Source organism: Microtus pennsylvanicus, chromosome 5 (genome assembly GCF_037038515.1).
Source record: "Microtus pennsylvanicus isolate mMicPen1 chromosome 5, mMicPen1.hap1, whole genome shotgun sequence".
NCBI lineage: Eukaryota > Metazoa > Chordata > Mammalia > Rodentia > Cricetidae > Microtus > Microtus pennsylvanicus.
The window spans coordinates 109383255-109671612 of NC_134583.1; the positions used below are offsets into that span (position 1 = coordinate 109383255).

At 42.0% G+C, this 288358-nt stretch overlaps 3 protein-coding genes and 1 pseudogene across 9 annotated transcripts; 3 read left to right on the plus strand and 1 right to left on the minus strand.

Annotated features, from left to right (window-relative positions):
- Positions 1–19176: 19176 nt before the first annotated feature.
- Positions 19177–70752, plus strand: Pdcd1lg2 (programmed cell death 1 ligand 2). Of its 4 annotated transcripts, none has more exons than XM_075973800.1 (6): positions 19177–20190; positions 20556–20623; positions 39307–39612; positions 46259–46528; positions 52454–52595; positions 64321–70752. In XM_075973800.1, exons 2-6 carry the CDS (start codon positions 20569–20571, stop codon positions 64355–64357), a joined length of 810 nt encoding a protein of 269 aa, XP_075829915.1. In that variant the 5' UTR covers positions 19177–20190; positions 20556–20568; the 3' UTR covers positions 64358–70752. The 4 variants fall into 4 exon arrangements, with proteins under 4 accessions (XP_075829915.1, XP_075829918.1, XP_075829916.1 ...); XM_075973803.1 differs by lacking the exon at positions 19177–20190 and adding an exon at positions 22846–22952 and having other exon boundaries at positions 20410–20623; XM_075973801.1 differs by lacking the exons at positions 19177–20190; positions 20556–20623 and adding an exon at positions 22356–22449.
- A 50625-nt stretch (positions 70753–121377) lies between these two features.
- Ric1 (RIC1 partner of RAB6A GEF complex) lies at positions 121378–210132 on the plus strand. Of its 3 annotated transcripts, none has more exons than XM_075973805.1 (26): positions 121378–121740; positions 135494–135601; positions 147259–147338; positions 166916–167023; positions 172054–172196; positions 172308–172444; positions 174161–174252; positions 175254–175342; positions 178060–178204; positions 179827–179875; positions 181552–181704; positions 183698–183901; positions 188753–188791; positions 189083–189193; positions 190353–190442; positions 191144–191304; positions 192228–192366; positions 197240–197356; positions 197812–198540; positions 200521–200679; positions 200764–200900; positions 202376–202662; positions 203388–203579; positions 205136–205313; positions 205461–205649; positions 206803–210132. In XM_075973805.1, the coding sequence occupies exons 1-26, from the start codon at positions 121597–121599 to the stop codon at positions 207086–207088; spliced, it is 4266 nt and encodes a 1421-aa protein (XP_075829920.1). In that variant the 5' UTR covers positions 121378–121596; the 3' UTR covers positions 207089–210132. The 3 variants fall into 3 exon arrangements, with proteins under 3 accessions (XP_075829920.1, XP_075829921.1, XP_075829922.1); XM_075973806.1 differs by having other exon boundaries at positions 172311–172444; XM_075973807.1 differs by lacking the exons at positions 121378–121740; positions 135494–135601 and adding an exon at positions 146027–146114.
- A 708-nt stretch (positions 210133–210840) lies between these two features.
- On the minus strand, positions 210841–242668 carry Ermp1 (endoplasmic reticulum metallopeptidase 1). 2 transcript variants are annotated; one of them, XM_075973809.1, is made up of 15 exons: positions 242274–242668; positions 240249–240550; positions 233757–233884; positions 232805–232910; positions 228969–229115; positions 228276–228368; positions 227775–227987; positions 226662–226882; positions 223354–223528; positions 222659–222849; positions 220818–220970; positions 218419–218621; positions 217540–217655; positions 213634–213797; positions 210841–213544 (listed from the first exon to the last, which is right to left on the minus strand). In XM_075973809.1, exons 1-15 carry the CDS (start codon positions 242594–242596, stop codon positions 213380–213382), a joined length of 2700 nt encoding a protein of 899 aa, XP_075829924.1. In that variant the 5' UTR covers positions 242597–242668; the 3' UTR covers positions 210841–213379. The 2 variants fall into 2 exon arrangements, with proteins under 2 accessions (XP_075829924.1, XP_075829923.1); XM_075973808.1 differs by having other exon boundaries at positions 210841–213547.
- Positions 242669–273309: 30641 nt separating this feature from the next.
- LOC142851166 (ferritin heavy chain pseudogene) lies at positions 273310–274014 on the plus strand (annotated as a pseudogene).
- The last annotated feature ends 14344 nt before the right edge of the window (positions 274015–288358 follow it).

The window sequence follows — 288358 nt, forward strand, 5'->3', positions numbered from 1 at the left end:
CCACTGTTAGTGGCCTTGGAGCCCTATCTCCCTGTGCCGTGAGGGTTCCTTCATTCTACACTGTTGCAGTAGGTATTGAGGCTTTCTAGGTCCTGTGGTCCAGGCCTGGGAACAAAGGTGTTTCCATTCCTTCATCGCCATGAACGGCCCCGTATCCCTTTACAAGCATGGACAGGGTCGGGGAACTCCCTGCTTGGGAAGCTTCAGGCAGCAAGTCTTTTCAGCTCTCTGTCAAACCTCAGGGTAGTGCATCTGGCATTCTCCCCTCTGTCCAGGAATGAGTGGAAATAGGACGGCACAAGTCCTTTCTAGAAACTTCCATCATTTCATGAGTCCCCTCATTTCCAGTCAACCATTTTTTCGTGGTTGAAGGCCAGGAGCCAAGTTCCATCTCTTCTCCCTTACTTTCTGCTTGACCTCTGACCCCTGCTCCTGAGACACCCTCTGGAGGAAGCTGATTTGACCTACATTCGACAGGAGTTTTGTGACTTACCTTTTAGCCAGGAGCCATCACCTTATTCTCTGCTCACCATGCAGGTGCGGTGAAGTTGGGGCAGGAAAACCCTTCACTAGTGCCCGGCACCAACCCGGCACAACCAATACCTTAACTCTCAGAGTCCTTGTCAGTGGATGAGCCAAACCTAGATTCTGGCTCTGAAGCGAACATCTCAACTGCTTTGGACAGAGTTTCAATCTATGCTTATATCTCCCTCCCCTCGAGATCAGGCTTTCCTCAGTAGAGGTCTGGTGGACTCCCAAGCCAGTGTGCAGCCAGAAAGTGACTGGCCTCCAGTTCCTGGGCTGTAATCCAAGAGGCCAGTTTTTAGGTAGATTCCCAGGCATGAACCCCCATCTTCTCCCTGTCCCCAGCTGCTTCTGACCGTCCCACCCACAAGTCCCCATTGTCTACAGGAGGCTAGCCTTGCTCCCTTCTGTTGTGTTCCAGATACGGTTATGGACTTTGGGAACATTGGGAAGACAATTCTAGCATAGGTGCTGGCTCCGCACAGGTCTGGTGGCTCCCCTAGCTCTTGCCCTTTGATTGCTTCCCCAAAGCCATTTTCTCCGCATTCTTGTGCTGTGTGTTTTCTCCTTTAGGCCAATCAGAGTGGGCAGGGTGGAATGGATTAATTCGAACCTGCAGGAACTGTGGCAGTGCAGGCAGTGTAGACTGAGCCCCTGATGTGCGACAGACACCATTCTGGGTGGCTGATGTAAACATTTCACACTGTGTCGTGTTTGTTAGGTGGCTTCAGGTTCTACACACACATTGAACAGCATCTTCACGACAGGGCATTTAGAATAAGATGTCTTAGGGAAGGGCAGAAACAGTTGTGACACAGCCTCTCTGTTCTGTACAGAGTATAAAACTGTGCTACGTTTTGTACACTGCTGCAATCATTAACATTCAGATTATCATGGCGTGTTTTCTGACCTAATTTGTCATTTTTTCCATTACCAAATATCCATACAATGTTGGAGAGGTCTAGTCCCAATCTGTCTCTGTCTGTGTTCCTCTCTGTCTGTCTGTCTGTCTGTCTGTCTGTCTGTCTGTCTTTTCTCTCTCTGCCTGCCTAAGACCTTTGTGAATGGAGCACAGCGCTTACAGGTGTTTCTAATTTAAGGGCTTCCACAGTTGCGTCTTCTTTATTAAATAATTGAAAACACAGGAGCTGTTTGCTAAGTTCTTAAAATGCCTTCCTGTTTTTGTTATCAATCTAACAGTACTTTCCATCATTCTTTTGTGTGAAAAGTTCTTTCTGTCTGTTTAAAAGAGTAATGCGTGTTCATAGCAGGCAGAGAATCCAATAGAACAGGATGAAGGAGCAACTGTAAACAGCAAACTGAAAAGCTGCTTCTATGTGCCCTCCCTCCACCCCCCCCCCGTGCTCTGTGAGGGCTTCAGTGTCTGCCCCCCTGACATTTTTCTAGACATAGAGATTGACGAAGCAGGCCAGTGTGCTAAGATGCCACCTTGAGTGGCTTTGGCTCTGCTGTGAAGAGACCTGAGCTCTCCCTGTTTCAGACTTATCCAGAAAAGTCTGAGAAGTATGTGGGCAGCTAGAGGAAACTCAGAAGGAGGCTTCCCCTGGGGGCGGGGGATGGGCGGGGGATTCCATAGATGCTAAACTCCCAGTCACTCAGAGAGTGCATCTTAGAGTCTGGATTGGGAGGCAGTGCTTAGAGGGAGGACTGAGGACAGCTTCCCAGACAGGCTTCCCCTTGTTATGTTTCCCCATTTCTGTAGTTGAGGGAACAGCTCTGTTTTGTAATCATTCCCTCTTACTCAAGGGAGAGAGTAGAATAAATGTTTTCTTTAGTATTTAAAAAGCAGGTAGACAAGTATGAAAGAAGAGCTCAGAAGGAAACACAGAGGTCAGAGAGGCAGGGAGGCTGGAGCAGAGTACAAGAAAACCCATGACCTGACTGAGCCTGCAGACCTAAATCACTGACAGCCATCCCTCCCCCAGGTGCAAAGAGAAGGTCACTGCCCCCACCTTTGACTTACTCCACCTTTGCTTCTTATCACTTTCTTTGAACCTTGCTCTTCCCAACACTATAGAATAATGGGGCATGAGTTCAAATCCATCCATGCACCTAAGAAACCATTGCTATATCTTGGCCATTCCCTCTTGTGTGAAATGGGTTCAATAGTTTCTAGGGTGGAAGTGACTTTGTGAATGGGATAATATACTGTGGTGAGTTAGTGTCCCCGGTCATACTCACCTAGATGCTGTGTGAGTTAGTGCCCCCCACACCACCTCCGGGTCATATCCTAGGTCTAGAACTTCAGAATTTACTTGGAATTTGGGAATTTATAGATAAAATTATAATGGATAAAGGTGGGCACTAATGCAATAGTCGATGCCTTTGTAAAGACAGGAAACACACGGAGACACAGAAGGGACAAAGGCTATATGAAGACAGGATGACGCTATACATGGCAGGGGATGCTCAGGGTAGCCAAGGGGCTACTTGGTGGGCAGTGCTCTCGTTTTATTTATTTCTCTCTCTCCCCACCCCCGTGTGTGTATGTGTGTATATGAACATGTGTGCATGTATGTGGGCACTCTTCTGTGTGGATGCAATGAATGTGGAAGCCGAGGTTGATGCTGTTGATGGTTCTTTCACCTTATTCACTGAGGCAGGATCTCTCTCTCATTTAGACCTGGAGCTTGTGACAAGGCTAGGCTAGTCTCGAAGCTTGCTGTGGGGAATCAATCCCCTGTTGTCTGAGGACCAGGGTCACAGCTATAGCTGGCAATAGCTCCAGGGGGACTGACAGGGATGTGACTTGAGAGCCCTACAGACAAAGCAATGGTGCAAAAAGCAAAACCTAAACTTGCCTGTAGGCAGTATCCTTTAGTTCCTCAGAAATCACTCTGATTGAATGACAACCCGCCCAGCCCTCCTTTTTTTTTTTTCCTGTTTAACAGGAAAACAGAACTTCAAGGATCACAACGACACATTTTCTTCCCTTGCTGAAAATATCTGAATCTCAAATGTGGGCATGGTTTTACTGCACCTTCCAGTCTTACAGCTAGAGAGAATCCACTTGCTATTCCCATTGCAGACAGGTTTGGTTGCTGGTGTCACTGACTTCAAGGGAATCTGAGGCAAAGAGCTGCTGTGTGATGTTGTTTCTAGCGTCCCTGCTTGGGGAGCTGTGCTGAGGCCTGCTGGGAGGACCCAGGGAAGTGCATTGAGAACATCTCCTTCTATCTTTGTTTGTGTAGGTGAGTCTACCATGGTGGTGGGGATGGTGAGTACAATTTTTTTTTTAAATCATGTTCTGTCTGAGAAATGGTGCTTATGGGAAAATTTCTTCCCCAAACTCAGGGTTCTCCCACTCCTTCAGCGTTTGCTGTTCTTCTTGAACCTCTTTATGTGGTAAAGAATTTTCTGCATTAAAAAAAAGTTTCACTGTAGGGGAAACCTTTCTTATTTTGGGTTTAGATTTTTTTAATTAATGTTGTGCAGGGGTTGAGGGGTGTCATAGCCTGTGTGTTGAGGTCAGAGGATGCCTGTGATGTCAGTTCTGTCTTCCTACCTTTTCATCACAGGAAGGGAGCTCAGAAGGCAAGTGCCTTTACCACCAAGCCCTCCCATAGAAACCGCTCTCAAGATTGTCTCCCTCACAGTATTTGAAGTGTTAGCAGTTTAAACGTTTTCAAAATCTGTTTTTCTACAACTGACGTCTGTGGGTGATTACCCCTTTGGGCAGCGGTCAATATTCCCAGCTGGTCTCTGTTTACAAAACAGGACTCTAAGAGTACACTGTTAGGGAGAGAAACCTTTAAAATAAATAATTATATTCCATGAATCCAAACACTCTTTCTTTAATTTTTAAATGTGAAATTAGAATATAATTGTATCACTCTCCCTTCTTTTTCCTTTCTCAAAATCCTTTATATATCTTTCCTTGTTTTCTTTCAAATTCAAGGCCTCTTTTTTCATTACTTATTGTTACATTCATATATGCATATATGCACGTGTGTGTGTGTGTGTGTGTGTGTGTGTGTTCCTAAATACAGCCTGCTCAGTCTGTGTAATGTGATTCATGTGTATGTTTTCAGAGCTGACTTTGGTATTGGGTAGCCGACTGATGTGCCTTTGCCTGAGGAAGACTATTTCTCTCGGCATTCCTTCATCACTTCTAGTTCACTGTGGAGGGTTGAGGCCTTGTGGGTTTTCTCCTTTCTCTTTGTCATGTCTATCATTGTTCTTATTCAGCTCCTGCTGAGGCAATCGTGTTGCTGAGCCTTTATGGGTATAGATTCTGGCATTTCCAGAGGATACAATCTCACAGCAAACTCCCTGACCCTCTGACTCTTACCATCTTTCTGTCCCCTCTTCTGCAGTGCTCCCTGAGCCTTAGATGCAGATTGTTTTGTAGGTGTATCCTTTGGAATTGGTCTCCACAACTCTGTATTAACTACTGTTTAATTAAAAAAAATATGAGTGCAGCCTGCTAAGTAGCTTATTTTTTCATATAAGATAATCGGAGGAGAGATAGAAAAATTAAAACTGCAGTTAAGTGTTATTTATTGATATACCTAAGAGGAGAGCTGTGGCAGTGGATTCATGCATAGTGAGAGAGTAGTGAAGCTGGAGAGAGATTCTCTGCTACTCAAGACTCCCAACCTTGAAATGATAGGTAAAAATTGCCAAAATGCTGAGTAAAAATATTCAGTGGGAGCAGTAATCAGCTGTATTGAGAGTCAAATAGGAGCTGATAAGTGTGTTCTCCAAGTTGCCTTCCAAGCCAATGTCCAATGAGCAATGGCCCGTGTTAGTATTCAGGCATCTGTACTGGACTGCCCTTGGGGTCCTGACAGGATATATCCTTAGCTATAGTCACTAAGAGTACCGCTATCAAATAGCCCTGTGCACATTTGCTATGTTCCCTTTTTAAAAGGCGGGCCTTCCCACCTTCTCTCTCTCTCTCTCTCTCTCTCTCTCTCTCTCTCTCTCTCTCTCTCTCTCTCCTCTCTTTCTCCGACCTCTCTCTTACCCAGGGACCAATCTCTGCTCCCCTTTCTGCCTCTTCTCTCCCCTCTTCCAAAAAACCTCCTATGTGAGCCTTTTTTCATGGCGTGACTTCTCTTTACACTATTTTTAAACAAATTGCAACAGACACCATGCTCTTGCAATGGAAAACTGGTCTGTTTACCTTCATTGCTTGAGCTCTTGTCATCAACTTGCTCATCCTTATCTGATGCTTCTGGGTGTCTTCATATTCTATCTGTGAACCTTTTCATTGACTTGGAACGTCTTGAGGTTCTCTGAGTACTGAGTTTCTTCCACAGTGCCTGGCTGTGATGGATATTCCTGTTAGTCAACTTGGCTAGAGATGGAATTAACTAAAACCCCAATATAGAGGGATTTCTGCTTAAATTTGAAGTGAAAAGATCTACTTCTAATCTGGATCTTTAAAGGAGGAAGACATACCTTTAATCCCAATCTAACCTGAGCCATATCTTCTGCTGGAAGCTTATATTGCAGTGGGAGGCTGCTAGTTCTCCCCAGCCTCCCAGCTAGCTTAGACCTGAAATAATCACAAAGAAACTGTATTAATTTAATCATTGCTTGACCCATTAGCTCTAGCTTCTTATTAGCTGACTCTTACATCTGAATTCAACCCATTTCTATTAATCTGTGTATCTCCATGAGGCAGTGGCTTACTGGCTAAAGTTCCCAGCATCTATCTCCAGCAGCTCCATGGCCTCTCTCTGACCCTGCCTATCTACATTCTGCCTTGCTATAGGTCCAAAGCAGTTTCTTTATTCATTAATGATAATCACAGCACCACATCACCATCTGTTGGAAAAGGCCCACTTGTTGGTGACCATCATCTATAATACCTTCGAATATGTTCCCCAGAAACAGAACTTTTTGGGGTTGTAGGAATGTTAATTGGGTATTCCATTGCTGCAGTAGGTTACGACCCCACAAATTTACTGCAATATTGGCTATATATGGCCTCAGTCTTCCTATTTGCCCTTCTGGCCCTATGCATTCAACCCATCTTGTGCTTTGTTTTACCCAAGATAGGGTTTCAATTCCCAGGAACTGAACATCTACCTCTTGAAGAGGCCAATTCAATGCCAAGATTCCTGAGTAATGATACTTACATCCGCACATGTGTATAGTAAGCCTTCATTAAAAATGCCATTTCTACACACTCTTAGCTTTGGTCTTTGATCATTTATAGAAGTCTGCCAGAATATATGTTTCCTATGTCCTACCAGAGGTTTTGATTTTTGACTTATCCTCCACATTTAACCCATCATTCAGACCAGTATTGTTTTTAACAGTAGGCATTGGATTTTTAATTTTCCTGGTGAGACACATTCTCCACAGTAATTGGGAATGACTGGATTATGTTCATCATGGGGGCCTACAAGAGGATCCCCATGGAGTTTCCCAATGGTGTCAGGATGCCTTGTCTATCTTTCTTTGACATGGAGCCACTGGAGATAGACTCTGGGAACTTTAGCCAGTAAGCCACAGCCTCGTGGCAATACACAGATTAATAGAAATGGGTTAAATTCAGATGTAAGAGTTATCCAATATGGAGCTAGAGTGAATGGGTCAAGCAGTGGTTTAATTAATACAGTTTCTGTGTGATTATTTCAGGTTTAAGCTAGCCAGGTGGTGGGAAGAACAAGCCTCCCACTACATTATATAAGGACACGGAAGAAGGAAGCTTTTTTTATAAAAAAAATTAGAATTGTTTTATTGAGCTATACATTTTTACCACTTCCTTTTCTTTCTCTCTTCTCTCTCTCTTCACCCCTTCTACTCTCCCCTCTATGCCCCTCATGCTCCCAATTTACTCAGGAGATCTTGTCTTTTTCTCCTTCCTAAGTACATCCATGTATGTCTCTCTTGGGGTCCTCTTTGTTGTCTAGGTTCTCTGGGGTTATTGACTGTAGGCTGGTTATCCTTTGCTTTCTGTCTAATATCCATTTATGAGTGAGTGCATACTATATTTTTCCTTTTGGGTCTGGGTTACCTCACTCAGTATGTTTTTTTCCTCTAGTTCTGTTCATTTGCTTGCAAATTTCAAGATGTCATTTTTTTTTACAGCTAAGTAGTACTCCATTGCATAAATGTACCATATTTTCCTTACCCATTGTTCAGTTGAGGGGCATTTAGGTTGTTTCCAGGTTCTGGTTATTACAAATAATGTTGTTATGAACATAGTTAAGCAAATTTTCTTGTGATATGATCGAACACCCTTTGGGTATATGCCCAAAAGTGGTATTTCTGGGTCTTGAGGTAGATTGATTCCTAATTTTCTGAGAAACTGCCATATTGATTTCCAAAGTAGCTGTACAAGTTTGCACTCCTACCAGCAATGGAGGAGTGTTCCCTTTACCCCACATCTTCTCCAGCATAAGTTCACTAGTGTTTTTGATCTTGGTCATTTTTACAGGTGTAAGATGGAATCTCAGAGTTGTTTTGATTTGCATTTCTCTGATGGCTAAGGAAGTTGAACATTTTCTTAACTATCTTTCAGCCATTTTCGATTTGTCTGTTGAGAGTTCTCTGTTTAGATCTGTACACTATTTTTAATTGGATATTTGGTATTTTGGTGTCCAGTTTCTTTAGTTCTTTGTATATTTTGGAGATCAGTTCTCTGTCAGATGTGAGGTTGATGAAGATCTTTTCCCATCCTGTAGGCTGCCATTTTGTCTTTTTTTTTTAACAATGCTAAAGTTACCCCAATACCCAGACTACACACAGACAGAACTGAGAAAGAAAATTACAGAACAATCTACCTCATGAACATTGATGCAAAAATACTCAATAAAATACCAGCAAACCAAATCCAAGAACACATTAGAAAAAGCATTCACCATGACCAAGTAGGCTTCATCCCAGAGGTACAGGGATGTTTCAACACACAAAAATCTGTCAATATAATTCATTATATGAACAAACTGAAAGAAAAACCCACATGATCATCTCATTAGATGCTAAAAAAGCCTTTGACAAAATTCAACACCCCTTCATGGTAAAGGTCTCAGAGAGATCAGGGATACAAGGAATATACCGAAACATAATAAAGGCAATATACAACAAGTCAACAGCCAATAACAAACTAAATGTGATCCCACTGAGGCCAGGAACAAGAGAAGGCTATCCAATCTCTCCATATCTATTCAGTATAGAACTTGAAGGTCTAGCTAGAGCAATAAGACAACAAAAGGAGATTAGGGGGATACGAATTAGAAAAGAAGAAGCCAAACTTTCACTATTTGCTGGTGTGGGACAATGGTCTGTATTCTGTCAATTATATTTTAAATAAACACTGATTGGCCAGTAGCCAGGCAGGAAGTATAGGCAGGACAACCAGACAGGAAGTAGAGGTGGGTCAAAGAGAACAGGAGAATTCTGGGAAGAAGGAAGCCAGTTTCTCTGCAGTCCTGATCTAGCCACCAAAATCAGAATGGCATGCCAATGTGGGGCTGACCAAATCTACTTAAAAGCCCGAGAGAGCTTGGGAAGTGATTCAAGACAGAAAAGAATAGAGTTAAGCACAGCTTATTGATGGCAGCATTTTCTCAGGTGGGCTCTGCTTGCTAGAGGCAACTGCTCTCATTTTAGACAGGCTTCCTGACTCAGCTTATCTGCAAAATATACAGCTTTTTAAAGAGGTTCAGCCACAAAACACTTAAATGGTGTTGATGAAAAGCTGACCACATGCTTTTTGGTTTTCAGCCATAGGAGGAAAAAAGCAACACTGTTTTAAAATGCTGGCTTTCTGGGCTGTCCTGCCAGCACAAACTCTGACTCTTTCAGGCTGGAGGTCTGGTGACAGAGCATTTGAGTGTGGTTTGTGAGCAGACTGCTGCAGTTTGCTTGCTGGCAGGAACCTTGAAATGCCATAGAGTTGTGGCAATAAACATGGCTATAGCCTCTACCTCCACCACGAGGCTAGAATCTCAGAAAGCTAAGGAATGGGCTGGATCTAGCTGTCAAAGCCATGGCTTTAATCCTACCCATACTGCTTAGCAAATTCAAGACTTATGTGGTCAAAAAAAGAGAGATATACAGTAAAGATAGATTCAAAGATGAAAAAAAAACACCTCTAAATGGTTTACTGTATTTAAAAATATATGTAGTCTTGGTAGAAAAAAAAAGAGAGTAGTTGGGTATGGTGGCACACACCTTTAATCCCAACACTTTGGAGGCAGAGGCAGACAGACCTCTGTGAGCAGGACAGAAACCCCAACAACAATTTGCTGAAGATATAACAGTATACATAAGTGACCCTAAAAATTCTACCAGAGAACTCCTACAACTGATAAACACTTTCAGTAACATAGCGGGATACAAGATTAAAAATAATCAGTATCTCTTCTATATACAGATGATAAACAGGCTGAGAAAGAAATCAGAGAAGCACCATCCTCTACAACAGCCACAAATAGCATAAAATATCTTGGGTAACTCTAACCAAAGAAGAAACCCTCTGATCTTTACCTGCTTGTTTTCCCCTCTCCTGCAAGTCCATTCCTTCACTTTCATTAGAGCTGACTTCTTCAGGATCCCAGTGTATACTGAAGACCAGCTGAGACAGTCAGCCTGATGAACTGAGAAAATACTGGATTCTTGGGCTTTCCATTTGATTAGCTCAACTACAGCCTTTAAGTCATTCTAATAAATGCACATATATGGATTTATTATATATAATATATATATATATATAATACACACACATATATATTCAATTCTATAAGCTTTGCTACTCTAGAGAACCTTGACTCACCCACTGGCTGTGGGGGGGTGCTCCCTGAAGGCTATTGGACAGCTGTTTATTCAGTAGGATGGTAGGCGGACCGCCAGAAACGAAATGGAATTTGCAAGGGGAAGTTCTATGGGATTTGAAAAGAAGATACTGGGAGAATCCCCAGATAGTGCTGAGGTACCATGCACTGAGGTACCATGCTTCAGAGCTGATTAGCCTTAGAAGGCAGATTGTAATGTGCTCTTTCACTAGGACAGGTTTTTTCAGTCCTTAGTATTAGCTGACATTTCCGTGTTGGAAATAACTTGTTTGTCTAGCCTTAAAATGTTCTGGCCTTAAGACCCCAGTTGTCTTTGTTGTTTCTCTTTTTCTCACCTGTATGGTTGATCAGTTACCAATCGTTTTGTCAACTGTTCTGTCAAAGCTCTTACAGTTTCTCCTCCGTTTTGCTTCCCTTTTCTAACTCTAAACAAAGACTTTATGATCAAACATCTAGAAGAAGGCAATAAACCTCGGACTGGCCAACCCTCCCTTAGTTCTGCCTGCATGCATGAGAGAGCGCGCGCTAAAGCATGAGCATGCACATGCGCACAACGCACCCACACCCCGATTTAATCTCTTCACGCTCCTTTGGCATCCTCACTGTTTTTGGATGATGGGCACTACAACCTCACTATCACCTCTGTCTGGCACTAAGCGTATTATGGTTTCAGTTTAAATTTCAGAAACCACTTTTGTCTGTTGTGTCCCCTGGACTTTGCCATGAGTGTGCATCTCTGAGGCTTTGTAGCTGCACTTCCCAGGTGCCTACCCAAAGAACCTCCAGACCAAATTTCCCAGCGCTTTAAAGGCCACTCCAAGGCTCCCATCCCTAGAAAGTCTCCACATCTGCAGCCAGTTTACATGGAGCTTGCCCTGTTACCAGTGTTTTTACACCAACCTCCACTTGGGTGTGACTTTGGACCTTCTACACTATGCAATAATGTCTTTAGCTTGCAAGGGTCTATGAATTCTCCACGGTCTGATATAAAGGCTCACAAAAGCCAGCATATCTATTGGGGGAGCTCAGTGTTTATTGAATGAAAAATTGAGATGCAGTTTGAACCTATACATCCCATTGAGATGATTAACAATGCAAGACTATAAGTTGTCTATGATGTCACAGATGATTTAAATATGACACAGTTACTCATACACACATGAGAACAGAGCACTGGCTAAGATCCCCTATTATCTATGGAAACTGGCCATAAACAAAACACTTGAGTCCAGGTAGATACGACACAGCGATGAGTGACAGAATCTTGGGACCAATTCTTCGTTCTTTAGCTGAAAGGCACCAAATTCAAGTTATTTTCTAACATTGCTAACTCCAATTTCAGTCTTAGATACTCAATCTCAGAATCGGTAGCTAATCCAGACACATTAATCTAGTCTCGATGTCTATTTAATCTAGGTTTTCCTGGGCATGCTAGGCTGTGCCAGACACTTAGAAGACATGAGGAACCAGACAAAACTGGCAATGTTTAATAAAAAAAAAATGAAGTGGTACACAAACATGATCTGCTCTTCTCTTGGCCTTTCGGCTAGGATCAAGACATTCAGGATCTGTTCTGATGGTCATCACTACACCAAATCACAACTTAGGATTCTTGAAATATTTCCAGAGTGCCTGTGCCTGGGTTGTTCATAGATTGAGGAGAAATTCTCAAACTTGGCTGTGCCTTATGTTCTGCAATAATAGCTTGACATCCAGTAAATATTTTGAATAAAAAAAATGAAAGCTTTTTCATATTTTCATAACACCACAAAGTTCTTTCTAATTTGGTCAGGTGGCAGAAATGGCAAGAAACTAACCCTACTCAACCAAGAATTGAAACTACCAGCCCCACTGTGAGTTCTGAGCCTCTTACCATTTTTTCTTAGAAAAGTGTTTCTCGACTTACAGAAGTGTTCTTGATTACTCTGGAAAAGGATCACTTCCTAATGCAATTGAATAAGCTGATTTAAGTACGTCTTCTGTAGAAACAATGAGAAAAGAAGTAAAAATTCTACTAGGGAGCCAGGCGTATTTTTGGCTCATGGTTATATTCCCAGCACTGCCCTAGTAAAGAAAGAAGATCAGAAGTTCAAGTCCAGCCTGGGCTACATAAAACTCCATTTTAAGAAAGCTGAGTAGTGATGATAATATTGTCAATAACTATACAGGGGAGAAAGTTAAATACAAGCTATTGAAATAAGACAGGTAAGGAACACACTAGAGGTGTTCCTCTGCAAATATGTACCTAGAAATTTCACGGGAAGGTCCTCAAAGGAGGTGGCCAAGTAAGTCAGATAAACTAGAGAAAGACTTCTGCTAGGTGAACCCTTAGTGGGTTGGTGAAATAAATGGCTAGAAGGAAAGTTGTGCAGTTTCTAAGCCTAAGATTGCTTATCACCTCGGAAGTGATACTGGCAATCATTTTAAAGGATGGTTTATCATTTACAACGTATCTTCCAAGTCCCCACACGCATTTCTATTAACTTCCTGATGTTTGATCAAGAGATCCAGGTGTTGGTGAGCCTGAGGATTTCTAGTACCCACCACCTCACAGGATACTTACCATAAAAATGGACACACAACAAGAAGGGGTAGATGGTAGGGTACTGACCTACAAAACACAAGTGAGATTCAGAAGGGAGACTAGAAAGATGGACTGGTCACCCAGACATTTTGTTTATCTGTGTCATTATGTGTTCATGCAGCTGAAGAAGATGCCCTGTAAATGATGAGTCCATTAATATTGTCTGTGCATTCAATCCCTACATCCCCCAGACTCTCTATTCAATCCATGCATCCTCCAGACTCTCCGTTCAATCCACACATCCCGCAGACTCTCCAGACCCTGCTTGTCTGTCTATAAAATAGCCCTTGCTTTTTTCACCTCATTGTACTTGACTTTTGCTTGCTTAACTATAAAGACTCTAAGGACCTGTTTGTTCACAAAATGTGTTTCTCACAAAGAACTCCGAAGACAAAGGTCTTGTTTACATTAAGTAGAGTTTTGAGACAAGCTGATAAGGGAGGGGCTTAAGAGACCTGAGCGGACCACCTTGCAAGCACCTTCCACCAGTGGAAACTCTTGCCTCAACATGGACCTTTGTCTTAAGCAAGTCCTAGGGTGATGATTGTCTGCCTGTTACTAGCTCATCCCATTGTGGCCTTAACTGATAGGAAGGTCTTCCTAAAGTTTCTGTTTATGTAATGGAGAAAGAATTCAAATGGGAGCCAGACTCCTGAGGGGATGATTATGCTTATGAGCAGTAATTTGTTGTCTACTCAGCAAAATTCTGAGACCCCCCCCCCCAATAAATACAAAAGCTTTAGTTCTAGCAGGAAAGACTAAAGTATCATCACTTGACATGCCAGTGATGAGCTACCTGCTAGACGATACACTAAAGATACAGGGAACTGCGTGTATCTTGAGTTAGGAAAGGTTTGTGTTGAATGTAGTAGAATGTAAGGCCTTTTAACAAAACATGTTTGATGCCATGCCAATCTTTAAAAACTCATGAACTGAGATAGAGTAAAACAAAATAAAATTACAAAGTAAAATGAGATTGGAATTCTCACAACCATCTTTAGGTTCTATTCATGGAAAAGGCACGGGTTATTCAGTGACTGAGGAGGTAAGAGGGCCAGGGCAGGAGAGGCATTACAGACTGTCCCACAGTAAACTTGTCTCTGTAAATGATACCACTTTGGTTTTAAAAAAATCATTCTGGCCGCTGAATTGAGCATCAAATGTCAGATGTTGGGATTAAGATCTTAAAGTCCTATTGTCAGAAAGTCGCAGAAATCTTCACAAGAGATGGTATCGGCCCCAACTGTTATGGAATCTCTGGGGGTGGTGACAAGGGATTAAGCTCTGAATACATGTGAAGGAAGAGTTTACAGGATGAGCTGGTGGTCAGAAGTGGAAAGGGAGAAGAAGACTGAAGGATAATTCCAGGATTGATGTCCCCTGCCTCAGTAAGGCTGGTAGAGAGGAGATGGGACGCAGAGGAGGAACCGGCAGTGAGGCAGCTATGCTAGTGCAGAAGAGATGGGAGTCTCAAGTAAGGTGATGTTAATGGCCATCAGAAAGGTGAGGGATCGCCTAAGATGTGTGGCAGATACAGAAGGGAGGGTTAGAGGAAAGCATCTATGAGATGATTCCTGAGTTCTGGTATGAGGCGGTTATCATTATTATTATTATTATTAGAAAGTATAAAGCTTTTATAAGTTATCTAAAGTGTTAGAGGCTAATAATTTGTAACCTCTTAATTTGATTGCTTATGTGCCTGGTCTATGTTCTTATGCCTTGCACAGGTCTCATTTTTCCTAGAAGCAAAATTAATAGGACAGGAGTCTGCAAGCTGGAAAACACCTTTAGAACACCCTAAGCTTTCCAAGGGGGCAATGTACCAGGAAAGTCCCATGAATGGCTGAAGAAGAAAGAGAAGCTGAACCAAGAGCTCTTTCTGTCACGCTGCTGCATGTCATCCTTTCACGGTCTAAAAATAAGGCGGCTGGCAAGTGCCAGGCCTGCTATCGTGCGTGAAGACAGCAGCTTTTCAAGTTACGCTGGCATTTTGATTAGAGGAAGGCCATTGTCAGGTTCAGCTAAGGTACATGGCAAGTAGTACGCCCTGAGTATTACCTGTGTTGTGTGGCCTTTCCTGAAACAAAGGCAAGGACCCAAGAGTGCGGACCCACACATCTTTACTTGTAAGTGTTCGTTGCAATGAGTCATTGGTCTGGCTCGAGGCCTCTCGTTTCTGCTTTACCACAATAATGGGTTCTCTTTGGGACTCCTCTTGGCTGTCCTGTGGCTGCCCTGTGCCATGAAGATCCTGTAGCTTTGGATCTACAGGACCAGCCTTTTTACATGCTCATAGATGGGGTGGATGTTGGATGGGCCAACTTATAGCCCTGGTTCTGGACCTGGGTTGTGGCTGCTTTGGTTAGCCTCCTGGTTTTCCCTCATCCTCGCCACCAGGGCAAACTCTCCAGCATTGCCCCAGCTAGCTCACCCAAAGCAGCTGACCTCAAGGGATGAGGCCAGTTTCCGGGCTCTCATACTCTGGGGAGGGGGCAGCTCACCCCCATTCCCAACACTAGGGGCCAGCTCTACTGTGTTGCCCAGGCCAGATGTGGGGTCCGTTCTCCAGAGTGCTGCAGCTAGTGCAGGGCACCAGGTGTCTTGTTATCATGTCCAGGAGACCGGCTATACTGTGATGCCCAGGCAAGGTGCAGGGCCTGCTCTCCCACCCTCGTGACCCTGGGGCAAGTTCTCCCACCTGCTGCAGGTGGTGAGCGGCAAAGGGCAAGGAGGAGGCTTCTCTCTCACCTGTGCTGTTGTAGGGCAGGCCAGTAGTGGGGCCGTCTCTCTCACACTCATAACGCTGGACTGGCACACCGCATCCCTGCTAACAGGGTCAGCTGTAGTGTTATTGCCCAGGGGAAGTACCGGGCCAGATCTCCAGAGTGCTGCAGCTGGTGAGGGGCATGCCCAGCTCTCCTACCTGCCACAGGTGATGGGGGTGGGGGAGCAGCTCTCCCATGCTCACATTCTCGAGCCAGCTTGCCCCCACCTCAACTCCACCCCCATCAAACAGGGTACAATGGGTGTTTTTGAGCTTTTGTTTTCCCAATGTCTCCACCAGATGGTCTGGCTTCTTCCATGACTGTCCACTCTAGAAATACCAGTTTCAAAGCCTCCTCAAGTGGATTCTGAAGACATCTCTTGAAACCAGCCTAAGAACTTTGTTATTGAAAGAATGAATGCCTGGTGTGTCAAGCCTTAGTTTATTCTGCCCTGGAGAAAATCATCTGATATACTAACAAACCTCAAAGGAAAAAAAGCCTTGAGTCACAGGATCCCCCATGGCGAAACATCAGGGCTGTCCAGGAGTCAAAAGGGAGACATGTAGGCAGATGCCTGGATTAATTAACACCATTTCTGCTGGCTTTCAGCAAGGGTCAGTCACTAGTTTCACGGGGTTTGGTTGTGAGGAGTAAAACAGACAGTGACCAAGAATGTCAAATTCCCTATAAAGCAGGCCATGGAACACAAAGATTCTAAATTGCCTGGTTTACGTTACAACAAAGTGCTCGTGGCCCATGGGGGCCACCTCTTAGAACTGGCAAATTTGGGGAGGGCAGTCTGTTCGGCATTACATAGCTTTCAGTGTACAAAAGATCAGAACACCCAGAGCAAAATCGATAGTTAACAAGCGCTATCAGCTGGACCTTCACGCTTGGTCTGCCTCTTCTTTGCTGGTGCCTCTCCTCACAACGGCCCAGACATGTTGGAAAACTCCACGTCTGTTGTTTCATACTTTGTCTTTCCCATCTCTTGTGGTTGATGTCATGCGCACTGTGGCCTATGTTACTATTATACAAGGTCTTAACCATATACTCCAACTTGGAACTGTCTGCCCTTCTTCCTCCTGAACAGCTTCACTTGGAACTCTTGTAGGCACCTCCGATTTGATGGCTATTCCTGGTTCTCTACTACCCAATGACTCGATTCCCCAAGCCCAGGAGTTTTACTGTATATTTTAAACTACTTATCTGTATTGTCAGCAATTCCCTATAGGTTTTCTTTCAAAATATAGATATAAGAAAATGACCTATTCAGTCAGCATGCAGATCAGATTCCTGATGCTCACACGCTTCCCTCCATTCCCTCCTCAATCTTGTCTGAATACTTGATGCGGCTGACATCCTGAAACTCAATAAGTGGAGGCCAAAGAACCCAGAAATGTAAGCGAGAATCTCTTCCTTTGAAAGAAAGAAGCAGACAGACACGAGAGGGCAGATGGGGGGCGGCAAGCACCAGCAACATGCACTGAGCACCCCATGAGTATCGCCTTCTGATTTTACTTCTTTACACTGTTTAGCTTTGTCATGTGACGAGGTTGGACCAAGTTTAAATGACTGGGCTCTCCTTTTCACATCACAGAAGCCATAACAACTGGTAACAAAGTCTTCTGCTTGCCTCTCCCGTCTTCAGGGCTGACTGGCAGGAAAGGGGAAGAAATTGGGTGGGAGGAGGTGCAATCTTGAGTAAAATCCACAGTGGTCCATGGCATCCTGCAGGCTGCAACATGCAGTTTTATCAGAGTGCCTTTTTTTTGTTCAAATTGTTTTAATTATCGGAATGCATAACTTCTAAATATGCAAATAGGAAGCCTTAAAAGCTTGGGATGTTGAGATCACTCAATGGGTATAGGTGCTTGTTAGGCAAGCTTGGAGACCCATGTGCCATTCCCAAAGAATGCAAGAAAGGTGCAAGGAGAGAACCAACTTTATAAAGTTGACTTCCACATGCACATCAAAGCACACCCACCCACACTTGCCCATATCACCAATAATAATAATAATAATAACAAATAGCATATTTAAAGTTTCAAAAGCTGGGAAAAAAAGAAAAGAAATCACGAAGACAGACTTGTTTCAAGGGTTAGAAGACTTGATGATGAGATGATCATATTCCCTTTGGACAGAGCTGCAGAGTCAATGAAATTCTTACCAAAGCAAACCATCAGTTTCTCTTGTGCAGAATAGACAAGTCTACCCTAAAATTCATACAGGAATTCAAGAGAGAGAAGCAAAGAAGCAGGAAGGGTGGAGCGAGGGAGAGAGAAGACTTGAGAAGGAACAAAGTTGAAGGTCTCTCACTTCCTGATTTCAAAGTCGCCCCAAAGCTACAGTAATTAGCACTGTGTGATAGGGACACAGGGCAGACAGAGAGCTGAGGAAAACGGATGAAAAGTCCAGCAACCCATCCCCCACGTCTGTCATCAAGGAGGCTGAGATAATTCCACAGAGAAAGAATAGTTTAGTTTTTAAAATAAATTTTAGTGGAACATGTGCAAAAGAACCTTATCTATCCCCCCAAAAGTAACTCAAAACAGGATAGAGACCCAGATATGAACAGAACATATTTTGTTCTTACAAGAAAATGTTAGGAAGTGATAAGCAAACTTGGCTTATTATACAGCGCAGTAACTTTATGAAAGGAAAAAAGTATTGATCCGTGACACACAACAGGTGAATCTTGACATTATGCTCACCGCAAGAGGCCCGTCACAAAAGATCAAGAGCTGCTTGATGTCGTTTATGTGAAATGTCCACAGCACACATAGCTGACCAAAACAGAAAGCAGATTTGTAACTGCTAGGGATTCCAGGAAAGGGAAGGGGAAATAGGAATTTCTCTAACTGGGTATAGTTCCTTTCTTGTGGTAATTAAAATGTCGAAATATCAGAGTTAAGTAGCGGTGTTGGTCACACAACTGTGCGTACACACTAAACACCCCACTGAATTAATATTGTGCTTGGGAGACTCTGCATTAGGCTTATACAGCTTTCCTTTGTGTGTTAACTATATTTTAATAAGACTATTATTAAATAAATAAATTTAAAGAACACATAGATAACAAAACCTTCAACAGATCACTTTCTTCTGCAAGCCCCAGCATCCTAATGCAAGCTATCACACTGTCCTCTAGGTCTGCATTGCCATGTAACTCGTCCTCCAGATAGTAGGCAATTCTCTAACCAAAACAACATCCTCTTCTAAAAACGCAAGTGAAGTTCGCCGGGCTCCAGAGTATCCCTTCACCAACATACTGTGTTCTCTGAACATCTCTGCTCTCCCAGGATTCAGATGTGCAGCTTTCCTTGGAGAAATGGGTCCACAGCTAATAAACCCTCAAGGTCCCCTCAAGAGAGAAGAGCTGACAACAGTGTGCCTTCCCGACTGTTCTGTGGATGCAGAGAACCTGGAATGAGAAGCGAAACAGAAGGTGGAACCAGACTGAGCTGGAGCAGGACCATCCCACCTCCCACCCCCACCAGACCTGCTCTGTCTAGAGCTCTCAGAAAACACTGGGGTTCCTTCTCCACCCCTCAGTCAGAATGGCTGTCTTCAAGGAAACAGCAAAACACATCGGATGCTGGAGAAAGATGCAGGGAAAATGAATTCTTGCACCCTGCCACTGGGAATGAGAATGAGTACAGTTACATGGAAATTAACATGGATATTCCTCCAAACGTGAAAACTGATACCACCATATGACCCAGCTGGTCCCCCTCCTAAGAACCCAATGGAATCTAAGTCATCCACCAAAATTCTTGTGTATCCATGCTTATTGCTGTACCATTCATAGTAACCAAGTTATGACAGTGGCCCAGGTGCTCGCTGATGGATGAATGGATAAAAAATACACTGCATATGTATACAGCAGAACATTATCAGCCATCAAGAAGAAATCAATGTCATTTTTAGAAAAAAAAGATATGTGAAAATAGGAGAGCTGCTAGTGAGGAAGGGGGCCATGAGGAGATGGGAGGAACATATAAGGTAATGGGAGTAAATATGATCGAAGGACATGTATGAAGAGGCATGATGAAATCTACTGTTGTACACAACTAATAGTCAATAAAGTTTTTACAACATGAATGTAAATATTTTCAGCATATAGATATTAATCAGCTTCTTTGGGGTATGACTTAGAATAACTAATAAATTATCTCCATTTAATGTGTTCAAAAAAATAAAAAGTAGGGCAGGTACAGGGGCGCTTGTGTACTCAGGAAGTAGGAGCAGGAGAATCAGGGGTTTAAGCCAGTCTCTGCCACATAGATAGAATCAGCCTGGATAGTATGAGACCCTGTTTCAAAAAGTAATTAAAAAATAATAATTAGAAAGCTCATTAAGAGGCAAGCCACACAACAGGAGCAATGGGTCACAGCACTCAAGAGCTTGATGTTTTCCTACTCGACCAACTAGGAAGTAATGAGAAACCAGCTCTGGTCTCCCGAGTTGATGTCCTGTTTTTCAGGGTCCTCTCTAAGTTCTGGTCCAGCTAAAGAAGATGGCGTACCTTATTTGTTTGGTGAGTAAGGCTGGTGTTCAAGATTTCGATATTGACTAAACTTTAGAAAGTGACAGGGGAGGCACGAAAAGATACAGATTGATCATCGCTGTGTGTGAGTGATGAGGTCCATCCTCTCCTCCAGAAAAGGCCGTGAAAGAAGGAAGAAGAGTGTCTCATTTGAATTCAGAAAGAGTGCCTTCTTCCTCCTTGTGTCTGCCCTGTTCTGCAGAAAAGACATCTGCCTCTTCTGCTCTTGCCTTGGCTGTCACCTGTGTCTCCCACAAGATTTGTATCTGGGCCCTTACTATTCTCTTGGGAGTAGTTAAGCCAGCAGAGGCTGAGAAAACTCACTGAGCTCTGAGACTCTCAATTGTCTATTTCAGATCGATTCAGACCATGTTCCTCCTGCCGCTGACGCTGAGCCTGGGCTTGCAGTTTCATCCGATAGCAGGTAAGAAGGGATAATGGGCGGCCTGGGAACAATGGGCAGGAGGTGGCCCCTAGCCAAAGCTAGAAACGAGTGTGCTCCTCTGTCTGTGGGACTTGCTTTGAGAGGGAGTGTGGGTACTGGATATGTCAAGTAGCAAAGAAAATGGTTCCCAGGGTGGCTGGTCCCATTTTACAGAAACAGAGACTGGGAATATTAATCCATCTGTCTCCATCATCCAATGCTTGCAAATGAGACGGGTTAGTCAGAACACATGTGTCTAAATGGATGCGAGAGAGTAGTGGTTTAGCTCCATTTAAGGTAAGGTGCAGACAGCTGCTTCCCCTCCATCAGGAACAGTGACCAGGGCAAACAGAAAGCATTTTGTTAGTCCTATGAGTTGTTTGTTTGTTTGTTTGAGACAAGGTTTCTCTGTACTGTCGGGGGCTATCCTGGAACTAGCTCTTGTAGACCAGGCTGACCTCCAACTCACAGAGATCCGCATACCTCTGCCTCCCGAGTGGTGGGATTACAGGCGTGCGCCACCACCGCCCGGCTTCATATGAGTTCTTTTAACAAGCCATGGCGGCAGCCACTGGTCATGTAATGTCTTATTGTAGACTAAACTGAAAACTCAGGGTTCCCATAAAGCCGCAGTGGAAACCGAGTCTGAAGCCGATGCCTTTGAACTTGACGACGGGACATCTAGCGGAGGATGTGGTTGAGCCGGGAGAAAGCAGTTTCAGAATTGATTGTTTCCCTGGGGAAGGTATTTCAGATCACTGGTGTGTGCGATCAGGGTGGCGGTACACTTTCAAGAGAACACTAGCTAAGAAAAGAGACAGGCATGGAGGTTGGGAGTCCACATGCTCCACAGTAGAAGCCCGGGGCTTTCTTTGAGAGGAACCATGGGGCCAGCGATCCTTTGCCACTGGATAACCTTTGGATGAGTGGTCTCCCCATCTCACCCTGTCCAGGGGGTCGGCCCTCCACTTCCAGCCGTGCTCCTTCTTTAGCTGTGGGCTGCTTAGACTGGCCTGGCATTAGGGACATATATTTGGCACATTCTTCTTTAAAAAGACCCTAGTATTTTTCCTCCTTGCTGTTTCTCTCCACCGCAGTGATAGCTAAAGGAGTACATAATGATTCCTGCCCTAATTGCCCAAGAGCTTTTGTTCCCATAAAGCTGTATGGGCAAAAGCGGGGTCTGAAGTTGGAGTTCCCGGCCCTGACAGGATTGAGGATTTCAGGAGAAACTTAGAGAGTGTGCAACTTCTATAGATGAGGAGCTATAAAACCACCAGGGCTGAGACTTTGCTGGTTGTCTTATGTATTTTCTCTTAGGAAAGGAAGGAGCTAAGGAAACTGGGTGGCAGGGTTTTTGTTTTGTTTGTTTGCCTGGTTTTTTATCTTTCTTTTTTTTAATTTCATTTGTCTGTTTTTTTAAATTTCATTTATTTATTTATTTATTTAATATCCCAACTGCAAATTCCCCTCCCTCCTCTCCTCCCATCCCTTCACCCAACTTCCCTCTGCCCCAACCCCATCTACTCCTCTGTTTCTGTTCAGGAAGGGGCAGGGCTCCCATAGACGTAAGCAAAGTATGGCTATCAAGTTGAGATAAGATTAAGCTCCTCCCCTGTGTTCAGGCTGGGCAAGGCAACCCAGAATAGGATCTCAAAAGCCAATAAAAAGCCGTAGGGAACGGCCCCTGCTCCCATTGTCCATTGTTAGAAGTCCCACAAGTAGACCAAGCTACACAACTATCACATATTTGTAGAGGTCCTAGGCCGGTCCCATGCAGGCTCCCCGGCTGTTGGTTCAGACTCTGCAAGTTCCTATGAGCCCAGGTTGGTTGTTTCTGTGACTTCTCTTGTAATGTCCTTGATGTCTCAGACTCTTATAACCCTTCCTCCCTCTCTTCAGCAGAATTAGCTTGGCCTAAGGTTTGGCTGTGGGATTTGTATCCATCAGTTACTGGATGAAGGCTCTGTGATGACTATTGGGGTAGTCACCAATCTGATCACAGGCAAGGGCCAGTTCAGGCTACGTTCTCCACTGTTGTTAGCAGTCTTGGATGGGGTCATCCTCGTAGGTTTGTGGGACTTTCCCTTGCATCATATTTCAACATGATCCCCAAACGTCCCTTCTTTTTCCAGTCATCTCTTTCAGTATTCTCCCCCTCCATCCAGCCCCCTACCTGCCCCCGGTTCACTCATGAGATCTCTTTTATTTCCTCTTCCCAGGGAAGATTCATGCATCCCCTGCTTGGGTCCTCCTTGTCTCCTAGCCTCTCTGGCTCTGTGGATGGCAACATAGGTATCCTTTGCTTTACATCTAATATCACTTATGAGTGAGTACACACCATGTTTGTCTTTCTGGGTCTGGGTTATCTCACTCAGGATTTTTTTTTCTAGTTTCATTCATTTGCTTTCAAATTCAGTTTTTTAATCTTCACTGGATCTTTCCACAGAGGAAGGACTGTTCCCTTTAAGAAAACCAGCACAAGGCAATCACAGTCATTATGAGCTCTGCGCTAGGTATTAAGAGAGCAGGAAGGACATAGGGAGGCAGGTATGTTTACATTCACAAGAGGGCTCATATATGCTGAATGTTGTAGAAGGCAATTTACGTATCTCATCCAATCTTTACAACACTCATTTGGCAGGCAGAGAAACTGAGGAGTGTTATTACTGTGCCCTAGATGAGATAATTACTAGGTGACATACGAAAGATTTGCCTTCACTGATGTCCTTTCTGCCCTACCCAGATGTGTATACCATTGTCTGCCATTACAATAAGATCTCTAAATCATCTAACTGGGGATGGGATGTTTACATAAGCTTGAAAATGGATACATGTTTAAAGCTTGCTCTGAGCATTTCACAAATCAAAAAATTATATGTAATGAATTTTTTTGATGAATTAATAAAAAGAAAACCAAACCATCACATTTTGCTCTATCCATAAACTTGGAATTCTTTTTCTGCTCTTTCTTTGTAGGTAATTTTAATTCAGATGAGTGTTGAATTAGGATGTCTCTTTCTTACTGTATTTTTTTTTTATCATTACGTGTCTTTTTAATTCAAGTATTTTGAGTTCAAACAAAGCTCTTAGTGGAAGCCCCTAGAAAACAAAGCTGAGGAATGGAGATAGTTTGAGCAAAGAAAAAAGGCCTGGGATAGGGAGAAAAAGGAAAACTTCAGTATCGACGTTTATTTATAGGTTTAGATAGTTCTTTCTAAGAATTGTGCATTTCAGTATTTTTTAATAAAACACAATTTTAAGACTATAAAAAAGCTTTAAGAAGAACCTGAAGGCAGTTGGGCTGAAACCTTCATTGTTGAATGAAGAGAGAATACCCTGGTTATCACAGTATGCAGATTGAAGATCCCACTGCCTTAAGTGCTCTGTGTACGGTACTAAACCTGCATTCATCGCAGAAAAAGGAGTTCCTATACACGAGTTACATCAACGTGAGTCCTCGTTACCCTCTATGCACACATTCCTAAATTTTAATTCTAAAACTAATGCTTATTGCGACATTCAGTCATTATGGATGAATAGAGCCATCCCTAATGCTCTGATACAGTTAGAGAAACTGTGGTCTATTGCCAGGATAGGGTATTATAAGTATGAAAGTAAATTAGTCACAAACAGGCTGCTGCATCTGTGAACGGAGCGGTGTCATGATGGGTAAAAAGTTAAGCCCTGAAAGATGATACACAGCACAATGTCTTTTTCATGGTCTCTTACTCATACCCTTAAATGTGTAAGGTGAGATAAGCAAGAGATTGAGACGCACACAATTCAATATCAGTTGCTCCTGGAAGGCAGTACGCGTGTCAATAGTCACGTGTTGTGTTCAAGTTCTTGGATAAGGGGTGGCTTCCCAGATGCTCGCTTTTGTTGTTTTGAGACAGGGTTTCTCTACATAGCCTTGGCTGTCCTGGAACTCACTCTGTAGACCAGGCAGGTCCTCACAGTCACAGAACTCTTGCCTACCTCTGCCTCCCGAGTGCTGGGATTAAAGGCGTGTACCACCACCGCCCGGCAGATGCTCACTTTCCTACATGAATTGCTTTAATAACTTTTCTTTTTTTTTTCAACTTTATTTCATGTGCATTGTTGTGAGTGTATCAGATCCCCTGGAACTGGCATTACAGACAGTTGTGAGCTGCCATGTGGGTACTGGGAATTGAACCTGGGTCCTCTGGAAGAGCAGCCAGTGTTCTTAACCAGTGAGCCATCTCTCCAGCCCTTAATAAGATTTTTAAGTTGTTATGTTGTAAAATACGCTAAAGACACTGAAAATCACATGAAGCTAATTCAAACTTGACACAACTGAACACTTTGGAAATATTCTCAGATTGGTTAGGAGCTCCCCAGAAACTTAACCTGCTGCAGCCCAAGTAAGCTCCTCCTTGCAACACTGCTCATGGCTTTATTCTTTCCGTCCCGAGCTTCGTAAAAATAAATGGCTACAGACTAATAAGAGAAATCTTTTTAAGCATTCAGACAGTATGCATTCTTTGTAGATTCCAATACAGCAAATGTTAGTAGCCCTAATTTTTAAGTGACTATATATTTCACTGGGCATGCTGTATTTTATTTCCTGAGTCCCCCCATTCATGGGCATTGCAGTTATTTCAATTTCTGGGTCAAGTGTATTATTTCAAGGCCGTAGAGAAACCTGACTCATTCTGATTCCACGAGCCATTAATTAGTAGCTCTTTCCTTGTGTATATTCTGTAGATACACCATCTATATAAGTTGAATAGAATGCTTAGAGATACATTTTCATGCTAAAAGTATTTAAGTTTACATAGAGTAAAATTCACCCTGTCACTAAAAGTCTGTGTATTTTGACAAATATACAGCCGTAGAATGGCCTTGACAATCTAAATGGGATCAGATGCTCCTTATGTAATTATGCCTTTGTTATTAATAAATATATTAATTATATTGCTTACGGAATTCACTGTGATGTGCCCGCATGCGTGTTAACATATACTGTGGATACTCTTTGCCATCTGGCTTCCTTCTCTTAGTGTAAAATGCATTAGAGGTTCGTCCATGTTGCTGTCTGTATCGACAGTTTGTTCCCTTTTGCTGTTGGATGGTGTCCTGTTGTAGGTGTGTCTGCATTTGGCAGATCCATTTCCCAGTTGAAGGACATCTGGGCTGTTTCCCATTTGTGACAATTTCAGATAAAGTTACTATAAATGTCTGCAAATAAGTTTCTGTGTGGACATACATTTTAATTTTACTGGTTAGCTATATTGAATTTCTAGACCCTGTGGCCACTGTAAACAAATGTATAGGAAACTTCCAGAGCTTTCTGTGCCAACTTGACATCACCACCAGCAGTGTCTGAGATTCGGTTACTCCTGGTATTGACATTATTCTGTTATTCCATGTCATCCCAACAGATGCATAGAAACACCTCGTTGTGGTTTTGGTTCACAGTTTTCCAGTAACCAATGATGTTAAGCACATCCTAATGTGCTTACTGGCCAGCCATTCTTTTTTCTTTTGTTTTGTTTTTTGAAACAGGGCTTCTCTATGTAACAGCCCTAGCTGTCCTGGAACTAGCTCTGTAGACCAGGCTGGCCTTGAACTCACAGAGATCTGCCTGCCAAGTGCTGGCATTAAAGGTGTGCACCGCACAACCACCTCGGTTTGGCTAACCATTTATCTTCTTTGATAAACTGTATATGTAAATCATCTGAAAGTTTTTAATGGGTTCTTTGTTTACTGGCAAAGTTTTGAGTGTTCTTTATTTTATTCTAGATACAAGCTGTTATCGGGTATCTGGTTTATAAATATTGCTTTTCCATTTTTTATACATTTTTATTGATATTTATTGAGCTCTACATTTTTCTCTGCTCTCCTCCCTGCTTTTCATCTCCCCCTTCAACCCTCCCCCAAGGTCCCCATGCTCCCAATTTACTCAGGAGATCTTGTCTTTTTCTACTTTCTACTTCCCATGTAGATTATATCTATGTAAGTCTCTCTTAGTGTCCTCATTGTTGTCTAAATTCTCTGGGATTGTGATTTGTGGGCTGGCTTTCTTTGCTTTATGTTTAAAAACCATCTATGAGTGAGTACATGTGATAACTATCTTTCTGTGTCTGGGTTGCCTCACTCAAAATAATATTTTCTAGCTCCATCCATTTTCATGCAAAATTCAAGATGTCCTTATTTTTTCTGCTATGTAGTACTCCATTGTGTAAATGCACCACATTTTTCTAATCCATTCTTTGATCGAGGGGCATTTAGGTTATTTCCAGGTTCTGGCTATGACAAGCAAAGCTGCTATGAACATAGTTGAGCACATGTGTTTGTGGCATGATTGAGCATTTTTTGGATATATACCCAAATGTGGTATTACTGGGTCTTAAGGAAGGTTGGTTTCTAATTTTCTGAGAAATCGTCACACTGATTGATATCCAAAGGGGCTGTACCAGATTACATTCCCACCAGCAATGCAGAAGTATTCCCTTTCCCCCACAAACTCTTAAGCATAAGTTGTCATCAGTGTTTTTTGATCTTGGACATTCTTACAGGTGTAAGATGGAATCTCAGAGTTGTTTTGATTTGCATTTCTCTGATGACTAAGGATGTTGAACATTTCCTTAAGTGTCTTTCAGCATTTTAGATTCCTCTGTTGAGAGTTCTCTATTTAGGTCTGTGCTCCATTTTTTTTTATTGGACTATGTGATCTTTTGGTGTCCAATTTCTTGAGTTCTTTGTATATTTTGGAGATCAGACCTCTGTCTTTTACCATTCTGTAGGCTGTCGTTTTGTCTTGTTGACCGTGTCCTTTGCTTTACAGAAGGTTTTCAGTTTCAGGAGGTCCCATTTATTGTTTCTCTCAGTGTCTGTGCTGCTTGGGTTATATTTAGAAAGTGCTTCCCTGTGCCAATGTGTTCAAGTGTACTTCCCACTTTCTCTTCTATTTAAGGTTCTGTGTGGCTGGCTTTATGTTGAGGTCTTTGATCCATTTGGACTTGAGTTTTGTGCATGGTGATAGATATGGGTCTATTTTCATTCTTCTACATGTTGATATCCAGTTATGCCAGCACCACTTGTTAAATATGCTTTCTTTTTTCCATTTGATTTTTTTTGCTTCTTTATCAAATATCAGGTGTTCAATGATGTGTGGATTGATATCTGGGTCTTCTATTTGGTTCCATTGGTCCTCCTGTCTGTTCTTATGCCAATACCAGGCTGTTTTCAGTACTGTAGCTTTGTAGTAGAGATTGAAGTCAGGGATTGTGATGCCTCCAAAAGTTCTTTTATTGTACAGGATTGTTTTGGCTATCATGGGTTTTTTTTGCTTTTCCATATGAAGCTGAGTATTGTTCTTTTGAGGTCTTTGAAGAATTTTGCTGGGATTTTTGTTGACAGATAGAAAAATGACCCTCCTCCATCAGATTTTGATGAGCATTGCATTGAATCTGTAGATTGCTTTTGGTAAGATTGCTATTTTTACTATTTTAATTATGCCTATCTAAGAGCATGAGAGATCTTTCCACTTTCTGGTGTCTTCTTCAATTTCTTTCTTCAAAGATTTAAAGTTCTTGTCATACAAGTCTTCCACTTGTTTACTTAGAGTTACTCTGAGATATTTTATGCCATTTTTGGCTATTGTGAAGGGTGTTGATTCTCTGATTTCTTCCCCAGCTCTTTAATCATCTGTGTACAGGAGGGCTACTGATTTTTTTGAGTTAATCTTGTATCCTTCTACATTACTGAAAGTGTTTATGAGTTGTAGAAGTTCCTTGGTAGAATTTTGGAGATCACTTATGTAAACTATCATATCATCAGCAAACAGTGAGAGTTTGACTTCTTTTCCAATTTGTATCCCCTTGATCTCCCTTTGGTGTCTTATTGCTCTAGCTAAGACCTCAAGAACTATATTGAATAGATATGGAAAGAATGGGCAACCTAGTCTTGTTCCTGTTTTCAGTGGAATTGTTGGGAGTTTCTCTCCATTTAGTTTGATGTTGGCTGTTGGCTTGCTGTATATTGCCTTTATTATATTTAGGTATGTTCCTTGTATCCCTGCTCTCTCCAAGACCTTTATCATGAAGGGATGTTGTATTTTGTCAAATGCTTTTTCGGCATTTAATGAGATGATCATGTGGTTTTTATTTTTCAGCTTGTTTATATGGTGGATTACATTGACAGATTTTTGTACGTTGAACCATCCCTGCATCTGTGGGATGAAGCCAACTTGATCATGGTGGATGATGGTTCTGATGTGTTCTTGGATTCAATTTTCTAGTATTTTATTTAGTATTTTTGTATCAATGTTCATGAATGAGATTGGTCTGTAATTCTCTTTCTTAGTAATGTCTTTCTGTGGTTTGGGAATCAGGGCAATTGTAGCCTCATAAAAAAAGTTTGGCAATGTTCCTTCTGTTTCTATTGTGTGGAATAATTTGAGGAGTATTGGTATTAGTTCTTCTTTGAAAGTGTTGTAGAATTCTGAACTGAAACTGTCTGATCCTGTGCTTTATTTGGTTGGGAGATGTTTGATGACTGTTTCTATTTCTTCAGCAGTTATAGGTCTGTTTAATTTGCTTATCTGGTCTTGATTTAATTTTGGTAAGTGATATTTATCCAGAAAGTTGTCCATTTCCTTTAAGTTTTCCAATTTTGTGGGGTACAGGTTTTCAAAATATGACCTGATGATCCTCTGTATTTCCTCCATGTCTGTTATATTCTTTTCATTTCTGATTTTGTTAATTTGGATATTTTCTCTCTGCCTTTTGGTTAGTTTGGATAAAGTTTTGTCTATTTTGTTGATTTTCTCGAAGAACCAACTCTTTGTCTCATTGATTCTTTGTATTGTTTTCTTTGTTTCTATTTTGTTGATTTCAGCTCTCAATTTGATTATTTCCTGCCATCTAGTTCTCTTACGTGAGTTTGCTTCTTTTTGTTCTTAGAGTTTTTAAATGTTCTGTTTACTCACTGGTGTGGGAGTTTTCCAGCTTCTTTATGTAGGTGTTTAGTGCTATGAACTTGCCTTTTAACACTGCTTTCATTGTGTCCCATAAATCTGGGTATGTTGTGTGCTCATTTTCATTGAGTTTTAGGAAGTCTTTAATTTTCCCCTTTATTTCTTCCTTGACCCATTGATGATTCAGGTGAGCATTGTTTAATTTCCGTGTGTTTGTGGGTTTTCTGGAATTAGTATTGCTGTTGACTTCTAGTTTTAAACCATAGTGATCTGATAAGGTACATTGAGTTAATCCATTTTTTTTGTATTTGTTGAGGTTTGTTTTGTTACCGAGTATGTGGTCAATTTTTGAGAAGGTTCCATTAGGTGCTGAGAAGAAGGTAGAAATTCTTTTCTGTTTGGATGGAATATTCTATAGTTGTCTGTTAAGTCCATTTGAGTCATAACATTTGTTAGTTCTCATTTCTCTGTTCATTTTTTGTCTGATTGACCTGTGTAGTGGTGAGAGGGGAGTGCTGAAGTTTCCCACTATTAGTGTGTGGGGTTTAATATATGATTTAAGCTTTAGAAGTGTTTCTTTGACATATGAGGGTGCCCTTGTATTTGGGGTATAGATGTTCAGTATTGAAATTTCCTCCTGATGGATTTTTCCTGTGACTAATATGAAATGACCTTCTTTGTCTCTTTTGACTGATTCTAGCTTGAAGTCTATTTTGTTAGATATTACAATAGTCCACCCACTTGTTTCTTAGGTCCATTTGATTGGTATTTTTTTTTATTTTTCCCAACCTTTTACTCTGAGACAATGTCTGTCTTTGAGGTTGAGATGCATTTCTTGTATGCAGAAGAGGGATGGATTCTGTTTTTGTATCAAATCTGTTAGCCTGTGCCTTTTTTATAGGTGAGTTGAGTCTATTTACATTAAGGGAAATTAATGACCAGTGGTTGCTATCTCCTGTTAATTTAGTTTTCATCATTGGTGATGTTAATTTGTGCATTTTTTTCTTCTTTGGGATTTGCTGTAATGAGATCACCAATTGTCTGTGTTTTTGTTGGTGTAGCCATCTTCCTTGGGTTGGCGTTTTCCTTCTAGTATTTTGTGTAGGGCTGGGTTTGTGGCTAGGTATTGGTGAAATCTAGATTTGTCGTGTAATATCTTGTTTTGTCCTTCTATGGTGATTGACAATTTTTCTGGGTATAATAGTCTGGAATGGCATCCGTGGTCTCTTAATGTCTGCATAATGCTTGACCATGACCTTCTGGCTTTCATTGTCTCCAATGAGAAGTCAGGTATAATTCTGATAGTTCTACCTTTATATGTTACTTGGCCTTTTTCCTTTGCAGCTCTTAATATTCTTTCTTTGTTCTGTATGTTTAGTGTTTTGATTATTATGTATTGAGAGGATTTTTTGGAGCCGGTCTATTTGGTGTTCTGTAGGCTTCTTGTATCTTCATAGGCATATCTTTCTTAGGTAGGGAAAGTTTTCTTCTATGATTTTGTTAAATAAATTTTCTGTGCCTTTGAGTTGAACTTCTCCTTCTTCTATACCTATTATTCTAAGATTTGGCTTTTCATGGTGTCCCATATTTCACTGATTTTTTTTTGTTAAGCTTTTGTTAGATTTAATGTTTTCTTTAACTGATGAGTCTATTTCCTCTATTGTATCTTCAGTGCTTGAGATTCTCTCTTCCATTTCTTGTATTCTGCTGTTCATGCTTGCATTTGTGGTTCCTGATCTTTTTCTATGATTTCTGTTTCTATAATTCCTTCAGCTTGTGTTTTCTTTATTGTTACTATTTCAGTTTTCAAGTCCTGGAAATTTTGTTTTATATGTTTGATTTCTTTTTCTTGGTTTTCTTTAAGTGATTTGCTGATATCTTCCAATTTTTTGTTTGTTTTTTCCCCTCCATTTCTTTAAGAGAATTTCTCATTTCATCTTTAAGAATTTCAAACATTCTCTTGAGGTTATATTTTAGATCATTTTCTTCTGGTTCATCCATATTTTATTGTTCAGGTCTTGCAGTTGTAGGGTCTTTAAGTTTTACTGGTATTGTGTTGTTCTTTGTGGTGTAGCATATGATTTTACCTTTTCTACTTATCTTTTCCTCTAATAGGTATGGTTGGGGCTGTCTGAGATTCTGTTGAATAATCTTCTAGGTGCCAGTGAATCCAAAGCTCAGATGGTTGTTCCTCATGGTACAGTCAGTGTCACAGTTCTAGTTACTCCATTGGTTACTCCTGTTCCTGAAGATAGCTCAGTGCTCCAGTGCTCTGAGTTTGCTGTCTCAGGCCTACTTTGGCCTAGGCTACTGGCTTTGATCTGTTTCTGTAAATCCTGGTCTGGATCCCCTCCTGCAGAAATTCCTGGCTTGGAGTTGGACCTGTTCTGGTGGAGATCGCTGACTCTGGGTCCGATTGATGGCTCGGTCCTGATCTGCCAGTGTCCCAGGACTGGGTTGGCTCCCAGGACTAGATTTGATCCTGGCTTCTGCTCCCAGTGGAGCTTGTTTCATCGGGCCCTCTCTTTCCTAGGTCGCTTTTCCATTTTTAAAATGGTGTCTGTGCAGTGATGCTTCCTGTAGTCTAATTTAAGGGTGTCATCTTTCATGTCTCACACTTCTGACTCCACATCTAGGCTCTCAGCAACTTAAATAGAAATTATTTTTTGAACATTTTGTAGCTGTACATTTTACATTTATAATTATCATCCATTTTGAGTTGGTGTTTGTAAAGTATGTGGAGTACAAGTTGAGATTCAGTTAGCTTTTGCATGCCAGTGCCCACTCCCTCCAGCCCCATTCTTTTTGGTCTTTCTTTTCTTTGTATGGAAGCACCTTGACTCTTTGCCACAAACCAACAGTTCATAGTTGTGGGGGTCCATTGATCATTGTGTCTAGCTCTTTGTCAGTGTCTTCTTCTCTTGATTATTGTAAATTTGTTTAGGTGATTTAATTGTTTTCATCTTTTATTGTAAAATCTAAAACTATCTTTTAATCAAGAGACACTTTAGAAACAGTGTTTACTTTTATACTTGTGTCTTAGACAGAAATAAAACAATTTTTTTGTTGTTTTTTTGAGACAGGGTTTCTCTGTAGCTTTGGAACCTGACCTGAAACTAGCTCTTGTAGACCAGGCTGGCCTCAAACTCACAGAGATCTGCCTGCCTCTGTTTCCTGAGTGCTGGGGTTAAAGGTGTGTTCCACCACCACCTAGCTCAAAACAACCATTTTGCTATCATTGATGCTTCCCTCTTTCATCATCCTCCATCCTCCAGATGTGGATGAAGACAGTGGGGCAAGGAGGGAGGACGAGACTATGATGATGCCTGGGGTACTCTGGTGAGGAACACACCCCAGTCATTCTGATTTTCAACTTCCAATGACTCTTGATACATGCAGCGTGATGGCTATCAACCTGAGGAGCTTTAGAACACCGTGGACACACACCGCTAAGTGTGTCTGTGAGGGCGTTTACAGAAAGGTTTAACTGGGCAGGAAAGACTCTCCCTGAATGGGCAGCACTGTGCCATGGGCTGGAGACTTGGACTGAATAAAAAGGAGAAAGTGAACTGAGCACCAGCACCCACCAGAGAGGAAAGGGTGACTGAGCACAAGTATCCATCAAAGAGGAGGTTACTGAGCACCAGCACCCATCAAAGGAGAGAAAGTGACTGAGCACAAGTACCCATCAAAGAAAAGAGGGTTACTGAGCACAAGTCTCCATCAAAGAGGAGAAGGTAAACTGAGCACCAGCACCCATCAAAGAGGAGAAGGTGACTGAGCACCAGCACCCATCAAAGAGGAGAAGGTGAACTGAGCACCAGCACCCATCAAAGAGGAGAAGGTGAACTGAGCACCAGCACCCATCAAAGAGGAGAAGGTGAACTGAGCACCAGCACCCATCAAAGAGGAGAAGGTGAACTGAGCACCAGCACCCATCAAAGAGGAGAAGGTGAACTGAGCACCAGCACCCATCAAAGAGGAGAAGGTGACTGAGCACCAGCACCCATCAAAGAGGAGAAGGTGACTGAGCACCAGCATCCTTTTCTCTCTGCTTCCTGACTGCAGATGCAGTGTGACCACTCTTGCTGCCGCGCCTTCGCTGCCATGGAGGACTGTACCCCTCAAACTGTGAGCCAGCGGAGGCCCTTTCTTTCTTACATGACTTCTTGTCAGCTCTTCTGTGTCAGCACTGTGGAAAGTAAAGGAAATAATATAACAAAAGAATGGGATCTGGCCAGGACACTGTTTCTGAAATGAAGGGTGTCCCACACAATGCTCACACACAGGGCAGAACACGAGCCTTTTCCGAAGAACAGCGGCTGTGTGAAAAACCTTCTGACCCCATCTCACATTTCAAGTACACTATATAGGAAGCCAAAAAAAAAAAAAGTAAACTTTTGTTGTTCAATGGAAAAAAGTTCAGAATTAGCCTAAAGAAGAAACTATCTTGGGAGCTCATGCAAATGATTTGTTTTGTATTTCCTGGAGAGGTGACAGGTGCGAGCTGTCATCAAGTCCTGCTTGCAAATAAAATGCCAAGCTGACTGCAGAATCTTCAGAACGACTCCAGAAGTATCCAATTGGGTGTCCTCTGACTGAAAACTGTGAGAGTCCAGTTCTGCATAGGACTAATTTAGTTACTGCATGGCGCATGAAATATAAACAAAACACGTTTACCTTAATGCAAAGCCCAAAGTTCACCTCCCTCGATCACAGACGCTGTCCACTCATGCTGGTAGTAGCTGCTAGAGTCACAGCCGGGAGGCATCGCAAGCAGACAGTGGAAAGTGCGTTGTGCATAGAGATCAACTTGAATTCCGGTTCCGTAGCCACTCCTCGTCGGCCTTACACAAACTTACCCTTTGTAGAGTCCCATTTTCCTGACCTCTTACACATGGATTGTGTCTCCAGTTTGGAGGGTTGACGGAAGAACCAATAAGATGGGAATATAAGGTTCCTTTAGTTGGGATCCTTAAGAAAGGTCAGTTACTACTCTTTTCCCCAGCTACAGTCCAAACGCACCAATGCCGTAAGTCTGCCTCACAGATCCTGATCCTGTGGGTTTGGGGCAATCCTAGGCAAGTTGGAATTAGTGCTCAGGTGAAGCTGAAGGTTTTGGATGGCAAGATGGTAAACGGTGTTTGCAACTGCAGATGTTCGATTTGCGTCACTTGAGTTGTTCAATACGGTCTGCACAGTAGAGACTCCCAGGAGAGTTGCCAAGGGTGTCTGCTCTACCGCTACGAGTACTGCTTCTGAAGAAGCCAAATTGGGATTTGAGTGTTTTAAAAAGCCTTTGCTATGGTTTGGTTATGTGTTCCTCAAAGGTTCCTGTGCTGGCGCTTAGCCTCCAGGGTAGTGGTATCAAGTTGGTGGGGCCCAGAGGAAGGCGATCAAAGCTGGAGATTCCACACTAGGGAGCAGATAACATCTGTCTCTGACGAATGGGTGATTATAATGGGATGCCACCTCAAGTCTATGGCCTTCTTCACCCTGTTGGGACACAGGCAGAACTGGATGGTGGCACCGAGCTTCCTGGACCCTTCAGCACCAGAATGTTGAGCCTCACTGTAAGGTTCCTGTGTCAGGCAGGCTAAGGCCTTCTGCTTGGTTACTCTGACGTGCAGACAGCCTTGAGGAGGAACTCTTCACAGACTTGACGATGGGTGTTTTCATTTCCTCTGTCAAATGAAATGGCACAAAGAGCCCAAGGTGAGAGTATTTCAAAGGTATGCTGTACCTCCTAATCCACCCATGTTTTTTTTTTAAAAAAAATGTGAATTTATTAATACCAAGAACAGGAAGAACAAAGAAGGAAGAAGGAGAGAATATAAAAATTATTACTCACATATGTGCCAAGACGGAGGAAGGCGCTTTAAAATCTGCGATCTTTTCAGTTCGCACAAAAGGCCTTCAGCATTTTCCATCGTGGCAAAAGTGAGGCCCAGACAAGTCAGTTCCCTAAAATAACATGTGATGTGCAGAGCCAATTCATGCATGGCCTAAGTTTAGTTACAGCAATAAAGCCCAACGTGATGTCGCCAAAATAGCAAAATCTTGGCTTTTGGCTCTGAACTGCTGCTTTTCTTGGTGGTCTTGTTGTCGTTGTTTGTTTGTTGACGAAAATAACTGTGTGGAAATTCATATGACTTCTGCTAAACTGTGTCCACTGTCCTGTGCTTGTCAAATGGCGTTCACGGAGGCGTGACACGTTTCAGAAGAAAGCGTCCTCTCCCGGTGCAGTCTGAAACTCGTTCAAACGTCGGAGCGCAGGAGTAGGAAGGAAATAGTACATCTGCACTGTACTAGTGGGAGCTACACGTGGTAGTGGCTTCGGTCTATATAAAAATCATCTTAACAGATTTTTCCCAGTGGCACGCATAGGAGACTGGCCATCCCAGTTCAGAGCTCAGTGCTCATGAGGGCTCGGTGTTCTCAGAGTCCAGGGGAGGCCTGACCATGGTTATAAAATGCTGTCTGGTTGTATGAGTGGGCACGTTCCGTGGAACTGTAACAGCCCGGGCCACCTTGATTCGCAAAGAAGAATGTAAAGAATAGAGACCCAGATCATTCTAAGGCCGTTTTCTAATGAGTACTCAAGCCCAAGACTTTGCACATCTTGGAAGGTATAATTGAGTCAAAATTAGTCAAAATAACAACCCTCAGTATTTCTGAGGCATTCTGACACATGATTTATATTGGTTAATTGCCCTTGCCTCTTATGAATGCTGGTCTCCAAATGCCACCTGTCTGAAGGTAAAACATTTTCCTTCTAAAGCTGGAGGTATCTACAATGGGGGAGGGGAAGGTTGAAAAGAAAAGAGAAGCCACATGTTTGTAAAACACAGGGCAGGCTGTGATGGGGAAGTTCTGATGTGATGGGGGAGTTCCAGAGGAAGTACAGACAGTCTGTCTCTCATGAGAAGAAAGTGCAGCGTGGCCTGGGGTGTTGCAGTTCCGTAGCTGTCAAGTCCCTAAAGCTTGTGGTTTTAGCATGCAGTGAGTGGAGTCTCCAAAATGGAATCACACAGGAATTCCTGAACAACAGCATCCTTTTCACACAATACACTCCTAGGGTCTTCTCGGCCTGATCTGGCAAGGGCAAAGGAGCACACACCTTAGAGCCTTTCTTCTGGCCTCAGTCTGCACAAACAGATGCTGGCCATGTTTGCGCGTCTCTGTGCCACAGATCTCCGTAGAAAGTACATTCATGTGCTTGCTGTAGTGAAGGCAGAGAACAGAGAAAATAAACTCGCCAGCCATTTCTGGTAAGGAGCATTTGGGCGTATCACTATCCAATATGTTGGATGCTAGCCAAGAATTGCTGATTCGTGTGATCTCTTGCAAAATGCACCTTGTGGTGAGAAGTTAAATATAGCCGGGCTCGTAATCTTTTCCTTCACTACTCTCCCCTTTGCCTCCCCTGATTCTCCATAGCTGAGACTAAGGTGCTAGATACTAGAAAAAAATACCAAAGCAAACTTAATCTTATCATTAACTTCTAAGGTTTGAAGGATATCAGGAGGAAAAACTTGCATCAGAAGATACTTGCAAACTGAGAATGGTACCACACCCTGGCCACCCCAGCACCCCAGAGGCTGAGGCAGGAGGGACTTGAGTCAAAGATCATATGGGGCTAGGCAGCAAGGCCCTGTCTCACAAGCAAAGAGAATCTAAGGAGAATGGCAGTGTGAATCACCAGCCAGCAGGAAACACAAATTCCTCATCCTATAGAGTCAGGTCAGGGAATGGACAACCATCCTGGTTAACTAATATCCTAGTTCACCACAGCTGTGCTGTGCTCCTAGCACCTGAGGGCCTAGGAGGCTGAGGCAGGAGTCCAAGGTAAAAGCCGGCCTGGGCTACATAGTGAGACCCTGTCAGTGAAAGGAAGCAAAGAGGGAAAGGAGGGAGGAAGAGAGAGAAGGGAGGAAAGAAGGGAGAGAGGAAAGGAGAGACAGGAAATCCTGGCTAATAAAGAATGTCTGCCCATCCCATAGATGGATTATTACTTTCCCAAGCATTAATCCATCGCCTGGGAGAACGTTTTCTGAGTGCCTATTAGCTGACAGACAGGGGTGGTACATGTGTTTCATCTTGTCCAAGTTCTCCCACAGAACCAAGAGATAGATACTAACCTCATTAAAAGAAAGCAGACAGACTCATGGAAGTTCAGTGCCAGGCCCCTCTCAAAGGCTCCTAACTGATCCAGACACCGTTGGGATTTGAGCCCAAGCTCACCTGTTCCCACAACTATTTGATGATCAGATTATTTGATTGTATGGATGAACGAGAGATCTATTGAGTATAATTCGATCCAGTCTTGTGCAGTGATTCAGAAATGATTTCAAGACCTTTCCATACCTCCATCGTGAGGGTACCCATTCAATACTGGTGGATACAGCAAACCGTTTCCCACATCCTGTATACACAAACACTGCCTTCCCTGTTTGTGTTACAGGGCTATTTAAATTAACTTGGCTTTTAAAATACAAGGTTGCCTGTATAGGCAGAAATCCAGTAAAAGGCTAGTAAAAGAGAGGCTGGCTACAAAACCAAATACTTTTATTTTTAATTTAAGTTCTCTGCAGGTGCTATTCTTCCTGGGAGCTCCCTGCCTTAGGAAAAGAGCCATCCATTCTAAAGAGTAAGCATCTGGTTAGAAAACATAGCTGAAGGACTGAAATCAAATTTCTCCAAATTCAGCTCCCTTTAGCCTTCGGTTCTTCCCCCCATGAAATAGCCTTGCATATCTCTGGTGAGATGTGTCTCACGCTCTGAAAAATGCTGAGAATAGAAGCTACAGCTTTTCCAGTCCAGCACCAATGGGCCCTGAACTGCAACCATATTAACTCTAACTCCTGCATTCCCTGGACAAAATGATAAAATCCTAATGACAATACATCCAGATCAAGATTAGAGTATTAAATAATATGGTTATAAAGTACTGTCCGTGAAACTTGGCCTGTAGTAGTTACACATAGTTCCATTTTTTTCCTTTGACTTTATTGATCCAAAATAGTGACTATCTATAGTGGGTTCGTATGACTTGGTGATTACCAGTCAAAGATGGAGACGTACTGCAGTGGCCTTAGCTGTGCGCTCTTAGGCAGGTAGGTTAACCTCTCTGTGCCTCATTGCATTTTCAAAAGGGCAGCAGCAATGTGCCCATCTCACTGGCTTCCAGGGGGGACTAAATGAGGTGCTGTTGTATTTAAGAGCTCTGTAAGAGGTGGGTGTTGTTACTATTCCTGGTTGGAGGTGGTGATATTTGGCAGAGATAGGTAAAAATTGATTTCATATGAAGTAAAGACAATCAGCCCAGATGATAAGATATAATGACAATCAATAAAATGGAAGTGGCCCTCAATGGTAGGACAGCCTATGGTCTCACAAGAGGAATGCCCTGGACTGATGGCAGGCTCTGAGGTGGGAGATGTTGGGGTGAGCAGGCCTGTCCCTCAGAAGCTCCCCCTGGGGTGTTCAGGAGCAGCAGGAGTGGGGGAGGGTAGCTGAGTGGCTGGGAATGTTCAGAGAAGAAAGCTGCCTCAGCGTGCTGAGACAAGAATGCCATTGTTTCATTACGGGATGCGGGAAGGGAAGTGAGGAGTCATGCAGAAAGCCCAGAGAAAGACAGGGGTCTCCCGGAGGATGATGGAGGGGTGGGGCGGAGCTCCCGTTCTAGAAGAGCTGGGATGTGACAGGATTCCAACAAGCTGTCTTTCCCTTTCAGCTTTATTCACGGTGACGGTCCCCAAGGAAGTGTATACGGTAGAGTTTGGCAGCAACGTGAGCCTGGAGTGTGATTTCGACCACCGGGAATGCACGGAACTGGAAGAAATAAAAGTCAGTTTGCAGAAGGTAGAAAACGACACCTCTTGGCCGAGTGAGAGAGCCACCCTCCTGGAGGAGGTGCTGCCCCTGGGGAAGGCCTTGTTCCACATCCCCAGTGTCCGAGTGAGGGATGCAGGACAGTACCGCTGTCTGGTCATCTGCGGGGCCGCCTGGGACTACAAGTACCTGACAGTGAAAGTCAAAGGTGGGTGTTTGCAGGTCTTCGCTGGCGGAGGGTTGTGACGGCTGCACGCCATAGCATGCTGCTCTCGGTAGCTCAATTGAAAGAGGGTGCAATTGGTTGTTTTTTACCCTTTTGGCTCTTTGTTCTTTTGAGGAGCCCGCCACTCAGCTCTCAAATCACACACATGGAGGCTTATTCTTACTTAAGAATGCCTGGCCTTGGCTTGCCTTATTTTTAGCCAGTTTTTCTTAAACTAACCTGTCTACCTTTTGTCTCTTTCTTCATTTTATATACCTTTCTTTACCTCTTACTCCGTGCTTTGCTGGGTAGGTAGCTGGGTGGCTGCCCCACGATGTTCTCCTCCTCCATCTTCTCTCACTCCTGGATCTCTTCTTCCCAGAATTCTCCTATTCTCTCCACCTGGCAGCCCCACCTGTGATTTCTCCTGCCTTGCTGTTGGCCTTTCAGCTCTTTTGTTGTAATAATTGGAGCGGCGGGGCTGCGTCCCCAGCACCCCCGCCGCCTGCACGGCTAGCTCTAGCTTTACCCAAAATAATTACACAGAAACTGTATTCTTTTAAACACCGCTTGGCCCATTTCTATCTAGCCTCTTCTAGGCTAGCTCTCACACCTGGACTAGCCCATTTCTAATAATCTGCTGTAGCCCACGAGCTGGCTTACCAGGAATGATCTTAACCTGCATCTGCCTGGAGTGGGAGAATCATGGCGACTCCTGACTCAGCTTCTTTCTCCCAGTCTTCTGTTCTGTTTACTCCTCCCACCTATGTTTTAACCTATGAGGACCAAGCAGTTTCTTTATTGCTTAACCAATGAAATCAACAGATTGATATATGACACTCCCACATCACTCTTTATTAGACCACTCAGGTGTTTTAGACAGACAAAGTAACACAGCTTCACAGAGTTAAACAAATGCAACATAAACAAAAACAACATATCTTTGCATCATTAAACAAATGCTCCACAGCATAAACAAATGTAACACATCTTTAGCTAATATTCCACAACAGAGGCAGCTACTTCAAAGCGGGCAGAAAAGGCACCTGAATGGAAATATATTTTGATATCTGCTGTAAGTATAGGTAAAGTAGCAGACGCAGTGGGGCTAGAGGAAGCCAGGCAAATGAGAGGACAGCCTGCCTCATCCTCGGCTGGACTCAGACCCCTCTTGTGTGGGAAGCAATGGTCATCATGGAGGGACCTGTTGATTCCCACAGACTCTAAGAGAAACATATGTAGGTGTGTCAAGGTCTTCACGGTCCCCGATCTCTTTCCCAAACTGATGAACCTGAGAACGTACCAGCCAGACAAAGCTTTTAGGGTTCCCCTGAAACACCCCCTCTTTCGACTGCTTTCTCTGTCTTTGTGAAAGGCCTGCCTCCTTTCATCCATTGCCCCAAGGCTTAAAAGCTCCACAGCGTCAGACAAGAGTAAAAAGAAACCACCAGGGCCCAAAGAGCCATGTGGCTGCTGCCTGCTACATGGCAGCTAACAAACGCTTTGCTTCCAGCAAAACTGAAGGATGATGAGGACCCTCATGTAGAGATAACCACTGATAATCAAAAATTAGCGTTCTTTGCCTGATGAACCATGTCTTTCAAATTGTTTCCAATTCCTACCAGCTGATTCATGTGAACAAGGATTCATTAGTCCTTTTAGCTACAAAAATTAAAAATACAAATAAAATTATTGTTGACTTCTACCTCATGGTAGAATAGTTTTAAACTTAATCTCTATGCATTTTAAGATCGATGAATAACTTGAATGATACATTTCCAATACACTTTTATTTTTCACACTTAATAATTGCCAGTATCCAGAATAGTTTACATTTTGATAATATGGGTTGATAATGGTAATGAAATCACATTATAGAAGAAAACTTTGGACACCTGGAATCCCTTAGTAAAAAGGAAAAATTTAATTTCAAAAGCTATCCATATTTTGTTAAGTGTAAGACAGTTAAGGATGATAAATCAGAGACTATCAGATATATAAGTGTATTTGTAAGAATGAAGCAATTATTTGTTGAAAATACAAATATTTATAGAATCCTAAATACATATTTTCTTTAATATAGAAGCTTATGAAAAAGTCTAAGAATCAAGCTGACACACAAGAAAATTAAGACACACACTGCCATGTGTCATCAGGGAGTGTAAGCAGAGTGCAGTGTTAAAGTCCAACACACGAAAGTAATTACTGTGATGCAGAATCTCAGATCTGGGGCGGGGGAAGGATCCTGCAAATGAAGTATAAGTAGAGGAAGGCTTAGTTTTCCTTTTAAATCTGGGGGATAGGTCTGGACAATAGGTACGTAACACCTTTCTCCACACAGCGATTCATATTAAGTTTAGGGGAAAGTGTTGATTTCAAAAGCATAGAAAAAGGTTGCAGCAGACCAAAGAAAAGATCCAGAAGAGACAGTGGCTTCCGGAAAACCAGGCTGTAGCCGTGACACTAAGAGTCTATGATGGCGGGAGAGTGGCTGAAGCCGAGTAAGGTGCACAGAGAAAGCAATGGGTGAACTAATGGAGCCAAGCCTCTTCCCTCTGCTCCTTTCCCCTCGGGAAACAAAGGAATAAGTCTGTTGTAGTCAAGAACACAATGTCCCGACTTTCCAAGAGGGTCAAGCTTCTGGAATTACAGTCTGACCCTATATTATTCTGCAGGCTGTTTAATGACAGATTGAAAACAATCATCAAAGATTTATTTCAGTGATTTGAAGTTTTCCTGGAACCTCTAAGGCAAAACACAAAAGAACTGCGTTTTCCATTTCTTTTACAGTCACTGTAATGATTAAGATAATAATGCTGTATGCACAGTTTGTTCTTATCTCCCAAGTGGTATGGAGGCTGAGAGACGGGTCAGGGCACTTACTGTGCAAGTGTAAGGATCTGAGTTCAAATTCACAGCTCCCACGTTAAGAACAATACAGGCCTGTGTCCTCAACTCACTGGCCAGTCAGCCCAGCCAAAACCATGAACATCAAGTTCAGGGAGAGACCCTGTCTCTAGGGAATAGAGTGGAGAACAAGAAAGATGATCAGGGTTTTCTTCTGATGGTCACATTGGCATGTCCACCTGCACACACACATGCTTACAGAAACATACACCATATATGCCGCATACACCACATTTCCCCCAACACGGGCATACCCACCTGCACATGCACAGGCTTACGGAAACATACACCACATACCCTTCCCCCAACATGCACATACCAGAGAAATAGAAACCATGAAATCTGTAGAAATCTAAAGTAAAAAGTAATCCTTCTTTTAATGTTAGAGACTGAAATGTCAACAAAAGGGGAATAGTCACATTAGCAATAGCACCAAAGGAGAGGTAAAGGGGAAAGCCGGTCCCGTGGAACCCCCGGAATCATCACTTGACAGACTCTTCGGTGAGAGCTGGTGCCGGGAATGAAATGGTTCTGCTGCTAGAGACACCACCAGAGCAGAGATGGAGGGAAATGTCCTTTAATTAATAGTTAGTTTAAGCTGAGAGTTTGGAAGATCATGTCACCAGCCCTTGGCTAACGCCTTTCAGATTCTCAAGAGCAGGTTCTTAGCCACGGGACTTATCATGTCTCTTACTCAGCCAGACAAGTGTCCGTGGGATGATACTGAAGACATGAGAATGAGCGTCCCAGTGGATGTTCAATTACTTATTGTGCTCGTGACAAAGATATCCTCTGGGGGACGTAGGTGCTCACTTATAGATGTAGTTAACTATGAGTTAGGTAGCTAACCGATTGCTAGCATGAGGAAAATAGACATATCTTTGCTAAAGATAAAAGGTGGCGTTTTCAGTTGGTCTAGTCACAATGGAAATCAGAATAAAGGTTCCCCAGAAAACTAAGAATAGTATTATCGTTAGATCCAGCTATAGCACTCCTGAGTATATATTCAAAGAACTCTAAGTCAGCGCACCATAAAAATACCCACCGTGATTATTGTAGTACTACTCACAATGGCCACGTCGCAGTCTGGTCGCCCCCAACAGATGAATGCACAAAGAAAATGTAGTATACGTGTTTAATGGAGTATCCAGCTATAACGAAGAACAAACCCTGTCGTTTAAAGAAAAATGACTGGAACTGGGAATCATTGTGTAAAGAGACATAACGGAGACTTGGGAAGAAATGTATCACATGTTTGGTCTCATCTGTGGAATCTAAGGGGAAAGGGGACTGCCAGAGGAGAGGAAAGGGTGGAGGCGGGGGGGGGGGAATATCACTGAGGGTAATGGAGGGGTGACTGTCATCCAAGAACAGTTAATGCATGTATGAAGATCTCAATACGATCTATATACAGTTTTTGTATGCCATACAAAGGATGGCAGGATCTTTAAAAGGCCACATTTCACAACGATAAGCATCAGCTCTATAGAGAGAAACGACTTCTAAATGTGTGTGCTTCTGACAGTATACTTCCATCATATTAAACATAGATTGGACAGTTGGCTAGTCCTCCCTTGGAGCCCCCACATAGTTGGCTAGTCCTCCCTTGGAGCCCCCACACAGTTGGCTAGTCCTCTCTTGGAGCTCCCACTCTCAGTTATTTTTTTTTCTTTTTCTTTTAAATTATTTTTATATTTTGAGATTATAATATAATTATATCATTTCAACCTTCCTTTTCATCTCACGCACCCATATACCCATCTTTTTCAAAGTCATGGCCTCTTTTTTCATTGTTGCTACATATGTGTGTGTGAGTGTATATACATATAGATCTCTGCATACACGAATACAACCTGCTTAGTCTGTACAATGTCACATGTGTGTTTCCAGGGATTGCTATTTAGGATTGGATAACCAGTTCGTGTTCTCTTCCTTGGGGACAACTTTCTTCCACTCTCGATATTCCTTAGTTGCCTGTAGCTCTTTGTGTAAGGTTGAGGCCTCCTAGGCTTTGTCTTAATAAATCTCAGTTCTTTATTCAAAAACAATTGGAAGACAAAATGGAGAAGATGACAGCGATAATGACAAATACGTGTATATGTGAACTTTTGATTCGTCTCTGCTGTAACAGATAGGATAAACTATGCAATGGAAGACTTGAACAACACACTAAACTGTCCTGACCTAATTGATATGTCTAGAACACCAATCGCAGATTACCTGTTGCTTCTAGGTTCATGTCTAACACCGACCGAGGTAGTTATCTAGCAAAGTTGCTAGAACAGACACTTCATTGAGCAGGAAGTTGGAACTCTTGGACTTTTAAAACTGCTTCTACCACTGAAACTCTAAAATTTGTTCATCTTTTCTCAAGAAAAGTCTGGCTTCCCTATTATGCATTGTTGGGGATGATGCCTCTATAGCCACTTCCCACATGAAAACGAGGCAGTGGAAGCATTTTTGACAGTTTAAGGAACTGTCTTATCATAGCTGTTAGCTGTCACTGCCCAGCGTTGTGACACAGCATCTGACATGAACAGCTTAGGGAGGGATGGTTTATTTGAGCTCCTGCTATCAGCGGTTCCAGTCCATCATGTGCAGGAGGGTACAGCATAGCAGAATTCCCATCATGGCTTGCTTTCTCTTTAGTTCATTTGGGTCCCCAGCCCATGGAATGGTGCTGCCCGTGTTCAAGGTAGATCTTCCCACCCGCTAGTTAATTCTCTCTGAAGAAGTCCTCATAGACACACCCCTGGGCATGGTTACCAATATCCTAGAAACTTCTCATCCAATCAAGTTGACAAGATTAACCACCTCAAAACTGTTTTTACTTAAAGATTGCTTATGCTTCAATGATTTACTGAACATCTATTTAAGGAACTAGTTCCCAATTAATAAAAGCCAGTGCTTGCTTCCCCCTCATCACCAAAAAAGTGCACAGTTTATTGTCAACACTTCTAGCTATATACATGTGGTGTTACTATTTGTTACTTTCCAGATATGACCTAAGATTGCTGGGTAGTCTTTGTGCCTTCCTCGCCCTCCAAATATCTCCTTTTAGTTTCAGATATCCACGTTCTAGAAAGTAGGAAATCTCATGTGAATAATTCATTCAGCATATACTGCTCAGAACATGTCTGTATTGGGAAGTAATAATAAATATGCCCAACTCTTAAATATTACAACTCATACATAGATCCTGATTTTTCTCTTCCTAATCTCAAAGATAACAGAGGAGAAGGGGAATTTTGAGTAAACTGTCTGCTGGTGATGTCTGAAAAAGTGATCTATTAGAGTTATTTAGTGTGGTAATCATGTCTCCGTCTTCCAGCCTCTCTCCACCCCCAGATTATGGGACGGTTTAGAATACAAGAAGCTGCAGCGTATGGCATCTTAGCATAGTTTGTAAGATATAAATTTGCAGCCCTCCTATTTTCAAGCATTGGGTCTACCAGGCTTTGTTCTTCTGACTTTGAACACCATTCTCAACAAAACATACCTGTCATCAATTAACCCCAACAAATGTTGGAGATATCAGTAAAGCATCTTCATTGTATTATATGAATTAAATTATTAAATCTATGCAAAATAATGTACCTGGGACATAGAAAGTATTTTTAAAGTTATATATATATATATATATATATATATATATGTATATACATACACACACATATATATATATATATAACCTAATCTACAGCAATCAGAATAAAACTTCCTTTCCCCCCCTATTTTCCAGCTTCTTACAAGAAGATAGACACTCGGATCCTAGAGGTCCCAGGGACAGATGAGGTGCAGCTCACCTGCCAGGCTAGAGGTTACCCCCTGGCGGAAGTATCCTGGCAAAACATCAGTGTTCCTGCCAACACCAGCCACATCAGGACCCCTGAAGGCCTCTACCAGGTCACCAGTGTTCTGCACTTAAAGCCACAGCCTGGCAGAAACTTCAGCTGCATGTTCTGGAATGCTCCCATGCAGGAGCTTACTTCAGCCATCCTTGGTCCTCTGGGTAAGTGCAGTACCCATTTCCTAGCCCTGCAATCAGAGTTCAGGTGAGAAACAGGTAAGAAGGTGTTATAGATTCTTCAAGAGGTCAAGGTAGAATCTAGAAGAGTTACAAGGATAGACAGGACAAAGATCTCTATTGAGCCAGAGTCTTCACTGTTGGAGAGGCTACCGGGAGAAGGTAGCTGTGGGGACAGCACTTGTTGCTGCGCCGAATCTGAGCAACTTCAAGGGAAGTCTGTGAATAGCAGACTCCCCAACCCTAACTCAGGTCCTCCATTATGATGCTGGTGTCTCCCATTGGCTGAACCCGGCAGAGGTTGAGGAACAAAGACATCTTTCCATAGATTTCTTCCAGATAGGTCAACATCTGGATCTCAGAGCATTGTGTTACAGGGCATAGTGTTACAGTGTAGAAAACAGTATGGAGACGCAGTAGAAATATCCCACGTGAATCATGTCCAGATCAGCCAATGAATAGCATGGGCGTTGTTCTGGCTGTATTGCTGCCTAATTGGGTATGTGGCATCCCCGAGAAACTGATCTCTTACAAAAAATCATTCGGTCTGACTGGCTAGTTTTAGAAGTGGACTTCATCCTTTTGAATTTCTGCACCAGCAAAATTTGAACCTTTTGGACAAACCAGTAACTTTTTGTGCCAGGTATGAACATTCATTTGATAACTAAAAGCTATCCACTAGGAAAACAACCATTTCATAAGAGACAGAATTTTTTTCCACCATGTATGTAGTTCTTATGGCTCCCATATCAAATTGCCACAAATGTAAAGGTTCAAAACAATAAAACTTTATTATCTTATAACTTCTAGGGGTTTGAAGTCTAACACAGGTTTCACTGAGTTCTAGTTGAGGATTATAGATGTTCTAGGAGATATTGCATTTTCTTGCCCTTCCCGACTCCATCGTCTATATCACTTGGCTTGTGACTGGTTCCTACATCTTCAAAGACAAGAGTCACATCACCCAGCCCTCTGCCCCTTTTATCGGACTCTTCTATGACCCCCCCTCTTTCTCTTGAGCCTTGGGCTTTATTAGATACTTCTATCTATGAGTCCAAATAGGTTGCGATTTTGTTGCTGCAAAAATCTAAAGGATGAGATTCACTTTCAGAACTAGCTAGCATGGCCAATCAAGTTCTGAATCATTGAATAAGAGACTGACTTTCTTGGAAACGTCACCCACTTAAGCCAGTGTACTGGAACCACAGCCAGCAAAACGACAGAGCTCCTACTCACTTACAGCTCTGAGAAATGCTTCCAGTGGAAAATGCCTGCTTGGTCAGTGTTGGACAGAAGGGAAAACCCGTTCTGTCCTGGCAGCATTGTCAAGCAGATTATTGATCAACAGTGATCCTCTCGCCTGGGCCTCAGGTGCTTTTCTACTTTTTTCAGAGAATGCTAGTTTCCAGTTTTTCAGTTATATGAATCATTGGTTGGAAGGAAATGTAATTATGAAAGGAGTAAACTTTCTCTTTCTTCTTCTCTGGGGTTACTTAGAGCAGGCAGGGGAGGGGAAGCAGAGAGAATGCTCACCACAGGGAACTAGCTCCCATTCCTGTGTTTCTTCTGCTTAGATAGAGGGTTCCTCCCCCTCCCAGTGAGCAGCCCAGTCTTTCTCCACCTCAGCACAGGGACCGATTTTGACTGCGTGAGCAGGAATTGAGCTAGTGTTCTTCCTCCTGGAATGGACAAGTGGAGGACTTCTTTGGGTGGGCAGATATCTGGGGGCAGCCTGGCAGATCCAAAAGGATTCAGGTATTCAGCAGGAGGGGACACTGGTCTTAAGCCAGGGAGTTCTGACCCAAGAGAAAGCAACCGGTCAATATGGGAAACAGAACTGACAGAAAACTCGTAGAAAGACAGACAGACACACACACAAAAGACAACCAGTAGTAACGACTGCACATTCATAAACCTGACGGGATGGGGACTTAAGGAACGCCTCATGTGATTGACTGGATCAGCCGCAGCATCCGTTCACCCTCTCTTATGTGTAAGGGCATAAGGTGCCTTTACCAGTCTTACCTCCTGAAGTCACAGACCAGGTGACTTTCTAATTTGTTTCCCTTTGAGGTGGAGATGTCAGATTCCTCCAACGCATTAGGCATCGATTGATCAAAGGGGGCCCTGGGGACCCCAGACTCAGGTTTTGCACCCAGAGGAGTCCCCTGAGGACAGCGCTCTTCCTCATTCCAAGGAGCTCAGAGACCCCAGGTATCTTGAGGTCTGGTCTCTGGGACCTCCAGAAGTGGTGTGGGGTATCCACCAGAGAAGACTGATTAGACATGGGCTTAAGCCAATAGAAATTCTTTATTAGCCAGTTGGCCGCTAAACTGGGTGTTTAAGATCCCAGTGTAGCCTTGAGCCTTCTGCAGGGTGAGTTTTTAAAAACAAAACTGTACTCTGGGTTGACATACTTCAGTTAACAAGAGCAGTTAGCCAGAAGCAGAACTACAGAAGCCAAAAACCAAGGTTAATACATTTAGAGACTTTCCCAAAACTGTGGACTTGGATGGATCAGGTTTTTGTTTTCCTTTTGGCAGGTGGTATTGTCTATGTGCTGAGTTTATGACCTGACTGGTACTTCCATTATGGAGTCAGTTGTGCTAAGGTCTGGGGTCTGTTACAATATCTGTCTCACTTCCATACCTTCTTTGTGCTGTAAGTTCCTTTCCCGTAAAACATTATTTGGCAGGCCCCCGCCTATCCTGCCTCTAAGACAGCTCACCCTGCTCATCAAGATCTTTTTACCCACGTCGCTTTCTTAAGATCTTTTATCCGCATCACCAGCTTGTTTTCTTCTGACTGTGTGTTATCTTTTCCCATTTTTTATGTGTATTGTCCATGTGTTTTCATCGTTCAGACGGGTCTCCTTTACATCCAGACCGGAGTGAAAGCTGCTTGTTTTGCCCATGAGGAGCGCTTGGTGAATGCTGCAGTGTTAGGTGTCAGACACCATCTTGAAGACCCCAGCTCCCTCACCTCAGGCCCTAGTCTGTGTGGACAGTTAGGTCACAGACAATGCCCTGGTGTGTGACACACAACAACAGCAGCGGAATAACCACAGTCACGCATCCCCCCCCCAAGGGATCCTGGCTTCTACTTCTTAAAGGCAGTGTCTGCTGACTTAGAACTCTCCTGTTTCTACTCATTCTCATAAACCAAGCGGTTCCCCGACTGCTGACCGCTGTGGACCACGTCAGACTTCTCCAGAAGTCAGCTAATACAACGATGCAGAAATGAGAGTTCGGGGGTGGGAGGATGGATGCCTACCACTCGGGACAGAAGGCTGAACATACTGAATCTCGGTCAGAAGTTACAGAATTCTCGGGTCATCTTCCTTCAGACACAGGGGCTTTCCTCGGCCAGCTGCTACATTTCCATTGGGAAATGTAACCGGGCTAGATTATGAGGAACTGTTAACTACCAGGTGGGGCTGGCAGAAAAGTCCTCCTGGCACATCTGGAAGAGAATTGAGGCAGCAGAAAAGAACGTGGACTCTGAAAGCAGACAAATTTTAAACACTGTTTCTGCTGCCTCTTGGCTTCAGGACGTGAGCATTCTGCAGGGCTGTCCTCACACACAGTCTCCCAGGGACACAACAAGAGTAAATAATGATATGTTTGTTAAAACGTTCCTATGATACTAAAGGGTGCAATGCAGGAAAACTATGTCACCTCCAAGCAAGATTCCTGGTTTCTTTCTGAGCACCCAGGACTGTGGTAAGAATAGAACAGATGTCTTTCCCATTGCTCGTCTTACCATTGTTGAAGAGAAGGCAGCTCTCTTAAAATAGCATAGGCGACCGTGTAGGCTAAGCTGACATCATGAAGAGGTAAACATGCGGTGACTCAAAGCAGCCGTGTGGTTTTCCACTGCCTAATACTCGGAGATAGAAATTGATCTCAGAGCTAAATGACTACATTCTATGAGACATTCAGTGACCCAGGTTATTTCCATCTTGCTACTTTGCCATTCTCCTGGACAGTGTCCCTGCCGACTCGTCAGAGCAGGGCCATTGCCAAATCCACGTTTCTGCTTTCAGAGAGGAAGGAGCGGCGTTTTACAGTCAAGATCCAGAAGACCCATTCTTGATCTGACCTTAGTTTATGTTCCTGACTCCACCTAAGTGCTGGTCTCTGGGTCTGGAAAAGCATCTTTGGGAACCATATCTAGTAATAGCCTAGCCCTGGGAGGGAGGGAGAGAAGGAGAGGAATGACTAACAGGTTGCCACAAGGTGGCTGTTGATCAGCTTGGTGTACTCGATAGTCTGTTCATCCCAGGAGCTTTGACCGACACTTCTCATGCAGCGATGCTAGACTTCATACAGGACTGAGGGATGACATAGGTACCATCTTTGCCCTCCAAATACAGTCTAAGGAGGATGGAGTCTTTAGGGATGAGCAGAAACTCCATACATGGAAGGGTCTGTGAGGAAACCTGAACAGAACAAAGGCTCCCAAAGGTACTGACACGGGGGCCTGGCTCCATGCTACACACAGCCCGCACTTAGTAGTGAAGAAGCAGTGCGACACTTAGTGTTTTCACGACACGGCTTAAACAAGCAGGCTCTTGTCTCTTTCATTCTTAGTGATCACATGCTCTGGAGCCTGAGCTTTGGGACAGGTAGATCTGGGGCTACAGCTCTGCCGTTTCCTTGGAAACAGTGACCACAGAAAGATTGTTTAGCATCCCTGCTGCTCTACAATGACTCGGGACTGAGTGGTACCTAATAGTTTCTCAGATAGACTATTCCATGGTTCTCAGCGTTACAGAGGGAGGGTCAGGAGCAGAGCAGCCAGCAGTTCAAGCCCTCCTCCCTGAATAGTTCTGTATGGTTTTTCTGATACAGCACTTGTTTAAGTGTGTGTCTGTCACCCCATGAGGCAAAGTTCCAGTCTCAGAAACAGGCACGGCCTAACTTGTGTGCCCATTCATTGCCAAATTGTGAACACCCCCGTAGCCCTCTCGTCTCTCCAACCTGAAGGTACCCGGAGTTCTGCAAGGGTGTCCCCCCCCCACCTCTAAATTACCCTACTCTTCACTAGATGGATGCTGTCCTCAGGACCAGCACCTTCGTTCATCCAGACAAGCTAAGGATCAGTTGTTGTCATTCACACCAAGACCAGAAAGACTTGATTTAATATGCCACCACTGCCTGGGATGTTCTGCTCTTTCCAGAGGATCTTGCTAGTCTTTCAAACCCAATAAGTAGTCGTATCGATTTCTAAGCCCCTGAGTTCTTATCAGTGATGGAGAAAATCAAATTTGTTTTTTTTTTTTGTCTTTTCTTTTCTTTCTTTTATTTATTTATTTATTAAAGATTTCTGTGGGTTTTGATCCTACTACACGCACTGGCTTTGTGGGAGCCTAGGCTGTTTGGATGTTCACCTTACTAGACCTGGAAGGAGGTGGGAGGTCCTTGGACTCCCCACAGGGCAGGGAACCCGGTCTGCTCTTCAGGCTGACGAGAGAGAAAATCAAATTTGGAGCTGAGGGTTTTTCCTGCTTGGAAGAGAAAGGCAGGGTGATGGAGAGGAAGGAAATGGGGATAGAGGCAGAGACGAGGGTGGTGGTGATGGGTGAGTGGGCAGATGGTTGGGGGATGGAATGACAAAGTGGAAAAAGGCACAGGATCTGGCCCAGACAGTCTGGAGTGTGTCTCAGCTAAATCCCTCGCTGTCTAACTTTGGGGAAATTTCTCAGCCTCACTCTTTTTCACCAGTGAAAATGGAGATCCAAGTAAAGACTTCTTCGCTGGGTGGTTGTGGAAGGAAATGAGCTTCTACGTGAGAAATGTAGACCGAAGGCTTAACCCTGCTTCCGTGTGGTGGGGACCCCTCTGACAGCCACCCCAGTCTGTCTGGGAGCCGCCCTGTGATGGGATTTTGATTCTTTCCTTCACCCAGGTTGGACTGAGCCCGAGGTCCGCAGCACGTCAGCACTGCGTGTTTTCATCCTGTCTTGTGTCGTGGCTTTAATCTTCATAGCCGTGCCGGTGGCGATAGCCCTGAGACAGAAGCTCTGTGGGAAGCTGCATTCTAGACATCGGTGAGTGACTTACAAGCTGTGGGTGGAGGCATGAACCCCTGCTTGACTCACAACTGCCCATGGACTGCCAGTCTTCCCTGAAACACTTCAGGCCTAGGAGAGCTTTGGGACCATCCTGGAGACTTTTTACCCCAAGAAGAAAATGGTTCAGTCTTCAGTGAGCTGAGCCCACACACAGCTTTTTTTTTTAAGGGGATGTTTATTCCTGGGTTTCAAGAGTTTGCCTTGCACTCTGAGCCCCCAGAGTGCTGTCTTTGGGGTCACGCAGGCAACATTTGCTGGTGAGAGGTTGCCAGGAGCCTCTCTGAGGATTCAGTTAGTCTCCATCATTCTTTTCCTCATTCTGGGCATGAGTTGGATTAAACTTTCCTGGTCTCCTAGGAATCCATCTCTTCTGTCTGGTTGTGGAGTAGAGAGAGACTTGGGAACCTTCTCAGTTTGGGGAGGTCCTTGTGAGCATCGGCTTAGCCTGGACCTTCTATCTGCTCCTTCCTATACTTTTGAATCAGGCAGGGCTGGGGCTGCCTGCAGCTTCTAGTCTTAAATGGAACTTCTCTTGTGTCTGTCTGTAGTCTGTCTGTTCCTCACTGGAAGCAGCCAGTCGCCAAAAACCCCAGCCTGTCTGTTGCTTTCCTCGGTGGCACCGAGGCAACACCCGGTGAACTTCTTTCCTCGTCTGCTCTAGCTTTGTCTGTCAAAAAGGAAATGGCCTCTCTGACTATTTTATTTGGAGTAGGCAGCACCAGCCAGGGGGAGGAGGGGTTGTCATCCTGCACTGATAGTGATTTGAAGTACCCTGTGTGTTGTCCCCTGTCCTTTGTGGGCATTATCAGAGCTGATCACAAAACCTCTAACTGTAGAGTTCAAGGAACTGCTGTCAAAAGAAAATAAGATATCTCAGCACAGGGGGAGGTGGAGACTGGAGGGTCGCACTGTCAAAGGCAGTGAAACTTAGCCTCAGAAGAAGAAAAAGAGAAGTGTCAGGAGGAGGAGGAGGAGGAGGAGGAGGAGGAGGAGGAGGAGGAGGAGGAGGAGGAGGAGGAGGAGGAGGAGGAGGAGGAGGGAGAAAAGAAAAAAAGGAGAGCAGAGACTGGTAAAGGGGGGGCAGGGCGAAGGGAAGAGAGAGGGAAAACGGAGAAAGAATAAAGGAGACAGAAGAGAGAAAAGAGAAAGAGGCAGAGAGGCAGGCAAGAGATTTAAAAAAAAAAGTAGATAGGAAGGGAGCAGAAGAGTAAAGAAAGCCAATACTGAGTTTGCTCAACAGAACTTTCGGTAAACCCATGACCTCAGACCACTGTGCAGGTGAAGCTCGCTAAAGTCTTATGTCCTGCCTTTCACACAGATCTTACAAACTGAGTTTCCGGCCTGGGGCCTGAGAACCCCATAGTCTCTTCAGAGAGAACAGCTTGACTGTTCACAATAGTCAAGTTATGGAATCAGCCCAGGTATCCATCAACAGATGGATGGGTAAAAAGAACGTGATGTGTGTTCAAAACAGAGCAATATTTAACCTTCAAGGAAGATGAAATGTTGTTTTCAGGGGGAAGAGTGAAACTAGAGGCCATCATTTTAAGCCCAACTCAGACAGTGCAGACAGATAATATATTTACTTTCATACATATATTCTAGAGGCTACAATATCCGACACTGCAGAGATCAACATTACTGTCGCTGCAGGAGATCCTATTGCATTGTACTGTGATAAATCCCTTCTAAACACCTATTCTCTTAATTATGAGTTTTGCCTAAGGCAGGGAGTGGTACTTTTATTTAGCCCATGAAGGAATTGGGGTTCAGAAAAGCCATGTGATCTCCCGAAGTCACACAACATAGACTCAACTGCAGATTTATAGGTCTGTTGGACTCTGAAACTTGTGAGCCTTTCGTGACAAAAGAGTTTAATAAAAACTAGCCATCTAGATAGTATCAGCCATAGGAGGGAAGAACAAGTCTTCATCTAAAGAATTGAGTGGGTTGTCATTCATGTATTAGACCAGACACAAAGTCAGATTACAGTCCCATGGCAGTTACCTGTCACAGAGACTAGATTTATAGAATTTATTGAACTATGAGCTTCTGTGGAATAATCCTCTTGTACACTGTAAAGATTTGTCCTGTAGTCAGGCAGGAAGTACAGGTGGGGCGACCAGACTCGGCATGATGGGAAGGGGAATGGTGGAGTCAGAGGAGTCGCCAGCCAGATGCAGAGAGAGCCAGATGGGCACCTTGTACTGAGAAAAGTTACCGCCACGTGGCATAACATATATAAGGGATATGGGTTAACTTAAAATGTAAGAGCTATTGGCCGAGCATTTGTAAGTAATATTGTGTATTTATTTAGGAGTTGCTGGCTGGACTTCTACCCATAATGGGTAGCTTAAATGAATGGGGATTCCAAAAAGCTTGGCCAATGGTGTCTGAATACGCAATGACCAATAATCAATTCAAAATAAATTTATAGTGAATCTGGAGTGTTTGTGGGTGCTTACCCATGGTTCTGAACATGCAGCACACTTGGCACTGTGCATGCTATTAGACAGTGCAACACCAAGGGATGCTGCGGAAACACCTTCGGTCTGATCTGAGACTACTGTGTGCTATGATTTGCAGGGTTTTTCTTGTACATACAAAACTTTATTATCCTACTGAAATATAATGCTTTAATTGCGAAAAAAATAACTTTTTAAATTTTTTATTCATTTTACATACCAATCACAGTTCCCCTCCTACTCTTCCTCTCACTTCCCCCTTCTTCTCCTCCCCCTGCCCCCCCCCCCGCCACCTGCCCTGTCTTCCCCCAATCCACCCCCCATCCACTCCTCAGAAATGGTAAGGCCTCCCATGGAGAATCAACAAAGTCTGGCACATTAATTTGAGGCAGGGCCAAGCCCCTCCTCCCTGCGTCAAGGCTGAGCAAGGCATCCCACCATAGGGAACGAGCTCCAAAAAGTCAGCTCATGCACCTGGGATAGATCTGATCCCACTGCCAGGGGCTCCCCAAACAGACCAAGCTACACAACTGTCACTGGCATGCAGAGGGCCTGGTTCAGTCCCATGCAGGCTCCACAGCTGTCAATTGAGGGTTTGTGGTTTCCCATGAGCTTGGTTCAGCTGTCTCTGTAGATTTCTGGTCATGATCTTGACCCCTCTTGCTCATATAATCTGTCCTCCCTCTCTTTGACTGGACTCCTGGAGCTCTTACTTTGTTTTGTTTTGTTTTTTTTTTTCAAGTCAGGGTCTCACTATTTAGTGATAGTTGTCCTGGAACTCACTATGCAGTCCTGGCTAGCTAGGCTCTCCCTGAGATATACCTGTCTCTGCTTCCCAAGTGCTGGATTAGAGGTGTGTACCAGTACACCACACAAAGCACTTTTAATATTTTTCTACCATCATTCCTCAGCATGTATCAAACTCATAACTTCATATTTAGTTGCATTAGATACTTTATTTTTTAAAACTTTTCATTCTTGGCTTTCATTTCATTAAAACATTATTAAATGAATTTTGGTTTGCTATTAGGACAGAATTTCCAACAATTTCTGAAATGTCCCTAAATATACTTCTGCTAATTTGTACTGTATATTTATGTGTTGATGTTCTCCACATTGATAATTATAAATACAACCGAGTCCCTAGTGTACAAATTCTCTTTCATCTTTAATGAATGGTAAAATCACACACGCACAAAGAATTGCTTTTAAATAAGTTTGTTATTTATTACAAGTAAATGCTTGATTTCTGTAGTTATCACCCCCCCCACACACACACACAGACATACGCACACACACTCAGAATTGCATAAAAATTTCTTGGTAAATAAGGGGGTTGAAAGTGGAAAAAGTTTGGAACAAGTCTTCAGATCTTGAGAACCATGTTTCCCAAACTCTGGGCAAGAACCAGGTTTTGTGTGTGTCACTTCTGTGTGTTTAATTTTCAAAGTGTTGTTTGTTGATACTTTCATAATATATATATCTGATCTCAAACACCTTTAATCCCAGCACTCGGGAGGCAGAGGCAGGCGGATCTCTGTGAGTTCGAGACCAACCTGGTCTACAGAGCTAGTTCCAGGACAGGCTCCAAAGCCACAGAGAAACCCTGTCTCGGAAAAACCCAAAAAAAAAAAAAAAAAGAAAATAACAAAATAATTTTTATAAAAGTTTCCTAGTTTTAGTTTCAAATATCAATCCTCAGCTGGTTGTGAACTGGTAACTAGCAGCTGTCCACCCACCACCAGCCTAAGGACTAGATTGCAGGTGTCCCAGAGGGCCACGTCAGAACTTTGTAAGAATCTAAACCAAAAGCCAAAATTTTGGTTTCTGGTTGCCTAAGGCCCCTGGAGAACAGCAACATTGACCTCTGGCAGTAGGGAGGCTGCCGCTGAAAATGGCAGAACTCCAGAAAAGTTCCTCTGAGTTAACCACTGGGCTCCTTTTAAACAAAAATCTCTTTGAAGAAGATTTTGGCTATGGCTGTGTTATGGGATTGACCCTTGAAGCCCTCACCAAGGTCAGGATGGTTAGGATGGGGTCAGTAAAAACCCGACTGTCAAAGAAGCAACAGGAGCCGTGCAGGACAGTTCAGCCAGCTGAGTGTCAAGTCTTGGAAGACAATCTGATGGGGAAAGAAGCAAAGCAACTAGAGGTTAAGGAAGAAATGAAACTAGAAAACCTTGATGGTAACAGCAACTCAGCATGCACACGTGTGCCTTGTTCTCTTCGTGACTGACATCAGCTCGTTACCCCGTACTGTAAATTAAACCACCAAGCCTTATGTTCTACTTCAGGACAGGCAGGTGCGAAGTGTCAGTCAAAAAGGATGTTCAAAAAAGCCACCGGGAGCCTACTATTATACAGGCCGTATTTAATTTTCACCTAATCTATGTATTCATATGATCTATATATTCATATTAAGGAATTAACTTAGAGTTACTCTACGTAGGGGTTAATGATAATGGTCCTCCCAGAAGCCATAGGCTGCCAAACAAAAAGTCCAGGGGAAGATGTAAGGCAGCTCCCCTCCAGGTGCTGCTCAGGGATATCCTGGAGACTCCCCAAACAAGACAAGCTTACGGAAGACACAGGACTCGGAAATATTAAGTCAGTACCAACCAGAAGCTCCTTGCCCGCTGGCCAACATTCATAGTACCACAGATAGAATGCAGGCTGCAGGTGGGGTGAGCCACCAGCATCTGACCCAGCTGAGAATTCTGTGAGCTACAATGACTGATATGGCAAGATGCACCCATGGGTGCCGTAGTGGCAATAAGGTCATCACATTCTGATTGAATTTAAGGCCTGCTCCACGGGAGGAACTGCATGGCTGCTACTGTATCTGAGGCCAGAATCTGGGATTGGAGAGTTTGTAGGCTCTGAAGGCGAGCCTACTACAATGATTTTGCTAAGAGGACAATTGTATCAATCTGCTCTCTGAATTTGTATCTTGAAGTTCATAGATTAGTGCAGCTCCCAGACCTCACCATGAAGTTTCTTTATACAGTGGACCATGGTTAGCTCAGACACTCACCAGTGCTCAGAGTTTAGAGAAAAATTGTCCGTGGAGAGCTCAGCTACAGTAGGACATCTAGATCACACCCCCGCTCCTTTAAGTTTATGGACTGTCTTAGGGTTTCTACTGCGGCAATGAAACACCACCACCAACAAGCAAGTTGGGGAGAAAAGGGTTTATTCTGCTTACACTTTCATATTCCTGTTCAGCATCAAAGGAAGTCAGGACAGTGGACTGGGTGGTTTTGTGTGTCACATTGACAAATCTAGAGTCATCAGAGAGAGGAGCCTCTGCTGGGAAATGCTTCCATGACTGTAAGGCATTTTCTCATTTAGTAATCAATGGGGGAAGGTACAGCCCATGGTGGGTGATGCCATCCCTAAGCTGTTGGTCTTGAGCTTTATATGAAGGTAGACTGAGCAGGCCATGGGAAGCAGTAAGCAGTCCCCGCACCCCTCCGCCCATAGCTTCTGCATCAGCTCCTGTCTCGGGATTTTACCCTGTTTGAGTTCCTGTCCTGACTTCCTTCAGTGATGACCAGCAATGCTGAAGTGTAAGCCAAAAAAACCCTTTCCTCCCCAACTGGCTTTTTGGTTATGGTGTTTCATCACAGTAATAGAAAATCTAATTAAGACAGGTAGGAACTCAAACAGCGCAGGAACCTGGAGGCAGGAGTTGATGCAGAGGCCATGGAGGGTGCTGCTCCATGACCTGCTCCCTATGGCTTTCTCAGCCCACTTTCTTATAGAACCCAGGACCACCAGTCCAGGGATGGCACCTCCTTTGTTGATTTCTAATTAAGAAAATGCCTTACAGCTGGATCTTATGGATGCATTTTCCCAATTAAGATTCCTTCCTTCCAGATTACCCTAATTTGATTGTCAGGCTGACATAAAACCAGCCAGTAGAGAGACCATGTAGGAGGAAGAAACAGATTGTAAGATAGAGAGGTTGGGAAGGTCAGACCCAAAACCGTGTCTTCTGGACATTGGTGGGACTGCTGTATTCATGAGTCCACAGCAGCTATGGCTACCTGCACATGACCCACACCAGAGGGAGCATTCACAACATCCCAGCATGGAGCAGGGAGGGGCTCATGAGCCCCCACACCTATCTGAGAAGTTACTGACAGTCAACGTCTTCTGGGGGAGGGAAAATTCCGTTTTCTTTAAGGGTGTGGACCCTGGTGTGGATAGTTCCTTATCCTGAGTAAATGGGTAACACACATGAAGATACAGAGTTAGGAGGGCTTGGGGAATAGGGGTGGATATTGGGCAGTACGGGGAGATGAATATAATCAAAATCCATTCTGTGCATGTATGAAACTCTGAAAGAATCAATAAGGCATATTTTTGAAGGTGGAAAGGGAGGAGTAATCCTGAAGCTAGACATCTCTGGGATCTTTGCAGACAGTAAATTCCACCACCGCAATACAGGAGTGAACAGAACTATGAACAAACATGGTTTTGCTTTCTTTCTCAGCTCCTTTTTTTTTCTTTTGAATTGGTGAATTCAGTTGTCCCCCAGTATTCATGGGAATTGGTTCTTGCCTGACTTAACATTAGTGAATCTTCATAACTTTTTGGCAAAATGGCCCAGTATTTGCAGATCTACACCTGCACGCAGGCTTGAGATCGTTTTGATTACTTAAACTCTCTGTTGCAGTGCAAATGCTTTGCAAATAGTAGTGACATTGTGTTGTTTACAATGACAACAGGCATGTCTTAGTTACTTTTCTCAGTGCAGCAACCAAACACCAGACAAGAAGCAGCTTAAGAGAGAGGTGTATTTGGGACCATGGGCTGCGGGGGCTGAAGTCCATCTTGGAGAGGAAGGCACGGCAGCAGGTACCTCCATGGCAGTGGGAGCGTGTGTGACAACGGCTTGCTCACTTCTCAGTTCCACAGGAAGTACCTGAGTGACAGGAAGTAGGAACAAGCTATTAACCTCAAGGTCAAACCCAAGTAACCTATTTCCTTCGGCTAACTTCCACCTCGTGGAGGGTCTGCACCCTCCCAGATGGCATCGCAGGCTGGGGACCACGTATTCAAACACATGAGCCTGTGAAGGACATTTCTCCTTCAAATGGTAACAAAAGGTCTGTAAATGTCTGCTCTAGGCTATCTCTAGCCTACCAGAAGCCTGTTTTTTGACTCATTGAGAAAGTGATAGGAAAGGAGCCACGAGGAAGGCGACACGGGAGGCGTGCTTGGGTGCTCCAGTTTCATAGCTTCCAGGTTGGCACTGTTTCTGTTTTGTTTTGCTTCTCTGCCCTCTGGAGGCCTCTCTCGTGCAGAAGTAGGGTGCTGTGACTGTCCACCCAGCTCTCAGACGGACCACGGGTTTTAGGCAGAAAGTGGGGCAGGTCCTAGGGACTCCAACAACTTTCAGGGACCCCTCCACCTGGCCTGGATGGATACAATTGTCTCCCCCGGTGTCCTGAAAATGTTAGGGGAGTTTAAAGCATCTGATTTTGAGCCTCCAATCATGGAAGGCTCTGGGAAACTCAGCCTTCCTTTTCTAACAGATATTCTTATTTCCTGTGTTATAAAACACGTAGTTTTGTTCTTTCCTATTTTAAAGCCCTCAGTTTAAGGGTCCTGTCCTACATCGTTTTAGCAATGTCATACCACCAAGACAGGCTAACCCAGTAAAAGTCCCTGCTCCCGTACCCTCCATAGATGCTTTCCGTGAAATGCATTCTGGGAAGCACACTATGTGGCGGTGCCAGGGTGGGTACACACATGCTCTCCCATTCCACCGCTCAGCAGCTCTGTCTCTGGATGTGCTGCAATCTTCGGATAGACTGCAGTGTGAAAATAGCTTCCCAGGCACCCAGTGGTGCCTACTGTCTGTTCTCCCAGGCATCCCCAGGCACCCTGTCAATGTGATCGCAGTGCTGCCAGATTCAAGGATGTGCCATCCTCTGCCACCTCCGTGGGTAGATGTGAGATCATCCTGTCACCTCCGTGGGTAGATGTGAGATGGAAAATGTGGTTGGTGGCTTAAAGTGTGGCTTTAGCAGTGGACTCTTGATTTTACTCCTTGTCTTAGTCAGGATTCCTATGGCCGTGACCAAACATCACGACCAAACAGCAAACTGGGAAGGAAAGGGTTTATTCTGCTTATGCTACTTTATCACAGTTCACTATAGAAGGACATCAGGACAGGAACCTGGAGGCAGACGCTGATGCCAAGACCATGGAGGGGTGCTGCATACTGACCTGCTCCTCATGGCTTGCTCAGCCTGCTCTTTTCTAGAATCCAGGACCGCCAGCTTGGGGTGGGCTGGGCTCGCAATGGTCTAGGCCCACCCTCATCAATAACTAATTAAGAAAATGTCCTACAGCTGGATCTTATGGACATATTTTCTCATTAAGATTCCCTCCTTCCAAGTAACTGTAGTTTGTGAGTCACGTTGGCATAAGACGGGCCAGCACGCCCCTGGATCTTAAGAATACCATTTGCTCAGAGAAGAATCATTATAAAACTGTATGCTTTACTTGTGAAATAGTAAACTGCCATTTTAATACTTAAAAACTAGGAAAAGAAAAATTATCCACAAACATTTAGTGTGGATAGTTTTTTGTTTTGTTATTTTCAACCCATTGTTGGTGGACCCAGTGGGTGTGGAATACGGAGATACAGACGGGGCAGTTGTATCTGGTTGTGCTAATTAGTTCATGGAAGTTGAACAGGATCGGTGTACACAGAAGATTCTTCAGTTGGTAGCATTTCTACCAAGCTTATTCTTGCAGTTGGCTTCACTCCATGTCTTCGATGGAGGGCAAAGGTGGCATCCATTTCAGGCCATAAACAGTCACGCCGTTCTTGGTCTGCATCCCTAAATTCTCCTAGCTGGTACTGCATGGCAAGTCTGTACCGGTGAAGCTAGAAACATAGTCAAGCTTTACTAGTGAGACAGTAACTCAGCTGTGGTACAATTGGCTGATGGTTTTGCAACCAATAGGGATTAAGAACTATGTTGTGGGGCTGAGCTGGGAGCAGCTCAGGGGTAATGAAGCCTCTTGATGAGGGTGACAGGCTCCCAGCTGGTATTGGTGACAGAGAAGGGATGGCCTGGGGATGTCAGAAGGCAGGGTGTTATGCTACTGCAAGTTGGTTGAATGGAAGGCGTAGGGCTTGGGAAGCAGTACTTCTGGGATCAGATAGGCTTGGGTCATGTGGGACAACGGGGAGTCTAGCTTGGTGGAAAACCACTTCTTTTGTGGTCTAGCAGCGATGTGGTGTGGCACTTGAGTTGACCAAAGTGATACAGGAGAATCAGACTTCGAAATACCTTTGTGTCAGAAACTCGGGGATATTCAAGCCTCTCATTTTAGAACTCTGCTGTGGGTAGCACCACAATTTCAAAGCTACCAGTTGTGGAAACAACCCTAGGAAGCCTTTGGCTCAACCATACGAGATGGCAGTCATCAATACAAATGGGATGAAAGAGACTTACCATGGGTCTTCAGCCCTTTGCCCATGTCTACCAACAACTGGTCTGAAAGTCGTGTCTATGGGCCCACAGCCTGGGTACAGAGCCAAGGAGAAGACACACAGCATAGGTCGGGCCTGTAATGAAGTTTGATTACACTGAACTCTGAATCAGCAATTCAATATGCCCGACTCAAGAGTTTCCCATCAGCCCTGGCAAGCCTAATGAAAATATCTGTTTCTTCAGAAATGAAAATCCCAAGGAAAAAGGGTATCCTTGACCCAGAGGCACCTGCTTGTGTAGGTCCTATAGGCTCGGTGTCTTTCTGTAAGTGACTCCTTCAACTCCTCAGGATGGACGAAATGGGATAGGCTGAGGGCAAAGGTGAGAAGCTCTGATTTCCAGCCAGCAGGTGGTAAAACGGAAGGCGGGCAGAGGAGACTAGAGAGGGAGTGGAGATGGCGGTCAAGTGGAGAGCACAGCCTGCTAGCTCCGCTCTGACTTGTCATTGCCAAGCAGAAGGAAACATACATGCTTAGGTAATGTCTGCTGGTTATTAAATACTAGAGGAAAAGATTTTAAATGCCAAATTAGCCAAATCAGATGCACCCACAGGGGATCCATCTGCAGTTAGTGTCTGGGCTAGAGGTGAAATACCAACACCGAGCCTTAAGGCATGGGTCATTGGGCAGAAACAAAGATTTGAGAACCCAAAGGACACATAAAGACTTGTTCTGTCTCCTGAACACCTCACCCTCTCCCGTGCCCACTTGTAGTGCAGTATTAAAACTTCCTAGTTGAGTCAACAGTACCATGAGTATCTTGCAACAAGCATTTATCCCTATAACCAGAAAAGTCTCAGTCCTTCTTATCTGACATGAAAAATGAGGTGACTGGGGCGGAAGGGAGAAGATAACCAGGAAATCTGGTCCCTGTTGTTGGGGGCCAGGGTCTCTCCAGAGAAACAGAGCCTGGGGTGGGGGCAGGGGAGTGACAGAGGGAAAGAAAGGTAGATTCGTTTTAAAGGATTGGCACCTCTGATCGTGGGAACAGTGAGGCTCTGCTTTGTGGAGTAGGCCAGCAGGCTGGAAACTGAGGCAGACTTTCCAAGTTACAATCTCCAGACAGAGTTTTTTCATCACGGGGAATTGGGCTTATTCTCAAGTCCTCCCTTGATTGAAAGGGATCTACACTTTGGGATATCATCTGATTAAAGGTGAATAGGTACTATAAGTTAATTACATCTATAAGCTCATGGCAACATCTAGATTGTCACTCGGTAAGACGATGGGTGCTGTAGGCTATCCAAGTAGATTGAGCAAATTAGCCAAGAGACGAGGGAGCAGCCCTGGCCATGTACTTTGGCCTAGTGAGTGGGGTAAGTCAACTTGTTGTAACTGCCAGAGGCTTTAAAAACAGAAGTAAAGGACCTGGGAATGGGTTGGTGGTTAAGACTCTTGCAGAGGACCTAAGTTCAGTTCCCAGCATCTATGTTGAGCAACTCACAACCGCCTGGATCTCCAGCTCCGGGGCATCTGACACGCTATGAAATGTTGTGTCATAGTGCAGGTGTTTATGGCCATAGAACTGGCAGGGGGAGAGGGGTCTTTTGTAATATTGCTGGGAAGAAAATTAGATTGGAGCAATCCACGGTAGAGAGAAGGGCATGAATTTTTTTTTTTTAGTTCTTTCTTCCTCCAGTCTATTTTGAGAAGTTACACATGCTCTAATCAGAACAGTGATTTCCTTATTTTCCTGTTTGTTGTCTGCTTTTCTCAGACCTGGACCTGTGGCCTTGGATGTTGGGATCATCTGATTGGGACATCTTTTAGAGGCTCTGGACACTGAGTGAAGGTCCCTTGGCCTGAAGAACCTGCCCTTTGCACTTTTCAAATGCCGTGGATGATGATCCAGAAATTCCATCAGGAGTGTGCAAGACTGACGGCCTCCCTGCTCTCAAGACTCCATCCGGACAAGCACAGCCGCACTTTAGAAAGCCAGCCCTGGGATCCTGGCCTGAGGCCCCGCTTGTTTTCCCCTGGCTTTCCACGGGGAGACGTGGAAATTTCCAGTTACTGAAACAGATTGCCATAGAGTTATTTCTCGCCATCATTTTCTCTGGGGGCTGGAAGCTCCAGATGGTTTTGTGTAAACAAAGTCATAACTGATGTGTTTCACAGCTTCCTAGAATCCTGGCAGCCCCTGGAGCACTAATCAAGAGGAAGCAGTTAAGCGCACATTAAATGCACAACCGCGGGAGAAGGCATTTGTTTCAAGGCTTTCCCTTTTAAAGGTCTGAGCCACTAGGCATTTGTTTTAAGCTGTAATGTCACTATGTTTACTGGTGTTTTCTCTTTCAACTACATCTCTCCTTAAAACAAAACATTGTAGGGTTTTGTTGTTGTTGTTCAGTGGTATCACCTTAAGGGAAGATGACATGCTGGTGGTGTGTTGTGCCTTCAGGGACTTCAGATGAGTAACTACAGTGCCCTGCCTCCCACGCTTAGCCAACTTCTCTAGCTTTTAGGTTTTACAGTGAACCTTCTCGTAGCTCCGTGTCTACACCTGGAATACAGTGATGTCAATGGTGAGGGCATTTGATGACGGGCATTCTGGAAGATCTTTCAGGTCTCACTGTGCTCAGATTACCTGAAGGTGCTAAGCCTGGTCTGTATGCTGCACCATGAAGCTCAGTAGATTTACTGACCTGCAAACTGCCCAGATGTGCACATTAGCTCCTGTGACCTGAGAAATACCCAGATGTGCACATCATTCCCTCCCGTGACCTGAGAACTACACAGATGTGCACATCATTAGCTCCTGTGACCCGAGAACTACCCAGATGTGCACATCATTCCCTCCAGTGACCTGAGAACTACCCAGATGTGCACATCATTCCCTCCAGTGACCTGAGAACTACCCAGATGTGCACATCATTAGCTCCTGTGACCCGAGAACTACCCAGATGTGCACATCATTCCCTCCAGTGACCTGAGAACTACACAGATGTGCACATCATTAGCTCCTGTGACCCGAGAACTACCCAGATGTGCACATCATTCCCTCCAGTGACCTGAGAACTACACAGATGTGCACATCATTAGCTCCTGTGACCCGAGAACTACCCAGATGTGCACATCATTCCCTCCAGTGACCTGAGAACTACCCAGATGTGCACATCATTAGCTCCAGTGACCCGAGAACTACCCAGATGTGCACATCATTCCCTCCAGTGACCTGAGAACTACACAGATGTGCACATCATTAGCTCCTGTGACCTGAGAACTACCCAGATGTGCACATCATTCCCTCCAGTGACCTGAGAACTACCCAGATGTGCACATCATTAGCTCCAGTGACCTGAGAAATACCCAGATGTGCACATCATTCCCTCCCGTGACCTGAGAACTACCCAGATGTGCACATCATTAGCTCCTGTGACCTGAGAACTACCCAGATGTGCACATCATTAGCTCCCGTGACCTGAGAACTACCCAGATGTGCACATCATTAGCTCCTGTGACCTGAGAACTACCCAGATGTGCACATCATTCCCTCCCGTGACCTGAGAACTACCCAGATGTGCACATCATTCCCTCCAGTGACCTGAGAACTACCCAGATGTGCACATCATTCCCTCCAGTGACCTGAGAACTACCCAGATGTGCACATCATTAGCTCCTGTGACCTGAGAACTACCCAGATGTGCACATCATTAGCTCCCGTGACCTGAGAACTACCCAGATGTGCACATCATTAGCTCCCGTGACCTGAGAACTACCCAGATGTGCACATCATTCCCTCCAGTGACCTGAGAACTACACAGATGTGTACATCATTCCCTCCCGTGACCTGAGAACTACACAGATGTGCACATCATTCCCTCCCCTGACCTGAGAACTACCCAGATGTGCACATCATTAGCTCCCGTGACCTGAGAACTACCCAGATGTGCACATCATTAGCTCCCCTGACCTGAGAACTACCCAGATGTGCACATCATTAGCTCCCGTGACCAGAGAACTACCCAGATGTGCACATCATTCCCTCCCGTGACCAGAGAACTACCCAGATGTGCACATCATTCCCTCCCGTTACCTGAGAACTACCCAGATGTGCACATCATTAGCTCCCGTGACCTGAGAACTACCCAGATGTGCACATCATTAGCTCCTGTGACCTGAGAACTACCCAGATGTGCACATTAGCTCCTGTGAGAGCTGTATATTGGAGGGCCCGAAGCAAGCTTTTTACCTGGTGTTTACACTGAGCAGAATTTGGAGTTAATGGGATGGAAGAGTGTAAAGGTGATATTTAAATTATGCATGTGTAGCTTGCTTTCTCGGACCACCAACCCCCAAATCATGACATGGAGACTTATTACTAGTTATGCATGCTCAACTTTAGTTTAGTCTTGTTTCTGGCTAACTTTTTAAACTTAAAGTAACCTGTCTCTCTTCATCTATGTTTTGCCTTAGGGCTTTTTTACCTTTCTTTCATCCTGCAAATCCTACTTTCCTGCTTCCTCCATGTCTGGCTGGCTAGCTGGTGACTGCCTGGCCCCTGGTGTCTCCTCTCTCAAGCCTAGATTCCTCCTCCTACTTATTCTCTCTGTTTGCAAGCCCCGCCTATCTCTCTAATGCCTAGCTATTTGCTGTTGAACTTTTTATTAGACCCATCAGATGCCTTAGGCAAGCAAGATAAAATAGCAACACATCTTTGCATAATTAAACAAATGCAACATAAAGAAATGTAACTTGTCTTTACAGTTAAATATTCCACAACGTAAATGTAACACATTTTTACATAGTTAAAGTAACATTCCACAGGTGCATCTTATTTTATTATCATCTGCCTGCACGAAACACAATGTTTTTGCAGCACAAACATGTAACTCTTTATTGGAAACATCTGAGGTGTATTTAGACTCCTTTGCAGCCAGGTAGGTCTCTCACTGCTTCCATGCCATGGCCTAAGATTCCTGTTGGGGAAGCAGACAGAATACCAGAGATCAGGGCAGATGGGAAAGTCTTTCTGATTATACAGAACTGCTTATGCTGGACTCCACCTCTCAGGTGCATGACTGGCAGGCCGAATCCTGACTGCCAATCAGTGTTGAGTGGTTTGTTTGCTTTATTGGGAATCCGTGGTGTAATGGATTCTGACAAAATACTGCCATTTTTGGCCCTTATTGGGGCTGTTTTCTAGGAGATCAAATAGAAAAGAACTGTCTAGATCTGATATTCTAAAATCCTAAGAGAGACTATAAGACAGTGCATACAGTATGCTAACTGCTTTACATTGCGACCTTTCCCATTAACCCCTGGCATTTACCAAATACTTACTTTATGCCTGATACCGTTGAGCATTTTATACGCACCATTGGAGTGACTCCTCTCAAAATCCTCTGAAAAGGGCACTATTAATGACATCATTCCCTATGCAAGGAGCCCAGAGAGATTAAACAGTCTGGATAGGGCTGCCTGCTTTGTTCAGAAGGAAGTCAGCAAGGACAACAAACCCGTATTTATTACAGCTTTTAATGTGCCCTGGTTCCCTGGATGGGACTACAAGGTGGACTTTTGCCACTTGCATATGCCCAGTGGTATCTTGACTGGTCAAGGATTAACTTCACACTTGTTCTTCCTGGGGAGGTGCAAGAGATATGTGTAGGGGAAATCCAGGTTTGGGGACCCAAGGTTCAAACTCTAGTTTAACTATGTAAGTCTTTAGCTCCACCGGCTGACCTCCTTAAGCATTAATTTACCTAGCTAAAATATGAGTAGTAAAGGAAGGGTGCTTGTCACCCTCATCGGGCACTGCTATGTGCAGTGTGCAATGAATACTTGATAAATATGTGTCAGTGTAATCCCCCAACATAGCACCCACTGGCCCTGAAGTGAAGGCAGCACCGCACCCAGGCATTATCAGCTGATGTATCAGCAGCAGCACCGCATCCAGGCATTATCAGCTGATGTATCAGCAGCAGCACCGCATCCAGGCATTATCAGCTGATTTGTCAGAAGCACAGCACCAGGCATTATCAGCTGATGTATCAGCAGCAGCACAGCACCCAGACATCATCAGCTGATGTATCAGCAGCACAGCACCAGGCATTATCAGCTGATGTATCAGCAGCACAGCACCAGGCATCATTAGTCGATGATGCAGCAGCAGTCCTAGTTCTATTCCTAAAGAAACTTCCAGCCTAAACATGCTGCATGGGCTTTCAGTCCCAGAAGCTTCTGTGCAGAGCTCAAATTCAGCACGGTCAAAGTGTTCACTGATCCTCGTGTGTTTTATACGGTTCCCTCCACCCACAATGCCTCATTTCTGGAACCTCAAATCTTCCTGGAACCTCAAATCAAAGTCTCTCTATGATTCAATCCTTACCTGTCCTAGGAGATACTTTCTTTTTAATTTTCCTCCAACTGATTGTGATCCGCCTTTCCTTAGCGCACAAAATGTTTTTCTCTCTGTCTCTCTCTGCCCCACTCAAGAAATGTGTACATGTTTTCATTTTTGAACTGTGTAGACTAGAGCTTATGTTTTAGCTCCCTCCTTGAACTCCTGGAAGGCAGAGAAAGGGTAGAATTTTTCCACTCCCACAGGACCTTGTATGAAACAGGTGTTTTGTATGTGATTGACTCTGAACGTCTTTACACATTGAGAATAAAATTATACTCATTAGTCTAACATTTTACAACTTTAGTGTGATTGGCTAAAATGTAAATAATGATAATTTTAAATTTTTAATTAAAATACAATAATTATATTACTTCTTCCTTTTCTTTCCTCCAACCCCTTCAGGATTTTCTACCTTCAACCCCTCCCATGGCCCCCATTCTCTCTCTCTCTCAAATCAATGGCTTCTTTTTCTTTGAATATTATTGTTACTTATGTATAAGCATAAATATATAAGTATGACTTCCTGAGTCTCTTAAGCATTGCTTGTGTTTATATGATTTCAAAGTTGACCACTTTGTACTGGATAATCAGTTAGGGGACTCACCAATGGGAGAGGCTAACTCTCCTCTCAGAAGTCATTACTTGTCTGCAGATTGAGGACTGGTGACCGCGAGACTTCGCCCTTCCGTGTTAGCAAGTCTACTTGGTGTTGACCTTGTTCAGGTCTTATCACAGACGTAGCTTCCCAGTCATTTCCAGGAGACACAATCTCACAGCAGACTTCCTGGTCCTCTGGTTCTTGCCACCCTTCTACCGCCTCTTCCACAATGTTCCTTGAGCTTAGGTGCAAGAGTTTTATTGTATATGTATCCATTAGATCTGGGCACCCATGATCGGTATATCTCTGCATATAAAAAAAAGGCAATTTGAAAAATGCCTTTAAGGTTTAAATTTTCATATGGGTGTGGGTATGTTTGTGTATATATGACCTCCACATCTGTGGCATGGCATGTACATGTGTGTGTGTGTGTGTACTAAAGGGATGAGGCTGATGCCCGAACATCTACATGACACAGCCCAAAGCAAACTTCACATGAAAGTCACTGTCCTACTTTTATTATTATATTATTATCATTTTATTTTTATTTTGTGTCCCATGTCTTTTCTTACCGTTAATGTTAGCAAAGTTCTTTCCTTGGAAATTCTAGAGCATTCCCTAAGTTCTGTTTCTAGACATTCCGTTTCTGACTGGCTGTTGGTTTAGTTGTTGTTTTGCTCTGGTTTTGTGGGGTAACGGTTTTGCCTATTGCTTTCCTTGGGGTGTCACCTGAACAGGGATTTGTAGAGAAAGTGGCCGTCTCCAGCTTTTCAGATGCACCACCTGCTTTCCGAGGCTGTCCTGGAAATACCCTTCCGTGGTGGGGTGTGCGTAAAGCTACACGTGGTCAGTTAACAGCTGAAGCAATGGTGCGTTCAGGTTTTCCTGTTTTGATCACCCTTGGCTTTGCTCCTAAACCACCGGCCTTCCTGTGGCCTCTATTAGAATCTGAATCTCATGGGCTCTTCCCTTCCCTGTTCAATCCCTTGCTCAGGGCTTTATTTACTCAATAATGTCATTGTTTCAATCTATTATTTTTCTTTTGAGTTACAATGTCTTCACCTATATGTGGACATCCTAAGAAAAACACCCCCTCACTAGACTGTCATATGAAATTATGTACACTTGATTTTTTAAAAGACTCCAAGAAATATGTATTCCTTTCCTTAACAAATATGAATTGAGAATGAATAAATTATGTAAATTTTGAGCAAACACTTGTATCAATTTTCTTTGATATTTATGTTAAAACCTCATAAAGCAGTAGCTTGAGGATCTAGGCAGTTCAGCTGTATCTGATTTGCTTTTGTATTATTTGGCTTTAGATTCCTAACTGTTTTAGACCAAAGTCTTTGAGAAATTATATTTTAGAATAATTTCTATTGGTTGTGATATATCTCAGTAAAATATACCCTGACTCATACCAATGTTGGGATAGAGGAAGAAGCGAGGTTCTCAGTTGTGGTGAGACGCGTCTGGTTTCTAGTCTGTCATTCAAGGTAGACTTTATAAATGACAGTCCTGGATTCTCAGAGGCGCTCCCCACTAGAGATTCCCGTGGGTAAAGAAAATTCTGAGTGCTTGGCCGGTATTCCATCATCTCTACTGAGATCAGGAAATCTAACTGGGTGATGGTGTTTCTCACCACACCGTGCTTGGAATTGTTCAGGTTTGTGGAGACTCACACCACAAATGCAGTTCTCAGGGCTTCAGTGAAATCCTTACCCGCTAGTCCCCATGGCACACAAGGGGTGAGGCAAGATATATAATTATACACGAACAATTCTCCATTAGTCTCGGCTCCCTAAGCCTTTAAATATCCTTCCATAGACCATGTGGTGAGTTAGCGTCACTGAATGGAGCCTACTATTATGCCCATCTTTCAACCAACCAACCAAGAAAGCAAAACCTTTCCCAGATGCACAAGTTCATATATTTGTTTCATGGCGGTTGCTGTATCACAAGCTTTCCCAAACTTAGTGATCTAAACAATTAGTGATATTTTATGATTTTATAGGTTAATAATCTGAACTGATCTATGTGGAGGTAACTCACTTCTGTCCTATCTGAAAAATAGTCTGAAAACAGTGGCAAAAAGAGGGAAAATTGATATATGCAAGGACTTCTCAAGTCTAGGATTGTATCATATTTTCTTTTTTTACACTATTTTTAATTTTATTATATTTGAATATGCCAGGCCAACAAAGCCTGGCATATTAAATTGAGGCAGGACCAAGCCCCTCCCCACTCCGTCAAGGCTGAGCAAGGCATCCCACCATTGGGAATGGGCTCCAAAAAGACAGCTCAGGCAGCAGAATAGATCCTGGTCCCACTTTCAGGGGGTCCTCTAACAGACCAAGCTACACAACTGTTTCCTACATGCAAAGGGCCTAGTTCCATCCCATACAGGCTCCACAACTGTCAATCTAGAGTTCATGAGTTTCCACAAGCTTTGTCCAGTTTTCTCTGTAGATTTCCCCATCATGATGTTGACCCCCCTCTCATATCATCCCTCCTCCCTCCCTTTGACTGGACATCTAGAGCTCAGCCTGGTGCTTGGTTGTGGATCTCTGCATCTGTTTCCGTCAGTTACTAAATGAAGGCAGCCTACCCAATGGGAAAAGATCTTCACCAACCTCACATCTGATAGAGGGCTGATCTCCAAAATGTATGAAGAACTCAAGAAACTAGACATCAAAATATCAAATAATCCAATTAAAAATGGGGTACAGATCTAAACAGAGAATTTTCAACAGAAGAATCTCAATTGGCCAAAAGACATTTAAGGAATTGTTCAACATCCTTAGGCATCAGGGAAATGCAAATTAAAATGTCTCTGAAATACTATTTTACACCTGTCAGAAGGGCTAAGATAAAAAACACTAAGGACAGCTGAAGAGGATGTAGAGTCAGGGGAACACTCCTCTACTGCTGGTCGGAGTGCAAATTGGTCCAGCCACTTTGGAAATAAATATGGAGACTTCTCAGAAAACTGAGAATCAATCTACCTCAAGACCTAGTAATACCACTCTCGGGCATATACCCAAAGGATGTTTAATCATACCACAAGGACACTTGCTCAACTATGTTCATAGCAGCATTATTCATAATAACCAGAACCTGGAAACAACCTTGATGCCCCTCAACCGAAGAATGGATAAAGAAAATGTGGTACATTTGCATAATGGAATATTACTCAGCTGTAAAAAACAATGACATCATGAAATTGGCAGGCAAATGGATAGAACTAGAAGAAAACCATCCTGAGTGAGGTAACCCAGACTCAGAAAGACAAACGCGGTATGTACTCACTCATAGTGGATTCTAGATGTAAAGCAAAGGGTAACCAGACTACAACCCACAACCCCTGAGAAGTTAGGTATCAAGGAGGACTCTAAGAAGGACACATGGATCACCCTGGGAAGGGGAAATAGATGAGATCTCCCAGGTAAACAGTAGGGGTGGTAGAGGGGAGGGGATGAGAACATGAGGGAATGGGATGGTGGAGTTGGGGGAGGGACAGTGGGAGAAAAATGAAAGAGACAGCTTGATAGAGAGAACACTATGATTTTAGGGAGAAACCTGGTGCTAAGGAAACTCCCAGGAATCCACAAGGATGACCCCAGCTGGGACTCCTAGCGGTAATGGAGAAAAATCAGGTTGGTGACTACCCTGTCATTATAGAGCCTTCATCCAGTTATACAAAGTTTTAAGCAAGGGAAAGTTAGTGTCACTCACCAGACAGAAAAGAGGGACTTCTTTTATTATGGAGGGGAGATCAGGGACACATGTTCCGTACAAGCCAGCTCAAATGTCCCCATTCCTAGCCTGAGTCAAACTCCTTCCATTGTTCTCCATAGACTTGTCAATTTCTGAATGCGTGATTTTCTTCTGAGTTTTCAGTCATATTTAGTTATTCCTGCAGGAGATACTTTTAGAGCCAACTTAGAACCCCAACTGGTGCTCTGCCTATAGTTTTAGGGGAAATTTTTGAACTTGTTGCTTTCTTCCTGCCCACACAGTAAAGCAGTCAGAAGCAGTCACCTCCTCTCGTATCCCTTAAAACCATTTTTACTAGCCAGGTGGTGGTGGCACACACCTTTAATCCCAGCACTCAGGAGGCAGAGGCAGGCGGATCTCTGTGAGTTCGAGGCCAACGTGGTCTACAAGAGCTAGTTCCAGGACAGGCTCCAAAGCCACAGAGAAACCCTGTCTTGAAAACAACAAAACAAAAAACCATCTTTACTAGAATAATGCTCAAGGGTTGAAGAGATGGCTCAGTGGTCAAGAACACTAGCTGCTCTTCCAGAGGTCCTGGGTTCCTGCATGAAGTCAGAACACTCTATACATAATAAATAAATCTTTATAACAAACAAATAATGTTCAAATATAACAGCTACTCAGTCTCCAAAATCCTACCCCTCCATCAAATCCCTCCCCTCAGGTCTTGGGGAACTTTGCAGAAAAGGAGACGGAAAGATTGTAAGTGAGTGGGGAGGGAGAACAACAAGGAAACAAGACCGTCTAGACACAACAGGATGACACCCAGACAAATTCACAGAGACTGTGGCAGCACGCATAGGGCCCACACAGGTCCGAGCCAGATGAGGTCCCAGTGCTGAGAGGGGAACTGGACACAAGACCCCATCCTTAAAGTAGAAACTTTCTCCAGTTGACAACTGCTGAGCAAAGAAACAATAGTTTTCTCCAGTGGCTCCTCACTGGGTATGCAAGCCACATTTAACGACGACCTCAGACCAACACAGAATAAAGTCCCTGGTATTTTTGGAGATACTTTGACTAATAATACTTTTGGGGGCTTTTTTTTCTGTTGTTTTTCTATTATGTTTCTAATTTTGTGTTTTTATGGGTTTTGTAGTGTGTGTGTATCCGTGCATGTGTGTGTGCACGTACTTAAATGTGTACTCATGCAAGCATGTGTATGTGTTTCTCATGTTTTCTCTCTTTTTTTCTGTTTCTTTGTTTTATTCTGGATTGTTTGCTTGTTTATTGGTCTGTTTGTTTTTTAAAGAGAGAGAGAAAAGGTGTGGAGTTGGATGGGTAGGGAGAGGGAGAAGATCTGAAAGGGGATGAAGGAGGGGAAACTGTGATCAGAATGCACTGTACAAAAAATTATTTTCAATAATTAAAAAAGGTGAAGCTGGAGCTGGCATGGTGGCGCATGTCTGCATTTAGGAAGCAAAGGCACAAGAATCTCTTGGGTTGGAAGCTATCTGGGCTACAAATTGAGAGTTAGTCTCAAAACAAAAAAGTAAATTCATATGCAAACTGGCTTATACACAAAAGAAGAATTGTTCATTTATGCACATGAATAACCTAGAGGTGCCATTGGTCCTGACAAAAGCCCTCAGGAGTCAAGCTCTTTTTACTACTGTCTACTCTGCTTCCTTCCTACTGACCCTGAATTCAGTGTGTCATTTTTTTATTTGTTAGTTTGTTTGTTTTATTTTTTGAGACAGGGTTTCTCTGTGTAACAGTCCTGGTTGTCCTGGAACTCACACTGTAGACCAGGCTTGCCTTGAATTCACAGAGATCCGCCTGCCTCTGCCTCCCGAGCGCTGGGATTAAAGGCGCGCGCCACCACCATCCCGCTCAGCGTGTCCTCTTCTGGTCATAAAATGGTTGCCTGTAGTTAATAGACCTGCTCCGTTCAAACCCACTGGGCACAGTCCCTCTGGAACCAGAGGCCAAAGTAAACTCCTTCCCTGAGCTGCTGTCTTGTGGGTTTATTCTTATCACAGCAATAGAAAAGGTAACTAACACATCTGTGAGGTCACCAGTCGGTGTGGCGCTGGGGTCCGCTGGATGAAGGCAGAGATGCTCAAGAATCAAAGAAGCCTTGGAGCTGGTATGTTGGGTGCTACAAGCGCACCTGTGGACTTTTACCAAAATGTGTAAGAAAAGATATCAGGAGTTCTGTTAGTTTCCGCGCTGCTGTGGCAAAAGCCACTTAAAGAAGGAATCGTCTGTTCTGGCTCATAGTTCAAAGGGGCAGTCCACCATGACAGGGTGACAGGAGTCTGCAGTAACTGGTTACATTGCATCTGCAGTCAGGGGGCAAAGAGAGATCGAAGTTCGGGCTCTGCTAGCTTTCTCATTTTCTCTTGAAAATTATTGTTTTAAATTATTATTTAAAATTATTGTTTTAAAGAGCATGAGAAATACACACAGGGAGATACACATATACATACATACACACATATACGTACATACATGCACATAAAACACTTAAAAACATAAAATTGGAAACCAGAAAAGCAAAATACTAGTAAGGTTTAAAAAAAAAAAAAGCCCAAACAAAGCATTAAAGAAACAAAGCATCCTTAAAAATACCACCGAGTCTGTCTTTTTTTTTTTTTCGAGTCTGTCTTCTGTTGGCCATCTGTGGCGGTGCATGGGGCCTGCCCTTAAGTGTGGTTGTGTATACCCAGTGAGACTCCATTGGAGAAAACTAAGTTTCCTTTGCTAGTGGCTGTCAGTTGGAGATAGCTTCTCTGTTAGGGTGGGAGATCATATCCACCTCTTCTCAGCGAGGAGACTGCACCTGGCTTGGACCTGCGCAGGGCCTGTGCGTGTTGCCACAGTGTCCACGAGTTCATACGTACATCCATCCTGTTATGTCTGGAAGATAGTTTCCATGGTCGCCTCCATCCCCACTGACTCTTACAGTCTGTCTGCCCTCCTCTTCAGCAAAGCTCCCCGAACCCTGAAGGGAGGGGTTTGCGTTCTCGTTTTTATGTGTGCAGTCTGAAACCCCAGCCCATGGAAGAGTGCTGACCACACTTAGCATGAGTCTTCCCACGTCTGTTAACTTAGTCTAGACACTCCCTCACTCATGTGTCCAGAGGCTTGTCTAAAGGAAAAAGAATGACGATCATCCTAACCCCCTGGGTCAAAGTATTTCTACTTCAGGCAAATCATCGTAGGTTCAGAAGGGGGTGGGCCTTTCCGGATAGTGTGCCTCCTTCCTCTCATAGGATGTGTACGTGTGAATGTGCCGGAAGGGTTTGGACTTTATGGCTGGGCTTGAAACATCAGATTGCTCATGCCAGACACCCAGCGTCTAGCACCAAAGTTGACCACATTTATCATTATAACTGGTGTTCCATTCCAGTGTGTGAATGCGACAACCTGGTTTTATGAAAGTAGCTCTCATGTAGCCCAGGCTGGCCTTGAACTTTTCTGGATCCTCCTTCTACCTCCCATCAGCCAGCCATGATAAGAAGAAGCGAAGACATCCTACATTTGTTACAAAGAGCCCTCATAATATGGCATTTTGTAAATATAACTGTCTGATTGTCTATAACAGCCTGTGGGGACAAGAAGTGCCCTGAAGAACAGCCTTATTTGCAAGCCATGACCACCCCCATTCTGCCTCCTTCCCTCCGTGTTGGAGGTGTGGGCTCACTCTGCCATGCCGCACCCTTTCAGCCAGGATTACTGGTACTCTCAACCAGTGAGCCGGAATAATTCTCCTTCCTTAAGGTGCTTTCTCAGATATCTCGTCAGGAGGAAAGTAATTAATATACTAACAATTAACAAGCTAACTAATATAGCTTCTGTTGACCTTTGGAACAAGACAATAGTATGCTTCCTGCACAGGTCTGTTTGTCTTGTGAAAACTGACTTCCATGTTTTAACAGCTTCAGCAGTAGAGAGGAAGTAACCATGTCCAGAATGTTCATCTGTTGAGACAGAAAGGGAAAACAATAACACGGTTTGTCAAATCAGGAAACTTTCCAGTGTTCAGTTCCATTTGCTCCAAAATCCCAAACTGAAATGATTAAATTAACAAGTAATTTAAAATTTAAACCAAAAGACATAATACAAAATTTTTAATCAAGACCAGATCTGAACAGGGTTTTTCCCTTGTTACACTGGCCAAGACCTTTCTAAATTGTAACACTAGATATATACACTAAATATGTTAATATACTAGACCACTTAAAACTAGAAGTCTCTTAAATTGTTAATAGTGAAATAAATTGTCAGAATGAAGTGTTTATAGTATGTATAGTGTAATCCTACTGCTCAAAATCTCTCCAAGGAAGCAGGACAAAGGATAGAAGAAGAAGCTATAGGCACAGAAAGGTGTTCTCTCTCTCTCTTTCTCTCTCTCTCTCTCTCTCTCTCTCTCTCTCTCTCTCTCTCTCTCTCGTGTGTACTCTGTGTGTGTACATTGAATGAAATATGCAAATAGAAAACTTTTACTTAGATTTCTCAAGGTCCATGACTCTACTTAGAAATACTATTCCAATAATTCTTCTAAAGAAAAGAAGTAGAACAGAGGGGGAGAACACGCTTTAGATACAACACGCTTTCATTCCAGTATTTGTGGCCCCAAACTGGAAATTACCTGCCAAGCACAGTGGAAATAGATTAATCATAGTGAGTTGTGTTTGTGTTACAAGTTACCGTCCAACCATGGAAACGTGAAAATGGCAGGCACTAAAGCTACACGGAAATAAGAAGCAATTGTTGGATATCATTCTAAGTCTCTGTGTTCAGTACTCACTATGAAGTCAGCACACAATTTGTCTCTATCTCTCCATCCTTAGAGAGAGGATGAGAGGGTTCAAGCCTTGCACAGATGAAAAGAGGGATACTCAATTGCCAAGTAACTTTCCCAAGTTTACACACTTAGTAGAGCCAGAACTCAGATGTAAGCTCTCCGATATCAAAAGCCCAGATAAGAGACAACGGTGCTGTGTGTACAGAGGGGTGTGCCTGAGAGGCAGGGCGGGAGGGTGAGCGGAGCAACGGCGGAGCCTTACCTCTCACTATTTTGGGTGCAGTGCCAAGTCCAATAACGAACCTAAGCAAATGGCTGGAAAGGGGTACCCTAGACCATCAAGAGGGCTTTGTTCAAACGGAAGGTTGTATCTGCTCCTCCTAGAGAAGCAGATGCACAGAACCCCTTATAATACAGCTGTCGGCCTTGATGGCAAACTCTCGTTTTCTCTAGAATATGTTCTCTAACGTGGACCGGCCACTAAAATGCTGTGTTACTAAAGGCAACCAAATTACTCCCACAATGTTGTTGTTCGTAAATGTTCCTCTGTCGTGTCTTTACAAAAATGGAAGGAAATTTCTCCATAATTGGTGGGGGGCGTTAAAACCTCACACCCCTTTCACGTTTCCTTTCTCCTTTCTCTTTGCTTCCTTAGCTGTGTCACAAGAACAGTAACAGTGGATGGCTTCACCCGTGCCAGAAGACTATGGGTCTTTCTGTATTTGAAAGGTAAAAACACACGTTGGATAATTCAAATATATATTTTTAAAAATTTAACATTTAAAATTTTTTTTAAAAAAAAATATGCTAAAATTCAGAATTTCGGTGTCTCTTCAAACTCAGAAGGTCACAGATACACTGGAGTTTTAGCAAAATTTTTATACGTGCAGCTTGGGCTTCCCTTATGTCAGGTGCAAATTTTCATCTGTGTTTTTATGAGAATCTAAATAGAAACCAAAAGATAAGTTGATCAAGTGAAAGTTTAAGCAGGCACTGGGCTTGCCAGCCTCCTGCCAGCCTCAGAAGGCGTCACAAGGGTCAGAGCACACACGCATGATTGAGCTGTGGCTGAGCGTGTGAGGCACATGTGACAGGAGGAGTCGCATGCACCCCTTCCAAGTAACGCTTGGGGAAGTTGTCTTCAAGAACCACCCCAGGGTAGAAAGTCTATGGGCGGGGAGTACAAGGGGCCTTTCCAAAAACACAAGAACTTTTTTTTGCTTTTCATGAGTGTTCTCAGAATGAAGAGACGGGAAGGATGACTTCCGCAGGTGATGGCTACATACATAGTGGAAGTGATGTTTGAGGGCGTTGTGGGGGGGAGGGCATGCAGGTCCCGAGGGACAGTTCAAAGTCAGGTCAACAGAGCTTTTTTTTTTTTTTTCTGAGTGAGCATCGGTGTCACAGGGCAAGCTGTTGGGCGATCTCAGCAGCGCTCTTCCTTTTTAAGGGTCTGTGGGGTCACCTAGTCCCCAGGGCCTATTACATTCTATCTTGTGATTTGACTCTTTCGTCAACTATGCGTCGTGAGGAATACAATGGCGTTAGTTACGTCCCACACTGAGGACTTTAAAACAAACTGGAGAAATACATCACACACTGAAAACATTATATAAAAAACCAAAATTGCATACAGTTGCATGTCTGATGAATGGAAATAGCCTCCAAGGAATTCAAAACAGATGGGAGGTCCTCATGGGAACCAGTAACACAAGAAGCAGGGAGGAACAGAGAAATGCCCTGAGCGTGGATGCCTTCCAGCGATGTGTGGAGAACAAGCATTGAGAGCGGGATTGGTACTCCAAAAATTCATCCAGATGCCCAGCCACATCCCTGGCCATTCAGGATGGTCACAGGCGGAAATGCCAGGGAAGCATCTCAACAATACCTTGCCGAGGCAAGAGTTACTTTTGTGGCTGTTGATTGTGAGGGTTTCTGAGGAACCCAGAGGAGAGACAAGTCCCACTCAGGATACGTGGGAAAGTGGGCATCTTTCCATCCAGTTCTGTCTGTTACGATGGTGTAGCCACAGCCATTTCGCAGCAAGTTCCAGTACTTGCTGGAATTCAGCTCTGAACACTGAAGCAAGAACATTTCAAACTTGCTTTTGGCATTGTATGTCATTTGACCTTCCTCTCTTTCCATCTGTTGGTATAACTGTCCCATCTGTTTGTCCATAGCAGGACGAAAACAGATAAAGGTGCAGAAGGGAGAGTTTGGAGTGTGGGTGTTGGGGGGGGGGGCTGACATTTACTTCCTTCTTTCAGTTAGTCCCTGGCCCTCTAGGAAACCAGGTGCCCTGACTTTTATCTGATCGTGTCAGGGTTAATGAACGCCATGGTGAAATTCTGAGCTTGGCAGGAAGTGTACTGTACGTCCCGGCCTTCCCTCTGCACACTTCCCTATTCCTCTGTCTTTCTGCCTCATCGTTCACTGTTGGGGGGGGGCGTTTCTTTTAAGCTTCCAAGACTGTTTCAGTTTTTGAGAAGTTCTTTAGCTCCATTCCTTAACTCCACCAGGACAGTGTTAAATGAGGCCTTGAGGAAGGGGCCATTTATTACTGAGGTAGACACGGGGACTATTCTGGGAAATGGTAAGCATGGGAAAACCAGCCTGTTGTCCTTGGTCATTTATTAAACCATTTGTCGGATGCTAAACGAAGCAATAGGTAGCATGGATCCAGAGAAGGTTCCTCGGAGTCTCCAGAGAGAGCACACGGCGTCTCCAGAGAGAACACGGCATCTCTGTCATGAGGGGCTTAGGTCTGCTGACAAGTGTTCTCACATGCCCCAAATTGAGCTTCAGGCTGGAGAATGCAGAAACAGAGGCAAGAGAGGTTCATTTCAACACAGCAGCTTCTAGTTGTATCATCAATAAAAAGATGAACCCATTCCTTGTGTGATAAATGCTTCAGTCACCAAGAAGGGTGGCCAGAAACAGCGACTGGGGCACCAAATCCCCACTGATGAAAGTGATATTATAGGGGTTTATTGGGAGCTGTGTCGCCTGGTTTCGGATCAACATATGAGTGCTTGTCCAAGCGGTCTCGGTGAGGCAAAGCCAGTAGGAGAGGGCCTCTCACTTGGCAAGGACCGGAAGACCATGGACAGCATAGAATGGTGCAGAGACTGCGTGACCTGCACACTCTCTTCCCTCATGATGATTCTCTCAGCGGTTTTTAATTTCACTTTGTCAGTGACACATGGGACAGATAAAGCCAATGGGCACACCTAAGGAAGCAACATAGGGGACATGAGCTACGCCTCCCACTTCTGGGAAAGAACATTAAGAATGGTGTGGAAAAATGGAAAAAGTCCCGTATCAAAGTTCACCCTTTATAAAGAGGCTTAGGCAAACAGGACTCCTTTGTAGGACAAGGGAACAGTTAGAGAAAACACAAGCTAACTGCGTGCAAGCAGCGTATGGCAAAAACCCCCGGATTTCTGTAAATATGCTTTGTGGAGAAATGAATGATATTGCTGTTTGAGAATGTGTGCCTATGCCTCTCGCTCTTTTTTCAACTTTTATTGATTCTTTATGGATTCCACCTCATACATCCCGATCCCACTTCTCTCCCTGTGCCCTTACATCTACCCTCTGCCAACCTCCCCCCCAAAAAACTAGCCCAGATTTAAAAGAAAAACCGAAAAACAAATAAAACAGAAAAGAATCAAAACAAAATGAGAAAGAGAGAGAGATGGTCTCCCGGAGGCTGTAGTGAGAAAGAGAGAGAGATGGTCTCCCGGAGGCTGTAGTGAGAAAGAGAGAGAGATGGTCTCCCGGAGGCTGTAGTGAGAAAGAGAGAGAGATGGTCTCCTGGAGGCTGTAGTGAGAAAGAGAGAGAGAGATGGTCTCCCGGAGGCTGTAGTGAGAAAGAGAGAGAGATGGTCTCCCGGAGGCTGTAGTGAGAAAGAGAGAGAGAGATGGTCTCCCGGAGGCTGTAGTGAGAAGGAGAGAGAGAGATGGTCTCCTGGAGGCTGTAGTGAGAAAGAGAGAGAGAGATGGTCTCCCGGAGGCTGTAGTGAGAAAGAGAGAGAGATGGTCTCCCAGAGGCTGTAGTGAGAAAGAGAGAGAGAGATGGTCTCCCGGAGGCTGTAGTGAGAAAGAGAGAGAGATGGTCTCCCGGAGGCTGTAGGGTGCCCATCGAGTCACACAGTTTACTTTGTAGTCCACTCATCTTCACTTGCCAGTGTTGATCGTCATGTAACATTGCTCTGGCTTCAGACCTCTGGCTTCTGCTATGCTCCAGATAATGTGCTCTGCCTGTAGATTCTCTTGGACATCCTGTTTACCTTTTAATTTTGTAAGGACAGGATGTGTCTGGATCAACATTCAGCCAAGTTAGCAAAATGAAAAGATTGTTTTTGGTTTAAAAGATGTTTTGTCAAAAAAAAACCTTTGATGTAAAAGTTGGCAAAAAACTTTTTTGCCAGAGGTTAATGTTGAAGGGTAATACAAACATGTTCACTAGTGTGGGAAAACATGCTTGTTTTTGAAGTATAAGTAGAGACGGCTAGAGCTTTTTGGTACCAGTCACTTGTGTGGAACTCATCTTGGGGTGGGACAATTCTTCTTCTGCCCATGCCCCTTCCCGGTCTCAGCACCTGAGCCCAGGTGGCAGCAGGACCTCAGCAGGGGCTGGAAGGACATCAGGTTGAACATTCCTTTTGGAACTCTATATTTTCTGGAGGTCATTTATCAGAATTAAGTAGAAGTCACTGAAGCAATACTGGCAATGAACTATATCTTCCCAGAACTTTCTTTTGTTTTGGAAGCTAGAGGAGGAGATGCGAGAGGAGGCATTTTGTCACAGTCCTCAAACACTTAGTACCTCAGTGTGCTGTGGAAGAGTTCCTCCATCGGTAGCAATAGCTGATTTCCACAAAGACTCACCACCACTCCTGTCCATCCAGCGGGGCATGGAGACGAGGCGTGGAGATCAACTTCATGGATCTTGCTGATTGACTCTATACGACCCTTTATCTGGAGACTGGAGTTAGTGTATAGGAACTCAACGTAGCTTCTAGCAACTAGTATCTTTTTTTTTCTTTAAAAAAAATCAACTATGGGAAAAAGAACTTGTTCAGTTAGCCTTGAAAACCTGAAATTTTCAGAAACGTGTTCTCCATAGTAAATGCCCTGTGCAATGAGGTGCACCAGTTTAGCCTGAGGCCAAGCAGTTTGTGAAATTTATTTTAAAATTCAGAAAGTTGAGTATGAAGGTGGGAGAAAGATTAATATTTCCAAGTTGCTAGATTATTGAAATTATCTAAAATGGAAACATTTTTTTCAAGTCTCAACATTTTTATCTGCAACAGAAGGGGATTTTTTTTAACTTACACTGGAGATTGATTAAGGGGACAATTTTAAATAAGCATTTTAATTACATAAATGTAAAGCTAAGATCCTAATCTAGAATAGGAAGGCTAAGATGCCATGTACTCATTCAACAAGCATTTCTGAGCACCTACTGTATCCATAAAAGGCAGTGTTTGTGTGAAAAGGAGGTCTCCACTGTAAGTACACTTGAGGACCTTGAAACTCTTCTCCGACATCTGAGATCAAGAGGCACAGCCCATAAACTGGATGTTTGTAGGAGGTTAGGTCTCTACCACACAGTCGAGGGATGGGGCTGACGAGCAATCCAAAGGGTAGCTTGGGTGGATGTTTTTTCTCCACTGCTATCTTCTTTTCATTATGCCCACATCTCCTTCAATAAAATTTTGTTAAATATTACAGTCTGTTTTTTGTCTGCAGAAATTACAACATGTTATTCTAGTGGTTAGTGGTGACTGGCAATAGGCAGGTGTTCCTTGGGGATTCCCTGAAATCCTCGGGGAAAAGTCAGAGGGACCTTGCCACAGTTACACATGGAGATGGAGCTCAGGGTTATCTGGACAGTGATTACAGCTGTGGCCACTTGCAAACTGGTGAACTCCGACAGGTGTCACACAGGTCTCTGTGGATGACCTGAGCAAGCCTCACAAAGCAGCAGGGCACACCCCATCACCTCGGGTCACTGGGTGCTACAAACCCAAATGACTTCATTTGCTGGGGGACAACATCCTGAATACGCAGATTTGAAAGTCCAAGGCGACAGTATTTTGTTCCTCGTTGCTTTCTTAAAAAAATAATCAAAAATGACATGTGCGTGCATGTGTATGTCTGCATGTTGACATATGTTGGTAGATGTGGGTGAAGATACTCACAGAATCCAGAAGAGCGTATCAGACGCCCTGGTGCTGGAGGGGCTGCCTGATGTGAGGGATGGGAACCAAACTTGTACCCTCTGCAGTTTAGTTCACGCTCTCGGCCCCTGCGCCATCTCTCCAGCCACTCTGCCTCCCTTCGCCATTCAGATCTCTCCTGCACTCTCTTCATGCCCCATCACCCGTAAGTGAGGAAGTTATCAAGTATGAAAATATGGTCTGCTGAACACTGATTAGATGTTCTTCATGAGTTATTTCATCTTATCTTTCTCACCAACAAGGCAAAACAGGTGGAATTATCCTTATCTTACCAGTGAGAAATGGGTGCCGAGGGGGTTGTGTAACCCAACCAATAGGTAGCTAACAGTCCAGAGAGACACAGGTTTATCAAACTCCAGAGCTCTCCACACAATCACATAAAGGATTTTAGGAGTCACCTAAGCAAAACATAATCAAGAAGAAAAGTGTATTTGGAGAAATGTTTACAGTTTCTAAGCAAACGTGCTGCCTGTCCATGAACACTGCCCTTCATTTGTGTTAAAGACACCCAGGTCTAGATGTTCCCTCTCCACTTCAGAAACCAAAAGGTACAAGAAGTGGGGGTGAGGCCGTTTCAGCCAGATCATGATAAAGCCAAACGAGCTTTCTTGGATGGTGTGCACACAGTTGTTTTATATATCTGATATCCAAGACTTTATGCTCATAAATATCCCTTGCCCACTCAAAATCCTCTTTACAGATAATAAAGCATTGTGGCCCACAGAGAGGAGACAACGGACTTGATATGGAGTCAGGGCCACTGGACACGAGAGAGTGTGCTTTGATAAGTTCAGGAAGCAACTGTTAATGCCACTGACAGGGAACTGTGTTCTATTTTTGAGGCAGGGTCTCACTACCTGGTTTAAGCTCCATGGATCAAGAATCAATCCTCTTGCATTGTGTCCTGGGGGATGAGAGGTTAGGCCTGTACCATGAGGCCCAGCTACACACCACAAGTTTTAAGAACCACAATCAAAATTAGGAAAGAAATAAAATAAGTAAAGAGGTTTCAAACAGTGGCCTGAAGCATTTTTTAGCTAGTAGATTAGACAGACCTAAAATTACTCTATCGCCTTTCTCTCCATCAAGTTCTCCGTCTCTGACCTCAGACCACTGGAGAGCAGTAAGTGATGCCTGATCACACTCACGAACGTCAAGCGTCTTTCACTTTCATCCTCAGCACCGCTTCCCCCTAAGAAACACTTAACCACTGGGTCCTGTGTGGTCTCCATCTACCGACTAATTACATAATATTCCTTCTCCTTCTTTCGTTTTTAGTTTTTACTTCTTAAATATAACACCAGCAGTGTACAGGCTTGTTCCAGTCAGTCTTTACTCACTGAAGGCCTTCTAAAGTAAATAAGAGAGATTTGGGGTGTCTACATTATATTTCTGATCATTGCTATCTAACTAAAGCTGTTAGTTTTATCATCATAAAGAGAAATAAATTTGTCTGGTGTTGTTTTAACTTCAGCACAGTGACTGCACAAAAAAAAATCTACTGTGATTTCAGCCAACAATTGCAACTCTGTAGAGACCAGCTTGCTTCTCTGGCTGTAGCCTGGCAGGGATTCTGTTCCCACAGGCACCAGCTCTGTTGCTGCTGCTGCTTCTTCTGAAGGTACCTTTAACTAAATCTCTGTTGATCTATTTATAAATAGGACTTGAGTTCCAAAGGCTGGGGTGAAAACCTGCTAGCTCAGAGAGGCTGAGTAGCAACCAGCTAACCCTCTCTCCTTGCTATAGTCTCCGAAAGACCCGTGCTTCTGCTTCACGAAACCAGAAAAGGTTGCATCACTCCAAATCCCTCCCTGTTACTTCCTGTGTCTCTCTATCTCTCCTGGATGCCCTCTGATGCACCATGATCATTTCCTCTCTACTAGTTGCTAATGCAGGCTTTTGACCCAAGGTTAATTTTATTTAATTAATGTAAATACAAACTCGGAGTTTGTGGTGTGATTGAATATTCCCCAACAGACTGAGGACAAGTCAGAGCCAAAATAGATCTTTTCATGTTTTTTCTCTTACTTCCCCTCTTCCTGGATGTGCAGCCACACTTCCAGATGAACAAGCTAGATAAGGAGAAATGATAGAATGTATGTGCAGAGCTATAAACTTGTATTGAGCATCCAAATTGTGTTTTGCATAGTTCTCTTGAACCTTTCTATTGCCATCGCTCTTTTGTGCCAACTTGATTCTGTCATCAGTTGATGATGCATTTGCAACCTTGTGGGTTTTCTTTGCTGATTTCCCAGAAACTGTTTGAGATAGAAGTGTTACTTTTTATCTGAGCATCCTTCCCCAGAAGCCCTCCTTTGAGCACCTCAAACATACCCTTCACCATGAATTCCTTTATTTTACGTTGTTAGCATAAAACTTGCTGTGGAGTCAAGGGTGAACTTGAAATTTTGATCCTCCTAGTATTGGAATTACATGCCTGCAATGTAGCTCAAATAATAAAAATTCAGAGACAGAAATTGGGGTTCAACCCAGAAACCAGCAAAGCAGCCAAGCCACTAAAGAAGTCCTACCTCTCTCAAGGCTGGGTGACCACAAACTAAGTAGCCAATGCCTCTCTCTCCTCTCATTTTATATTCCCTCTAGTGTTGGGATTAAAGGCATGACTCCCTAGGACTGGGATTAAAGATGTGAGCCACCATCACCTGGATTTGTTTCTATATCTATCTTGTGTAGCCCAGGGTGGCACTGAATTCACAGAGATCCATCTAACTCTGTCTCCCAAATCTAGGAATTAAAGTTGTGTGTCACCATTGCCTGACCTCTAGTGTCCTTAGCTTTGCCTCTAGTCTTCAGGCAAGATTTATTTATCAAACTACAAACAATATACCACTATATACCATGTGGGATAATATTCCATGGCCCATGGTCATGGGTTCAAGCCCCACATTGGGTGCCAAATGTAGTATGAAAAATAAAAACCCAAGCTGGGCGGTGGTGGCGCACGCATTTACTCCCAGCACTCGGGAGGCAGAGGCAGGTGGATCTCTGTGAGTTTGAGGCCAGCCTGGTCTACATGAGCTAGTTCTAGGACAGGAACCAAAAGCTACGGAGAAACCCTGTCTCGAAAATAAAAAAAAAAAACCAGAAAAAGAAATTGGGGTTCAACCCGAAAACCAGAAAAGCAAAGCAGCCAAGCCACTAGAGAAGTCTTACCAAACTAAGCAGCCTAAGACTCTCTCCTCTCACTGTACCACCATGCCCTGTTTATCAGCTTCTGAGAGAAAATGTTGGTTTTGTAGGGGTGCATTGATTGAGTTTTGACTTCAGTGACCCATCAAATCAGACCTAACCCCTCAGTCAAGTCCAACAGTAGTATTACACAGGTGTCAAAGCCCTCACTGGATCCTAGATATTTTGTCTTTAAGTATCTCCTATGGAGAAAAATAATGAGAGGCATGTACGTGTAGAAGGTAAAGTCTACTAGCTTCAATTGACTTGAGTTTTCTGAGCTACCTGGGACCAGAAAGGAAGGCCAAGCTTCAATAGTGGGGATTGGGGATGGAGGCCCTAAGGACAAGCTAGGGTCTCTGAAAAAGGCAGTCACTCAGAAAAGCAGGTCTGAGTCTAACAAATGAAATGAGCGTGCACACATACACACACACAGACTGAGTGTGAATAGTGGAGTAGGTAGATGCCAGTGAAGCTGAACTAGGGGAGCAGACATTCACCTTTCTTCCTAGCATGTCCTTTGGGGTTGTTTCTACCTCTTCTCTGTTTTTTAAGTCATGCCCATTCCCCCCACCCCAGCTCAGACACCACCTTCAGGCTAGACAGTTATCAATCATCCCTCCTTCCGACTTTAGCAGTTGGTAGACTAAGAGTACAGCACCTCCCAGGAGAGATCCAGGCTATACAAGCCTGAGTACTAAGGACAAAGACAGAGAAGAAACAGTTTCTTTTTTCTCTCTTGTGTTTAATTTGTTGGTTGCTAAAGGTAAGTTAAACTCTTTATGTGTCTGTTTTCCCCAACTGGAAACTTTGATTCATGTCACTGAAGATATATCCACTCACAGGAGGTCTGTGGAAGCAAACCTAAAGAAAATACAGAACTGCCAGTATCTAAAGAACAAGCCGAGAAGCAAACCTTGAGTTCCCATTGGCTCTCCGCTAAGCCAGTGAACTGCTGAGTATCTGAAAATGGATAGGGTAATTCAGGAAGTCTTGGGTGAGCTCAGAATTCTGCAATTCTAAAAACTTTCTTGGTAAAATGAACTACATATGAAAGATCATACTTGACTCAGCAACAACCTACAGTCTGGGTTTTTGATCATGGCTATAACGCCTCCCAACTTCAGTTCTTCCCACGTCTCTCCCACCTCCATCCTTCCACTCTGCTCATGGCATTCTGGCCCTTGTCAATGACTCAGAGAACCCATAATAAACCATGTATAACACCATACTGTTTTACACCTTTGTATATCTTCTCTCTGCCCTTCACTCTCATCTCTCTTTAGTTGGCAGGCCTCTTTATGTCTCAACTCATGTGTAACCTCTGCCATTAAACCTCTTCAGGCTCTCCATCTTCCCAGGTGGGCTCTTTACTTGGTGTTCACCACACTGTGATTCTATGCTGTTTGTGTGTCTGGGGTCATGACATAGTGTTGCTCACTTTGTGCCCTAGATAAAGTCTCCCAGCCAAAGAGGCACGAAGGGGCTGGATTCTTTTCTTCTCTCACTTGCCAAGCTTGAGTCCTACTGAGATCTGTCCATTGGGATGGAGGACACTTTCTACTACACACTGAGTGCCCTTGTTGTCTGTGTTTTCCTAGCGAAGTCTTTGAGGGAAGATCAAGACTCACCTTTCCATCTCATAGGACAGTGACTGCCACAGTGATGTTTCATTGAAATGAAATGTTCGATGGATGGATGGATGGATGGATGGATGGATGGATGGATGGATGGATGGAAAGGTACAGAGAGGATGCACAGGAAACAGTTGCCTTTCATCCTAAAGGTAAACCAGCTGAGTGGTAAGCGAGACTTAGGGATTTATCAGCATACTGCTGAGAAGGCAAGATCACCAAAGCCCTATTTTGCTAAAAGAACTATACTGCAGGCCAATGAAAGGCAGGGAAAAAAGACTACTTAGAATCTTAGATGGACTCAAAACTAATGTAGAAACCAGCTACACAGAACCAACCACAGCTTTTCGCATCTCTTTGGATCTAACGGAAGATGAGGGAGACCTGGGATTTAGTTTGGTTATTAACATCCACTGGAAGGGATTTCTGCAGTAGGACATGTGTAGCGGATGTAAAGTGTGTTCAGAGCAGAACCCTTAACTTCTTCATTAAAATGAGTATGCAGTTTTCCTTCACTTAGAAGGCCGTGTAGCAGAAGCAGCAGCAGACAGTTGGTGTCTGCTGTCAGTTCCTGATTCAGAGGTCCTAACTCCCTGGTTGTGAGTTGCCATGTGGATGCTAGAGATCAAGCCTGGGTCCTCTGGAAGTGCAGACCGTGCTCTTAATTGTGAAGCCATTTCTTCAGTCCCACATATCTTATTCTAATGAGGCACCTCCTGGTTATCACCTGGATACTTCACAAAGCTAGCTGGTCCAGCCATGACTAGAAACTTGGAACTTCCAGGAGAATCCCCTATCTCTGAAAAGGGAAGATGGGTAGGAGGTATGGTTATAAATCAATCACACCCTAGACTCTGGTGTTTGGAGATCTCTGGGTGACAAAACACCCACAAGCCGAAAGGATGGTGCAGCTCATTTCCACAGAACAGAAGGTTCTATACGCAGTATCCTTAGAGAGTTTGTTCTTTCGTTTTGTCTATAGCCTTTATCAAATCTCACAAAATAAGCCAACGGAAGGGCTGAGCTGTTTCCCTCAGTTCTGTGAACAAGTTTCTGAATTTAGGGGTAGGATTGTGGGAGACCCTATTTGTTGCCTGGAGTTGATGCAGAATGCCGGAGGCCTGAATTAGCATTGGCATCAGAAGTGAAATGAGTCCTGTGTGGGTGCCAGTTCCCCGGAAATGCCAGGCATGAACGGCACTTTAAGACACCCAGTTGGTATCTGCAGAGTAGTCAGGTGGGGGCTGATGAAAGAAAGCCACATACTTAGTGTTGGACATGCCAGAGGAGCAAGAGGGCTTTTATTTTAGGTTAAATTTGGAAGCAACACAAAGAATGTATTTAACTATAATTGGTGAGGTTGAACTAACTGCTGAGGTCCTTGAGTTTCAAGAGATGCACAAACCAGATGAATAAGAACTTTAATATAATCCTATTTTTTTTTTTGAAAGAGAAGGAGGATATCTCAGTGTAGCCCAGACTGCCTTGTAGATCATAATCCCACTGCCTCAGCCTTCTAGGATTACGTGTGTACTCCGCCATGCCTGGTTTATTAGTCTTCAGAAGATTTATAAGATCTTCTTTGATGATCTCCTTTACCTTGTCCAGGCAGGTCTCTCTAACAAGACTACAAGCTCTTTCAAGCTTGGACCAAGATTTCTGCCCTGTGTTTGTACCTGGCACTTGCAGAAGGTACTGGATTCGCGGGGAGTTTACAACTGTCAATGACATTGATAAAAAAAAAAAAATAGGGAAGTCCAAAGGGCTAATGCCGCTCAGTCAAAAATATCCAGAATTTCACTCTGGGACCGTGAAAGCGAGTCCTCTGATAAATGAACTGACATCTTGCAAAACCCCAGCCTGGCCTTTGCCTTCTTCCAGCATCTCATTCTCCTCAGGCCTGTTTCTAAAGATAATGATTGTGGTTGGTAGTAAGAGGAACCAAGAATGTTGAAATCTGTATCTTATCATGCGACTTCGGGATAAAATGTCATTCAAATCAGAACCTGAATTAAACAAACACACTCACATACAGAGAGAAGAAATTGGGGGTAAAAGGTAAGAATTACCTTCCTTACCTCTTCAAAGTTTAATCCCAGGTCTCCATAATTTTAAAACCAGTGGGGCAAACCGTGGAGAAGCTGTGGCAGACTTTTGCTCCTAGTGGATCTTAGATCCCTATATATCCTTTGAGATTTGCATCTCAGGAACTTTCTAGCCTGCTTTTCTAGGGCCAGCTGTGTGATCAGAGGGACATTATTGAGAAGAAGAAATATGAGGTCTCCAAGGTGTCACTTACTTCGATATGATGACTCCAGAGCCCATCTGTGGCAAAGTCAAAGCCTGGGGAATTGCAGTTTCCTCTTTTAAAGGCAATAAAACATGATGACTTCGCATGTTTTATTCTCTGGGCTATTTTGAGAAGACAATGAACTGGTCAGTTTCTTTTTGCATTATGAAAATAAGTGAAGGGACTGGAGAGATGCCTTAGCACTTACGAACTCTTGCTACACTTGCAGAGAACTGGAGTCCAGTTCCTAGGACCCACGTCAGGGAGTATACAACTGCCTGTAACTCCAGCCCCAAGAGTACAATACCTTCTTCTGGACCCTGTGGGCACCAACACTTACACGTATATGCACCCCCACAGATGAAAAAGTACATAGATGAAAAATACCATTTTTATTAAAAGAAAATACGTGGCATAGCCAATATTAATTTTTGAAATAGCTTTAACTTTGGATTATTTTTAAAAACTATGTGTGTGGGCCGGGCAGTGGTGGCGCACGCCTTTAATCCCAGCACTTGGGAGGCAGAGGCAGGCGGATCTCTGTGAGTTCGAGACCAGCCTGGTCTACAAGAGCTAGTGCCAGGACAGGCTCCAAAGCCACAGAGAAACCCTGTCTCGAAAAACCAAAAAAAAAAAAAAACTATGTGTGTGATGGGTGTGTGCTTATGAGTACAGGTGTCCACTGAGGCCAGAGGCATCAGATTCCTGGAACTGGAATTACAAGCAGTTGTGAGCTGGCTGACATGGGTGCTGAGAAACACATTCGTGTGTGTTCTTTGCTGAGGGAGCGGAGGGGCTGCGTCCCCGGCACCCGGCTGCCCACATGGCTAGCTTATGCCCCGAAATAATTACACGGAAACTGTATTCTTTTAAACACGGCTTGGCCCATTAGTTCCAGCCTCTTATTGGCTAGCTCTTACATATTGATCTAATCCATTTCTAATATTCTGTGTAGCACCATGAGCTGGCTTACCAGGAAAGATCTTAACCTGCGTCTGTCTGGAGTGGGAGAATCATGGCGACTCTCTGATTCAGCTTCTTTCTCCCAGCATTCTGTTCTGTTTTCTCTGCCCACCTAAGGGTTGGCCTATCAAATGGGTCTAGGCAGTTTCTTTATTAATAAGAAATCACTCCCACATCAGTTCTTAACCTAGAAGTTCCATCTTTCCAGTGCTGGGGTTTCAGTTCTTAAAAATTCCTTTGCTCATTTTAAGAAGCATAAGAGCATTAAAAAAAAATCCCTGAAAATGTCACCAACCAGGCCAAATTTGCCAGTGTCTTACTGTGGCTTTTGGAGTTACCGAGAAAATCAATACTGTGTTCAGGGTTCTCTAAGGGACCACTATTCTCATCACACTGAGGATCAGTGGGTGCTATATGGAAGATGAGGCAGAACCTTTATGTCAAAGTGGAATTTAAGGAAACGTGGCTGAGCCAGGCAGTGGTGGTGCCCACCTTTCATCCCAGCACTTGGGAAGCAGAGACAGGTGGATCTCTGTAAGTTCGAGGTCAGCCTGGTCTACAGAGCTAGTTCCAGAACTGGCTCCAAAGCTACAAAGACAGCCTGTCTTGAAAAAAAAAAAAGAAAGAAAACATGACTGTTCACAATTACCCTCAATGGAAGTTCAAATATTATGATGTATCACTTCAATTGTCACATACACACATGCACACACAAATCTATTCTGGAAAGTTAAAATCTAAAATGATGCCTTTATCAACTTTTAAAATCAGCATATAAAACATTGGGCTTCAGGGCTGGAAAGGTGGCTCAGAGGTTGAGAACACTGGCTGCTCTTCTACAAGTCTAGAGTTCAATTCCTAGCAACCCACATAGTGGCTCATACAATCATCTATAATGAGATCTGGTGCCCTCTTCTGGTATGTCAGCATGCATGCAGGCAGAACACTATATACATGCATAAATAAATAAATAAAAATCTTTTTTTAAAAAACAGAACAGGGCTGGAGAGATGGCTCAGAGGTTAAGAGCACTGACTGCTCTTCCAGAGGTCCTGAGTTCAATTCCTAGCACCTATATGGTGGCTCACAACCATCTGTAATGAGATTTGGTGTCCTCTTCTGGCATGCAGGCATACATGTAGACAGAATACTGTATACATAATAAATAATAAAAAAAAACAGAACAGTGGGCTTCTTCGTGTCATTTTCATCACTCTTCTGATCCTACTCCCTTAGCACCTCCCCTCCCACTGGTCCCTTCCCTTCTCCCAGTTTCCCTCCAGCTCTGCTTTCATATCACATGTGTTCTGTTCCCCTCAACAACTCTCTCTGGAACCTGCTTTCTCTTTCTTATGGGTCCTTTCTAGTTTCATGAGCTTTCTAAAAACACACATACAAATACATAAAAATTAAAATCTAGGGGCTGGAGCGGTGGCTCAGTGGTCAAGAGCAGTGATTGCTCTTTGAGAGGACTTGGGTTCTATCTCCAGCTTCCATAATGGTGGCTTACAATCATCTGTAATTCCAGTCCCAGGAGATCTGATTCTTTCTTCTGGCCTCCTTGGGCACCAGGCAAGCGCATGATACATAAACATGCATGTACACAAAACACTCATACACTTAAAATAAAATTTTAAAAAAATTTAAATTAAAATCTAGCATCCACATTTGAGAGAAAATTTTGCTAGTTGTCTTTCTGAATCTGTGGTACTTTGTTTAACATAAAATTTTACAGTTGTGAGGCTGGAGAGATGGTTCCGTGGTTAAGAGCACTGACTGCTCTTCTAGAGGACCAGGTTCAATTCCCAGCACCCACATGGCAGCTCACAACTGTCTGTCATTCCAAGATCTGGAATACATGCAGACAAAACACCAATGCACATAAAATAACAATAAAAATTATTAAAAAAATATAATTTACAGTTGCATCCATTTTCCCTGTAAATGTTATGGTTTTACTTTTCATGGATATAAAACCCTGTTGTATACATGTGCCCCATTTTCCTTAACCATTCATCTCACTGGTCCTGTTTCTTTGCGACTGTAAGTGGTGCAGTAAGAAGCATAGCCGTGCAAGTCTCTCTGCTGTGCTGGCGTGGAGTCCTTCGAGTGCATACCAAGAAATAGTATCCCTGGGCGATTGTAGCCCTGTTTCTGGCTCCTGAGAACCCTCTGTGCGAACTTCCCATCACAGTGAGTAAGGCTCCTCTTTCCCTACACCCTTAATGGCATTTGTTGTCATTTGCTTCCTTGGTATTAACCATTCCAGGATGTTATTTAACAAGAAATCATAATTCATCTTTTAAAGACTTGGGTGGAAATATATTATTTATCAAACAAAGTAAGACCTTGTTCTGGTAGTCCTCCTGACTGTCAGGACATTCCCTGTGATGCTGCTCCTCTCTATTGACTGACTTACCTAGACCTCAGAAGACATCGGAAGTGATCTCTTTTGGATGGCAGCATAACAGCAAATGGTCAAATTTCTTACCATACATCATGAAATTGCCTCAGAACTGAGTTTTACAGCTTTATTTAAACACCAACCATGTTTCCATGGACACACATGGCTTGTATGTAAAAACAGCAGAATGTAGATGGAAGTTTCTGTCCCACCTGGTCCCACGGCGTTCAGTCCCAAAGAAACACACAGAGGCTTATATTAATTACAAACTGTTTGCCTATTAGCTCAGGCTTATTATTAACTAGCTCTTACAACTTAAATTAACCCATATTTCTTGTCTATGTTTAGCCATGTGGCTTGGTACCTTTTCTCAGTGCAGCATTTTCATCTTGCTTCCTCTACATTTGGGTGGTGACTGCAGACTGAACCTTTCCTCTTCCCAGAATTCTCCTAGTCTGGTCACCCTGTCTGTACTTCCTGCCTGACTACTGGCCAATCAGCCTTTTACTAAACCTATACAAGTGACAAATCTTTGCAGGGTACAAGAGCATTATCCCACAGCAGCAGCAGCAGTCATAAATGATTTAAGTTCTCACCATGTATTAGCATGAGTCTATGTATGAATTTTTCTTCCACAACATCCTCCTCCTATGTGTCATATACTACTGTTGTTCTCTTTTTTGTTTGTTTGTTGTTAGTTTTTTCTTTTTTGAGACAGGGTTTCTCTCTAGCTTTGGAGCCTGTCCTGGAACAAGCTCTTGTAGACCAGGATGGCCTTGAACTCACAGAGATCCGCCTGCTTCTACCTCCCAAGTGCTTGGGATTAAAGGCATGCACCACCACTGCCTGACTGTTGTTCTCTTTTTAAAATCTGTTATTTTTACTTTTAATCTTGTGTATATGGGGGTGTTCACACACATATATATTTCAGGTGTATGACTTTTTCATATATATATACATATATGTATATATGTATGTGTATATATGTATATATACATGTGAGCATAGGTGTCCCAGTGGCCAGAAGAGGTTGTTGGATTCTCTGAATCAGAGTTAGACACTGTTATGAGCTGACCAGCATAGGTGCTGGGAACCAATCTGGACCACTGCAAGACCAGTACGTACTCCTAACTGCCAATCCACTGTTTCCATTTTGTATACGAGGCACAGAGAATTATATGCTCAAAGTCATGGCTGATTAGTAGGCCTGGCACACCATCTCCAGAGTCCACACATATTTGAGTATCTTGTCTAGCCATTGATTTCCCCAGTTGGAAAACCATACTGTTTCTTCCCTCTCAGTATCCTCCTTCTGTGCGTCTGCTTGAGTAACAGAATGTTAAATTCAATAGTGTGTTCTCACAGAGCTCCCTTTCTGGAAGTCCATGATAACCGTGTGTACTCCTGACCCGAAGGGGCCTGGTGGAGACTATCCCTTGTTTGTTTCACTTAGCATGAAGCATCTTTAGGTTGTGGCTTTCCCTTCCCCCAGCCTCCATTGCAGCCAGCCTCAAGCGAGAAGAGCTAACTATCAATTTCTCACGAGCTGCCTCAAAGATAAGTCATGTGCTCCTCAGGCAGGAAGACCTGGCCCCAGCCTTGCTGCTAATTGCATTTTCACTGTTAGGCGTTTAAGGAAGCAACTGGCCATAAATTATAAGAAATTGTGCACTTGCTTACACAGATAAACCTTATCAGTTTTTGTTTCTTCTGCTGGGAGCGTGACCAATATTATTAAAAGAAAAAAAAAGAAAAAAGTCTTCATAATTGTATTGGCAGTCCTGTTCTTGGGTGAAATGGTCTCAAACCTAGGGAAATAGAGCTTGGGCAGAAATTCAAGCCTACCTCCTGTGTCAGACAGGCAAGAAAACCACTTTTTCACGGCATGGGCCTGACGACACAACTAATTTGGGACTTGAAGAAATGTGTGTGTGTGTGTGTGTGTGTGTGTGTGTGTGTGTGTGTGTGTGTGTGTGTGGTTTGCCATATTCTTGGAAGAACCAGGAGGAAGAGAAGTGTTGAGAAATATTATTTTCAGGTGTGTGACTTTTTCTTACACTGCATTTGTTTAACTCTGTGAAGTTGTGTTACTGTGCCTGTCTAAAACACCTGATGGTCCTAATGAAGAAATGAATGGCCAATAGCAAGGCAGGAGCAAGGATAGGTGGGGTTAACAGGCAGAGAGTATAAATAGAAGGAGAAATATAGGGGAGAGAGGAAAGAGGAACAAGAGAACAAGGTGAGGAGGATGGCAGGGGCCAGCCACCCAGCCACCCAGCCACCCAGCCACCCAGCCACCCAGCCACCCAGCCACCCAGCCACCCAGCCACCCAGCCACCCAGCCACCCAGCCACCCAATCACAGAGAAAGAGCCAAAGTAAGATATACAGAAGTAAAAAAAAGGAAAAATCACAGAGGCAAAAGGTAGTCAGGATAATTTAAGAAAAGCTAGAAAGAAACAAGCCAAGCTAAGGCTAGGCATTCATAACTAAGAATAAGTTTCTGTGTGTGATATATTTGGGAGCTGGGTGGTGGGCCCCTTAAAAGGCAAGAAGAGCAAAAAGCCTCACACAATATTTTGGTACCCAACGTGGAACTCGACTATCCATCTAGAGCCTGAGAAAGCTGGGTGGGAAAAGTGTATGGCTCCTTTAAGTGACGCTGATGTTCAGCTGGCAGCACTAAAAAGGAACTAAAAATAGCAAACTAAGTAAAAACTCCTTGTGGCAATGTAAGTACCGGCTTCCAGCTAGAAATGTTTAATGCAGTTCTCAGTCATGAAACTCCATCAGACTGCTAGCTTTGGGATTGACTTTCACAACCCGACCAGAGAATGGGCGGAGCTAGCTTCTAGAGCACATAGAAGATCCAGATGTAGCTTAACCGTCTAAAATTGCTTGTGCAGTCCAAAAAAAAAGGTTAAAAGATATAAATATATGCAGTAAAAGAGGTCCAGATGGAAAAAAAACCTCTAAATAGGTTCCAGTGTGTTTTACAATATGTGTTAGGCTTAAGAAAGAAAGAATACGGGTATAGGCAGTCACAGAAAGAAAGAAATAAGATTAAAAATAATAAAGTAAAGTCTTTAAAGAGACAATAAAATAATATAAAAGAAAAAAGCCATGTAAAGATATGAAATACACAAGAGAGTCTTGATCCTATATACTATTGTACTGATTTTGAATTTTTTGATTGCTGAAAAACAAAGGGAGCTGCTAAGAGACCTGGAATTGAAAGAGGGACTGTGGAAATAAACCAATCAAGATATTTTAAGAATGCCTTAACTTTTAAAAAAAAGTCAACAAATGTATTTGACAAATAGAAATCAAAAATGCTTTGGAGAGGCGGATTTGCTTTTCCACAGGAAACAAGATATTGTGGATTCATTCCAGGCTGATTTGTATCTGGTTTGATCAGGGGAGACCTCCTGAAACTTGACAGGTGATATCTATCAACAAAGGTTATAACTGGTCTTCCCAGAACTTGGCCATTATCTCAAAATTTTCTCTCTGGGACCCTAAGAATACTTCGACCACATTCATCAGGAAGCGGTTGAGAGAAAACAAAACAACATCCAATAGTGAGGCAGGAGCAAAGAAAGGAAGGGCTATCAGGCAGAGAGTATAAACAGAAGGAGAAATCTGTGGGGAGAGCGGAAAGAGGAACAAGGGAACAAGGAGAAGAGGACCTCAGGGGCCAGGCACCCAGCCAGTCACAGAGAAAGAGTAAACCTAAGATATACAGAAGAAAAGAAAAAAGCCCAGAGGCCAAAGGTAGTCAGCATAATTTAAGACAATCTGGAAAGAAACAAGCTAAGCTAAGGCCAGGCATTCATTACTAAGAATAAGCTTCCATGTGTGATTTATTTGGGAGTTGGGTGTGGGCCCCTCAAAAGGCAATAAAAGCAAAAAAAAAAATCATACAATAGAGGAGGAGGGAGATGAGAAACGTGGGGGAAAAAAAAGACTAGAAACTAAACAGCCTGTCTGATAGAAATGGCTCCCGGAATAAGACTTTGGCTGTGAACATTTTCATTACCTTAGACTGAGGAAACTTTAATTAACTTAATTACTCACCCACCCCATAATTCCAGGGCATTAAGCTCACAGGGTGCCTTGAAGATGGAGGTGGGTCTGGTCTTTGGTCTCTTAGCTGCTTATGCTGCTATTATTTGTCCTTTGGTGTCTGATGGGACTTTTCATCCTGGCATTTCTGAGATATTCTCATAAAATTCCTGTATTTGCTCACAGGTCCACCACAAGGAACCTTGCCACTGTGTTTGGCTCCACAGTACTCAGGCTCTGGCCCCATAGAGTCCAACTCTACTGATTTCCTCCCAGGGTTCGGTTAGGTAGCCTCATCGTAGCGAAAGGGACTTAGAGAATTTCTAGTCTGAGAGGTTACAGAATGAACTCACATGCTTGCAGTTCCAGCCATGTCTCTTGATTGTTCTACATTAATTCCAATTTTCTTGTCCTATTTGTCTAAAATTTCCTATCTCTAATTCTCAGTCTCAAATCCAATTCCAATTCTCTGTAACAAATCTCTGTCCCAATTCATTCTTCTAATTACTCTACATTATTTTTCCTCCTCCTCTCCCTTCTCCTCCTCCTCTTCTTCCTCCTCCTCCTCTTCTTCTTCCTCTTCATTTTTGTACATTCTTTATCCTTCTGCATTCTTTACTCTTCCAATCTTTTTTCTTCCACTATTGCAGATTCCCAAGCATATATAAATTCATCCATTTACAATGTGTTAGTAATAACAACAACACAAGGAAAATTCTCAGGAACGCAGGCATTCTTTGAAGATACCTAGCAAAACGTATCAGCTGCAGCTGTGAGGAGGCCCCCCATTTCTTAAAGGGGCAGCTGCAAAGATTCTAAAGGGAAGAAACTAAACCAAGGAGAGATCGAAAGGAAAGGCAAAGAACATATGTACTATTTTGTATTTCTGAAGCATGGCTAATAATATCTGGACATGGTTAATCAGTTAGGTGCTATTGACCTCTTGAAGGACTGAGATATAACAGGGACAGACACCTGCAATACCTCCCCAGTTCATCATAAGAGGTGGCGTGGGTGGTTTTGGTCCTTCACTGGGTTATGGATATTTGTCATGGTGTAGGGGGGCTGGATACCAGTTGTTATTGGTTACAGTCAGGAGGAGAGTTGAAGAAAGAAGATTAGATTCAGAGTTCTTGTTTTGAAAAGAAAAAAGGGAAATAGGTATGATAGGATAAAAGGGTAGATTATTGAATCTGCTCTGAAAAGTAAAAAGGGAGGATATAGATATGATAAAATAAAAGGGTAGAATATTGAATCTACTTTTTAAAAACTAGTTTTAAATGTTTTACATTGGATTGGATTTTGTATATTGCCTGTAAATTTTGTATATTGATTCAAATTTGAGATTAATTTTGTTGGAACATACTGTACATACATTTCTACACTTGTTCAAGGTGTTGTACTTATGTAACTCATTTAACAATGTCATGCAAATTTCTAGTCCTTGCAAATTATTGTTATCAACTGTTTAGGATAATAAGGAAATGCATGTGAGTAGTTAATCACTTATTAAAATAGAACTTGGTAGTCACGGGTATGTTTTCAAGGACAAACAAAGATATATTTTAGATAGACAGGTCATCTACAAACACTTCAGAGATCTACAGAATATGGCATTTAAGACATTTTAATAGCATAGGCTCTTTTTTATGGCAACGAGACATGTTTGCTCCTGGCAGTACCAATCTACTTCAGAGAAGATAGTGAGTATTGAGAAAACTCTGCATGGAATTTACTTTCTTTGTGGCAAAAGTAAGTCACTAGGCAAGAAAATGCCCGGTGCCACTGTAGCCGGCTCCAAATCCCATTCTTATCAAATGTCGATATGTCCGCATTTATTCCCAGCTTAATGGCTGTGAACAGAGCCATGGGTACTTTCTGCTCCGTTGGCCAGGATCGGTGTGATCCTGGGCGAGTCACAGCTTCTTGGTTCCCCTCCACATAGAAGGTGAATCCTATCTCGTAGTTGGCTGAGAATGCCTGGAATAGTGTCTGGTGGCACTGCCACATTCCTGCAGCCGGAGCCAGCGCTGCCCACCTGTGAGAGCCGGAGGTGTTCACTGCTGTCTCATTAGCAGCTTGCCTTTTACAGAAATGATAGTATTAGATCAATTCTTGAAATTTAAAGCATGGCCCGATATTAGGGAACTGGGTACTTAAAATGGGTCCTGGAATGGGGAGAAGAGACTTTCCGGAGATACCTTTTCTATGTTACAATTTGTTTTGTTTTCCTGTTCACGTAGACTTTAAACGATGGGACCCATACACTCAGTCACCTGCTTAGCTAGTGGGGCCTCCTTTCAAGCTGTATCCTTCTTGTCATTTTCAAGCTAGACTTGTGATCCCTAAGGCTCCAGCATCCCATACCACCAGAAAACCAGGAGCATCTTGCTTCAGAAGCCCCCACACACACCCATCTGATTTGCTCACAGGTTCAAGTTCAACCTGGGCAACACAGCCAAATACTATTTTTAAAATAGGAGAGAGGGATAATGAGAGAGAGGGAAGCAGAAATGGACAGTACATGTTGTGGGGAAATAGCCTGCAACATGTAGGTCACAGATGTTGACCTCCTACTCTGATCATTGTGACACGCTCTTGGCCAAGAATTAACCTGAGGCGATTTACTCAATCTCAGACGTACCAATGTCAGAGGACAGTGACCTCTCATCACTGTTATTCCTTATGGTAACAGCTGCCTGGAAATGACCTACAGCTCTACTGATATGGAGCTGTTTATAAAAAAAATAATAATTGTATTCTTGCAAAATCGAATATAATTCAGCCATAAATTGGTACAGGAAAGCTCTCCGCGGGCTGCTGAAGAGAGATCTTCAGGATATCTTATGTGGAAATAAAATCATGATGCGGCCCTCAAGGATGCTATAATCTGAGTAAATAGCTAAAAGAAATGCATGTACATCTATATTGTTGGGTGGTGGTAAGTACAGGAGACCAAGAGAATTTTTTTTTTAAAGAGAACTAGAGGGGTGTGGAACAGGGAAGTGAGGAAGGAGACGGAACCGGAGCATCCTCCAGGAGCCACAGAGGCACAACCACTGGACTCTTTTCAAAGGTGTGGGCAGAGCTAGCAAGAAAAGATAGGAACATGGTGGGCAAGTTTCAGAAGAGCATAGCTGCTGTCCGAGGCCTCAAGAGACAAGAGGAATTAGTGAACCCAGGTCCAAAGAAAGCATTTGCTCAGTGATCTCTTACTAGTGCCTCCTAACGAGAAACCATGGATGTCGCGGGGCAGGCCCGGTTGTCTCAGCCTCCTTCCTGCTGAGCCTCTGGAGCTGACTCTGGCCGCTGCAGTACAGAGCGGGCACACTGGGAACAGTTCACGAATACGAAACGTGAAAAGTAGTCAACTTTTGTTCACACACAAAATAATTAAAATAATGAATAATAATAAGATTAATACTTAACAAGGATAATATTTTAAAACCCGCATGAGAAGAATTGGCATTTCCAAGACCTTTCTCCCAGTCTAATATTTCTTTGACTATTATTAGACTTTCACCTTTCACCAAGTCTCAGTCCATGGCGCCACCTAGTGTCCAGGAGAAGCTTCACATGCTCAGTTCCACTCTGCCTGCTTCCAAGTCTCTTGGCAGGCAAGCCATTCTCACTGCCAATTCGACCCACTTGGGAACGATCTTCTCCCATAAAAGGGGAAAATATTTTGAAACTTAAAATACTTGGAGTCTTATATTTTCTTTAAAACAATAGTGGAAAATTACCTCCTTTCAGTTTTGGACTGCTTCATTATGGTTTCACTGGGAGGACATGTTTCAAACTGCTTCTTCAGCACCTGTGACCCACCACTAGCCATGTCCGTGAGCTGCGGCTGACTTTGCCCCTCCCCATTTGCTTGTTCTTAATACAGCGATTCTCAATCCTGGCTGCAAAATACTCACATGGTCGAGCTCCTGCTGGAGATTTCATTCTCGCTGGTTTGCGGTGGGGCTGTTAAAAGCTAAAATACACAGTAGCTTTAAGGGGCCCGGAGCCTTGCTTGTGCTAAGGTGCGTCCAGTTGGGTATGCACCCTGCAGGTAGGCTAGGCGGTGCCTGCTCCCCCCCCCCGGGAGGTCCCTGTAAAATGGTGTTCTAGACCCCATGTTCTTGTTCCTGCCTCACCCTTGGCTCTGCCTCCCCTTCTGCTGTCACAAATCTACCGTTATTTCCTGGCCTGCCTGGGGGCTCTTCCTAGAAGACTTGTTCCCTCCTCATTCCCAATGTTAGCATCTCTGACGACTTTAAAAACAACTTCTGTGGTCCTTTTTCATAATAGAAAAATAAATGATAGATTTTGTTTTGTTTTGGCATAGCGTCTCACTACGTTCCCCAGGCTAGTCTGAAACTCTCCATCTTCTTGCCTCGAGGTCTGGGATTACAGACCATCACGCCCAGCATAGACTATTCCTTTTAATTTACCAGTTTTTAGCCGTCAAAAAGTATGATAGTTCTGTGATGGATAAATTAAACCCACTTCATAATTGGGAGTGTGGCCAAAGTGAGGCGACAGCCTGCAAAATGGGGGGAAATCTTTACCAGCTATGCATGTGATAGAGGGTTATTATCTAGATTACACAAAGAACAGAAAAAATTACACCCCATAAAACTAACTGCCAATCAATAAATGGGCCAATGAACTGAACAGGCAGTTTATGGGAAAAAAGAGAAAAATGCCAATAAATATTTTAAATATAGTATTTTATAAAATATTTTGTATTTTATTATATCAAGCTATATTACAGGGATATAGAAATAAAAGCAATATGGTACTGGCACAAAACAGACCTGTAGACCAATGGAAAACAACAGAAGATCTAAATACAAGCGCACATAGTTACAGCCCTCTTACATTTGACAGTAATAACAAAAAATCTCACTCGAGAAAAGACGGCATCTTCAACAAACGGTGCAGGGCAACTGGATGTCCACATGCAGAAGAATGAAGTTGGGTCCATGTTTATAAACCTGCACAGAAATCAACTAAATGGATGGGAGATCTTAACGTGAAATCTGAAATGCCTAAATGGCTCAAAGAGCACACAGAGAGACAAATATTGCCTGTTCCTTCTCATATGAGAATCCCAGCTTCAAATCTTTGTCTGTGTTTCACTTGGAGAACAAGTAGCTCTAGAAAACTAGAGATGGGCCACTGAGGACGGACCTCAAGGGAGGGGGGATTACAAAATATGGTTAAAATAAAAGTAGAGAGGGAGAATAGTAGAAGGTGAAAGGTTAAGCAAAAGAGGGTGGGGCTATGGGGAAATGAGTAAGCAAGGGAAGGGTTAATGAAAATTAAGGGTGTATAAAAAGGCTGTACGGAAACCTATGATCTTTAAGTTCCAGTAAAAATATATATACATATATGTATATATGTGTGTATATATATATATATATATATATATATATATAATTAAAGGGGCTAGTAGAACACACGTGACATAATAGAAGAGGAGGGAATACTGGGGGTATTACGTGTAGGTAGAGAGGGTGGGAAAGAAGAGGTGGATAAGATATGAGTTAACCAAAACTGAGGACATATTTGATAAAGATATATGAATCGCTGCAAATGTGTATGCTAATTTAAACTTTTCTTTTTTAAAGAAACAGTCTGGATCAGTGGTGAAGCTGCTCCCCCAAAGGCACAGGTTACTAAATAAAAATGTCAGTGCTGAGCATAGATTATTACCCTATAAGCTATTGGTGAGGGAAGCCCCAAAACGACACAAGCTATTGCCATTGCTCTTGGTTGCCCGCCAGAATCAGATGGGAAGACCATATTGCTGAATTGCTGAAGACACCCACGCTTTGTTTGCAGGACACAGAGAAATGAATCTTGCATTGACTAGGACACTCTCTCCCCACTAGCTAGCTTTCGCGGTGATGGAACAGGCTATGTAGGCTGCTGGAGGAGAAAAGATAGCAGCAGTCTTACCCAACACTGGATCCTGCATGCTGCAATATCAACCTTCCAGATAAGACACGCCCACTGGTGCAATAGTGACCTGATTTTTATAGGAGTGTGGTAGTTTGATTAAGAAACATCCTGTACAGGCTTGGCATTTGAATACTTGGCCCCCGGTTGTGTTGTGCAGTTGGGAGGTTTCGGAGGTATGGCCTTGCTGGGGGAAGTATGTCAATCGGGGCAGACTTGGAGAGTTTATAACTTCAGCCCACTTCCTCCTTCACCCCTCAGCTTCCTGCTTAGGCTGCCACGTCTGCCTGCTGCCACACCTCCCTCTGTGATGGACTCTTATGCCTCTGGAACTGGAAGCCCAAATAACTCTTCTATAAGTTGCTTAGACCTGTGTTCTATCCTAGCAAAGAACAGTAACTTAGACGGGGATAACCAAAGACCTTCTAAATGGATTGGAGGCCTGCTTCGCAAGAAGGATTTCATGCCTGGTCCCATCCGTGAGCCTGATAAAAAGCATGTCTGGGGAGGTCATAGGCTGTAGAAGTGAACCTACGTGTCTTCTAAATGATCATGTTGTCAAACTGCCTTCTAAATATTTACGTTTATATCCATAGATCTGTGTAGCTCTCAACCTTGGCCAGAGAAGCTTCCTTGTGCAGCAGTGGTCAATGAAGAGAATCAAGACTGGTCAAAGAGTTGAGAATAAGTGACTCTGTGTGGCCAGCCACAGAGAGGACATTGGCATCCACCTCCCGCATCCCAAGGCTTAGAGGACACTGAGGAAGGGGAAACAGAAGGATTGTGAGCGCTGAAGGATGAGGAGGAGAACTGGGAAGTGATGACATGCACAAGACCCACGTGAGATCAAGCCAGTCAAAACTCCAGCATGAGGAGACTGCTGAGACCACAACCCATTTGGAAGCATAATTGGCAGTAGATGGATGAGGGAGGGAAAGTTACTCTCCTATGGGAATGTGGTCACTGGTAGGTTTCCCATGCCCCAGTAGATGACCCAACACCCATGAGCATATGGAAGTACTAACTGTACTCAGTGGGTCATTAAATTAAATAGGAAAAAAAGACATGAAGTTGGGAGGTAATTATGGTGGGTGTTTATGGAAAGAACTGAAGGGAAGGAGACTCAAGATACATTGTATATACCCATGATATTTCAAAGAATCGATAAACAATAGTGTTTTAAAAAGAATATTATAATCTGTCGCTTGAGGTGACTTCACTAACTAAAAGTATAAGAATCGAAAGAAATTTCATTTACTCGGTAATAAATGCCTTATACTAAATCATGTCAGTGAAAAAAAATCTAGTTTCATGAAATAGAAAGCTATTGTTTAAATTTGCAATTGTTTGACAGCAAAAATGATTTGCCACAAAAAATCATTAAATGATTAACTCTGCTTTAATAGTTCCGTGGTCAGTCATGGTCGGCTTTTAAAGAACGTGGTTTCTTTTTAAGATCCACTTTATTTTTGTGACCCTGTGGGGGATGTGTGTCACGAGTGCAGCAGCCTGCAGGAGCTACAGGACTGTGAAGCTGGAGCTCCGGGCCCTTGAGAGCTGCTCCACAAGGCTTCGCGGAACCAGGCCCGGTCCTCTGTAAAGCAGTCAAGTGTTCTTAATTGCGAAGGCCTGTGATTGCTTGCATCCCCACCTTCTCTCTCTTTCTATCTCTTTCCCTGTGTTTACAGAAATGATTCATTACTTTTTCGTTTCTAAGAGTTTTGTCACTTTTTTATTGACTCTGACTCCATTTTTAAGATGACTTATGATAAAAATGACTGCACAGCCCCACTTTGATGAATAATGTACTAAGCGGGTTTGCTCCCGTACCATGTAGCACAGACCTCAGCAGAGACACAAACGTCCCCTGCGAAGGGACATCAGTGCTGCCGTCGGCAGTGTCCCACAGGACCGCTTTCACTTCTTGCGGTTAGCCTGTGGAGTCGAGACCTGTGGACTTCCTCGAGATCTGTGTACCTTGGCTCTGAGCATCAGCACCCACAGGCTGGCTCTCAGAAACTGCCGTTTAAGGCTGGGGAGCGCTCAGGGATCTGATCAGTCTATTGCCTGCGCTTAGGAAGCCATGCCCTCCCTTCTATGCTAGGGGAAGACAAATCTAGGGATGTGCAAGATCCAGTTCCTACCTACACAGCAATTTTCTTCCTAGTGCCAACTTTGGAAGAGCTTGTTTTTTATTAAGAAAGGCAACATTTTTTCCAGGGGCGGTCATGTAAATTTGTAATCCCAACACAGAGGCAGAAGGGAGAGGACCACATTCAAGGTTACCTCGGCTACAAGAGACCCACAACAAAACAAAGAAAAACTGTAATTAGAATCCTCAGCATCGTGACTGGGGATATGAAGACACCACACTGCACTGACATATAAGACTCTATGTACTATGTAAATGTTTACTTCAGACACTGTCTTTGAAGGGCTCTAGAAGGCCCAAGCATGGCAAACATGGCGCCAGCAGGTTTTGCCTTTCCCCTTCTCCCCTTGCTAAACTGTCAGATTACATTCCTAAACTCCTAGGTCTGTTCCCTGTTTGGCCACCGACTCATGCTTGAGACTGATCACCAAGGTTCAACTATCAAACCATCAAGATCCGGCATTCAAAATTCCTTATTTTGACTAACCTAATTAAAATACCCAATCAGAGCTTACCAACACGGCCTTGCCCATCCTAACACAGACCTCTCCTTTTTCGCTCTTAAAATCAACACTTGCAAAGCTATTTGCCGCTGTTTCTGCTCAATTCAGATCCAGCCACTTTGTCTCTTTTCTTGCTTACTAAAGGATCTCTGTGTTGGGTTTGTGCTGGGAAACTGGTGTTTGGGTGTGATTCGTGCCTAATTGGGGTCCAGAGTAGAGCACCCAGAAGTACTTGGGTCCATTCAGTCTTAGAAAATTGAAAAGTTAGTCCTTTCTTTGTTTGGAAAATAACTTTCCCTCACCAAGTTTTGCTGTAGTTTTTACGTGGCATCACGAGGGCTTTTCATGCATTTTCTGGTCTCCTTCCAAATCTACTCTAAGGGTCAGATAAGTAGAGATGTTCAACAGCAGACCAAAACCTAACAAACCTACCCAGCCTTCATACTGTGGCTTCGGTTTTCCCAAAAGTCTGATCTTTGCTGATTGAGCATTTAGGAAAAAATGTCTTGAGTATGTGAACTGTGTAATTTCATTTCAACTGAGGAATTCTAAATTCTTACTTACTGAAAGGGTGGTTATGTTTGTGCTAGGCTGTATTACAGAAAATGAAGTACAACTTCTTTCTTCCCTTTTCTTTCTCTCAGAAACATAAAACAAAATTAAAAACTCTGCGTGGAGAGGTAAGCTGGTTCAGCCATTGAAGTCACTCTTGGGCCTCTGTAGGGCCTCATGAAGCGTGGGGCCACTGTCTGCTCGGCTGATGGTAATTCAAGGGCTTCTAGCCCCTTACTCGAGATGATTTCCTTATACCAAGACCCAGGGAGTCCATAAGTTCTGCTCACTGATGCCACTGTAAGTACTGGGCCAGCAGCAGGAGTCCATCTTCTGATCCCCTGGGGGGCAGTGTGGCCAAGCACAAACATGGTAGGTCCTCTTCAGCTTTATGTCCCTGTGAAGTGACATGTTAAAATAAATGAATGCTAGCATTTGGAGGGGTCTGTAGTGGTGCCATGCACAATTCCAAGTACTTTTACACGAATTACACTATTTAATCCCTACAAAAATTCTTTATGGAACTTTGAATCTTAGAGTAAGAATCTAGATTTCTGTTGCTGTTGGTTTTTGTTTATAAGGCTGGGGGTCAAACTCAGGGCCTTCCACAGGCTAGGCAACTGCTCTGCCACTGAGCAATAGGTCCAAGAACCTAAGCTATAGAACACATTGATCTGTCCAGAGAGCCTTTGATAGTCCCGAGTTCATGAGCCCTGGCTTTTGATAATGGGTCTTAGTGTACTTGACGTCCGATACCAGTGAACCAGACATTGCCGTGCCTTCCCCAGGCCTCCTTGGGCCTTCCCAGCTGCCAGTAGCTGCACCACTCTCCTATTGGCTCTAAGTGTTAACTGGAGCTCCAGCTGTAAACAGGCATGCGTGGAGACTCCCCAAGCACCTTCTAACCAACTCCCATCTGTCAGTGCATCGATATTCTGATAAGAATGAGTTCTACACTGGTACCCAGAGCTCCCCAGAGTGACTGAGCCTCAGTTAGCCATAGCAGTATCTTTTTTTTTTTTTGACTACAGCTATTAGCCACAAGAGGGAACTGTGGGAGCAATAATAGGCTACTCTGTAATAGTCCTCCAAGTATCTCATCACCTAACCCCATTCTTGGAGTCTGGAAAGTCCTGGTATGCTTGCTGCATTTTATGCAATCAATGGTTTCACTTGAGAGAAAACTGGATTACCACTTACTGTTTTTAAACAATCATTCAAAGGTGAGCTGTTTTATCTGCTTGATCACTAGGGGATATGGACTTAATGACAAGTTTATATTGGCAACGGTCAGTTTCCTCTTCTAGTTCACACATGGCTGGTCTAAACCCAGCGTTTCCCCCTCCCTGGTCAAGATAAAACCATGGAAGGAGTCTTGCCATCCTCCCTAATTTTTTCTTTGTTACAGAAGAATAATCTAGGGATTTCTTTAAAACCCCAATTGTCTGATTATACTACCAAGACATTCTAATTTGGGAAGACTGGGCTTTAGCCAGGGAACCTGAACATTTAAGGCATCTGCAGGCAAGGCAGATGCAGATGACTGTATGACCACTCCTTGAAAGTGATCTCCTTGACAGGAGACAGAAGGCATCTTTGAAAAATATTTACTATCCTTCTGATTTAAAAACTCACAGGAGATGCTTCAAATATAAAACTAAAAATCAGGGCTGGAGAGATGGCTCAGTGGTTAAGAGCATTGCCTGCTCTTCCAAAGGACCCGAGTTCAATTCCCAGCAACCACATGGTGGCTCACAACCATCTGTAATGGGTTCTGGTGACCACTTCTGGCCTACAGGCATGAATACAGACTGAACATTGTATACATAATAAATAAATAAAATTTTTAAAAAAACTAAAAATCATAGTTAATGTCTTTTAGAAATATGATTGTAAATATTTTGATAGTTGTATCTTTAATCTTCTAAGGTAAGTGCCGATGAGGATAATAACTATATCTTTGGGGGACACTGCCAACTATTTGGCCACATTTCCTTTTAAGTCCTTACAATTAAATATACTGGGCATTCAGTTTTAGAGATATATTCCACTTGTGTCTGTTCTTTGGGTGTCGATAAATGACTAAGAAGTCACATTTGTAATAGTTGTTCAACTTTTTAATTATAAAGAATAACTATATTTGGCATATTCTTTTAATCCGAGTGCTCTAAAGGCAAACAGGTAGATCTCTGTGAGTTGGAGCCAGCCTGGTCTACATAGCAAGTTCTGAGCTAGCCAGGGCTACATAGTGAGATCCTCTCTCAGAAATTAAGGTGGAAAGAGGGTGGTAACTGTAAGATTATCATGATTAAAAGATATCAAATAACTTATAATACCTTCAAACTTGATGAAGAATGTAAAATTATATCCTCTAGAATGTCAACTCAGAGATTATCTCATTGCCTGTGACATTTTGTGCAGGTTTTGTGATGTCACAGGCTATCAGAGACAATAGCCATGGTTCACATTGTTGTGGGAACATTGTGGAGTGTACTTACATAAACCTAGGTGGTACAGGTCATTCTGTTCACGTGGCCTTTGGTAAACAGAAGACATAAGAGACTGCTGCTGGCAGACAGAGCAGAATGTTTTACAGACTCCTTTTAATACGTATACTCTAGTCAAATAAGAGGAAAGTGTAGGAAGTGTGGTGGTTTGAAAGGAAATGGCTCCCAAAGGGAGTAGCACTATGAGGAGGTATGACCTTGTTGAAGTGGGCGTGGCCTTGTTGGAGAGAACGTGATACTCAGTCGACTTCTTATTGCCTTCAGATCAAGATGTAGCCAGTGCCATATCTACCTGCACGCCACCATGCTCTCTGCCATGATGATAATGGACTGAACCTCTGAACTGTAAGTCGCCACCTCAATTATATATTTTCCTTTATAAGGAAAACATGCAGTGGTCATGGTGTCTCTTCACAGCAACAGAAAACCTAACTAAGACAGCAAGTAATAAACAAGGACCATTGTTGCTATAATTACCAAGATCATACTTGTTACATACGTGCGATACTTTTATCAGCAACTGTGAATACAAACATCACAAACACACGAATGAACACCATATGCACAATGATTCCCATGCCACTATGTGATAGGACCTCCTTACCTTTACCACTGTCCTGTAGGGCTATTGTTGTGGCTCATTTTTTAATAAACCATTCTTTATGCTGTAACTCTAATAACATTCTCTAAAGTGGCCAACAAACACATGAATTGATGTCCAACATCAGTAACCATCAGAGGGTCACTAATAAAACCCACAAGGATATTATTTTATACTGGTAGGATGGCCGCTATTAAAAATAAATCTGGGAGCTAGGAAGATGGCTCAGTGGGCAAAGTGCCTGCTGAGCAGAGTGAGGACCTGCCTCTGATCCCTACCACCAACATAAAGGCTGGGTTTGGTGAGCCCCAAGTTCAGTGAGAGAGCCTGTCTCAGAAAATAGGAGCTATAAAGCATGACTCTGACTCTGTCCTTTCTGCAAGTGCACACATATGCATACAGAACACACACAGAGACACAGAGAGAAAGAGAGTGGGGGGAGAGACAGAGAGGGAGAGGGAGAGAGAGAGAGAGAGAGAGAGAGAGAGAGAGAGAGAGAGAGAGAGGAGAGAGAACAAAAGCTAAAAGCAAAACCTGCTGATGAAAATGTGGAAACTCTCAACCCCCCCCCCCCCCCCAGCACTGTTGATGGGATTGTAAAACAATGCGATGTTATGAAAAACAGAATGGTGGTTCCTTGGAAAATAAAGGTAGAGTTAGCTACATGATCTGTTATCTGTCCAAAGGACACAGTATCAGAATCTCAAAGAGATACTTGCATACTTGTCTAAACAGAAGTGGAAGGAATGCAAACATTGAGGGATGGATGGATATGTTAACAAAATGTGGTATGAACACAGAATGGAACATTATGAAGTCTTCAAAAGCACATGATAACTTGTCACGGGCTACATGGCTGGGACATTATGTTTGGTGAAATAAGCTAGTTACAAAAGAGCAAATATTGTAGGATTCAATTTATATAAAGTATCTAAGTAGACAAATTCATGGACAAAAACAGAATAGTGCTTGTCAAGGAGAAAGGAGAAAATGAGATTTTTGTTTAGTGAGCATGGTTTTTGTTTTTGTAAGATGAAAAGGTTCTGGGGCTGTTTCATAGTATAAACATATTTGCACTACTGAGCTGTACACTTAAAATGTAAGGTAGTGAGTTATTTATTACTATCATTAGTATTTTGGAGACAGGATCTTACCACATACCAGAGACTGGCCTGGCATTTCTGATCCTCTTGCCTCAGCCTCTTAAGTGCTGAATTACAGGTATGTCTACCCTCTTAAGTACTTTTTAGTTTATTTACAATAAAACTGTAAGTAACTAAAAGTGGTAATGATAAGAAGAACATTGTGGCCACTTATACCATATTGGATGTTATAAAACATGGCATACAATTAATATTATGATTTTTCATGAGAACTGTATATTTCTAGAATTTCTTCTTGAGATTTATAATTCCTGACTAATCATATTAAACCTAGTGATGAGAATAAGAGAAAGAAATTTGCTAGGTAGTTAAGGGAAAGAGATCTTGCAAACAAGCTGTTCTGCTGCCGTCAGAAGCATCCTTTATTCTGTTGACAGTTCTGTCCTAGCCAAAAGTCAGACCTGTGCTGGACATATACCCTGATTTGTGTCCTTGGGTTTCTGTTTGTCTTTCTTTAGAACAACAGACAAATGAGCTGCCTGGAAGCTCTGCACAGTCAGATACTTCATTGCTCCTTGGAGATGCTCACAAGAATCCCAGTCCAGTTACTGGGACAGAGAGGCACATAGACACCTCGTGGGGATCTATAATTAGGTAATCTGGGCTATGGAACTCACCTCCCCCTATCTCAGCCCAGTCATTTCAAAAGCCAATTTGCTTCCTCCATGAGAAGGTATATTAACCTCTTTGCAAAGCCTCTCAGAAGCCAACCTTCTCTTGGGACCCCTTCTACCACCCAGAAGCTCTGCTCACTTCCTCTCTGCAATAATCCTCCTCTTTAGGCTTTCTCTCTACAGTAACTCCCCCCCTTTCAAAATTTACCCTGTGAAATTCAATCCTTGAGTTCTCAAGACGAAATGGCAAGCCACTGACTCATGGAGGCTTGGTGACCATGAAAGCCTAGTACCCTAGTCCCCGAATTAAGCACACTGGAGACAAGGATGTCTCTGTAATTCTCAAAGGCCCATTTCCTCCCCTTTCACTCCTAGAGAACATAAAAATTACTGACAAGGGCAAGACCCATAACATTACAGAATGGCTTATTACAAGGAGATACTATATTTATCCTAAGTGATACAGGGTAACACAATGGATACAAAATTTTGGCTGAATAAAGAGGAAACATGAGGACTAAGAGAGCTGTCTGACAGAATTATGGTGACCTTTATTGTTACAGGGATGTAGTGGTATGAATAAGAATGGACTCCACAGGTGCATATGTTTGAATGCTTGGTCCCCAGTTGGTCAGGTGATTTGGGAAGGATTAGGAGGTGTGGCTTTGTTGGAGGAGGTGTGCCACTGTGGGTAGGCTTTGAGACTCCCACGATTTCAGCTTGCTCTCTCTCTGCCTTATGATTGTGGTTGTGATTTCAACATGTAAGTACTCAGCAACCAGTGCCTTGTTTGCCTACTGCCATGCTCCCCACCAGGGTGGTCATGGACTCATCCTCTGAAACTGTAAGCAAGCCCCCAATTAAATGCCTTAGTCATGGTGTCTCTGCACAGCTACAGTACAGTGACTAAGAGAAGGTTTAACAATGTACCCTTCTTCTTTTTATAAAGAATACATATAATATTCCAGTCCAGCATTTGCCAGAAAGGACAACTGGTTGAGACATGGGCAGACAGAATAATTGTTGTTGAGTAACTTAAAAATGTTACCGGCTAGTTTACTTTCCTAAAAAGACCAAGCAGGATGTGGTGACTGAATCCTGTAGTCCTTAGGAGCTGGAGACAGGAGTAGAGTGAGTTTGAGGATAGTCCAGGCTACATAGCAAGACCTGTCCCAAATAAACAAATGGCCAAAAGTGTGTGTGTGTGTGTGTGTGTGTGTGTGTGTGTGTGTGTGTGTGTGTGGAGTAGTAACTCTCCCCTACATTTGGCTAGCATAAACAATAGCTTCTTCACTTTATTTTCTACTTTGTTCTGATGTCCCATCCCAGAAATCTCATTTGCACCCATTAAAGGCTTATTAATAATAAGCTGTCCTGCCTTTATGGTACACGAGTGTTTCCAAGTAATATTTAGCTGTGATTTGTGAGAAATGTGGACAAGATAGATTAGTAGCATCCAGTTACATGGATGTTGTTTCATACCGACATTTTCACTTTTACCACAAATCTGCCAATACTACCTAAACTTGCATCCTGGAGGAGGAGCCCAAGTGATCACTGGGCACTAGGACATGCCCCTGAACATGACTTCCTCCTGAACAGCGTGCATGTGAGGAAATCACCATTGTGCCCAGCAAGAAGCTTTATGAGATGGCAAGGTTGGACTATGTATCTAATGGAGCAGATTGAGATAGACCAGGTGAGGGCTGTCACTAGTCCTGATGAACTAGAGAAGGAGGACAGTTATGATCCTGGTGCCTTCCACGTCCCACTTCCTCTAGAGAGGTAACAAGTGGCTCCATGAATTGAGGACCTGAAGTCAGCTGAGGTAAGAGTAGGGATCCTCACTGAAGGAGGTGAGGACAATAGGGCAGAACCCAGGGAAGGCTTTACCTTATGTTGACCCTGTGCATCATTTTTAGAGAAAGGAGGAGCACAAGCAGAAGCCCTTGTTTCCAGAGGGAACTTTAGATGAACAGGCATGGACAGGATCCGAAAGGATATTCCAGAGGCAGCTGTAACAGGGGAATGATGGCTGTTTAATTTCTATCACCTGGGCATTGATTCAAATTGTTATAAGACCCTTAAGGAGAAGAGTAATCATGAGGAAAGATGGCTAATTCTTTGAATGCATATAAATTGGATGATCAAACCTTAAAACTGGTAAAAGAGGCAAAGAAGGAGGTTTTTCCCTATGCAGGTAAAAATCAAAGGTAATAATGGTGAGACCCATGCTAGTGATGATTCTTTAGCTCCCTTACTGGAGCCTCCTTTAAATACATATCCTCTATTGCCTGAAAATGACATTGAAGCATGGGATGAGGAATTTGATATTCAATCTAATACTGAATTCCATCCACTTTTGATGAGGACTTAGGAGAGCCTGTGGAACAGCTAACCTTACAACCTAGGCAAGTTAGAGCACGACAAGGAAATGAAATTTGTTTCAGCAAATCCTCCCTGGCCTCATGAAGTACAATTGGTATTTCCAGTGCAATTTCAGCAAAATTGAAATATTTCTATGCACTAGCCTTAAAACTCTAGAAGGAAAGATGATATTAGTCCTTGTATATTATCTTGAGAGGAAAGAACTACAGCTATTTGAATTCAGACTAAAAGAAGCATTTGTGTATCGAGTGTCTCCTTCGCTGCCTTTAAATCTTCTTATTTTCCCCACTAAATTGTCTCCCATAGGTATTATAGTACAAGAGAATAAACCTTTAGAATGATCTATTTACACTGAAAGGGCCACAATATACTAAGACTTACCTTACTCTTCTTGCTCAATTAGTAGTAGTAAATCAGGGGTTTGAGCCTTCTTGTGTTTTATTATCCTTAATAATAGCTTTTTAAGAGCATTACTCCATGGACTTTCAAATTTCACTTGCAAATTACTTGAAGGGTACAAAATCATTATCCAGCTGGCAAACTATGGGATTTCCTCTAGCATATTTGTGAACACAAATTGTCCGCCCTTCCCCCATTCCACAGGCAGATACTTATTTTATCTGTTGCTCATCTAATAGTATAGGAAGGATTCAAGATCCAGATATTCATGAATCTATTAATACTTCTTTTTCTTTAGTCCAATAGGTGGAATGGTTGTTTGGTTCATCTATTATGGTTCATTCATGTACCCTTAAATATTATTTCAGGTTCTGCTTATGTTGTAAAACTATTTCCAGAAATAGAAATATACTCAGACTTGTGCACACCCTAACCTTCCTGGTTTTACTGCAGGAGAAAATAAACAAGCTGATGCGTTAACCTGCCCCATTTTTACTTTTCCAGAAGAAAATTGGGAAGAAGTATGTGTCTGTCGTTGCAGACGTATCCTACTGAAATAATGTGGATCCCTCTTAGATTCTTCTGGGCCCAGGCCATCAGGGACAATAGTAGATGGCGAAGAAACAATGGAAGTCCCCAGAAAGAGAGCAAACCACCATCTAGAGAACAAAAGGAGATATCGATCATATCATCAGAAGTCAAGTTGCATACCTGGGGCCAAGTTAAGGCTCTGTGCACCAAGGGAGAAGTAAATTAACTCTGTGTTTATGAATGGACCTTGAAACCATAATAGACTCATTCATCCTTCTGATGAAGGGACTGCATTCAATTTTTCTTGGGATTTAAATAACTTTTCATTTGCATAGAACATCATAACATGTGTGTTCCTATTAAAGGCAAGTGTAGGCGTATGTTCTACAAGATACTAGAACTACTAATCATAGGGGTCTCATTTTCAAGTTATTCTCTAGATTTTTCTGATCAACATAATAATAGTAATTAATAGTACTGGACAAAGTTTGTATCTCAGTTCTTGGTGGCAGAGTATTACATACAATGCTTTCACTGTTCTAATATTATAATTTGCTTGCTTACAGGATACTCATGCATCAAGTGATAGATTGATCTACATCTCAAATCAAAATCACTCTCAAGATGCTATTAAAAAATAAAAAAGGTGGAGATGTTGGAACAGTTCAAGAATTGAGTCCTTGTTATCTTGAATTTTGTAGGCAAATGGACGGAGCTAGAAAACATCATTTTAAGGGAGGTAACCCAGACCTGGAAAGACAATTGTCACATGTACTCACTTATAAATGGTTTTTAAACATAAAACAAAGAAAACCAGCCTAAAAATCACAGTCCCAGAGAACCTAGACAACAATGAGGACCCTAAGAGAAACATGCATAGATCTAATCTACATGGGAAGTAGAAAAAGACAAGATCTCCTGAGTAAATTGGGAGCATGAGGACCTTGGAAGAGGGTTGAAGGGGAGGGGAGAGGCAGGGAGGGTAGCAGAGAAAAATGTAGAGCTCAATAAAAATAAATAAAATTTATTTATGAGTCGTGTGAGAATCCTGAATGCTTGTAAGAAAACTCCAAGAAAACAAGAGTCTTGTGACCTCAGTTTGTTCAACACAGAACTGATCTTAAAAAGTTTTGGTGTTCCCCCAGGTGCAGCAGATAAGAGTGAGCTTACTTCAGCTGTTCCATGTGTGGTTTGTAAGACCGAATCCTTTACTCACATGAGTCTTCCTAACCCTGATACTCTGCATAGAGTTGGCCATGGCACAACACTGCAGTTTGCCTCATTTCTAGGCCTTGCTCTCCCAAGTCCACACTGCCAACTAGAGCAGTAAACAGGGAAGCGTTGGGCCTTTGGCATCTCTCCAGACCGCAAGTCACTCAGCCTGCAACTGGAACTGATTTCAAAGCTCCAGGCTATGTCTGAATCTTTCTGCTATGCTGTAATATTTTCAATTAAATCTCTGGCAAATTTTGAAAGCTAAAGTGGAGGGAATAACATAATGAATTCCCAAGAATTCATCATCCAGCTTGAAAGTTTATCAACCTAGGGCCAATCCTGTTTCATGTGTATATGTTATATATCTTTTCATGTATCCTGATTGATTCTGTGTTATTTTAAAGTAAAACACAGCTCAATTATTTTATCAGTTTGCAAAAAGTACAAATAGTCGGGAGTCCATCCCAGAAGCAAATGCATACGAGACAAGTGTAATAAAGCAGATGCTGGGAGCATAATGAAGAGCCACAACTGAAGCCCTCATCCGTGGTTAACATCACAGGCTCTTATCGGGGTCCCCAGATGTTAGAGGAGGTGTGCCCAGAACCGAAATCCAGCTGTGGCTTTGTCGCAGAAGCCCGTGACTGTATGCAAATACACAGAGCCTCCTTTTAGCCTGGTGACTATTTTTTCCTAATCTTTCTCTCACTATTCTTGGGACCATGACTGAAACTCTACATTACCAAGTGGTACAAATCAAAGCCCTGCTTGAAGCAGACAACTGGAACATTTTAACCATTAACAAGGTTACTGCTTTATAAATAAATTGTCTTGTTACAAAAGATGAATTCCTTAAACATAATTTAGAAAGTACAAAAAAATGTCCAAAGAAAATACATTAATTACCCACAATTCAAGGACTTTTTAAATATCAACTTTGGGACTTTTTTTCTTTTCTTTTTGTTAAACATATGTTTCTTCATAAACATGGAATTGTTTTTTAAAATGTGTGAAAACCATTTTTATTATTTCATAATATATGGTTAATATACTTCTATAACAGATATTTTCCAACATATTTATTTTTACAAAATATTCCTTCATAAGTATAGACAATTCTATTCAAATGTGTATAAGTATGCATGTGGATGTATGTGTGTGTGTGACTTATTTAAGCAGGGCTTTATGTAGGTCAGGCTGGCTTGGAACTCACAATTCTTGTCTCTATGACTCAAGTGCTGGGATTACATTTGTATTAGTCAGGGTTCTATAGAGGAACAGAATTTATAGAATGAAGCTCTACCTACCTATCTATCTTTAGGGGATTTATTAGAATGGCTTACAGGCTGTGATTCGGCTAGTCCAACAATGGCTGTCTACCAATGGAAGGTCTAGAAATCCAGTAGTTGTTCAGTACACAAGGCTAGATGTCTCAGCTGGTCTTCAGTATATACCAGAGTCCCGAAGGAGGAGGCTCTAATGCCAGTGAAGAAATAGACTTGCCAGATAGAGCAATAACAAACAGCCAGACAGAGCAATAACAAGCAGGCAAGCACAAGAGCTTCCTTCTTCCACGTCCTTTACCTAGGCTGCCAGCAGAAGGTGTGGCCTACATTAATGACAGCTCTCCTTATCTCAGAAGATGCAGATTAGAAGTAGATCTTCCCACTTCAAACGATTTAATAATAAAAAAAACCCCTCACATGTCACTAAGGCTTTAGTTAATTCCAGATGTAGTCAAGCTGCATCACTATAGGCATCCATCATGCCTGCTTTACAGGGTGTATTTTAAGGCTAAAACTCTGTTTCCCTAGAAAATAATTATAGGGAAGAAACAACAGGGTCTGTCTCTTTCTCCATACACACACCATACTATGCCACTGGTCTTTATAGACATTGTTCCAAATTATCTTCCAATGATTTATAAAGAAACTTGTTTCCATGTACCCTTATCATAAGTATTCCTTGTAATACAAAATTTGTTAAATCTGATAGAATCAGATATGTATCTATTAACTTTTATTCATGGTTTAAGGTAGACCAAATAGTTGACTAAAGTGGAGATGGTAGGAGAAAGAAACGGGAACAGAAGACTTGAGCACTGTAATTGCTAGTATATTTTACATTGTTGAAATAGGAAACTTGAAAGTTAGTTCAGCCGATAAAGTTTCTATCACAATGAGTAACACTTAAGGAGTTTCAGGGTGAAATATTTCACTCTATCACTCCCAAGGGAGAGAGGCCCAGAGAGTCTCCTTTTGCCCACGGTCAGGCCACTATCACAATTCACCTCAATCCGTTCTAAAGGCCAGTGGGTCCTAGGAAGGAAGAGCAGTTCCCAATCCATGTGACTTTCGGCATATCCACCACGTTGGCGCTGTGTCCCCTTACAAAAAGAACAGCAGCGATGCAGCAACATGATCTGCTTTGAAGCTGTTCTGTGGAATTTAATCAAACCATCCCCTTAAAATGATCTGTAAACCTTAGTCGCTGCAAAAGATCACAGCATAGGACTCCAATCCTGAAGCTGGCAAGGTCAAAACTAAGCAATTAAATATTACCTAGAAATGTCTAAATTTACCCGTGATAGCAGGAAGACAGTCACACTGGTGAGACACATGAACACACTGAAGTTGAGGTGGAGCAAATATTCTCAGTGGAATTGCCACACATTTTGATTTCCTATCTGCCACGTGTTCAACTGTCGAAAAAGTACTAGACAACAAAGTTTTACATTGGTGAGGACCTATTTGTCCAGCGGCGTAACTTCAGAAGGTCAAGATTTCACCTACACTTTCATCTGAAAAATATCTTCCCAGTTTGCTGTGCTTAAGACATTCCAGGCATGCTGTGTTGGGGGTGGGACTCAGCAGGAAGGAACTTTGGGGCCCAAATGCTGGTAAGCCGCGAGGCATTCCTTTGGTGAATTTCTTTGAAAAGCAGCAAGTGTTAGAACAATTAGGGAAAGTTACATTGTTATAAAATCCGGATTGTTACTTTGTTTTCCTCTTTGCTGCTACTTTTAAACCGTTTAACACCTTTGAGAAAAGTAACTCGGGAAGATGAAAGGCGAGCACGAAAAGAGAAGCACTTTATTCAGATCCCTTCCCAACTCCACTTCCTATCATTCCTTCAGGCGTTCAAGGGGCTACCAGGTCAGTCTGCTAAAAGTTGTAGCTATTTTTAAGGCTCCAGATCCCCAATTTAAACATCCCCCAAAGTTAACTACCCCGATACAGTTATCTCCAGTCTGGTCCAACTCAGAAAAAGAAGCCCGTTTCTTTTCCAGAACATCTTTTACTGGGGGTGCAAAAGACACCATCTGGGCTTCGTCTAGCACTATAGCTGGTAGAGGGGCAGGAGGATGCAAACTGAATTAGAAATATATACTGTACTAGATTTAGAACGCTTGATGAACCGAAGACAGGACTGAAGCGCTCTTTGGCTACGCAGTTTAGTGACTGAATGCGAACTCCGTAAGGGCAGGGACATCAGCAGCTCTCACTTGAAACCGCAGCACACAAAAGATCTCTCGGTACACACCGCCCCAGCCTTGGCGTCGCAGAGACCTAGGGCCAATCTCAGTCTGAGGGTCACGTGACTCCCGCTCCGCCCTCGCGGCGCCCCCTCGCCCCCCCAGCCCCCGAGCGCGCGCCAATCGAGGGAAGTCGTAATGGGCCGCGCCGCCAGGACTGTCACTGACTGGACTCGGTCGCCTCTCCCCGGTCCCCAGGCCCACGCTCCCGGTCGTCAGCAAGACGCCTCGAACAGGCGGCGTCCAGCGAAGCGACCTGCGTGCTGACGCTCGGCCGCCTGAGAGGACCGGGCGGAGCCTGAGGAGCCTCCCCGCGCCGTGCGGCGTGCTGACGCGAGCGGCGAGCGGGGCGGGCCGGCCTCGGCTCCTCCCGCCGCGGGCCCACTGGCCTCCCGCCTCCCCCACCCTCGGCCCGTCAGCGCCCGAGACTGCGTCGCGCAGCACCGCGTCGGCCCGGCTCGGCCCGGCCCCCGGGCAGATGCCCCGAGTTGCCGCTGTCGCCGCCGCCGACTCGGCCGGTGGCGGTGTGGGAGGTGGGCACCTGGCCCGGGGTCGCCGAGCGTGACAGACGCGGCCGGGGCCGCCGGGGGCTGTCGGGGCCGCGCGCGGACCATGTATTTCCTGAGCGGCTGGCCCAAGAGGCTGCTCTGCGCGCCGCGGAGCCCGGCCGAGGCGCCGCTCCATGTCCAGTCCGATCCTCGGAGAGCGTTCTTTGCCGTGCTGGCCCCGGCCCGCCTCAGCATCTGGTACAGCCGAGTAAGTAGGCGCCGCCGTCCCGACTTCCCCCGAGCGGCCCCTGTCCCGTCCCCACTTCCCCCGAGAGGCCTGGATCTAATCCCGACTCTCCCCGAACGACCCTGGTCCCGGTCGGACCTCCTCCGAACGACCCCGGCCCCGTCCCGATCTCCCCCCTCCAACGACACTGGCTCCGACCGGACCTCCTCTGAACCATCCTGGCCGGGTCCTGACTCCCGAACGACGACCCCCGTCCCGTCCCGACTCCCCCCGAGCGACTTCTCGTCCCCGTCCCGACTCCTTCCGAGCGACCCTGGCCCCGTCCCGACCCCTTTCCGAGCGACCCCGGCCCCGTCCCGATCCCTTCCGAGCGACCCCGGCCCCGTCCCGACTCCTCCGAGGGACCCCGGTTCAGTCCCGACTTTCCCCGAACGACCCCGGCCCTGTCCCTACTATCCCCGAGCGACCCCGGCGCAGTCCCGACTTCCTCCGAGCGACCCAGGCCCTTTCTCGACTGCGGAGCGACTCGGGTCCTGTAGCGACTCCCCGCGCGCCCTCAGACTCTCTCGCCCTCGGGTTGGCGCCACGCGTGGGCTGTCTTCACAGCCCCCAGGCCCCGCGTGGCGCCCACAGCCGCGCGCCGGGCCGGGAGCTCCCTGGCTGAGTCCGGACTTGCCTGCCTCTCTGCCCTCATTGCCGAGGAGCCAATCTGTTGGAACGTCCCCTAGCGCTCTGGCAGCTGTGGCATCCCAGCTCCCCCTTCTTTAAAGGTCGTTGTTTTGGAGTTCCGGAAAAAGCCTGTTGGTCTCTACCCAGTGTCGGACTGTTGTCAGTGATTTCTAGAAACTTAAAGAGTTGTTCCTTTATGGAGGCCTCTGTGTGTGTCTGTCTCTGTCTCTCTCTCTGTCTCTCTCTCTCTGTCTCTCTCTCTCTCTGTCTCTCTCTCTCTCTCTCTCTCTCTCTCTCTCTCCTCTCTCTGTCTCTCTGTGTGTGTGTGTCTCTGTCTGTCTGTCTGTCTGTCTGTCTGTCTGTCTGTCTGTCCGTCTGCTGCTCTTGGATTGGTGGGGGTAAAACGTCCAGGAATTCATACCTCTCTGCGCCGCACCTGGAAATAATAAGGCTTAGAGCATGGAGCAGAATTCTTTGAGCCCTAGCTTTTTCCTTCTTGTGTCTTGAGTTCCGAGTTGGTAAGAGAAAGTTAAGTGGTGAGTGGGCTAGCCCATGTTCGGACCTTGCCGCTTGCTGGAGGTCTGTCTGTAAAAATTACAGAATTCTAAGTTTAAAATTGCCCGTCCCCATTCAAAGAGACAGTACTAATCGATTACAGAGTGGTATTCTCGTTGAAAGAAATTGAAAGCTGATTGACCTTGCTCTTGCTTAATATGTGAAACACTGGTTTTGGTTTGGTTTAATCCTTGGCTTTCTGCTTGTTACCATTGGAATGCCCATAGTGCCCTTGATTGTCTTTACTCGCAGCCGTAGTAAAACCGGTGCTAGAATTTAGGTAATTGTGGTTCCTCTTTTATATTACTATTGCATAGTTAGACTGTAAATTAGACTTTTTGTCACTGTTTTGGCTGACCTACTTTTCAGAAAGGTATCAAAACACAGAAGACTACTAAACAATTTCAGTATCAGCAATATGATACTCCGTCCTGTGTTTAATTGAATTTTTAAACATATGCGGTGTACTTGGTATCTAAATGAGATTCGTTTTCAGTACATATGGTACTTGAACAACTTTTATTTAGGTGTAGCTATTTAAAGTTAATAGTTTATGTAGAAAAGCATAATTAGAACTTGAATTTTACATTGTTTTCTAAATTTAGTAGTTTTATTTGAATGTAACACATTGTAAAACCTAACATTTACTTTTTTTAACCTCTAAAGATAAAAATCGGATTTATTTAAATTTATCATGATAGACCCGAAGCCTGTAAATTACCTTATTCCTCCACACAAAAAGAACATTACACTGTATCCTAGTTGTCTTAGGGACATTATGAATATTAGTAAATCTGTTGTTTGGATTTGGGTTTAGATGCAGTATTATGAAATTGAAACATCTCCTACTCCTTTCCTTCAAACACCTGTTCTACAGACAGCTGTGTTTCACAGTGACACATTGGTTATTAATGATATCTTGTTTGTAAAACTTAGAATTTTACCTACATAGAAAACAGTACATCACACACAAGGAAATAAAAAATTCAAAAGTTAGATTTGGGACAATATTTGGGCTCAGAGGCATGGAGTGAAGTAAATTTCTGGAATACCTTAGGGTGGCTACATGGCACCTTAGGTGTACATGGTATTGTGAGTGTAAGCTTTGTTACTTAGAAAAATCAGGTTTAAATTCTGAGATTTGAGATTTTATGGCCAGGTGAGTGGAAACAAGAGCCAGGCTCCACCTGCCAAGTCTTCTCCTTTTGGAATGTATGTGTGTAGCTCTTCTTATCCTGGGAAATGTTTGAATCTTCTCATTCCTAAACTTTACAAAGCAGTGTGTTGCCGGGTGGTGGTGGCGCACGCCTTTAATCCCAGCACTCGGGAGGCAGAGGCAGGCGGATCTCTGTGAGTTCGAGACCAGCCTGGTCTACAAGAGCTAGTTCCAGGATAGGCTCCAAAGCCACAGAGAAACCCTGTCTCAAAAGACCAAGAAAGAAAAAAAACAAAAAGAAAGAACAAATCAGTGTGTGTTAAAATAAGCTTAGGTTACAAAATGTTAAAAGCAAAAATATCTCTAAGTTAATAAGAGGCTATCAGTTACATTCATAATTTGGAATGAATTGGTTTAAAATATCTTCGCTGAGCCCATGAATGAGGGTATTAATTTAATTTTATTTTTTTGGAAGGTTGTAGTACATTTTGAAGGTCCAAAGGGTTCTACAGATTTGAAATACGTTTGAAGGTAGTGAGAAGAACACAAAAGAGAAGAGTGACTATATAGATTTTGCTTTTTTGTCAGGACTCAATAGAGTAAGCGCACATAAGAAAAATGTAGTTTCAAAAGAGAAAACTAGCTTTGTAGAAGAAATGTGTGTTTAGTCTCAACTGGTTGTTTGAATGTCTACAAAAGTTAATGTATGTGAACTGTTGGTTACCCGTGAAATTATAGGAACATTAAACTAAAATCTTTAAAACTAAGTATATTTTGTGGGTCTTCTAGTAAACTTTTATAGACCTCGTCTATTTCCCATTATTATGTACTAAGTTGCTATTTGGGATTCCAGTGTTTTAGAGTCATATCTGTCCAGACTAATTTTCTAGCCAGTTTTGAAAGATGCATGTTGGTGTTGTTTATGCGCAAACGTTTCTGTAAGACACTCATTTTACTTTTTGATAAAGATTTTAAAATAGCACATTTCATCAATAAATTGGGCTTATTGCTTGGTTTTCATTGTGATATGTTAGTAGAGGTTTGCTTTTTTTTGATATTGTGATTCCAGTTCGGAATTCTAAAAACTAGACCGGAGGCAAACAAGGTTTAAATAAATACCTGGCTCGGGGGAAGTGCTGCCAGCCCTGATGACCCATATAGCAAAAGCAGAGAACTGGCTCCTGCAGGTCGTTCTTGCATTTCTGCTTGCATGGCACATGCATTTCCACATCTATACATACAGCCACTAAAAAATAAATACCTACTGAAGTCTGTATTAGTATTATCTACATTTTTTGAAGCATTAAATTTTTCTTTCTTTGTTTGTTTTTACTGTTTGTTTGTTTGTCTGTTTTTGAGACAGGGTTTCTCTGTCCTGTAGACCAGGCTGGCCTTGAACTCACAGAGATCTGCCTGCCTCTGCCTCCTGAGTGCTGGGAATAAATGGAAGTTTTAAAAAGATTTAGAACATGGCTTTGTGGCTCACCCCAGTAACCCCAGCACTTCAGATTTTGGAGGACAAGGCAGGAATATTGCTGTGAATTTGAGACCAACCTGTGCTACCTAATGAGTTCTAGATCAACCTGGGCTAGAGTAATACCTTGTCAAGGAAAGGGAGGCGTGAAAGGCTGGAAGGAAGGAGAAAGGGAACAGAAAAAGAAAAGATTTAGTATGTGTGTTAGGATGAGGTGGTAGAGGTCGTATCAATGAGATGATATATTCAGGAGTATTGTAAAAGAATTCCGCTTGGAGGATGGAGCTGCTTTGTCGAAGGAGATGATTCATGGTTGAGGAGTTTTGTGTGAGATGAACTGCATTTTGTACTATAACAGGGGCATGAATATTCCTTTAATAAACTCTTTAGCTATAACTGTGACAGGCTACAGATGTTAACCTTGAAGTTGTTAGGACACTTCCATTCTGAATTAGAGACATACTCATCTCAATTTTCAGGTTACTAATTTCAAATATTTAAATTGCTTTCAGAAATGTTTTTGAACACTAATTGTAAAGAATAGCATAGGCAGAACATGGAAGTGACGAAGAGGCTTATTATATAGAAAACATTCTGCCGAATGATGTGTGTTGTATGATGCATGAAAGCCATTTGTTTTGTTGTTTTGTTTGTTTGTTTGTTTGTTTGTTTGACACAGGGTCTCGCGGTATCTCCTGCTGACCTGGAACTCACTATCACACCCAGAGAATGAAGTCTTTTGAGTTATCACTCTGGGTTGCAAATAAAAAGCTGAAGTTTGCAAATCACCACTGTCATATAAATAATGTAGTTGAGGAGCTCCGAGCAGAAACTTGTTCCTGTTGATGTCTGCTAATAGTGAAAAGCTCCTGTTGATGTGCACATGGAAAACACAGTGAGGTAGATGTCTCAGGAACCAGGATGTAAGGATATGATTAGCTACTCATCCTCAGGAAAGCTGTTTAATTTCTATCTCCTTTCCTAACATTCCCATTTTACTGTTTCAGCTCTGTTACTGCCTCCAGACACCTTCCTTTTAAATTCACATGTCTGAAAGTCTTCTAGGGTTCACTTTTTGTTAAAAAGTAGTTTGGTATCCTTAGTTTGGCATCAGAGACTCTCCTGTCCCGGAATGCTCTCTTGCCTCATCTCTGCTTATTATATTACCTATCCTTTAGCTTCTGTTGTAATCCTTGTTTCCTCATGAGTCATTATTTACCTACCATAACTGGAAGTGTTCATTTGTTGATGAACTACCGTTTTGGATTTTTTGACTTCTAGTTTTATTGAACTATATATGACAAAATTGTAATACTTATGATATATGGTAAAATGTATATATACGTGTATAATGATATTTATAATACAACTAATAAGTATGTCTACCACCTCTCACATAGTTCCCTTATGTGTGATGAAAACGCTAAAGATCTACTTTTAGGCTATAGAGATAGCTCAGTGGTTAAGAGCACTTACTGCTCTTGGAGAGGACCCCAGGTTCAGTTCACATGCTGGCTGACAACTTGGTATATAACTTTGATTTTGGAGAATTTGATGCACTCTTCTGGCCTCCATGGACATAGGGTACCCATTTGGTATATTACATTCATGCAGACAAACCCTCATACATATAAAAAAAAATCTCTTGGTCAGTTGTCCTCTGACCTCTACTATTGTGTGATTTTTGATCGCATACTTGGAGTAAAGTTTGCTTAGAGTCAGAGGACACAGCTAGCCACTAACTGACCAAAATTAACCAGATAGGAGACAGGAAGTAGTAAGGCCAGATGCTCTCTCTCAGCCCCTTTGGATTGAGAAAGAGAGAGGATGTCACTGGTGGCTTTTCTCTTGCTTCTCTGATCATTCAGGTTCTTATCCCAATATCTAACTATTGATAAAGAATAATTAGATATGTGCGTCACTCTACACACATGTTGTGGCACATACATGCCCCCCACCACAACACACACACATTACGATTGTATAATAATAGTAAGTTTAAAAATCTGTTCTGAGCAAATTTCAAGTACACAATATTATCTGAAGTTATCAAACTCTGTTAAATCACAAAAATTGACTAGTCTTATAACTGTGTATTTGTATTTGATCCAAATCACTGCATCTCCTCCACTCCCAGCTTCTGGCAATCTCTGTTCTACGTAGCACTAATTGCTCTTAATAATAGAAACTCAGAGCCAACTTTCGGGGTGAAAGCTGAAGGATCAGAGAAGCAGTGCGGCCAGCCACTAGAGTTGTGCAAATGCTCAGACCAAAGGGATGATCCTGTCCCTACAGATCCTCAGGCTGAATTTCAGACTGAATCCTCAGACTGCATTCATCTGTACAAATCCTCAGACTGAATAACCAGGCTGCATCCATCTCTATGCTCCTCAGACTGAATCCTCAGACTGCATTCATCTGTACAAATCCTCAGACTGAATAACCAGGCTGCATCCATCTCTATGCTCCTCAGACTGCACCCATCTCTATGAATCATCAGACTGTCGCGAGATCCTGTTTCCTCCTACCTTATATCCCTCTTTGCACCCAGCCATATCACTCCTTTTTCCACCTCCATAATGCTGGAATTAAAGGCTTGTGATCCTAAGGGCTGGGATCACCTTTGTGTGAGTTCTATTTCTCTTTTAGACAGATTCAATCTCATGTAACCCAGGGTGGCTTTGAACTCAGAGATCATCTGCTTCTGTCTCCAGGAGTGCTGGGATTAAAGGTGTATGCCACCACTACCTGGCCTCTATGGCTAACTATTGGCTTATCTCTACAGTCTGATCTTGAGGCAAGCTTTACTTGTTAGATAACAAACTATCACTACAGTTCTACTCTTGGTTTCCATGAGTTTTTTCTTCGAGATTCTTCATATGTACATTGTAGCTTCATGCAGTATATGCCATTCTGTATCTGGCTTATTTAATATGATTTCATTAAAAGTTCATCCATGTTGTACTGAATGTCAGGATTAAAAAAAAAAAGACTGACTAATACCCTATTGTATATATACCACATCCCTTTATCAGTTTATCTGTTGACAATCATTTAGGTTGTTTCTACATTATGGTGCTTTTTGAGTAATGCTATAGTGAATATGGGTATGCAGATAACTTTTAAAATATTGATTTCAAATCCTTTTTTGTACATATTTGGAGTAATACCATTTTGGGGGAGGAGGAAGCCCAAGTGTACACACAGATAGATAGATAGATAGATAGATAGATAGATAGATAGATAGATAGATAGATAGATAGATAGATAGGATTAGTAAACTAGGTGGTTCTTTAAAAACAATTGTAAAGAATGCCCTATACTGTTTCCTATGATTGCTATACCATTCAGAGTCCATCCAACAGCTTCAAGAAGTTCCCTTTTCTATATCCTCACCTATGTTCTGTCACTTGATTTCTTGATGAAAACCATCCTAACAGGTACAGGCTTTGATATGCATTTCCCTGTTAATTAGCAATCTTGAGTAGAGTCTTTGTCAGAAGATTAGGTGACCATTTGTGGAGGTGGAGTGGGGTGGAGTGCATGGTTTTTCTTCTGTTCCATTGGTCTCTACGCTTTGTTTTTATCCAAGGTAGTATGAATGAAGTTTTGTTTTCTTTTGATTGCTATGACTATTTGGTCTTTTGAGTTGTATATGAATTTTAATATAGTTTTATAAATTTCTATGAAAAATTATTGGAATTTTGATAGGGATTGTATTGTTAGTATATATATTTAAGCTCTTGAACATGGGATATCTTTCCATTTGTGTCATGTTCAGTCTTATAGTTTTCAGGGTCATATGGTTAAATTTATGTACTGTTTTATTTATAAATACTGTTTATGCATAGGATTGCTTTCTTAAGTTCTTTTTCAATTTATTTTTAGTGTATAGAAACATAATGGGCTTTATGCATAGATTTTGTATAACATTACTGAATTTGTTTACTTTTTTAAACCTTTCTTTGTACTTTTGGGATCTCTAGAGTTTTCTGTATTGTGGAGAAAGTTGTACTTTTTCCTTGAACTTCTGCTTTGTATTGTAAGTTTTGTACTTATGCTTTATCTTTAAAACTAAATTTGAAGCATTTTTTATTAGCCTCGGTGCATTGCACACAGTACAGGCCTGTTTGGAGACTCCTCATTCGTTCCTGGCCGCCCAGACCTGAAATAATCACACAGAAATATATTATTTAAAACACTGCTTGGTCTGTTAGCTTAGGCTTCTTATTAACTAATTAACTAACTCTTACATCTTAAATTAACCCATTTCTATTATTTTGTATTTTACCATAAGGCTTGTGGTTTACCAGTAAGGTTCTGGAGGGTGGTTGTCTTTTTCCTTAGGCAGCTACATGGTGTCTCCCTGATTCCTTGTAGTTTTCTCTTCTGTCTCTTCTTGGAATTTCCGCCTTATTCTATTCTGCCTTGCCATAGTCCCAAAGTAGCTTCTTTATTACCCAGTGGTAACAAAACACACTCGCAGCATACAGAGGGAAATTCCACATCACCTCCCCTTTTCTGTCTAAATGAAAAGGAAGGTTTTAACTTTAACATAGTAAAATTATATACAAAAAAACAGTTATCAAGCAAAAATTATAATTACAATATTTAGTCTATTTACATTTGGCAAATTAAGGAGAATACTTTATCATCTATCCTATCTTTGTGAGTCTAAGGTATTATTATACAATCATAATGTGTGTCTTTGTGAATCAAGATCCATACCAATGCAAAGTATTTACCTCTATAGCATACCCCCTTTAAATGTAAATAAACATTTATAAACAGTATTTGGAAATTTGGGTGTAGTTCTCCCCAAACTGCTTCCTGCTTTTTGTTGGGCAAAGTAATTTTGGGGTTCGTGGAGACCTTTCAGGGGGTTTTGGTCCATCAAACCACATTAGTCTGAAAGGACTCTATGGGTTCTCATCCTCTGTGGAAACAAAAGTAGAACCTTTTTTCCAAAGCAACATATCCTTAGACCCAAATTTTGAAGTCAAGATACTTTTAAAGTATATATGTCAGTTTAGCTTAGTAGACCCCGGAATCAAATATCTCTCAGTACTTAATTCATTTACAGTAAAAAATTTTAAAGAACACAATAATATACATAATTTGGATTCCCTGTGTATATTTTGTTTTCATGTGGATTTTTTCTTAATCTATTACACCATTGTGCAACTTGTAACACGCTTCTCACAGACCCCATTTAGGTGCTCAGCCTCTTGAAAGAGCCAGAGCCATTTGTGTAACTAGCATGAACCAAGAAGCCCTCTCCTAAAGATGCCACACAGTCTTCACTGCCAATGCTGAGTCAGGAAGACCTCTCTTAAAGAAGCAACAGGGCCCCTGCTCACCACCAGCAAACAGAGCCCATTGGGGGTGGGGGAATGTGGCTACCAAGAAGCTTTTTTTAAAAGGTCTTATGTGGACCCATTTCCCAGACCATGGGCACCATTCTGTAGGCAGTGGCTGCTTGTTCATTTCCTTGCCACCCAAACCCAAAAAAATCACACAGAAACTGTATTAATTACAACACTGTTCATCCAATAGTTTAGGCTTCTTATTAACTAACTCTTACATCTTAAATTAACAGATTTCTATTAGTCTATGTATGTAAGGGTTAAGGAATTAGGTCGGTAAGATAAATAACCAGACCAGCTCAAGAATCACTGTTACATTTTAACAGTTGAAAAGGGGAAACTCACACTACAAGAGTGGGAGGTCCAACGTGTGCTATATGTCCTGTGGGCAGAGAGAGCACGCGCCTGTGTCCTACCAGTTTTGCTACCTGGGCTACAGGTAGCCACACCCTAACTAGATGTGATTGGTTGATAGTTTCCCCATCATCTCCCCCTTTCGTCTAAACAAGATCGATCCAAACCCAGTACAACTATATACAATAGGAACAGATACCAAATATAAAATTACAAACAATAAGCAATATTAAACAAGGAATGCATAACAAAAGTTTTACTAAACATTTTATTTCAAGGAGTCTAACTATTACATTGAAATTAAGCTTGGCTAAATCATGAGGAAGGTAACTACAATTATCTAATCTTCAACTCCATCAAAGATCTGAGAAGGGAAACAATATTACTTGAGTAAATAGGAAGTGCAGTCGAGAAACTTCCAAAATGTGCACCAAATGACAGAGACAACTGACTACCTGGGCAATCACCCAAAGTCTCATTTGCAATGTTGAAGCAACCAACTTTGGTTAAGGCCTAGCATAACTGACATACCATTTTCAAAGGCGAGAAATTTTTTAAAACTATCTTACCCTGTCTTGGCAGGATATGGCAGTCCTGTTTTATCCATTTACAGATACTCTGTATCTCTGTCAGTGGTTGAGGTATGGGCATTTCTTTGCCCAAATGCCAGTTCTGCTGAGAAGAAAGGCTCCACGTGGAGTGTCTTTGGTGTTCAACATTCTCTCGGGAGTAGATCTGTGTTGCCAGGAGCGATTGTGTCTCACTACCATGGAACTCTAGGTTAGATTAAAGGCCATTTTCTCCAACTCTTTGAAGAGGTTGAAGATTATACTATCTATACTGAATATAATCTCTATGTATTTAAAGAACTCGATTAGTCTAATTATAAATATGACAAACATAGATGACTATTGATCTATAATTCTCAATACCTATCTAACTTAAAGACTAAGACAGTAAACAACTGTGCAATAAATGAGGCCTTTGTTATATAGCTCTTTTGCTTAAAAGTTACCTTTTAAAAAGTTCCCTACTGTCAATGCATCTGTCAGGCCATTTCTCTAGTCTTGGGCGCCCCTTGAGCATTTGTTGTTGTTGCTTCTTTGGCTTGAACTGTACTACTTACCCAAATTGATTAAAATGTTCTGTTGATGTGAGTCTTGGCTGTGTTTTTCATTATTTTATTACTTAAAGCCTTCATGCTACCAAACAGTGTTATGAATATGAAAATGTTAGAGAAACTGAAGAGCTGCCCAGATACATTATTGCATTGCTTAGAATTTGGTTATGTGCTGCTCTGTCTCTCTGGGTTCCTACTTACATACTTTATAAAATTAGAATTTTGATCTCATATTGTATCTTATTTAACCTTTAATAGGCATTGACTGAAATCTTTGTGATTATTTTTTAAATAAACTTACTTTTTAAAAGGAGATTTGGGTTCTCAACAGAACTGAGCAGCAAGAACAGAGAATCCCCACATATTGCCTGCCCCTCCCTCAGTAACTATCCTCATATCAGCATCTCTTACTTGGGCCGTACATTTGTTACAGTCAGTGGCCCCACACTGACCAGTGACTATTATGAAATGTTCATGTTTACCTTAGCATTCTCTCTTGGCAGTCCTACATTTTATGGGTTTTGAGAAATGTATAATATTACAGTATGTGTTGACCAACTTTTGTTACCATTCCAAAATATCTGAGATAATGAGCTTAAAAGAGGGAAAGGCTTGTTTTGAGTCATGGTTTTGGAGGTTTCAGGCCATGGTCAAAAGGCTTGTTGCTTTTGGGTCTATAGAGAAATGCTGTATGATCTTGAGAGTATATGGCAGAGGAAGCCACTCAGCTGATGGCTGCCCGCAAGTGAAGGAGGGGGCAGAGAGAAGAAACCAGTGTCCCAGTATCTTTTTCAGGGGTGTGCCCCCAGTGCCTAACTTCATTTTGTGGGTCCCTACTTTCTAAAGGTTCCCCAGCTACTAACAGCACCACACTCTGGGAACTATGCCTAAAATACTCAGGACCTTGTGGGGATGTTTATGACTCAGACTATAGCATATAGAATATTTGCTGCAGTAATTCTCAGTAGTCTACCTACTCATTTCCTCCTTTCCAGCCCTGGCAACCCCTATTTAATAAAAAAAAAAAAAGAAGAAGAAAGACCACAAACAGAAACAAAAAACCTGCTTGTCCTTTTCCAGGTATCTTGTAATTGGACCTATATAGTCTGTATCTTTTTCTGTGTCTTTTCATGTCTTGGTGTCTGGATCTGCTATAGTTCATCAGTTACCCAAGGGATATCAGCTATCCAAGGGCTATCATGGTTACTTCCAAGTTTGGCAGTATTTATGAAACTACTATAATGTTTGTGTTCTACGTTTGTTGTCATTTTAAACAGGGTCTGTCTTACTGTGTAGTGTCAAACTCACTAACCCAGACTGGCCTTAAATTCATGATCCTCCTGCCTCAGCCTCCTAAGTGCTGGGGACCACCACACTCAGCTTTTTAAACTTTTTGTGTAGGCATGTTTTCAGCTCACTTGAATAAGTAATGAGTAAATACTACCTTACAAGTAGTGTGTATGGTTTTGTGAGAAAGAGCCAGTTGTGTAAAGTCGATGTATCATTTTGCATTTTCAACAGCAAAGAATCTGAATTCCTGTTGTTTTTTTATCTTTGCTAGCGTTTGGTATCAGTCTTCTAAATTTTGACTGTTCTGTTAGGTATTTAATGGAAGAGCAGGCAGTGCTCTTAACTGCTGAGCCGTCTCTCTGGCCCCTGGCCTTGTTTATTTATGTAAGAATATCCTGTTGATTCTTTCAGTTTTGAATATGTCACTGTTGTCTGTGAATACAGTTTTGTTTGTTTGTTTGTTTTTGTTTTTTTTTTTTGGTTTTTCGAGACAGGGTTTCTCTGTAGCTTTGGAGCCCATCCTGGAACTCCCTTGGTAGACCAGGCTGGCCTCGAACTCACAGAGATCCGCCTGTCTCTGCCTCCCAAGTGCTGGGATTACAGGCGTGCGCCACCACCGCCCGGCTTGTGAATACAGTTTTAATATCTTCTTTCCAAATATGTATGCCTTTTATTTTCTTTCTTTATCTTGTGACATTCTGTAGTCAACCTTTCTTTGTACTGCCAGTTCCCAAATAACGTCATGATGATTAAGTTTGAAGGCTTTGTCTTAGCTTAGGCTTGTTACCAACTAGCTCTTAAAACTAAATTGGCCCGTTTATATTAATCAATGTTCTGTCATGTGGTTGCTACCTCTCCTCCATATTGTATTTTTGAATCACTGGTAAATCCCACCTCCATTCTTCCCAAAGTTCCTATCCCTCTACCCAGAAGTCCTGCTTAACCTCTCCTATCTAGCTATTGGATATTCAGCTCTTTATTAAACCAATCAGAAGGTGTCTTGGCAGAGACTCATCTTCACAGTGTACAGAAAGATTAGACCAAAACAACATTTGTTAGGAATTGTGCTACTATGTTGGATAGTAACAAGTGCCTCATTGCTGTGTTCCTCAGGTGAGAAAGCTTGGAGTTTCTCATTACTAAGTGTAATAATAGGTGTAGAATTTTTGTTGCTGTTCATTAGCAAGTTGGAGTTCTATGAATAGATGTTATTTGTGTTAAAATGCTTTTTTTTTGGCCTTTATTGATATACTTTTTTCTTTCTTTAGTCTATTTAGTTGACTTTTGAATGTTGAACCAGCCTTGCATGCCTGGATATAGTCCATTTGGTCCTGGTGCATAATTCTTTGTTGGATTTAATTTGCTGATATTTTGTTGAGAATTTTTGCATCCAAGTTCATGAGAGATTTTTGGTTTGTTGGTTTTGGTTTTCGTATGGTAGTTTTGTTTGCTTTTAGTAGGATAATGTTGGATTCACAAAATAATTAAAAAGACCTCTTATCTACTGTGTCACTTCTGTGTTAGGGAAGGATGTAGAGAACTGATACAATTTATTTAAATATTTGGCTTAATTCATCTGTGATATATGTGAGCATGGTTCTATTTTGGAAAGTTACTAATTATCGATTCTGTTTAGCTTATTCAATAGATGTATGTGTGACTAACTTTTTATAATTTGTGTAAAACACTGTAAAAATATTTCCAGTGTATTCTATAAGTAATGTTTAAATTTTGCTTGTATCTCTTTCTATGATATGCAAGTAAAATAAAATATATCTGTTTTCTTCCAGCCTAGTGTGTTAATCGTAACATACAAGGAACCAGCTAAGTCATCTACTCAGTTTGGATCTTACAAACAAGCTGAATGGAGGCCAGATAGTACCATGATAGCAGTGTCAGTAAGTAGATCTTTCAAACTTAATATTATTTTCTTAAGAAGTCATTTAAATGAATGCAAAGTTGCATTTAAATGAGATTTTCTAATATTTCATTTAGTTTTTAACACAGTGTGTGTGTGTGTGGAGAGAGAGAGAGAGAGAGAGAGAGAGAGAGAGAGAGAGAGAGAGAGAGACGGAAGAAAGCTGTACTGATTTCTATTTGGGCCTGTGCTATCCTACTTTCTCTTCTCACATTGGCTGTGTCTTCATTATTAACTTCACTACATTCTGCCTTCCCTGAACAGTACTTGTGTCCCTTTCTTTGTAATCTTCTGAACCACCCCTCCCCCAAGCCTATAGATAATGTACATATGTTAGAAAAGTAAGAAAATAAGTTTAAAGAACTTAGGTTGAGATCAAACTGGAGCCTTGTGTGTGCTAGGCAAGTGTTCACCCACTGAATTATACCACTATCCTCTTACTGTTCTCTAACTATTACATTAGCTCACTTGCCTGCCTGTTTCCACTCTCTTTCTAGTCTGGTATTTTGTTGACTGGGCTGCTCATCTGAAAATGTTCCAGGTGACCAAAATTGTAGTACCAAGTAGTTCTGTGTTTCTTGTAGCAGAGCTGGTAGACTTCACAACCACATAACAAATTCTGCCTGTTAGATATAGTTCATAAACTACATATAGGTATAACTGATTTAAATGATCAGTGCAAATAAAAAATGCTCATATATTTATGTATTGTCTGGGCTTTTTGAAGTGACAACAGCAGATTTGAGTTGAGTAGTTCTGACAGCAACCATATATGATGTTTCGGTGCTTTCCTCTTTGGTTCAGCACACTACCAATTATTGTAACACAGTTATAACTGCATTGCATAGCAAGTGCTACACATACTGTGACATATTATGTTTATTACTAGTACATACTTTCATCAAAAAAACAGAAGTGAAAAACAAAACAAAACAAAAAAAAAACCAGAAGTTTCGGGTGGTGGTGACCCATGCCTTTTATCCCACTACTTGTGAGGCAGAGGCAGGCAGATCTCTGTGAGTTCAAAGCCAGCATGGTCTACAGAGTGAGTTCCAGGACAGCCAGAGCTGTTACACAGAGAAACTCTGTCTCGAAAAACAAACAAACAAACAGAAGAGACAATTGTCATGCTTTTAAAGCATTCAAGTCTAGATTTTTTTTATTGTTGAATTAGGTGGCAAATGTGTATTATATAGTAAACTCCAAAAGAGTATAAGTGTCACTACAAAGCTAAATACTCATCATTTTAGTTCTAATTCATTGGTAGTAGTAGAAAAAATAGAAAGTTTAAAATACTATTTATTATATTAGAGTTTGAAAGTGTATTTGAAGAAAATTGATTAATTCTTTAAACATTTTTTTAGTTTTATCTATTTGTTTATTTATATGGTATTTTGTCTGTATGCCATGTGTGTGCCTGATGCCCATTGGAGGTCAGAAGTAGACACTGGATCCTCTGGAATTGGAGTTATATATGGTTGTAAGCCATGATATAGTACTGGGAATGGAACTTGGGTCCCTGCAAGAGCAACAAGTGCCCTTAATCGCTGAGCCATCTCTCCAGCCCTAATTGCTCGATTCATTGATGAATTATCACGTGGTTTTGTACTGCACTGTTGTAGTTTATTTGCAGGGCCAGTGCTGTATGCATAGCCTGTATAGAATAACTCTAGATTCATAAAATACTCAAAGAAATTGAGAAAACTAATTCTGTACAAACTGAAGGAGATTCCACTAACATACAAAACAGAAAAAGATGTAGTTGGACAAATTCCAAAGCTTTCGAAAATATCAGACTTTTAAAGTCTGTGATTAAGTTTTCACCAGAGATAAAAGCAGAATGTCTTTACTTGGTTGCCGGAAAAGTGTTTGTGGCTTAGTGTGGTGGATTTGGTGGTAACTTTTTTAACTTTAGGTTGAAATTAACATTTTCTGAATTTAAAGAGTTACTTTCTGCTACTTACTAGGCAATGAATGGCTGTGTTTGTGTGTGCTGGGATCAAACCCAGGGAAACACACATGCTTCATACATTTTGTCCCATGTGACATAGGGTTTCTGTTGCTGTGATAAAATACTAGGACCAAAGGTAAGTTGGAGAGGACAGAGTTTGTTTTAGCTAAATACTCTGAGGTCACACTTCATCACTGAGGGAAGTGAGGGCAGGAACCTGAGGCAGAAACTGAAACAGAGGTCATGGCACAGTGCTGCTTACTGGCTTTCTCCTTATGGCTTGCTCAGTCTGCTTTTTTTATAGCACCCAGGATCACCAGCCCAGGGTGGCCTGGCCTGTAGTTGGCCTTCCCAGTCAATCACTACTTAGGACAATGTGCTGCGGACTTTGCTTGTAGTCTAGTCTCAGGGAGACAGTTTTTAGTTGACAGTCCTCCTTCCCAGATGACTAAGCTTGTGTCAAGTTGATGTAAAAGCCAAGATACCATGTAAACCTGTTTTCCCTTGCTTCTGAGCCTTCTGACAGACTCTGGGATTTCCTTTGGTGTGGCATGTTTATACCTTCCTCTCCAGACTGTAAATGGCAAATTCTCTGTCCTATGACAGTTGTCTCCTGACCTGTTTACCTTACCACATCAGAATAACAACAGCAGCAGGCTCGTGGTTTCTTTTTGATTACTGTGCATATTTAAGCCTGTTAATTTAATGGTTTTGGTTAAGAATGTCAATATTTGGACTTGCTCAGTGATAATTTTGACATATCCTTTATTTCTTGTAGTTGTTATCAGAGTTTTAAATTTTAGTGGCTATAGTATTGTGGTAACTCTGGTTTTTTCATTTTGTTTTTTGTTTGTTTGTTTCTTTGTTTTGAGACAGGGTTTCTCTGTTTAGCCCTGGCTGTCCTGGAACTTGCTCTGTGTACCAGGGTGGCCTTGAACTCACAGAGAGATCTGCCTACCTCTGCCTTCTAACTGCTGGGATTAAAGGCTTGTGCCACCACTGCCTGGTATATTGTGGTAACTCTAAAAAACAATTTCTTTTGGTTTTCAGAGGTTGGGTTTTGCTTCTTATTTGCTAAATTTTTCCCCATATATTTATGTGAAGTATTTCTTCTCATGTCTGCATTTACTGTAGTTTCTCTTCTCTTGGCAGCCCATTACCTAAACTTTCTTTTTTTTAATATTTATTATGCATACAATATTATGTCTGTGTGTGTGTCTGCAGGCCAGGAGAGGGCACCAGACCTCATTACAGATGGTTGTGAGCCACCATGTGGTTGCCGGGAATTGAACTCGGGACCTTTGGAAGAGCAGGCCATGCTCTTAACCACTGAGCCATCTCTCCAGCCCCTACCTAAACTTTCTTTAAGTCTTACAAGGAGAGGTATGAGGGAATAGGTTCAGTCTCTAAAAATAACCCTCTTGGCCAAGAAACCCCCTCAGTACCTGAGAATACCCCTCTTCTCCGTGGTGAGCAGAAGCAATAGTCAACACCTACAATCCTGTGGTGGGGTACAAATATTGACACCTTACTCCAGTCAGACACACTTGATAGAGGTGGCCAAATATGGATAGGTAAATTGATAAAATTGCCCAGATCCATCAAGCTCTTTCCTAAGTGTTGCAAGTGTTCCACTTAGATTGAGAGTTTGATATCATTGTTTGAGCTCAGTCTTGTAAAAAGAACCAAACAAGCCATTTTAAATAAAACTTCCATCTTGAATAAGGGTCAAAGTTTAAGTGCCCAAGACCTCCTCAGACCTCCCTGGGTAACTGACATTACTGACATCCCTGTCAACAAGATGAGACATGAATGACAGGTAAGCTGCCCGTCACATTTTAGTCAATTAGCCAATAAAAACATGGTAAGAGTAATACATGGGAAAATATTCCTAGGAAAGTCCTTAATCCCCGAATCCTGATTGCTGAAAAGTGTAACTAACTTGGCACAGATGTTTGTAATTTTTAGCCTAAAAACAATGTAACATTCTGCTTGGGTCACAGTTCAGCTCCTGAGTCTATTCTGTGGCCCTGATTGATCAGTAGCAGCTTGATTACAATAGATTTTTGTCATCTGCATTGTGATGTGGGATTCCCCTCTGTATGCTGTGAATACCACTGGTTAATAAAGAAGCTGTTTTGTGCCTATAGCAGTGCAGAATAGGGCAAGGTGGGAATTCCAAGCAGATAGAGGAGGAAAGAGCAGGTGGAGTCAAAGAATAAACTGTGTAGCCTCCACAGGAGACAGATGCTGGATGTGGTTACTGGTAGGCCGCAACCACATGGCTGTACACAGATTAATAAAAATGGGTTATTTAAGATATAAGAGCTAGTCAATAAGAACTGTGAGATAATAGACCAAGCTGTGTTGTAATAATACAGTTTCTGTGTGATTATTTCAGGTCTGGGTAGCTGGGAAGTGAACGAGCAGTCTCCGCCAACAGCATTAATTTACTGTGTGAGTTGTGTTGGCTCCCAGCAGATCCCATAGCATTGCCAAGTTCCATTAAGGCGAATGGATTTTCAGAATTTCCTGTGCAATCTCATGATGTAACCCTCGAGTGCAGTGGTTCTCAACCTTCCTAATACTGTGACTCTTTAATACAGTTCCTCATACTGTGGTAACTTTCAACCATAAAATTATTTCATTGCTACTTCATAACTGTAATTTTACTACTATTATAAATCACAATGTAAATATCTGATATGTGACCCCCAGAGGGGTTGCGACACTGGTGGAGAGCCCCTGTTCCAGTCTAATGAAGTTTTGATATGTCTGTTACTAATCATAGTTGAAATTTATAAATAGAATAAGGAAGTTCCAGGAGTAGAATGCTCTTTAGAGTATATAAAAGATAAATTATGTGCAGTTTCTGCCAATGAAATGGTGGAGTCAATTTTATAAACACATGAAAATGTTTTCCCTATAGTTTTTAAAATTAATTAAAAAAATTACCAATCCAAATTCCCACTCCCTCCTTCCTCTCCTCTCATTCCCTCCACACACCTTCCTATCCCACCCCCTCCAGTCCTAAGAGGGGGCAAGGCACCTTGCCCTGTGGAAGGTTGAAGGCCCCCCCCACTACATCTAGGCTGGGCAAAGTATACATCCAAAGAGTATAGGATCCCCCCAAAAAAAACAGTACATGTAGTAGAGACAAATCCCAGTGCCACTTCCAGTGGCCTCTCAGTCTGCCCCAGCCATACAACTGTCAGCCACATTCAGAGGGACTAGCTTGGTCCTTTGCTTGTTCCTTCCCAGTCCTGTTGGAATTGGTGAGCTCCCATTAGCTCAAGTAAACTGCTTCAGTGGATGAACCCCTCATGGTCTTGACCTCTTTGCTCATATTCTCATTCCTTCTACTCTTCAACTGGACCTTGGGAGCTCAGTCCAGTGCTCCAGTGTGGGACTCTGCCTCTGTTTCCATCTGTTGTTGGACAAAGGTTCTATAGTGATATTTAAGATAATCATCAATCTGACTACAGGGCAGTGCCAGTTTGGGCACCCTCTCTACTATTGCTTAGGGTCTTAGCTGGGGCCATCCTTGTGGATTCCTGGGAATTTCTCTAGAGCCAGGCTTCTTGCCAACCCCATAATGGCTCCCCCAATCAAGATATCTCTCTCTTTACTCTCATATCTGTCCCCACTCCATTTCAACCATCCCATTCCCTCAAGTTCTCCTCAACCTTCCCTTTCTCCTCCTCTCTTCTCCCTCTTCACTCTCCCCACTCCCATGCTCCCAATCCTGTCAGGCAACCCTGTCTTTCTCCAACCCCCAGGTGGGTCCATTATGTTTTCTTTGGGTTTACTTTATTACTTAGCTTCTCTAGGAGCCTGAACTATAGGCTCAGTATCCTTTGTTTATAGCTAGTATCCACTTGTGAGTGAGTACATACCATATTCATCTTTTTTGGACTTGGGTTACCTCACTCAGAATAGTGTTTTCTAATTCTATCCATTTGCATGCAAAATTCAAGATGTCATTGTTTTTTACTGCTGAGTAGTACTCTAATGTGTAGATTGCCACACTTTCTTTATTCATTCTTCAGTTGAGGGACATCTAGGTTGTTTCCAAGTTCTGGCTATTACAAATAATGCTGCTATGTACATAGTTGAGTAAATGCTTTTGTAGTATGACTGAGCATCTTTTGGGTATATTCCCAAGAGTGGTATTACTGAATCCTGAGGTAGGTTGATTCCCAATTTTCTCAGAAAATGCCATACGGGTTTCCAAAGTGGTTGTACAAGTTTGCATTCCCACCAGCAATGGATGAGTGTTCCCCTTTCTCCACATCCTCTCCAGCATAAGCTATCATTGGTGTTTTTGATCTTAGCCATTCTGACAGGTATAAGATGGTATCTCAGAGTTGTTTTGATTTGAATTTCCCTGATAACTAAGGAAGTTGAACATTTCCTTAAGTACCTTTTGGCCATTTGAAAATCTTCTGTTGAGAATTCTGTTTGGTTCAGTACCCCATTTTTTAATTGGATTAATTAGAATTTTACTCTCTAATTTTTTGAGTTCTTTATATATTTTGGAGATCAGTCCTTTGTCTGATGTGGGGTTGTGAAGATCTTTTCCCATTCAGCAGGCTGCCTTTTTGTCTTATTGACTGTCCTTTGCTTTACAGAAGCTTCTCAGTTTCAGGAGGTCCCATTTATTTATTGTTGCTCTTAGTGTCTGTGCTACTGGGGTTTTATATATATAGTTATATACAGACACTATATCTTAGTTTCTGTGCTACTGTGCCTATTCATTGAAGGCTACTTCTCACTTTCTCTTCTATCAGGTTCAGTGTGGTCAGATTTATATTGAGGTCTTTAATCCATTTGGACTTGAGTTTCATGCATGGCGAAAGATGTGGATCTATTTTCATTCTTCTACATGTTGACATTCAGTTATGCCAGCACCATTTGTTGAAGATGCTTTCTTTTTTCCATTGTATAATTTTAGCTTCTTTGTCAAAAATCAGGTGTTCATACGTGTGTGGATTAATATACGGGTCTTCAATTTGATTCCATTGGTCGACATCTATTTTTATGCCAGTACCAAGCTGTTTTCATTACTGTAACTCTGTAATAGAGCTTGATGTCAGGGATGGTAATGCCTCTGGAAGTTCCTTTATTGTACAGGATTGTTTTGGCTATCCTGGGTTGTTAGTTTTTTTTTTTCATTTGAAGTTGATTATTGTTCTTTCAAGGTCTGTGAAGAATTGTCTTGGGATTTTGATGGGGATTGCATTGAATCTATAGACTGCTTTTGGTAGGACTGCCATTTTTAACTATGTTGATCCTTCCTATCCAAGAGCATGGGAAATCTTTCCATTTTCTGGTATCTTCTCAGTTTCTTTCTTTAAAGACTTAACGTTCTTGTCAAATAGGTCTTTTACTTCCTTTGTTAGTGTTACCCCAAGATATTTTATGTTATTTGTGGCTATTGTGAAAGGTGATGTTTCTCTGATTTCCCTCACAGCTTCTTTATCATTTCTGTATAGGAGGGCTACTGATTTTGTTTTTTTGGGTTTTTTTTGTTTTTTGTTTTTTTGTATTCTGCCACATCACTGAAGATATTTATCAGTTGTAGGAGTTCTCTGGTAGAGTTTTTGGGGTCACTTATATATACTATCATATCATCTGCAAATAACGAAAGTTTGGCTTCTTTCCAATTTGAATCCCTTGATCTCCTTTTGTTGTCTTATTGCTATTGCTAAAATTTCAAGAGATATGGAGATAGTGGACAGCCTTGTCTTGTTCCTGATTTTAGTGGAGTCGCTTTGAGTTTCTCTCCATTTAATTTGATGTTAACTGTCGGCTTACTGCGTGTTGCTTTTATTATATTTAGATATAATCCTTGTATCCCTGATCTCTCTAAACCTTTGTCATGAAGGGATGTTGGATTTTGTCAAATGCTTTTTCAGCATTTAATGAAATGATCATATAGTTTTTAAATTTCAGTTTATTTATATGATGGATTACATTGATAGATTTTCGTATGTTGAACCAGCCCTGCCACTGAATGTAGGAATTTGAATTTTTTTTTTTTTTGGTTTTTCGAGACAGGGTTTCTCTGTGGTTTTGGAGCCTGTCCTGGAACTAGCTCTTGTAGACCAGGCTGGTCTTGAACTCACAGAGATCCGCCTGCCTCTGCCTCCCGAGTGCTGGGATTAAAGGCGTGCGCCACCACCGCCCAGCAGGAATTTGAATTTTTATATCAAAATAAGGCTACTAGTTATTCAAAAAAGTAAAAAAGGAAAAATAAATGAAATCCAACTAAACACTGGGTAAATTTTCTATAAAATCCCTATAGGTTTCCAGCTGCTCAGCCTCAAAATAATCACACAGAAATCATATTATTTGCAATACTGTTTGGCCAATAGCTTAAGCGTATTTGTGGCTAACGTTTACATCTTAATTTAACCCATCTCTATTAATCTGTGTATTGCTATGCTTTGCCAGATAAAGTTTCATCCAGCGTCTGTCTCTGGTGGAGCTACATGGCTTCTCCCGACTCTGCCTTCTTTTTCCCAGCACTCAGTTAAGTTTTCCCTGCCTACCTTTACTCTGCCCTATCAGGCCAAGCCAGTTTCTTTATTCATTAACCAATACAAGCAACACATAGGCAGAAGGACCTCCCACATCAGTCCACCATAAGTTCACCCTGTGAACTATGGATTTTAATCCTCTTATGAGACAGATGTTGTTAGCAAGACTCTTGACACCATGCACTGTTCTCATTACCAGTTCCTTCTGCTCCTTCTCCTGCCCTTACTGGTACTCAAGAATTACTGCCGTATATAGTTTTTTTCCTGTCTAGGACTTCATCCCATAAATTCTGTGTATAAGACTTTCTGTCTTCCTGAACTCCTAGCTTCATTTCCCCAGTTTGGAGACGTTACCAGGCTGTGCTTCAGTTTCCTTTTTCAGTGTTGTGACTTAGAAATCTTTATAGGGCAGTAAACTATGTAAGAGAATTAGGGCTCACCTTTGTTCCCACCTTCCAAGGATGACAATCCTTAATGCATGTTTTAAAAGTCATTGTTTTATATATAAAATGTGTAAGTATTTTTAAAAGTTGTTTCATATTGGAGCATAAATCATCTTCAATTTTAATCCAGTTTTGTTGGAAACTGAAATCTGGTTCCCCTTCTTTTTTTTATACAACAGAAATTAGAGCCATAGTATAAACAATGTGATAATGTTAGGAACATATTTTTTAAAATTTAATTGTGAATGGGGATATGCATGTCCACAGCATGAGTAGAGGTCAGAGGACAACTCACAGAGCCTCTGCTCTCCTTCCACCATGATGGTCCGAGGATCAAATTCAGGCTGTTAGATTTAGCAGCAAGTACCTTTATCCACTGAGCCATCTTGCTGGTGTAGGACTCATTCATTCATTGAGGGAGGATTTCAGAACCTTCTGTGTAGAACAAGCTGGTCTCAAAAGACATAGAGATATGCCTGATTTCTGTCTCCCCAGTGCTAGTATTAAAGCTGTGTGTCACCATACCTAGCAAGGAAACCAATTTGATGAATGTTGTTCTTAGCAAAAGATACTCATCACTTTTATTTAGCAAGTTTGTTACCTTAACATTTTCCATTTATGTATATTCATGTCTGTATGCACAATAGTTATATTATCTTGGGAGAATAGCATAATTTGAGGTGATTTAGGTTTTTCTTATTTTAAACCTGTATAATAAAGAATATGAAAATTAAAATACAATATAGATCAGTTGAAGAATTTGGATGTTGCAGTCTGCTATTTCATTGTTATTTGAAGAGAAATTAGGTTAGTGAATTTTGGTTGGTTGTATTATGTGTGCATGTATGTATGTTTTGAGAGGGAATTAAAATTGTTGCCTTAAAAGATTAAGCAATAGTTACGTGATTTCTTTATATTATTTAGGGCTCATGGAGAGGAAGGTCTTTAAACAGTGCATAGTAATAGATTTGGTGACTACTAAAGTGATATCATTTATTATCAAGACTTTAAACATGGTTCAAAGGCAGAACTGTTTATGAAATGTCAGTAGTAGATAGATATTATTGAGATTTAGAAGTATGTAAGATGAGGGCCAGTATATGTTTGGTATACATAGAAGTCTGAAATATTTATTTTAAATGATTAATACCAAATATCAAATAGTAAATCACAGCATTGTGTTTTCACTATTGTATTAGATGAAATGCTAGTACAAAGAAATGCTTTATTCTCACTGATGTTATAGTCTATGTTTGCTCTATTACTTTGCTATGTATCAGAAGTGTTGAACTTTTTGACCTTTGAGTGACTGATCTTCCAGATAGCATTTGTATGGTAATGTTACAGTCTTCAGAACTGACCAATCTGTGTTGTCTTTCCTGCCTTTATGAGGGGGCAGTAAAGTTTATCACACTCATCATTCATGGGGTAGAATGTGTTTGCTACTTTTGCTGTGGTTTGATTTGAAGCTAGTTTCCTTTTGCAAGAATGTAAAATTACCATGAAGAATTTGAAAGAAAATCCTTTCTGAATATTCTTTATCTTCTTTAATATCCAGTAAATTAATCTGTAGTTTTTGAAGATATATTACCAAAGGGTCAGCTTATAGTTAAAAGCTAACCCTGGCTGCTCTGGGAAATGTTTGCTCTGTCATTCCTTTAACTGAAAAACAGGAAGCTAGTACTGGCAAGAAATAGGAAATCCTGTGTGATTTCTTTGGTTTTGATTGTTTCTACTTTGGATTCAGCCTCACTTACCTCTTAGATGATAGAAATTCAGTATTAGGGTAAAGAAGTTGTGGGTAAAAAACTGCCACTTCACTGTATTGCTTGATTTTACAATGAAAACATCTTTAGGAGCAATTATATATATATACATAGTATTTAGCATGTTTATATAAATGTAAAGTAATTGTTTAAACTTTGTAAGTCACAGATGTACACCATGATTATAATGTAACAGTGTTTTTATGTTGTTTGTAATTTTAGTGTTGAGTTTTCTGAGATAGAATCTTTTAGGGTAGCCCAGGCTGGCCAGGAGCCTGCGTCAGTCACCCATAGGCTACGGTGTTTTTTAATACAATTTGTTTTTATAATATTTAGTTACTTTGGATATTTAGATGTTCAGATTTGAACTTCATATGTTTAGATTTCGAAAATTAGAGATTGACTTTACTTAGCTGATGTTTAGATTTTGAAATTTTAAGATTTGTTCTTTTTCCTGGTGTCTCACAATATATTGTATAGGAAGAAATTTAAAATTTTTATTTATAACTATATAAATTATACTGTTTTGAAGTAAATGATAAAGTTTATATGGATACAATCAGGAATTTTATACTTTTACTATTTGGTAGTCTTGCTTTTTAAGTTTAGAATTATTATTTGCCCCACCTTTGTAGAGTTCAGAAAGTGCTGTGCATTTTTCACAGCACTCATCTACTGAGTAATAAATTGTTTTAGAATGTCCATGTCCTTAATATTCTACAAACTATTGATTTCAGTTACATAGTTCACAAATTTTTAAAATTTACTAATCACATTTTAGATTATATTTTAGATTAAGAGTCATTTTGCATATATAAAGAGACTATAATTCTTCAGAGGTGAAGTTTTTTTTTTATAGTCCTGGTATGTACAATAATAGCCTAGAGTGACAGTTACAGCATTCTAATGCACGGTTAATACCATTTCTCTTTCAGACAGCAAACGGCTACATCTTGTTTTTTCATATTACATCTTCAAGAGGGGACAAATACCTTTATGAACCAGTGTATCCCAAGTAAGTTTCTTGGCTTTCATTCTTCTAAGGCATGTCTTGTGAACTTAATATTTTTTTTAAAGGATGTCATTTGGAGTTGTCTAAAGTCAGTAAGAAGTTGCTTTTCTAAAGTGATGCTTCAAATTGCCAGTCTTTAAACTGTCATTTTTTTTAATTTAATAACTATGTAACTAAATAAGTCAAGGAATACTGAGGATTGTGTTCTATCCTTTCTCAGACATTCAGAATTACTACTACTATCCTCAATGTCAGATATTCTCTAGATTTTGTTAAAACTAGAGAGCTGAGTGATAATAAGAGGGGAACTCTTAGTCACTGAGAGGTTCTTTTGCCTGTGTTTGTATATATGCATGTGAGAAAAATCCACACAGACAGCAATTACCTCCTGGTTAAACTTTGGGTGATGTGGACTTTTGCTCTTTAAATCATTAAGTTGTGCCATTATGTTTTGCACATTTCCTCTATGACATGCTTTATTTTTTAATAAATAAACATACTTTTAAAGTGCATCTTTTCTTCTGGGGGCAAACCACTCCTGTGTCAAAAGTTTGCTTGATGTTACATGAGAGACTGTTGCCAGTTAAGAGGAAACTCCTGAGGAGATTTTTTAAAGCCATAAAAATACATTATTTGTACATTATTATTAAATGAAAATAATACATTAATTATATATCATAATTAGTAAATGATATAATAAATAGTATATTAGATATATCCTTAAACTATAGACATAGCATTTGTAATTAATAATTATAAGCATTATTTTAATATTTTATAATGATATTTTATAATATAATAAAAATAATAGAATTAATAAAAATGGTAATGATAAATATATCATTTGTATAATATAGTCTATATCTTAGATATATTAATCATAAATAGAATGTATATTAAAATTATATACATACATACACACATACCCACAGATACACATACTGGAAAGACCTTACTGAAGAAGATTAAGCTCAATTATGCAAAGAAAACTAGTGTAATACTATCAGGATGGTCCCAAATACTAGTTGCACTGATCTGTTTATAATTGTTTATATTAGACAAATGCCACAGTAAACTAGTTGTATTAGCATAATGTTGTCCCGATTTCACATTTAGTTTGCACATTATTTCACCCGTATAGATAAGTTTCTTCTGGTGTAAGCAGATACTGCATTTTTAGGCTGGAAAGGTGACTCAGTTGGTGAAGACCCAAAGTCAGCCCCTAGAATCCACATAAGAGTGCCAGGCATGGTGGCATGTGCTTGTCATCCCAGGACTGGGGAGGTTGAAACAAGCAGAGCTTGCTGGAGCTTGCTGGCTAGTCAGCCTAAGCTATTGGCTCCTCTGACCTACATTGACACACAGAAGGCGGTGACATTTTGGGCTTTTCTTCATTTCTATAAAGTAATTTCTGCCTAGCTTATTTCCCATGTAACTTCACTGAACTCTTCAAAGTTCTCATTCTAAGTAAAATAGCTTAAGAAAAGTTTTATATAATAGAATTAGGGAAATATGATCTTTAGAGTTTCTATTGTTATGATAAAACACCATAATCAAAAGCAACTTGGGGAAGAAAAGGTTTATTTCCATTTCATGTTCCAGTTACAGCCAATCATGAAGGTGAGTCAAGACAAGAGCTGAGGCAGAGTTTCAGAATACTGCTTGCTCTACTGGCTTGCTCCTCATGGCCTGCCAACCTGTTTGTCTGGTTGGTTGGTTGGTTGGTTGGTTTTTTATATCATTCAGGGCCACCTTCCTACAGGTTGCACCCTCCATCATGGACAGCCAGGATGTCTGCTGCTAGTGTCCCTAGACATGACAGGGAAATGCATCCATGAATTCTCAACAGTAATGACAATACCAGTTGATATGCCAAAGTAGATAGGGAAATTTCCATAAGATCTACCCCTACATGAGTAACTACAGGTGGTCAGTGACTGCTGGGAGGGGGAAAATGTCCAACCCTAAGTGGTCAGTCTTGGACATTGTATATATACTGTGTGTGTGTGTGTGTTTATATATGTGAAGGCGTAAGTCACAAACAATCCCACACCAGTTTGGAATTATGATTAATAGAATAAAACAAAGTAAAATACACAGAAAACCTTTTTTACTTTTCTAGACTGTTACCTGTAGTAACTAGCTAGTTTATGAATTGTTGAACTTCAGTTCTGTTGATTATGGTCAGCCTGCTATGTATTTGTGTACTTCAGTCTTTCTGAAGAAACCATTTGTAAAACAAAAACAAACAAAAATAAATAGTAGCTAAAGTACCCTTTTTTTGGTTAGGAGTTTATGATTTTAAGACCAGAGAAGGTGTGATCGTATAATGGTTCAAGGAGAGTGAGGAAAGTGGTTTTGGCGGTGTTGCCACATGTATCATTGGAAACGCTTATATTTGAGATACTTGTGCAAACTGCTGCACAGAAAAGCCACCCATTATCACACACCCATGCAGTCACAGACAAGAGCCAGGGTTCAGACATGGTGTTACACTTCCACAGTTCAGCACTGTGTGTGCCTCATCCAACATTCTCCTACTTCTTAAGACTTGGGGAATAAGGAATAGAAAACAAGGAAGAATGAAAAAGGTTTCTAATAGTCCCGAAGATAGAGGCAGCATGATAAAGGCCAACGGTTAATCGTCTCTTCTGCAGTTACAGAAGCAGCACTGTCTCTTGTTTCTTCTCTCCACATCTTCGGAGTTCATCAAATAAGCCTTATTTCTAGAGCATCTCAGCTTTCCTGTATTACATGACAGCATCTTAACCCCAGACTACACATCATTTTCCATTACACTCCACCTGAGCCCACAGCTCAGATGCCTCCATGACCTTTTGTAGTTTCCCCCTAAAATTTCTAGCATTCTGTAGATGCAGGAAGTCAGTCTTATTAAATAACTCCTTTCATTTCAAATGTCATTTATTCTGTAAAATTCTGTTTATCTTTTGTATCTTTGTAAATTCCACCCTATATTAAAATATCTCTTTATCTTTGCCAATATGTCAATATATAGATTGCCTGAAAGCTTTAATTTTCTTTTTCATTTTAAGATTCATAGTGAAATCGGTGATGGAAACGTTGCTGAGGATAAATTAGAAATAATGTTTAACTTTGAATTTTGTTTACTTAACTGTATTTAATATGAGTTTAGGAAATTTTGAAATAGGTTTGCTTATTTCTTCATAATGAAAGTAATTTCAACAAATTAGCTCTCATGTACTCTTTTTGGGGCTCTATTGTAGTTGTAAATTTGTTTGGTTGGTTTTTAGCTTTGTTTGTTTGATGCAGGGTCTCTATGTAGCCCTGGCTGTCTAGAACCCACTGTATGAAACTAGCTATTGATCTTTTTTATTTTTTTATTTTTTGGTTTTTCAAGACAAGGTTTCTCTGTGTAACAGAGCCCAGGGTGTCCTGGAACTCGCTCTGTAGACCAGGCTGGCCTCGAACTCAGAGATCCACCTGTCTCTGTGTAGCACAAATAATAAAACCTAGAGACAGATATTGGGGTTCAACATGACAATCAGAAAAGCAAAACAGATAAGCCACTAGAGAGATCTTACCTTTACCAAGGCACAGACAAGGCGGTGATCCACCAACCTCTATCTCCACACCTCACTGAGTTCCTGTCTTTTCCCCTTTATATTCCTCTCTCTACCCAGCCATATCATATCGCTCCTGACTCCACATCCCTAGTGCTTAGGATTAAAGGCATGTGATCCCAAGTGCTGGGATCACCTTTGTGTGAGCTCTGATTCTCTTTTAGACAGATTCAATCTTGTGTAGCCAAGGTGGCCTTGAACTCACAGAGATCTGGGTGCTTCAATTTCCAAAGTTCTAGGATTAATGGTCTGTGGCACCACTCCCTGTATGCCCACCTGGCCTGTATGCCTTCCTAGCACGACTGCTTTGCCCTCTGATCTTCAGGCAAGCTTTATTTATTAAAATAGAAATATTATGCCACTGTATCTCTGCCTCCCGAGTGAGTGCTGGAATTAAAGGGGTGCCACCACTCTCGTGTACTCTTAAGTGTACTCTTGAGAGCAGCATTCTCCTCCTGTGGTCATCTTTCTCCCACTGTTAACTTCTGGTTGTTTGTTGTTTGTTTTTGAGGTAGGGCTTCGTTGTGTTGCCCAGGCTTGCCCTTGAGCTTGTGGACTCAGATGATCCTCCCACCATGCCTGATTTAGCCTCTTTTTCTTTTTTTTAAATAAATGTTTTATTGAGTCCAGCGTTCACTGGGGCTAGAGATACGGTTTAGTGCTTTAATCTGCTTGCCTACCATGTGCAAGGCCTTGGAATTGATAGCCAGCTCTGCAAAAAATTTAATAATTACTAAAATTTGGAATGTTTAACTGATATTACAGAAATAGGTATAGTTCTGTAAAAAAATGTTTTTAAAACAATCACTTATACTCCTTTACCTCTTTCTTCCTAACACATTTTATCAGATATGTGAAACTTCTTACCCATTTGCTGTCAGTGAGCAGTACTATTTGGAAAGAAAAGAAATTGAGGTTAGCTGCAGTTGTTAATTTCAACAATTTATCTCCAAAAACCCAGCTGTTTTTGGCAGAAGAAGCCTACATTGTGGGCTATAAATGTCCACTAACTCATTCCACATGTAGAAAACAAGAGAGGTCAGAATTAGTTATGTTCACACTAAAGTTTGCTCAAGATACATTTACAGTCCTGTATCACCGTGAGAATGCACCCTAAGGGCACTTCATTTGTCTCAGTGTTACAGAGTACACTCCAGGAATGTATGTGTTACAGCGTGCGGGTCTATGGCCGCCACAATCTCGGTTACCAACTTGTACCGCACATTACTGTGCAAAACTGTAAGCAGTGATATTTGTGGGTGAGAAAATAATGGAAGTTTTAGTTTCTAACAAAAAAAAATCATTAGTAAGAAGGGATGTTTTTGTGTAGCTAACTATAAAAATGAGATACTACATTGTGACTTTTTAAAAGTAATTTAAATTAGAAAAGTATAGAGCCAGTTCCCTTCTGTACAGAGAACCACCATGTACTTGAATCATCGGCTCACTCTCTTATCAAGTTTGGTACTTGTAACTTTTTTCCTAGATTGTTTTATCTCTTATAATTTACCTCTAAATGATTTAGACATATAATTTGCTTGCCCTCTCTCTATATATTTTCTCATGGTTTTCCTTAGGTTTTAGGATTAGTTATGTTGCTGTGAGTTTTGTGTGAGTGTATGTGCATTTTTCAGTGATTTAAGTCAGCACTGTCAGTTATAATAATTGCACAGTGCTTTAGTGTTTTCAAGAGGTGTTTTTTCCGTGTTTTCTTTGCCTTTAACTGTGCTGTAAGTATGTGAGGTCTATATCTGATCATTTCTTGAGTGCCAAGTTTACATCTATGATGACATCAATTTGAGTGTTTCAGTAGCAGCCTCAGATTCATGATGTTTAAGCCATACCTATTGCCTCCTGACAAACCGAACGTGGTATGCTATACCAAACTTGACTGCAGTTACTATAATCCTATGCATAGACCTATGAAGTAGAAAACCACAGATTCTTTCTCTTCACTTCCTGAGTGCAGTGATTTATTCTGTTTTTGTATGTGTGTGGTTTTGTTTGTTTTTTTTTTCTTTTTTGGAGACCTATAGAACGATTTTGAACAATTTCCCTCTGTTTTCAGATGTGTACACAGCACTCAGGGCAGAATATTATCTTTTGCGTGCATATCTACACTTAATTCTTTTGTATTGGTTTACTTTCAATGCAAAGTGTAGCTTGGCAATAGCTTCCATTTGAAAGGTTAGTTTTTACTTGGTATCAGTCATACTCTTCTAGAGTTTCACTAAATCTTGGCTCTGTAGAATTTGCACTGATGTTGTTTATGGATGTGGTAGCTATCACATATACAATGTACTTTAAGTGGCAAAGCCAAGGTTCCTTAACCAAAGATGTTTCATTTCTAAAGTATATGACTAATAAAATACAAAACTCATATTAACATTAATAAACTAAAGCTGTCAACACACATATACATATCTATCTTACTTGTAGAAAGATCACATGTTTATCCAGTGTCCTGTCTTAATCACCTGGAATAGGCAAGATTTGAGAAATAAGACTGCAAAGGGGATGCTGAGTAGCTAAAGGAATTTTACAGTACTGTTGACTAGGTGCTTTTTATCTATGCTAATTTAAGACATTTATTGAGTGATAAGTATATGTAGATATAGTAAGAAATAAATTTAAATGTTATCAATATGAAGTTTAAGGGGGGCAAACTTAATTGAAATAATATCAAGTGCACTGTTCACCAGGTGAGTCCTGCAGAAGAGCTGCTGATAAAGAGCTTTGGGTGGAGGCTAAGAAAGGAGTGTATTTTCAGAGTGTTACTGAGGAAATAGCTTGTAAAAAGCAACTTCTGAAATGTGTCCCAGGAGAGAGAAGCAAGACTGGTGTGAAGGGAAGCTCTCAAGAAAGATTAAACCCCCCCCCCCCCCGCCCTGGCCAGACAGGATTTGGCTGTCCTGGAACTAGCTCTTGTAGACCAGGCTGGCTTCGAACTCTCAGAGATCCGCCTGATTAAAGGTGTGCACTACCACCACCTGGCCTCAAGACGGATTTTTAACAGACCTTAGAAAGCTAGCTATTTTGTTTGTTTGTGTGTTCTTTTTTTTTTATGGCCATTCCAGTTAGATCATACGACTTTGATTTGTATTTTCCTAATGACATCACTGATCACATTTCATTTAACTGGGCATTTATATATCTTCTCTAGATAAATTTCTGCTCAAGTTTTCTTCTTAACTTTAATTGAAATTTTTTAAATTTTTTTCTTCTGGGTTGTGTGAGTTTTCCAGCCTCTACTTTCACTTGCTACGATTACCGGTGTGTGCCACCATAGCTTGCTCATGGGTGGTTCTTGCACTCCTCAATTTTATCACTTGGCATAGGTTTTCTTTTCTCAAGTCAGTTTGAAATTTTGTATGTATCTAGAAGTTTGTCTGTTTTATAAAGTTTACCTATTTAACTTGTTGATGCACAATTTTTTTAGTATTTATTTATTATGTATACAATGTTCTGGCTTTGTGTATGCCTGCAGGCCAGAAGAGGGCACCAGACCTCATTACAGATGGTTGTGAGCCACCATGTGGTTGCTGGGAATTGAACTCAGGACCTTTGGAAGAGCAGGCAATGCTCTTAACCACTGAGCCATCTCTCCAGCCCCTGTACAATTTTTTATAGCATTCTCTAATAATTAATTTTATTTTGCTAGAATTAATAGTAATGCCCATGCTTTGATTTCTGAGTTTAGAAATTATAATCTTGGGCCGGCAGTGGCTTCTCAAGTGAAGGCATTACTAGCACCTGATGATCTGGTTTCAGTCCCTGGCATCCCTGTGGCAAAAGAAGAGAACTGACTCTTGCAGGGTGCCCTCTGATTTCTGCAGATGTGCAGTTATGTGCACCGACATACACAGACAGAAATGCGTAAATAATTTTTAAAGGAAATTAGAACATTTCCCCCGTTTTTCAGTTTTGAATTTCTAAAAAAGCAAGCTGATGATTTTAGTTGGTTTTTCATTATAGTTTTATTTATATCTTCTCAGATAGTTCTTTTGTTTTATTAAAAATGGGTTTTAAAGATGGTCAGTAGTGGCACACGCCTTTAATGTCAGCACTCAGGAGGCAGAGGCAGGTGGATCTCTGGGTTTGGGGTCATCTTGGTCTACAGAGTGAGTTTCAGGACATTTAATTGCCTAGTCTGAATTAATAACAATTGAATTTCTGTGATATTCCCAGACTGGGCTCCTTTATTGGCTCTGTGCCTCTCCTTTTTATGGTGCTCTTGTCACAGGTTTTATTTTTACATAGTGTATTATTATTGACATAGATTTGTAAGTATTATTTTATGCACCTGTTTTTCAAATCATAGAGTTTTTCTGAAGGAAAAGCATATTACCAGCTTTAATATTTACCTTTATAGTGATCTTTTCCAAAAAATTTTACATGACTTTGCATCTGTCTTTCTTTTCCTTGTTCATCACAGAAGGCTTTATTTAGTATTTAGTATTTCTTGTCCTCGTTCATCACAGAAGGCTTTATTTAGTATTTAGTATTTCTTGTCCTCGTTCATCACAGAAGGCTTTATTTAGTATTTAGTATTTCTTGCACATGACAGAGTCCCTTAATTTTTTTTAGATCCCTAAACCTCTTTGTTTCCCTTCAGTTTTCAAGAATGCTTTGTCTAGATGTTTTTTCTTAACATTTTTTCCTTGAGGTATAAAATACATTTTTCCAGTACTTTCTGGCCTTCTTAGGATCGGATAAGGAAATGCCAGTCACATTGAGTATTATTAGTATGTGAAAGAGCTGCGTGTATCAGTGCTCTCAGAATTCTGACAGTGTGAGTATTATATGCCTCTGTTTCAGTCTTTCCAAATTTATTCTACTTGAAGTTTGTTGAGTAACTTTCATATTTTGATTTATATATTAATCAAATTTAGATTTTATCATTTTTTAAAATATTTTTTCTGCCCAAATTTTCTTTTCCTTGCCTTTGGACTTCTCTTACACATATTTTGGTATGCATAATGTTGTTCCCCCAAGTTTTTAAATTAATTTGTTTTTGACAGCCTCATACACATGTATAATGTTTCTTTGCCCTCTCTTGTTCTGCTCCCGTGCTGTGGAACCCGCCTTCCCAATTAGATTCCTTTTTATTTTATTTTCCACTCTGCCTTTTTTAAAAATGACCCATTGTGTTTGATTAGAGTTGCTTGCATGAGCACAGATTTGGGAAGATATTCCCCCTCCCCCAGGAAACATTAACTAGCAATAGCTTCCCATCTGTGGATGGAGTATCATGAACCCTGCCCCTCCCCATGACAGAGCATAGAGGGGCCCCATTTTATGTAGTTAACCACAGCTGCTATTGAGTTCATGAGTACAATAGCCATATCATGTCCGGAAGACAGCTTTCCACAGCATTCCTCCCCATCTTCCAGCGTTTAGATTCTTTCTATCCCTTCTTCTGTGATGTTCCCCGAATCTTAGAGAGGGTGCTATAGTTGTCCTGCTTAGGGCCGAACACTCAAAAGTCACTTCCAGCATTCTGACTAGTTTGCAGGTTTCTGCAGTAACAGTCTTCCACTGCAGAACAAGGTTTCTACAGCCACGGCTAGAACAGCACTGTGTCATGGGAATAAATATAAATATTTAGAAGGGAGTTTGATGAACACAGCATGTCTGTTTAGCCAAACAACAGTAGTAGCTTTCTCCAAGGGCCTGTAACCTCCCAAGTTTAGTTGTTTGATTGGATTTACAGTATCAGACATGAGTTCTTCCCTATGGAGTAGATCTCAAATCCATTCTGAACTGATTGCTTTTTCCCTAACAGTTGTACCACTATTGCACCAATGGGCACATCCTGACTCACGGTTTAGGTACATACTTTGAGCATTCAGAGTCCACAGCTAGGTGTGACTGTTGATGCCCTGCACAGCATCAGTTTGCACTCTGAATGCTAAAGAAGTAAGCTTCCAGCTGAATTCTAACTTGATTTCTCTGTCTTGAAACTGAAGTTTGAAGTGCCTTTAGTAATAGTTCGTAAAATGTTATGTGTTATTTTATTTGTGTTCTGACCAGTAAAGCTTGCCTGGAGATCAGAGGGCATAGCTAAGCCACTAGTTAACCATAGAAGCTGGGTGGTGGTGGCTGACACCTTTAATCCTAGCACTCGGGGAGTGGAGTCAGGAAGTGATAAGGTGGGGTGTAGACAGGCTTTTCCCCTTTCAGACTGAGGAACGACAGAAGAAGGGAACAACCAGCAACTGCTCCCGGTTCGATGATCTTCCAGGTTTTTACCTGATAATCTGACTCCTGGTTTTTATTGATAGGACTAGGGTTCACGCTTCAGTACAATATAGTTCTGGTTAACAAACAAGAACACATCTATAGGTCTCTTAAGCATATTCATTTTTCTTTTATTTTTCCTGCTTCTCTCAGATTGCATAGTTAATAAAGCCACTCAGAATAGTTACAAACTTTGCTGGGTTTTGTTGTATAAAAATTTAACAATTGTTAGTTATTTATTAAAGTATACTGTTCAACTTAAGTCCTCATGATACAGTTTAAATAAAAACTACATGGTATGTTTACTGCTGACTGTTAAATTCTTTACCCAAAAGTAGCACAAATCTTTTGCCTTTGTATTTTGTAAATCTTATTAGCCCACTTTTTCAGAATACTCAGATGTGAAAAATGATCTCATAATTAGCCTCTAGTCTCTACTACCTCTGTCTTCATCAATTCTTCAGTATTCATCTTAATGTTTGTTTAGTTGCTTGGAGCCTAGAATTGAAACCACAAGTTCACATGTCAGCTCTTAGTGGTTCTGTGATCATTAATAATGTTATCAGTATTTCTTGAGTTAATCGTTTCTTGGGAAAAGTGGAGATAAAAAAGTTTGCCCTCAAAAGATTACAAGTGGTTGAGATACTATATATAGAACATTTCTGAACAGTTTTTCATACATGTAAATGATTAGTGTTATTATTTTCATACTTTCGAGTTGCCCTTCATAATCTGGCTTCAGTTTATTCTTCCAGCCTCAACCTCCATGACTCTCTTTCAACTATCTGTTATCATAATTTATCAAATTATTGTAGCTATAAATAATAAAGTTTTCATTAGAAAGTTAATTTTTGTCACTGTTATCTAAAAAAATATTTACTGTGTTTTCATGTGCTTGGAAGGTAGAGTAGAAATGTTTCTATGAAGTTTTTCTAATTTGGAAGTCATTGAGAAACTAAGGTTAATGTAAATTTGCTTTTTAAAATGTTATAATACTTTAATAAGGAAAAAGAATTTATATAAAGAAAAACAGAGTTTCCACTTTAAGGTAGGTCCTCTTGAAAGTCCCTTAACAATCAAACCTACAACAATTTGAAATATTTCTACCTTTAATGAAAGCAAGAGATGTCTCTATCCAACCTTTGAACTAAAAATTTGAAAGGAAAAGTAAGTGACCTGGGAAGACTAACCTGATGACTGCCTGAATACACTGACATTTTACAGCAAACCCAAAAGGCCAAGAAATTAGACACAGTACTAACTATAGAATACTATCTACACACAGTGAAATAAGAGCATTGATTCCTTTAAAACATTTAAATAAAGCGTTAAGGATCCCTTTCTTTTTATTTCACCAGATACAGGAACTACATTGTGTGACTGAACCTGAGGGATTGTATGTTGTTGTAGAGAAGAGCTCCACAATAGCCTGGAATGGAACATAGCAAAGGTTTATTTTTCTGGGGATCTGCAGTCCTCTGTGAGCTCTGGGAACTGGAACCAAATCCATCAGCCAAGAGGCCCCACATGCTTTTTGTCTGCATTTATAGTACATCAGACCATGCCCAAAGTGTACTGGTATCTTAAAGGCTGTTGGCTGAAGAGTTTCCACAGCAATTGTAGTAAAAGAGGAACATAGAGGTGAAATGCTAAAACAGAGACCGTGATAGACAGTTCAGCAAGGCTCACTCTGTTCTTCAACTTCATCATGCTAGATATTATTTAAGAGATAGTTGTATTTGGGAACCACAGCAAAAAATAAAATAAGATTGCAGCTGGCCAAGATGCTGAAGCACCATTTGGCAAGCCCAACAACACACAGGGATTTCTTGTTGACTTTTTAGTGCTAACTTGTTAAATACAGCTAATAACTTGTTATTAGTTATTTTAGGAAAGTTTCCAGTGTAGGAGACTTGATTATAGAAAAGGGTGTGTGTGACTTAAAAGAAGAAGACATGCAGGAAACAAAAGCATTTTAAATAAATGATAGTTGACCACTTCAGATAGATAATTGCCTAGAGAAAGTTTGGGGGAGAAAGGTTCGGAAGAAAAAGAAATTCCAGTTGGGCAATGGTGGCCCTTTAATCCCAGGACTCAGGAGTCAGAGGCAGGTCAGTCTCTGAGTTTGAGGCCATCCTGGTCTACAGAGAGAGTTCTAGGACAGCCAAGACAACTTAGAGATTCTGTCTTGAAGAAGAGGAAGGAGAAGGGTAAGGGAGAAGGAGGAAGAAAAAGAAGGGGGAGGAGAAAGGAGAAGAAAGAAAGAAAGAAAGAAAGAAAGAAAGAAAGAAAGAAAGAAAGAAAGAAAGAAAGAAAGAGAAAGAAAGAAGAAAAATAACATTAAAGTTTTTAAATTGAAATAGTTGAGGGACTGTGTGTACGGTTATAAAACAAAGGCACGAATAAGAGGGAAAAACAGAAAATAGATTAGTATGAGATTCATTATCTAACTTTACAGGAGTTCAAGAAAAAGTATACAGGATATTATAAACCACATTAACCTATTATGGAAACAAAGTGTGACCATCCCAGACCTACACAAAGATTGAACAGATCAACTGATCAGTACAGTGATGTAGGTTTACATGCTTAATGGGAAGTCTATTATTTTGAAAGTTTAGGACCTAAAAAAAAAGAAGAAAAAGAAAAGTAAGGACTTTGATATTGATGAGGGAGGGACATATAAAAGTATGCAAATAAAAGTGCTACTGAGAGTGAGAGGTATTTTGCTCAGTGTTAGAACACTTACCTAGCATGCACAAGGCCCCACATTCTATTTCAAACACGCATGCACATAGACAAGCAAGTATGCATGTTTAAAAATCATTGCATCCTGGGAGAGGAGTTGTCATTTTCTTCAGTGGTATAGCCACTGCTAAATATGTGTTCCAGTACATAACCCCAACTAATGCTCATTCAAGCAACCATGACTAAACTTAGAGTGGGGCGTGGATCAGAGTAGGAAAAGACTTGTTAGGTGAAGGTTTGCAGTGGAAGGGAAGGTGTGCTGACTAGAATGCACTAGTGATTAAATTTGAGTTACCAGTGTATCAGTGTTGCATTAAGGAAAGAAATAAAAAGCACTCCCCTTTGGAGTTTTAACTAAAAGCAAGTCCAGACTTGAATCCTCTACTTCATACTCCCTCTATCTGTTATTCGACTCTGAATCTGTGCCTGCCTGAGGGTTGTCTGCCTTGTGAATTTTGAACCTCTTGATCACTGTGAGTATCTGTCACACTGTGTGTCTGTCTGTTGTATGAGCTGTATGAATGTGTGGTGGCTGTCTGTGAGTGGTGTGACTGTCCATAAGGGATTTTGCTCTCTATTTATCGAACAGCATAGAAAACATTACATGGAGAAGGAATGGGATACTTTACTGAAATTTTTAGCAGAGTTTTACAAGGCATTAAGTCACTGGCTACATCTGATCCCTACAAACCAGATAACAAACATCATTGTTTATCAACCAGTAACCATAAATGGTTGCTTTCAACCTTTATGGTAAGTTATAGGAAGTTGCTTTCTATGTCTGTATTTGTTGTGTGATGTTTTGCTCTTTTGGCTCTTTAGTCTTTTGCCTTTTGGGGGGTCCTGCCACTCACCTTCCAAATAAATAACTCACGGAGACTTATTCTTACTTATTAATGTCCAGCCTTAGCTTGGCTTCACCACCCACCCCCCAGCTTTTCTAACTTAAGTTATCCCAGCCACCTTTTGCCTCCAGGCCGTTTCCTTTTCTTATTTCTGTAAACCTTACTTTCTTTCACTCTTACTCGATGGCTGGCTGGTGGCTGGGTGGCTGACCCCTGATGCTCTCCTCTCGTTTTCTCATTGCTCCCCTTCTTCCACACTTCCTTCTATTTATATTCTCTGCGTGCCAGCCCCACCTATCCTTGCTCCTGCCTCACTTTTGGCCATTCAGCTCTTTATTAGACTAACTAATGTTTTAGATCAGCAAAAAATCACAGCTTCACAGAGTTAAACAAATCCAGCATGAACAAAAGTCTTGTCTTTAAATAATATTCCCCAACATTTCCCTTTTTATTTATAAACAAAAATGAAAAGTTTTAACTTTAACATAATAATACTGTAATCAGTAAGAACAATTATCAAGTAAAAATTACATTCAGAATGTACTGAATTCCAATTCATTTGTGTCTGGTAAATTTAAAGAAAATACTCTATAATCTATCCTATCTTAGTAAATCCAAATTTTTATACCTAACTTATTTTCCATAATATTTAAGGAAAACTGCAGCTATGACAATCTAGTCTTCAACTCCATCAAAGGCACCAGAACAATAACATTATTAATAATTAATAATATTAAATAATATTATTTAAATAAACAAAAAGTACACTGCAAATGACTTTCAAAAACTATAGGAATGTCAGAGACATCTGACTGCCTGGACAATCACCCAAAGTTCCATCTGCAACCTTGGGGCATCGATCTTCTGCCTACAGGCCTAGAGTATCAGGCAAACTTCTCAAAGCATGAAATTTGAAGGACTATTCTACCTTGTATTGGCATAGTCTTCAGTTGTTTTTTTTTTGTATGTCCCTGCAGACTATCTGACAGACTCTTCTGTGAAGCAGGAATTTGAAAGACTGTCCTACCTTGTTTTGACAAAGTTTATCAATTGCTTTTCTTTGTGTCCTGCAGAATATCTTACAGACTCTTCTGCAAAGCAGGAAAGTTGAAGGACTGTTCTGCCTTGTTTTGGCAAAGTTCATTAGTTGCTTTTCTCTGTGTCTTGAAGAATCTCTGATAGACACTTCTGTGAAGCAGGAATTTTGAAAAACTTTCCTGCCTTCTTCTGGCAAAGTTCAACAGGTTTTTTTTCCTATGTATCCTGCATGTGCAGTCTGCACAGCACATTGTCAGCAGTCAAAAGGCAAGAACAGTTTCTTTCCCAGTGGCCAACCTTGTCACAATGAAAGCAAACTCCATAAGGAGTTTCTTCAGTACCTGTCATCTCTGAAATAAATTGGTGCTGTCAGGAGCAGATGTGTCTCATTGTCATGAAAAAATTTATATTAAGAAAACATTTTAAATGCCATATTCTATAGGTCTTTGAAGTATTTGAAGATCATATATCTAAAAATATCCATTTAATCTAGAAAACATACTTAACCTATCTACAAGTTTGATAATTATAAATAACTACTGACCTGTTTCTTGATTATCCTAAATAGTTTATAATAATAGTTCCAAAAACTAAAATTTTACCTTACATTTTCAAATGAACCACCTAGGTACAATACCTTAAACAAGAACAGATAAAAATAAATAAATAAACAAAAGCAGAAGCATATTTACAATATGTTGTAACAAAATTAACCTTAAATGTGTATCAGTATACAAAAATACTTTAAGCAAGAGTGAAAACATACACAGTGTGTTGTAACAAAAATTACCTTAAATTTGTATCATTATACAAAATCCTTTAAACAAGAACAAAAACATATATATGTATATATATATATATATACACACATATATATATACACACACACACACACACACAATATACCAAAATTGACTTTGAATTTGTATTTATATACTAAAATCCATGCCAGTGCAAAATGTCTGAGATTAATAGTTGTCTTTTTATCTTGTATTCCTTTTTTCCTATATTCCCCTAAATTATAACAAGCAACCATGACCCACAAAACAACCAATGACCATGCACACCCCCTTTTTCTTAGGAATGTGGGCAGTCCTCTCCATCCCACTTCCTGCTAGCTGTGGACAAAGCCATCCCCAGGGATCCCCAAAGAAAAAAAATTTTTTTTTTAATTTATTTATTATGTATACAATATTCTGTCTGTGTGTATCTCTGCAGGCCAGAAGAGGGCACCAGACCTCACTACAGATGGTTGTGAGCCACCATGTGGTTGCTGGGAATTGAACTCAGGACCTTTGGAAGGGCAGGCAATGCTCTTAACCACTGAGCCATCTCTCCAGCCCCCACCAAAGAAAAATTTTTAAGATAATGACTAAGTCCTGGGAAGGCCAACAGTCACCTTTGTTGATAGCTATCACCTGTTAAGATTCAGGTCTCCCTTAATCAAACCAGAGCCATATCAACTTAGAACAAATTCACAGCCTCTGTGTCCTGTGGAAACGAAAGCAAACCGCTTCTCCAAAGTACTTTTGATTTCCATTTGACAAATACATATTTTGACTTTTTTAAAGTTACGGCATTCTTCAAATATCTAGGCTGGTTTTATTTGAACAGTCCCTCTTTCAATTCCAGGCCTCTTAGCAGCTGTCCTTTGCTTTTTGGCAATCAAAAAATGCAAAACCAACACAATAGCAGACAGGACCCAGACTCCCTGTGTATTTCCCATCTTTATGTAGCTTTTTTCTTTTACTCTTACTGTCTCTTTAAAGTCTTTTTTAAAAACTCTTCATTCTTTTTATAACTGCCTATACCCACTTTCTTAAAGCCTACACACATTGTAAAACACTGAAACTTGTTAAGAGGCTTTTCCATCTGGACCTCTTTTACTGAATATCTTTTAGCCTTTTTTGACCACACGAGCAAACTTTAGACTGTAAGCTACACCTGGATCCTCTGCATGCTCTATAGACTGGCTCTGCCCACTCTTGGGTCAGGTCCTAAAGCTAAGCTCAAAGCTTGTGGCCAGGTCAGAGGTGCGTGACCAGGGACTGCATTCAACTTTCCTAGAGCTCTAGAATGCTGATGCTGGTCCTGTGGCAGGCATTTTAACTTCGTGTTTTGTTCCTATTTTAAGTACTGGTTGCTCAAGGGATCAGCAGCAGGCAGAAGCTCTTAAAGGAGACTTTGTTTTGGCTCTTTAGTCTGTTGGCAGATGCCACTCATTCATTTCACAGCTTCCCAGACCTGAAATAATCACACAAAAGCTATATTAGTTACAATACTATTTGACCTATAGCTTAAGCATATATCTAACTAGCTCTTACATATTAAATTAACCATTTATATTCATCTGTTTATAGCCACAATGTTGTGACTTACTGGAAAGGTTCCCTCCAGCATCTGTCTCCTGTGGTGGCTACATGGCTTCTCTCTAACTCTGCCTACTCTCTCCTCCTCTATCTGCTTGGAATTCCTGCCTTGCTCTATTTTGTGCTGCAATAGGCCCAAAGCAGCTTCTTTATTAACCAATGATATTCACAGCATACAGAGGGGAATTCCACATCATTAGTCTTTTGACTTTTTTTGTGGGGCCTGCCACCACAGAAGCTTATTCTTACTTATTTAATGCCCGGCCTTAGCTTGTTTCTTTCCAGCTTTTCTAACTTAAATTATCCCGGCCACCTTTTTCCTCTGCACTTTTTCCTTTTCTTATTTCTGTATATCTTATTTTTGCTCTTACTCTGTGGCTGGCTGGGTGGCTGGCCCCTGATGTCCTCCTTTCTTTGTTTTCTCATTGATCCCCTTCTTCCTTGTTTCTCCTTCTATTTATACTGCCTGCCAGCCCTGCTTATCCTTGCTCCTTCCTCACTATTGGCCGTTCAGCTCTTTATTAGAACCATCAGGTGTTTTAGAGAGGCAAAAAAATCATAGCTTCGCAGAGTTAAATAAATGCAGCATAAACAAAAGTCACACACACCTTAAAATAATATTCCCCAGCATGTATCTGCAGCTTTCAGTATCTGCAGCTTTTAGCAAAGATGTACCTGCATTATCTGGGTCAAGGGCATGGGAAAATACATAAGACTGTAGTTGCGCAATAGCTTAGGTTAGAAGAGTTGACTACATGGGAAATCTAAGACAAATAAGATTGATTGGTTGTTCTCTTAAATGTAGGTTAAACAAACAGGCTGATTACACAATATTCTTACATGACTTCAAGATACATTATTAACTTTGGCTGTGAGGTTCAGCAAAAGTTCCATTCTAGTCTCTAAGAATGTTGAGATATTTTCAGATATTGCAGCTACAATAAGAAGGAGCATAAAAAGGGTAATGAATGAAAATGGTCAGATTTTAGTATTTCCACACATTGTCAAAAACAAATATTACCCAACACAGTACCATATGATTGTAATACTATTTTGAGAGGTGGAGGCAGAAGAATCACAGATTTGAAGCTGGCCTGGGTTACATAGTGAGACACCCAACACACACGGTAGGGAGAGGCACAAAGCCTTTAAGATACAGAGGGAAATCTTTTGCTTTGAGCGTGTGTAACACAATTTTTCTTGCATACAAGATAAAAATATACTGAAAAAAATATACTGTCCACTCATCCTGTGCACTCAGATTATTAGCATCGCCCTTTTCACAAACGCCAATCATCCTTTCAGATGTCTTCATTTTAACTTGGGGCTTTCTTCAAGGTTGGCTTGTTCTTAGCAGAGTCTTCAGAGACTGCTTTCGTTTTTCTTTTTTCCTTTTTCATAAGTCTCCAACACTACTGAATTTTAAGCATTGCTTTAAAAAAAAATAAAATTAGCTTTAAAACCACTTAGACGTGGAGAATGTCCTAGGAAAGTGACCACAGAATGCATGATTACCACCTTAAATGTGAGTCTGGTAAATTAATTACTCATTTTCTTTTTAGAGACTGTCATTAACCAAGCATATTACCTGATATTTAACTTGTTAAATATCAACTAGCTTAGCATGTCAGGCATAGAATCAAATATTGCAATAGCAAGATGACAGTAAGCTTTCCCCAAGCTTATATGTGGAAAAAAAGAAAATATCCACAATCAAAAAGGAAGCAAAATGGGTTTCTGAGCAGCAAAGCAATTTTCACAAAAACCAGAAACCTCAAAGGCTATTGGTCTTGTTAAACTCTTTGCATATAACTATACTAGTATTAACAAATAGAGTTGCAAGATTATAGATGATTGAAAAGAGAAGTGATGTTATCAGGCCAATTGCTGAAAAAAAATATATCTGCCACACATAACTATTAAATCCAACACAGGCGGTGAGGAAGAATAGACTGGTGATAACATACAACCATGCCATGTGGAGATAAATTCTAGACAGTTCTGTAGTCCTTAAGAGTTACGTGCTCAGTTTCTTGTTATTGATCTAGCAATATTCTTAGGCAGCCCTTAATCATCATGATTTAAATATATATGTATATATACATATGAGTGTATACACACACACACACACACATATATATATATACCATTTTGTTATTTATTGCCAAGTTATAAAATATCTAATTACATCCCTAATTTTGACATTAATTCTGATAAATACCCAGAGAATAGGAATCAAAGATAGGGTGTTGAATAAGGTGAAATGAATGCACAGTTTAGACCATACACTACAACATGTGGAATTATATACTATATCTATTAGTTTCCTAGCTAGGGAAGCTCTCGTAGTCATTTTAAACAAAATGTTTTTGGTTCTCTTGAGAGTTCATCTTAATTTTCCCTTCCTCTTTCCTCCATTCTTCTGTCCCTCCTCCCTCCATCTCTCCGTCTCTCTTTCCCTCTATCCTTCCATTCCTTCACTCCACCACCCATCCATCTCTCTCTTCCTCTGCTTTTCTCCCTCAGTCCCTCAACACAAGTTGCATTAGTTAAGCTTACTTAATCTAGTAGATATATAAATGTATCTACTGTGATAGAACTCAAGTTTGAGTTTCATTTGTTCATCTATAGGATGAACACCTGCTTTCTAAGTTTGGTTATGTTTAATTCAGTGTATATTAGGTGCAGAGTGGGGGCAAATTTAATATTTTATCTTAACCCTGTGCTTTTTCTCTTAGAGGAAGTCCACAAATGAAGGGGATACCTCATTTTAAGGAAGAACATTGTGCCCCAGCACTAAATTTAGAAATGAAGAAAATATTGGATTTGCAAGCACCCATCATGAGGTATAGTATGCCATCTAAATTTGACTTTTTTGGCCACAAGAGACCATGTAGTTGGTTAAACACATGACCAACAAGAAAATTGTTTTGTGTCAATTTATGTCTTGTTTGGTTGTATGGTATGTAACATACTAAAAAAGACTGTGTTAGAATCATATATTTTGAGGAAAAGAGTGGCTGTTTCTTTTACAGCCTCCACACATTTCTTGGAAGTGCATGTACCCTTGAAAAAACGTTAAGCCTTCTGGGTTCAGAGTGAATAAAGGTTGTTGGCAAGTGGGGAGAAATACTATAAATCTATTAGTACACAGTGGGGTTTTTTTTTAAGTGATTTTTACAATTTGACTTTGTTTTCTTAATTGTTCATGATTGATCTTTTAGTTGTTACTTAAGACAATTTCATATCATTTCTTCTGCATATATATGATTTATATAAACAGTATACAGCTATAAAAACAATGAGGCTCCTTCCTCCGGATATACTGAGTGATAAACAAGGAGTCTAGTACTAAGAATACCTGGTTTTAAAAGGTATTACAAATTTGTTGTTCTGGAAGAATACATAAGAAGCTAATGAACAGATTTGAGAAAGAGATTTTTTTAGTAAGTATCTTTCAAAGATACTGAACCATGGGGCCAGCAAGATGGTTCTGTAGGTAAAGGTGTTTGCTTTCCAACTTAATGACCTGAGTTACCTCCCCAGTACTCACATGATGGAAGTAGAGAATTGATTCCCAAGGCTGTCCTCTGGCCTCCAAACATGCTCCATGGCATGCCCAAGCATTCCCCCCCCCCCAGATAAATAAATAATAAATGTGAAACAATTTGAAAAACAAAAAGACTGAATATATAACTATAAAATGAATCTGTTAGACTATATATGTAATTCCTTTTTTTAAAAAGACCTCTCTGATTTGTAGTTCTAACAAAGGGCTTCATGCGTTGTTTCTTTTGTCAAAATAGCACTGGAACAAACTGTGCAAGATTGGCATGTAAGCAGCGGGCTGTTGTCATTGCTCTGTTTAGTCTGTCTTCTTATTTTTAATCCCCTCATGGAAAAGAATGTCTTTGTTATTTGCGTAAATGTGATTAAACTTAAAAAATTAGCATATTCACTATGTTAATCAAAGATTACTGGTCACTTCAGATTTTATTTGCCCAAGATGAAAGCCCTTTCAAGAATATGACTTGAGATGGCTCAGTGGGTAAGAATGCTTGCCGCATAAACATGAGACCTAAGTTCAAATATTCAACACCCACATAAAAATAGGTGTAGTCACACACAGGCCTGTAACTCTAGTGCTGTGATGGGCAGACAGAATTGCGCCAGTTCAGTGAAAGATGCTTTCTCAAGGAAGTAAGGTGGAGGGTGATAGAGCAGTGCACAGCTTAGTCCTCACATGTGTATACGTGGATGTGCAAGCACACACACGCACACACACACACACACACACACACACACACACACACACACACACTATTATGGTAAATTTTAATAGACTGTTACTTGATGCAGAAGGAATTTTGAACGTATACCAAAAAGGTATAACAGTCCAACTTGGTTTTATGCCTCCACCTGGTGGTAAAGCCATGTAACATCTGGAAATAAAATAGAAAAAGAGCCTTTGCAAAAGAATTTCTGGGACTGGATGTGTAGCTCAGTAGTAGTGCCTGTTTTCACCATGCTCAAGGCCCAGTATTCAAGTTTTAGTGCCACCAAAGGAAAGAGGAAGGAATTGTGTGTGGCTGTACTGTGTGACAACTGTACTGGATAGTTTTATGTCAACTAGACACAAATTAAAGTCATCTGAGAGAAGAGAGCCTTAATTAAGAAAATGCTTCCATAAGATTGAATTGTAGGCAAGCCTATAAGGTATTTTCTTAATTAGTGATTGATGTGGGAACATAGCCCATTGTGGATGGTGCCATTTCTGGGCCGGTGGTCCTGGGTTCTATAAGAAAGCAGAGTGGGCAAGCCATGGGGAGCAAGCCAGTAGTAAGCAGCACCCCTCCATGAGCTCTGCCCTGGGCCCTGCCTTCAGGTTCCTACCCTGTTTGAGTTTCTGTCATGACTTCCTTCAATGATGAACTGTGATAAGGAAGTATAAGCCAAATAAACCATGTCCTCCCCAGCTTGCCTTTTGGTTATAATGTTTCTTCACAGCAATAGAAACCCTAACCAAGACAATGACTTTCACGTGTGTAAGAGTAGATTCTGCAAATTTAGGTGGTTGGGAGTTTGTCTCAGATTTCTCTCAAACTTTCAAAGAAAGAATTACATTTCAAGCAAAACTATTAGCTGGTCTAATATATACTTCTTGGAAATTATCTATACATTTGTAAGATGAAAGAGAAGACACTGAAAGACTATATAATCAGTTATTTTCTACTATCACAACCAGTATAATCAATTAAAACTGGAGATAGTGGTTATAATGATGCTTATATGAGTAAAAATACTGTTACCTTTTATTTTTGATTAAATAAAGATTAATACTAAACATCCATCTTTTGTTATTACTTGAATACAGAGAATGTATAAAAGAAAAAAGTTGTAATTATGAGTTGTAATAATTGGTTAATCAGAAACACTATTTTACTTTGTTACATGTGACAGTATATGATTAAATGAATCATATTCCTTACTAATCATGTTAATAAAATCATTTAGAACTCAGTATCCTAAATTGAAAAATATCTATGCTTGAATCCTGAATAATCTGTGGAGCCAATGGTGCAATAGTCTAACTCAGAACATAGTATGTTTGTGTGTCTTTAGTATGCACTTACAACTAAGAATAATACTCAGAATATCTTAAGAACCAGTGTGGCATGAAAAGACCAAGTTTGTTGGGCTTGACATTTGTTCTAAAAATTAAATGATAGTGGCAATTGGGTGGTTTGGGACAAGAGCCGTTTTTCAACTTTTTGGAGAAGTATTCATTACTTTATCAACTGACATTAGCCATTGTTTAACAAGTTTGTTTACTTTTAATTGAATGAGGTAAATGGTATTTCTTATCTTTTCATATAGTGATATTTTATTTATGTTTTTAATAAATAAAGTTTGCCTAAAGATCAGGTCAAAGCTAAACCACTAGAGGTCAAGCAGTGGTGGCACACACCTTTAATCCCAGGGTTAAGAGGCAGATGTCCACCCTGGGCTAACCAAGATCAATGAAAAAATAAATCCAGGTGGTGGTGCTTCACACCTTTAATCCTAGTACTAGGGAGTCATACACTTTTAATCCCAGCACTAAAGGGAATATAAAATGGGAGAAGAGAGAGGCTCTCTATAGTCTGTTTAGTCTGTGGTCACCCAGCCTTGGTACAGGTAAGACTTCTATAGTGGCCTGGCTGCTTTGCTTTTCTGGTATGAGTCACCAGTCAGATGCAGAGAAAGCAAGATGAAATGCCTCACTGAGAAAAGTTACCAAGCCACATGGCTAACTATAGATAATAATTATGGATTAATTTAAGTTAGAAGAGCTAGTTAATAAGCCTGAGCTACTAGGCCAAACAGTTTATGATTAATATAAGCCTTGTGTGTTTCTTTGGGACTGAACGACTGTGGGACTGGGAGGGAGAGAAACTTCTGTCTACATTTTCATGTAGATTTGTGATGTATGGCGGGTGGAGAAAGAGAAGGAGAGATTGACGTCTGGTGCTTTCCCAGTTGTCCTCCATCATATTATTTTGAGATAGGGTCACTCACTAAGCCTGGAGTTCAACCATTTGCTTAAACTTCTGGTCAGCAGACTTCAGAAATCCACCTATGTCTACATCTCAACACTCCCAGCACTAGGATAACAGATATATGCTGCCACACCTGTACATTTTAAGTGGGTACTAAGAATCTCAGCTCGGCTCCTTACACTTGTGTCACAGAACAAAATCTGACCTTCCCGGGGGAGAGCGTGGCAGAGGGTGAGGGGCAGGCAGACAATTGCATGACCCTGACTTTACCCAGACTGCTCTCCCGTATCAAGGAGGCAAGCATTACCAACTATGCTATCTTCTCAGCCCTCATATAGATCATTTGTCATTTATATCACAATTGTTTTAAGTCACTGTGTGTTAATTCAACATTGGGATTGTATAATAGTCTATTTATACTATGAACTTTTCTTCTTCCTCTGGTTCACATTTTCCTATCTGTATATCTGGTCAGTTATTGCAGCTTTGTTTATTACAATGTAGAGATTATGTGCTCTATTAATTTTCAGGTATATTGTCACTACATGTGGCTACTGTTATCAGATTGTACACATAAAGAATTCCTATTTTTGAAAATTTTTATTAGGCAGTGCTAGAGAATTGTTTGTTACATGTACAGTCTGTGGTTTCAGTTTGTTATCCTTTGGTTAGTTACATCTATTTTTCTTCTTCAATGTCCTCAGTCACACGACACCAACTCATTATCTTCTTTAATTTGTTGCCTCTATATTTCAAGTTTTTAATCTATATTAAAATTATAATTAAATTATAGACAGGTGGTGTTCTGTAAGGATTTAATGATCTCCTTTTTTAAAGTTAAAAATGTTGTCATTTTTGTTTCTGTTATTTTGTTTTAGGTGGCAGTCTCACTGTGTAGTTCCTGACTATCCTGGAATTTACACAGTGTAGATTAGGCGGGCTTCAAACTTAAGAGTTTGAAGTTTTATTACCTTACAGATGTTCAGCCTTGCTTGCAGAAGCTCACTCTGTCTGTCTGTCTCTCTGGTCTGTCTGTGTTTCTCCTTCCTGCCTGCTTGTGTGCCTGCTTTCTCTCCCTCCTTCCCACCCATTCCCTTTTTTATCTTTCTTCCTTTCTTTCTGAAATAGGGTCTTATTGTGTAACTCTGGCCAGACTGGCCTTGAACCCATAGAGATCCACCTGCCCTCTGCCTCTTAAATGCTGGAATTAGAGGTGTGTGCCACCATACCTGGCTTGCAGAAAGCATTTTTTGAAAGCAGTCAATCATTTATACTCATTACTTTCCCAGTATGCTGTCTTAAAAGTTAATTGACTTAAGTTGCTTGCTTCTCCCCAGTTTGCAATCTGTGCTGGAAGATCTCCTTGTGGCAACTTCTGATGGACTTCTTCATCTAATTCATTGGGAAGGAATGACAAATGGAAGAAAAGCCATCAATCTTTCTACAGTACCATTTTCAGTAGATCTTCAGTCATCTAGAGGTAGTTATACTTTCTATATGAGGTAGAACCAACTTAATATACAACATACTACCCAAATATATAAAATAATAGTTTATTATAACCCTACTCTATTTCCGTATTTTTCCTCAGTAGGCTCATTCCTCGGCTTTGCAGATGTGCACATTAAAGATATGGAATACTGTGCCACACTTGATGGGTTTGCTGTTGTGTTTAATGATGGTAAAGTTGGATTTATTACACCAGTGTCCAGTAGATTTACTGCAGAGGTATGGATTGTGTGTTTTGTATTATTTTATTTTGCTTATTAATTTTACTTTGTTAGCAAATCCTATGTTCTCTTAGTTTGTATAATGTTTATTTAAACTATAAGTCAGTTATGGGGCTTTATCCTGCAGAAAATCACTATTTGCTTCAGTCTTCTCCAATCCCAACACAGTCATAATTTTTTCATCTTTCCAAGAAAGTAATTGTTTTAATGAAGTTACTAGCCATTGTTTACATGTTAGACAGTATGTGACTTGTGTTGATACCAAACTATAAAATATGTTAATGATTAGGTTTTCCTTTTCTGCAGATTTTTAGTTCCACTGGGAGTTAATAATTCTTTTGTTCTTTATGTTTACTCTGTGTGTATGTGTGTGCCTTTGCTTAATTATGTACACATGTATGTTTGTATATAGGCAGGGTGTGTGTGTTTGTAGAGACCAGAGGACAACCTAGGCTGACATTCTCAGTCATTGCTAATCTTACTTTTTGAAACAGAGTCTCTCATTGGTCTAGACCTGGCCAACGAGTCTTAGAGACCCACCAGTCTTCACCTCCAGCACTGGGGTTACCAGTACATAACAACCAAACCTGGCTTTTACACAGGTTCTAGGGATCAAACTGAGGTCCTCACGCTTGCACAAGCACTTCACTGAGTTGTCACCTCACCCTCCATTAACTTATTCTTTGTACATTTACCACTTAACCCCAACCTGACTGTCAATATGAAAGTATCGTCTCCATTTTTTAGATCATTAGTGTTTGTTTAATCTTCGTTAAGATATTCCTGTTAGAGCTTTCTGGACTACTCCAGACTAGAGTTCTTCTCCAGACTGGTTCCTTACTATACACCTTTAACAAAGATGTATTTTCTGGTTTTCCATCATCATCATCCCAAGTAGTCTCTTTCTTAATTATATAGTCTTTAATAGTTGTTGGTTTTTTTGACTTTTAGATAGTAAATGTGCAGATTTTGTTGCTGTTCAAGACCCACAATAAAAATGAATCATTCTCTGTTTTGTTAGATTTTGTTAGATGATCTCCACTGTGGGGTTTGTTAACTAGGTTATATCTTTATGGGGGTCCTCCCCGCTTCTCTTTTATTCTATGCCTTTCTTTCTCCACTTTGTGTCTCCAGGGTTCCTTATAAAAGAGTTCTAGAGTCCCTTCCAGAGGATATGTATACCTGACTTCCCTGATACTCTGATATTTAGTTTTGGAAGTGTTCAAAACTATCAGGTTCAAGGTGTAAACTTGGACTTTTCTTTGATGTTCAGTTTTTCTCAAAGAAAAAATGTTCAGTTTTCTATTGGGTAGAAGTTGGGTCTTTGTTGGCTATTCACAATGGGAATGTGCTCAGAAAGGACCCTAGTCTTCTTACCTAGACTTTGAACCACGTCTACCATTCTTTTAGTGACACCCAAATTCCCAGGAATTTTGTGTACCCAATAGTGTAAAGTAAGCAATTTTTAAGCATTCTTTACTATTTGTGTGCTTCTCAACTTCTAAAATTTGCTAATGCCTTCCATTTTTTTCTTTGTATTCACTACCTTATGCTTCTTGGGAGAAAATACTTAGATGATAGTCTTTGTGAGAGATTTCTTATGCAGGTGAAACCAAATGATACCTTGTTAAACTGAACCTTTATTGAATAAGAATTATCTGGACTATAAAGGTTAGGGGAACACTTTTTAAACTTTAAGTTTTTCTTGTTGTAGCAACTTCATGGAGTTTGGCCACAAGATGTTATTGATGGGACATGTGTAGCAGTAAATAACAAGTACCGACTTATGGCATTTGGTTGTGCAAGGTAAGATAGATAGGGACTTTGACTCTAAGTTAAACTTAAGATATCTTAACATACTTAGGGACTTGGTTGTGCCTGCCATAATTATCAGTCATCTTAGTATAAAATATAAAGATGTTTTATTATTTTGAAACAAAGGTAAAGAACAGATTTCAAAGGTTGAACATTTTAGTTTGTAAAAGTGTTTCAAACTGTAGAAAATTGAAATACAAATAAAAAAGAATAAATAAGTTTAAATTTAGATTCTTAATTATTAATCCTTTAGGATATCTGTGTTTATATTCTCTTATGAATATGTAGTTTTATTTATTGAATATTTTTAAAGCTCACATATAAAATCAGTTTTTTGTTGTAATTCATATAATGGAGAGTTTTCAAACAAAATTGAAACTTGAACACTGTGACACATGTTTATGATCCTAGCATTCAGGAGGTTGAGAGGATCAAGGATTTGAGGATGTTGATTATAGCCTGGCCTACAAACACATATAGATCAGTCTTAGTAAATTCCTTTAAAATGGGTGTGTGGAGGGCAAAAAAGAAGGGAAAAATTTATGTTCATGGTATGCAAAATTATGTTTGTCTCCTAAAGCAAGTTGAAGAGGAGGGTGTCTGTGTGGAACACACACATGTATTTGCTGCCCATATATTAACATATTGTTAAAGTTCATTCTTTCAATGTTATAGATATGGTACTGTATGAATATACCAGTTTAATTTTCCTTCCTCATGTTGCTGTGTGTTAAGGTTGTTTTTACTATTTGCAGTTATAGACAGTAGTATAGTGAACAGTGTATGTGTTTCCTGGAAAATGTCAGGGATTTCAAGAGGATGTGAAAGGGATGACTAGACTGTAATCTCTGCGTTTGTTCACATGAGGTGACTACTAATTATTTACAAAATGTTTTTCTACTTTGTACACCTTTCACTAGAGCATAGATTCCCATGATAATGCTGTTTCTATTCATTTTTGTCATTTTTCACTAAAAGTGTTGTTTTTACAGTGGTTCTGTGCAAGTTTATACAATAGATAACACCACTGGAGCCATGCTGCTATCTCATAAATTAGAGCTTACAGCGAAACAGTATCCTGGTGAGTATCTGTAATGTCTCTCTTGATCTGTGAGCTTCCACTGCCACACCTGCAAGCAGTGGATGGCTGACACCATGGCGAATACTGAATTCTGTGTACTGTTTCTCCCTTACACATGCAGTAAAGTTTTACTTACAAATTAGGCATAAGAAGAGATACCCCGTATGTTAGTTACTTGTCTCATTGCTGTGACAAAATGCCTTACAAAAGCAACTCAAGAAAGGACGATTTGAGGGCTGGAAAGATGTCTCAGCAGTTAAGAGCACCAACTGCTCTTGGCCAGGACTTGGTTTGATTCTCAGCACCCTAATGGCAGCTCACAACAATCTGTAATTTCAGCAGCTGGTTTCTACAGGCATTAGAAATGAAAGTGGTCCATTGCGTGTAGGCAAAACACCCATACACATAAAATATTTTTGATTAAAAAAAGTGTTTATTTTGGCTTACAGTTTAAGGGGTATAGCATGTCATGACGACAAGAGCATGGTGGCAGGAACATGAGAGGCAGCACTGGCTACAGTGTGCCTGTTGTCAAGAAGTAGAAAGAGATGAGTTCTGATGTTTAACTTGCTATTTTTATTCGGTCCAGATCTCCAGCTGATAGGATGGTACTTACGACCCATTCTCCTCAAGGAGTCCTTTCTGGAAACAACCTCACATATACCCAGGGGTGTGTTCCCACAGTGATGTAGTCAAGCTGACAGTGAAGATGAATCCACTTTCGTTTGATCATCACAGGGTGTATGAATGTATTGAACTGTCACAGCGTGTTCTATAAACAACACAATTAAAATAACCAAAACCTTAAAAATAAGTGATAATAAAATAGAAGTCATTTAGTTACAACTAAAACTAAATTTTTTTTTCAAACTCTTTTTTCTTAGTTTTTGGGAGTATGTGGGTTCTTGGCTATGTCTTCTACACCTGATTTTAGCAGTAAGTCCTCAAGTATCATAGTATGAGTTAATCTATGATTTTATTTCGTATCTTATTCTGGTAGACTCAAATGGAAGACTTACTAGCTGGTGTTTCTTTCTCTTAGCTTAGGTTCTTCAACTCTAAAAATCTTGGCAGCCTCTTCTCCATTGGCAAATGTTGCAACTCACTCTATCATTTATACACACGCATGCATATACACATTAGTTTTTTTAGTATAAACCTATTTTCAGTTCAATTCACCATGCAGTATCTAAGAAATGACTCGTTTGTTTTAGGGCAGGCCCTTGCTTAGGGTCTGCACGTGGGCCTTGTGTTTCCTGCTGTGCCATGTCAGTCTGTCTTCTCTGCTCATGTCTTAAACCACAGGCTAATGCCTCTCCTGTGTTAGGAGTGCGTTTGTTACATACTAGAGTAAAATTCTTACCATCTGAGGTGTGACAGCAAAACCAGGGCAAGTTTCTTTTTCATCAGTTTCAAGAAAGAGAATTACAAGCCAATCTGCCTTATGAACGTTGATGCAAAAAATCAATAAAATGCTGGCAAACCAAATCCAAGAATACATCAGAAATCATCCACTACGATCAAGTCAGCTTCATCCTAGAGATGCAGAGGCGGTTCATCATACAAAAATTTATCAATGTAATCTACCATATAAATAAACTGAAAGAAAAAAGCCATATGATCATCTCATTAAATGCTAAAAAAGCATTCAATAAACTCCAACACCCTTTTGTAATAAAGGTCTTGGAAAGATCAGAGTTACGAGGAACATTTCTAAACAAACATAATAAAAAACAATATACAGCAAGCCAACAGCCACCATCAAATTAAATGGAGAGAAACTCAAAGTGATTCCACTATAATCAGGAATAAGACAAGACTGTCCACTCTCTCCATATCTATTCAACATAGTTTTTGAAGTCTAGCTAGAGCAATAAGACAACAAAAGGAGATCAAGGAGATACAAATTGAAAAGGAAGAAGTCAAACTTTCACTATTTACAGATGATAAGATAGTGTAACATAAGGGGTTTGTTTCTTTCAACCACATTAATTACACAAATTGTAGGAGTGAGGACTGAGTTGATATGTGACTAAGGACTGTCATGAGACTTTGGTTTACTGTTGTATGTAATGATGAACTATGGAAAATTTCCCTGGCTCATCTACACGACATCTTATCTCTTTTTCTCCTTTGTACCATGGATACAGCCTGTATAATCTTGGCATTACTGTGTATCTTTACTAGTTTTCCTTGTGTGGGCATGCTCTGAACTTTATCTCCTGACCCTTACATGCTATGTGAGTCACCAGTAATGATAGATTCTCAGAGAAACAACTTTTTTGGGATGTTCAACATCATACTTGTTTCCGGTGTGAAGAATCATAATGGATGTTATTTGATGTACTACAAAAACAGATATTCACTCCCAGCATTCATTTTTATCACACACACTATGCATAAGACTTATGTGTATTTTTCTCTGAGGAGAATGTTTCTGCAACCTTATCCCTATTTTGCAGAAGCTGGTCTGACAGATTTGAAGATTATTACACAGTGGTAGTTATTCAAGATAATCATGGCAAAACTAGCCTTCACTCCCTACAGTCCACCTGCACTCTGAGGTTGTTCACATCAGTACCCTCCACGAACAGGACTCACCTTAGAACCCATGTAGCTCATGCCGTTCAGCTTGTTCAGATTTGAACATGCAGCTTGTAAAAAGTACTAAGTATTTCTGAGCAGTCTTTTTAACCCTTCTTCCTATCTTTTCACAGACATTTGGAACAAGACAGGAGCTGTCAAATTGATTAGATGGTCTCCTGACAATAGTGCTGTAATAGTAACCTGGGAATATGGAGGTCTTTCTCTATGGAGTGTGTTTGGAGCCCAGCTGATTTGTACACTTGGAGGAGACTTTGCGTGAGTGAACAAAGAGAAACTTTAGATAAATAACCCATTGTTTTCCGAGCAGCTCATATATTCAGAAATACAGTGCATAGAGCTACCTTGAAGAAAAAATTCACCCTTAAGACATTTTTTAGTAGCATACGAAACAGTAGAGCTTAGTGTGCACGTGTTCACATGTAGGCATCAGTGCACTTCGCCCGTATTTTCCCTTCTTTTCACCAAATAGCTCCCTCTTCCTTCACACCATGTATCTGTATTTAAATCTAGACTGAACACATAGAAACATGCAGTATTTGATGCCATGTGACGGAACTCACATGGAGGGGTTTTTATTAACGGAAAGAGAACATAAAAAAAAGAGGAGAGAGAGAGAAGCAGAGACCAGCTTGCCTCTTCAGAAGAACAGTGGGAAGGGACTGAGAATGGGTGGAGCTTGTCTCTTAAAGAGACCTTTTGCACTTGCATACAGACTTGGAAAGGACCCTTGCCTGGCCAACATTCTGCCTGAATGCATCCTGCCAGGTGACAGGGGCCCGCATAATGCCTGAATCCTAGCATTCCCATATTTTCCTTATTATAAAAAGGTGAAGAAATTAAAGGGGATAGCAAGTGGGACAGGGATGGGGCCACCAGGTTCTCAAAACTGCTTCTTGATGATATGGGCATTGACCATCTTGGGAGTGGGGGGAGACACTGAGAAAGCTGGGGTTTTAGTCACATCCTAGGGTAGCTGATTGTCTCACTGCTGGCCAGGTTATGTGGAACCATCTGGTGCCTCTTGAACCTGGCAAGATATTGGCAGAGCAGAGGACAAGGTTAAGTTTAGGAAAAAAAAAAATTTTTTTTTAAGGTCCTGGTAATTAAGGAAATTGGGTGTCAAGATCAGGGAAAGGGGGGGGGACGCCAGCTTAGGCTGCTTAGGAAGGTAGGGATGCATCTGACCTGCTTGAGGTGAATCTTAGCTTCATGGAACTTACAAGAATTCTTTGAGTTTACAGAAAGATACAAGTTTTAGATGTACTAACACCCATTGCCTTCTCTCATTTCCCCTTCTCTTCTTTCTTCCAGGACCACTATTACACCATCATAGTCTCCTCTTACTATCATGTCCTATATATAGATTCTGCATATGAGAGAAAATGGGATAATCTCTCTGAGTGTGTTTATATTTCACTTAACATGATCTCTAGTCCATCTATTCTTATTTTATCTTTATACCAAAACATTTTGTGAAATTCAGATTTAATTTGTTGAGTATATGTTAATTCTCCAAACATTTGCCCTTCTAAACTGACAGTTGATTCAATAAAATTACTTACTGAGACCAAACACTAGGGAAAATACACTTCCTTTTTTGAGCTCAGTTGTGTATATGACCTCATGTTAAAATTTAAGATGGACTGCTGATCTTGGTAGTGTAGCACACACCTATAATCCCAGCATTCAGGATGCAGAATCGGGGCTCCTTAAAATAGAAATATGTAATATGCATGAGCGTTTCATTTTCATCCACTATTATGTATTTCTGTTTTAAAGGAGCAAATTCAGTTTGTTTGTTTTTAAGCTGAAGCTAAGTGGTATCTGTGTTGTGTGTAATTGGAAGATGATCAAGAGAAGTTTCTGTTCTGTTTCAGTTACAGGTCTGATGGTACCAAAAAAGAGCCCCTTAAGATCCATTCTATGGTAAGTACTTTCTACTTACAAACAGGTATAGCCTATAAAACTCACTGCTTTTTCCCTTTTCCTCACAGTGAATTCATAAAATCAGAAAGCATTTTTATCTCTGCAGATTTTTTCCTATAGTTCATTTTTGGTGAAGTTTATTAATTTGTATGTTTAAGATGGGGTTTACTAGGTGATGGCATTATACACCTTTAATCCTAGCACTTGGGAAGTAGAAGCAGGCAGATCTTCGTGAGTTCAAGGCCAGCCTGGTCTACAAGAGCTAGTTCTAGCATAGGCTCCAAAGCTACAGAGAAATCCTGTCTCAGACAAAAAAAGAAAAAAGAAAGAAAGAAAAAAAAAGAAAGGAAAGAAAGAAAAAAGATAGGGCTTCTTGCTATATAACCAACATTTAGCCTCAAACTATATAGGCTAGGACTAGCCTTGACCTTATAATCCCCTTGCCACTGGAGTGATTTTGTCTCAAAAAATAAGGTAGATGGCTTCTGATGAATGACATCTTCTGACTTACACATATGCACGTGCACATGTGCACACATGCATGCATGTACACACCTTCGCATACCTAATATATAGGCACACAATTGTAAGTTTTCAGTGTAATGTTTTTGAAACTACTAGCCAGCGCCTTTGAATATCATGCATCAAGTGTTATTATCAGAGATTCACTAAGTTGGTATTTTATCCACAAACTGAAGAAGCATTTAGTTAGCTCCAGGTTCAAAGAAACCCTGACTCAAAGGAATAAAGAGAAAGCAATAGAATAGGAAATCAAAGATCACCTCTTGCCTCCATGTGTACCTGTACATATACTCTACTTATACAGGTACACATATACACATATGAAATAAACAATTATTAAGTTTTTAACAATTTGCAGCAGTCTGACCCTCACCATTTTTTGGACTAAAGATAAATTACTATCTTGAAAAATACTATGATGGAATCTAGTTATAGAATATTAATTCTGAGTGGGCTTGGAAAAATACATTTAAATCTTTTCACTGTACACTCCACAACCGAAGAAATCTTTATCTAGAGGAACCAGATAGGTTGTGACCAAAGGTCAGGCTGGAATGAAAACACCAGTGTCACAGCTTCCAATCCAGTGCTCTCTGCTGTTTCCAAAGCTGCATCTGTGGTAGATGCTTCCTCACTGAGCTTCTGGTCATACAGAGCTGTCTTCTGGAAGAATTTCTTTGTACTTGAGAAGCAGGTAAATTAAATTGAGATGTTATGGAAGGATTTTTAGAATTGGAACCCTGAAATTGAAGCTGAGAACGTGAGTTAGTGTCTTAATCATTCTAAGTAGAGGGCAATGGTGGTGGTTTCCTCTAGACATAGATAAGGTGTACTTGACAGCTAAGAATCATTGTTTTTGATTTTTTTTATAATTTATTTTGTATGTCTGTGTGCAGGATGTCTGTATATGTGGGCATGCTACCATGTGAATACCAGAGGACAACATTACAGTTAGTTCTTTCCACCATTGTGCAGGTTCTGGGGTCAAATGCAGCTTCTCATAATTCCACACCTAGCGCTTTGACCTTTGTAGCCCTGGGTGTGATTCTTGTCTCTGGTTATTTTTCATGGTTTCAATATTTAACTGAAGTTATTATAAATAAGATAAAAATAACTTTTGTTGCTTTGACTTTTTTTTCTCTTATTTCTTCAAGAGCTGGGGTGCAGAAGGCTATCACTTATGGGTAATCAGTGGATTTGGTTCTCAGCACACTGAAATTGAGTCAGACCTCAGGAGTATAGTTAAACAGTCCAGCATTTTGCTATTTCAGTTCATCAAGAGTGTACTCACTGTAAACCCTTGTATGGTAAGTAATTAAAACTGTGGGGGGTTGTTTGTTTGGTTTGGTTTTTTTTTTTAGTGCCTTTTAACAGAATTTTAGACCCCTTTTAATGATTTGAATATATTTCTAAATTAACTATACCTTCCTTGTATACTTTCTGTGGTTCGTGTATTTCTATAAAATTTATGCCATAATCTGAACTTTTTCTGAACATGTTTTGAATTTTTTCATTTTATTTTTTTTTTAAAAGTGCCACAAGCAGTCCTAAAGAAGCAGTATTTATATTTAAGATAACTTGAATAATTTAATCTTTATCTGAGTAAGATTATCCAAAGTGTGTCCATTTAGATACTACTTGGAAATGTTACTAGAGACTCCACAGGATTTAAAAAACAAACAAGCAAACAAAAAACCCATAAAACATTGTAGTTGGCTGGGGGATGGCTTAGTTGGTAAAATGTTCGCTTCACTCAGTGCATGAGGCCCTAAGCTGAGCATGGCAGTGTGCGCCTGTAATTTCAGCTCTCAGCTGCAGGTTCGGTGATGGACCTGTGTCAAAACATAAGGTGGACAGTGACTGAGGAAGACTTTTACTTGACTTCCACATGTGAGCACATAATCACACACATACCACAAAAAAAAATCTGTTTTCATACATGAAATAAAGGCTTTAAAACAAAGAGTAAATTAGGACGCCAGGACTTAGGTTGTCATCACATCTGGCACAAAAATGTAGTTGTAATTTAAAAAGCAATATTCCTTATTCAGCTGTAAATTTTAAGAAAGTCTTTGAAGAAAATGTCTAAAAGCCTGCTTTGGAAAACATTGCCCCAAATAACAATATAAATATTTTGCAATACTTGTAATAAATATTTCAAAATGTAATATAAACTTTTTATGTTTATTTCTCTGAATTAATATATATTATGTGATTACATATTTTAGTATGCTACAGTTATATGCTATGAGTGCATATCTCAATAACTATTATTAATAGCTTTTTAAAAATGTTTGATATAACCAGTTACTTAAAATTTATAACACATTAAAAATTAATGTGAAAATAACCCAGATCTCAGAACTCTATACTGTAGTTGAAAATTAAGGATACCCCCCCCCCCAAAAAATAAGGATAAAGTATATTTCCTGCTCCTCCACAGGCTGGGGAGATGGCTCAGTGAGTGGGTAAATGAGGAGTGGATTTTGAATCCCCAGAACCTACATAAAAACCAGGTGGGCATGTCAGCCTGTCTGTAATCCAGCAGGGAGGAGATAGGGATGGAGATTCAAGAGCAAGCAGGCTAGTCTGCCTAGTCCAAGTAAAATTGGGTTCACCAAGAGATCTTGCTTCAGCATATAAGGTGGAGAAGAGCTCTTGAGGAAGAGACCTGAAGTCAACCTTGGATCACCACAGGAATGTACATACATGGAAACACATATACGTACACATACACACTCTTACACAAAACAAAGTACCCTTGATTACATTTTGGACTAAATGGGAAGGGTTAGGATACCACTGTCTGATTTGAATATAAGAAATCTTTCCACCTTGAGAACTCTGGCCCTCTAATTGAAAATCAGGGCATAATTAATTAAAATCAGAAGTTGTTGCATTTGTCTGAGTATCCATAGAAACTAACACAGTCAATTGTAAACAATGTGTACTTACATGTCGTTTTTCAGGTGTAGTGCTCAGAGTATCAGCATTTAGGATTGCTAATGAAAGGTACTGTTCAAACATTTGTAAGCCTGGGCATTAGCAAAACACGCTGTATGAAAATCTCATTAACACTAAAAATCACTAAAATATTGACTCTTTTCTAAATGACTCTTTTCTAAATTGACTCTTTTCTAAATATATGAGATATTATGTAGATTCTGTCATCTGAGGAAAACCAATATTGTATTATGGTACATGTTCAACAATAAAATTAAAACAACATTTTACTTAATTGTCCCTACCTAATGCTGGTATTTTTATTTGTTTTCCCTTTTGCCTTCTTTCTCTGTCTAGAGTAACCAAGAACAGGTGTTGCTTCAGGGAGAAGATCGCTTATACTTGAACTGTGGAGAAGCCTCACAAACCCAGAATTCGAAGAGTTCTTCAGCACGCACTGATCATATGCCCAGTCGGGGAAAGAACCCATTTGCAGATGGAGGTCTGGAGTCTCAGGGGTTGAGCACTTTACTTGGACATCGACATTGGCATGTTGTCCAGGTCAGTGTTCATTTACTGACTCTTTCATTGGTAATATTATCACTTGAGACCAGTTTTTAATTATTTTTATTACTGTATCTCTCTCATTGCTTTTTTTTATGTTTTTCCTTGCCTTTTTTCCTTTCCATTTGATAGGGAGTATATCCTCATCATTAATAGGATCAAGAACTAGAAGTTTATTTCTTTTCCCCTCAGTGAAGATAATTTTATTTTACTTTGAGCCTCTGTGTTGCTTAATCTAGCTCTATGAATTTGCATAGCCTAAAGAATATCCATTGCATGGAAAGTAGTGATTTGACCAGTACCCAGTAGAGCTGACTTTATATTTATAGTGTTTAATCACTTAACAGTAGACCCAAATTGCAAGCTTTTGAACATTTGAGAAACTTAATGTTCATAATTTTATTATTATTTGATGTTTTTCCAAATTATGGCTTCATCCTGACACCACATTTAAGCTAGCAGGTTCTTTTAGTTTCTGACAGGTTGATATTTGATATGGATTAATTCTGATTTTTATGCCAGTTAAGATTAATTTGGTACATTGAGTAAACTGAAATTTCTTGAAAGAAATTTGTATGCATACTTTCAAAGTCCTAAACATTTTCTTTCTTCTTTTCATACTAAAATGTATCAGAGCCTATTCTTGGATTCGTTTCTTTTAGTCAGTTTATTTTTTGGTTTTTATTTTTCCTTTTCTTTCCTTTTGCAATAGGATCTTGCTGTGTAGTTGGTCTGGAATTCACGATTCTCTTGTCTCGGCCTCCCGAATGCTGGGACCATCCACATACACCACCACACTAGCTTCTTTTAATCAATCTCTATTTCCATAATTCTTTACCTCTTCTCTGCTTATATCTTACTAGCTTTCTTCAGCTCTCATGTTATTTTCAGTTGATTTTGAATGAAGATAATTAAAAGACAGAAAAATGATCACTCTATGAAGGGTTAAAGGAGGAATAGTTCCAACAGTTGACTTATAGTGTGCACTAAAAGAAAATGTATTTAACATACATAAATAAACTCATGGAATCAAACAATGTACATACCATTTTATAATTAGTAACAATTTTTAAATATAAAACTGCATCAACTACTTCCTTGACTAAATTTTTCCACTGCTCCCTTCTCTCCTATAGCCATTTCTCTGCTATTTTCATTTCCCCATACTTTGAACTATTCATTCTACACTGACCTAGCATCAATGCCAGTTCTGCCTAGCCAGGTCTGTGTTACCAGAGAGCCAAGTAGAGCAGAGGATCAAAGAAGGTAGGTCTGGAACTAAAAAATCCATCAGGCAATAACAAAATTGAATTTCCTTCCAGCTCAAAAATTCAGTGATTCTTAGCATCCATGAAGCATTCCACTGAGTAAGCACATAGTGCTGACTCCAGAACTGCGGGCAGCAGCAGGATCCTTGGCCTCTGGTTGCCAGCTCTGCTCATGTCTGCAGACAAGCTTTCCAAGTGTGGATTTACCTAGGCCTCTTCATTTCCTCATTCATTCTGTTCTTTTAGTTTTGAATAAAGATAATATAGTTTTGGTAAAATATTTGTTAAATGATTAATTTATTTACCATAAGGGTAAACAAGTAGTTCACAAAACAAGAATGGTAAAAATGCTAAAACTTAATTCCTTATAAACTCTGATGAGAAAATGAGGGAAAAACAACAACAACAAAAAAACCTTTTAAAAACTAATATAAATAAAAATGTCACCGTTGTGCTCCCAAGACATTTTAGAATTTCAATTTTAAATTTCATAGAATTTTTAGAGCTGGAGGAATTTTAGAGGTCATATAGCCCGATTGGATCTGTACATGAGGAAACCAAAGCTCAGGAAGTTATTAACATGACTCACCGAGCATCACACAAAGGAGTACTGGTCAACCTGGCCTTTTGAAACAGCCTACATTAAAGTATAAAAAAATCTAATGTGCTTTAAAAAGCTAGGTACTGAATGTTGAATCATATAATTACCATGGTCCTTGTACTGAAACTTATAATTTGCCTTTGTGGCCTTTTTTTTTTTATTAGAGTTGCCTTGCTCTTTGCCTGCTAACACTGGAGCCTGGCAGTTGAATGCAGAGTGACAGTGATCTTTCTGGGTAGTGTTTATATAGTGCTAATGCTTTGCCTTCTAAGCTTCTTAGCCACCCATGTGGACTCCTTGGAGAAACTAGGGGCATGGTTTCATTCCCCTTCCCACTTATCCTCTCTTGTAGGATAAGAATACATTCTCCGTTAAAGTTGATTTGTTTGTATGATTTCTACTTTGTGTGTTTACTATATAATTTAGAGTTCATCAAATAAGCTCCAGCTGATTCTGTGCTTTCTGTTCATTGTCTGGAATACTAAACTATTTTTATTTTTGTTTTGTACAACTTAACTTCCAGATTAGAAGGTTCTCTAACCAAACCCAATGCATACACACGTTAGAAGCGAAGGTAGTAGCTGACAGAATAGACCGTGACTTTTTCGGTTTTTTTTTTTAATTTAGTTTTCTAAGTTACAAATTTATAAAGTACTGGAACACAATGTGAAATTAAAAAGCAAAAGCCTTTTAGTTGTGGCTGTGTTCCTTCTAATGTTGAGTGTTTTGTATAATGTAAACTTTGGTCTCTAAGGTCTTTATTAGTGTTCTAAGGATATTGATTTTATATTTAACATGGCTGTAACTATTTTGAAAGATTATCTGTCACAAAATGTGGGAAGTAAATATCAGGCACTTCATTGAGAGGTCGGTAGGTAGTGAATTATAAAGGCTATTTTGTGTATAAGTGATTTGCTCACATTCACCTAGTTTTATCAGGTGTGGAAGATGTGGGTTTGGGCGAAGATCTAATTGAATCTTTTAGTTTCACTAATTAGACAAAACTAGTCTAGGCTGGAGACAGAGTTTAGCAGGAAAAAAGGAAAGCAGTTAGTTTCCATTTAGGAGAGACTGGAAAACCCTGTGATAAGAATAATGAGATACTCCGATCTGTACCTTAGCACCATCTCCCAGTGATGTGGCATGACTCCTGTGCCCTAGCTTTATGACTCAAGTGTGTTTAATGTTATTAGCTGCCTATTCTGTCCACTGTTTCTATACGCAGCATTAAGTGTACAAGACAAAGTTCACATGGCACATAGATCAAACAAGGTGACACCAGGAAAAAAATGTATACTTTGTTCTAGTCATAAAATATTCAGACAAAATTAAAAAGCCTATTAATTTCAACTTATATTTGAGTTATGAAAATACATCATTTGTAATTTGTAGTATGTCATAGACTTTTGAAATTTAAAAGAATAGATTTTTTTGTAGAGATATGCATTAGAATGTGATAATCTGATAAGTTTTTACTGAGCCTTTATGCTGGAATCACTTTTGCAGTGATGTGCTAGCTGACATATCACATTTCATAGGAATTAGTGAAAAAAAAAATCGAAGTTTGGGGAGTGTAGGTTTCTTTGAATTTTAGTTATTTTACCCAGTGTCATTGAGCTGCTTTCTCTGGTACGCCTGTTACGTTCTTGTGTGAGTTTGAAATCTATGAATTTAGTTGTATTTTTAGGTTGATGTCCTGGGTCGCTGCATTCTAGTGCTTTATGAGTTAACAACCTGGAGTGAAGCAGTGCTCTGGGGAGATGGCTGTTGCTTGATTCTCTTATCTTTACTCAGTCTTAAGGATTTGGTTATTTGTGGCTTTCTGATTTGGATTTGTTTTTCAATATGTATCCAGTTTCTTGAGTCAAATTAAAATAAATTTCAATAAATTGAAGCTTTTCTTATTCCAGGAACAGAAGACTCTTGCGTTGTTCAGTTTTTCTGTTAATTTACACTCCACTTCTCCAGCTGCTCAGGAAAGCTAATTCGTAGGTTAGGAGAGACAGAAGAGTCTGTAAAGTTAAACTTACTCCACCTTAATAACCCACAAAATTTTCTCTAAGTTTGAAAGTTTCACGGCACTGATAAAATGACACCATAAATGAAGGTAAAGCTAGATATTGTGGAAAACTGTATTTACACTGATGCTTGAGAAGACTTAATATCTGAATTATATAAAGATTCTTGTGGATCGATAAGGTTGAACAGCCTAAGAGAAAAATAAATAGTAACTTAAGCATGTCCATACAGGCTTGTATATGCATCTTAAGAAGCAGGATAAAAAAAATAGGTAGGGGGGCTGGAGAGATGGCTCAGCGGTTAAGAGCATTGCCTGCTCTTCTAAAGGTCCTGAGTTCAATTCCCAGCAATCACATGGTGGCTCACAACCATCTGTAATGGGGTCTGGTGCCCTCTTCTGGCCTGCAGACATACACACAGACAGAATATTGTATACATAATAAATAAATATAAAAAGAAAATAGGTAAGATAAAAATAAGCCAGTTGCCATTCTCAAGCAGCAGATTTTTGTTTGTTCTTACATTGACTGGTTTTATATGCATTGCTTTTTTAATCACCACAGTATAAAAGTAATAAAGATTTCCAGTAAAAAACAAAACCCTTGGCTCAAGCTGTCGTTGGTCTGGGGGTGGTCTGCATGGGCAGACAGAAACTATTGCCTGCAGTTTGGCTGCCATCACACACGCTTGTTGTCAGTTCGTATTGAGTTTAATAGCAGAAACAAGCAGCGCTGTGGTGGAGGGAGGAAGTGTGGTCTAAAAGCTTGAAATTATTAAGATAGAACATGTGAAATATAGGTTCATAAACAAATGCTCAATTCAAAGAGCTCTGCTACTAAAGCCACTACTTGGCACCTTAAACATTATGCAAGAAGCCGAATTTCATGCTGTGCTAAGTTAATGCTGTCAGTTGAAGTATATTTCCTAAGTCTCACCAGACTGATATGTTATTTTCTCTAGATTTCCAGCACCTATCTAGAAAGCAATTGGCCTATACGGGTGAGTTGTTATTTTGTTGGTGTTGTAGTAGCCATTCTGGGAGTTGAGCCCTTGTGGATTTCTAAGAGGGAAATTTTAGTGCTTGATCTGCTGTGTACTGCTAGTGGATTGCCGCTACACTTTGTCAAATATAGGTATCGATACTTGAGTTTTTAACTTAGCATTTTATATTTAAATCACTGAGAAAACATTTATTAGTACTTTCTTTGCCTTACATTTTATTAAGTACTTTTTGTACCTAGTAAAGTATATATATTTGTAGGAAAGAGGTTTTAATTTTTTTTTAAACAGTTTTCAGCTATTGATAAACTCGGACAGAACATCGCGGTGGCTGGCAAGTTTGGGTTTGCACATTACTCTTTACTCACCAAAAAATGGAAACTTTTTGGAAACATTACTCAGGTTAGTCTTGTTTTTTTGTTAAAAAAAAAATCTAAAAATACATTTCAAGATACAGAGCCTAAAAAAGAATAACAGATAGTGAGGCTGAAGATGTAGCTCAACTGTAAAGCACGGAGAAGTGGGGAGAGACATGACATTTGATTATTGCCAATAAGTCAGTTTTGATAAAATAGGTGATAATTTGAGATTGAGTTCAGTTGAGATTGTTGGCTTTTCTTTTTTTGACAAATGCTGGGAGATGACTTAGCCATTGTGATTTCTATATGAGCAAGGGAGTCTCAGTTCAAATCCCCACAGGTCATTTAGGTCCTGGGCGGAAATGGCAAGTTACCTGCAATGCCATCCTTGGGAGAGAGATATAAGGGATCCCTGAAACAAACAGCCTGGAAAAACCAGTCCTACAAGCCAGCTCTGGCTTTGGTTGAGAGATGCTGCCTTAAAGAATAAAGGTAGAAGAGCCATCAAAGAGGATTTCAGACATCAAACCCTGGTCCATATGCACACACACCCCAACACCCACACCCATACACATGTGCCTACATAACACTTGGGAGGCACATAGACATGAAAAGAAGAAAAAAAGATTAGTAACAATAATTGTTTAGATTAGGGTTTAATATTATCTTTAAGATTGAGTTATCAGATGTGGTGAAATGTCTACAAAGTTAGAGATCATTCTCTGTGATATGTGCATTGGTATGACAGAGGTGGCATGGAGGCTCAGAGGGATAATGAGTTAGATATTATGAGAGTCAAATGGGAAGAAATGAGGAAAAATAAAGTAGGTGGCTTTTGTGTCCCAAGCACTTTAAAGTGCTTTTATTATCAATCCAGTTTTGACACCAGTACTACCATTTGCTAAAAGATTAGGATTCAGGCACTCATCTGATGAAGAATAAAGTCGGAAGTTAAATCAAGTTGTTTTAGATGCAGGATTAATGATGTTATCTGGTATTGAGATACTGTGAATGACACAGGTATTTCTTTGTAGGAATGTTTGTTTTTTAAAGATAGAACATGGTGCATTATTAATAATGGAGAAATAAATTTAGGCAAGAGAGAATGAGTCAGAAATAATCTGAGCTTTCTAAGAGTATTTTGTTACTTTATTGAAATTTTGGGTAACATAATTAAATACATCTTAAAATTTTCTTTTAAGGAGCAAAATATGATTGTGACTGGTGGCTTAGCCTGGTGGAATGACTTTATGGTCCTTGCATGTTATAACTTAAGTGACCGTCAAGAAGAGGTAACTTATTTTTTTCTCCTCAGAAATAATAGATTTTTAATTTTGGAGCTAAGCAGTATTTAATTTCAGGTAGACAATAATCCATTAAAACCTGGACAGCATTTTATTCCAATAATTTATCATATTTTAATAGTGGAATTACTGTTTTAAGTTACTTATGTTCTTTTTTAAGGTAACAATTTGAATTTATAAGATAACCTTTTATATCATAGCATCCAAAGGCTGAGACAGAAGGATTATGAGCTCAAGTCTATTCTGAGATAAATATCCTATCTCAAAAAATAAATAAACCTAAAAAGGATAACCTTTTAGCAAGTAGGTAATCTATAAAGATTGGTAATAAAACATTATAAAAGCAAAAAATATATAAGAATGACTGTTCTTAAGAAGAACTTAATTAATTTATATAGTTTTGAGGAAATGATATTCTCTAGTCAGGCTTGAGTACACAGATCTGAAACATGCTTTCATAATATTACATTTACTCTTGATCACATTATCTTTGGTTATTTATAAAGAATTAGCTAGCCAAAATAAAACATTATTCATTTTTTGCCAAGTCATTAGTAATTCTTTTCACTCCTATCACTTTAAAGTGAGTTGGTGCTGGGAGGTGATCTGTAGATGAAAGTATGACTAATACCACACATTCTTGGTAACTATTGTTACATATATGTCTGTCTATAACTCCCCTCCTCCAGCTCAGAATCTACCTGCGAACATCAAATCTGGACAATGCCTTTGCTCATGTCACCAAAGCACCAGTGGAAACATTACTGCTTAGTGTCTTCCGAGACATGGTGGTAGTGTTTAGAGCAGACTGTTCAATATGCCTTTACAGTATTGAAAAAAAATTCGATGGGTAAGTTTTATCATGGCATGAGTCACTTTTGTTCCTGTTTATGTTTCCTCTATTATGTTTTCTAAAAACCTTTCTCCATCCTCCTATGTTGTTTCATTGTAAAGAGTTTTGGTTGTATTTATGTAGAGAGTGAAGAAAAAAGTACCTGTACTAAATGCTTGAGCTTGTCTTCCTGTGTTATTGGCCAGGGTTGGGGTGGGCATATACTTTGAGCTGAGATAAATCTTAGATACGTTTTTCCCAATTTATTAGTAATTAGTATAGTAATAACTATTCTTCTTTTCAGACACTTGGAGAAAGTTAAGGAAACATCCTTAGAAAGCCGTAGATGTTGTTGTCTGCAGCACCAAAGCTGAAATCCTGCTTTATTTCCTGTAGTCTGATATTAAGATACAGCATGGAGGCCAGACCTCTTGGGTTTTGGGTTTGTTTTTTTTTTTTTTTTGGTGTTTTGTTTTGTTCTTAGAAGTATACTTGTTTAATAAGGACATGAATCATGTATTTGCTGAAGTACTGTGATAGATTAGTAATGCAAAGATAAAAAACGAAGACATTACTATTTCAGTAGTTAAACTTCTATCATTTCACAACCAAGTAGTTGTCCCTGTTCCCCTCAACCGCAACTCCCAAGGTATTTCTATTCATATAATTTCCCTGCTGTTGGTTTTCAGGGCTCTATTTGTGTTGTAGTTTTGTTTTTCCTGCTTTCCAGTGCTTTACTGCCTTTTTTGTCTTATTCCTGTATATGTTCCTTGGCTTTCTCAACTTTAATAATCCTGACGGAAGAATATTTAGGGAAGAGAGGACAATGGGGAGAAGACATTTGGGTCTGCTGTAGACATAAAGTATGTGTGTGTGTAGCAGCTGAAAGGAGGAAAAAAGTATATGAACTTTGTTGAACTATGAACTTTCTTTTTTTCCAGCTCGAATACCTCGGCTAGTGTGGAGGTTCTTCAGGAGGTTTCAATGTCACGGTACATTCCTCACCCTTTCCTGGTAGTGTCTGTCACACTGACGTCAGTGAGTACAGAGAACGGAATCACCTTGAAAATGCCACAGCAGGTACCAGTGCGTTTCGGTCTTCAGTGTTAGGTCTGTTTATTTGTTCAGCAGACTCATGGTCAGTGTCTACACTTCGGTCTTCAGTGTTAGGTCTGTTTATTTGTTCAGCAGATTCATGGTCAGTGTCTACAATGTACCTTGCGTGAAGATGCTGAGTCTTAGTGGCAAGCCAAACAGACCAGTTTCTGGTCAACATTAAACAAGTAATTACACATATATGAACTACTCTGAAGTTGTAGAAATATACTAGAAATCTGATATAATAAATCTGTATAATCAGTCGGAGGGGTTTTACAGTGTCAGTGGCTTGAGCACAGGAAGGGAAGGGGAGATGGAAAGAAGTAAAATGAATTTTGGATGTGGAGAACTCATTGCTTTTAGGAGGGAGACAAAATAGATCCCATAGTTGGTGGGTGTAGGAACCAGGTATACAGTGGTGCTGCCAACACCTGGGGTGCAATCATTAACTATTCCAGGACTACTTCTGCTACCGCAGCAGTCTCACCTGTTATCAAAGGGAAATTCTTTTTATTTTTTTCAATGATTTATTTAACTTTATATGCATTGATGTGAAGGTGTCAGTTCCCCAGTTGTGAACTGCCTATGGGTGCTGGGAATTGAATCCAGGTCCTCTGGAAGACCAGCCAGTACTCCTAACCCCTGAACCATCTCTGCAGCCCTGGGAAATTCTTAATATGTAGATTTGTCATCTCTTATCTACTCAATCCATCTTTTTCTTCTAACTTAGGTACTTACATTAAGCTTTAGCATTCTCATAAAATTATGGAGAGTTTAGCTGCTGTATTAGAGAGCCTCTTTCCACTGTAGTTAAAATTGTTATCAGCCATTATAAGAATTCTCATTGGGAATAGCCTACTTATTTCTCTATTATGTGGAATAACAAATAATAAAAACAACTGTCTACATGAGAACCTCTAAAATAGTTGCAAATCATTGTCATTCTCTTCTCTCCTTATACATCTCTTTGAAACATTACATCTGCATGCCAATTAGTCCCACATCCATATCACCAACTATGTCATACTTATTCTTTATTAACTGTTCTGGTCTCCCTCTTGAACTTAATAAGTTGCTTTCTTCCTTACAACACAGCTGCCATTCCTTCTGTAAGCTCTATCATAGTAACCAGCTAGTCCTGTTTCACACAATTCCCACTAAGATTTTTGGAAAATGTAAGAATTAAAGAGACCATTTTATGTCTCAAGAAACTAACTGATTCAGCAGTGATCATTATTAGATGAAACTTTACCTCAAACCCAAGCCTTAGACACCAATGTATCATTAAAAGTTGGGAAGAAACATGTTGTGTGCTTCCTAAAGCAGTACGATAGGAAGTTCATATGAAAACTTTTCACCAAAAACATTGAACCTAATTAAATTGTCTAGAATCATCTTCCAGTCTTAGAAATGATAAAGAATTAGCAAAGTTATACCGCGCAGAAGAAGGCTATCAGTTCATATTAGCTGTAAATGAGTCACCCAGTGCAGTGCATTTATGAAGAAAGTATGACTTTTGCCGTCTCGGGTGTTTTTGTTTTTTTTTTTTTTCCTTTTCCTGTTGGGCTTATGGTTCTAGCAGATTTGAGTCTCTGGTGAAGTTAAAAAGCCACCGAACAGCAGCTGAGAGCTTACATCTTGGTGTACAAGCAAAGAAGAGAGAGAGAGAGAGAGAGAGAGAGAGAGAGAGAGAGAGAGAGAGAGAGAGAGAGAGAGAGAACAAGAGCTAGTTCCAGGACAAGAACCAAAAGCTACAGAGAAACCCTGTCTCGAAAAATCAAAAAAAAAAAAAAGAAAAAAAAAGAGAGAGAGAGAGAATGAATGAATGAATGAATGAATACTGGGAATAAATACCTTTTAATATCAGAATAGTTTTTGCTTTAAAATACCTTAACAAATTTAGAAAGAAAAGACTTTGTTTTTTGTTTTGTTTTTTTTTTTTAATGGTTTATTCAACCACTTTATTTTATGTGCATTGGTGTGTATGTGTCAGATTCCCCTGCAACTGGATCTTCAGACAGTTGTGAGCTGCCATGTGGGTGCTGGGAACTCAGGACCTCTGGAAGAGCAGTCAGTGCCCTTAACCACTGAGCCATATCTCCAGCCCCAGGAAAAGACTTTGTATAAGCCAGATATAGTGGTGATCAAGTGTCATTAGTAAGGGGTACAACAATTTAAGAGGACTTCACAAAGAAATGTTTATCTTAGTAAAGAGCAAATTAAAATGTTGAAATGTAATAAGAGTTAGCCTGAGGTCACAGCACAAAAACAAGTCTTGCTTTATTAATCCCCATCTTTAAAAACAAATGATGAGACTGATTAGTAGTCAGGTGCCTCTCAGGAGAGTGTAAGGTCCCTGTTAAAACCACAAACTCCTGGATGGAGAGATGGCTCAGCTAGGCTCACAACCAAAAAACTCCATAGACTCCCATGCAGGATTGTCTGCTAGGAAGCTTCTAGGGCAAGAGGGTGTTTTGACCTTCCCACACTTAGAATTTTGAGCAGTTAGCTTGTGTTTTTCTGAGAACTCGTGAAGTTGCCTGTATTAATATAATCACTTGTAATAATGTCAATAAAAATATTAAAACTGTTTAGTAATAATAGCCACTTTTTGAAGAAAAGACACATATATTCTTCTAAAGAAGTATGTAAAAGATAGTGGTGAAATCTACTATCTTAAAATCAAATGAGGAAGTGCCAAGCAGTGGTGGCGCACGCCTTTAATCCCAGCACTTCGGAGGCAGAGACAGATGGATCTCTGAGTTCGAAAACAGCCTGGTCAGCCTGGTCTATGGAGCGAGTTTCAGGACAGGCTCCAAAGCTACAGAGAAACCCTGTCTTGGGGAGAAAAAAAAATGAGGAGCTAGATATATGGCTCAGTGGTCTAGCATTTACCTAGTGTGCACAAGGCCCGTTATGAAAATTAGTCATATTATAGTAAATTCTAGTAAGTCCTTTCAAGGTCTTCAGAAATGTTTGTGGAGCTTATCCACATGTGAACGCCCAGTCAGCCACAGTGTCTTCATTTACGTGTGCATATTTGTTGTTCTTTTCCCTGTCACTTAATTATATTTATCTATTTTCTGAGGGTGTGGCCTTTATGGTTCCCAGAGAGCTTTTAAATTCTGTTTTCAGTCTCCTTCCTGCATGTTAGTAGAAGAGTCTCATTTTTTATGATGGGCATCCAAGGTTTAACATTGCCCCCTCCCCTTCTTGCACATTCTAGGCAAGTGTGGGGCTACATCTGCAGCTTGCCCATTCATATACAACCATGAACTTTAAGTATTACAAAACTAGATTTACATAGTGCAACTGACTCTTTTCCTTTGAGTCCTAAATGGTCCTGACGGAGCCAGCAGGGATCAGCATCTGAGACAGCACACAGCAGCAGATTAGCCCTCTCTTCCCGGGTCCTCTTCAGCTTTCCAGCCTTAGTATCTTCAGCTCTGCTCAGCTGTCATACACTTTTCTATTTGGAAATCCCCCCCCCCTTTTTTTTTTATTTTCGAGACAGGGTTTCTCCATAGCTTTTTTGGTTCCTATCCTGGAACTAGCTCTTATAGACCAGGCTGGCCTCGAACTCACAGAGATCCACCTGCCTCTGCCTCCCAAGTGCTGGGATTAAAGGCGTGCGCCACCACCGTCCGGCTCTATTTGGAAATCTTGTGTTCTTTCCAGCTTAGTGGGAGTGAGTGGGGGGAAAGAAATTCATTTGCCCTTCCCTGATTTTCCTCGTCGATGTCCTCAACTTTCCAAAAGAGATTTATTATTTGTTATTATATGTTTCATGTGTGTGTGTGCATATGAGTGCAGGTGCTGGAGGAATTCAGAAGAGGGAACTGACTCCCCCGGAGCTGGACTTACAAGCCATTGAGAGCAGCCAGCGTGGTGCTGGGAATGGAACTCAGGTCCCCTGTAAGCAGGAAATATTCCTAGGCACTGGGGCTGTCACTCCAGCACCAACCTCAGTTTTTCCAATAACTCACTTAAATCTTGTGCCTTGAAGCCATCTTTGGTTCAGACATGTTTTTTCTATTTTTTTCTTTCATACCTAAGTCAACAGTAAACTCTGATCACTATTTTAGGTAAAATAGTCTTCTCCTTTACAGGTAAAAATCCTTGATTTATCTGATAGTTGGTTTACAGCAGTGTTTCGCACTCTGCTGTGTCCTTGTCTAAGCAAGGTGGTGCAGTTTACAGTAATAACTGTAGGCTCTTTACTCTGGCATTTGATAGAACATTTTTTTATTTTTTTTATGGCAATAAAAAATGGCAGACTAGTTCCTTATTCCTGAAGTCAGTATACCAATTCATCCTGACTAAACAGATATTTTTTTTTTGATGATACTTTAATTTGAGAGGCATGTGTGGTGGTTTATATTCTGCTGCCCTTTTGCTTGACTTTCCAAGTTTTCCTTGAAGATCTGTTGCCATTCAGCCAGGAGACCCTTCTCAGTTTTCCCAGTGGATCTGCCCTAACTCCATATTCATTTATATTTAATGCTTAAGTTAGAATACCAGCCCTTTTCCTGTTGTGTGTCTTCCTGACCTTCCATGTCTCTCCATATCCTTTTAAACCTTCCCTAGTGATGCCAGCTAGATTACTGAAATAACCTCTAATTTTTTGTGAGATTCTGAAGTTCTCTTAGTTTTTCCAGAATAATTCAGTTCTGCGCTCATTGGTCATTAGCCAGGGAATTTGTATTCCTACAGAGTCTAGCAGAGTGGCTGTACAGAGTGTAACCCCAGTAACTGCTGTTTGCTTGTTTAACCTTTACGTTTTACTAGGTGGCGAGGAAATGCCAAGAACATGTCTAAACATTAGTATTGATGAGTTTCTCTTCTGAAATTTCAGGCTCGTGATGCAGAGAGCATAATGCTGAATCTTGCAGGACAGCTCATCATGATGCAGAGGGATAGGTCAGGCCCTCAAATCCGGGAAAAGGACAGTAACCCTAACCAAAGGAAACTCGTGAGTAAAAGTTAAGGCATTTCCAGCCCTGTGAAGTTAGGAACTTAAGCTTTATGAGTAGAGGAATGTAAGGGCAGAGCAGTGTGTTGTAATTAGAAACTAAGAAAATATGTAAAATGTAAAATTCATCTTAAAACTGCGCTAAGAAAAGAGATAAATGAAGGGCAAGTCCTAAAATAAGAAAGTGTCTCACTTTCCAGAGGCCACTGCTTAGGTGCGTATTTGTAAATTTCATTAGAGATTGGTATTCAAGGGTTTTGTTTTTAGAGTTCAATGCATATCCTTTGAAAGATTACTGCTGTTATTATCTCTAATTCTAAATAAATATCCCTACTTAAACAACAACAACAAAAAAAACTAATTCTTAAAGTCTACAAAGCTAGTACCTATGAACTTAGAACCTACAAGTTTAATAGGAAATCCAAACCCAGCAATTCTTGTGTCTCTTCCTTCAGCTGCCATTTTGTCCTCCGGTTGTACTAGCCCAGTCGGTGGAAAATGTCTGGACTACCTGTCGAGCAAATAAGCAAAAACGTCACCTTCTGGAGGCCCTCTGGCTGAGCTGCGGTGGTGCAGGGATGAAAGTTTGGCTCCCCCTCTTTCCAAGGGATCACCGCAAGCCCCACTCTTTCTTGTCCCAGCGGATCATGCTGCCTTTCCACATCAACATTTACCCCCTGGCCGTGCTGTTTGAAGACGCATTGGTGCTTGGTGCTGTCAATGACACTTTACTCTACGATTCTTTGTATACACGGAACAGCGCTAGGGAGCAGCTGGAGGTGCTCTTCCCTTTCTGTGTTGTGGAGAGAACCTCTCAGATCTACCTCCATCATATCCTCCGTCAGCTTCTGGTCAGGAACCTTGGAGAGCAAGCACTGCTCCTGGCTCAGTCCTGTGCTGCATTACCTTACTTCCCGCACGTGCTGGAGCTCATGCTCCATGAAGTGCTGGAAGAAGAAGCTACCTCACGGGAGCCCATTCCCGACCCCCTGCTTCCCACAGTGGCGAAGTTTATCACCGAGTTCCCCCTTTTCCTTCAGACAGTCGTGCACTGTGCCAGGAAGACTGAATATGCTCTGTGGAATTACCTTTTTGCAGCAGTTGGAAACCCCAAGGACTTATTCGAGGAATGTTTGATGGCGCAGGATTTGGATACAGCTGCTTCTTACCTTATTATCTTACAGGTAATAGTTCTCCTTATAAAGGGAGAAGAAATAGTGATCTTAATTTTAGAGAGGAAGGCATGTCTTATGGTAGTGTTTATGAATTGATGGTCATATTTTCTCTACTGTGTATATATTTCATTTTGAAGAGCTGAAGCTTGCCAAATGACCACATTTCCTTATATGTTATAAAAGTAGCATTACAAAAGAATTATAGCTATTTTTCCCTAAATAAGCCTAAAACATATTGATTTCAAAATATAATTTTAAATAAGACTAAAGTATAAAGGGGTGTGTGTGCGTACACTTACACCCAGGTATATACGTGCCTTGGTGTGCATGTGAAAGTCAAAGGAATCTCTAGTATTGACCCTTGCCTTCAGCCTTGTTTGAGACAGTGTGTTCATCCTTTCATTACTACATAAGCCAGGAGAGCCGGGTTCTGTGCTTCTGCAGAGTCTCCTCTCTCCTCCCCCCATATATTTGTAGGGGCTCCATGAGACTGCAGAGGTATGTACTGCTGTGTCGGGCTTTTTGGTTTTTTTTTTGTTTTGGGTTTTTTGTTTTGTTTTTAAAGATTTATTTATTTATTGTGTATACAGTATTCTGCCTACATTCATGCTTGCAGGCCAGAAGAGGGCACCAGATCTCATTACAGACGGTTGTCAACCACCATATGGTTGCTGGGAATTGAACTCAGGACCTTTAGACAAGCAGGCAGTGCTTTTAACCACTGAGCCATCTCTCCAGCCCCTTTTTTGTTTTGTTTTGTTTTTTAACATGGATTCTGAATTCATGTTGTCAGGTTTGCATAGTAAGAAATTTACCCACTAAACTGTCTTCTCAGCTGAAATTTTCTTATATTTAATATATATGATGTGCACGTTCCATTAGAAATACTACTTTAATGTAAGAAACATTAACAGTAGGAAAAAATGGTACTTTGGACATTAGTGCATTCATTACCCACAGTAATTGATTTTTTTTTCCTTACAATGTGAAATTGCTGGAAGGATTCTGAATAACTAACACAGCATCCAGTCTTACCCTGCCTGTGGACAGCTGAGAAGGCTCAGAATTGCCACACAGATAACCTTTGTAACACATTTTTCTCAAAGTAATGAGACCCCCAAAAATGTTTTATTATATATTTGGTAAAAAGCCTAGAAACTTTGTTACTACTGTAAATCTGATGGATTTCAAAGGCTACATGAAAGTTCTTTCATTTGTACAGAAAGCTAACCATAAAGCCAGTTTGAATCTCAAACTGAAGCAAATTTCTTACCATATCATCGCTTCATGACAACTAACTGAAACCGGAGGAGATACTCAAGGAGAGGCTAGTGGCCCCACCTTATTTGGCTAGTTAGTCATAATGGAAGAAAACAGTAGCATCATAAAGAAAGTCAGTGTAGCTGTGTTTTCCTTTTGCTGACCCTTGTTCTTCCCAGCCCTCCCACAGACTGCCTGGGTTGCTGGGAAAGAGGCCAGGCAGCTTTCAGTGAGCACAGGCAGGGTGCTAGGTTGTGCCGGAAGTGCTGGGAATGTTCAGTTTGTGGTAGTGCTGCCTGGTCCTGCTTGAGGCAAGCATGTTTGGTGACAAAACACTATAGGAGAAAGGCCAAGTGTTTTGGAGTCAGGCAATACTAGATTTATCTTGCTTTTCTATTGACCTTAAACAATTTGGATAACTTTGTCTACTTACCCTGTAAAATGAGAATGATGTAACTTTTTACAAAGAGAAAGGCATGATGGGTGTGAGGTATGCATTGTTCCTCTAAAATGTAACAGTGCAGTGAGTCCTAGTAGGAGCTATCCTGGCAGAGCCCCTTCTTCGCTTTCCCCATTTGGTACTTTTAAATGCTCCTTTTAATCTTACAATTACATTGTCTCCAGCCAGCTAATTGCTTGGGCTGAGGGAAGTGTCAAGAAAAGAATTGTTCTATCTTCCAAATTGTATCATATAAATCGATTGTTGTCTTCCTTGGTGGTTTTTTGTAGAACATGGAAGTCCCTGCAGTAAGCAGGCAGCATGCCACCCTTCTGTTCAACACAGCACTGGAGCAAGGCAAATGGGACTTGTGTCGACACATGATTCGGTTTCTGAAAGCCATTGGTTCTGGAGAATCTGAGACACCTCCATCCACACCTACGGCTCAGGTTAGTTGTAGAATTGTACAGCTTCTCTAGGACATCCAACTACATGGCATTTTTGGCTAAAACTACTGTCTGCTATAACTACAGGAGCCCAGTTCAAGTGGTGGATTTGAGTTCTTCAGGAATCGGAGCATCAGTTTATCCCAGTCAGCTGAAAATGTCCCTCCTGGTAAATTCAGCTTACAGAAAACACTAAGTATGCCATCTGGTCCTTCAGGAAAAAGGTAAAGGAATAAAGAGCAATTGCTGTTTCCAGAGCATCTGTCACATTGCATTTCAAGGCATTTGTATAATTAAGTCTTAAGAAAATACTTAATTCAGTTGCAAATCTTTTTCATTTGCAAAAGACTTAGAGACCGCTTCTTTTTTTCTTTCTCTTTCCTGTTAAGTTCATTCCTGTGCTCTGTGTAAGTAAGTATTATGCCATTGTACTAAGGTAGATCTAGATGTACTTGTTCTAAATGTAATTAACATAGATTATACTTCTGATGACAGAGAACCAGAACAAAACATTAGGTATTGGGAGAACTGAAGGCCTGGTGCCTTCTGAAAACTAAAGACTACATCTTTCAGTTGCATGGAAAATGGTCTCTAGTGGTGTGGCTGTGGTCTGGGATTTCCTCTGGCTCGTGAAGTCCTTGCATTGCTTCTGTGTTCCTTGTTCTTGGCCCCTACGACTTTCCTTTCCTAGTTGTTTCTTTCATGTTATTTGTATTTTTATTGCAATTCTGGGCACATATCAAGAGTTTACATATTTGATGGTATTTTACTTTTTATTCTGTCACTAGTCTTTAAAATTTCTCCCCCAATACAAACATACTATAAAACACAGCCATGGAGAGGAGTATCAACAGTTGCCAGACACACATTCAACTTAAAAATTTGGGTTAATACCTTACCAAGAGTTCAAATGCCAGGCACTATTCTAGGCCTGTTTGCATATTTAGGTCTTAATCCTTAAAACTAAGGAGGATTGTTACTCAATGTGCAGGTGAAAAAATAGAGGCTCAAAAAAAATAATTGATAAAAGCCAAGTGAAAACTACACATGAGAAGTTCTGCTCCCAATGCCAGGCTCTTTACTCCTCCATGCCCTGCTTCTCACTTCCAGCCCACTACTCAGTTACCATATCATTATTAACTTATAAGTTTTGTTTTCTTATCTATACAACTCAGAGAGGTTTTCTTTTATGTTTTCCCCTCTTTTTCATTAATATTTTTAACAAGTACAATATTTGTTTGCTCTTCTTCTTCCCCCTCCAATTATACACCACCTCTTCCTGGTCTGGCTTTTGTTTGTCTCCTATTTATTCTTATTTCATATATTCAATTCCACAGATTGGTCTTAAGAAGTAACTTTGTGCCTGGCATGGTGGTGTACACCTTTAGTCCCAATACTTGAGAGGCAGAGACAGGATGATATCCATGAGTTCAAGGCCAGCCTGGTATAGTGAATTCTGAGACTATATAGAAAGAGCCTGACTCAAAATTAAAAACAAACAAAAAAGGTGACTCTGTGCCTTGTGTTTTTAACAGGTTGTGGTGGTATGATATAGGGAATCCCTGAAGCTTTTCCTTCCTGTTCAGTCACAATTAGAAATTGAATCTCTTGCTTCCTTTTCAACTTTATCTAATGCTACATGAAAGTGTGTGGAGTTCTTCAGTTAAGCTGTTCTTTAGCTTCCTTCTGTTTCTTCCAGATGGAGCAGAGACAGTGACTGTGCTGAGAACATGTATATTGACATGATGCTGTGGAGACATGCTCGGCGACTCTTAGAAGATGTGCGCTTAAAGGACCTCGGTTGCTTTGCAGCCCAGCTAGGCTTTGAACTAATCAGTTGGCTTTGCAAAGAACGTACTCGAGCTGCCCGTGTAGACAACTTTGTAGTAGCATTGAAGAGACTTCACAAGGATTTCCTGTGGCCACTTCCCATTATCCCAGCCTCTTCTCTCAGTTCCCCTTTCAAAAATGGAAAGTGCCGAACAGGTAATGTGGACTGCTGACAGTGTTCAAAAGTTGTGTTTTATTTTAGATACTTAGACATGTAGTCGTTCAAGGAACTCTTTTCTTTCCAAATTTAAAAGCAAATAAAAGCCAATTTTTTTTTGTACATTAGCTGGAACATCCACCATCTGGCCAAAGATATATATCAGGTAGAAACTATCTCTTAAGTCTTTTGGGCTTGAAGTTTAACTCAAATCTAACCATTACTAAACTATGAGCAGGTTGAGAATTGAATGTAGAAGTTCCTGTATTTACCTTATTGTAGCAAAGAATCTAGAATGAGTCAGTCATGACTCTCAAATAAGCTCAGCTATGACTACGTAACAGAGCACATCCCAGGTGATGATAAATTGTCTTTGACACATGCCATTTTCTGAACTCGGAGAGGAAAATGTTTGAGTAAAAAACTTTTTTTTTTAAAGTTTATAAATTCAGATATTTTTCCAATTATTTAAAAAATACCCTTTTATCATGGTGTTTGGAAACTTTGGGTTATCTAAAGAAACAAAGCAAGTCACTTAGATCAAGACAGTAAGTGGTCTAGGTACAATAAGAAACATACAGTGCCTCAGAGATAGTCTCTTCCATAATTTCACATCCCTAGTTTTGAATAAATGATATATATGACGGTGATTGGCTTTGAACTGATCGTTTTGGCAATGACAATACACTTTTTTTTTTTTTTTGCTTCTGGACTTAACATGCAGTGGGAGAGCAGCTGTTAAAGTCTCAGTCAGCTGACCCTTTCGTAACCCCTGAAATGGATGCTGGCATCTCTAACATTCAACGAAGTCAGAGCTGGCTCAGCAACATCGGCCCCACCCATCGGGACACAGACATAGCCTCATCCCCTGGACCACAAATGCAAGATGCTTTCCTGTCACCATTATCTAATAAAGGTATTTATCTAATAAAGGAACAAGCTGTAGCTCTTCTTGAGTTTTGTTTGGGAAAAGATCGTGTGCCATAGCATTTCAAAGATACAGCATCATACTTCTGTCGGTGTCCCGAAGAACTAGCCATTAACATCTGCCTGTATAGGTGGATGATGGCAAATTGACTTCAACAGTACTTTACCATATTTATCGTAGATGTATGGAATATAGGGTGGCACTAAGTAAATCTTTGCAGTCAAGTTTTTTAATTTATATTTATTATGTATGTGTATCTGTCACGTGTGGGAGAATACACATGTAGAAGTCAGGACAACTTTGTGTAATTAGTTCTTCCATCTTTTTGTGAGTTTCTGAGACCAAACTATGGGTATCTGTCAGGCTAGTATCATCTGGTGGCAAGTGACTTTACTCTCTGAGCCATCTTGCTGACCCTTTGCTATTAATTTTGATAAGGAAATATTGTTTTTGGTTCCAGGTAATAAAGTATCATCATCATATAAGGAATTTTCCATTAAAAATGTACTTCCCATCACTGGTTTTTATTTCATTAATAACCTTTATGAAAAATTCTTTCATTTTTATAATTTTCATTTTACCTCTTGGCTTTCAAAGTCTGAAATATTATGTGACCATTTTATAAAAATATTAAACATTATACCAATTTCTGCTATACAGTAATGGTTAAATACAAGCAGAAAAGATTTTGAAACAATTTGTGTTGATATGGGGTTATAAAATATAAAAGCTTCAGTAGCATTTGGGTTTATTTTTCTTTCTTTTGTAGAGGAGGAGATAGCCAATAGTTGGCATCTAATTGGGCCCTCCTGAATGCTAAGCAAGCATGCACCACTGAACTACACCTCAAGCCTGCCCATGTTTTTTTTATTATTATTATTATTATTATATTTTTAAACTTGAGACAGGGTCTCACTAAGTTTTCCTGCTTCCCTTGCACTTAAGATCCTCCTGTCTGGGCTGGAGAAATGGCTCAGAGGTTAAGAGCATTGCCTGCTCTTCCAAAGGTCCTGAGTTCAATTCCCGGCAACCACATGGTGGCTCACAACCATCTGTAATGAGGCCTGGTGCCCTCTTCTGGCCTGCAGACATACACGCGGACAGGATATTGCATACATAATAAATAAATTTAAAAAAAAAAAGATCCTCCTGTCTCACTCACCCGAGTAGTTGAAACTACACATACTGTCCAAGCCCAGATCAATTTTTTCCTGATTTCTTCATGGCAGGTATTTACCTAGTATTGGCTACCATTTTGTCATCACTATTAGTGAAGCCTATGTCTTCTAACCGCTATTACTTTATTAATTATAAAATTAGAATGTTTTCCCATTTTAAGGCATATAATTTCTTTTTATAGCCCTGCTAGTTCTTAAAATATATATGTTGTTCATATAATGGCTGTTTTAGTAATAGACTGAACATTTTCAATTTGATATCTTGAGGAGAGATCAGTATTTTTGGAAATAACTAATATAATGAAAGGAAAATACTCATTTATGAAATGAAAAGCTCATTTATAACTTCTGAAATTTCCTCATCAGGTGATGAATGCAGCATTGGTTCAGCCACAGACTTGACTGAAAGCAGCTCCATGGTGGATGGAGACTGGACAGTAGTGGATGAAAACTTCTCCACACTCAGTCTGACTCAGTCCGAGTTGGAACACATCTCCATGGAGTTGGCAAGTAAAGGCCCTCATAAATCTCAAGTTCAGCTTCGGTGAGTTTCTCAGATTGTTGGAAACACAAAAAGCCTAGCCAGGTTTCTGTGTGCAGTAGACACTGGAGCTACTTTCTAAGTACTTACCACCCTCTGTGTGTCAGCAGGCCTCTCATACAAATCACTCTGTTGTTCTTTTATATATAGTTACTTGCTCCACATTTTCATGGAGGCAGGATGTCTGGATTGGTGTGTTGTCATCGGCCTGATTCTCAGAGAATCCTCAGTCGTCAGTCAGATTCTGAGTATTGCCCAGTCTTCAGAGATGGATGGAGAGATGCTCCAGAACATAAAAACAGGGCTGCATGCTGTGGAACGATGGGCCGCTACTGATTGGTAAGTGCTGGCTTCCGTACACTTGGCAATGCCTGATGAACAGGGACTTCACACTACGAGTGCTACAGTGGTAAGGTGTTGGTAACACATGCTGTAAATCCCAGCACTTGGGAGGCAGAGGCAGGCAGATCTGAGTTTGAGGTAAACCTGGTCTAAATAGCAACTTTCAGGTACATGATACCCTATTCTGCTCCCCCCCCCCCATAAACTTATAACTCATTCATTTTGGAGGTTTTCATTTTTATATTTTAAAGTAATTTTCTCTAACCATTGTGTACTCAGCCACTCAAATGTGTACTGTTTACTGAATAGTTTATAGTTTTGGTTAGTTATAATGTGGAAGCATATGCTGACTTAAGATTGATGTCGTACAAGTGATCTAAGAATGAGACAAACTTAGATTGGTAGTTCTGTGGTTAGAATAGCATAACATATAGACAAAGACAGGTTATGTAGTCTATATAAATTTCACCACTTCATGGTAGCTACTAGCATTTCCAAATCAGAAGTAGTGGATGGTTAATTGAGAGGACTGTCCTTGTCAGTAGTCATGTATAGATTTGAAGCTGTTACTTCCCTTACTTACTTTTTCCCTACTTACCAAATGTATTTAAGTTAGATACTTTTCAGATGATCCCTTTGAATCTAAAATCTATTATTCCTTATTTCTTATTGCAATACTATTTTGAAATAAATTTCTTAGCAGTGAGGGCAAGGACTGTTAAGACTCACCTTGAGCCAGGTACCTCTGTTCTGAGAAGGATGCTCAAGAGTCTTATCTCCATCACCTGTTTTACTATACTAATGTCTACTAGGAGTATCTAAACATCTAACCAAGTTGTGCAAGTGTGTATGCCATTGTACTTGTGTACACAGTCGGCTGCAGGTGCCATTCACAGGAGCTATTCACCTTGTTTTTTGAGGTAGGGTCTCTTCACTGGGATCTGGGGCTCACTGATTTGGCTAGGCTGGCTGTCCAGCACGCCTCCAGAAACCCTCTCTGTGCCTTCATAGCACCAGCACACCAGCTTTTATGTGGGTCCCTAGGGATTGAACTCAAGACCTCACACCTGCACAAGCACTTTAGTGACTGAGCTATTTCCCCAGCCCCTCTTTACAGCAGATGACAACTAATTCTCCCCCCTTTACTCAGCCCTGGATATAAGCCATTTTTAAACATCATTAAGCCACAACTGCAGAAGCTCAGTGAAATGAAAGAGCAAGTCCAGCCTGACACCTTCCAGCCAGTAACAATGGGTAAGACTCCTGAACAGACCAGCCCCAGAGCAGAGGAGAGCAGGGGCTCTTCCAGCCGTGCAAGCATCTCTCAGAGTGAGACTGGGAGTAACAGTGTGGTTAGCCGGAAAGAAGAGGACACAACACAAGCAGATGAGGAGGAGCCATTTCAGGACGGAGCTTATGACTGTTCTGTGTCCTGACAAGAGCAAGTAACATCACAAGAGGCAGTATTAATCAAGCAGCGTGCAACTGAGCACAGAGTGACCTGGCTGAATGATTTCACAGGTAAAAGAACAAGGGTCAAAAACTCTTTCATAAAGTATTATTATATCTTAATGAACTCTTCCTCTCAATCTCTTGGACTCCATAAAATGTGCTATCAAAGCATCTTTCATAAGAAAAATGTAAGCTGTACTAGAAAGTATTGAGCATAATATAGATGTACATGTAGAATATTTTGGTTTTATTCACAACAGATTGGTAGTTGTTAATGAATAGGGATTATTTTGCCCCAGGTGAGCTTTTCACTACTTATAGCTTATATATTTTCTGGTTCAGTGTATGTCTAGGCTGGTTTTTTTTGTTTTTTTTTTTTTTTTTTTGGTGGGATGGGTTGTTTTTAACTTTCTTTTAAATAAATGCTAAGGTGCTTGCTGTAGCTCATCAGGTACCTGAGCTACTTGTTTGCTTCCTTGAATAGAGTCATGGACTCCAGCTGGTCCTCTGAGGAGACGCTACCCTTGCACAGTATGATTCAGTGGACAGGGATCCTTTGGATTTAGTACTCTGTTCTGTAGCAGTCCCGAACTGATGGAAGCTATACCTGTGAGTTAATGTGCCTGGTTGAGCAAGCTTAATTCCTACTAGATCAGTGTGGACAGAGGGTGAGGGTTTCTTGTCAATTATGCTGACACCACTAAATTTTTGTATTAAAGAACTGTATCTTTTTGTGAATATTCTTATGTAAATAGATGCAAAGGCATTGTCCATATTTTTAAGGCATGTATTATACTCTGTAAGGTTTTATGCTGGATTCTGCATAACTATTCTCTCTCTTGTAAGGTTTTATGCTGGATTCTGCATAACTATTCTCTCTCTTGGAATAAAGACAAGATTTGTTCTTCTTTCCAAAATGAGAGGTCTTCATAGAGACAGGATTCTTGGCTCAGCTGTAAAGTAGCGGTAATCCCACTGATCATGAAGTGGAAGAGGTTTTGTGCAAATTAATGTAGTTTCTTATTTATTGCTTTTGTAAACTGAATAAAAATGGGCTTTTATGTAAATAGACTGTGGGGATCCTATATTATCAGCTACTAAAATTGGTTTGTAAATTCTTCATTGTAAAAGTTGAAAAATATTTTATGTATTTCTAGACATGACTTAAATTTTAGTTTTCATACATTATGGAAGCAGAACTACATATTCAATTGCTTCAAATTAAATACATACCCACCATATGTAATTCTAATTATTAATAACAGTATTAATTTAGATAGCTTATTTGTACTGTGCAATTTGAACATGGAATGCCACGTTATTTTTTATGAAATATTGTTTATTTTTATAACACAATGTATTTGATGTGGACCAAATTCGTACCACTATGTAAAACAGCCTCTTATAGTGCAGATATAGCTTAGGAATAAAATTCAGCCCTCTGTTCTACTTTTGAAAGAGATTTATTTAGTCCTCTTAGGCAACATTCTTTAGAGGGAATCTCAAAATTATTTTGAAATTACTTCGAATTTCACCAACTATTTAAAATTATTGGATTTGGTAATTTACTGTTATTTCCTCTCTACATTAGAAGTGCAATAATTTCACATAATAAAACTCCTGGATGGGTGAAATATGTGACTCTTGTTACCTGGTCCTTCTGGTGCTACTTTATTTAAATCGTCTCAAACCACCACCTTGTTCTGAATTTTAAAATACAGAATAAAGTTTCCTATGTAAGTACATGCAGCGCAGCAAAAATAAATAAGTAAATAAATAATAAAATTAAAAAAAAAAACAACAACCCTCAGCTGAAATGTCTTCTGTCCCACTCCACCAGGGAGAAGAGCTAGCATTTCTTTTATATTTCTAGTGTGACCAGAAATTTTATTTAGTTAATAGAAACAATTTACTGTCATAAGTATCCGTGGTCTCTTCAGCTGTCTTAAATGGCTGATGCTGAGTTAAACTCATCTTTTCTGGTGGTGGTGGAGCAGTGTTAAAGATGAGCCTAGGCCCCTAACCAAATGCTACAGTAGTAAGTCACATCCCAGCCCCCTACCTTTTGAGGCAGAGCCCTGCCCAAGCTGCACACCAGTTTGAAACTTCTCGGCTGCTCCAGCTGCTAGGATTTTAGGGTTGTGTGCTGCTGTGCCCACTCATCTCACCACCTCAAAGTCTGGGTTAGTTCCTGGTCCTCCTGTGGCCCAGACTGGGGGTGACTCTACAAGAAAATAGAACTAGGAAACACCCTGGCAAGAAATTTGGCAAGCTTGAGAAAATTATTCTTTGGTTATATACATTAAAAATATTTAAAAATTTTTGTTTTGCTGTATTGTTTGGGTCAAAATATATTCAAAATATATCAACTGTATAAGCCATATATTTAATGAACTTAAATATTCAGCATAAATATTTGAAAGTTAATATATATGGTTAAATTTCTTGCTGACACCAAAACAAATCATTTGGGGATAAAAACAACCTTTGCTTGTAATTAAAGTTGCTGCTGCTTCTGTAATGTGTATTCCCCCACTCCCTGTGGTAAAGGGTAATAAAACTATTATACGAGCTTTTGTTTACTTATCTCAGGTTAACAGCAAAAAGGGTATTAAATGCCACAAAAAATAAATTTTACTTTACAGTGTCACCACTTATCTCTCCTGAATGAAATACAAATGTATTTAAAATATTTATATGTAGATACACAGTGGGACTATCCAAATGACTGATGATAGAATATTGAACTATTCATAACATTGGTGTACAAGTTCAAATATAGTGAACACCTTGTGATCACCAAACCAACAGAAGTGTACAGGAAACTAGGTATCATCTCTGATAGGTAAATTGAAAATGATATCATGGTTTCCCATGTCCCTTAAATATGCTTTGTGAATTTCCTTATTTCAGACATTTCATAAACAGAATTATTTAGTATGTGGGTATTTATCACTTTGGCGTTATGTTTTCAAAATTCTTTGTATCTGTTTACTTTTTTTAAAGCTGAATAAAGCTGTTGTGTGGATATGTTTACTATCCATTTTAAAGGTTATAGTTTGGGTTTTCAACTTTAGATTGTAACACTATAAACATTCATAGTAATTCTCCCTTACCCTGCTTTGCCTTCAACTGAGGTCCAAAAAGAACAAAATCTAAAATACAGACCTAAACAGTTTCTAACATCACACTGTTATACCTATTTCTGACCTGTTGACACTGTATGGTTGCCCTTCATTGGCTAGGCACGATCAGGACCTCTGAAAGTCCCAAGCAGACTCCAGGTTGGCTCCTCTTGGTCTGTAGGCCTTAACTTCCTACAATCATAGATGTGTATATAGGGGAAAAGAACGATGTCTCATGTATCTATGGTTTCAGGAACCCTCTAAGGTTCTTGGACCATATCCCCATAGATAGGGAAGAGGATTGCGGGAACCAGGCTCTTCTGTATGGATGTGTTTTCAGTTCTCTGTAGAAGTGAAATTTCTGGATAATGTAGTCACTATGTCCTTGAGCAAATAAAGGCTCCAGCTTCTGTTAACTAAATTTATCATCTTAGTCAAAAGTTTTTCAAGATCTGCGTGAAAATGGTTATTAGATATTTGGCTACTTTTGAAACCAAATGGAAAGGTCATTTTTATCTTTGGCTTGCCAGTGATTTTATATATTTTCAGACACAAGACTAGAAAAATAAGATAGCCTTAAATGTGGAGATAGAATAAAAGCAGTTTGGGGGTTTGTTTTTTTGTTTTTTTGTTTTTTTTTTTTTTTTTTTTTTTTTGGTTTTTCGAGACAGGGTTTCTCTGTGGTTTTGGAGCCTGTCCTGGAACTAGCTCTTGTAGACCAGGCTGGTCTCGAACTCACAGAGATCCGCCTGCCTCTGCCTCCCGAGTGCTGGGATTAAAGGCGTGTGCCACCACCGCCCGGCTTTACCTAAAAGCAGTTTTAAAAGAGCCATTTTTTCCAACCAGTATGTTAAAAAGTTTATTTCAGTAACATTGTAAGGCAACAATTAACCCTCAACAATTCAGCAAAGAAGTGAAAAGAGATGGACCAGACACATTCTTCCAGTAGCTTCCTGAGTTACATAGACTCTTGTGGTCCAACCTTCTTCATGGTAAAACCTTGGGGGAATCCTAGACATTTAATGCAGCTGCTAAACTGGAAACACTTCTTAGAACAATCATTCTTAAATACTGAGAACTGTGAAGTCACAATTCTTTATACTCCTCCCTCTGTGCTGCTTATATTTACACTCATTAGGAAAATGCATTACTTAGACTTTAAAAAATACCTTTTTAGAAGTGAATTACTCAGATAATTTTTAAAAGGGGGAGTTACTGATAACTACAGAGTGTGCTTATTAAAAGCCATGGATACTGTATGTAAATACTTGACCATCTCTGGCCTTTAAGCATGCCCTGAAACTGAGCATCTTGTTACTGGGTATAATACCAAGTTTCATAATGTTAAAGAAAATCAAAACTGTTTGCATAGAGATATAACCCAAAGGCAAAAGGAAAACCATGATTATGCCAAAAAGGACAATGGCACCCTGCCAACAGGAAAGAAATACAAGAACACCTTGTTTTTATATGCTTCCTCGGCGTGTCTTCCGCCCCTCCCTGTAATTTCTAGTAATCAGTTTCAGTTAAACCAGGAACAGAACAGAAGCCTGTATTTTGAAATCCATTAAGCTATTAGTACTATTACTTATTTCAATCAGCTGTGGTTCTGCAAATCTTAAGTACTACCTGACAGATAATACATCCATAGCAGGAGCAAGACACTTGAAGCAGCACTGATATGATTTCTGTAAGTTCAGCAAAAACAGTGGCTCCCACAGTCCAGTGTGAATACATGTAACAGTCAGCACATTACCATTCAGCTGGAGCTGCAGCCCTCATATCTGCATGGCCCTAGATAGTTTTTAAGGACTTAGAGATTAAGCAGGCATACAAGGAACATGATTAGAAACTGACATATCACACAAGCAACTGTAAGAAACTTATCTCCTGCAGTACACACTTAACTATTCTTGCTGGAACTGAGATGGTTCTGAGGGACACCCTTCTGTTCCTAAACAAGTATATTTTGTTTTGTTTTTGCTTTACTAAAGCTTTTCTTTCAATTATATTTTGGGCCATGTTTGTTGACTAACTCAAATTTGTCTTTTTACACTTGTTAATGTAAAAAAGAAACTAGCAAATTGTAGTGTTCATCTCATCAACTCTCACCACTGAAACCTAGAGAAGCCACAAGAGGCACTGCTATGACATACCTTACAAGCTACATCCCTGTCTTCAAAATAAAAAGTACCTTTAAACCTTACTGCTGCTTTTCTGTGGGATCTCAACACCAACAGATAGATACAGGTATAGTAGTGTAAACCACAACCTCGGCGTCAGGCAGTCTCACTAACAACAAGTTATAAAAACTTAGTCACTTGCTAGAAAACAGAAAACCCAATGTAGCAATAAAATTATGTTCTAAAAGATTAACCTTGTATAACAGAGGATGCCTATAAAACAAAGAGAATAAATATTACATAGAATACCCTACCCTCTTCCTCTTTGACCTCAGAATAGCCATGATGGCAACTCAGTGCTCTGGGAGAAGTTTGGGTCTTATTTGCAAATATAACCCAGGAGCTGTGAGAAGGAAATGTAGCTGAAAGATGTTCTCTTCCTAAATGAAAGGAATATGTCTGAGAAGAAAGTAGACAATGAATGCTATCTCAGGAAAATGATCCACAAGGTGGCTTCCCGGGCTCAAACTTCAGACACTAAATCACCCTAATGGCTGCCTGAAGAAATGGAGCTTGTAGGGCTTCCTTCTTCATGACAGTCAATTTCCTGTGGCCTGCAGTTTAGGCAAGGAGAGCCACTATCCCAGTGAGTGATAGTTTCCCACCATCCGGCTGATAACAATGGACTTACCTACCTCAACAGTAGTCTAACGGTGTACATCTTTCTTGTTCCTCAGAGGAAAGCTACTCAGGTGGTATGTTGTGAGTCCTTACAGTCATAGAAATGACATGTAGGAATGGCAGTATCCACGTGTGCTTAAGTGCCAGAAAACTGGAATTTCAAGTGACAAAAGGCCAGGCATCACTATCCCAAAGTTTAACCCATATGGTACATGGCCAGGAAGAGTGTTAACCCAAAAGCTCTTTGAACATACGCTCATTAAAATTCAGTGACAAATATCCATGTGACATGGGAGAGTGTCCCATGGAATGTCCAAGGGACACGTATTCAAAGTCCATCGCACGATTAGAACACAAAGAGACTGTAGGTACAAACCCACGCAGAGGGAAACACCCAATCGGGGAATTTCTCCTTCAGAGCATCGAGCTGAGAAGATCTCTTGTCTTCCCCTGATAGATAGTGGGCTGCAATGGCCACCGTGACCATTCCTTCAGGCTGTTCTTCTGACGCCTGCTGGAGAAAACCAGTTAGTTCACTAAAGCCAACACACTGAACTTCAAGGTGGCTGACTGCTATATGGCAGCCTGAGAAATTCTCACCTGTACTTCTATCCAGAACTGCCAGGCAGAGGCCTGGAGTCCATGGGAGTAAAACACAAAGTAGTCCCCTCCTCTGCTTGTGACTGGAGTGCCGTTGCCAAGAGACCACTGAGAGAGTGTTGATCCTTTATGGGTTCGAACATAGAAAGACATATGGCTTGGTCCTGTAAGAGGAACATTCCCATCAGTCAGCAGTGACAAGCAATATAGTTAACACCCAAACCATACTGTCATGGTTACTCTGTGCTGTGACTTTAGGTGGACTCTCCACAAGGCAGGAGGTTTACCGGCTTGGACGTCGGTATCTAGCAACAAGGTTAAGTAGTGAGAAAACAGAAAAGACAAGAATCTAAATGAGAAAAATAACTGCTGAGGAAATTTTCCTAATCCCCAGTCCACTCCCAAGAAAAGTCTGCAGTTGAAGAAGACCTGAAAGCTAATTGGCCTATGGCTAGTTCCTTAAGGCTCTCAGTGTTTAGATTGTGGTAACTAATCAACCTGACTCAAATCCACTACTTACATGTTATCAGAAAAGTCTAGGATAATTTGGCCAAATATCAAGGAACTATTTAGTATTGCCAGATTGACACAAGGTTAGTCATTACATTTCCACAAAGGACAATTCATCAGAAAGGGAAATAATCCCGATTTGCTTATTGAAGCAAATTGCTTGAGATGCCTATGGGGCTTCCAAAGACCCAAAATGCTCTGCCAACAAGTCTGAAGTCATTCTGCAAGCAGCAGAACTTCATTAAGTTTTCTTCAGGTAGAACTGACAATCAAATGTCATAGATCAGCTGACATCACTGTGAGGGAAATCCTGGAAGACTGAACATGGGAAAGGGAAAAGTCAAGTCTTCGGGTCAATGGGTATCTGACAATGAACTGTATCTAATACAAAGAATTTTCAGTAAGGCTTCTTAAAAGTCATAACCAGGGTGGACAGTGGTGGCACTCGGGAGGCAGAGACAGGCAGATCTCTGAGTTTGGGGCCAGCCTGGTCTACAGAGTGAGCGCAGAACAGCCAAGACTACACACAGAAACTCTGTCTCAGAAGGGGGGAGCAAATAAAAAGTCACAACTGCCAAGTGGCACACTCCAGTAATCCCTTAGGAGGCTGAGGCAGGAAGACCATGAGCTAGCTTGTCCAAAAAGTAAATAAAGGCAAAAAAAAATCTAAAGGAAATAAGCTCTAATCATCTTAAAAAGCAAAGAAATGTTACAGGACTTGCCTGTTGCTTTTGAGACCAACTTCATGTGCTCCCAAGGGGTTAAACAAAGATTTATTGCAAGTTCACAGCAACCATTAAGATAAGTTTAATTTGGGGTTGGAGAAAATGTTCAGCCATTGAAAGCATCTGCTGCTCACCATTTTACCCAGCTAGCCTAAAGTTCCATATATAGAACAGGATGGCCTTGAACCACTGGAATTAAGTGTGCACAACCATGCCCAGCCTGTTTTTAATTAGCCTTTGTATCTGACAAAATTGCTTATACCCGGAATAATGACAATGGGAAAGAAAGGGTTATAATATTTTATAAATAGTTGACCGAGTATATGGTGGCACACCTGTAACCCCAGCAGCAGTAACCAGAGGCAGGAGACTCCTAAGCTGAGGCAAGACAGCTACAGATAGACCCTGTCTCAGACAAACTAAAGGCACACCCAGCAAGCAGTCCAGTGCTGTTGAAACTGAATTAGTTGTAGATACACATTTCAAACTCTAGGGCAATTACTAAAAATGACAGCAGGGCTAAGAGAGATGTCTTAACAGTTAACACTTGCTGCCAGTTTCTGAGGAACAGATGTTAGTTCACAACAGCCTTTAACGCTGATTCCTGAGGATCCAACACTCTCCTTCGGGCCTCTTTGAATGCCTACAAACGTATGGCATACATTGACACACACACACGTGCAAATACAAAATTTTGTTTGGTTTTTGAAAACAGGGTTTCTCTGTGTAACTCTGGCTGTCCTGGAACTCACTATGTAGACCAGGCTGGCCTTGAATTCACATCACAGAGATCTACCTGCTACCCGTGTGCTGGGATTAAAGGTGGGAAACACCACTGCCCAGAACCAATTTTTTTTTTAAAGGAACCTATAAAATGGAGTAGTTAATAGCTCAGTGAAAACTACACTAAGACATAAAGAGTGGAAGACAAAATGAACAAAGACAAAAATATCAATCCCTTTAAACTGGGTCATAAAACCCAACCAAGTACTACCTGTAAGAAATCCTCTTTAAATATGAAAACACACAGATTAAAAGTAAATGGAAGGTGCTGGAGATGTAGCTCAGTGATATCTCAAGGGCTGGGATATAGTTCAGTGGTAGAACACTTGCCTTGCACGGTGAAGTTCTGGTACCAAGTGTCAAAAGAAAGGGTTTTGATTTAGTATTTTGAACTAAACACTAAAACACAACTTACAATCTGTGGGCTCTAGCACCAGCTTCATAAACTATGGTCCACAGCACCTTACAGGTTGTATGACTCAATGTATGTGTGTGGGGGGGGGGGGTGGGAATCAAGGGAAAATTAGTAACAGTAAAAGGTTTCTGAATATGCAACAACCAGAAAAAAATCAAACATTATGATAGTCTGAATGAGAATGGCCCCCATAGGCTTGTATAGTTGAATGCTTGGTCCCCAGTTGGTAGAATTATTTGGCAGGGACTAGGAAGTGTGTCACTGGGGGCAGGCTCTAAGGTCTCAACAGCCCACCACTCCTACTTACAAACATCTCTGCTTTATTCTCGTAGACCAAAGAATAAGCTCTCAGCCACTGCTCCAGCACCATGCCTGTCACCTTGTTTTACTTCCTGACGGTCATGGGCTCTGACCCTCTGAAACTGTGAGCCCCAAACTAAATGCTTTATTTTACAGGTTGTCCTGGTCATAGTGTCTTAGCACAGCAACAGAAAATTAATTAGACAAACATGTAATGAATCCAAGGTATTTATAGAAGCCTTCACCTATGAGGCACTCCATGACTTAAACACACAGCCTTGGATCTGAACACACAGTTGAAGACTTTGTGCTGTGTATGCAGTGCCACCAAATGCTGGCTGAAACACATTGGCTCAGATTTGATATTCATTAGGTTGTGAATTAGTATTTATATTGTCTGTACAAAATATTCTTTTGCAGATGCATTAATAGTCATATAGTCATACACATTTTTACCTTCATTTATCAGCATATAACTATCAAACCTGACTGTCTTTAAACTGGAATTTGTTAAGACTTTTAATTTTTAAACTTGCTATTTGAGTTCCTAACAAGTTTCATAAAGACTTGTTAAATGAATTTTGTCTTGGCATTAGGACAAAATATTACAATTTCTGCAGTGGCCCTAACCAGACTTCTGCCATTTGCACTACATATTTATTTGGAGTGGCACTCCTAGCACTGATGACTATAAAGTCAACTTTTGGAATTACAGAAGATGCTCTAAGTTCTATAACATAAGTACTCAAGATGTAATTCTTCATGTAAAAAATAAATGAGGACATCCATCTCCCCAGTGTGCGAACTTGCTTTTGTTATTAGTAACTGGTAAAATTATATGCATAGCAAAGAACTTTTAAAATAAATTTCTCTGATTTATTATCAGTAAATTGCTAATTTGTATACCTATGTTATAGCCCCAGAGCCAAATAAAAATTTCTCAGGTGTAAAAAGTTACAGGTATAAAAATTAAGAAACCTTAACCAAGAGCATAAATAGTATTCAAAAGGAAATTTATAGCATTGAATGTATATATTAGGAATAACAATTTAAAGGAGGTAAGGTAAGCTTCCACTTTACGAGAGAAGAAAAAGAATAGTAAATAAAAACCAAGCAGGACAAAAGAAGTAACTGAAAAGCTCAGGAAGTGAGGTGAGAAGAAAACTGGCTCACCTGTTGCTTCAAAAGTCAACTTTATAGAATCCCATGGTGTTTTCTCTTTGGATACAAGTCTGAAATAAGCAGGATTTCTTGGAGAAATTTCTGGAGCCGGAAGATACCAATTTTTCCTAATGGAAAGGTAGCATTAATATTTAAGAGGCCTTCGTAACTGACAGGAGTTCAGAATGAATACACAAAGGGGTATGGAAAACACCTAATGAATGTGTAAATAAGGCCAGCTCCTGATGCCTGCGCTGTGTAATCAACCCTTCAGAACATAACACTAACGAAGTTAAGGGATGGAGAGATGGCTAAACAATTAAAAAGCTCAGGCTGCTCTTGCAGAGGACCCAGGTTCAGTTCCCAGCATCAACATGGCACCTTACAGCCACCTGCAACTCCAGAACCAGAGATTCAGTGCTCTCTTCTGGCCTCCAAAGGCACACGGCATACACGCTGCGCATAAATGCAGGGGAAGCATACGTAAAGTGCATCTTTTTAAAAGGACAGAAGTTACCTGTGCAATTCTACTACCCGTCCTGTTTCCTCTGATGCAATCTTGAGAGGCCAACTCTAAGAGCATCTCAAGCTAGGATCAAACTGTAACTGTTGTTTGTATCATATTGGGAGGGTCACTCTTTCTAACTACTCAGGTTTCTTGAAGAAAGACTTCTTAAAACTATTCTGCTAAGTCCATTATCTGACTAAAGAAATGAAAATTTTGTAGTCTTATTACAAACAAGCATTTTTTTGTAAATGTATTTTTTGGTTCTTTGTAAAGCATTACAAACACTTGGCTGAGTTAAAGATAAGATTCAATTAATAAGGGCCCTGAGACATTGATCGAATTTGGGAACTAATACCCAACTTAAGCAAAAAGTAATGACCAACCTGACCAGAAAGTGCACTGGAAGATACCAAGGGAAGCCACAAAGTGGGGCATCCTCCTCACAGTGAGCTCGGATTGTATCATTGATCTCAGGGATGTGAGGTGTTATGTGAGACATTCCAGTATAGTCAAACCCATTGATCCATATTCCAGAGTCTCTTTTTACTACGTTTCCTTCCAAGTTATGAAAAGTTCTACTCATGTGCTGAAAAGAACAAGACTAGTAAGGAAACTGTTTTAGCTATTTTTCACCCACATTCCTACCCCAGTTCAGAACTGATTAAAACGGGAAACAAAAAGGAAATTCAGTAATTACTAAGTCACGCTTAGCTTTTTTCTTTTAAAGTAGATGACACATATGTAAATGAATGTTTTATTGTAAATCACAAATATAGTTGAATGTATATTTAAGTTATATATAAAACTTGGCTGGGCGCAGACCAGGTAGATCTCTGAGTTCAAGGCCAGCCTGGCCTACAGACCAAGTTCCAGGAAAACCAGAGCTGTTACACAGAGAAACCCTGGTTTGGGGAGTGGTGGGAGGGATTACATATAAACTGATCAGGGACAGTGTGTGTGTTTGCGGTCTCATTTAATCAGAAGGCTGAAGTGGAGGATCATTTGAGCCTAGGGAGTTGAAGGAAGTCTAGGCTTCTGCAAGAGTCTGTCTCAAAAGACAAAACAGTCTGTGAGATGGCTTAGTAGTGGTTAAAGCATATACTGCTCTTCCAGAGGACCCTGGTTCAATTCCAAGAACCCATCCACATCAGGTGACTCAAAACAACCTCTAACTCCAGCTCCTTCATTCAGATACACATACCCACACAGACACGTGTACATACTTAACTAAAAATAAAATCTCAAAAACCCAGATGACAAAAAATTGAAATTCTATTCAAATTTAAGTTAGAATTCCTTTCAGAAAAAGACTGAAAACAAATCATGGGAAGCACATGTCTATCCCCACACATTTCCTCCTCGGACACGGGAAGCACATGTCTATATCCACACATTTCCTCCTCGGACACGGGAAGCACATGTCTATCCCCACACATTTCCTCCTCGGACACGGGAAGCACATGTCTATATCCACACATTTCCTCCTCGGTGCATTACATGAAACTAATCCATATGCAGAGAAAGACAGGTACGGCACATACCACATGTCAGTCTTACTGTTCCAAAGGCTTACAATTCATTTAAAATAGCTACTCAGCAGAAAAAAACAACAGCCTGAAGTCAGGGAACAGCATAGGAAGGGCTTCCGTGACATGGGCTGGCAAACTGAAGCACAGTTGGAACTCAGGGCAACCAGCTTTGGGTAGAATATCACTATTTTTACTCTATAAAAGGTTATCAGTGATAGAAATTTGCGTAGCTGGTAGGGCCTAAAATAGCTATTATTTTGCCCTTCATGGGAAAAAGAACCCCCCCCCCCAAAAAAAATCACAGTCCTTTTAAAAAATAAAAATGTAGGGGCTGGAGAGATGGCTCAAAGGTTAAGAGCACTGACTGCTCTTCCAGAGGTCCTGAGTTTGGTTCCCAGCAACCACATGGTGGTTCACAACCATCTGTAATGGGGTCTGGTGCCCTCTTCTGGCCTGCAGGCATACATGCAGACAGAACACTGTATACATAATAAATAAAATTTAAAAATAGAAAATAAAATAAAAATGTAGCTTTTCCTAAATACTACTGCCATAGTTGGAACAACTGGCATGCCACTGAAGCCCACACTGGACCGCCTTAAAAGCTGTTATACAAAACATCACTGTCCTTTAAGACTACAGCCAAGGGCTATTAGGATTCCTTTCAAAAATCTCAAGTTGAAATATTTTAATTTTTCAGACCTTGAATAATTAATTACCTAAATTATGACTCAGTGTGACCACTCTCCACCTCTACCTAACAAAAAGGAGACGAAGCTCTGGCCATACAGTAGCACTTAAGAGGTTTTGGAAAAAGACCTGAAATCCAAAGAAAGCCCTAAACTTCATTTTAATAACTCCTTTTAGGTTGTTTTCATCACATACGACTTTAAATGTTCCTAAGCCTCAATTTTACTAGCAATTTTTAATGTCTATTTTATTTTGTTAGTAATAGTTTAAGACTTTTAGTCAGCCAACAGATATCTGTGCAATTTGTATTTTTAAATGCTCATGATTTCCAGCTTATATAATGCATATGTTATATATACAAACACACGTGTGTGCGTGCACACATCACGGAAAGAGTCTAGCTAATAAGAATGCCCACCGATAGTCAGTGTTCTTTGTTGTCTTATACACAAAGAAATCTAAACCAACTAAACTATGTCAGCAGCAGGAAAGCCAATTTCCTGTTCACTAGTGAAGCTCAAAACACACGCAGCAAGTTTCCCCTCCTGACTCACTGCCCTTACCTGAAGGAACACTCTCTTCGGCTTTGGATTCGCAGGACTGGAGCTGTACGGGAAAAAGGCTCCACTGCAGACGAGGAGGAACGAGATGGCACACACCAGAGTCAGAGTCAGCATGGTTGTCTTTGTGCTTTTCACAAGGTAAATGAACTTAATCTAAACACAATCACAAAGACAGAAAAATTATAAATTCATACCATTGGTAGAGAAGTGTTTTAAATGACCTTTTTTAGTGGGTACTGTTGCAAGGAGCCTGGGTAATGTACTATGACACACAGAAAAAAAAAAAAGGCAGTAATCCCTCAGGTGTTCCCATACTAAGTGAGAGTCTAGAAAACGACAGATACCGTCAACTGGCCAGGACGGTCCTTTGTGACAGTGGACCTGAGACCAACAGGAGAATGGAAACAAAATACAATGATGCTGTGCTCGAACATCAAAGGAAAAAGGACCAGAGTCCATTAGCAGTCAAGCCAGCACCTTCTGAGACTCACTGCACAGCAGAGACCACTGAACTGAACCCAACATGGCATCAAAGCCGCCAAACTGTCAAAGGTAAGCTTGTGCCCAAACTACACCATCAAACAGTAGTGTCCTTTCAGTTTACCATCCTAAACACTAAACAAGGAATCTGAACTCGGCACAGTAAACGTGATTCTCTCAGTTGCAATGTTGGCATCCAAAAATATACTTAGCTTTTTTTTTTCTGTAACCAAAATAGCGAATTGAAAGAAAAGTGAACACAAAATGCATTTCTCAGGTCTGAGAAACTATCTAAAACTAGCTCCTGCTTTTGTTTCATCTTCCTGCCTACATCCTAAGCTCATAAAGAACATGAATACAAAGATATTTTCATAGAAAGGAACATAAAAAATATATCAAAGTCTCTGCAAAGTTAAAGAATCAAATGAAGAAGCTAAGTGTGGTAGCACAGTCCTGTAATCCAGCACTTGATAAGTGGACGCAGGAGGGATCTCCAGGAAGTGAGGCTAGCCTGGGCCAGTGAGACCTTGTCTCAAAACACAGAAACGGGCAGCAGAGCGGGGAATATGGCTCGGCGGGGAAGAGCGCTCACTAGGTACAGAACCCCTGCATGCATTTAAGAGTCAGAACTGGTGGGGTGGAGACAGGCAGATCCTAGGAGCTCATAGGTTGGCCAGCCTAGCTGAAAAGCAAGCTTCTGGTACAGTGGGTTATTCTCTCAAGGAAATGAGGCAGGGCCTGGTAGGGGAAGGGCCTGGTGTCATCCTGTCCCTCAGAATGTCATTCACTACCACACGTATACAACACACATTAAAAGTGAAATGGGGGGGGGGGACACACATAGACCCTGGTGCAGCCTGTGTGAACTATGGCTGGGCTGTTTGTGCCTATTTCAGCTCTCAGCAAGTGATAGAACCATTTACCCAACAAAGCATAACTCCAGGAAACATGATGACTTACCACTTAACAAGAGGTAACTGTTTTCTAAAATGGCCATGTAATAAAGCCTCACTGACTAGGCACCTTCTCTGCAGTAAAGATTATGGTTCAGTGTTCTACCCAAGGAGAAACCTCACAGTTAGAAGCCAGTGTCTTCAACAGTATGACACAAAGGTAAGAAAACAGAGAGAGAGAACTCTAAGAGCACCATTTCCAGTAACAAAAGGAAATAAAGTTGTTTGTTTTAGGGGAAGAATGCATCACCACGACCTTTACGTCTTCTTGGTATATTGAACCCACAGACATTGACCCTATCTTTAATTTTTTTCTTAAAAAAATACAAGCAACATAAGTTCACAAAATCCAATACAGCTAAAGTCATAACACATATAAAAAATAAAAACAAACCCAGTTTTCCTTACAAAATATGAGGAAAGAATCATCACACAGACAGCCAAAATGGAGGCTAGCACAACATCAGGAGGGATTTCCGAACCGCTTCTTCCAAGGATAGGAGTGAACATCTCAAATACAGCCCAGATGAGATACAGTCCATAAATATAGGGGATAAACAGCCCCAAAAGGTAAAGAGCAATAAATCTTCCTTGGGCACCTAGAAAAAAGAAAGATTACAAACCTATGAAAGTCTATAAGATACAGGGTTCATTTTCACAGGGCCCACCCACTCTGACACCTGACAGAAACCGAGTCAGGTGTGACTCGGACATGTGACCTAGGGCAATCCGACATTTTCATCAGGGAGGATTAAAGTAATACAATAGTAAATGTTCAAAAACACGAGCGTGGAATGGGGTATAGAGCATAAGTTGTTTTGTTTTGGTTTTTTGATACAGGGTTTCACTGTAGCATTGGAGCCTGTCCTGGAACTAGCTCTCGTAGACCAGGTGGCCTTGAACTCATAGAGATCTGCCTGCCTCTGCCTCCCAAGTGCTGGGATTAAAGGCGTGCGCCACCACTGCCTAGCCAAGATAAATATTTACATGACATAAAAATTAAATATTTTGAAAAGCCAACTGATTAAATAAGTAAATAATCTCTAGGTGCCTTGCATTTTTAACACAGTTCTCATTTTTATAAAAAACCAAAGTTATCCTACCATGCTTCTTGAAGTCCTTGTACACACAAAGCTTTGTGAGCAACGGAAATGCTACCCAAATAGCACTCATGAATGCAGAGCAAAATCCTTGGTAAGTGAGAGCAACAAGGAAAGCACAATGTACAAACAACGAGGTGTCAAAAAACACTTCTCCCAGATACTGGTTGCTGACATTCTGAAAGAAAGAAAAATGCAGTCTTGTTCACGGTCATTCATAAATATCTTTTATTATAATTTCTTCAAGGTCATATGCATCTTGTTTTCAGCAGGGTCAGCTCTTCAAACTGATGAAGGAAACACACTGCTGCTCCCGCCAGGTGGGAGTGGTTACGACTGCTGCACAGGACAAGGCAATCCAGCAAGATAAACAAGGCAGGAGCAAGACTGCTCTTTCTATCCGAGGCTAGGAAATGGCCCACAGTAAGAAGATTCCTAAAGGCATCCATCCCCTATCCTTTTTCTGTTTCTGCAACTTCCAAACCCTGTTCCAAGCAATCTAGTGACCCAGGAAGGACACTGCCGCTGCTGCAGCATCGGAGCGCACTCATCCAACCGCTACCTTCACAGCAAGGGCCACGGTGGAAGTGTGGCTCTCTTTCCTCTTTCCTATTGCTATTTCATCTTCTTTGTTACCTTTTTCTACTCTTGAAACTTTCTTACACATTTGAAGTTCCTTTTAAAAGACATGGAGTCCAGGGGCACCTTATACTATTTGAGAAAGAAAGGTACCTATGGAACTTCAAACATTTTAACATATGCCAAAGAGATCCCATCAATGCAAACCTCGAATTGTAACTATGGTGCATAGACACCAAAGAGGGAATGGCTCGCCTTTAGGCTTCTTTTTCTCTCCATTCTCATTTCTGACTTCAGAGACTCCACTTTAAATTTCACTGGCAAGCAGGTTTGAGTTGTTGAATACTTAGGTCCCAACCCTGTGTCAACAGGTGTGATCTTAAAAGAAAATAATTCCCAGAACTCAACCTGAAGGCTACATGGGCAATGCACACCTATGGACCCAGCACTCGGGAGGCTGAGTCAGACGCCCTCAAGTCTAAAGCCGGACTAGGTTACAGGGCAAGATTATTACCCAATCTGGGAACACGATGAGACTCTGCCTCAAAATATTCAGAACATTAATAACAGTAGTAATTCACTCTGAACCTGAATGCACTCAAAGAGCTTAGTAAGGAACACTGACGTTACTAAGCATGTTTTACAGTACATGCCAGAGTGGAACAATTGAAATCTACGTTCATCCACATCTCTGTTGGTCCCTCCCTCCCCCGTCCTTTTCCAATAAAGTTGTCAGAGTTTTCCTATTAAATCACAAAACCACTCAACTCTATCCTGCTAAGAAGAGGTTAATGGTGGTCTAACTGATTTTTAGGGCCAACCTCCAGTTTCACCCTGGCCCCCTTCTTGTGTGTTACGGTTTGTATTCCCCTGTCTTCACCGCAGTCTACTTTTTTCTTTAACTATGGCCCAAATGTGTCTTGCACATTCCCAGTTTTGACTGATCAGCAGCTTGGTCTCTACCAGGCATTAATGCTTCCAAAGCCCCATTCAAATGTTACCTCTTTGTGATGACATGATAACATCTCTCAATTCCAAACCCACGTCTCTTGCCTCTGCATTCTGAAAGCACTCTATTCCACATGCACAAAATACAAGACTCACTCTAGTTTCTACGTCTTACCAAATGAAGCTGAGCGCAAAGGTGTCCCATTCTCATGGAGCACTCAGCTAAGAGCCTGAAACAACCAGGCAGATTGGCGGTACAGGCCTGCAATCCCAGCAATCCAGGAAGCGGAGGTAGAAAGAGCACATATTCAAGACCCACCTGGGATACAGTGTGAGCTCAGGGCCAGCCTGAGGAAATTTAGTGAGACCCTGTCTCAAAAGTAAAAGCAAAAAAGTGGGGCTTGGGAGATAGTAAAGTGCTTAATACGCAAGGATGGGAACCTGTATTCCAACCCTAGAGTCTACATAAATGAGCTGGGTAATCCCAGCTTGAGTAGGCAGAGAAACATGGGTAGATCCCTGAGAATCTGCCAGCCAACCTAGCCCTAATAAGCAAGGCCCAGGCCAGTGAGAGACCTGGTATCAAACAGCAAGGTGCTCCTTTCCTCCCTGACTGTTCCAGGCCTGCAGCCACCAAGAATGACACAGTTAATAATCCAGATAGGGGAGCTCATGACTAAGCTGCCTCAGGGGAAACAAACGATCACTGACGCTCTTCACCCTGAAAAGACAGGAGCACCAAAGGCAGAAATTTGGGGAACTCGAGACAAAATGTACAAAACCACACCAGATGACATTCTGAATTTGGATACAGAATGTATATATTGGTGGTGCAAGATTAAATGGCTTTGTTTTGATTTATGACTCTTTGGAATATGCAAAGAAGAATGAGCGTAAACACAGACTTGCAAGACATGGCCCCTATGAGAAGATAAGACCTCCAGAAAACAGCGAAATGAGCACCAGAACAGAATGAGGCGTGCGGGACCTGGCAGTGCTGACAGAGAGCAAACGGAGTAGAGCCTGCATTACTGAGGAGAGGACAAATAAACAAAAACCTTCTTTGTGAAGGGGTAAAAAAGTTGATAGCTAAAGAGGAACACTTGAGGTTGTCCTGACCTTCACACGAGTGTGTGTGTGCACACTACACATATACATGAACACCCATGTACATGAATATACACCAAGAAACAGTAACGAGAGGGCCAAGAACCCAGACTGGCGCAGAGCAGAGCCCAGCACTGTCCAAGTAAATGCATCCCTGTGGAGTGAAAGCTGAGCACGTTACCCTTCCACTGCCTTCAGCACCGTGTGCTGTGGTCATTCCGCTGCCATCAGTAAGAGCTAGTGGGGTTCCACTCAGATCTCTTCCCACCAACAATATTCAACCACACTCGGATTTACACAGAGACCCATGCTGAGAACAGGCGTGTGATCCTGAGCCTCAGTGTGGGTCTTTGGGATACTGAAGCCACTCAGAAAAGTATGGTCGCAGCCACAGCATTCTAAGTGCTGCAGAAAACACAGCTTCTAACTTCACCTTGAATTCTGCATCCCAGTTCTCAGAATAAGAAAACTCCAAGAAATTAACACCATGACAGCATTTGCTATAGCCATACTAAACAATTTCTAATAGCTCTGAAAGACCAAACACAATAAATTACACTTGTTCGTCTTCAGTTCTTGAATGCAGCAAAAAAGAAGAAAAAAAAACACATCAGCCACTTACCACATAATAAAATCTTTTTGCAAGGGTATGTATGATTATTATTTTGGCCACTTACCACATAATAAAATCTTTTTGCAAGGGTATGTATGAATATTATTTTGGCCACTGTCGCAGTTCCATACAGGCAAACAGCAATATAAAAGTGGTTGTACCATGAGAGAGACTGTCCAATGAGAGAGATGAACACTGCAATAATGAGAACGGTGACGAGGCTAGTGAACCAGCCAATGAACGTGATGGCAAGTCCACATAAGAAGTCTCTTGGGTAGTCAACGTCTGATGAACAGAAAACGAAAAGGTAACGTCACCATCTTGATCAAATCGTTACAAAACCAGTTAGCAGTGCTAAGGGGCAAATGATTCAGGTAAAAGGGAACAGAAGCGCTGCATCCACCTTCTGTACTGTACTGGTGGCCTGTGTGTAGGGTAGAAGACTTCACAGGACCTTTCACTAACAGTCAATCTATGGGGCCAGCAGGACAGCTCAGCAGGTCAAGCTGATGACCTCAGTAGGACCCCATGACCCACATGGGGGGAGGAGAGAGCCAAATCCCCACAAGCTGCCCGCTGACTTACACACCTGAGCATGTGCCCACACCCACACATTAAAAAAAATATATATATTTTCAAAAAATAAAAAGTCAACTTCTACAAACCTTTTTTTTTCTTTTTGGTTGTATGTAAATTTTACTTTTAACACAAGCTAAAGATTGAAAACAGTATAAAATATTACTGAATTTCAAAAAATATTAAATTTTGTAGTTAATGAGTAGGGAAAACATTCTAACAGTTTTCTTCTTTTTTCTCGAGAAGTACACATGGCAGCAGCACTCTGAAGTTTTGTTGGTACACCAGTAACTTCACATCATAGACTACACAACCATGAGAGCTCGACAGCCGACAGCTCACGGAGCGCACAGAGCAGCTGCCCACAAATCAGCTAATTTTCCCAGCGTCAGGGTGAGTGCATAAAAACTGCTGACTTCACCACCCCTGGAAGGATAATGAGCATACGAGTTCAATACTTACTTAGGAATTTCTAAAAAATATAAATCAAGTAATATTCTAAGATGCTGTACTTCCTGGGAAGAAGCAAAAGCAATAGCTCAAATCTCTCCAGCAAATCCCATCCCCGTTCCAGTACCCACACCTTAGAGGAAATACTTACTCCTGTGTTTGGGCTGCAGCAGTTTTTTCCCCAAGTACACAACGACAGCCATGACCACCATGTAGTTTATTATTGAGCCAACACGGGAAGGATATGCAATGACAAGGAGGCCAAACACATCAAAAAAGACCATGTTCCCATGTCGGTACTCAGACGAAGAAGCCAGCATGTCAGATGTAGCTAGGTATTTAAGAACTGCTAAAATGTTGTCACCTTTTAGTAAGAGAGACAAGACGGTCTAGTAAGCTAGTAGATTGTGACTTACACATCCACGCACAGCAGAGCTAGGTCAGGCACTCTTCCTAGCTAGGTGAGGCCCTGCTCCTGCTCCTTTCTGAGTAATCGCAGTGACTGTAATTGCTAAGTCAGACAGCCCTCATCTTTCCAATGCCAAGCCTAACTCATTCAACCACATACTGTCTCTCAACCACACAGGCAACAGAATGCACTTTCTAGATATTTCACTATCGTATGTCAAAAGCCAAACCTGTTAATACCAACCTGCTCTCTGAATGGAATCTATGAGGATTCTGTCCGCTGTGTCATACTTGGTGTGATATATGTATCCATTTTCAATAAAAGCTAAGTCTATTCCTAAGACAGACAATGGAGAAAAAGTCATCTTACTTTAAAGATTGGACTTGTGTTAGGCCTGTTTGTTTAACATATTAAATTCTAAAAGACAAAATGGCAAAGCAGGAGATTGACTGATGTCTGTCATATTCATGAATGTCATAAACACTTTTCTGTTCTTACAAAAATCTATAACTACAGTCCATAATTTAAAACATAATAATTAAATAAGCAGTTTAAGCCACATATTAGGGAAGAAAGTTTGGGGGATGGAATTTGGACAGTTAAGAGCAAAATTTAAATCTCGAGTAAACTGTTCAAGTCGCCAAAGCAGTTGGAAAAGTAAGACACCAGCATGGGAGTCAAAGACCCTGAGGATTCTTGGCATCTCTGGGAATGAAGTGCTAACCAGGTCTCTCCATCACTCACTGCGGTACGCAGCACCCTACAGGAGGCGGCCCTGAGATTATGAGGGGGTTTTTAAAGGACAGCATCGAGAACTCTACTTGGGTGAGTCAGAGGATAAAGCCCTCACATACAGTGTCCTCTCAGAAGCTATTACAATCTTCAAGAAGTAAAGTTTCCTTTGAATACAATAGCCTGTGACCACTGACAGAATACCTGGAATGTTTCCAAAATCCCTGTAGATTCGAAAGTCAGTATCAGAAGGGATGATTCCACTCTGAAAAACCTCCTGAGCCACCACAGAAGCAAAGGGGTGTTTGGCTGCTGAAACATAAGCCTGGACCAACCAGGGATTTTCAGGGCCTGAAACGAAACAAGACAACATAACATAAGGTTAACCAGATAGCTCTTTCAGCACAGCCACACACGGTCAGCCGACCAAGGAAATGTGAGCAACAGCTAGCAATGAGTACAGGGACTCTTTCAGGGGTGATGGAAATGTCTTCGGAGCTGGAGGGGCTGCTTTGTTGTTAGGGTTTCTGCTGCTCAAACATGAGGACAAGAGATCAGTTCCCAACACCCAAGGGGCTCACAGACACCTGTAACTCCAGCTCCAAGGGTGTATGACCTCTTCGAACCTTTCTGGGTACCTGCACAGACATGCGCACACACATTCACAAAGAAATGAGTACACACATAAAACATTTTCTTTAATACTCTAGAATTATGATAGTGTACACAACTATGTGGAAATACCTAAAAGAAAAAAACACTGAATTTTAACAGTAAGTAAGTGAACTAGAGGACACTTAAATTATGTATTGATATAATAAGCCATGATTTGAATATATATATATATTAATTCTAATGAAGGCTGCTGTTACAAAATATCACAAGGAAATCATGTATGTATGTGTTCATGTGCATAAATACACATTATTAAAATATCCTAGAAGAATGTGGAGCAAATTATAACACTGGTTTTCTCAGAGTGCTGCAAATGCCAGTTTCTTATAATCAGTTGGTAGAGCCTGAATTTTTCAAAATGGAACATATTTTAATGGTTTAATCTGTTCAAATTTTATAAGTTTGTATTTTATTAACATCATTCAAAAATGATGTCAGCAAGCCTTCCTGACTCACTATGGTGCTGGCCTGGTGGGCCACTGTTTCTGCCATTAAGAATGACTATTCCAGCTACCGAAAGCTCCCCAAATGAGCATTTCCCTCTGAGATGACAATGGAGTGCTGGAGAGTACAAACTGTTTTGTCTGAAAAGCCAGGACAGGACAAGGTTCACACACACAGAAAAGCTGAGGATGGCCACCTGGCACACACTCTCAAACACAATCTCTATCTGCTGGCCTGAGGGCGCTGTCCTCTTGGTCAAACACAGAAACACTAATGAGCTTTCCAGAAGACAGCACCACAGGAGAGCTGGTCGTCTACAGGCAGTGAGGGCATTCTCTCTGGGTGGAGAGCACAGAACAGGGTGCTGGGTCATAAGTTATAGTTTATAATACATGTCTGGCAGGGGAAATATGAGGCACACTGTTGTCTAGAACAGCCTAGGAGTTTCACAGCAGGTGAGACTCACTGCACTCCTTGCTTAGAGCTCTGCTACTCTTTTTTCATTTGGGAGCTGCTGAATGTGCTCCTCCTATCCTGGATGATATCAAGAAATGAGGTGGAGGGGTGCAGAGCAGCCACCTCTCTCTGTAGATATTAGAGTTCAGCTGCTTCCTGCTGATTAAGGAGAAAATAGAAAAGATTGAGAGTTAAATAAAAAATACTGCTGTATCTCACCTTGTGACCTTGAATTCTCTCTCTCTCTCTCTCTCTCTCTCTCTCTCTCTCTCTCTCTCTCTCTCTCTCTCTCTCTCTCTCTCTCTCTCTCTCTGTGTGTGTGTGTGAACTCCCTATATAGACCTGGAACTTGGAGATCGCCCAACTCAGCCCACCATAGGCTGAGTGAGGTTAAAGGCCTACACCACCGACTTGGCAACCCTGAATTTCCTAAAGGTGTAACTGAAGTACAATACAGATCCATCTTGAGAGTAAGAGTGTAAAGTAAGTTTGAGAGAGTAGTGGATTATGGTACTGTTTAGGTTACAAAAACACTTAGCGTAATTTCAAAACTTAAACAACAGCATGCCTCTTGAAGATGCTAGAGAAAGTCTCTACCACCTTAGTCACCTCACCCAGAACACTACTCGCCATTAAGACAAGTCAGAATGGTAGGACATGCCTAGGCTCCCAGCTCTCTGAAGGTAGAGGCAGAAGGATCCGGAGTTCGAGGGCAGCCAGGGAAACCAGTAAGATCATTTTGACTCAAACAACAACAAAAGCAGCTTTGGGCAGAAGCTTTGTGTGCGGCTCAAATGCACTGATGCTTTGCCCTGGTTTCCAGCAGAGGCAGGACTTGGCTGAGCAAGCCGAGCTTTAGGTTCTGCTAGGATGGCAAGGATACGGTACTTATTGATTTACCCTGTTATCTTCAGGAAAGTTTCAGCCTAAGATTTAAACTCTCTCTGGCTATTGAGCATAATGTTTAATTTAATTAATTATAATAAATATATATAATTATACATAATAAAATTGTATTTGACAGAGAACTTCTAAATAGAAATGGTTGCTTTCCATTTCTGATTTTTTTAAAATTAATTCAGTGATAAAATTAAATCCCTTAAACTGAGTAAATTTTCTCATTTTAATTCATAATTGTCATTTTAAATCCTTATAAATCATCCATAATTAATAAAAATAATATTCACCATTATAGGATGGTGATTTTTTTAAATATTTTTTTCGAGACAGGTTTCTCTGTGTTGCCCTGGCTGCCATGGAACTCACTCTCTAAACCAGCCTGACCTCGAACTCAGAGATCTTCCTGCCTCTGCCTCCAAAGTGCTGGGATTAAAGGCGTGTGCCACCACTACCCAGCTGAATATTAATTTTATTACACTTTTTGTAATAACATAATGCAAAGCATTCTATACTTTACTACATTTTATATGATGTCCTCATTCGCTTCTCTGCTGCTGGGATACAACACTGACAAAGGAATTTACGGGGAGAAACAGGTTCGTTTAGTTTACAGGTTAAAGTCCATCCAACAGCAGCTAAAGCAGGAACTCAAGTCAGGAATCCGGAGGCAAAATCTAAAAACAGAGGCCATGGAGGAATGGCTGCTTATTGGCTTGCTCTCCATGGTTTGCTTGGCCTGCTTCTTATAAAACCCAGGACTACCTGCATAGGAGTGCTACCACCCAGAGTGAACTGGGCCCTTCCATATCAATCATTAACGAGAAAACAAACAGGCATGTCCACAGGCCAATCAGATGGAGGTGGCTCCTCAGCTGAGGCTCTCTTTATAGTTATGTCCGTGTCCTGTTGCCAAAAAAAGGAAACAACCAGCACATATTACAATCCAGTTAACTGGTTCTGAACCAAGTCTGAACCCGAATCGCTCAGGTTCAAACCATGTTATACCAACTATACTCACTATTTAAACCCTCCTGCCTCTATTCTTCATCTATAAAGTAGAAGTATAGCAGCATGTATTCCTCAAGTTGCTTTGAGAACTAAATAACTTAATGTACATAAGATATTTTAAACAATATTGCATATAAATAAGTACTATACAGAAGCCAAATGTTGATCATATTATTTTGTTTAAAAAAACTAACAAGGACAAGCAGAAAGACCGCTGGAACAATGACCAGCCAGCCTTGCTGAAAGGGTGAGCTCCAGGTTCAGCAAGAGGCCCTGACTCAGTATCTCAATAAGGTAGAATGCAACTGAAGAAGACACTGGATGTTAACACATCTAGCTATCACAAGCATGTGCACGCGCACACACACACACACACGAACATATACCACACATGTACACACCAAAAAAAATTCACAAAGACAAGTTAAAATTATCTCCCACCTTAAAAACTAATCTCATTCAAGAGACTGCTCCTTAAAGAGCTTACTGACACTGAAAAACGCCCCACCGTCCTAAGGTTAGAACTGAGCTGAAACGCGCAGTGCAGCCTCACTTACCTGTCTGGAACACAAGTTCTTTCCCGCCTACACCTGCTGCCTCCAGGTTAATAAATGCACGGATCAAACTGGCCCAGGGATGCTGAGTAATAAAACCATGACTAGCCTTGATGAGGAGAGAAACAAATGTAGGTTAAAATATGGTTTTATATTGCTTATTTGCATGACAGAATGGCTATCTTGAAAAGGTGGGGACTATGAGAGCAAAGTAAACACTTCTCAAAGGCAGACTCCAAAAGACATCTTCCTGTATATAATGGTGTTCAGTTGGCCAAGTGGAAAGCCACTGTGAGAATACGCCAGAGTTAAAAGAAAGAAAATACAGGAGCGAAATCCATATGGTTGGCCATTCCTGCTGTCAGACCTTCCTCAGATCATCTCTCCGAAACTCAAAGGCTAAAGACTCTCAGGAGAGAGTCATTATAACATTAAGAAGCCCTTGAATCAGACACTCTTCTGGGCACAGTGGCACATGCCTGTAATCCTAGCACTCAGAAAGCTGAGGCAAGAAGATCGCAAGTGCCAGGCCATCATGGGAGACACGGCAAGTCCCTGTACCAAAACTAAAAGTAAAAACAGCCAGGCAGTGCTGGCACACACCTTTAATCCCAGCAGTCAGGAGGCAGAGGCAGGCAGATCTCTGTGACATGAGGCCAGCCTGGTCTACAGAGCTAGTTCTAGGGCAGTCAAGGCTACCAAAGAAACACTGTCCTCAGGGAAAAACAAGCAAAAGAATGACATCCTAGCAAGATGAGCTGTTCTCAGTTGTGTTTCTAACATACTGGGTATGTCTGCATTCGTGGGTATTTTTAAAGTACTATCAAGTACAGTATTTGTTTTGCATATTATTTTATAGTATTACTCATATTACTAATAAAACACAATAAGTGTTACCAATCATTATTACTCTCACTATTATTCAAATCAAATATTTAAAACAATGAAATCTTACTTGCAAGACATTTTCCTCAGCACCATTGAAGAGAAACACTACAGCATGCTGCAAGGGTTCTGACGACACGGACATGCCTCGGAGAACCTCGAGCATCACTGCACAGCTAACTGCATCATCGCTGGCACCTTGGAGTCAGAGAAACAGAGTCACTTCTGGGAGCATCAGTGGCTTTCAGTGCTGGTGTGGAATGCGGCTCTCCCCTCAGAGCATCCTGACAGCTGCATCCAGAAGCATAACTGTCACAGGGTGACAGCTATGCCCAATAAAGACAGAAGTGATCTACTCAATGACATAATGGTACCCGGGACCATGCTTACTGATGTAGGCGGGTCTTCTATCTATCTGTTGCTTTCATTGGTTAATTAATAAAGAAAACCGCTTGGCCTGATAGGTCAGAACATAGGTAGGCGAGGAAGACAGAACAGAATGCTGGGAAGAAGGAAGTGAGGCAGACGCCATAGCTTCTCCTCTCCGAGATGGACACAGGTTAGAATCTTCCCGGTAAGCCACCACCTCATGGTGCTACACGGATTACTAAATATGGGTTAAAGCAAGATGTGAAAATTAGCCAATAAGAGGCTGAAACTAATGGGCCAGGCAGTGTTTAAATGAATACAATTTGTGTGTTGTTATTTCGGGTGTAAAGCTAGCAGTGCAGGAGCTGGGTGGGATGAAAAGCAGGCCTGCCCGCCTCTTCACTACAGCTTACAGTACACACTCAGTGTCTGTGTTAGGGAATTAACCAGCTAAGGCCACAGGCCAGCTGGAGTTTATCCTCTGGAATAGTCTTACTTCCTCCACGCTATCACCTCACGTTTACAGAGGGAGCAGCTCTCTGTGATGGATGCTTACACTGGATGAAGAAGCACTCTTCAGGGCTTTTCTGAAGGGATAAAGTAAGGGAACGGTACAAAGAAGGCACCAAACGATAAGACACAGAAGAGGGACCTAGGACCCTGATCCAGCACTGAAAAGGTACAGCACTCAGTCCACTCTGCCAGCCTCTATGTCAGAAAATCATCATACTAATTTTAATATTTGTATGTACTGACAGCGCACAGATACAAGTCAGAGGACAATCTTTCCTTCCATGATGTGGGTCCAAATTCAGGCAGCGGGGCTTGTTGGTGGCAGGCACCTTTAAGCACTGAGCCATCTTGCTGTGTTTCAAAAGCACTGTGAGGACTAAAGTAGCCGACGGCTATCTGACGACACTGAGAAGGTACGGCTAGTCGCTCGTGATATTGTTAGCATGTTCAAAGGGGTCCTCATCCTTCACCAGCATAGAATGAAATACGGGGATCCAATGTAGCGAGGAGGAGGGCTGCAGTGGAAAAGGAGTAAAACTGGACCGAACGAGAGCGGGAGGCACACTGGAGTCCAGTAACCAATTCTGTTTTCTAGAGAGCTGACTTTTCTCATAATGGCAGTTTAAAGGGCATTCGGGGTGAGTAAACACCACCCTAGTGCAGGCAGCACTTCTAGATGTGCACACGGGGAGGCCGGGTGCCGCAGCATTCAGCGGGACTTCAGAGCAGGAAGTCATTCACTATTTCCTGATCAGAGAGCAGATGACGGCTCCACCTCACAGGTTTTGCACAGATTATACAAGACAACCCTACTGTCTGGCCCTGGAAAACAGCCCGCCTTAGTCTTCCCCTTTCTCTGAAAACTTAGGGAAGGCTGTGTAACCAGCTAAAATAAAATGCTTGCTTTGAGGCTCTGTTAAATCCCATACCCCACTTCTGCTCAGAAAGAAACAACATTAATGACACCTCTCTTGATTATTGGACTGATTATTATTAGCCGGCAGTCAGAGCAGAACAGCATAACCGCTGCCTGGTCACAGTTAGTTAGAGCCGGGGACAAGCTGCAGAGCTGCTGTGCGTCACTTTTCTGAAAACAGATGAAATAAACATTCTTTTTAATTTGAAACTGTCCTTTAAAAAAAAGCAAGCAGTAAGACTTTTCTTTATTCAAAGTGAAAGTGAAATTCAAAAACATTTACCTTTAAAGGGCTGACTGACCAATTCCCCATTCATATTCCCCTACTTTATTGGTTCTAGTCTTAGATGAGACCCAGAAAAGGGTCAAAATCCCTTTAAGTGAAAGTCAGAGGACAGTAAAAAGGCTGAGTGATTAACTGACATCCCTTTCCATTTAGAACCAACCCTGAAATTGAAGCCACCCCAAAATAACTCAAGTGTCTCCTTTACCGATGACCTGGCACCGCAGCAGACCTGAGGCGATAAATGAGGTTCTCTAGATAACATTACTTCTAATTGGTATCAATTCCCGCATCCAGATATGCCGCTGAGAGCTTTAACCAGCCCTTGGGCAGCTAAAGCAGAGTTGCTGGTAAGACTCAGGCCAGCCTAGACTACACTGCTCAGGATGTCTCAATAACACTTCTGAAGCTGAGGACAGCTTAGTGATAGAGCATCTGCCCAGCAAGCCCAGGTGCTGGGTTCCATCCCCAGCAGGTAGGTGCATGCATGCGCGCGCACAAACACAGGTAACAACTATTTGATGAGTGTGTAAAAAGCTACTCTTAAGCTTATTATTGGCAGATATTTTCTTCACACTATCAGTATGGGTATCATAAAATCTTAGGTAAAAAAATGATTTTTAAACTAGAAATAGAACATCGCTTAGCATGCAGGAAGCCATAGGTTCAATCTGAAAAAAGAACAAAAATCTCTTTAGTCATTTAAAGGATGCATGGTGGCACACTCAGCAAGACCGTCCTCAGCTACATCTGAGGACCAGGTCAGGGCTAGCCTGGGCTACATGAGACCCTGCATAAAAGGGGGTGTGTTCTAATAACTCTCCAAAGTCTTTTCACTGGTGCACCCCACATATAAGCTGTACACATGGCACCGTGTGAGGAGAGCAGAAAACACCGTTCAAAAAATATGGTACTTGAACACAGGCGTTTGGGTACTCTAAGAAATCCAAGGGATAGAAAATAAATTCTCTGCCCTCCTCCCATTTGCCTAAAAGCAGAGCATAAATCTCTGCAGGTGTCCGCCTCCCCTTTATCGGGAAGGACAAAGGTTAATCTTCAAAGACAACCTTAGGCCCTGAAGAGCCTCGGACAGCAAACCTCACCACTGGACTTTACTTCCCATTCCTGTCACCTCCACCGTTTGCTGCCACAGACACCAGGTCCTTTCTCCTTTCCTGCTTTGGTTTGGTTTCGGTTTTTCAGCAGCATTATGGATAGAATCTGGGGCTGCACATACTGGTGATCACTCTTCCACTAAGCTACACCCCATCTGTCTTGTCTTTGTCACTTTTCAAAAAAGTTTTGTTCTTTGATGACAACATCTAAGCCGCAGGGCTGAAGCACCTCTTAGAAACGGTTCGCTTTCCCCTGGCATCGCCCAGATACACCTGCGTGTGGAAACAGCCTTGTCTGCTTTTTCTCTTATTTATCTTTTCTTACAGGGATCCATCCCACATAAGAATTATGAAATGTAAAGAAAAAGTCAGAGATCCTGAGTTCAATTCCCAGCAACCACAATCTGGCTCACAACCATCTGTAATGAGATCTGGTGCCCTCTTCTGTCATGCAGGCATGCAGGCAGGCAGAACACTGTGTATACAATAAATAAATCTTTTTAAAAAAAGAAAAAATCAAGGGGTTTCTACATTTGTCTTTCTAATACAATGCTCTTAAATAGCCACAGTATTAGGTGTCCCTTTCCAATTGAAGCATCTTAATAATGAGCACAGGGTGGGTGGCTTTGTAGTGTCCCTAGCATAAGTTAAGGCACTTCTGCCCTTTTAAAAATGAATGTGTGGATACTGGTTCTGAATAAGCAGAGTATATTCTAAATGCAAAGGAATGTCCAGTTGCAAAATCATTTCATCAGGTTAAGGCTAGTTTATGTCCTATGTAATTCTAGATGGTTATATTGGGCCTGCTGTATATTCAAGCAGTCCAGAAGTATTGCTATCAATGGTACCAACAAGGGAAGATTTTCCTTCAAAGACGTCATCCTAATGTTTTGCTCACAGTTAATCCTTTCAGCAACACTATTAGCAAATTAACTACTATTTTGCCATTTAACAGCTAAGAAGTTAAAGAATAAATTAGGCAATAAGCCCAAGAAGACCTAACAATCCTCAGATATTCTCCTCCTGGCCAGAAGGCCCAGCACCTACCCCAGCTCAGTATGATCAGAGGTGACAAGTCAGAAAAGGGGTCTTCTTAAGTTGAAAAGTCTCAGGATGCCATGGTAAATGCTACTTTCTATTCTTACCTGCCTACATTAGCTGGGTTTTTTTTTCTTTTTGCATGCTTTATTTGTGAATGTTTACTTGAGTATATAGAGAACAATTTTAGAGACAATGCATGCCATTGGTTTAGACATGAGGCCACTGTAAGAGGCCATTACTTACATGATAAAAGATTTCAGGACTTAAAAACAATGAGCAGACTTCATACAATAGCATTTCAATAGTGATTTGTTTCACTCTATTTCAAAAACATTGCCATCTCTAAACAAAAAAAATAAATAACCCTTGGAGCCAGGCGGTGGCAGTACACACCTTTAATTATAGCACTCTGGAGGCAGAAGCAGGCAGATCTCTGAGTTCCAGGACAGCCAAAGCTACACAGAGAATCCCTATCTCAAAAAGCAAAACAAAACAAGACAAAAAAAAAATCTCTGGAGCTCAGCAGTTAAGAGAGCGTGCTGCTTCATCATGAGGCCAAATTCAGATGCCAGAAGCCACACCAGCCACAACTGCTCATAGATGCCTAAACTATCAGCCTCTTCTGGCCTCCAAGTACATCCACACACACATACAAATATACAGACACACACACATAAATAAAATAAGCATCTCATAAACACATATTTTTTTTAAAAAAGCAAGAAATAATCCTTGTGGCCCACCACTACATCAATACCTCCACATTCTGGGAAAACTTGATCTCCAACTTTCAAGATAGTTGAATCTCTCCACCTCCAAGCTGTTACTGTTGATTGCAATGCTTTTTTGTGAAACTTCTGGGGAAGCCTAATACCTCTTTTAGGTTTTGCTACATGCATTTCAACCAATACCCTATCAAACAATTGAAGGAAGTTTTAAATACTTTTCTTACCATTAATCTTGCCAATGCAGGTTGCACTCTTTGGTGCTACTGCAAGGAGAAAGAAACCCAGAGTCTGGCCTCAGGACACATGAAATACTATTCAAACTACTGAAGACATGTTTCTGAGAAATCTTATATTTAAAAAAAAAAAAACACAAGTTCTCCATTGATGTAAGAGGTCCTTCTGTCTATGTGTTGCTTTCATTGGTTGAATAAAGACACTGCCTTGGCCTTTTGATAGGGCAGCACTTAGGTGGGTGGAGTAGACAGAACAGAATGCTGGGAAGAAGGGCAGAATAGCAGACACCATGGATCTCCTGCCTGAAAAGGACGCTGGTTAGACTCATGCGGGTAAGCCACAGTGAAGTGGCGATACACATTAATGGAGATGGATTAAACAAATATGTGAGAGTTAGCCAATAAGAAGTTAGAGCTAATGGGCCAGGCAGTGTTTAAATGAATACAGTTTCTGTGTGGTTATTTCAGGAGTTAAGCTAGCCGGGCAGCAGGACGCAGCCCGCTCCTCCTCTCACAACACCCCATGACTCATTGCAATGACCACTTATAAGTAAAGACGGTATGGACTGTGTGACTCACTAAGCCACGCTACAGCCTCCACGCCGAGATTTTTTTTTAATGTGTTTTCTGTTTTATTTTTATTTTTTAATTTTGGTTTATTATAAATTTTGTTTTGGGGGAGGCTACAAGGGCAGAGGGTCAAAGTGACAGGATGGGGAGATGAGTGGGATTGGGATGAATGATGTGAAATCCACAAAGAATCAATAAAAAGTTAAAGTTCAATTTAGGAGATTCTTGCTGATTTGACGAATATGTATTATGTCAGTCATTGTCTTAAGCATCAAGTTTTTTTGTCTTACCAATGTCTATTCCAAGCACAATGTATTCTACCAGTATGCCATGCCCTCAGTGGACACGTGGGCAGTAACTCTAACTTTCTAAGTGATCAGAAACTGCAAAAGTAAAGTCCTCCAAACCACGTATCCCTTAATGCAGGGATGCTTTACCCAGTACACCCAAAGCAACCCCTACTGCAACCCCTGGCTGTGTAAGAACTTACAAGTGGACAGACACATCGGTAAACCAGTAAGGCTACTTCAGTCTACCAAAAACAGCTCATGTATTGTCATGGGGTTTGTGGGCCACTGTTTAGTAATTACAATAACAGTAGTAATAACAATAAGAACTTAAGGGAATATTAAATTGTTAGACTCTACACTGGTATCAATTAGCTTGCCTTCCATCACAATGAGAAAATACTGTCTAGGAAAAATGGTCCCGACAACTGCTCAGGCAGGTTGGGGCTCCGTTAGTAAACTTCCTGGACTGCAGTGACCTTAAATGACTAAAAATCAAGTACATACCTGGTGAATTTGCCACCGAGTCAAAGTGACAGTTAGCCAGTACAGCGTGCTGAGCTCCGCCCCGGGGCTCCAGCTTCACCACAATATTAGTGATGTTGTCATAGTAGCTTGTAAAGCCGCCCAAGAAGTCAATGCTAAAGGAGCCTGTGGGCCTCTGTATGTCCACTGAGATCCTGTGTAGGCTCTGGCTTTGTGCTTCAATCAGTCTGATCTGCTTCAAAAGGTACTGGACTGTCAGAATTTCATTTTCTGCACTTCCTGTAGTCCTGGGGCCAATGGCTGTTATGTGTTCCAGATAATCCCTGGGGGAATCAAAAGAACAATGATGAGGAACTCCTGCAAACTGGAGAGGAACACATCTCGTGTTGTAATAGGAGCGGCGGGGCTGAGCAACATCCCACTGGGCTTCCCTGGAGAAGGAAGGCTGTTGTTGGTTCCCAACTGCCCAGCCCCGAAATAATCACACAGAAACTGTATTAATTAAATCATTGCTTGGCCCATTAGCACTAGCTTCTTATTTGCTAACTCTTACATATCAATTTAACCCATCTCCATTAATCTGTGTATCGGCCACGTGGCAGTGGCTTAACGGTCAGCATCTGTCTCTGGCGGGCTACATGGCTTCTCTCTGACTCTGCCTTTCTTTTTCCCAGCCTAGCTCTGTTCCCCTATAGCTCTGCTATAGGCCCAAAGCAATTCCTTTATTAACCAATGATAATCACAGCATACAGAGGGAAATCCCACATCACTTCCTTTCTACCTCAGAGTTTAGTTCTTTTGACTTCTCACATAAAGGAAAAAAAAAATACACTGCCCTTCCCCATTTCTAAGACATGGTATCTGGCTATCCTGGAACTCACTATATAGACCAGGTTGGCCTCGAACTCACAGAGCTCCGCCTGCCTCTACCTCTCAAGTGCTAGGGCTCAGGGCGCTTTAAGATAGATAAATACATACATACATACATACATACATACATACATACATACATAAATACATAAATTCAGACATGACCTGGAAGTTTCATCACTTTATATTGCATCCCAGCAGTTAATGCTTTCAAATCTTCTTCCATTGACCCGCCCCCACATCAAATCAGTACCAAGTCTAGGATTTATATTCAATACGTGAGACTGCTGAAGGCTAGGCAGGAAAACACATCACAGGCTAGTTATGGATTGTTCCTTACTGGGTCTAAGTGGCCGAAACCGATGATAAGGAAAACCAAGGAAACTTAACAAATTAAGTTTTCAACACGCTACATCCAAAGGAGCAGTTTTTAAAATACGACCGCCGTTAAAAAAACTTTCTACTCGCTTAGGTTTCATCTGGTTTATGACGCAAGTTACAATATCAAAGAATTCACCTTCCCTAGTACATCTGAGGTCGTTTAAAAAGGTTGAATCCTATACAGTACGTAATACGGACGAACTACAGATCGTCCGCGAACTTCAGAAATTGTGGGCAAAGTTCTGAACCGGTGGCTTCTGAGGAGTTTCCACAGCTTCCGGATTTGGGAGCTGTGGTGCTTGGGAAGGCAGCACACTGCATTACTCCTTCCCAACACCATCCCCAAAAGACTTTATAATGAATGCAGTCTTGGCACGAACACCCCACTCCCGTCTCATTTTAAATTCAAGAGAACTAACTAAAGTAAAAAGTGCAAGTTGCTCCAGAAAGGGACGGATGACAGGGGCGTGCTAACCACTAATCATCTGCAGGCGGGGCAGTGGATGGTTAAAGCAGACCCGATCCACCTGGCCACCCCGAGAAAGCAAAAAAGGGGGAGCCTGCAAGCCCCGGATACCCGCAATTCAGACTCGAGAGGGACGCACAGGACCATCCCACTTCCCACCCACGTGCGCCCAGGGCCCTAGGTCTCAGCGCCGCAGCGCCAGACTCACCCGCCTAGAGCTCACTGACCCGGGGCTCACCGGCGCGGGACACGCCGACTCGGGGTCCCCCCACGCCGGGCTCCCCCGCCTGGGGCAGCAGCGGACGAGCAGCCGGCTCGGTCGGCCGTACCTGGCTTGGCGCGCGTCGAACTCGCCCTGGAGCCCAGCGGGCCGGCTGAGCACCAGCCGCTGCAGCGAGAGCTGCACGAGCGCCCGCAGTGCGAGCAGGTAGAGCGCGAGCGCCAGCACCGTGCGCGCCTCGCACAGCGCGGTCCCCGCGCCCCGGCTCGCGCCTCCGCTCTCCGTGCTCCTCTTCCGCGTCCTCCCGCCGCCGCTCGCGTCCTCCGGCGCCGAGGCCTCTCGCTCCCGGTGCGGCTCGGCAGCCTCTCCCTCCCGACGCTCCGCGGCGCCGCGGTGCCGCCTCACGGCCGCCGACTCGGAACTCCATTCCATGGCCGCAGCCGCAGCCAACAGCCCCAACCGCCCCGGCCCGCGACAGCCCGGGCCGCCGCGGCCACCGCAGCGCCTCCTAGTGAGCGGACGGAACCTGCAGAGGGCCAAACTTATTCTGATTGGCTGGTCCGCTCGGCTGCGCCCGGGCGCTGGAGTCTGAGTGATCTTTGGTGGCCGGGGCGGAGCGTGGTGGCGATGCTCCCCACCCTGGGGCAAGCAGATAGCCAAACGGAAAAACACCCGTGAAACTAAAAATGAGCAGCCCCCAAGCAAGAGAAAAGTGCAAGGCCGCTTTAAACAGATTGCATGAGGCATTAATCCTGCACTGGGCAAATGAAGGCAATGACTCGATTTACCTCTGAAAAAGTAAGATTCTGGTTACAAAAACAAGAAGTAAGACTCCACAACCGGCAGTGGACTAACAGGCCTGTAATCCGGACACTAGACAGGATGTCCACTGAAGGATCTCTGTTTCGCTTACAGAGTGGGATATAAGACGAACATCCTGCCTTACTAAAGAGAAAGAGGGAAAGAAAAAAGGTTGCCATGTCTAAACCCAGCGCTCAGGAGGCACAAAAGGGAGGCATTACTCAAATTAGAAGCCTGCCAGGTCTACACAGAGAATTCCAGGCTAGTCAGGGCTAGGTGAGAGGGAGGAGGAGGAAGAGGAGACACAGAAGCAGATAACTGGAGCTAGTATCATCTCGATTTAACAGATAAAAACGATGGCCATGGTTTAATGAACAGCTGCTGGGTCGAGCAGTGTGCTAAGTGCAAATTTTGAAAAGAAAATATTTATATTCCTATTTAATAGCTGAAGAACATAAAGGCAATGATTGAAAGATGAATGGGCTCCCAAGACAGCCTTAGGTTCCTCTGCTACACAGGGCACTCTGGAAACAAAGGTTCTGAAAAAATGTTCTTGGGCCAGATGGATCAAAAGGTAAATGTGCTTGTCCCCACCTTCCCCCAAAGCCTGACTACCAGAATTCCATACTGGGTGCTGTGGTAGAAGGAAATTGGACACCAATTTCCACTAGGTGTCCACTGGCCTAAACGTGCACACACACATATGTACTTGCAAACATATATCATACAAACACACATGCAAACACATCATATAAACACAATTATGCTGACTAGTCTTATATCAACTTGACACAGAAACTAGTTATCTGAAAGGAGGGAGCCACAGCTGAGAAAATACCCAGCTTAGGACATTTTCTTAATTAGCGATTGATGGGCAGGGCATAGCCCTTTGTGGGGGTGCTACCCCTGGGCTGGTGGTTCTGGGTTCTAAGAAAACAGGCTGAGCAAGCCATGAGGAACAAGCAAGCCACTAAGCAGCACAGCTCCATGGTCTCTGCATCAACTCCTGCATCCAGGTTCCCGCCCTGCATGAGTTTCTGTCTCGACTTCCTTGATGAAAAACCACGATATGGAATAATAAAATAAACCTTTTCTTCCCCAAGTTGCTTTGGTCATGCTGCTTCATCATAACAATAGTAACCCTAAAACACACAATAACAAAATAAAAATGTTGAAATACCTTAAAAATAAATAAGTAATAAATGAAGTTAGTCTTCCTTCAATATCATCGTTGAGCGCCGCGCACCGCACCCCTGTGTCCGCGCCCCCGCGTCTGCGTTCTGTGCGCAGGCACCCAGTTGCGAGCTTCGGGCAAGGGGACTGGAGGTTAAAATACACAGACACACACAGACAGAGAGATAGCGACACGGGTCATCCTCGAATTCCCCAAGAATGCCTCCTTTATTGTGTTCAGGGGCAAATTATATAGAGATAGCCACGCCCCAGCCAAACCCACCAGAAACCACTCTCCTGCCATCAGGAACTCCTGAAGGTCTCGTGCTCAGAGCAGCTGTAGGCACTCAGATCAGGGGATTACAAGAAATTCAGGATCTGGGGTCTCACTGCTCCCAATAGTTGAGGTGCAAGAAGCTGGTCATTGGTTTTAGTAGCAAATGCTAGCAACTGGCCAGTCTTGTTTCTGCTTGCTGGTGCAACGAGCCTCTTCGATTCAAGGTTCTGTGGCCCAAATTTGGAATGGCTTAAGTGTTCTAAAGCACTGACCTAGAGACCCACTGAGAAAACACAACGCAGGACCTTGACTGAACTTCTGTGTCAGATATCATACAACACCCTGCCCACCTCTAAGACCATGAGATGCAGGATGCTCCTCCAGCCACACTGGCCTCTCAAACACTTCCGGGTCGCCACCTTTCCTTTACAGTATCTCCTCATATACTATTTGGATTACCCAAAATGCTTGCTCCTTCCCTTCATTAGCACGCTAAGGCCCTTCAAATCTCAACTGAAGTGGCACTTGCTCAAACAAGACTCGCTCAATCCAGCTAAGCAGACACCACTTCCCATTGTGTGTGCTCTTAGAGCACCATTAATGCTGTGGTTATTCCATGTTTCCCTCCTGAGACTGCAGGCTCCACAAAGGCAAGGGGCTCGTCTAGCTTTCCTGAGCTCATTACCCTCCCGAGACACAGCGTGGCATGTGCTGCAGGTCTCGAGTGGATGGAAAGGCAGCAGAAGCACAGAACGTTAGTTCTGTAAGAGCCTGTGTAGTCTGTAAGCTCTATGAGACCAAAGACAGTGTCTATGCTGTTTATGCATCACCTCACCCATAGTGCTTAGCGTCTTCCCAGTCTCTGGTTATCACCATGTATTCACTGAATGGGAGAATGAATATATATATATATATATATATATATATATATATATACACATACACATACATACATACGCATATTTCTATAAGAATCAGAATTTTTTTGCTATTTACTTCCCCCAAAGTCTAGGACCCTCTATCACCTTTAGAAGAAGAGTTCTCTAAGTCAACAGCCATATCTGCTACAATATATGAAGATATATCAAACTATTTCAATATATCAAGATATGGGTGTTTCTGCTGTCTTGTTATGACTGGGGGCCATAGAGCTTGGTGCGCTGGCTGGTTTTATGTCAACTTGAAACAAGTTAGAGTCCACTTAGAAGAGGGAGCCTCAATTGAGAAAATGCCCCCACTAGACCAGTCTCTGGGAAAGCCTGTGGTTCCTTTCCTTGATTGATGATGTAGAAAGGCCCAGCCCACTGTGTTTGGTGCCACCCCTGGGTAGGTGGTCCTGAGGATGAGCAAGCCATAAGGAGCAAGCCAGGAAGCAACACTCCTCCATGACGTCTGCATCAGCTCCTCCCTTTAGGTTCCTGCCCTGAGTTCCTGCTCTGACTTCTCTCAGTGACAGAGTATGCCATGGAACTATAAGTTGAAATAAACCTTTTCTTCCGCAAGTCGCCACTGGTCATGGTGTTCAATCACGGCAATAGAAACCCTAACTAAGATACCTACGGAGAGAATGTTCCAGGCGGTGGGAAGTGAGCAAGCTTTAGATGCAACACTGAGAAAGGCTGTGGGTGAAGCAGAAGGAAGTAGGACAGGGACAGACATCTGAAGAGGTAAAGGGAGACCACAGTCAGGGGCCAGCACATGGAGGGCCTCCCAGCTTTAGTGAGGGCTCGGGAGTGTTCTGAGAGGAGCGGCACAAAACCACACCTAGAGCAGTTGTCCATTCATACCCCGAGGCCCCAGCCTCAGCCGAAAATGAACTCTGAACCTAGATTTGGACTCTCCAGACTTGATCCTTTATACAAAGTCTTAAACAGCTTATACTATTCCCTTATACATCATTACAGAGTTTATACAGTATGCACCCTATACACCATTATGGAGCTTATACAGTATAAACCTTATTCAACCTTATACAGCTTTGCTAAACACATTGGGCTTTCTTGCAGTCAACAGCTTTGGCTTTAGTAACATCTGGCCTTCTGAGTTCCAGAGGCTACTTTGACCTGGAGATGTGTTTGTTTGGAAAGAAGACGGCAGTGACTTACAATGCGAACTCTAGTTCCCCCACACTAAATTGATGAAGAGGATAAGATGGAGGCGAAGGCTTTGCTGCCTCTGTCTGACAGGCTCCTGATCACTGGGGCTAAGTCAGTTCATCTTTCTTGGCAGACCATAAGTTTTCCTTCTGTGTCCTTATGGGACATAGGACCGGGCTGAGCAACAAGCATAGCTATGGTCCAAAGCCCTCCTTTCTTCTTCTCTCTCCTGTTTCCCAGTAACTTAGCCACCCCGAGAAGGGCTGACCTGTTCACTGCAACACAGGGCCTCCCACTCATGCACACTAACACGCTTATGGACCTTCTTCCCACGAGGAGGACCGGCTCATTCGCCATGGTTCCCTTACGTTACATCATATTACAGTCAGGTGACGTATCAAGCCTGATAAGAGGCGTGAAGACAGTCCAAACCAGCTGCAAAAGACAGAAACCGACGTCAAAGCTAGGAAATGGTGTGAGTGAACAAGACACAAAAGCCAAGCTAGGAATCTCAAACGCAAGCAAGAGCCTGGCTGTCTACTGCAGAGGGACGGCTGAAGCTGTTCTGGTGCTCACACTGTTACTGTATCTTGGGTTTGTTTCTCTGCTTGGTCTCACGCGTCCCAGGCTGGCCTCAAACTAGCCAGCAATGACCTTGAACTCTGACTCCCCCCCTTCTCTACCTCCCAAAGGATTGCGCAGGTATCATCCTTTCTGTTTCAGGCAACACGAGGGATTAAACCCCAAGGCTTTGTGCCTGTAACTAGGCACTCTGCCAACTGAGTCACAACTCCAGCCCAGCAACTTTATAAGTGAGACAGAAGAATGTGGAAATGCCTTTAGATACAAGAAGAAAGGTCAAGTGATAAAAAAAAAATCGATGGAAGTAAGTGCAACAATTAAAGCTTAAAATGGGCAGAGTTTCCGATCAAATTAGAAATGTCAGACAACAGAATCGTTGTAACATGGATGGGGGTCTGCTTGTTGTTGGGTTTTTGTCCCCCCCCCCTTCCCCTAGCTATTTAGTCCCAGAGAAAAATCACACAAAGATCTCTGTAAGTTATAAATCTGATTGGTCCATTAGCTCTAGCCTCTCATTGGCTAACTCTCACATCTTGATTAACCCATTTTTCTGATCTATGTTAGCCATGTGGCTCAGTAGCCTTTTTTCAGTGGCACAGATCACATCCAGCTGCTTCGGTGATATGGGCAGGAGTGGGAGGAATCAACTTCCTCCTTCCCAGAATTCTCCTGTTCTCATGACATCATTTCTACTGCCTGTCTGGTTTTCCCGCCTATATTTCCTGTCTGGCCAATCACCGTTTATTTGTAACATGATTGACAGAATACAGACAATTCTCCCACACCAAAACGTTAAATATTGATTTCACAAAATTAAAAACTTGTATCCATTAAAATAGTCACACACACTCACTCACTCACTCACTCACAGACACTCACACACAAAATTAATAATAGAGAGCCTGGGCAGATGACTCAGGACCTGAGCTTAACCCCACAGAACCTGCCAAAAAGCAGGCACAGAGTGGCCTCTGACCCCTGTGGTGGGGAGACAGAGAAAGGGGACTCCCTGGGACTTGTTGGCAGTGAGCTTTCAGTGAGCTCTTAATGCATTATGTGACCCTGTCTGAAAAAGAGAAGTATACACTCCTGGGCACACACAATGGACACACACACACACACACCAACAAGGAAGGAAAGAGAAAATAACAGGCAAATGACTCAACACTGGGGCAGAATTTACAAGTATGAAACCCAAAGTCAGGATCATGTGGGGTTTTTTTTTGTTTTTTTATTTTTTTTAAATATTTATTTATTTATTTATTATGTATACAATATTCTGTCTGTGTGTATGTCTGAAGGCCAGAAGAGGGTACCAGACCTCATTCCAGATGGTTGTGAGCCACAATGTGGTTGCCAGGAATTGAACTCAGGACCTTTGGAAGAGCAGGCAATGCTCCCAACCACTGAGCCATCTCTCCAGCCCCAGGATCATGTGTTTTATTTGTATGTGTTGTGTGTTTGCAGATCGGTAAGAAAGACCTTAACGTAAATATGTATCACACTGTTCATCCGTAGTATCAAAGGAGTAGATGTGGGCAGTTACTTACATTGAGAAGGTTCTCTTTTAAATAGCAGACATTTCTTACCAGTTTCATAAATAGGACTCACATGACGCTGGTAGGATATATTTTGAATAACTTTCCTGGAAAGCAATTATTTAAGGTGTGCCAGGAGCCTTAAAAGAACTCACAGTTTTAGGCAGTGATTTCATACATAGAGATCTGTCAAAATGTGCCTTTAAAAAAGAGACATGAATTGTGCAGGTGGTTTATGTCTATCATCCCAGCATGAGAGGATTGCTATGAACCTACCTAGTGAGTTTCAGGCCAGCCTGGGCTACAGTGTGAAACCCTGTCTCCAAAGCAGAAAGAGAGGGAGGGAGCAGGAGGAGGGAGCAGGAGGAGGGAGGGAGGGAGGGAGGGAGGGAGCCCAATACCGCAAAACATTTAAAGCTGAAAGGTGATTTTAGCATATATATAAGAGAGAAGAAAGGTCAAATAAATCACAGTACATTCAGAGTTTGGAACACTTAGATTTGAACAGTGTTGAGTCAGTCTCACACCAAGAGAGAAAGAGTAGACTTCAGAGCGGCCACGTGTGCTTGCAGAAACACACCCTGTAATAAACAGCTTATCTCTGGTGATTTTTCCTTCTCTACTTTCCACCTTCTGTGTCTCCAGTTCAGTGCTCAGAAGCGGTGTGTGGAGCACGGTCCTTTCACTTCTAAGGAAGATGGTTTGTAATTAATTATAGCACGGATGCGATCTAACCAGGAAAGAAAATGATCAAAAAACTGACTTTGGCTGGTAGTCTTCAAACACTTCTATCCTCCCTCCCCTCCTCCCTCCCTCCCTCCCTCCCTCCCTCCCTCCCTCCCTCCCTCCCTTCTTTCCTTTCTTCCTTTCTTTCATTTTTCATTTTGCTTTCTTCTTCTATGGTTGTTTAAGATAGCATGTAATCCAGACTTCTCAGCAATCTTCCCGCCACTGGCTCCTGATGCTGGAATTACAGATGGGCAACACCCCACCTGACCTTCTTTCTCTTTTTCTGCCCTTTTCTTGTTTTCTCTGGCAGTGTTAGGACTCAGACCCAAGATCCCACTTGTCAAGTAAGTGCTCCACAGCTCAGATACATCTTGAGGCCCAGACACATCTCTAAACTAAAAAGTTTGAAACTTCAATATTTAATTGCTGAACCAATCAAATAATAGAGGGGATTTTTACTCCTTTAAATTCTGCCTTTGGCATGAGAGAATTAGCGCTTTGAAATGCCTCTGGCTTCTAGGTTTTCTCTTCCATCCTTTGTAGCCTATTAGAAAAGAACCCAACAAACTAAATGTCTTTTGGGTCACACATCAGTGCTTGCTTGTAATTTTCCACTGGGCTTAGGGGAGACTGATGACTTGGTACAAAGAGTGTGTGACTCAGCAGTTTGGAGGCTGGGGACACTGACTTGACTGAATTTGCTCCATGTTGAAAATGGGCTGCTCAAATCTACTTAAATATTCATGAAGTGTGTGCTTGCCAGAGCCCGGCACATCTACACATGCTCGCCCAAAATGCCAGCCCTCCCCATACTCACTTGGCCTGTGAGCGGTGACCTTCTTTGGGTCCTTACTGGCCCAAAATAGCTTCTGCAGCTGCTGCATTTACGCGATGTTCCCCAAAGGAAGGACACCACAGTGGATGGTGCATGAAAGTAGCAGCAGTCTCTCTCGGAGTGAGACATCAGGAGCAATAGCAGGAGAATCACTTGGTAACTTCCTGTGACTTCCCCACCTAGTGCATCAGACTCTAAAGTAGGGGATGGGAAGGGGGGGGCTCCTGCAGACTGATGTCTACTTAGACCAAAATGGTCAGCTATGGTGTCCTAGGGTCTTCCAGGACTGGACTACATGTCCAGCAGTGTGGAGAGGCCAACGATGCTGGAACCCAGGCCAGATGGTCTTCCTTGAGCTTCATGAACATCAGGCCCACTGTGCTGACTCCCTCCCTGCTCACCCTCCAAGCCTGTAGACCTTGGAGCACCTTGCCATACATGTTGTGCAACGCAGAGTCACTTAAACTGCTTTCGTGCCTTGCTATCCCACTAAGCTGCAGAATTTCTGAGAATTAATTACCTCGCCTACCCGTGCTGCCGTTTTTCCCCACCTAAGAATTAAGGCTAATAGGATTTTCTAAGACCCTTGACCACATTCATAGTGAAAGTTCATTATGTCTGTTACTACTCTTCTGGGGCAGGAGTTGGACATCATGTGAGTGGCATTATGGAAATGGAAAGAGAATGTCTTTCAGATCCTCCCGTTAGTTATCCCTCTGCAGTTGGCTAGGTGGATGAAAAGGAACAGAAGGAGTCTGGAGAGAGGGCCCAGCCCTTGTTGCTCTTCCAGAGGATCCAAGGTCTCTTCTTTGCACCCATATTGGGCAGCTCACGACTGCCTGTACTTGTTCTGGCCTCCTCCAGTACCAGGCATGAATATGGCACACAAACATGCTTGCAAGCAAAACATCTGCACACATTAAAAAAAATATTTAAAAGGGGGGGTGGGGACAAAATCTTATCTTTTGCCAGCACCCTAGTCTACAGTTGTGGAAAGGCTACTTGTGACACAAAAAGCTGCGTGTGTCGTCTTACTGGTTTCGTGCTTCTAATTATGTCTAATTAAACACCTTGTTTAACCCTGCAGACATATCCGTGTCCCTACAGGCTCGCACCTCTTCAGTACCATCTTCTTGATATAAACCTTAGAAAGATAAAATCTTGTTTTCTCCTCTCCTCTCAATGCTCAGTTCCTTTTGCTACATTAGCAATTGATAAGCAAAAATCCAGAAGCTCCAAGAATAAATTCTCGGTTTCTTCCATTAAAAAAAAAATACTCACTCACAGTCAGATGTGGTGACACACACATTTAATACCAGCTCTCAGGCAAAGGCAGATAGATCTCTAAGGTCAAGGCCAGCCTGGTCTACAGGGCCCAGGCTGTCTACAAGATAATCAGGGTTATACCAGGAAACGTTGTCTTGAAAAAAAAAAAACAAGCAAAACAAAACTTAATTCACGATATAATTCAGTCTCTTGAAGGACTGAAACATTGGTGCATGCTATTGAGGCGATGAGCCTAGAAAACATGCTAATGAAGGCAACCAAAGCCCATTGTCTTCATTCCCATGAAGCATCCACAGTAAGAAGACGCACACCACAGTTGGGTACAGAGGCAGGTGGAGAGAACAGAACTGACTGTTTAACATTTATGAACGGTTATTCAGAAGTGGAGAAAATGTTTTGGAACCCGATAGATGTGCCAGGCTTGAAGAATAAGGGAATGGTCTACATAGGTCACTTTTAATATAGTTAATTTTATGTGACATAGATTTCACCTTCACAAAACCAAATTGGGATATCTAGTCCTTAATGTGGTGTCTCTGGGAGTAAAGGTACCTGCCACCAAGCATGGTGACCAAACTTTCTCAACACCCTCACAATACAAAACCAGCAATGTCACAGCTATCGGTAGTGCTTATAATTGTGTCATTAATCCCACTGTGCAGCTGAGGGTCCTTTAACATGGCTCATCGGATTTAAGTGTCTGTGTGCTGTATGTGCGTGTGTGCTTCCTGCCTTAGGAGGCCAGAAGACAGCATCCCCTAGAACTAGAGTTACAAACAGCCCGCGTGATCTCCAGGTGGTGGCACACGCCTTTGATCCCAGCACTCAGAGGCAGAGGCAACCAGATCTCTGTGAGTTAGAGGTCAGCCTGGTCTCTACAAACAGCCACTATGTGCATCTTGGGAAAAGCAGTAGTACCAGCGACCACTGAGCCATCTTTAGGAAAAGCAAAGGCAATGACTCACTTCGTAGCCTAAAGGATTGGCATTTGTGTCGCATTGTGAGGCAGGAGCTCTCTGTGTAGCCCAGGTTAGCCTAGAACATCATTCTGCCTCAGATACTTTTTGCATGCTGGAATTCTAGGCAAATTGGAACACACACAGCGCAGTCTATAGCTTTAGAACCATTGTCTTCCCAGATCCCAGTCACACCTTAGCTGGGTGTCAGATGAATGGCTGGGGGGCTTCGGCGAGGAGACTCAGAGACTTAGAAGCAAAAGCCTGAGCGACAAAGAGACTTCTGTCTTTATTACCATTCTAAATCGCAGTCCCATTGGCAAAGAATTCAGGAGGTAGAACAGAGTATTATCAGTTCCAAAGGGTACCCTACTCCTCACCACCACACACACACACTGACTAGATCCAAAATTGAGTCTGGGCTCAGCTCAAGACTATAGAAGGATTTCTGGTGGGTAGATAAAAGCCAGCATCCTCAGGAACCTGTGGCAAAGGGGTTCCTGTCTCTCCATTGGTATACCTGTGGCACCTATCAAAGTCCAGGCTAGCCTCCTGACCCTTCTCACCTCCTCTTCTACCCTAACCTCCCAGGCTGCTCCCGTGCATGGGCTTCCTTCTCCCCAGCTACTCATCCTCCTTATAGCTCACATGATTCGTCCATGCCCCCACTTCCTCAGCCCTGGCCAGGTCCAGTCTCTCTCTTCCACAATAAAACCTTCTCCCTAATTATGGAGCAGCCATATTGGTGGTGTCTTTTCTGCGTCCTCTCTTACAAGCTCGTACAAGCATTTTCTGGTTTGGATTTTTGAGGTAAGATAACTAAACAAGGCAACTTCAAGTTTGTGGGTGGGGAGTGGGGTAAGGTGGGTTGGGGACTGGGAAGACAAGGACTGGGGTGAACTGCAACCCCAAGACTCACCTAAGTGGGCAATAGCTGGTTATTGTTCTGTGGAATGCGGACTGACAGGATCTGAATCTTCTGTTTTCCCAATAAACGGCTGCACTCGGATGTGTATGTGAAACTCTGGCTCTGTTAACGTTGGCAACTCATTTCAAAAGAGAAGATCTCTGTATGTGCCAAACATAACAGGATTACAAACTGGATCCCACTCACAGGCTGCCAGTTTGCAACCCCAGCATCTTCCCCTGCAAGTCCTGAAGGGCATACTGAAGACAAAATAGTTCTCTGCAGGAGAATCCGGTTATAGGCAGGATTCTTAGCTCTAGATTTGAGAGAAAGGAAAGAGTTCTAGTGTTTGTAAGATAGCCATTCTTCCTCACACTCGAGTGTAGGTGCAGGCATAATCTTGACCACGGCTGCCTTCCCTTGATTCCTAGAACCATGCCATCTAGTTTACACTAAGTGTGAGTGAGTGCTGTGAGCCTGGCGTTTGTGCCAGTGTGCAGAGCTCTGGGCTTCTAGCAGCAACAAATACTCTAGGATGATTTCTTTCCTCACCCATCTAGTTATCCATACACTGGGGTGCTTTGTGAGGGATAGTTCTCACACATACACACGCACGCGTGCGCACACACATACATGCACGCATGCACACACGCACACACCTGCAGATGTTAGGCCAGGCCTGGGACAAGTTGATGTGTTTATTTTTCTCCTGGGCCTCTGCGGAGGAAGGAAAGGAAGACTAACGTGCAGAGGCCTAGAATAAAGTGGGTGTGTGTGATGGGGCAGCAAAGAAACCACCAAGATGGCTGTTCCATGATTAGGGGCAAGATTTTTATTCTTGGGGAGAGAGGTGAGGGGAGAGAGAGAGATAGAGAGAGAGAGAGACAGAGAATGTAAAAGAAGTACACAGAGAGACACACACACAGAGAGACACAGAGAGAGAGAGACAGAGAGAGACACACACAGAGAGAGAGACAGAGAGACACAGAGAGAGAGAGAGAGAAAGACAGAGAGAGAGAGAGAGAGAGAGAGAGAGAGAGAGAGAGAGAGAACATCCAGAGACATTTGGAAGACTCCAGAGCAGAGAAAAAAGGAAGCTGAATGGACATGGCCCAAGCTAACCCTTGGGAACAGAAAAAAATAGAATAGCAGAGAACAACAAGAAAGAGGATAGGAGAGAGAACAGCCAGAGTAGAGAGGCAAAGGGGAAACCTTGCTGTTATAATGGGCGGCTCTGGAACAGGGTGAGGGTAGCATAGGGAGAAGGAGTGGGGAAGACAAGAAGGGCCAGGATGCTACAGTGGCGGGTCTTTGAAATGTATAAGAAGTACATGTAAATAGATCTTAGGGAGCCTGGAAGCCAGCGTGGGCTTTGATGTACAACCACAGGTACCTGTCAATGGAGAGCCTTATGTCTCTTCTGCCACAGATAAGGGAAATGACTCCATTTGGCGGATGGGAACCCATTTCATAAACTCCTGAGGACTGCTGGTGTTTACCTAACTGCCAGCAATCCTCCTCGAGTCCAGTTGGAGGGGGTCAAGGAGGTCTTTTCTGGGCATACGCATTTCCTGAGGTCTAGCAGGCAGCTGTGGAAGCTAAGGAGCCTCTCTACCAGGGGCTAATCCTGCAGCCATGGGCTTTAATCTGAAGGGTAAACTATAAACCATCACTGAGAGACTAACCACAACCAAAGCAGCATACCTGCTCCCGCATCGAAGAGACATGCTATCAAGGCAGATGCCCCATCTTAGCAAACAGTGATAGTCCCAAAGCTCCCCTCCGACAGCTTCCAGTGGGTCAGTGGCCCCAGGCTTCCCAGCACCAGATTCAGTCTTTCTGAGAAATCTGCACTGTCCACCTCGAGAGGCCTGTTGAGAGGTCTCAGAATCTGCATGGAAACACACTACTGGAGGAGACTTGGGCATACCTAACACCCGGCAGCCCTTTTCCCCGTTTTGTTCATTTACAGGTGTATTTTTCAACTCTACCTGCCTTCCAAGAAGCCATAACATATACGTAAATATATGTCCAGTGTCAACCCAGCTCTTCTTGAGATAGCATCTGCTACAAAGATAATCATCAACAGTACCACATTTTTCCCGGCTGGCCTACCATAAATTAGGACTGGTTTGCACATACCAACCAGGCTTCTGACTTTCCCCAGAGCCCAAGATGTGTCCTGGTCCTGCTGGTGTCTTTGACGGGCTCCCTGACAGCAGGAACAAGGGATGTCCTCCCCGCTGCTGTCCCTCCCTTGAGACAGTGCAGGGCCTTTGGCATTTAGACTTGACCCATAGGCTGTAGCTTGGCATTTCTGTTCTTGACAAGCAATGTTTAGAGTTCTTTAGTCTTTGTGATCTCAAAACTATCTTTCAAAATCATTATTTTTCTACTTTTCATGTCCCTGACCTATAATTGGCCCTAAGAGAATCCAGCAATTATGTGTGCTCGTCAAAGGAATTTTCTTTTAAGCTTGAGGGTTAAGGAGGACGATAGAAGCAAGCAAGAAAATGAGATAATATCTTATTTCAGTCATTTCTGTCTTCTCCCTCACACAACTAACCCTTGATGGATCAACTGACTGGATGGTTTCTTCAGGACTGTGCACCCCTCTCAACTCCCCTCATCTCTCCTCCCTCTCTTGGCTAAGACAGTGTCCTCTGGTTTCTAGTGGGGTCCTGTTATTTCTGCCACAGGTCCTCTACATGGAGGGAAGGAAAATTTGGCCTGGCTCTCTTTGGTTTCCCCTTAGAGCAAACAATGGGGGCTGTTCTGATCTCTTTAAAAAGGAAATATATTTTTTAAAGATTTGCTTATTTATCGTGTGTGCGTGATTGATGGTGGTTGCACGTGGGTCACAATGCAGCTGTGGCGGTTGTTATGCCCAAATCCGCAAAGTCCCTGTAAAAGCCAACAAGCAGACCAAGTCCCGTATGTAAAAGCAAAGAGCCTTTATTTTAATCAAGTTTGCAAACTCGGTCTCTCTGCGTGTCCAATGTATTGAAATAACCAGAGAGCCCAGAACTCAATTAGAACTGGGTTTTTATTGTAATAAAGGTGGGGGTGAGGGATCAGGATCCCTGATTGGCTGGCATTTGTCTAGGGGTGTCCTGGTGGGTGTATACTGGCAGGTAGTCCTATCTACAGCAGTTGGAATGTTAGGCATTTCCTTCGAATGGTCTGTTCTGGCTGGTGCTGGGCAATCTCAGTTTGTGTGTGGTTCGGTTCTTTTTGCAACCAGGTGTCGCCTCAGGGTAAACTCCTGAAGACTCAGGCCTCTTGTTAAATTTATCAATGGCCAGAGTTTTACTCTGGCAGGTGATAATGGTTGGAAGTAAAGAACCTCCTTTGGGTGACCCCCACAGTGGTCAGAGGAACAACTTGGGGGAGCTGATTCTCTCCTCCTGGTTCTAGGGATCTGACTCAGACTGTCAAGCTCGGCAGGAAGAGCTTTTACCCACCAAGCCATCGCATCTCACTAGGCCTGAGTAGTTCTTCTGAAGCCATAGGTCTGCTGGTACATAGGGAAAGTTCCAGAAGGAGGAAGGGAATGGGGCCCTCACACTGTTTGTGCAGGGGGGGGGGGGGGAGCCAGAAGGAGCCATGCTGAACTATAAAGCCGGCCTGAACAGGCAAATGTAGTCAGCCTGTGTCTCTTGATCCTGATGGACACAGAACTCCGGTGAGGCTAAAGGTAGGTAAGAAAGATGCAGAAGATGATGTGTCTGTCTGTCTGTCTCTCTCTCTCAAGATGGAATCTCATGACATAGCCCAGGCTATCCTGGAACTCACAAAATAGCCCAGTCTGGCCTCACACTCTCAGTCCCGCCCTCCTTTGCATCCCTGATGACATTTATACTTCTACTTTGACATAGTTTTGTGAATCAAGGTACCAGAGTAGAAAGGTTGAGAGGTGAGACAAGGGACCAGAGAGCAGTCTTTATCCGTGCCACCATTAAGGATAGGTTGACAGCAAAACAGGACTCCTCAGTAGCAGGGATCTGGGCTTAAATGTTTTCAGGATTCGCCTGTGAATTAGCTGACGTGCGTGCGTGCGTGGTGCGTGCGTGCATATGGAGCGGTGTTCTTAGGCTCCCACGGTGCTTTCAAACACAACCTGTAGTCATGGCGTATTGGGTCCCCCGTATAACAGTGCAGAATCCACACCCCACCCCACCCCCACCGTGAGTAAGAACCTCGCGGAATTGCATTTCCCAGGGCCTGGGTGAGCCCCTGCTGCTGTGGGTGTGGAGGGAGGAGCTGTATTTATTCTGCTAGCCTTCAAAGTCAGCAGCAGGGTCCCTGGGACTTTGTCATCCTTCGCTTCAGTGGCAATCGCCGCACTTGTTTGTGTTGATGGAAATTCTTCTGTTTTGGGAGGTCTCACGTTTCACCTCTGCTTCTCTTGGGCAGAATACTGGTTCTTCCTGTTTGGCATGGTGATGGAGGCTTTTTATGCAGGGAACTCCAACCAGACAGGGGCAGAGACAGACTGCAAGGACACAGTCCTCTTTAAGCAGGGTCCACCTGTCAGGGCTTCCCTCCAGAGTCGCGTCCCTGTCGCCCCTCCCCCGACCCCCGTCCCCGTCCGTGTCCAGTCCAGTCCAGTCGTCCCCAGTCCCCCGCACCCCAGCACCCACTCTGTAGGTACCCATTTAGCAGTTCTCAGCCACCAAGAAGCCCAGAAACCCAAGGGACAGACAGAAGGGACTCTGGGAGGTGGACTCAGCTCTCACATCTAAGACGCACTGATTTTGTTGATTTTGTCTTAGACTTGTGTAGACAGGAGGTGCTGGGACCCAGGCCAGGGCCTTGCAGGCACTAAGTGAGAGCTCTTCCCGAGAGCTACGCCAGCCTGTTTTACCTGCTCTTAGAACTGGAACGATTCATAAAAACCTTCATTAAAACAGCCGTCTGAACTGTCACTATCCTCGAAGACCACAGATTACAGCGCTTTATTCAGGATGTTGTAAAAGCTGGGCTACCCTAAGTAAGAGCTCCGGGCGCAGTGACGCCGGGATGCGGCTGACTGGGCAGAGAGCCTAGGTGGACTTTATTTTAACTGAAGCTCACCTAGCTGGACAGTGTGGAGTCAGGGAGTCTGCCCTGTCTACCTCCCATCCGGCTGTACGTATCCTGGGATGACAGATGTGGACTACAGTGGTTTTCACAGGCGCTCTGGGGATTTGAACTCAGGTCCTCACGCTTGTACAGCAAGTAGTTTCCCCAAGAGCTTTCTCCCCAGTCCATGACCTCAGGAATGTTTAATAACCTTTAGTTACAGCCAACTTCTTCACGTTATCTTTCAGTCTTAACTGAGACTGTCCCCTAGTGTTGACCTTATCTCTATTTCCATTCTGGAGAAATCTTTCCTTGTAGAACGGAACTGTATTTTGCCATATTTTTTTTTAAAACTAGAAATGTGTTTCTGCATGTCTAACTTTTTCTCACATCTTGCTGCTTCCTTTCTCGCTTATTTTCCTTTATATAAATCCCTGGCATCATTTGGGTTTTTCCTCTGTCTTAAAAACAAGCCAACACCCTCCCTCCAAAATAAACACAACTAACCACTTTTTTTGTCTTTTACAAGACAAACCTAGCTGGAAGATGCTATTAAAGCATATTGGTCATGTGACTCTAACATCTAACTTAAATTGCCAAGATTCATTCATTCATTCATTCATTATTACTCTAGAACACTTGGCCAACTGTTTACATAAGCAAACAAAACTTGAACTCCTGGGCCAAGTTAACTTTCCGTTTTTACGGTCGCAGTTACGATGGATGTATTCTATCCACCCAGATGAACACATAGGGACTGAATGGGAGTTAGCCTTCTCGTAGAGAAAGCACTAGGTGCTATGGGGAGTGCATCCTTCCACTGAGCCTCTTCAAAACACCCGTGAACGATTGGGCCACCCCTCAGCCTTCACTCTGCAGCCTGGAAGCCAAGTGTAATGTGACTTGCCTGACTCCAGAATTTCCTTGGCTGGCAGAAACCAAGTTTCACGCAGTCACTCATCTTCCTTGGTTGGAACACAGTAAACGTACACTTGCTTCTCTTAGGTATGCTATGAATTTCCTTCCCATGGCTCTGAAGTGATGCACGGGAAACCCAAAAAGGAAAACCACATCGTGGTCACGACATATGGGAGGCGAGTGAACACAGGGGCATCTTTAAGCTCTCCTCAGGATCCAGTGCTCATCACACCAGAGTGCCTCAGAAGCAAGAGAATGCACCATTTGAGGTCTGGTGATACCGCTTTAATCCAGTATTGACTCATTTAATCCAGTGCATTGGCCTTATCCCATGGCACTATGGACAACCAGGAAATATGACATGAGCATAAATCACTCCTGCCCCCTTCAGGAAAGGACAGGTTAGCATGGGTAGCAGGAGCAAGAGAACCGAGGCATATAGTACCTAAACTAGGAAAGCAAGGGAGACCCCACAGGCCGTGCAGAAGTGCACTCCATGACAGGAGCTTTGAGTAAGAAGGAACAGGGAACAGCATGGTCTCAACTCAAGGAACAGAAATCCATGGTTTGCCACATGAAGACAAACCAGGAAGAAAAAGCGGATGCCACCAGGATCTATCCCACCCTCTGCTCCCAGGTCTCTGTGAAGTAACTTTGGCTCCCTGGGCCTTGCCGTCTCTGTCAAAATAATCCAGATGAGACACAGAGTGTACTGTAGAAGAGAGGTGGAGGGGATCACAGAATGAAGTGGGCATTCTCGAGGACGAGAATGGGCAGCTGTTAAAGGGACCATTGGGTGGCACATTCTAGACCAGCCTTGACACTGTCAAGCAAACAGCTTTTCCCCGAGGGTCTCTGTGCCCTGCCTGCGAGGCATTGCCAGGCCTGCTTGGGTAGACTTATTCAACAAGTCGATAGGATATCTCTGTTGTTTATCAGAAAGCCTCCGGCTCTGTAATACTCTTATAAAAGGCTTAGCTTCCTAGTGCTAGTGCTGGCCAGATTTAGGGAGCTATTTCTGGGTATGAGTTCAAGATTGCACAGGTCCTCTTGTGGCCAAAGGTATGAGTCAAGTCCTCAGACCACTAATTAGCCATGCGGCACCAGCCTTTAAATTTTACACCTGCTGATTATGAGGGAGGGGTCCACTTTCTGCCGACGTCTAACTAGCTACCTAAGACCTTGATGTGGAAATTATATTGGATCCCCCAGCGTAGGGTACCTGAGAGTTCTTATAAGAGAAGCAAGAGGCAGAAGAGAGAGGGATGGAAGCAGAAGCTAGGTGACACAGACAGCCAGTTATGGGGGACCCAGCCAGCCAGTTATGGGGGATGCAGACAGCCAGTTATGGGAGACGTAGACATCCAGTTATGGGGGTGCCCTGAGCCCTGCCAGCCATTGTATAGCAACACATACACATTTGCATCTTAAGTCATCAAGGTTGTGGTCAGTTTAGTCATTGCAGCAAACTCACACTCTGTGATATAAGGAATCATAGAAAGAAAGGTTCGTCAGTGGTTTTTGTCAGTGATTCATTTATTGCTGTTCATGTTTCCGATTTCCATGTGATTGTGGGGAATTGTAAGCTGTTTTGTTTTTCTGTTTAGAGCTGAACTGTTAACCACTGAGTAAATGACCTTTTCCTGCCTCCACCCCACTCCTCAAATGCCTGTTAGGATTTGGAAGTTGTTGGTAGCTGAGTTCTACCAGACAGTTTGCGATCAGACACTCCAAGCCTGTGAGAGAGTGAACAGACATTAGAGATCACCATCTGGCCCCGGTTCAGAGACTTAAAGCAGGGCCTGGGGAGAGGAACTGATCCAGCCAAGGAACACAACACACTGAGACTGAGTTCCAGGTCAGCAATAATGCCAAGCCCCCACTCAGCCCTTGACCCAGTCCTTACTCTGTCCACATCGCCTATCTCAATAAGGTTTTGTGTGCACTAACCACAGACATTTCACATAAACAAGGTCATGGTTTGGTTGCTATTTGCAAGGTGATATTTCCAGCTAACGATGGTGCACATGCCTGTAATTCTAGCACTTGGGAGGTAGAAGCAGGAGGATCAAAAGTTCAAGGTCATCCTCGGCTGTGAGTTTGAGGTCAGCCTGAGGTCAGGCCTTGTCTTTAAAAAAAAAAGTCTATTACTAAGGGATACCCAGGTTTCAATAGGCTGTTGTTCTTAGTTAATAAAACTCATGCTTTGGGATGGAGGACGGGCATACAAGCTCCCACCCCTCGCTGAGGAGCTCTTGGCAATTGATGGCTGCCAGGAAAGGCTCTGCTAGGCTGCCCATCCTGAAATGGACGGCCCCACACCCCTGCACACATGGACAGTACCAGAAGGACTCAGTGGGCTCTAAAGTTTTTAGAAAGTTAGAATAAGACATGATGTAGGGAAGGAAACACAAGGGGGGAATCTGGGAGGAGTTAGAAAGGAGAATTGGGGGGGAGATATGATTGAAATACATTATATGCATAAATTAAGTTCTCAAAGACTACATTAAAATAGCATATTAAAAATTCAATCCCATGGTGTTACAACAGGTTTACTTGAGAACCACGTGTGTTATAAAAGATAGGCTGACGTTTGACACCTTGGGTTGCTACAGAAGTTTTTATGCTAGTTTAAATATCTTCTAGCCAAATCATGTGTAAACCCACCCACATTCTGACACACGATAGCAGAAAACAGGCCAAAGAACGTCCTGTGTGCTTAGATCAAATACATCATTGTGCTCATCAAGACAATGTGAAGAAAATGAACCCAGGATTTCAGGATATTAATGAGGACACATGGGTTTCAGTCCCTCCCCTCACACCTTAGTAAAACTTCATACTTAGTGGCCGTGAGTGTACTTAATCCTTTTCAGTCTGCTTCCCCAAATGAGTCATTTCCGGTCTACTACACGTCCCGTTGATCAACGAGCTGGAAACGCAACAAAGAATGGGATCCAGCCCCTGACCTGTGGTTCTCTATTTGGGACCCGATGGAAAATCCATGAGTCATCTTGAGATGTTCGTACAGCTAATCATTTCTCTAACCATTTGGCCAACAAAGAAAGCAAACCATAGCACTCAAGAGCCTGGATCAGGCTGCCGGGGGGCGGGGCAGATTGGAATCCAGATCTTCTCTCTGTAAACCCAGTGGATCATTGTCTGTGAATCCACCACGTGGAAAGGTCCTGGAGCTCTTGTTTGTAACGTAAATCCCTAAGCCTGAGATGCTGGGCGGGGAGAGTGCGCTCTGACCAGGTGACTGATCCAAGGTCAAAGGTGACCGTCCCGGGGACTGGCTGTCAGTACTTTTCTATTCCCACTGTATCTAAGACTAAACGGAACCCCGTACTAATGGTCTACGTTCTGTTAATCTGAGTGGCGCCTAGGTAATCATAATTTTGTAATGTTTCTCAAGTTATCTAAAGGGCCATCATAATCGGAAACGCCCTTTAGAAAACAGGTCCTACAGCTCAGAGGCAGGGTGATCTCAACACTGTCTGTGCCCTTGCCATGGACTATGGGAGGACGCTAGAGTTTGGGTTCCTGAAAACCCCAGAGCTATGGAACATCAAATCCATCCACACTTCGGCGAGGAGGAAATACCAAAGCCAGAGTGGGGAGACCTTGACTAAGCCATCCCCTCTTGCAGGTCCCCCAGGACATGTGTCAGACATGTCAAGCAAAATCTCTGGGGTGTTTCTAATTTGTGCACAGAATAAATCTTATGATTGGTTTGTTCCCTTCCTTGTTCCTTCTGCTCCAAAGCTCAAGGCCAGCTCCGAGCTTGACGTCAGTAATTACATAACACTTTATGAACTGTGTTTTGATGATCGTACCACCGACTCATCTTTCCTTCTGCATTTCTATTAGCCTGCCTTTTTCCCAACCAAATGTTTATCAATCTCTCCTATCCTTTTATAAATTGATAAATTACATTATCTGAAGACATATCAATACATTTCCTCCCTCTCAAGTCAGAGAATGAAAAACAGAACAGAAATGACGCCAGCAATCCCAGCAGTTGGGAGGCTGCTCTTCAGGAGGACCCTGAGTTCAAGGACAGGTTGGGAGAGGCCCTGTCTCACACAAGCAAAAGTTAGAAGAAGATGAAGATGAGGAGGGGGACAAGGAAGAGTGGGAAGCAAGACTGAGAAGAAGCAGACGTCCAGAAACAGTCCACGAAAGCAGAAGGCTCCCATCTCAACGAGTCATTTCACACACGTTTAAAGAATCCTCTAGAGCCAAGGCCTGGCTGTGGACTGAGACAGTTACTAGCATTCGGAAGGAAAAGGTGACAAATTCAACCCAGTTCTGACTACACAGTAAGTTTGAGACCATTCCCACCCCAAAGAAAACAGAGCTTCTTCAGAAACATGAGTTGTCTTTAACAGCAGAGTTGCTTTAATAGATAACTCCCTAATTTGTTAATGAGCTACTCTAGGGCAAGTCGTTAATATTGCTTTGTGATCAATTTTAGATCAAATGTTGCTATTTCATCTGACTTTTCTTTGTTTTTGTTGTTTGTTTGTTTGTTTTGAGACAGGGTTTCACTGGGTATATCTTTGGCTGTCCTGGAACTAGCTCTGTAGACCAGGCTGGCCTCCAACTCACAGAGATCCATTTACCCCTGCATCCCAGATGCTGGGATTAAAGGGTATTAAATTTATAAGCCACCCTTTGGATGTGTTTCCAGCATGGGTAAGCGGCAGGTTTTCCTATACTCCAAAACTGTAGTCAGGAAGAAGCTTGTCAAAGCAGAGTGTTTGAAATTAATAGCTTGCAAATCTTAGGGCTTTGTTTTTCATTGTTTTATTTTTAGAGATCTTCATGGAGGATGCAGCCAACAGGTGTGTGGAGGTTGGACAAGCGACAACAGACAGCAGCGAAGTCAGTTCTCTCCACCTTTTGCTGGCCCCAGGGATAGAACCCATGCTTGCTGGGGCAGGCATTTTTACAGTTAGCCACCTCACTGGCTGCCGTTTGTTTTTTTAACCTCGTATTATGTGTGCCTCGTTAAGCTATCTCAGATCTGCTTTTTGAAGCAAGAAAGCTAAGAAAGGCTTTGGAGGAGCAACAGAGGGATTGTGTTCACCACTCTGAGGTGGAGTTTTGTAAACCAAAGAGAAATCCTTTCCCCTTTCAGACTGTAGGAAAAGGGAAACTCTTAATTTAGTTGTTTAGTGGCCGGGGGAGGCTCTATTAAGCTGACAAAAGTTATATGACAGGAGAGAAGGCCTCCCCTTTAGCAGTGTTAATGCTCTTATCTACAAGGGGCTTCCCAGAAAAGCGAAAACTGGCCTCGAGAGGCAAAGACCAACTCTCTAGCTCTGGGCCTTGGACAATCATCCAGGCACAGGAGGTGCAGGGACATTTATATCCAGCTTTAGGAGAAGGGAAGAAGGCAGAGCGTGCTCCCAGGGTTTGCTCTTAAGTGCTTCCATCTCAGAATTAGCAGCATGTGGACACAAAATGTCATTATGCTAGATTCTCCAGGAAGGTGTTTTCACCTGGAAAGTTTATGTAAACAGATCCCAGGGCCTTGTCCCTAGAGAGTTGGCAGATGTTGAATGCCCAGCAATGTGTACTCCTAATAAACCCCCAATCTACTTCAGGAGGAAGATGGGCATTGAAGAGGCTCCTTATGGAGTTTGTAAGCCATTTGAACAAGAAACTGCTCTTGCTTGGACTGCTTGATGCTATGCTGTATGAACTGGACAGGCAAGACCCACAGAGAAATGACTGCTGAACTTGCCTAAAAGTGAGATGATGCTTAGTGGTTCCTGCTTCATGAAAGAGTCTGCTAGATATTCTGCAGGACACAGAAAAAAGTGACTGACAAACTGCCAACATAGGCAGAACTGTCTTTGAAATTTCCTGCCTCGTAGAAAAGTCTGCTGGATACTATGGTCCTATAGGTAGGCTGAAGATGGATGCTCTAGTGTTAAAGAACTCTGGGTGACTGTCCAGGAAGCAAGATGTCTCTGTCAATTCTAGAGTTTTGGAAGTTGCTTACAATGTACTTCCTGTTTGTTCTTTCTGGAGTCTCTGATGGAGTTAAAGAATAGATAGTTACAGTTTTTCTTAGTTATGATAAAAGAGAAAGTATATATAAATATTATAACTGTAATTCTTGCTTGATAACTATTTTGTGATATGTAATTACTATGTTAAAACCTTCCTTTTTATTTAAACAGAAAAAAGGAGGTGATGTGGAATTCCCCTCTATATGCTGTGAATACCATTGGTTAATAATGAAACTGTCTTGGGCCTATGATAGGACAGAATAGAGGTAGGGAAAACTATAGTGAATGCTGGGAGAAAGAAGGCAGAGTCAGGAGACACCATGTAGCCCCGCTGGAGACGGACAATGGGGATGGAACTTCACCAGATAAGCCACAGCCATGTGGTGATACACAGATTAATAGAGATGGGCTAGCTTAGGATGTAAGACCTAGCCAATAAGAAGCTAGAGCCAATAGGCCAAGCAGTGATTTAATTAATACAGTTTCTGTGTGGCTATTTTGGGTCAGAGCATCCGGGAACAAACAGGCAGCCTCCAACAACATGGGTGGTAGCTGGACTGGTCAAGCTGCCAGCTTTCTCTCATTGACACCACCAGGACGAGGTCTCCAGCACTGCCCTGGCCAGCTCACCCACTGCAGCGAGGAACACGGCCAGTTCTGCTCTCATGCACCTGGGACTGGCTTACCTGCACCGACGCCACCAGGGCCAGCTCTCCTGCCTGCTGCAGGCGACAAGGGCTGAGGTGGGGGGGGCATCTTTCCTTCATTCATGCCACCACATGGCAGATGGGGGAGGGTCAGCCCTCCTGCTCTGCACCCCCAAGAGGATCAGCTCTACTGTGTGGCCCAGGCAAGGTGCAGAGCTCATTCCCTGGAGTGCTGCAGCTGGTGAGGGGCAAGGCCAGCTCTCCCACTTCCATGACTTCAGGACCAGCTCTCCTGCCCCCCCCCATTAAAGGCCGTGAGGGTGGGAGATAGGGAGGGCAGCTCTCCCTCACTCACTCCACCATTTGGCAGATGGGGAGTAATGTCCAACCTTCGGCCATTGTGACAGGTGCTGTCATCCCTGTAGTTCACAGTAAAGAACTTTGCAATTGAGCTATTTGAAGGCGTAAGTCATAAACAATGCCACACCAGTTTGGAATTATGATTAATAGGGTGGTATTTATTTAAAGGGGAAAAAACTTACAGATCACCGTCAGCCCTCTGCGCAACCAGGAAGGAAGTCTAGTCGCCGGCGGAGCAGGAAGTGAAGAGAGAGAGGAGAGGGAAGTGGCTGCTTTTTTAAAGGGAGAGAGACCACGCCCCAATGGGCTGGTATCTCAGCGGTGATAGGCTGGAGGAGTGGGAGGACCTCCCGTAACACCTCCCCCTTTTGTTTAAATAAGAGAGTTCTAAACCTACTATGAAATTATATACAATAAGTACAAATATCCTATTCTAACTAGCTTAGGTCTTGTATAATAAATAACTTGGCCAAGTCATGAGAGAAAACTAACTTCAACCCCATCGAAGATCTGAGAAGGGAAATAATGTTACCTGGTTAATTAGGAAGTTCAGTAAAACAACTTCCAAAACATGCAACAAATCACAGAGACAACTAGTTACCTAGGCAATCACCCAAAGTCACATTAGCAGCGTTGAAGCAACCAACTTTGGCTAAGGCCTAACATAACTGACATACCATTTTCAAAGGCAAGCAACTTTTCAAAACTATCTTACCCTGTCTTGGCAGGATAAGACAGCCCTGTTTTATCCATTGATGCACGCTCTGTATCTTTGTCAGTGGTTGAGGTATGGGCATTTCTTTGCCCCAAGGCCAGTTCTGCCAAAAAGAAAGGCTCCAGGTGGAGTGTCTTTGGTGCTCAACATTCTCTCGGGAATAGAGTGGTGTTGCCAGGAGCAATTGTCTCTCACTACCACAAAACTCTGAGTTAGATTAAAGGCCATTTTCTACAGCTCTAATCTACTTCAAGAGGACGATGGGCAGCGAAGAGGATCCTTATGGAGTTTGATAGCCATTTGGGCAAGAAACTGCTCTTGCCTGGACTATTGCATAAACTGGACACAGAGAACCCACAGAGAGAGGACTACTGAACTTGCCTAAAGGTGAGATGATCTTTCGGGGTTCCTGATTCATGAAAGAGTCTGTGAGACATTCTGCAGGACACAACAGATAGTGACTGAACTGACTTTGAATTTTCCTGCTTTATGGAAATGTCTGCTGGATACCATGGACCTGAAGGCTGAAGATGGATGCCCCAACGGTACAGAGGAACTTTGGGTGACTGTCCAGGCAGCGAGATGTCTCTGTCATTTCTAGAGTTTTAAAAGTTGCTTTTTTCTTGTTTGCTTATGTAATATTGTATCTTTCTGGAGTCTTTGATGGAGTTAAGAGTAGTTAGTTATAGTTATAGTTTTCCTTAGTTATGATAAAGATTATTGTAACTTTTACTTGATAACTGTTTTGTTATATGTAATTTTGCTATGTTAAAGTTAAAGCCTTTTTTTTTGTTTAAACCGAAAAAGGGGAAATGATGGAGGAAGGTCATTGGTTAAATAAAAAGAAACTGCTTGGTCCTCATTGGTTAGAAGATAGGTGGGAGGAGTAAACAGAACAGAACACTGGGAGGAAGAGGAAGTGAGCTCAGACTCGACAGCTCTCCTCTCGGAGCAGACGCCTCAGAGAGACGCCATGCCCCAGCTCCGATCCAGGATGGACATAGGCTAGAATCTTCCCAGTAAGACCGGTGCTCACAGATTATTAGAGATGGGTTGATCGGGATATCAGAATTAGCCAGTAAGGGCTAGAGCTAAAGGGCCAAGCAGTGATTAAAAGAATACAGTGTCCGTGTAATTATTTCGGGGCAAAAGCTAGCCGAGCAGGGGGCTGGGGTGTTGGGGACGCAGCCACGCCGCCCTTGTTACTACAGCTATTTTTAAAACATCACATAGGGGCTGGCTGGATGACTCAGTGGATAAGGAAATACCCAGTCTGACGACCTTGGTTGGATCTCCAGGCCCCACATGTTCGAAGGAGAGAACTGACTTGTACACGTTGCCCTCCAACATGTGCCGGGGTACACAGATGCCCTCCCTTTCCAAATAAATGTTTTTAAAACTTGCCGAGCAAAGAACACCTCACAATATTTTGAATAAGTTTTCAGTTGTAAGTGTGGGCTGCCTCCGTGAAAATCCTGGGATGTGTGGGCCTGTTAGGAGCCTGACTGGGGATTAAATGTAGTCAATGCTCACCACTCAAAGTTACAAAGCCATTGCAAGCACTGAGTTACCCAACACTGGGCCATTGTTCCTAAAGTAAACACAGGGCTACCATGATCCCAGCATGAAAACTGAGAAAGCTAAGGTCAGTGAGAATGTCCTGGAGGCAGATTGTGGCGCAAAGGGCTCTGAGTCCGTGCCTGGAGCCCCATTTGGGGCAAGCAGGGATGGTGAGGGACTAAGCCAACACATGAGAGTGATTATATTTCAGGTCCCAGTCTGAAAAGTGTCACAAAGAGGGTGTGCACTATTGGGGTTCACCCAATAAGAGCACGTGGAGCCGGCACTCATAAGGACTCTCAGGACTTGCAGAGAAGAACCAGTCAGGATACTCTAGAACTGTCGGCATCCAGGTTACTTCTTTAGGAAAGGCAGGGATCCTCTCTTCCTGCTCCGGCCTCAGTACAGGGCACACAGAGCCAGCAAACATTTCCAGTGCTCCTTCTGTGAGCCCGCACCCACCGTACACAAGGGAGGCCTACCTGTTCCTCTGGGGTGGATGTCCGGGTTGTCTGGAAAGGTGCCTTCGAAAGCAAATGGGGTAAATCTGTGGGAGAAGTCTGAAGGATGAGGGAGGCCCCCATTCACATTGCACAAAACGGCCATTTTTGGCCTCCTGATGGTCCTAGATCAAAACAGTGTTTACTATCAACCTATACCCTCTCCTGCTCAGCACAAAGTGAGGATGCTCAGGGGAACTGAAAGGATGGATAAATGGATGAGAAATTCACTTCCTACCATTGTGAGACTGGGCAGGGTCAAGTTGCTGAGTTTGCTAAACCCTTCCTATGCGCCCAGCTTGGCACTGGTCCTTATAAACTTGAAGTCATGTTACACCTCCAGGAACCCTGACGGTGGGTGTCCTCCCAGGTGAGTGAGACTGTGGGGCCTACAGAAGCCTAGAACCCACTGCAAACTCCATGTAGATTGAGCAAGAGGCCTAACCGGACTGTAGCCCTTATCCGGGTGTCTCTGCCTCCAGGCTGTGTTTCCTTCTTCCCCTTCTCTCTCATTGTGCTTTCTATTCTCCTTTTTTCTTCCTTATTTGTAAGAAGAAAACCCTTTTTAAAATGTTACTGCATTCACTTTTTGTTTTAATTGAACGGGGGGGGGGGGGGTGCAAGGTACATCATAGCCCCGGTCGTCAGTCATACTACCACTGAGTTCTGGGGACTGAACTACGGCTCTCACGTTTGTACAGCAAGCACCTTTACCTGTTGAGCCCTCCCACTGGCCCAAGAAAAGTCCTTGTGAGGCAAGATCCTAGCTGGAGGCAGAGGCAAGAGGACAATAGCGAGTGTGAGGCCAGCATGGTTCACAAGCCAGGACCTCTGTTTCAAAAAGCAAACCAAACAAACCCACAGAACTCCCAAACCCAGCCCAGATCGTATCTGTCTTAAGCGTGCCTTGGCAGAACTCCCTTGCAGGCAGAGGTGGGCCTTTGGGCTTTTTGTGAGTGATGGGGCTCTCACTGCTCTCCCAGGAGAGCCTTGTTCTGCTCAATCTCCCGACACTTCTTCATTCTTCTCTGTCCCCTAATAACTGTATGGGATGGCTCTATGAAACACAGTCTCTGTTTCAGATGTGGGTTAACACCGGTTCAGTGGAATTTAACGACACCCGAAAACTCCGCAACCTTTCCTTGAAACAAGAAAGAGTTTCTTGACTCCCGGCCTCTTTCTCCTGGCGTGGAGATGGTGAACGATTACATCTTTTGCTGAGAAGATTCCACAGCTGAAGCCAGGTTCTGTGGCAAAGGCCCCTGATCAGATAGCGATGCCTGCCGTGAGTCAGAAAAGATATAATTAGGGTACCAGGTGCTCGGTGCCTACTACCCCAACTTAGCGTAACTTTTCCAAAGCTTTACGTTATTTCTTACCTTAAGAAACACTGTGTTAATTTTGCATGAGCGTGGCCTGGCTCCGGGTTGATGGTCCGTGCAGAGAGGCACTGGGAGTCACTGTGTTAGCTACTATCCACTGGGCACAGCACAGGACCAGGCTACACGGCTACATTTACAGCCATTCCAGTTGGCTCTCAACAAGCACTCAGAGTCAAGCAAATGTAAGCATGGCCTTTGATACACGTTGGGAAAACATACCCCCTTTGCGCATGGGTGCTGATATCAGAATTTTAAAGATCCTAGTCAAGGTTTCTTAGATGTCCAATCTCAAAGACGTTTATAAAGAGGAACTTGGAGGTGGGGTAAATTTTAGGCATTGATTTTACCGTCAGCGGAAACACAATGCCAACATGAGTTCTGGTCGGTTCATTTTTCAAGTTCTATTTATTAATTTGTGTGTGCATGGGGGGAGGGGTCCAGGCACCAGTGCGCATGTGGCAGTCAGAGAACAACTTGAGGAAATGGGTTTTCTCCTTCTGCCCTGTGGGTCCGAAGGCTTAAACTCAGGTCGTCAGACCTGGGGGCAAGTGGCTTTAACCACTCAGTCACTTCACCAGCTCTGTTTCATCCACTTTAATATCCAACACTTGACCGGCGAGGCACTAACTCGACAAGAGTGAATGGGAGACTAAGGAGCTGAGCTCAGTGTGCGGATGAGGCCGTCAGTGAAGTTCTACAGATGCCACAGATCATCCCTCCAGTGGCCATAAGTCACCAGCACCCACCTCTCTCCACCCCCACTACACCCCACTCTGCCCAGTTTTTCTTAACTTACAAAAAGCCGATTCTGAGTTTGTGCCTTCAACACTTTCACAACCATTTCCTGCCCAGTAAGAAAGCACACCCTGTCCTGTAACAGGTACCCTTAGGACACTTGGGGCCACAGCAGGCACTGATGACTGCCTCTTCATTTTAGACAGTATCATCAGGACTTTAGGTCTTACGACATGAACCCTGGGAGTCTGCCTGGCCGCATACCACATGTGTACTGGGGTGCTTTCCCAACCTTTTTGGTATAAAGGTAAAGAATCCTATTACCAGGGGTTCGAGAAGGCCTAGCTTTGTTAGAGGCTGTATCGTAGAAAAGCCTACGACAGCATGTCAAACACTGGACCATTCTGAGTGCCTCAAAGCACTGTCCCCAAAAGAGGAAAAAGAAACTATTTCTTTTGTTGAATTAGCAGCCACTGTTTATTAAATGATTAGAGTTTAATAACACCATAATAGATATCTTAAATATTAACAGTTTAAACTCCTTTGGTCTCGCTGTGAAGAGAGAGAGAGAGAGAGAGAGAGAGAGAGAGAGAGAGAGAGAGAGAGAGAGAGAGAGGTCTGATTTTGTAGCCCTGACTGGCCTAGAACTCACTGTATAGAGCAGGCTGTCCTCAAACTCACAACGATCCTCCTGCCTCTGCTCCTGAGGGCTTGTCCATCTGGTTCACATTTTAAAAAGAAATGTTCTTTTTTGGGTTTTGTTTGTTTTTGAGACAGGGTTTCTCTGTGTAGCTCTGGCTGTCCTGGAATTCACTCTGTAGACCAGGCTTGTCTCAGACTCACTGAGATCTGCCTGCCTCTGCTTCCAAGTGCTGGGATTAAAGGAGTGCGCCACAACTGCCCAGCCCCCCCCCCAAACCCCTCTTTTAAGCCTTCTAAGATGACACATGGCAACTGCTGGTGTATGTGCACATAGGGTTATGAAAAGGCAGTTACTAATACCTATGAGCAAGCAGCCACACACTGACCAAAGACAAGGTGTTCTTTGTGTTTGGGACACCAACTCTGTCCAGTGAGGAGGCAAGGGTGATTGATGGCTGCAAGGCAGGCCAAGCTGTCAAATGAGATGATCAGAGAACCGCTGTGCCCAAGACAGTGAGGGCAAGGGGTCAGGGGTCAGTGTCGCTGAGAGGAAGCTCTCAAATCAAAACAAGGCCAGTTTGAAGGGCTCTGAACACACAGAGACAGAGAGGGAGAGGGGGAAGGGGAGAGAGGGGAGAGAGGGGAGAGAGGAGAGAGGGGGGAGGGGGAGGGAGGGAGAGGAAGAAGGAGAGGGAGAGGGAGGGAGGGAGGGAAGGAGGGAGATTCTCACAGCTGCCTAGGACCTTCAAATGAACCCATTTCCGTGGAGCGCTGGGAACAAACATCACTAAAGCTAGGTTCAAATAGGGCTCTGCTCTTTGCCTCTGGCAAGTGCTGTTATTGCGTAGGTTGTGCCTTCTGGCACCTTCAGCTGGGGACACATCTGCTCCCAGGATGTGAGCTGCTTGGCCCATAACCTGCTTTCTCTTGCCTCAGGGAAGTTATTGCTCCTCGCCCTGAGGCCTTGTCTCAGCACATTCTCCACGTCCTCACCCTATTTTAGGTCAAGGAATCTTTGGTACTATAGGGGAGGGTTGGTTGCTATGGTTTGAATGAGTCTTCCACTCACATACAGCCCCACCATGGTGCCACGTGCCTCCGCTCAAAGCTCCTCAAGAAGCTAAAGTAGAAAGATCACCTGGAAACAAGAGCTGAAAGCCAGACCAGGCTACACCGGGAGACTCAGCCATAGACAAACAAAGGTCATGTTGAAACTCAAGCGTTGTGACATCTTTAAAAGCTTCTTAAAGAGATAATCAGGAGACGTTCTCACGCAGAGTCACCGCAGTTTCCTGCTTCAACGTTGCTTGAACAGAACCCAGCACTCCACCCCTCTGACCCCAGCGGCTGCTCCAAGCCAGAACCCTCTGCCCCCTCAGCTGCTCCAGCGTCGCCACCACGCCTTGCCCAGCCGCTGCCATGACCACCGTGCCTCCCTCTCAAGTGCGCCAGAACTACCACCAGGACTCGGAGGCTGCCATCAACCGCCAGATCAACCTGGAACTATATGCCTCCTACGTCTACCTGTCTATGTCTTGCTACTTCGACCGGGATGCTGTGGCTCTGAGGAACTTTGCCAAATATTTTCTCCACCAATCTCATGAGAAGAGAGAACACGCTGAGAAACTGATGAAGCTGCAGAATGAACGAGGCGGCCGAATCTTCCTGCAGGATATCAAGAAACCAGACCGTAATGACTGGGAGAATGGGCTGAATGCAATGGAGTGCTCACTGCACCTGGAAAAGAGTGCGAATCAGTCACTACTGCAACTGCACAAACTGGCTACTGACAAAAACGACCTCCACTTGTGTGACTTCATTGAGACGCATTACCTGAATGAGCAGGTGAAATCCATCAAGGAACTGGGTGACCACGTGACCAACTTGCGCAAGATGGGAGCCCATAAAGCTGGCATGGCAGAATATCTGTTTGACCAACACACCCCAGGACACAGTAATGGCAGCTAAGCTGACTTCCCCAGAGCCACAGGTGACTTTACTGGTCACCGAGGCAGTGCGTGCATGTCGGGCTGCCTTTATCTTTTTTATGAGTCGCACCAAAACATCCGCTTAAGTTCTTTAATTTGTATCATTTCTTTAAATAAAAAATTTTGGTACCCCCCCCAAAAAGTTATTTTTCTCTTTCTTTCTTTTTTTTTTTCTAGGAGGGAATTTGTGAGTTGGTCAGGGGAGTGTGGTGCCCTGAATCTTTGCTGCTGTTCTGTCTTCCGGATTTTCTACCATGTGATCAGTCAGCAAGAGGCTATTGGCAGATGCCAGCCCCTTTGCTGGACTTCTCAGCTTTCTGAACTGTAAGCCAATGAATACTGCTCACTGTCGGCTCCCAGTTTGTGGGACTCTGTTCTAGAGACACAGCTGACTAACACAGGGTTGCCAGCAGCTGTGCACTGGACCAGAGTGTTCTCACTTTTCCTGAGGAGCAATGAGCATGCAATAGTCTGGCGAGTGTGTGTGTGTGTGCGCGTGTGTGTATGAATGAGAGAGAGAGAGAGAGAGAGAGAGAGAGAGACAGAGAGACAGAGAGAGAGACAGAGACAGAGACAGAGAAACAAAGGGAGACAGACATAGAGAGAGGCAAAGGCAAGGACAGGGACAGAGACAGAGAGACGCTTGGAAAAGAAAACATGAAAAAAAATAAGTATGTATGTCAAAGGGTATCTCAGAGATACAGGAAATTTTGGAGGTATCCTTAAGAGTGACAGACCCTTCCTTGACTCTTTATGAACTAAGCCCAGGAAATGGGGTGCTGGATGCTCATATTCACAATGACCCAGTGGTTTCCAGGGTCTCACTGCACAAATTTGAAGAATGAAATGTATGGTCCCCAGAGGCTGAATTTTAGGGAGAAATTGAGCATAGATTTTGAGGTGGGAGTTTAAGAGAGCGAGCAGGTGATCCCCCTGTACTACAGGAGCAGATTCCTGAGAACAGGGTACCAATGAGGGCTGCTGACTTAGTAAGGCTTGATGAGGTACAGAGGGAGTATGAACTGGCTAGCTACATACATACATATTACAAGGTGTCTGGGTACCTCTCAGTTTTACTCACATTCTTACATATGGTTACCTGGAAAGAGGTATTCATTTAGGAAGAAAAACAAGAAACCAGACCGCACCCCCTTTCTGGCATCCTTGGCCTCTAGGGTAGAGCTAAAGACATTTTGGCTTAAATACTGTTCACTATCTTTGGCCTCCAAGAATGGAGCTGTCAAAGGGGACCAGGACATCTTCAGTGTTTATTGGGGGGTGGTTCACTTTTGGGGTCTTAGCCAGTTTCTATCACCTAATCTCATAGTCAGGATGCCATTATTGACTTTTGCTGTGCTGGATTTAAATGAAAAATTTAAAAGAGCAACATTTAGGAAAATAATACGGCTGCTTTCTGCTCTTTAAAAAAAAACATAGTTGGATTTTCAAAATTATAATTGATGAATTTTGTTTTTAATTTTTTGGGTCTCACTCTGTGGGAAGTCTCACCCATAGAATGGATCAAAGAGAAGATAAACCATTTGAACTTAAAGAAGAACAATCCAATACAGACAACAACAAAATATTTAGAGAGCACCAGTGAGAATTTCAAGAAAATGCTATTAACAAAGGAATGACAAACCACAAAGAGACACTGGATAGTATTAAAAAAACCTGCTGAATTAAATCAGCCTGAATATTTCAAAGATGTGTGGCCTTCAGAATGGAAACCAGGATATGTGTTATATAGGTGAAGAGGTTTGCTTTTGTTTCCACAGGAAAAGAAAAGTTATGGATACCATCAAGATTGATAAAGATTAGATTAGAACAGGAGAAACCACTTAATTAGGAGAAGTAATAGTTTATCAAACAGTAGCCATTCAACCTGCTAAGAAGAGAAACTCCCCAAAGTTAAGGTTGGGGCAGGGTTTTGTTTTGGCTTTCCAGGAAAATAAAAGCATCCAACTAAGAAATCTGATGATCACTGGACAAATGAGACATCTGAAGAAGGACAAATCATCCAGAGAAAAAGCCCCAAGAAAAAGAGCAAATTGGCCTAATGGTATAACACAATACCAATAGGATAAAAATCTCATAAATCTTTCCAAATATTTGTCTTTAACTGTTCTCTACAGACATATGAGACAAATGGTATACTTATAGTCCCAACTCAATTAAAAACTAAAGCTGGCTTTGGAGTTGGAGCATGGCTCTCTCCTTCTCTAAACCCAAGCATGTTTGTTAAAGGAAAACCCAAAATCTGTCTCATATCAGAAGAGCCACCTGATATAGGACAGAAGAAATACTAAAACTAGGGACGATTCTGTTGCTACTAATCTTATAATCCTTTGGTTTTATTTTTACTATTTGAAATTTTCCTAAGGTAAAAATATTATCTCAAAATTTATAAGCTTAATGTGTGTGTGTGTGTATATATATTATATATATGTATATAAATGCACACATACACATGAAAGTTCTTACTCTATAGCATTTTACTATGTCAGAGTTAAAACTTTTCTTTTTTCTTTAGACAAAAAAAGGGGAAATGCTGTGGGAGAATTGTTTGTACAGCCATTCCATTGTGCCAGTAAAATCACCCTAAATCAAAGAATAGGGTCAGCGATTGGCTGACTGTGATTAGCCATAGAGTTCTTAGCACCAGCACCACTGCAGGGCCCTGCCCCCAACTCTGTAGGAATCCCTCTGCTCTGGCTCACCTCTCCCCCTAGGCCCACACCATTCCAGCCCATCCCTGGCCCCTCTGCTAGGCCTTCCCCCTAACCCCAGAAAGCTTCCACTATGCAGGCCTGGGCCATCCAAGCCAGAACTGGTGAATGACCTGTTTGCCAGCTGAACTGCTGCCACCTCCTGGATTCTGTTCACCCAAGACCCACATCAGCATCCAATCTCTCCCATCTCATCATCTTCCCTGCGGCCAACCTTCCTAAGAACTCCGGCAGATTTCACAGGCCCAGACACAGCCTGCACCAGTTGGAAGAACAGAAGCCATAGGCCCATGATCAGTCCACACCACCTGAAAGAACAGCCTCAGCAGCTTTACCACAGGCCAGGTTGATCCTGGGCACCTCAGAAGGCGACTCAGGCCAGGCCAGATCTAGAGACCCAAGGAGACTTTGGCTTTACTGGAAGCCAGACCAGATCAAGGGACTCAAGGCCCCTAAAACACTAGCAGAGACACCCTACTGGTCCTGAAAACTCACCAGTCACCAAAACCGTTCACCACTTAGGCCAGAAGACCAGAGAGAAAAGAGAAACCAAGGAACAACACACCCATCCAACAAAGACAAACACAGGAATAAACACTTAGACCTATAACACCCAGAATCCAGATGCCTAAACACCAGTGTAGGAACACAACCAATAACAGAAAGGGCAATATGGTACCACCAGAACCCAGTTACCCTATGTCAGCAAGAGCTGAACATTCCAATGTAGCTGGAGCACAAGAAAATGACCTTAAAAATAACTTTATGAAGATGATAGAGGTCCTTAGAGAGGAAATGAAAAAAAATCCCTTCAAAAATAAATCTTAAAAAAATCCCTAACACAAAACATTTAGGAAGTCTCAGAGGGCAGAGCTGGTAGCGGGTGGGTAAATCTGGTGGCATTTGGAGCCCAGGTGCCTCTGGAGTTTGGGTGGCAGCCAGAGACTGTTGTGAAGAGGCTAGAACGGGAAAATTCCAGACTCACTCAGAGGGCTTGGAGAAAGAAAGGAAAAGCCTGCCAGTGGTGTAGCAGCTGCAAAACCAGAGGCAAGCAGCTATCTTGTGAATTTGCGCCCCACGTTGGAGCCAGATGAAGCCTTAACTAATTATTAGTACTAATATTCATAATTATTATTACAATATTAATTGTTAATCAATAAAAATAGGGAGTCAGATATTAGGGTAAGAACCTGAAAGATCAGAGAAGCAGGAGAGCAGCCACCAGTCACCTCTGACCTCTTCCAAAAAGGTCAAGATCCTCTCTCGGCCCCACCTTACTACTTCCTGTCTCCTATCTGTCCTCAGTCCTCCAGATCTCTGTAGTTAATTTTGGTCAGCTAGTGACTAGTTCTGCCCTTTGACTTCAAACAAGCTTTATTTGTCAAAACACAATCAAAATATCACACAACAACCAAACCTAACAATAATAAAAATAGAAGAAGGAGAATTCCTGCTCAAAGGCCCAGAAAGTATGTTTAACAAAATTGTAGAAGAAAATTTTCCATCTTGAAGAAGGACATACCTATAAGTACAAGAAGCTTACAAAATACCAAATAGACTGGACTAGAAAAAAAGGGTTCCCTTGCCACATAATAATCAACATGCTAAACATAAAGAATATTAAAAGCTTCAAGAGAAAAAGGCCAAGTAACATATAAAGGCAGACCTATCAGAATTACACCTGTCTTCTTCATGGAGACTGTAAAAGACAGAAGAACCTGGACAGACTTCTTACAGATGCTAAGAAACCATGGATATCAGCCCAGACTACTATATCCAGCAAAACTTTCAATAACCATAGGTGGAGAAAACAAGATATTTCATACAAAGTCAAATTTAGTCAATATCTACCCATAAATGCAGCCTTACAGAAGGTACTAGCAAGAAAACTCCACCCCAAGGAAGTTAGCTATATCCACGAAAACACAGGCAATAGATAATCTTACACCAGCAAAACCCAAAGAAGAGAAACATGCACACATATCACCACCACCATCACCACCAACAACAAAAGTAAAAGGAATTAACAATCAATGGTCAATAATATCTCTTGATGTCAATGGATCCAATGCACCAATAAAAAGGCACAGGCTAACAGAATGGATACAAAAACAGGATCTATCTTTCCGCTGCATACAAGAAATACACCTCAACATCAAAGACAGACATTATCTCGGAGTAAAGAGTTGGAAAAAGATTTCCTAATCAAGCCTAAGAAGCAAGCTGGTATAGCTATCCGAATATCTAACAAAATAGTCTTCAAACCAAAATTAATCAAAAGAAATGGAGAAGGACATTTCATATTCATCAAAGAACAAATCAACCAAAATGGGGTCTCATTCTGAACATTTATGACCCAAATACAAAGGCACCCACATTTGTAAAGGAAACATTACTAACGTTTAAGTTTCATATAGAACTCTATACATAAATAGTGGAAAACTTCAACACCCCATTCTCACCAAGAGACAGATCAACCAGACAGATTAAATAGAAAATAATGGAACTAACAGAAGTTAAAATTCAAACGGACCTAACAGATATCTACAGAACATTTCACCCAAACAACAAAGAATATACTTTCTTCTTAGCACCTCATGGAATGTTCTCCAAAATTGGCCATGTATTTGATCACAATCACGTCTTAACAGATACAGAAAAAAATGGAATAAACCCATGTATCTTATTAGATCACCATGGATTAAAGTTAGAGTTCAACAACAACATAAACCACAGAAAGTCTACAAACTCATGAAAACTGAGCCGTTCTCAACTGAATTACCACTGGATCATGGAAGAAATAAAGAAATTAAAGACTTTCTAGATTTCAATTAAAATGAATGCACAACATACACAAATGTATGAGACACAATAAAAGCAGTGTTAAGAGGAAAGTTCATAGCACTAAGTGCCTGCAGAAAGAATTTGGAGAAATCTCCTACTAGCAACTTGTCAGCACACCTGAAAGCTCTAAAACAAAAAGAAGCAAACACACCCAAGACAAGTAGATGGCAGGAAATAATCAATCAGGTCTGAAATCAATAAAATAGAAACAAAGAGAACAGTACAAAGAATCAATGAAACAAAGAGTTGGTTCTTTAAGAAAATCAACAAGGTAGACAAACCCTTATCCAAACTAACCAAAGGGCAGAGAGAATATGCAAACCAACAAAATCAGAAATGAAAAAGGAGACATAACAACAGACACTGAGGAAATCCACACAATCATTAGGTGATACTTCAAAAACCTGTAGTTCACAAAACTGAAAAATATATAAGAAATGAAGAATTTTCTGGATAGGTACCACATAACAAAATTAAATCAAGATCGGATAAACAATTTAAATAGACCTATTATCCCAGAGGAAACAGAAGTAGTCATTAAAATCTTCTAACCCACTCCTCCCAAAAAAGCCAGGGCCAGATGGTTTCAGCACAGAATTCTACCAGACATTCAAAGAAGAGCTAATACTCCTCAAATTATTCCACAAAAAAGACACAGAAAGAACATTGCCAAAATCTTTTTATGAGGCCATGTTATCCTGATACCCAAACCACACAAAGACTAGACAAAGAAAGAGAATTACAGACCAATTTCCTTCGTGAACACTGATGCAAAAATACTCAATAAAATACTGGCAAACCATATCCAAGAACACATCAAAAAGATGATCCACCATGGTCAAATGTGGGTGCTGGGAATTGAGCTCAGGACCTCTAGAAGAGCAATCAGTGCTCTTAACCTCTGAACCATTTCTCCAGCCCCAAATGCTCGATTCTTGCAAATGTTTTATCAACCCCTTTTCTCTTTGTTACTAAAGATGAAGAGGGAGGCATGAAGAGCATATCTGTCCCCAGTGGTTCCAGGGCAGGGCCACCCCCGTGGCTGCACCCGGGAGCTGCACCCCCCACCCCCAATCCTATGCTGGGAAGAGCTGTTGAAGGCTTGTGCTCAAGAAAGATGCTATACTATCAATGACCATGCTTGGGTAGAGAAAGGCACGGAGGGGGTGTTTTCTTTTCAAATCGAACCCAGAAAAAAATAAACAGAAGCAGACAGATGTTGTCCTTAATGTTGACTGACCATGCCATTTTCCTTGCTAGTCCAGCTTATGTAAAAAGCTTCTGGGGAGGAGAGCTGAGTAACACTCTGGTTCACTAGTCTCTACATTACAGAGTGCTGGGTCACCGAAGTACAGAGATTTATAACCCCACCCTGAGAGCAAGCAGGGTAGGCTGTAATTGTGAGCAGACAGTGAGGGGCAGGCTGTATGGACAGCGAGCTGCGGGCAGCCCTCCCTACTCTCCTGCAGGATGCCCAGATACACAATCCAGCTCCTCCCGCCGGGCTTTTTAAGAATTAGCAAAAGTTGGTCAGGGGCAAGTCCTGGCTCATGAACCCAGTATAACAGAGGGCCTCTGTCGGATGTAGAAGCAGTCTTTTGTCTCTCTGGCACTTTTCCGTCTTGTTTTGGCAGCAGAAATCTAAGCATCTTCTAGAGTATCCCCCACTTCCCTGTCATCAGCTGTGACAGCGGGAAACTTTCTCTCCCACCCCAAGTCACTTCATGGGACCGACCCTGGGACCCAAGCTAGCCAGGACTGCCACAGAGCTTGAATATTATACACAAAGAAGAAGATCCTTAGAGCTGGTTTCACTGTATGGTCACAGCTTGATGGTCTCACTGTGTGGACCAGGCTGGCCTTCAAGGCCGCCTCGTTGGTTCTATCTGTCAAGGCCAGGGATCTCGGGTGTACACTACTACACCTGGCCATTTACTAAGCATCTTCAGCTCTATGGCAACCGGCCTTCCATTTCTCCCAGTAACCAAGGTTCACATTTCTGCTGCTCAAAACCAGCAGATCAAAGAGCTTATTTGATGTCAACTGACCCCATTTATCAGTCTCCCTGAGAGGCTGCCTTCCCATCTGCAGAGGAAACCCCTTCCACACCCAAAGATGCGGAACCGGTCAAGGCTGGAGCACGCATTTGGCTCAGAATCCGAAGCCCCAGACGTCTCCTGTCTGCCCTTCAGGTCACCATTCCCACGTTCAGCCTGTCCAGGACACGCTGCTTCCAGCGTCTTACCACAATAGAATTTGTGCTTCACCAAATGTTTTACCCACACGGTAACACAGGCCGTCCTCGCGCCCCCTAGTGGTGGGTATCTCCGTGATACAGAATGTAGACTCTTGCCGCTCACCCCTGGAACCCTGTTTCTCCAAATAGCCTAGGGAGTCAGTCCAGGGCTGGAGAGATGTCTTAGTGGCTAAGAGCACTAGCTCCTCTTCCAGAGGACCCAGGTTCAATTTCTAGCACCCACACAGCAACTCACTACTGTCTATAACTCAAGCTCAAGGAGACCCAACACCCTTACCCAGATATACATGAAGGCAAAACACCAATGCATATAAAACAAAAATTAAAAAAAAAAAAGTCAGTCCAATGGCCTTGTCTTAGTTAGGGTTTCTATTGCTGTGAAGAGACACCATGACCACAGCAACTTTTATAAGAAGAACATTTAATTGAGGGGGCTGGCTTGCAGTCTCAAAGGTCCAGTCCAGCATCATCATGGCAGGGAGCATGGCAGCATGCGGGCAGACAGGGTGCTAGAGGAGCTGAGGGGTCTACATTTTGCAGGCAACAGGAAATGGTCTCAGTGTCACACCGAGGGAATCTTGAGCAAAAGAGACCTCAAAGTCCACCCCCACAGTGATATACTTCCTCCAACAAGGCCACACCTACCCCAACAAAGCCACACCTCTCAATAGTGCGAGGGGCCATATTCTTCCAAACTACCTCAGATCTCAGTGGCCACCCAGGCCCTCTGAAGAGCTAAACCTGACCTCAGGGTTCTCTATCTCATACCTGGCACTCTGGGTACAGAGTGCCCCATCCACCAGCTCCCCATGCCCATATCTGCCTGCGCACACAGTCCCCCACCCCCATGAGTGACGCTTACTTTCAACCTGGAATGCCCTTTTCGAGCCTGGTAAAACCCCTTTTTACCTTTCCAGGCCCCAGAAAAGCCCATTTTCTCTTGGCCCTCTGCATCCCTCCTGCCCCACATAGAACCAATATTCCCACGGCTCTCGAGACAAGACCCTGGGGTTGTAATCTGATGTCAGAGCAAACACGGGCAGTGACTGCTCACTGTGACCACGGGAGCTTACGTTTTCATGTTCTCTCCGCTCACCTTTGGAGCAGAGCTGTGTCTCACCGATGAGCGAGCTGTTGTGCACGCTTTAGGGCCAGAATGATGGCACCCTTCCTGTGGCTTGTGATGGGTTGTTGCATGGGCTTGTCAGGGAGGAAAAGCAGGATTGGAGGACCTTCCATTAGGTACTTCCTAGACAGTCTGCATCCATCTTACCCAACTCACACTGCCCCGATATCACCAGAACCTTTCATTTAGACTGGCATTTAGCTGTGACGCGCGAACCCGGGCGTGCCTGGCGTCTTCCTTCAAGTACTTGGGGGGAACCACAGGAAATTCAGAGGCACCAGCCTACCTCCAGCTTCAGTAAGGGGCTAAGCTCTGAGCTAACGATTCCGTGATTTCTTTTTCTTTCTTCCCATTTTACAGATAAGAGCCATGAAGCTCAGAGGGGTAGTGCAAGTAATGAAGGGTGAGAGCTGGGATTCAGGGCCACTCGTGTTAGAGAAGGCGGGCATCTTTCCACACCCGGCCCGGTCCCTCGAGAGAGGAGGATCAAACACGTAGTCAGACCCTTGATGAAACGGGCCTGGGGCGCTAGGGAGCGTCCAGTAGGTGGCAGCCGAGAACCATCAGCGGCCCAGGACAGACAGGTGCAGGTCTCAGCCGGGACAAAGGCAGAGTGGGTGTGGGCAGCTTCGTGGGAACAGCTCCCTCCGCCCCGGCCAACGCGCTACCTCATTAACGCTCGCGATCAACCTGTGCAGCGGATGCCTTTAGCCTCATGCGAACCGAGACGGTCAGAGTTCAGACTGAAGAGAAGAGGGGAAGAAAAGGCGGTCACTTGGAAGTGGCAAGGCTAAGGAACCCACACTGCCTGGCTTGGGCTGGCTCCAGAACGCTGGAGGCCAAATCCAAGGACAGTGACTAAGACCTATTCAGGGAGGGCTTCCTGGAGGTTGTGTGACTCCAAAAAACAGGATATGGTAGGATTTTTTTTTCAAGCTGAGGTTCCTGGAGCAACCACACACAAATCATTTGAGTACCGTAACTCAAAAGCTGGGCTCAGACGCCGCAAAACACTAAAATCCCCAACGACACGCCTGTAGAGGATCTGGTGATGGTGGCTTCCTTGGGGTTCACAAACAAATGAGCTGAAGGTACATACCTGGCAGGTGGCGGCGGCGTCAGCACGCTGGGTCTGTCCATAGAGCCCCTCTGTGGGAGGGGTTGGTGACAGTTTCTTAGATGTCCCCACCCCGGAAGAACGCCAGGACTCAGATTCTTTGAATCGGCTCACACCACGGAGGATGCGACTGAGACCTGGGAGCTTCACTTTGCCCTGAGAGACAAGACAGCCCCTTCTTCCTTTGTAGTCTCGGTGGTCTCGCCCTAATCATCCAGGCACCTGACTTGTTTGTCGATCCTTCCTGGGTGCGACCTTTGGGCTCCTGTTCAGAATGGCAGCTCTCTTTGTGATTGATCCTCAGTCACCCCTAGTGGGACCACCAGACATAAACCTGCGGTTTAGACTGTCTGAAGTTTCTGCCTCCAGAAGTGAAGATTCGTAGGCTTGCATCCGTCCCGACCTATACACAAAATCTCCTGACACAAACTGGCCCGGGTGCACGCGCCTGTAGTTGTAGCCCTTGGCGGAAAGGCAGAAGGAACAGGGGTTCGTTATTTTCTATACTTGGTGAGTTCAAGGTAAACTCAGCCTATGTGGAGCACTGAGTGCTCTACCAGAGGACAGGGATTCCATTCCCAGCACCCACATAATGGCTCACACCAATAGGCAACTCCAGTTCCAGGAGATGTGACACCCTCTTCTGGCCTTCCTGGGCACTGGGCACACCTGTGGCTTACCCACATTCACTCAGACAAAAACACCTACGCTCATAAAATATTTTTAAAATAAATTATTTTTTTCAGATTTAATATATTTTTAATTTTAATATAGCATTATGTTGGAATCCTTTGAAAATTTAAAATGCATTTCTATCATATTCACTTCCTATATCCCCTACTCCTAGATTCCCCCCCACTTCCCTTTCCCAACTTCCTATCCCTTTTTCCTTTTTACTGACAGTGTATGAATTTTTCATACAATACACCCTAATTACAATTTTCCCTTTCTCTACTCCTCCCAGTTCCTCCTCACCTCCCCGTCACTTCCAGATCCACTCCCTTTCTGTCTCTCATTAAAAAAGAACAGGCCTCTAAGAGATAACCTGACAAAATAAAAGATGAAGGAAAAACCATCTTATCAAAGTTGGACAAGGCAAACCAACAGAAGAAAAAGAGTCCTAAGAACCAGAGACCCACTTGTTCTCACACGGGAGTCCCATAAATACTAACTTAGAAGCTGTAGTGTGAATTCAGATGACCTGGTGCAGAGCTGTGTAGGCCCTGAGCTTGCTGCTTCATCCTCTGTGAGTTTATATGGTCCTTTGCTGCGCACCGCGCCCCCGTGTCTGCGCTCTGTACACTGGCACCCATTTCGCGAGCTTTGGGCAAGGGGCTGGAGATTAAAATACACAGACACACACAGACAGAGAGACAGCAACACAGGTCATCCTTGAATTCTCCAAGAATGCCCGCTTTATTGCGTTCAGGGGCAGATTCTATAGAGATAATCATGCCCCAGGCAAACCCACCAGAAACCACTCTCCTGCCATCAGGAACTCCTGAAGGTCTCGTGCTCAGAGCAGCTGTAGGCACTCAGATCAGGGGATTACAAGAAATTCAGGATCTGGGGTCTCACTGCTCCCAACAGTCCTTGCTTAGATAATTCAGATGGCCTTGTTCTCCTGGTGTCCTCCAGCCCCTCTGGCTCTTACAGTCTTTTTGCTTCCTCTTCTTTGGGGTTCCCTGAGCTTTGAGGGGAGGGATTTGAGTCCTCCTATTTAGACTCTCTTCCATACAGTGTCTGGCTGTGGGTCTCTGCCTCTGCTCCATCTGCCACCAGAGGAAGCCTCTCTGAGGAGGACTAGATAAAAGCACTGGTCTATGAGAATAACGGACTATCATTAAAAGCACTGGTCTATGAGAATAACGGACTATCATTAGGTTTCATTTTAATGATCTTTTTCTTTTTTCAGACCAGTAGTGTTTTGTTTTACCCTAGGTCTCTGAGTTGTCCGGTTTCTGGCTCTTCATCACCCATGCAGTGTTGATAGGTTTTGTCTCCCGGAGTGGGCCTGGCTGCTCTCTCACTGTTTGTCCCATTGTGGCCCTAGGACATCTTTTTGTTTGTTTTATGTTTTTTGAGACAAAGTTTCTTTGTGTAGCTTTGGAGTCTGTCCTGGAATTCACTCTGTAGACCAGGCTGGCCTTGAATTCACAGAAATTCCCCTGCCTCTGCCTTCTGAGTGCTAGAATTAAAGGCGTGTGCCACCACCACCGGGCTTGCCCTAGGATATCTTGCAGGCAGGACAGATTGTAGGTTTTTACAAGTCTACTGATCTAGGCCCAGTGCTGGGGCCCAGCTCATGCTCTGGGTCTGTTTCAGTGCCTTCGCACTATTGTTCTGAGATGTTTTTCTTCCTCTTTCCTTCCTTCCTTCCTTTTTCTTCTTCTTCTTCTTCTTCTTCTTCTTCTTCTTCTTCTTCTTCTTCTTCTTCTTCTTCTTCTTCTTCTTCTTCTTCTTCTTCTTTCTCTCTCTCTCTCTCTCTCTCTCTCTCTCTCTCTCTCTCTCTCTTTCTATTGTAACATGGCGGGGGATTGAACCTAGGGCCTCACAATTGCTCTGCCACAGAGCCACGCCCCTAATGCCCTTTTCTGCCATTCGGTTCTTAGTTAAAAACAGCTATTCTTTGTAGAAAGGCATAGGCAGACTTCTCTGTTCTACCAGTTGCTTCCCAAATAATTATGCAGAGGCTTAATATTAATTATAAACGCTCAGCCAATAGTTTAAGCTTGTTTTTAGCTAGCTCTAATAAATTAACCCATTTCTATTAATCTATGCGCTGCCCCGAGGCTCACTTACCTCATCTACACACTTCCCATCCTGCTTGTTCGGCCTCTCATGGCGGCTCCTCAGATTCCATCCTTCTTCCCAGTGTCCTGGCTCCTCAAACTCCACCCTTTTTCTTCCCAGCATCCTCCTAGTCTGGCTCTCCCGCCAATCTCTTCTGCCCAGCTATAGGCCAGTCAGCTCCTTATTAACCAATAAGAGTAGTGCATATTCACAATGCACAGGGATTGTTCCCCAGCAGTAACGCTTTCCCTAGGATCAATTCTCTTCTTTCTCTGTTTCGTGTGTCCCTTGCTAATTATAGTGACGGCCACCAAGTCTCCTGTAGGCCCGTATTGCCCTCGCCCAAAGCAAGCACTTGTTCATAGCCCAGCACGGAAAGTAGAATCTTAGACACTGAGAGGATGTGGCCCTCTGACGTGAGGGGAAGAGGTCTTTGTGGTTGGTTCATCCGAGTCCTAGCTGATGAAGGCTTTTGCACTCCTTAATCTGGGGTGAGTTTGTCTGTCTGTGATGGTTAGGGAGGGCCAGTTAGCAATGGTGACGGCGGGCGGGTCCATTGCGGCATACTGGATTTTGATGGTAAGTGTTCAGTTGGAAGCTCCCCTTGGCCTCACCCCCTCATTCCAAACCCCGCCTTCCTCAGAGAGCCCACCAAGCAGTGGCTCCTCCCCCGGAGCTCCAGTCCCTAGACCTGCCTTGTGATTTCTCCCTCCCCCCTCCCTTGCCTCATTTCCTGGGGACCTGAGAGTCACCCTGGGGCGCTTTGCTCATTAAACCGGGTCTTTTTAATTCAGCTTTATCTGACTTACTGTGTGGGTGGAGAAACCTACTCCCAGGGATCCATAAATACTTATCAGTAAGCGAACTCTCCCTGGTAAGAGTCCAAGTAGGTCCACCTTGAAAAGGAAAATTTCAAGTCTCTTGCATTGCAAGTGCATGGAAGCTCAGAATCCTCAGGGGACGGTTACCCCAGGGCCACCACAAACGAGGACATGGCTTTGGGGACTTGCTTTCCAGACCTCAGCCTACAGACTCTTCAGTTCTTTCCAGACCTCAGCCTACAGACTCTTCAGTTCTTTGGGCTAGAAGTAGGGCACCCAGTTAAACTTGGGCTTCAGATAAACTCTATACATATTTTTAGGCAGGTCTCACTATATAGCCCAAGGTGGCCTTGAACGTCTGATCTTCTTGCCTCAAAGTCCCAAGTGCTAGTATTGCAGGCATGAGCTCTGCTCACAAAATAAAATTTTTAGTGTAACTTTATCCCAATAATATATGAAACATTTACAAATTTTGATACGTTTTTAAATAACATTTTATAAAAATTTCAGAATTTCATACAATGAATTTTGATCCTATTCATTCTCTGCCTCCTAGACCCCCCCACGCCACTCTTACCTCCCTCCTCACCCAATTTTGAGTTCTCCTCCTCTTCTTGCTCTTCTTCTTCCTCTTCCTCCTCCTCTTCTTCCTCCTCCTCCTCTTCCTCCTCCTCCTCCTCTTCTTTTTCTTCTTCTCCTCCTCCTCCTCCTCCTATGGAATACAGTTTGTGTTGCCCAACTACTCTTGAAAGTGGAATCCACCCTAGAGTTTGGTCAACCTGTCAGGGG

What these genes read in the sequence shown, in the direction of transcription:
- Pdcd1lg2 (XM_075973800.1), top strand. Translation starts at nt 20,569, where the DNA reads ATGTTCCTCCTGCCGCTGACGCTGAGCCTGGGCTTGCAGTTTCATCCG. An exon ending in GCAGTTTCATCCGATAGCAG is followed by an intron (nt 20,624 to 39,306) that starts GTAAGAAGGGAT and finishes TTTCCCTTTCAG; the next exon opens with CTTTATTCACGGTGACGGTC. An exon ending in AGCCATCCTTGGTCCTCTGG is followed by an intron (nt 46,529 to 52,453) that starts GTAAGTGCAGTA and finishes TCCTTCACCCAG; the next exon opens with GTTGGACTGAGCCCGAGGTC.
- Ric1 (XM_075973805.1), top strand. Translation starts at nt 121,597, where the DNA reads ATGTATTTCCTGAGCGGCTGGCCCAAGAGGCTGCTCTGCGCGCCGCGG. An exon ending in TCACTGTAAACCCTTGTATG is followed by an intron (nt 181,705 to 183,697) that starts GTAAGTAATTAA and finishes TTCTCTGTCTAG; the next exon opens with AGTAACCAAGAACAGGTGTT. An exon ending in AAATGGAAAGTGCCGAACAG is followed by an intron (nt 202,663 to 203,387) that starts GTAATGTGGACT and finishes CTTAACATGCAG; the next exon opens with TGGGAGAGCAGCTGTTAAAG.
- Ermp1 (XM_075973808.1), bottom strand. Translation starts at nt 242,596, where the DNA reads ATGGAATGGAGTTCCGAGTCGGCGGCCGTGAGGCGGCACCGCGGCGCC. An exon ending in TTCGACGCGCGCCAAGCCAG is followed by an intron (nt 240,551 to 242,273) that starts GTACGGCCGACC and finishes TGATTCCCCCAG; the next exon opens with GGATTATCTGGAACACATAA. An exon ending in AGATTCCATTCAGAGAGCAG is followed by an intron (nt 227,988 to 228,275) that starts GTTGGTATTAAC and finishes TCTTACTAAAAG; the next exon opens with GTGACAACATTTTAGCAGTT.